This window comes from Rousettus aegyptiacus, unplaced genomic scaffold (genome assembly GCF_014176215.1).
Source record: "Rousettus aegyptiacus isolate mRouAeg1 unplaced genomic scaffold, mRouAeg1.p scaffold_m13_p_2, whole genome shotgun sequence".
NCBI lineage: Eukaryota > Metazoa > Chordata > Mammalia > Chiroptera > Pteropodidae > Rousettus > Rousettus aegyptiacus.
This window is the reverse complement of record NW_023416295.1, coordinates 174,297,172-174,538,004: the sequence shown is the minus strand read 5'-3', so window position 1 is coordinate 174,538,004 and position 240,833 is coordinate 174,297,172. Positions and strand designations below refer to the sequence as shown.

At 62.0% G+C, this 240,833-nt stretch overlaps 3 protein-coding genes, 1 long non-coding RNA gene and 1 pseudogene across 16 annotated transcripts; 2 read left to right on the top strand and 3 right to left on the bottom strand.

Moving 5' to 3' along the window:
* The first annotated feature begins 19,620 nt into the window (after positions 1–19,620).
* PHF21B (PHD finger protein 21B) lies at positions 19,621–84,844 on the top strand. The gene is made up of 13 exons (XM_036237638.1): positions 19,621–19,939; positions 20,825–20,887; positions 60,575–60,667; positions 62,047–62,397; positions 64,493–64,633; positions 73,187–73,238; positions 75,000–75,076; positions 76,161–76,215; positions 77,645–77,667; positions 79,527–79,685; positions 81,073–81,148; positions 81,443–81,546; positions 82,784–84,844. The coding sequence occupies exons 1-13, from the start codon at positions 19,886–19,888 to the stop codon at positions 82,982–82,984; spliced, it is 1,449 nt and encodes a 482-aa protein (XP_036093531.1). The 5' UTR covers positions 19,621–19,885; the 3' UTR covers positions 82,985–84,844.
* LOC118614323 lies at positions 78,096–78,213 on the bottom strand (annotated as a pseudogene).
* Positions 83,716–126,070, bottom strand: ARHGAP8 (Rho GTPase activating protein 8). Of its 5 annotated transcripts, none has more exons than XM_036237639.1 (13): positions 126,023–126,070; positions 116,001–116,118; positions 114,972–115,115; positions 111,977–112,064; positions 107,495–107,626; positions 106,322–106,408; positions 105,445–105,543; positions 104,083–104,193; positions 93,863–93,936; positions 91,153–91,230; positions 90,282–90,410; positions 88,954–89,057; positions 88,057–88,430 (listed from the first exon to the last, which is right to left on the bottom strand). In XM_036237639.1, exons 2-13 carry the CDS (start codon positions 116,035–116,037, stop codon positions 88,137–88,139), a joined length of 1,377 nt encoding a protein of 458 aa, XP_036093532.1. In that variant the 5' UTR covers positions 116,038–116,118; positions 126,023–126,070; the 3' UTR covers positions 88,057–88,136. The 5 variants fall into 5 exon arrangements, with proteins under 5 accessions (XP_036093533.1, XP_036093535.1, XP_036093532.1 ...); XM_016135731.2 differs by having other exon boundaries at positions 126,008–126,066; XM_036237640.1 differs by lacking the exons at positions 88,057–88,430; positions 88,954–89,057 and adding an exon at positions 83,716–83,876 and having other exon boundaries at positions 126,008–126,066.
* LOC118613813 lies at positions 125,351–130,070 on the top strand. 2 transcript variants are annotated; one of them, XR_004955919.1, is made up of 3 exons: positions 125,351–125,624; positions 127,345–128,303; positions 129,214–130,070. It is a non-coding gene; the product is annotated as an uncharacterized LOC118613813 (long non-coding RNA). The 2 variants fall into 2 exon arrangements; XR_004955918.1 differs by having other exon boundaries at positions 127,345–129,306; positions 129,423–130,070.
* Positions 130,071–132,127: 2,057 nt separating this feature from the next.
* Positions 132,128–180,072, bottom strand: PRR5 (proline rich 5). 8 transcript variants are annotated; one of them, XM_036237643.1, is made up of 10 exons: positions 159,263–160,362; positions 159,043–159,147; positions 157,080–157,199; positions 148,424–148,504; positions 144,333–144,381; positions 143,061–143,118; positions 138,559–138,650; positions 138,063–138,203; positions 134,505–134,640; positions 132,128–133,052 (listed from the first exon to the last, which is right to left on the bottom strand). In XM_036237643.1, the coding sequence occupies exons 2-10, from the start codon at positions 159,066–159,068 to the stop codon at positions 132,601–132,603; spliced, it is 1,155 nt and encodes a 384-aa protein (XP_036093536.1). In that variant the 5' UTR covers positions 159,069–159,147; positions 159,263–160,362; the 3' UTR covers positions 132,128–132,600. The 8 variants fall into 8 exon arrangements, with proteins under 8 accessions (XP_036093536.1, XP_036093538.1, XP_036093542.1 ...); XM_036237645.1 differs by lacking the exons at positions 159,043–159,147; positions 159,263–160,362 and adding an exon at positions 180,055–180,072; XM_036237649.1 differs by lacking the exons at positions 159,043–159,147; positions 159,263–160,362 and adding an exon at positions 175,311–175,462.
* Positions 180,073–240,833: the final 60,761 nt, after the last annotated feature.

The following is a 240,833-nucleotide window of genomic DNA, read 5'->3' as shown; positions in this document are numbered from 1 at the left end:
CCTGCACTTCCCGGGAGCCCTGTGGGGCCGGGGAGCGAGGTAGGGGGAGGGGGACATTTCTCTGGTGGGGAAGTTGCAGGAGGTGGGCCTGAGGGGTGAGGGGGGAGGCGTGAGATTGTTTCCTACCTCTGTTTACTCCGCTGTTTCTGAAGAAAGTCAGCCTCCTCGGAACCTACTCCGAAAGTAGATAAGCAGAGGGCAGTGTGGCAGCTCGGTTACTGAGGCGCTGAATTAGGGACTGTGTGTGAAATAACTCATTTAGCCCTCAGAGCACCCCTGTGGACAGGCGGGGAAACCGAGGCCACCCAGTTACCTGCGTGGGGCGCGGGGCTCACAGACCGCCCCGCAGCGCTGGCACGGGGCCGGCCTTCTGGGCTCCCGGCCTGGGCCCTTCCCTGCTCGGCCCCTGTCATCCCGGTCCCGCTGGGCAGCAGAGGCGCAAGGAGCCGGTCGCCGGCCCAGGAAAGGCAGAAGCAGGTGCCAGAGGCTGGGGAGGTGGGCGGACGCTCGCCTGCGAGGTCCTGGGTGCCTGGCGCGCCCTGTCAGAGCCCTAGAGACTCCAAACCTCGCAGCCTGCAGTCAGCCCTCGACAGTCAGACCGGCGAGGAGGCTCCTGTGCATTCCGGGTATTTCCCCGACCTTCATAATTTCTGTCGCTCGCCTCGGCATCTGCTACGGTCCCCCTCGTTCACTCCTGAATCTGCTGTGTGAAACGATCCAGTGGGAGAATCACCGGCGATTATTAAAAAAAATCGTTCTTTGAAAAGGACTTTACTTTTCTCACCGCGTTATTTTGCATACGAGTTAGATTTCGCCACGTCCTTCGAGTTTCTATATTTCATTATTTTATTTTTGGAGGTCCGTATGCCAGACTTGTTTTGTAGGTACCATTTCTGATCTCAATGTGTTTGGGAATCAGACGGCTCGTTCTCTGTCTCTGTCTCTCTGTCTCTGTCTCTCTGTCTCTGTCTCTGTCTCTGTCTCTCTCTGTCTGTCTGTCTCTCTGTCTCTGTATGTCTGTCTGTCTCTCTCTCTGTCTCTCTCTGTCTGTCTCTGTCTGTCTCTCTCTCTGTCTCTGTCTCTCTCTATCTCTCTGTCTGTCTGTCTCTTCGTCTCTCTCTGTCTCTCTCTGTCTGTCTGTCTCTATCTCTCTGTCTCTGTCTCTCTGTCTCTCTGTCTCTGTCTGTCTCTCTGTCTGTCTCTCTGTCTGTCTCTGTCTGTCTCTCTGTCTCTGTCTCTGTCTGTCTCTGTCTGTCTCTGTCTGTCTCTCTGTCTCTCTCTGTCTCTCTCTCTGTCTGTCTCTCTCTGTGTCTCTCTGTGTCTCTCTGTCTCTCTCTGTCTCTCTCTGTCTGTCTCTGTCTGTCTCTGTCTGTCTCTCTGTCTCTCTGTCTCTCTCTGTCTCTGTCTCCCCGCCGGCTCCTTCCCAGCACATCCAGCAGAGCAGAGGGCGGGGGATCCTGAGGCCTCGCAATCTGGCTCCTGGTTCTGCCACTCCCAGCCGCGTGCCCTGCAGGAGCTGCCGGTGCTCTCTTGTCCTTGTCATCGCTGGCGTTGTCTGGCACAGAGGCAGTCTTCTCAGAGGAAGGTCGCTGCCACGATGACTTGGAATACCCCTCAGTAAGCGCTTGGCACACAGCGACTAGAGGATGGGCTGGGCTCCTCCGCTGGATTGCTGGTGCGTCCCCTGTGTCATGTGAGACCTTCTCCCGGACAGCGAGCAGGGGGTCATGGCCAGGCACACGCCAGCCCTGAGGCCGAGCCCTAGCAGACCCCGTGGCCTGGGTTCCTGCTCCCTTTGCTGATAACTCTGCATCGGCCAAGGGCTCAGATGTGCTGAAGAAAACACCCGGGTGTTCAAATTGTTACAAGCCTTGGGCGACTGCCAAGGCGAAGGTCAAAGGACCTAGGTTGGTCCTTACGCATCCTGGTTTTATGTCTTTAAGACGCAGAGGGAGATTCAGGTCCAGACGAGGACCGTTTACCTGCTCAGCGTGGGCGTGCGTGCCGATGTCCTTGCGCGTGCTCGCGTGTGTAAGTCCGCGTGTGTTCGCACGGTCCCGGGAACAGGTCAGTGGACGGGCTAACCCAGGCTCCGCGCTGGGCGACGGCTTCGCGTGTTTGCGCACTTGTGGATTGGGGAGACAGCCTGATTCACAGAGATTCGCCCCTGGCGTCGGGCCCGACACTTACGGGCCGTCCCCAGGCCCCGAGCGTGCTGTGGCCTGCCTCCCTGGCCCCGGTGGCTTGGTCCGCGGGGTGACCGGCCACTCCAGGTAACCTCCCTTCTCGGGTCTACAAGGAGTAACACTGTGCCGGGACTGGTCACCACCGTTCCCTCGCTCGCCAGGCCTGGGCAGATCGGGAAGGCAGGGGCAAGCCACGGAGCAAGCGCCGCGAGCCCTAGGCCTTAAAGGACAGGCCTGGCTCGGCTGGGCAGAAGCAGGAGAAGGGAAGAGGGGCGAGGACCGTGGGATGTTGGCGAGACGGTGCAGAGACCTGGCGAGTTAGGGAGAAGAAGGAGCCGGGGAAAGCCGCGGGGGCCCGCTGGGGGCCAGGCGGCTGGGGAGGCGCAGAAGGCCGGACGCGGCCAGCGGCATCGCGTCCAGCATGGACCGAGGCCCCTGGCGACCCGCGCCGCTGAGCAGCAGGTCCGAGTTCCAGGCTGCGTGCCCACCCGCCTGGGGGTGCGCCCAACAAGTTGGGGTCGGTGCGCGTCCTCCCTGCGTTTTGTGCTGACCGTGCGTCCCCCGCCCCGCCCGCCCGCCCTCTGCTCTCTCTTGGCCCCCTCTCTCGGTGGCCCGGCAAGGCAGAGGCCCCTGGGGCGTTCTTATTTTCCTGGAAGCCGAGAGAACTAATGTGTGCTACGTACTTTACAGTGTTTCATAAAACCCATAACTGTGTTATTTAAAAACCAATTTCATTTTCTTTTAAACATGGCAAAGTCACTGGTCTTAATTCGAGGATTCCAGCCGCCGAGGTTTGAGGTGGCAGGTGGCTCGCAGGGAGAGGAAGGAAAGAGAAATGCCACTTGGACCACTGAGAGCCTCAGGAGACGGGGTGCGGGGAGCTCCGAGAGGTGCACAGGGTGGGGAAGCCTCTCCCGTGCCGCTCACAGAGCCCTTCGACAGAGCCCCCCTGGGCCCGAGCAGTGCGGGGGTGCAGGGTCCAGAGTTCCCATGACTAGCTCCGGAGGCCCCCCCACCCTGGTGGAGGCTGGGTCACGGCCAGGTGTGTAAAGCGATCTGGACTTTGAGTCCTATTCCCAGAGGGCAGGGCTGGTCCCGTCACTCGCCTGCCTGAAGCCAGCCCCTTACCTGGGCCTAGGCGCTTGCAAGACCCGGAATTGGACTGTCCCTCCCTGTGGCCTCTGACGCTCCAAGCTCGCTTCTCCCCCTGAGCTCACGGTAGGGTGGGGCCCAGGCCTCCCCTTTCTCTCCCACCCCACGTTCCCGCCACCCCGAATGTCTGTCCTTGATGAACCCCATCTCAGTTGCACTTTGGGGCCTTTTCAGTCCTTTTGCCCAGAACTTCTCTTTCCATCTTCTCATGTTTCAAATCTCAGTGTGGACGCCAGCCCCCCGCCCCCGGGAGACCCTCCTGATCCTCGGGTGACACTGAGGCCCAAGGCCAGGGCTGCAGACACAGGGCAACGGGCACCGTGCTGGGCTCCAGGGGCCTGCGAAGGCCGGCCGACCCACAGGTGGGCAGGGGCGGCGCGTGGGAGAAGCCCCTGAGGGAGGCGCAGGCGAGCCGGAGTGCCGGGGAGGCCGGGCGTCCGCTCCCCGGCAGGCCACAGCGGCGGCCGGGGATGGACGGGGAGTCGGTGTCCGCAGAGTGGCCCTGTGTTGACAAAGCAGGAAAGACAGACAGAGCGTGCCCGAGGCGGAGAGCGTGGGCGGAGGAAGGCAGCAAAGCGAGGACCCGCGATTCGGGGCTGGTCTTGGAGAGGGTGGTGGGGCAAGGGGCAGATGACGGCTGGCTGGGTCTACGGGACACCAGATTCCACATCGGCAATTCATTCAACAAACACTTGTCGAGAGCGCACAACACGCCAGGCCCAGTGCTAAGCGCTGGGTCCTCACTGGGCCCCAGCCCGGGTCAGCCTCCCCTCCGAGGATGCAGACGAAACGTAGACAGCCAGCCTTGGGCACCGTGTCTGTGGGGTGACGGCGGGGTGACGTGCGCTGGGGGAGGGGAGACGGGCCAACCCCCGTCTGCTGGGGAGACCCCCCATGGGAGGGGCTTGAGGAGTGAGCCTGGCCGGCCCCTGGGAGTCTGGGGGTGGTTCTGCTGGAAACCGGATGGGCTGCGTGGGGGTTGGGGGAGCCAGCCTCCCACCCAGGGCCTCGTCCCCAAAACACAGGGAGGGGGGGCACGGAGGGGCAGTTTGGGGACAGGGGAGCAGGACTGTGACGTGAATCAGATGCCCGCAGGGTGTCCAGAGGGGGTGACCAGCAGGTGGGTGGCTGCACACGGGGCTCAGGCACAGCTCCAGGCGGAGTGATAAGGCCTTGGTGAGGTCTCAGGCTGGCGGGGCCCCTCCCCCAGAGGGGACAGGCCCAGGCGTGCGTGGGCCGGGGCGCCGGGGGAGGAGGAGGCCTGGGGACGCGGCGCTCCGCGGTGTCAGTCGCCCCGGATCTCCCTGGACACCTGCTTTCCCACGGCCCGTTCCTGGGACGGGAGTGGACCCAGTGGACGGCGGTCGGGGACGGGAGTGGACCCAGCGGACGGCGAGCACGACGCAACCGGCTGCGGGCGGCGGTTTCGGTTCCCGCCTTCCCCCGTCGGCCTCCTGCGGCTCCTCTTACAGAAGAGTCTCCCGGAGCCACGCCACGTAGCAGGTGCGGGTGGAGGCGGGACTAGAACACAGAAGGGCCCCCCCCCCCCAAGCCCAGGTCCGTTTCCCCAGGACCCTGCCTGGCTGAGTCCCTGCAGGAAAGCAGAGGCGCCTGGAACAGAGGGCGGGTCACACATCCCTCCCGACAGTGCTGGGGAACACACGGTGTCCGGCTGCCGGAGCTCGGGGCAGACCCAGGGCCCGCCCTCCAGCCCCTCACTGCAGCCCAAGCCCCTTGCGACGGGCGACACGGGGCTTGCGGACGGTGCACCTTACCACGGGGCCTTTTGCTGGGTCTGAACGCGCCGCTGGCCCCGGAGGGGAGGCCGAATGGGTGACTCGGGAGGGAGATGCTGGCACAGCCGGGTCCCCCATCCCCCGGAGGAGAGCAGTGTCTTCTCCTGGGGTCTTTGCCCATGCGTAGTGGCTCCCGTACCCTAACGTGCCGGAATCCACCCCCTCCTCCCCCCGCAAACGCAGGAAGTAGTTCTTTCCAGGCGAACAGAGAAAAATGGCACCTGATGAAGCTTAGACGTGCTTTTGCTGTTCTTTGAAACTTTTTTCCCTCTGCAAGTTAATAATCTGTATCGATCACCCCTTTCAGGGCAAATAATTCATTCTGGGAAACAGCGGCAGTGAGAATTCTACCCGATTTGCCTTAAATAGCGAGCTCCCTTTAACTGTGAAGCTGAATAACTTGGAATTCTTACAGTGGCTGTAATGACAGGTGCTGTTTAGCTGGTACCAGGGCACTAGGCACTTCACTTCCATCTCTCGGCTTCCCAGAAAAACACCTGCAAACCAGGAATTATCATCCCCGTTGAGAAGAGGGGCGGCCGGGGGTGGGAGAGAGAAGGAGATTGGTCTTGATTAAAGCTGAAGATCTCAGAGAGGTTAAATAACTTAACCCAAGGCCACACATCTGCTCCGATTCGCCCTAAGAGTCGAGCCAGGCCTGCCCACCCACGCTTCCTTAATTTTCCAGAGAGGGTTCAGTTCAAGGATATCGAAGGGAGGAAGGACCGTAACCTCATGCCCGCCCTCCGAGCGGCGAAGGGGACAGCGTCTGAATTCTTAGGAGCGGGGCAGGGCGAGGGGCTCGCTCTCTTCCCCTGCAGCAGGAGTGAGGGCGTGGGGGGGGGCCCTGCTCGGCGGATGGGGGCGGGGAGGAGGAAGCCACGAGGGATGGCCAGCTGGGGACTGGCTGACCGGCGTGGCGCACAGTCCCACGCACAGGGGGCCGCACAGAAAAAGAACATGCCCGGAAGGGAGACAGACAGACGGACAGGCCGAAGGGGGGGGCTGGCCTGGTCTCGTCCCTCTAACACCTTCTGCCACCGCGAGACGCTCCTTCTGGCCACCTGCTGGTCGCACTGGCCTTCATGCCACAGAGGTCACGGCTCCCGGCAGGTGGGATCCATCGAAGACCCCGCTCCCGCGCCCGCTGGGCTCCTCGGATCCCTGCTCTGCACGGAAAGCGCCCTCAGCCAGAAGCCAGAGAAGAGAAGAAGCAGCCATTGGGCGGGCAGGGCGAGGGCGGCGAGCGAGACTGTCCCCCGCCCCCACGGCGTCTCCTTCACAAGCGTCCTCACGGCGGCTGGAGACACCCCCACACCCCAGCCTGCCCCGCCCGCTCCCCGGCCTGGCCGGCCATGTCCCCCTCCTGGCCGAGGTCACGTCCTGCCTCTCGCGCTCACGGCCACACTCCGCTCATCTCTTCATTTGTTCATTCGCCTGTGAACTTGAGTGCGGCTTCCTGGGCTCCTGCGGTGCGCCAGGCTCAGGGCCAGGGTCCCCCAAGGACGCTGGGCCTATGTCCCTGCCCTCTGCAGAAACCCTGTGGGTGGTGGGCAAGACAGGTGTACAGACCAACAGGTACAGGTGAGGAGCGAGTGTGGTAAGCCAGGTTCTGAAGATGGGCTTTGAGGGGGTGACCACGGGAGGTGACGCTGAAGCTGGGTTTCGGAGAATCATTTAGAATTCGTCACTGACTCTTCCCCCAAGTACTTGGGTCCCCTCAGACCCCTCTCACGTAAATGCTAATGACATTCGTCATCATCCACAACCGAGTGTTGAGAGCCACAGAATCCTGCCCTGCAGGTAGCTTCCCCACCAGGCCTGGACTCCCGCTGCCGGGCCTGGAGGAAGGCTCGCGAGACCCCGGAGAGAGGCTCGCAACACCCCAGTCAAGAGCCAGCTCCACGGGTCTGGGACCTGGACTGTCACACAGAGTCCCGTGCTCAAAAGGCCCCGTGCTCAGTTTATCCTCTGTGGTCACTGCCTTGAAAATCATAATCGTTTTTGAATGGGCGGGGGGGGGGGTGATTATTATTATCTTGCAGCGAGCCCTGCACGTTATGTAGCCGGTTCTGGCCCAGCCTTAACCCATCACCTTCAACAAAGAAGCCTAGAAACGGACTTCATCGTTTCCTGGACACTTCATGTGATTTTAGTAATATTTTCGTTGCATTTTCTGGCCTCACCATTCTCTGGCATTATTGCTGCTCCAAGAATAAAGGACGTCCTTGTAAGATGTTCTTTTTATTACGAGATGCATATTGCCAATGAGGATTCAAACACGGGCACTGTGTGATTAGGGGGTGATTAGACCCATTACGAAAAGGTTCTCGTTTTTAGAAAATGATTCCCGATGGGATTCTTCTAATCGCCAGTTTTCCTAATGCGTGGTTAATGTGCTTCAACATATTAAAAATTATTTACTCTCCCTCTTCTCAGATCTGTTCATCTAACCAGTCCGCGTGCTGAGCTCACGCTACGCGCCAGCCGGGGGTCCGCCTGGGGAGGGGTCGGAAGTTTCCCCAAGGCAGGGGGCGTGCAGATGGGACCCGACAAGATGCCAGGCAGGAATGAGAAGCCCCGGGAGGGAGGAGTTTGTCAGAGGTGCCAGGCATTGGGGACAGGAGGGGCCAGGCTTCGCAGGCGGCACAGAGCAAAGGCTTTCGTGCTGGTCTGAGGGTGAGGCCTGTGGGCAGTGGGGCGGGGGGTCACCCCAGAGCCATGTCCTCGGAGGATACCTTGGCTCAGGTAGGAAGACCGATCAGGGCCTGGCCAGCCTGGGGCCAGGATGGAGGGTGCCGAGGGCAGGGTGGGGCCTGGCTGGCCAGAGGTGCCGGGAGTGGTGGACGGGGACAGATTCCAGAATCATCTCCACAGTGGCACCCGACGGGGGAACAAGGCGTGGGACTCGCAGGTGGGGGTGGGGGTGGGGTGGACGTGAAAACGCCATCTTGTCATCTCGTTTCTAACTGGAGCCAAAGCTGGAGGGGAGGGGTGAGCCTTGGGCGTCACCTGTGGCTGGGGACGCGAGGCTTCAGGAGAGAAGGCCCCGCCTGGCACAGGTGGGCTTCCCGGGGTTTGTTCCAATATGGGGCAGGACGGGGGAGAAGAAGTTCAGAAGGAAAATGGGAGAGGAAAGTTGAAAGGGGAGCTGGGCGGGGTGAGCCTGGCTGCAGGTGGGAGAGAGAGGGAGGCTGGGGGGGGGGGCAGGGGCGGGGGAGGGGCGACGGGAGGTGGGGGAGGGAGAGGGGGTAGAGACGAGACAGGTGTGAGCACACCTGGAGAGGACACCTGGAGGCCGGAGGGCCATGGCGCCTGCTGCCTGTGGGGGAGGGCGAGGCGTGGGTTGGGGACAGTTCCCGAGCCCCTGTGGTGTCCCGAGTGCCACGTGGAGCCCTCCACACGCATCGCGTCCTCGACCCTGCGACACCACCCTCACTTACGGGCAGGAATCGGGCACTGGAGTCGCTTGTCTGTCCGTCCGTCCGTCCGTCCGGCTCCCGCTTCCACTCTGCTATAACCGCGAGCTCAGGCCGCTGGCCGGGAGTGTCCTCTCAGCACTGGGCGGAGCCTCCCCGGACACGGGGCTGGGCGCAACCCAGCTCAGGTGCCCACGGGGAGGTGTCCACTGCTCTGCATTCAGGCCCGGTGCCCAGATCCCTCCCCGCCGCCCCACTCAGCCCCCTCCGGGGCACCGCGCCCCAGCCCATCACTGCGCACCCCCCCACTGGGTTAGGTGGCACTCCGCCAGTGGAACCCTGTCGCCCATCAATGAAACATTGTCACATGGAGTTAATACAAAGGAAAAGGTTATTTCTGGACGTGCTGGCCTTGGGCTCCTATGGGACATAAAGTCAGCAGCAGGCTCTCAGGGGATCGGAGGGCTGTTGGCGTGTGGCCGATCGAAACCTTGGCTATTGGTGGGGTCCCCTAGGCCGAGTGTGGGGGTGAATAGAGAGGGGGCCCAGTTCACTTCCGGCGGGCGGGGCTGCTTCTCCCTCCAGAGTTCTGAGCGACAGAGCCTCGTGCGGACCGCACCTGGATGCCACGGGACAGGGAGCACCAGCTCCTCACCTGGGTTGGCAGAGCCACGTCTGGCCGTGGCCACCTGTCGTCCCAGGTTCAGGAGGAAGAACCGGGGCTGTGCCACCCTCCTCGTTCTTGGGGCACGGCCTGGGCAGATGGGTCTCTTCTCTGTCATTCAAAAACACTTGCTGTGTGTCCGCCCTTGGCCAGCACCCTGCATCCCTTCTCTGCTCCCAAGCTCCAGTTCCATTAGCCAGACAGGGAGAGAAACAAGGGCTGGCCTGTGTGGGGCGGAGGGGGCCGCCAGGGGGTGGGGGGAAGCAGATGGGTTTGGGGGGAGCCAAGGAGGTTGGTCTGGGAAAATGAGGCCAGGCTGGCGGTGGCCAAAGGGGGGGGTGACGCGGGTCTTCTCGCCGTGGCCAGGGACCCCCCCGCCCCTCATTCCACAGGCAGGAGCCGAGTCAGGGAGAAGGAAAGGAGTGTGTCCCGAGTCCCTTAGCCAGGCGGGTGCAGGGTAGGAGAGGGCGCTCAGGCTCGGGGTCAGTCCCCTTTGTCCCCAGCCACGTCCCACGGTGGGAGGCATGCGTCGCCTTGAGCCGGCGGGAGTTAGGTGGGTTCCACCTGGACCTCTTACCTGCTGGGGACTTGGCGAACGCTTTCGTCACCCTGAGTCTCAGTGCCGTCACCTGGAGACTGAGGAGAGAGCAGGCCCCCCTCCCTGCCCCGGCCTCTGCCACCCTCACAGGTCCACGTGAGGGTCACATCGAATGGGGTGCAGGAGCAGGTCTTGCGTGTTCCCGACTAAGAGCCTCCAGCCCACGCCCGGGGCCTGGGCGGACACCGGGACTGGCCGCGTCCCCGGCTGGACGCGACTGAGCAGAAGCGGACAGGAGAACCCGAGGCGGACGCCTGTTCCCAAGGGAAACGGGTCTCCCTGGCGAGCTGGAATGTTCGCTTCTGCTTTCCCGTCATGCGGGTCAAGGAGACCTAGGATGAGCCGCCCGGCGAGCGAGCGAGCGGTGGTGTGATGAGCATCTGTGGCCGATGAGGAAAACAGGTCTGAATACGGCCCGAGATCAAGGCTGCTCACTGGACGGCCCGGAACAGGGGCGGGCGTGGCCTTGTTGAGACATGTCCTTCCGAAGGCCGTGCACGGTCACTGTCACTGTCACGGGGGAGGGGCAGGGCGGGATCGAAAGGGTCCAGTTTCCACTGGGAGCTTTGCCAGGTGGGGCGTTAGAACCAACTCTCCGGAACAGACGCGTTTTCTTCCACGGGCCGAGGAGAAGGAGCGCGGGGCTCGGAGCCTGGCGACGGAGGCTCCCGTCCCGGGTCCCGTACGATCTGGGGTGGGTGGGACACTCGGGTCCCCAGGTGCCAGGTGAGAACCGCAACGCCTGAGCAGGTGAGACCACTGGAGGCGGTAAGGATGAAGTCCTCACAGGTGCCGTGAACAGTGCGTTTGGGGGGCCTGGCCTCAGGGACGCCTGGCCCACCGCCGCCTCACGCGGCCTGACCCCAGCCAGTCACTGCTCCCGCCCCTCACGGGCACAGGGAGGTGAATTCGGTGTCTGCTCTGGAGCGTTGACCAGCGTGGGGTTCAGCAGCCACTTCCCCGCCCAAGGGGAGAGAGGGTGGACATGTTAACGGGTCCCCCTTGTGACCAGACCCACTGCCCACTTAATTTCATTTTGCAAAACTGGGCGTGGGGACTCCGGAGGCTAAGTGGCTTGCTCGGATTCACCCCCATGTGGGAGAGTCCGGTGTGTGGGCCAGGTCCACGTGAGTGCACGGACGAGGGCGGGGTTGGGGGGCCCAGCTGCGACACCAGCTCACTCCGAGGAGGTGCCGACAGCCGACACCCGACACCCCTGGTCCTCTCGCCCTCGCCCTTGGCGGGAAGAAGGAAGCGACAGTTCCAGCCCCCCCCCCCCCCACCTCGCAGAAGCATTGCGAACCAGTGAAAATAAGGTCGCTGCTATCTCGAACTTCTCAGTTTCTCAAGAGTCTTCGTTTCAACCCTCATGGTCGACCGCAGGTGGCGGGGCAGGGGTGGGAACTGACCCCCACCCTTGGAGGTGGGGACAGGCAGGGCGCAGAGAGCCGGTCAGCTGACCACGTCCGGGACAGGCGCGGCTCCTCCCACCCGCGCGTGCGCGCCCGCACCCGCCTCTGCACAGCGATGCGCGATCTCCCTGCTGGGTCCTGCAGGGTTCTGACTGCCCCGCGGGCTGCCCTAACCTTGGCCGAGGACTTCGAGCTTCAGCTTCATCATCCACCAAGTGGGGGCAAGAACTCCGACCTGGTGGATGCGCGCAGGGTGCGACGATGAGTTCAAGGCCGGTGGCCCAGTGCCTGGCAGACACGCGGTGCTCGGCTGACAGCCGTTTGGGTTGCCGCTTGCAAAGGCGGCACTCGACGTGACCTTGAACGCGAGGGCTCTCTGCCGGCTGGCTCCGCCGGCTGCTGGGCTGCTGGCCGGAGTCCGCTGCCCTCGGCCCTCTCTCCCTCCTCCCTTCTTCCCCTCCCGCTTCCATCCCCAACCCCCTCCCTCCCTGTCCCCTTTCCTTCCTCCTTTCGCACGTGTATTTGAAATTTTACTTTGCCGACTTACAGCGAGGAGTCAAGGTGGCCTTCAATAAAACAAATATAATAACCACTAAAATGGGGATGAGACGCCTCGAGTCAGGTGTCCCTGGCGGGGGTCAGCGAACAGCGAACAGCGCTGCCCTCCACTGTGAAGGGCCTCGGGAGGGGGGGGGGGCCATCGAATCCACCCTGCTGGAGAGAGAGGAGAGTGAGGCCCTGCGGAGGCCTGGCCAGGGCGTCACGCGGTGAGAAGAATCAGGTCCAGCCCCGACTGGCCCTCAGGTACAGAGCCGCCGGGCTCTGATCGGGCGGCTCGGAGGAGGACGTGGCTCTCCACCAAGGAGGAGAGGGCTGGCTGAGGAACGAAGAGAGGGAGCCTAACAGTGTCCCGCAGCGGCGGCTTAAACAATGGACATTCATTATCTCACAGCTCCGGAGAGGCTGGAAGTGCAAGGTCAAGGTGTCAGCGAGGCTGTGCTTGCCCTGGAGGCCGTGGGAAGAAGTCGGTTCCACGCCTCCCGCTGGCCATCGAGGCCGCCCTAGGCGTTCTCCTGTGTGTGGCTGTCTCCGAGCCTCTCTTCTTTCTGTAAGGAAGTCATATTGGATTAAGGTTCTACCTACCCCAAGATGACATCATCTTGACTTGATCACCTCCTTAAAGACCCCATATCCAAATGAAGTCACATTCTGAAGTTCTGGGAAAGATTCGAACTTGGGGGGCGGGGAGCATATCCAGCCCCATCCGGGGAGGGAAATGAAGGGAAGAAGGAACAAGGGGAAGGCTGATCACGAACCCCGCTTCCACCCGCCTGTCTGCCCCTGCACTTGGACTTGGCCTTCGATGGTTTACAGGGTTCCCCAAACGAGCCTGGGGAGGGCAGGACCTTCTCACCCCAACCTTGTCACCTCCCCGACCTCCCCTCCACCACGCGCCGGATCCCGCCCCACTGTCCTGTAACCCAGGCCAGACGCCCTCCTCTTCCTCGCTCCCTCCACCTCTCTGCTCGACCTGCGTCCTACCCCGTGGGTCCCTCGGCTTCGCTCCGTCTTGGATCGCTGTCCCAGCCTCCAGGGCGGGGACTGCAGCCCCTCCATCCAGAAGCAGCTGAGTGACCACCAATAATGACTGGCAGGCCCTTGCCGCAGACCCTCTGGGCATCTGGCGCCAAGCCCTGTGCCGGGCGGCTGCCTCCCAGGTGCGCCCCCCGCACTTGGGGATCCAGCTGAGCCCAGCACGGTGGTCCAGGGGGCGGCCAGGCTCTCTCCTGCCCACCACCCCAGGCACTGGTCTGTTCCAGCACCCGCCACACAGCTCGCGTAGCAAGCAGTGTCGTCCAGCGGGAGGAGTTCCTGTCACCTGCCTTACGTTCCCATGGACACATAGCAGGCGTCCACTGAACAGATAACCCCATCTGTAGGAGAAGAGATGGAGAGGCAGAGCGAATGGCTTCCTTTACGTCGTTGAGCCAGTGGGTGACAGCCAGGCTTTGAGACTCCCCAGTCACAGGTGGGGGGGCCGCCGGCCCTCCCCCCGTCCCCACCACCACCTCTGCATCTGGATTTTACGACACTGACGTGGGCACAGCACTTGAAATGTCAATGGCTCCCCATCGCCTGTCGATCCCCCAACAGTTTTAAGAGGCGTTTGGCCTCTGCCCCCGTTCCTGGGGACTCTGCACCCTCTCTCACTGGGGCGATGCTGCCCGCTCCGCTCCACTGCAGTCTGGCCCTCCCCCCCTGCACCCTGGGGTGGCTGTGATCATCCGCCACCCTCCAGCCTTGGGAGCAGGCGTGGCCTGTGATTCCAAACCGATGAGAGAGACTGTCACCCCGAAGCAGCCCTCGACCAATGACAGGCAGGGGGTTGGGGGACCAGTACACCCCAGTCTCTCCTCTTGAGTAGGATAACTGGGAATCGAGGCCACAGGGTCTCCCAGAATTCCTAGTGTGACCCAGCCCTGTGGCCCACTGCAGCCACCTGCTCCTTAACTCACCTCGCTTGGCTCCCTTCCCTTCCCAGCTCACCGCCCACACACACAGGTGTTCCTGGGATCACCTGGGATCATCTCCCAGCTCAATTCTTTCACTTGCATTCTAGCTCAAGGTGGGCTTCTGGCTTAAATCTAACCTAAGCCACCACCTCCCTCCTCCCCCATCATATCAGGGTCCGAACCCACTCGAGCATCCACTCTCGGCTCCCTGGGCCCCTTGTCCCGAAACTTGAAAGCAGTGGAGCCGGCCTCAGGCCCGTGTCTCCAGGATCTGCGTCCGCACGGACATCCATCGGCTGGTGCCCCGAGCCTCAGTGTCCCCCATGCAGGGCGGTGGGGGCGGCCGTGCCCCCAGCTCACCCCACAGTGGTTGCAGCAGTCAGAATGGGGGTCCTTCCGCGGTGCTCCGTTTATTACTCTCGCCGGCATCTGTTCTGGACTCGGATGTGTAGCAGGGCCCCACGATGCTGCAGGGGAAGCCGGTTCTTCCTCACTCTGTTCCCCAATAATTACGCGCCCCGCCCCCCCGCCCGCCCCAAGCACTTTGGCTTTGCCCACAGAGAGAAGAACCAGGCTCGGGGGACAGACGAGTGCAAACTAACTTTTACTATCACTCTGCGGAGAGGGTCTGGGCCAGAAGCCTGCGGGGAAAACGGCGCGGAACCCGAGAAAGACAGCTGGAGAAGCGATCCCGCGACGGCCTCCCCGGCGGCGCAGGGGCGAGGGGCTGCGGGCGTCTCTCCCGGGGCTCGGAGGCAGGCAGCGTCCTCTCCTTGCATCCTACACACACGTGCGGCACGCTGACTCACTCTCAGACGGTCCTGAGCAGCCGACTTAGGATCCGTGGTGACGTGGGCGGGACGGTACCAACAAGAACGGTTCTGCTAAAGACAGACGCTTTGGGACGGGAATGTTCTCGGGTGGTGCCAAGGGCCGGGCTCCCGTCGGGGACCACGTCTGTCTCTGCGGCTCCAGGTGGTCAGGGCGGCACCTGGGATTCCCTGCCCCTCCCTGGCCATTTTCTCACTTGATGCCGCATCAACCACTTTTACCAGGAAGAACCAAAAACTCCCAGAGGTGAAGCCAGGAGCCCGTGGGCAGCTGCTAGGCCTCAAACCCACAGTTTCTGACTCCAAGGGTGGTCGGGTACCCTTCCTTCCCTCCGCTCCACCTGCCGGCAGAATCATGCTGGGAGGCGGTGCGGGGCTGCTTCCCCTTGGCCCGAACCCCCTTTCCCCTCGGCCTGGCTAGCGACACCATGGCCACACCTCCCAGTAGAAAGACTGGATTTTAGGTGACACCCTGTCCACTCTCCTGTCCTCCTGATCTGCCCCTGTGTCCCGACACTGGGTCTCAGCCTTCCTTCTACCTAGGACGATAAGCATAAACAAGACTGTCCTAGGCCCCTGACACACACAAGACATTCAAGCCTCCCTCCCCGCTTCGTCTGTGCTGGGGCTGCGGTGGTCCCAGGAATCTGCACCTGCCACCTGTCTGCTCTTCCAGGCCAGGTGCGGGCAGGTCTCTCTGTGATTGTCGCCTCCACCTCCCAGGTGCCCTCCACCTTCTCCTGCATCTTCCACGTCACCATGCAGAGTGTCAGAGCCCAGACCTCCCCGAGTCGCACCCACCTGTGCAGGCACTGTGGGCAGAAACCCCAGCCTGGCCCTGGAGACCCCGCGGTCTGGTCCCGCCATCTCTCTGTCCCGTTCCCTGCTGTAGGCCCCCTGAGGGTCCCGCTGCAGCCCGCCTCAGGGCCTCGGCTCACGCTGCCTCCTCAGCCGGAATCTCCTTCCCTGTCTTCGGACACCAACCCCGCTGCCCCAGAGCGGAAGCCTGAACCCCTGCTCAGGTCTCCTCCACTTCGGTCCATGCGTTCACCCCAGTCAGGCTAGTGCCCTGTGCATCAGTCCTCCAGACTAGGAAAAGGGGGCGCCTGACCCGCCTCCTGGCCCTCCTGGTGAGGGCCGGTGAGCCCCTGGATATGGAGAGAGCTTTGGAACGGTATAGCCCTGGAACTAACGGGTGTCACGGTCTCACCGGCTTTTTCAAGGCTCTGCCAAAACGGCTTCCTGCCAAGGCCCTCTCAGACCCCCCCCCCCCCCGCCGAATTCCCCCTTCCCTCCCATTATGCCACTTCCCTAGCTCCCTGCCATGCTTCATGCAGGGCCCCCTGGATTATGATTCTCACGCCTGTGTTTCCTCTGTTGGAGGCCTCGAGACACCGTGGTCTCCCAGGGCCTGGGACCCGTCTAAGCGGATGGGCGTCACGTAGCAACTGGTGCAGGGCCTTGCACAGCATAGGTGCCTAGTAAATGCTTACCGAACTGCTTTCGACATCGTTTTTCAAGATTCACAGTGGACTTTTATAGGAGCTTTTCTCCTGGGGGAGAAACTGAAGACCAGTTCTTTAGTCTGAATAATAGTCACTAATATTTTTGTTTTTTTTTTTCTGGTGTGCTAAAGGCTTTTGGGGCTGTGGCCTCATCGTTGCTCAGCAGGACTCTGGTATGACAGCTATAGCTAGTCCCCTTCTTAGCCAAGGGTCCTTTGTAAACAGAGGCAAAATAAAGCTTAAGGCCTATTTTTGGGGTGCCATCCTCGAGCAGCAAGAGTGAGGGGAAAGGGAAGGAAGGAAAGGAAGATCAAGGCGATGGGTCGTTGAGCTGTCCGCTGGGTCATTGAGCTGTCCGCTGGGTCATGTGGGGTATTTTGCAGGCCACCTGGTGGGACCACAGGTCCCCAGAGCATTCCAATTAGCCAAGGAAGGGAGTAACAATGACCTGCTGGCTCATCCTGGATCCTGATTCTACTTGGTCCAGGGTTATTCGACGAAGCACTAACTTACTTTCCTGGACTTCTGAATTGTGTCAGTCAGCTGCTTGCTTGGACATTGGGGAGGTAGATCTGTGCCCCGAGGTGCAAAACTTCACTTGTAAGCCGGAAGAGCGGGGAGGAGTCGGGGTCCCCACGGGTCCACAGGGTTGGATGTGGTGCTGGAGCTGCTGCAGCCCCACCTCCTGCAGGAGGCAAGGTGGAGGCCACGCTGGAGGCCACACTGGAGGCTGACTCTCACCTCAGGCGGTGGAGCCAAGGACAGATGGTAATTGGGGCTCTCTACTGAGCAAGGAGCCAAGGCTCAGGGCCAGGAAGAACTGCGTGGATCTGAGGTAACTCTTGCTGGTTGGAAGAGTCTCATTTTTACATCCGAAGAAACAGAGGCTGGGAGATCCCAAGGCTCTTAAGGGTCTTGCACCTAGATATTCAAGCTCCAGTCCAGGCCCCCTGTCCACTTGAATACAACGCAGGTGGCCCCTGGAATAGATTGTGAACTGCTCATTTCTTTGGCTGTCATTAATAGCCCACCTTTCCAAAAACAGAATGTGTGTCTTTTTTAGCATCCCTTCATTCATTCACCCCCTCACTCACTCATTCAGCTATTAAGCACCCACATGGTTACCTGCACACCAAGCCTGCCTTTAACACACGCATACTGTGCTCTGCCCGTCGGCCAGACTCGGCGCCGGCCCAGGCTCCACGGGGAAGACAACGGTCACCTTTATTACGGGACGGAATGCGCTCCAAGCAGTGGGGTGAGTGTCCAGAGGGAGGAGCAAAGAATTCACGTGTGGGCATTAGGGGAAGATTCCTAGAAAAGGTGGGATTTAAGGTGAGTCTTGGAGGATGAAGAGGAGTTTTTAAAGGTGGGGCGTAAAGGAAAGGGCATTCCAGATGGAGGGCACAGCATGGGCACGGGGTGGGGGCTGGTGGCCTAGGTGCAGGACGCATGGAGGGGAAAGGACACTGGCCCCCTCCCGCACCTGCTCACAAGCACCCGCTCTAGTTTCCCCTGCATAACCACTGCCCCATCATCACAGGGCGGCCCAGCCCCTGGCCTTCTGCTCGCTCAGGAACCAGGTGACGAAGAAAACGAGAGAGGGGCCTGTGGGTGGCCATTTCTGTAACCGGAATTAGTAGAAACTTGCAAACAGCACTCGAACATCTCTGCGGTGGGAGCAAACATGTATCCACCTGAGTCCATGTATCCACCTGAGTCCATGTGGGTCTCGGACAACCTGAGTATCCCGTCGATTTCAATATATACGTGGCCAATGAAATTATTGTGAAGTTCTACCAAAAACCAGGGACATTTATAGAGATTACAGTAGGAATCCTCTCACAAGTACGTTCTCTCTCTCTGGCTCTCTGGACACTGGTTTCCTTGGACAGTCCACTTTGCCAGACCGGTGTCCAGTCCAGCAAAAGCATTAAGTAAGGGGGAAGGTCGCCCTGAGTTGGACACCATCCCAGCTAAACCCGGAGTGCAAGGAGCCCGAGGCTCCTCACGGCACCCAGAACCAGCTCTTTTAAATTTGGTGGATCCTGCTTCCTCCTGGCTGGGACAGGGCCACTCGGAACATGTATCAGTTTTGTGGTGGACAACGAAGCTTGCCGGTTAACCAGGGATCCCTCATGGAGTGCTTCCTGAAGGGTCAGCAATGAGAGGTCCCCACTGTTTGGGGAGCCCAATAGACAAACTTCAAGTCGCTTGTGCCCAAAGCCCTAACAGAGGCCAGAATGACATTTGGGTCCCAAGCTGAAAAAAAAAAATTCCAGCTTCTGTTGACCCTAGACATAATTTGTGGCATATTGGCATGTTAAAAGGAGTATTTATTTGCTGATTGTGCGTCTGGGTATTTTTTTTTTTAATTAAAAAAATTTTTTTTGTGTGATGTGGAGGAATGTGAACTTTTAATGATTATCAGTTTAAACATTTACTTTGAAGTCTGATTGCAGCGTTTCTCCCCAGCGTTCTGATTGCAGCGTTTCTCCCCAGCGTTGCGTAGGATGCGCAAAGTATTGCGACGTTAATTGATGAGGACGGTAAATTCCACGACGGTCATGTATCGACTCGGAGACATTAACCTCCTGGCTGCGGGCCTGGGAGTTATGAAACGTGATCTCTGCAGCTGTAGTTATAATTGTTTTATGTCACATTGACCGGGAACGTTTACGATTTTTAACAACAGCCTTAAAAAGTCCAGTGACATCTGTTGAGAGTTTAATTGCGAGTGTTAAAAAAAAAAATCACTAAAGGAACAGTCAGATCAATGTTCATCCTGTTTAAACAACAAGGTGGCCATCAGGCGGTGGGGGAATCTGGCGACATGAATAATTCCATCTCCCAGTCACAGCGCTAGTGCACAGGGAGGCGGGAGGGGATGGAAGACAATTTAAATAAAGTAGGCGAGGGAGGAGGACGGAGGCAGGGGGAGAGCAGGGGAAAGAGGGATCGGCGAGAGGCAGAGGAGAAAAAAATGAAAAATGGACATTTTTCCTCCCACCGATAAGTATCTTTAACCACGGCGTCAGGCTGAGCACCCAGCGGAGGGGGAGGGGGACGCCCGGTTATCCCCGGGTTTCGCTGGGCGGGGCGAAGAGGAGGACGGTATCGCGGGGGCCCCATTCGGAGCGCCCAGCCGGGGTGGTGTTGGAGCGGGTGCCCCAAACGACGAGTTTGCAGCCCTCGGCGCCGCCACTTTTGTTCTCTGCTCGGGGCGCCCGGCCGCGGCGGGGCGGCAGTGCGCACGCGCGGGCGGGGCGGGGGCGGGGGCGGGGGCGGGGGCGGGGCGGGGCGGGCGGCGGGCTCGGGCGCCGCCCCCCGCCGCCCCGGCCCGCTCCATCCGGGCACTGCCGAATTAGCATCGGGCCGAGGCACAACTTCGCCGAAGCCCAGCGAGATCCAGGCGCGCGCGCCGGAGGAAATATAGTCCCTGCCGGCGGGCGGCTCGCGCGGGCGGCGGCGGCGGCGCGGGCGCGCGCCGGGCTGCGCGGGGCTGCGCGGGGCTCCCGGCGCCGGGGGGCCATGCGCCGGGCGGCGCCGTCAGCCCGGGGACCCGGCGCAACTTGCCGGGCATCCTGAGGAGTTGGGGTGGCCGCGGGCTCGGCGCCGCGGCGCCCGTCCGCCTTTCTTCCCCTTCGACAGACCACCCCGTACTCCTGTTCGGCCGTGGAGGAGGGGGCTTGTGTCCCCCCCAACCCGCGAGGCCCAGTCCGCCCCCGCCCACTCCTGCCCCAGCCGAGCCGCGCAACTTCCCGGCAGCGGGGGCCAAAGTGAGCGCAAAGTGCTGCCCAAGTTGCTGGGATGGAGCTGCAGAGCCGGCCCGAGGCGCTCACCGTGGAACTCGCGCGCCACCAGGTAGGCGGCCGGGGGCCCGAGGCCGGGGTAGGGGTTGCAGGGGCCCGGGCCTGGCGTCCTGTTCCTCTTCGCGGGGTCTGCTTGACCGGAGGTACCTGGAGGAGGCTTTTCCTTGATCCTGCCGGGGGGATGGGAGGAATAGGTACAAGCAGGACCCCCCTCGGAGCTCCCCTCCTTTCCCCCTCTGGGTTCCCCCTCCTTCCCCTTCTTGTGCAATCCTGCACAGTTTGGGGCGGGGGGCGGGGGCCCGTGGGACCTGAGCCCGGCGTCTTTCTCGACACGGGGTCTGCAAGATTGAAGGCGCCGGGAGGGGGCCCTTCATGAGCCTGCCCCGGGGTGTGTGCGAGTGTGTGCGCCGACCCCCCGCGGCCCCCATCCCCGTGCAATCCCGCACAGTTTGCAAAAGTAGTTTTGGCGATTGTTGCTGGGCGAGCGGCGGCGTGGCGACCGGAGCCCGAGCGGTATTGCGGCGTGCGCGTGTGTGTGTTGGGGAGATTAGGACGCGACTTGAATATTTATGAGCTTTGCTCGACACGGACTCGCCGTGTTTACTTGGCTCTTTGTTCCTCCCCCCTCCCCCGGCACACACACTCACACTCACTCGCACACGCACCCCGGCCTGCAAACTTGCACGGCTCGGGGCGCGCCGCCGGGTGGCCTCGGCCCCCGCCCCGCCCCGCGAGCTGCCCCGATGAGGCGGCAGCCACAGGTAAGCGGCCCCGCGCGGCACTGCCCGGCCGCCGCGCGTGCGGGACGCGGCTAGGGAACTTGGGGCGCGCTGCGGGCAGCCTGGCTCGCGGGGCGGGGGGCTGCGGCCCGCGGGGCCCCGCGCGCACCCGACCCCCCGGACAGCTGGCCTGAACCCGCTCCTCCGTGTTTCCGCAGAACGGCGACCTCAAGAAGCAGCTCCACGAGAGACAGCCGCGGATCGCCGCGCTCAGCGACAAAGTAAGCGAGCCGGAGCCTGCGCCCACCCCCCACCGGAGTGGGGAGAGGGGTCGCCGGGCACTTTGGCAGCGCCCTAAAAAGTGCCGGCCTCCGCGCCGCGCGCTCAGACTCCTGAAGGAGTCCGTGTGCCATCCTTAAAGTTAGCCGTCCCCCCCCCTTTTTTTGGAAAGAGCGAGCTGGGTTCTCGGAGGCCGCGGGGCGAGAGCGCAGAGGCCGAAAGACGGCAGCCGCACTTAAAAGGCGGCGAGCAGCCCGGCGTCCATTTTGAGTTGGTGGACATGTTTTTGGAACGCGGTGGGCATTCCTCGCGCCTCCGTGTCCCCGCTTCTCGCTGGCGTGCTGGCGGGGGTCGAGGGGGCGGTAATTCAGGCCTGGACACCAAACTCCCCGGGAGCGGTTTCTGGGTGCCATTGGAGATTTTATCGCGGAACGGTCCCCCCGGGCTCCCCTCCCCTCACTTCTTTCTCCAGCATCACTTTTTATTCTTGGAACCTGACGCCAGCTCCCGGGGAACAAAAGAAAGGCGCCCCCGGGACGCCCCAGTTCTGCCCCAACTTTGGTCTGCGGGCGTCAGGTGTAGATTGGAACCCACGAGAAGCTCCTCGACGCGGGGGCCACGGCCGCCGACCCCCCTCCCGGGCCCTCGAGGAGGAAAAGTTGTCCATTGTGACTTAGTTGCGCTGGGCGCAGCGCTCGGGGTTTCAGCACCACGAACAGATGCCGCCGCCGGAGCGCGGCGGGCCGCGCGCCCCCGCCCCGCCCCCGCCCCCGCGCGCCCCTCCCCCCGCTCCTCCCTCCCCGCCGTTTCCCCTCTCCACTCACGCCCCCGCCCCTTCCCCGCGCCGCCCGGAGCCGAGAACTTTGAGCGGTGCAGCCAATGGCTCTGCCCGGGCTCCGAGGCGCGGGGGCGGGGGCGCCCCTCCCCGCAGACGCGTCCCCTCCCTCCGCCCGCGGCGCCCCCCGGCCATCGATCGCGCTTCCTTAGGAATGCCGGCGTCCGCCATCAGCACCAAACTTGGACAGCGCCCGCCCCCGGCTCGGCTGCTGATCCGGCCCCCCCTCCTTCGTCCCCCCAACTCCCGGCCGCCCTGGCTGGATCAGATGCCCCCTCCCCGGAGGAATGTTCTCGGCGGGGGGAGACGTGGACGAGATTGGCGGGGGTGGCGGCCACCCCGGAGAGCGAGAACTCGGAGGCCGGGCATTCATTTCGAGTCTTTAAAGTTGAAAAGTGGGAGGGGGCGTGCGGAAGAGGAGGGGGCCGGGGGCTGCGGGAAGAAAGATGGCTGTTCCCGCGGGTCCGCGCCCGGTCGGGGGCGCCCGGCCGGACGGGAGGGTTGGGACGAATGCATTAACCCCTTTCTGCCGGTGCGGCGGCCCCCTACCCGGCGCGCGCGCCCGCCCGCCCGGCCCGCGCCCCCGTCCTGGAGTGGAAGCTTCCATTCCCGCCGGAGGGGGGCCCGGCGCGCGGCCCCGGCGAAGTCGGGGAGTTCGCGGGGGGAGGGGACCCGGGCCTGGCATTACCATTTTGATTGCTTTGATGCCATTTTTGGAGGGGGAGGGGTAGAAGACCCTTCTCAGCTGAGCACAAAGATGTTTAATCACTGTGTAGAATCAAATCAGATACTTTCTTTAAAAAAAGAAACGAGCACCAAATCTGGTCCGGTGTGATAGCTGAGGCTTACTGAGCCCTTTTTTCACTGGGTAAAACGGCAAGTTGTTGACTCTTGTGCGCCGAGTAGAAGATTTAAAAGAGAGAGAAAACCCAGTAATCCTGCGGCTTTTATTGCGACCTGCCTCTTTATGTGTGCTTCTCCGTGGCAGTAGTTTCACTGCTTCGAACGGCTTTTTCAGAGCTTAGGTTTGGTCATTTCTTCTGTATTGTAGCAACTCTTTCAAGGCTGCTTAAATTTTTATGATGATAGTAAATGAGCAGGTATTTATTATCTGCCATGCCGGAATTTAGATGAGGCTGGGAGGAACAGTGGAAAACCCTGTTTGAGGGCTGCCGTGCAGCCTCGGGAAGGAGCTGTCCGACTTCGGGCTGCCTTTGCCTTTAAATTTGAATCGGGGAAGGATGCCTGCCAAGGGAATGTACCTCCATCTTTTTGTGTGTGTGAGTGTGTGTTTAAAAGGAAAGACAACAACGAAAACTTTTGTTCTCTGGCTTTTTAAAAATGTTTCTCTTTGAAATGACTAAAAATAATGTCTTGTAAGCAGCCGGGGTTCAGCCTGGCTGTCTGAACTTGTGTTTGTGACTGTAAGTGTGTTGTTTTTTCTTTTTCTCTTTGTGGCATTTTATATAACAAGGGCTCATAAAAGGGGGGGGGCGTGCTGAGGCCGTGGTGCAGCATGCTAATAAAGCTGCCTGTCTCTCCCAGTTTCGCGGTGAAATCTTTCAGAGCTCACCTATGAAATGAGTTGAGCAGACTTAACATTTACCGGTCTCTCTCTCTCCTTGGGAGAGTTTGGTGGTGATTGGCAGCTTGGCTAGGGAAGGGTCGATGAACTAGCTAGCTCTTGGAGGTGCTTCTGATCTGTACCCTGGGTCTTGAAGAGGAGCGGAGTTAGGGGGCTCTGCTTGGTCACCCCAGACCTTGCCTAGGCGGAGCTGAAATGTGGGATCAGGGATAAAAAGAAGCCAGTATTTCAGAGTTTGTTTTCAGCTCAACATAAAATTAAAGGTAGTGTTCATATATGGATTTCCTTGGGGAGAAACTCATACTGTCTGCCCCTACGGAGATATGTTTTTGTGCGGCTCCCGCGTGGAATATGGGATGTAAAGGTTAAATTTCAATTAAAAGTGCACACGTGGATGATGAACTAGATAGTTAAGTGAACGGGTGACCCCATTATCCACATCTGTTAGAAATACAATGGCAGCTGAGTGATATCTTTTGATACGCAGCCATCGGCTTACCATTTGTGCCCTTGGCACTGAGAGTTTTTTTGGTGACTTCCAGAAGCGTGGACGAGAGTTTAAGGGTATTCGTCGAGGACTCGTACAGGGAAGTAGGTTGGCTGTTGGTCAGAAGTAGAGAGAGACGAATTCTGTATCACTCCCCGGTGTTTCTCCCGCCATCGGTGGACTAGGGGACACCCAGGAAACCAGCTTTCCATGGGATGTTGCCATTTGGAAACATAGTTTTCCTTTAAAAGAGAAGGAGGTGTGGGAGTGGGTCAGAGCTGAATCGGGACCCAGCCAAAGCGGCTCAGCTGTGTCCCCAGGTGCGGCCGTGCCCGCCGTGGGGCTGTGGCCCCGGAGGAGCCGGGACCCCTCTTGTTTAACGAGATGCGATGTGTGAAGACTCCATTAGTTGCTCCAGTGGTTTTATGCCGTGAATTTGCAGCACATGCAGAGAGGCAGTAACGTTTTTATCTAAATTGTCAAGCAACAAGCACTTCCGTGTAAATAACAGACCCATCATAAGTACTGGAGGGACCCCCCCGCCACACACACACACCGCTCCGCCTTCGGAGTTCTCAGCACAGGATTCGGATGCCACGTGTAACGGGCTTCTCCAGACCTGAACTTCATGCACGTTCAGCTTCACCAAAGAGTGAGAGGAGCCTGAAGTCCGTGCTGGCGTGGCAGAGAGAGAGGCAGGCGGACAGACAGATAGGCAGGCAGGCGCCGAGGCCCTGGAGGGAAACTCAGGGCCTCGCGCTCTGCTCCTTCTGTCGATTTAATGGACTCTGGATTCTGAGGGGCTGTCCTCAAGTTCAGCAATAAAAATATGTCTTCTTGAAAGGTCCTATACATTTGGCACACGCTCGGGCGCTGAATCATGTCCTCGCTGGGATTCACGAGCCATGTCGGGTGCCAGAGGGGCGTGGCCCCCCGAGCGAACGCTGGGTAGGTGCAGTCCGAGGCTCCCGGACTGTCCGTGGTCCTGTAGTACGAGGACGTTTCGTTTGCCAGCTCCTTTTCCCAAGTCCGCTCTCGTCCAGGAGGATGATGCATTTGAGTCTTTCTGACCCGGAATTCGAGACCGGGTCCTTATTACAGCGTGGGTGCAGGTTACAGAGAGAACGAGCCATCTCTCCATTCCCTGCAGGGAAGAGCGTGGGGCTGAGACAGCGGGGCCCAGGCCCGGCTTCTCCCACTGCCCCCCGTGTGCCCTGGACCCCTCAGGACCCCTGCGGCGGCCAGCCTCCGTGGCCTTCGCTTTTATCTGAGCCGTGTTCCTGGGGTCCCTCTTCCCCTTGGAGCTTCCTCCACACTGGTCTCCCCAGTACCATCTCCTAGCTGGAAGGCCGCGGTAGCTTCCTCACTGGATCCACTTACAACAAAACAAAAACCCAGCTTTATGGAGGTGAGATTCACATATCATATAATTTACTCATTTGAAGTGTACAATTAAGTAGGGTTTTTAAAATTATTATTATTTGCAGATATTTGTAACTGTTACTACCATCAATTTGAGAATATTTTCATCTCCAAAAGTAACTCTTTGGCTGTCCGTCACCCGCTCCCCCCAGCCCTACTCATCATGTACTTTCTGTCCCTTAGAGTTGCCTTTTCTGGACTTTCATGTGAATGGAACCGCTTGGCATGTGGTCCTAAGTGACTGGCTTTTTTCATTGAGCATCACGTGTGAAGGTCCATCCAAGCCGCAGCCTGTGTCTGTATTCTGTTCTTTCTTCTGTCTGAATACTATTCCTCTGGCGGGAGAGACCGTGGGAGACCACCGCCTGTCCACTGTCTGTCCATTCGCCAGCCGAGGGGCACTCGGTCGCCTCTGCCTTTGGGCTGCCGAGGGCACTGTGCCGCGTCCACTCTTGGCCTCTCCGCTACGTCCTGCCCCGGAGTAAGTGCCTCAAGACCTGATCACCACCAGGTCCTTCCTCGCTGGAGACCTGGGAGCAGTTTTCTGCTGCTTGTGGGGTGAAAGCTGAGGGCTCTGCCCACCAGCTGGGGTTCCCTGACACCTCACTGCACCCGGCAGGGCGGCCCCCTTGGTGGCTTGTCAGCAGCCCTGGCACCCCAATGCTTTCCTGCCTCTGGAGAGTGCGCACCATGGCTGTCCCTGTCTTCCCACGGCCACCTGCTGTCCCGGAGGGTCCGTGAGTGGCGGGCTGGGTCTCCTGCCCCCTCCCCCTGGATGCTCAGAGCAGGGCTTCACGGGGGCCGAGTGCTCATTCATGGAACCAGTGGGTCACTTCGTAAAAAGATGGGTGTGAGGGTCAGCAGTGATGTACTTAGGGCCCAGCAGAGTCCCTAGCCTGTGGCAGGCATGCCGTGAATGGTAGATTTTAAAACCAGATGTTTGAAACGGGAGGACACAGAGACAAACGAGGCCCGCAGCCCCCCACCCTTGGAACGCTCACCAAAGAGCAAGGCGTAGATAAATAACCACCTTTCAGGAGATTCCAGACAAGGTCTGTGACGAGAGCTCTCCGTGGGAGCCCTGGCCTCAGGTCTGGCCTGCAGGTTTGAAGGTGGCTTCCTGGAAGAGATGGGGGAGGGGCCCTCAGGACACCTGGTGTTTCGGGCAGGAGGAGCTGGTGGCCAAGCCAACTGAGCAGGTGCGGGCGGGTTCCCGCAGCAGAACCACAGGAGAGGAGAGACAGCAGAGGTGGCCGGCTGGGGCCGGAGCGGGGAGGCAGAGGTGCCGGATGAAGTACGAGCAGGAGTCAGGAAGGCGGGAGAGTGAGGGCGCCCCGGGCTCCCTTCCTGCTTGGCCCAGCCACATGAGCGAGCTTCACAGATGCCCGTCACCTGCGTGGGGAAGCAGGGACAGCCAGAGCCTGTGCATGACGTGGGAGAGGCGGCTGGGAGGCTGCCGGGCCCATAGCCCTGGGTGACCAGCGGACATAACAGCGGGAGGGCAGGGCCACGTGCGGACTCTCCTCCTCCTGCCTTCCCCAGAGCTGCTTAGAGCTGACAAACTGGCGGGGGGACCCTTCTGGAAGCCTCCGGAAGGTTACTCAGTGGGCAGCTCTGCTTAGTTTAAGGAAAAAAGTGTGTGTGTAAATGTATGTGTGTATGTATGTTATATTTATATTTATTGGTTGCATTTTTATTATTGTTTTTATTTTGACTATACACAAAATATAGAATAATAAATATATTGATATATACCAACGGATGTAATTCATGTAGAGTCTGTGTAATATATATAATCACTTAATAATGTGTCTGAGATTATGTTACTAAAATGAGAGGATCTGTTTTTGAAGTAAGAAAAATAATTACCGTTGTGCTAAAATAAAATCTTGCTGAGGAGGGCGGTGATCACCATTCTTTCTATTATTTCTGTAACGTTGAGGAGATAAAGAATTCTACTTTTACAAAAAGTTTTCATTATAAGAGAAATACAGGCTCATTGGGAAAAAAATTCACAGTAGAGACTCGAAAGCCGTAGAATGTAAGCCCCACCCCTTCGTGAGCTGGCGGTCGGGGGGCCGTGCCGGCTTGGAGGCGTGTTCGTGGGGTGCGTTCTCTGCACACACAGACGTCTCTAGCATGGGGAAACACCTGGCGGATGCCCTACACCTGTGATTCTGAAACTTGCTTTCTGCCCTTGGCGGTGGGTTGTGGACATCTCTTGGGAACAACTCAGTTTAATTCTGCGAGCATTTAACGAGCTCGCGCCGGGTTTTGGGGATCCAGAGGGTATGGTGGGCGGTGTGCTGTTGGTGGCAGGGATGGCGAGGCTTGCCGTTTACAGGCTGCTTTCCCGTAGTCTCTGCCCGCAGACGTTGTCACGTAAAGATGGGGAGGGAGGGCGCCACAGTGCCCTCTCCCGCGGGGTCCAGCGAGGCATCTGCACGAGACGCTTCTCCCCCAGGCCACCCTGGCAGCACATGAGGTGATGTGCTGTTATACGGGGTGTGTGGGGGTCACTCCGAGGAGGTGACATCTGCACCTGCAGAGGAGCATGGGGACAAAGTGCACACACAGTGCCTGGGCCACCTGTGGTCCCCAAACTCGTCGGTGGGTCTGTCCCGTCACCTCCGTGATGTGTGTCTCTTATTTAATCATCGAGACAGTCCCAGGACCTGCGTCAGGCTGGGCAGGTCAGAGAAGGCGCCGCCCGAAGTCAGGCGGCGGGGGGCCGCTGCGAGGGTGCCCTCCGTTTCAGCCCCAGGCCTCGTCTCCAGCTGGCCCCCCGCCTGCTGGAGTATGCACGACGTCCTCAGGTCGCAATGCCGGGGCGCACGTCCCAGCTCCCTGCTTCTGGGGGCAGCCCCGGGCGGTCATTTGGTCTCCTTGGGCCCTGGTTCCGGTGTGAGAGCGGGCAGGGTAGCCAGACCTTCCTCACCGCGTTACTGAGGCGAAACCAGGGAACAGATGTGCGGGCGCGTCGGAACCACAAAGCCGCGGGGTCGGTTTGGGAGGACCGGGGTCGGTTTGGGAGGACCGTGGTCGCCGCGCCTGTGACCACAGGAGGCGCCCGTCAGCCCCGGCCCTGCGCTGCGGGAGCCGGGGCCTTTGCACTGTGGCCTGTCCCCTTTCGGGCATCCTGTAGCTGCTCATCCCTCCTGGCTGAGGTGGACGGTGACTTCGCCATCCTCTCCCACCAGTCCAAAGGGGTCACTTTGATATGTTAGCCTCTTAAAACACCTGCTGTCAGAGCTGTACAATTGATTTCAATTAACAGAATTTTTTCAACGGATTGACTGATAATAACTTTGGTAATCCCACGATGCCTCATTAGAGCCGCTGGTCCTGGTGATTAGCCCTGGGATTTAGCAAGTGTTTCCTCTAGCGCCTTTGTCTGTTCGGGAACCGAGTCATGGGCTCGGTGCCGTCTCTGCTGGGCTCGTGTGAGCCGGTACTAACTGTGGCCGCCGCTGGGTGTGCCCGCCACTGCCCGCCACTGCCCGCCAGCCTCGGGAAGCGCGTGGGTCGTTCCTCAGTGCTGGGGACCCTTGACACAGATTGTGTCTCGGCCCACACTGGTCACTTGGTGGAGGAGGCAGAGGGGGCCCCTTTGGGAGTGTCTATTGGCTCAGCCTGCAACTTGGGGGGAGAGGCTGGTCTCTAGAGGAGGGTGCGGCGTGGCCACACGTGCACCTTCCTGCCACTGTTTGGGGTTTTAGGGGATGGGACCCCGGATTGGATTCCCTTCCAGGAGCGTGCCACTGAGGAGGCTTTTAGAAGTAGGAACAAGAAAGTCAGAGGGCAGAGCGCTGGGGGACGAGATGAGGTGGGTGGTGCCCTCCGCGTGGGGCCCGGAGTGCGTCCTCAGCAGGTGGGGCTCAGGGTCAGCCTTTCCTCCGTCAGCTTTCCTGCTCGTCCCAGGCCAGGCCCCTCCAGTGCCGTCCAGGGACCAGCTCACTCGCTGTTCATGGGGAGGCCTGCTCCTCATGTCCATTTTATGTGGGGGGAGGCTGGAGCCCAGAGAGGCTGAGTCGCCAGTTGGCATCCCACGCTGACAGGTGGACGAGCCATGACCCCATTCTGGGCCGTCGTGGCTTCCCGATCTTAACCCCTGCACCGGAGTGTGTAGGGGGAGATGGCAACAGTTTTTTGCCACGAATATGAAACGTTTGCTGCGTCTTATAACCCCGGGACACACGATCGGATGACAGTGAATGGAGTCAGCGTGTCCGACGAGCCCCAGCGGGTTGTGGCCGGTCCGTGGGAAAGAGCAGGGTTCTCGCTCCGAAGTCGAAGGTCCTGGAACTTTGGAGGGGGCCTGGGTCTGCATCCAGTCTGCCTGCTGTCTGGCACTCGGGCGGGGAGGATAGGGTAGGCCGGGCGCAGGGAGGGGTCTCTGTAGTGTGCGAGCCGAGACAGCGGCAGGCGGATCATTTGGAGGGACCCCAAGCAAACTCTCGTGAAGAGCCCCTCAGCTCTGCCTGCTCCGCCCTCGCCTCTGGCACCCCACCTTGCCCTGAGCCTCTGCTGCGGCTGGCCCTCTCATTATTAACGTCCTCGTTATTTTCGCTTGAAGGTGAGGGATTTTCTCGTTTTGAAGTGGCCTCTGTTCTCCGAAGGAACGAATACGCTTCCCGAAGGCGTTTTCACGGACGGCCACGTGTATCGTTCGGCGGTGGCGGTTTCCAGCGCGCAGTGAGTCGCGGCCGCTGACGCGGCTTCGCCCGGGTTGCGGCCTCTGCTGCCCGCGGCGGGCGTCCTGGGCCACCGCACACAGCCACACTTTTTTCTTGGCACCTGTGTTAAAACAGCGCAAGGAAGCACATCCATGGAGAGTTTTAATTTTTCGTCCAGTGCCGGGTAGACCCTGAGTCTCCAGGTTAGCTGGGGGAGGCGGATGGCTGGGTCCTGATCTCACAGTGGGCAGAATGCTGCTCCCCAGGCCGGGCTGTCCTGAGGGTTCACAAGGGGGCATGTGCCCCCCACCCTGTGCCGGGCACGATTCATCACTGGGGAGGGGGGTGTTACCATCACTTTGTTAACAATACTATGAGAAGCGGAATGCTGGCGGAGCCCCAGAGATGTCATTGCCGTGGCTTCCTGGTGGGACAGAAGCCCTTGGACCAGTGTGTCCACAGTCGGGATCGGGCCCTCAGCTCAGGGTCTGGTGGAAAGTGAGATCGTGTGTCCCCCAGACTTGGCCTGGTGGCTTAAAGCATAGGACGTGAGAGGCAAGGGGTCTTTGTAGGGCATCTTCACCAGGTCCCCTTCTTACAGGTGGGAAATTATGGCCCTGAGTGGGGATAGGAACGGTACCCAGGAAACACCGGGAGCCCCAGGGATGACAGGCTCCTGACCGCACACCCCGCACAGTGCAGCCATGCAAGAAGCCTGTTGTTTCTGTTTAAGCAATTAAATTCTGTTCACAAGAGTTTTCTTTCAGGAGCGTTAGCCCTGTGTGGGACTTCTGGAGGTCTTCCACAAAGTGTCCTCGTGTGACAACAGGGCCACCAAGAAAGGACCCTGGGGCGACACCCTGGTGTATTAGAATGGCCATGAGGCCTTCAGAGCAGTTGGCTTCTGATTTGCACAAGGCAGGGGCAGGCGGCCGTCTCGTGACACTTGCTGAATCACATGGACTGTGGACCTCTAGGTGCAGGTACATTTCAGAACGACGGTTCAGAAGGAGCAGGGGCCGTTCATCACCCAGCCTGGTGCAAGGTGGGGCAGGGGGAGGTCACCCTTCACCATCAAAAAGGCTCTAAAAGATGGCAGTGTGTGTGTGGGGGGGTCATCTTTAGGGCAATGTGACTGCCTTTTCATCTTCTGAGTGGAGGAAGCAGAAAGTGACTTGAAATGGCAGATGGGGGTCTGTGGGGGCTTCCCCCGGGGACGCCAGCAGGCTGTCCATGGGTGACGCTCTGATCAGTTTGGGAAGAGGCTTTTTGCTCCAGGAGAGAGGCAGACCTGGACGGGAAGGGGAGAGCGAGGAAGAGAAGGGGTTGTGTTTCTCTTCGATGTCGTTCAGGCGGAATGCCAATCTGCACATGCAAATGAACTTGGAAATGCAATTAAAAATACATACATGTTAGAGACCGTGATCCAGAATTTAATGCGAGTTGCGGGTTACAGAGTGACAAGCAGCATTGCCTACGATCAGCGATCCTGGCTCCCCTCCGTGATGAGCGCGTCTGGGTGGTAATAAACGCGCCGCAGGTAAACGCGGGGCTAATTTCTCAGACTTCACTTGGACGGCCTCGCCGATGCCGCGTTCCCTTTGCCCACATCGCCAGCGTCCTTCTCCCGGCTGCCACGGCCGAGGGGCCACGTGCTCACGAAGGTCTCGCTGAGGGCTTGTCCTGGTTCGACGGGGGAGGTGACAAAGCAGAGTTACCGGTGTTGTAGTGGACGCTGTCCCAGCGGCAGGCCCTGGAAGCGGGCGCCCCGAGGGGAGGCTGCGAGGCGCCGCGGTGGCCAGCGCCTCAGAGCGGGAGCTGGGGTGTGGGGCCCGCATCTTCCACGCAGGGGACTGGAGGGGAGCAAGGTGGCCGAGCTCCCTGCTGCTCGGGCCCTCTCCCGCACTTCCCGGTGTGCCTGCCGGCCTTGACAGCTCCTGTGTGACCAGAAGGGGGCGCCCAGATGGCGAGGGCACCAGCGGTCACCGCCGGCATGGAGTTGTGACCTTCTTCACGTGCCTGCTGCGTACCCGTGTGTCAGCGCCGTGCCGAGCGGGGGGGGGGGGGGGGGTGGAGGGAGGCACACAGCAGGGGATGGAACGGTGACAGATGAGAGACAGGAAACACGAAAAAAGAATTTCGAAACAGGCCAGAAGGCGCTGGGAGCAGCGGTGGAGCGGGCAGGTGTGTGTGGGGCAGGCAGGTGGCGCTCCAATGGGTGTGGGGGGCGTGGGGTGCAGAGAGGGGCCTCTCTGCGGAGGCGGCGTCGGAGCGGAGGCCGGCAGGGGCTGGAGCAGTGGGCGCTGTGACCAGGAAGAGTGTTCTGGGTGGTGGGAACAGCTTGTGCAAAGGCCCTGGGGTGGGGCCCGCCTGCCGCTTCCCGGGGAGGCCAGCGTGGCCTGGAGAGAGAGCGCAGCAGGCGGGCGTGAGGGTGGAGAGCTGGTGGGCTGGGGTGGGGGCCGTGCTCTCCGGCACGCCTGACCCCTGACCTAAGGTGCCAATTGGCTCTCTTGTGTAGAAGCTGGAAGTCACCAGAAGGAAGGCCGACGTCAGCTCCGAGTCCGGTGGGATTCTGAGAGCGAGAACCATCTGGGGGAGACCTGCTGGTTCAACCTCTCCCCCCAGACCTGCACCACGGCAGTTTGGGGGACCCGCATGGCAGGCGGCTGGCTCTCCCTGTGGGAGGCTGGTCAGAAGCGCCGAGACTCTCCGGGGCTCTGCCTGACTCCCGAGCAGAACTCACCCTCCGACGCTGTGGGCCCACCGTGGCCCGGGAGAGACTGTGCCCCACGGCGCAGGGCAGCGCGGCCCAGGCACCACCGTGGTCCCGCGGCCTGGCCCCGTGCAGCCTGCGCCTCGCATCTGCCAGGAGAAGCCAGAGAGCCAGGCTCGTGTGACAGCTCCAGGTTCGGGGTGGGCACTGCACGGAGGCCTTCTCTAAGTGCTGCGGCCTCAAGGGACACTCCTGCAGGCCGCATCCCGTCCACGCCGGCCCCCGTCCTCTGATCGGCCTCCCTGCCCTGCCGCCTGGCTCCTTCCTGCTCGCTGAGGTGGCAGGCACCCCGGCCTGGCTGACCGGGTCTGACGGCCCCCCCTCATGTGCCCCTTCAGAGGGTTAGAATCTAGCAGTTTCCTGCCTCTCCACCACTCTGCGTGACGCCCACGCACACAGTCGCTGAGCGAGTCACATCCTGAGCTCAGCGTCCACAACCCCAGCATCCAGAGGTGGTGGCAGGCACCTCTGCCGTGACCCCAAGGTCCAGTGGGCCTGCGGACCTGAAGACCCCGCCCCTGTTGAGGGAAACGGTCAGCTGGGCAGCTGCGGGGATAGTGGGATCCTCAAGGACATTCTTCCCATTTACATAAGTGCGTGGGACTCAAATGCACGCCTGCGCACAGAACAGGCCAGTCGCCCCCGCACCTGCCCCCCCACGCCCCCCACGCCCCATGCCTCCACGCCCCCACACCCCGCGCCCCACGCCTCCACGCCCCCATGCCCCCCACGCCCATGCCCCGCGCCCCACGCCCCACGCCCCCATGCCCCCATGCCCCCGTATCCCACGCCCCCCACACCCCCGCCCCCCCACGCCCCCGCGCCCCCCGCCCCCCACCCCCCCACGCCCCCCGCCCCGCCCCCACGCCCTGGCCGGTGCCTCGGTGCAGTTATTTTATCGACGAGTTCTGCTGAGTGCGCTTGAATGGGAGCCGCTGCGCTCGCATCGTGGATCTAATTATAAACACGAGGGCCGGCACCAAACAAGCAGCCCGTAGAGGGAGGAGCGTGCGGCAGCTCGGCTTAAAGTGTCCTTTAATGAACTTCTTTGGCACTTGTCTCTTAGCAACGCATTTTATTACATCCTGGTGCAGCTGGACTCGCTGCTCAGTAATTTATCCCCCCGCCAGCTCCCCCTCCACTCCGTCTCTCTGTGGTGGCTGGAGGGAGGACCGTGCCCACCCCACTTTCCCAAGGCCGTGTTTGCATCTCTTCCGCTTTGTTCAGTTGATGAAAACGGCAAACGCAGCGCTGGGACCAGGGACCTTGCTGGCTGGCAGGAGCCGCCGCTGAGGGCACCGCGGCCAGGGCCGGACGGGTGGGCAGCCGACCTGGAGCCGGGCTGCAGACTTCCGATGCCGCGGGCGCCGCGGGCCGCCTCGTCGTGAGCGGTGTCTGCCCCGCGCGGCACCCCTGCGTTTGGGGGGTGTTATCCGGATTCCATTCCTGCAATGACGCTAATTTGGACATGGCGGGAGTAGGGGCGTTTGCAAATCTTTCATCGTAAGCAGCAGCCTGTAAGTGGGGGTGGGGGAGGGTTCTAGGTGCCCTGGACAGGGGTGTGGGCAGCGCAGGATAGGAAGGAGGGCCGGGCGCTGGGCGAGGGGCCTTGCAGCCCCGCACCTGCTCAGGTGAGCCCTGGGGCCTGGGCCAGTCACGCACCGTGTCTGGCCTTCACTTTCTTGTCTTCTGTGTACTGTCCTGGGGCTGCTGTGACAGATGACCACAAACTGGGTGGCTTTCCAACAACGGAAGTTCATTTTCTCACACTTCCGGAGGATAGAAGTCCAAAACCGAGGTGTCGGCAAAGTCGAGGGCCCAGCTCCCTCCCGAGGCTCCGGGGAGCGTCCCTGCCGCCGCCGCCTCGGGTTATGGCTGCATCGCTCCGGTCTGTCCGTCTTCCCGCTGAGTCTGTATCTCTGCGAAGGCCTGCGTCATAGAATTAAGGGCCCGCCCTAACCCGGTATGACCCCCACTTAACTGACTGTATCTGCAAAGCCCCCATCTCCAGAGGTCACTTTCTGAGGTTTTGGGTGGATGTGAATTCTGGGGGGCCACATCTGCCAGAGGAAGCCAGTCTCGCCTGCCTCAGTGGTCGGAGGTCAGGTCAGGTGGGTGGCGGATGCTCGATGCTAGCCCGGCGCCAGGTGGGTGGGGAGCACCGTCCTTCCGCCTTCCCCCTCCAGCCGGGAGCGGAGGCGGAGTGGACATGGGGGTGGGCGGACCCTGCTGGAACCCTGCTCTGTCAGGAGCAGGAGGTCGGCTGTGTTTTCTGGTTTGAATATTTGAAATCGGGGCCGTCCCAGAAAATCGGGGGTGCGTTTTTATTTTCTGCGGCTCACTAGCAGTGGAGGGTTGGACGTGGGTTTGCGTTTGCAGCTCGGAAAACCAGCCCTGCCTGGTCCGCGTGCCCAGGAGTGAGGATCGGGGTGCCGCAGAACCAAGGGGGTGGTCCGTGGGGATGGACACCTGCCGGGCGGCACGAGCAGCCTCCGAAGGCTCCCCCCCACCCCCGCAGGAAGGGGGCGAACGCTGGGCTGGAGGCAGACGCCGCTCCTCCTGGCTCCTCCTCGCCCCCAGGCGCTGCCTGACTTGGCACAAGTTGCTCACCCTCACGGCCCTCAACTTCCATATCTGCTGAGTGGCCGTAATGAAGGGCCCTTCCTCTGTGCCCGCGGTGGCAATTGCTGCCTGTGGGCAGGTGCATTTGTGAATGCAGATTGCCACCTGCCTGTGGGCGTGGTTTGGGAATTGCGGTCCAGTGGCTGCAGCCGGTTCTGGCTGACCAGGCAGCCGGGGCCCGTCTTCATGTCTCAGGAGCCGCGTCTCATCTGGGCTGCCGTTGAGTCTCCCTGGGTGGGAGGGTGCAGGCGGCGCTTCCCCACGACACAGGAGAGTGTGCCCCCTCCTTCACGCCTTCCAGCAGCTCTGGGTCCTGCTCCTGTCCCCATTTTACAGGACAGGAATCTGAGGGGTGCAATCACTCACCCGAGGGCTTAGCCCGGGGCTGACATGTGAGCCCAGGTCGGTCTGTGCGTCAGCTGAGACAGACCTCCAGGTTGCCACCGGCCCCTGCCCAGGGATGCTGCATGCGTATGTGGCTTTGGGGGTTCACCGGGTCCTCCCTGTACCCCATGGTCGGTACTCAGCGTCTTGGGGAGTGGCGGGTGGGGTTGGGGTATCCCCGTTGGCCTGAGCATGAGGAGGGAGCAGCCGTGTCCCCAGGGCCCGGTGGGGTGAGGCTTCGGTCTTGCCGAGTCAGCTTTCGGGTCCCACCGCGGGCCGCCCCAGCTCCGGTCGCGAGGTGCCCAGGCACACCGCCGGCCGCCGAGCGGGACGGCTGCCTGTTGGTCCTCGTTACCACGTCGCAGGCTCACTAAGTAACAATGGTCAGAAATTCCATTGCGGTGAAACACACAGTTTTACCACCTTGACCGTTCTCGGGCGAACAGTTCAGGGGTGTCCAGGGCGTCCGGGCTCTCAGCCCAGCGGACTCTCTGTCCCCCTCAACACGGGGTCCCCCAGCCCCTGGCGGCCCCCATTCTACGTCCCGTCTCTGGGGCGCTGACTCGCCTGGGCCCCCACGTGAGCGGAGCCCCTCGGCGTTTGTCCCTCTGCGTGCGACACGACGCCCTCGGGGTCCGCGCGCACGTGTCCGCGGTGGGCAGGCGCCGTGATGGGCAGCGCCGCCGCGCGCATGCGTGCGAGGCGCGTCCGGCCGAGGCCCCTGTTCGGGGTCTGTCCCTGGCTGTCGTCTTGGACTTCAGCTTCTCGCCCTGGACGAACCCATGGCGGAGGACCCTGGGGCCGCCCGTGGGGAGGTGCCCGGGGCGGCCAGCTTCCGTCAGACCCAGGGTCCTCCGTTTTGCCAGCACCATCTTCCAGGGAGCTCGGGGTGCCTCCCGCCGGTTCCCGGCCCCTGGCAGCCTCCACCCTGGGGACCTGGGCATGGGCGGCCGTGGGCGCAGGATCCGGGAAGCCCGCCGGCCGTCCCGGTGCGCCCTTGGCGGAGGGATGTGTTCTCAGGGGCTTCCGCCGCCAGCGATGGCCCCGGAGACGGGGACCCCGAAAGTCCAGCCTGGTTGTGCTGCTCTGTCCACACTTTATTTAGCAAGTGATGTGTCCGCCCTGTTTCCCTCTTACGAGCAGGCAGTCGGCGTCGGGGTGGGGCCGGTTGCAGGGGGGGGGGGGGCGTCTCCTCACCCGTCGCCAGCACCTGGCTGCACACGGCGCCGCTTCAGCGCCCCCTGCGCTGCCCCGCACGGCAGGCCGAGGCCCGGGGGCCCCAGAGGCGGGAGGCCAGGCAGGCCGGGGCGCAGCCTCCCGCACCCTTTGTCACCCACTCCCTTGCCGCGGGCGCGTCACGCGCGTTCCTGGAGTCCGGGGTTCGGGCGCGTCGCTGTTGGAAGGTTCCCAGCGTCATCAGCAGACGTGGCCCTTCAGCCGTTTGGGGTCCGTTTCTTCAGACTGTGCGCCCGAGCAACGGGGACACGGCCCGGCCGGTGGCGGCCGTCCCGGGGGCTCCCGCAAAGCGGCGCCTTCCGGACGCCTGACGTTTGCCGGCTGTGGCAGGTACAAACCTTCGTCAACTACACTTCTCTTTGTGGCGCGAATGCTTCTTCAACTCTTGGTGCTGGGCTCGTGCAGAGGACAACGCGACACAAGATGTAGCAGATATAAATTTGCAGCGAGTTGCGATTTTTTGGAAGACTTGGGGGGACTTCTGCTAGTGTCTTTTTCTTTTATTTTTGTGCTTTTGCACGTAGGTAAATGCGGTTATATTTTTCTTGATGGAATGAAAAATGTCATTTCTAGGCCCTGATTCCCAAATAAGTTTGAAAAATGTCGACCCCCTCCTCTGGAACCCCCTCCTCCAGAACCCCCCTTCTGGAAGCCCCTCCTCTGGAACCCCCTCCTCCAGAAGCCCCTGCTCCTGAACCCCCTCTGCAGGGCCCCCGCCCGCGGTCGAGGCCTTTCTGTGACAGGGACTCCCTCCCTCCAAAGCACGGTCATTCCAGCCTGGACAGCGATCTTCGGAGTGGTACCCGTTGTTCTGAGGGCCATTAGTTCCCGTCCTTTCATCCGCTCACTGGGGGAGACCTTTACGATCCACGGAGAGAGAGAGAGAGAGAGTGGAGGGTGAGCCACAGGGTTAGGAACTGTTAGCCTCGGTGCTCACCGCCACCATGGCGAGCAGTTATGTAGTGGCCTGGGGGCAGGGTGTGATGACCGGAGATGGCAGCCCTCGGTGCTCCGGGAGGCCAGAGGCCAGAGGATGGCAGAGTTCTTGCTCCGAACCCTGACTCTGAGCGACCCTGCGGCTTTATGCCTCAGATCCCACCTCTGACCCTCGTTAGCATTGTGACATGAGCACGTGCTTGACCACCCTCACGCCACTGTTACTGACCCGTGAGGCGGAGATAATGCCAGCGCTCGCCATGGTCACCGTGCCAGTGGCACCCCCCAAAATGCCGCCTGCGCTCCTCTCGTTCACCCCTCCACAGCCCTCGCCTGGACTGTCCCAGCCACCGCCTCCAGCCCTCATGTTACTTCTCTGAGCCTAAAGACAGCCTTCCCTCCCCTCCCGCCCACAGCAGTAGCTCCGGCCGCTCTCCTAGCCTCTCATCCAGGTCTCGGTCAGACGGGGGGCCTGCTCTGCTTGTGGCTGGGCTGGAGCTGGTCCCCACAACAGCCTGCCCGCTGCCCTCGACTGCAGGACCGCTGCCAGCGGGGAGGCACCGGGGGCTCCAGGGAGCACAGGCTGAGAGCCAGAGACTTGAGGAGGAAGAATCAAAAATCTTTTGTAGCGGATAGGCAGGACTTTGGTTATTTGGCCTCAGATCACTTCTCCAGACTCTTCATCTCCCGACCCAGAACTGGGGACCATTTCCCAGACGTCTGTGCTAAATGCCTGCGGCCACCGGGCCTTCGCTCCGAGCCGCCGTACCACCGGGATTGCCCTGGACAAGAGCCTGCCTGTCCCGCAAGGCCCAGATCGGCTCTCTACCCTTGGGAAAGGCACCTCTGTGTCTGTCGGGACCAGGTCATGGTGGCGATGGTGGTGATGGTGATGCTGAAGATGATAATAAAGCCAGTGACGACGATCTGGCTGCCACCCATGGGCCCTTCCTGCCTCAGGTGAGATCACCATGTCACCTTATCTGACATCACACCACAGCCCTGTGAGGAGACACCATCCCCACCGCACGGCAGAAAAGACAGACCTGAGTCTGGCGCTGGCTCGGCTGTGCGACTTCGGGGCAGATCGGACTCCTTGGTAAAATGGAGGCGGTGAGGGGCGTTTCTGTGTCGGACACACAGGCACACAGCGGTACATCGTCGTAGTGAACGGTGGGTATGGAAGCTAAACGTGACCCCAGGGTTTCGCTGGTTTATTATGTCCCGTGAACACAAGACGCTTGTGTGTGTGTAAAGGGGAAGCAAACAGCTTTAGAAGTTCTAAAGTCACTGAAGCTGACAGTCAAGCAACAAAGTCCTTGTGCACCTGAGACCCCGCCCCCACCCGACACACAGCGAGTTCATAACAAGGACACGTAACACGAAACGCGGCTGCCGTGACTTACAAAGACCGTGGGGCTCGGCACTTTCCTGGCCCAGCACATCTTGTTGTTTTGCAGTTACTTTTGTGATATTTGCTGTCACCGAGTAGGCCTCACAAACCCCAGGCCTGCTCCCTTCTGTGTGAGCCTGCGGTTCCTCTGACTGCCAGCAGGTAATGGAAGGAAGTGATAGGAATAGAAAAGGTTACACGATTTTTCTAGAAAATAAGAACTTGAAGTGAAAAAGAACAAGATGAACAATCCCACCAGCCTACAAATTTCATCGATGAGTTACGGAGCAGGATTTGTATACGAATAAGCAGACTCGTCAGGTACTTTCATTGACATAATCGCCACTTGTCATACTTAACATGTATTTTTTTAACTCTGAGGTGACCCTTTACTCTCACGTGACCCCCGACAGTGTCTCAGGCTTTGGAAAGGCTCCGGCCCTGACTGGACCTTTGTTCAGAGTCCCCCAGGGCCTGGCCCCTGACTGTCTGCACCAGAATCCTGAGAACTTCTTTTGCCACCGGCGCCTGGAGCCAGCCCACACTCTGGACCCAGAAGCTCCTCCACTAGGCCCAGGGGTGTGTGACATGCTCCCCTCAAAAATTCTGGAGCCCCCACAAAGTGAGGATAACCCTTTCCCTGGCCACCTGATAAAATGGAGAGGTGTGGACAGGCCTCACGGGCTTTTCCTCTATGTGATGATGGTGGCGGTGGTGACAGGGGTGACGGCGGTGATTTTTGTGGTGGGGGTGGTGACGGTCGTCATGCTTTTCCCAACGTGGAAAGACTGAGGAGACCAGGGCCCGGGGAGGGTCCAGCCTCAGCTCCTCAGCTCCTCGCCTTGCCCACTTGGGTGAGGTGTGGAAACTCCTCAACCTCAGTTTTCCTGCCCGTGAAAGGGAGAGGTGATCTTCACAAGCTATAAAGACCTGTGAAAATAGCAGTGGTTTTATTATCATAACTCAGAGGACTGCGCTTGATTTTAATCCTGTGACATCTGTGTAAAGGTGGGTGACAGAGGGTAACCGCGTAGAACAGTCTGACGTCAGACAGTTCTTAACATTTTACGTGACCGGGAGACGTTTCTATTCATCCGCATTTTCTTGGGTTGAGTTTTTTTTCTTGGGTTGAGTTTTAAAACTTATTTCATAAAAACAAACAAACTTAACAAACACAAAGTGCACGGGATCGTCCGGCAGGCCTCAGGGCGGGCCCTTCGGCGGCGTTTGGGGCGATGCCTGGGGGGCTCCCTTTTTGGCCTGCTCCGGGGCTACGTGCGGCCTTTGCCTCTCAGGGGGCGGCGTCTGTGACCTCCACCCAAGGTGCCTTTTTCCTGACACAGAACCTGCCGCTCCTGTAACACACACTCGCCCCTAATGAGCTACTGAAGAATAAGCATCGATTCCTAGATAAAAATCACAATTAATTTTAAATGCCCTCTGTAAGCCCTGTTACGAATAATTGCCGGAAACACACGAAGTCTGAAATTAATGAAAGTCGACGGCCTCGTTGGATGCGGGGCGGGCCTCTCGTTTCCCCGTGGTGTACCTGAGCCCCGCGGATGTCCCTCCGGCAGAGGCAGAGGCTGCGAGATGCCAGGCGGGGGCATTTGCCAGGACGAGCTGAGCCCCCGGCCCTGGGCAGGGGCGGGCGGAACGCGGGTGTGGAGTCCTCGGCCCAGCCCCCTCTCTCAGCGGTTGAGTGACCGGAGCCTCAGGCGCCCTCTGCGGAACAGGTGCAGCCCTGTCCGCCTGCCTGCACCTCCCGGAGGGGGCGGTGGGTGCGTCTGCGCGGGGTGGAGCCCGGAGCCGCTGCTCGCCCCTCCCGCCTCCCGCCCCCTGCCCCAAACCCGAGTGGAAACGCTCCGCCCGCGGGGCAGCCGCCCCGTTCAGGTACGTTCAGGTGCGTTCAGGTGCGTGGATTCCTCCGTCCCTCGCTCGCTCCTGCCCTGAGAGAAGAGGAAGTGCGCCGGGCAGCGTCCCCCTCGTCGGGGCAGAAGCTCGCAGGCTGAGGGCGGCCAGCGGCGTGGGCGAGGCCAGGCCCAGCGGGAGCAGGCGCCAGCCTGGGTCCCCACCCGCCATGTTCCTGTGCTCTGGAGTCGGGTGGGGAGCGGGGAGAGCTGGGGGCTGCGGCCGGGGACCTCGGCGACCCCTTGTCCCCGCCCCGGCACGACACGAGCCTCGTCCTCCGGCTTGTGCGGTGCGGGCTGTGGGAACCGGCAGGATTGCTGTAGTAACTGGGCGCGTCTGCCCTAAGCAGCGCCCAGGGCCACCCTTTGGTCAGTTTCCACTCCAGGATTCTCAGAACCACTTCGGCGGGTCCTTGAGCGCGACGCGGCGGGGCCCTCCTCGCTTCCTTCTCGGTCCCTGCGCAGCTGCCGTGTGCCCCCCGCCTCGCACCTTCGGAGGGAGCACAGGTGCAGGGCCGGACCTGCCAGGGCCTGGGTGCTGCCCGGGTCCCGCTCTTCACCCATCACAAATACGGGGCGGTCACTCAGCGTCGCTTAGCGCCTCGGTGTCCTCATCTGCTGGTGAGGGGAGCAGCCGGTACCCGGTCAGGGGACCGCTTGTTCCTGACCGCCTGCCGTGAGCCAGGCCCCGGGTGCGAAGCCAGGAGAACAGGCCAATGACGCAGGGCCCCGGCCCCGAACGAGCTCACCGCCGGCCTGGGAACAGAGCACCCCGACTTGCAGCTCGTAGGGCTGAGGGAGTGCCGAGAAGCCGCCAGCCCGGCCGGGGGGTGCAGGCGTCCCTGAGGGGGTGCAGACAACCCAGGAAGAGCGTCTGACGCGTGGGGAAAGCTCACTCTCGACAGTTTCTTGCCTCCCTTCCCCTCCCCCCTCCCTGCTACCCCCCCCCCATTCCTCCTTACCTCATTCCCTCCCTCCCTCCTCCTCAGTCCCCAGGTACCTCTTCCCCCGACGCCCCCTCTCTCTGGAAGCGTTGGGCAGTGAAGTCCAGTTCCTCATCAGGTTCCTTCTATGCCGTGAGTCCCAGAGACAAATGGCACCCCCATCCCCACCCCCCACCCCCCGCCTCTGCAAAGAAGAGAGAACAAAGCTGGGGAGGTATTTACTTCTCGCTTTGCAGAAATGTTTATTTGAAAGCAGCATGGCAAGGTGGAACGGTTTGATTTGATTAGCAAGTCTAAATGTATTAGCAAGACAGAAACGATATTACAATTAGTGGTAATTAGCTGTGCTGATGACTCCGGGTGCCAGGGCAGGGTGACAGATGTGCGTCCCGGTGCCGGGTTAGACTGGGAGGGCACTTCGCCCTTGTGAAGGGACCCGGCTCCCTGGGGCGTAGGAGCCCGGTCCAGTTGTCGGCAAGTGTGAGTAACAGCTAATTAGTCACTTCACAGAGACACGTGCGCACGACCCGCCTGTGCGGTGACTCGCCTGTGCGGTGCGGAGTGACGTCGCCGTGGCCGGGGGCAGTGGGCCGGACCTCTGCGGAGCCGGAGCCTTCCAGGCTGCCCCGAGTCGGCACCGCCGATGACAGCAGTGATGGGCTCCTTTGTCCCCCGCTCGTCTCTCTACAGGTCTTTATCGGAGCAGAGCCCCTCGGAGCCCTTTAACTTCAGTTTGCGTGTGCCCCCCCCCCGCCCCGGACACGGGGGCCTGTGCTGTGTCCCCGGCTCAGCTGGGGCTGCAGTGGGCGCGCCCTTGGTTACATTTGTCGGTCCACGGCGGGTGCCTACAGACTCTGTAAGGTGCTGGCGCAGACCAAGGAGACTCTAGGAGCCCTGTGTCTGCCTCGTTATAAGTTTATCTCGGCATGTGTCACCGTCGGTGACTTGGAACCAGGACGGGGCTGGGATAGAAACGCCCACAACTCTCCCTGCCCTCCCGGAGTTCCCAGTCTTCCGAGGTGGCCCAGACACACAGACGCCCTGCAGAGAAAGGCCAAGTGCTTCTTACGGGGTGATGAAAAGTTCTGAACTGGGTGGAGGTGACGGCTCTCCTACTTTGTGACTATGAAAAACGCCACTGAATTGTTTACTTTAAAATGGTCGTTTTATGTTATGTGAATTTCATCTCAATTTTTTTTTAAAAAGAAGCAAAGTGCCAAGAAATTGTGTGGAAGCCCAGGTGCTGGGAACTGGGCCTGTCACAGGGGCTTTGGTGAGATGAAGTTTCTGAAGATGCAGAGCCAGTAAATGGGGGTGATCCCGGATGCTGGGTCAGTGTGTGAGACAGGAAAGAGCCTGAAGGGTGAGGAGAGGAGAGGAGGGGAGAGGAGAGGAGGGGAGGGGAGGAGGGGGGAGAGGGCGGGGGAGGCGAGACACTCGAGGGTCAGGGGCTCACTGGACACTGTCCTCTGAAAGGGGGGGCGGGAAGAGCAGCAGAGGCGAGTCCGCGTCTGCTTCCTGCCTCCCTCTGGGGCTGCGGGAAGGGGGCCCTGTGTGCCATCCTAACGGCTGAGGGAGGCTGCCCACTGTCCCGTTAGAGGTCACAGCGGCCTCTGAGAGTGGCCACCCTTTCCCTGACATCACTTAGCCCCAGCTGTAGCATCTGCCAGCGCCGCTCAGAGAAGCAGCCCCCCGACAGCAGCTCCTCCCGCTTCTCATGACCCCCAAACCATCAGGCGGGGCCCCTGGGCTCCGGATCGGGGCCAGGCGTGGACCGGGCACCCTGGGTGCAGCATACTGAGACAGGTGTGGGCTTCCCAGCCCCGGGGCTGCTGTCTCAGAGCTGCCTGAGGCCGCGTGGTGGGGGGTCTGGGGGACACAGCTTAAGAACACGCTTTTCTGAACTCGACGTGTGATTTCAGTTTAAGGGATTATTATTGCAGGGGCGAAGGGGGTGACAAGATGCTTAGCTGTGAGCCGTGAAGGTGTGCCCGCCTGGCAGACAAGGACCCAGGAGTGGGTGGGCCTGCCTCCCTTGGGGCTCTGGGCAGAGTCCACATAGAACCATGGCCTTTTAGTCCCCCAGTGGACTGTGCTTGGTTCCTTGGAATGGGAGGGGTGGGGGAGGGGTTGGACAGGCTTTCCTAGAAGAGGAAAAGAATAATCCACCAACATGGGAGAAGATGCCCGGCCCCCCTGTGTCGTTTCAAGCACCAGTTGAGAATGCCGACGGTGCCCAGGGCTGGTGAGCACGGGGACCACCCAGAACTCATGACATGCTGTAGGCCAGACATTGGAGGATTTGGAAAAACAATTTGGAGTCATCTGGTAAAGCTGAAGAGAGGTACTCATATCCTACGACCGGGAATCCCACGTCTAGGGTGCACCTTAGGGAGGACGGGGTGGCCTGCACATTCCTCGTGGGCAAAGCAGACGGAAGCAGAGAGAACTGGGCGCCCCTGGTGGTGAGTGCGTGAGCAGGTCTGTGTGTGCACCGCGTGGCGGGGAGCAGGGCGAGCCAGGCCACGTCCACTGGCGGCGTGAGCCTGTGGGGCGTGCAGCCGGGCCCGAGAAGGAAGTTGCAGAAGAACACTTGGGTTTGATTCCATTTCTATGAAGTTTAAAAGCATGCAAAACAAAACGATGTGTTTTTGATAAACATGTTTGGCAAACTACCAAGAAAAGTCACAGAACGGTAAATACAAAATTGCAGTAAAAATGGGAGGATGTTTCAAAGCTAATGTCCATTTTTTGTTCTTAAGCTGTGTACTGTGTACAGATGCTATTGTTATTCTTTAAACGTTACACACCTTTTATCATTTCTAGTATCTCCTCAGTACTTAAGACGTGTATACATTTTAAAAATAAACCGGGTGTAGAGTGTCCTGCCTCAAACCCACAGTGAGATGCTGGGCTTGAGGGCCGGCAGACCAGGCTCTTGGCTGCCCTTGGCGGTACAGCCTCCAGGAACAGGGGACCATCCAGATTCCCAGAGGAAAAAAGTTGTGCAAAAAAAAAGGAATGGCCAAAAGTGCATGAACTGTGTAAATTGAGAAACATTAGTTATAAGTTTGCTTTTTTCCCTTAAAGTAGCATCAAAGTCACGTTTAAAGTTTTATTTTAACCAAGATGGATTTTGGAAATGACGCGAAGCTGATTAGCGCCCTCTGCCGGGCAAGGCGGGATGGAGCCCCGGCGTCCCGGGTGGGAGGATCGCGGGCCGAGCTCGTTCAGCACCACGGACAGCGCCCTGCGGCCCTGCCCGCGCCTCGCCCCGCACGGGCCGCACGAAGCGGGCGTCCCGACCCCAGGGACCTGCGTTGGAATCCTGCCTCTTGCTCTTCTGAGCTGCGTGGCCTTGGGCAAGGCTCTTAGGGCCCTAGAGCCTCGGTTCCCTCCTGCCTTCCTTGTCGGGGCTGATGGGGCAGGAAAGGGGCTGTGGGGACACCCAGCAAGGGCCAGGTCCTGGCCGGGCAGCCCTTTGCGCTGTGCGGGGGAGGGGCCCCTTTACACCGCACGCGTGGAGCTGGCACGTGTGTCTCTGTGAAGCGTCCAGTCAGCGGAAAGGATGGTCAAAGGGGCCGGCGCGGGCAGGGCAGGGCAGGGCAGGGCAGGGGGGCGCCAGGCCAGCCCTGCTTGTCGGAGCCATGTGAACCGGCTCTTCACACAGTTTCTGGGCTGGCTGGTGCGGGGTGCGGGGGCGTAGCAGCGCCACTGTGGCTCTGCGGGGCACGTGCCTGTCCATCACCCACACTTCCTGCTCAGGACCAGCCTTGCGGTGGTCAGAGGGGGAGCGAGGCCAGGAGGGCCCGTGTCACCTTGGCCTCATGCCGGCCGGGGGCAGGGGGCAGGTGGAGGGAGCAGAGGGGTCTCAGCCAGGGTGGGGCAGGAGGGGGAGCACAGGGGTCTCAGCCAGGTCCTCAGACCCTTGACCCTTGGTCCTGGGAGAACAGGTGTCTTAGGGCACTTGTAGGGGCCGGAGAGATGGTGGTGCTGGTGGTGGCTTCTGGAAAGTTCTGTACTCTTCTTTTCTCAGTGAGAAGCGAGAAGCAGGGCCCTCAGGCGAGCGCGTGGATGAGGAAGGGGGTGGAGGAGGCGTGAGGGCAGAGGGGAAGGTGGGGAGCCCCCGGCCAGGAGAGGCGGCCGCGCGCTGGGTCTCTGCTGCAGGACAGGAATGTCGACGGGCGACCTCCGAGTTCTCTCAGCTTTAAAGTCCAGGGCCTCTGCTTCTCGTCACAACAACACCCATTTATTAATTCACATTTTTAAAATCTATGTGTTCAGCGGTTGGGCGCTGAGCAGTGTTATATGATCTAAACTCTACCACGGAGAACGTTATACCATTAATTGAAACAAATCAGTTATATCTTCATCTCCACCTACCACTCTGGTCCTGTTGAGTCTAAATCACACTCGCACCCGGCAGCTCTGATGTGAACCGTAGGCCCAGCGTGGGTGGGAGGGTGCCTGCCGTTCGAGCAGTTATCCTTCTCCTTCGACCTCTGGCTCGATTTGACGTACACGGTGCAACATCAGGCCTCGTCCGCGAGAGCGGGTGACAAGGGCCTGCAGGTCACCGTCTGTGGGCACGGCGCATTCGTCTAGCGCGAGGGCCCGGGGTGAGAGGGGCGGATGTAGGGCTCGGTGCTGTGTGGTGCCACACACTCAGGTGTGTGGGTGGTGAGCGTGAAAGTGCAGGCACGGGCCACACCGAAGCATGTTCACCAAGACCCCCATGTCCTTACACACGTGTGTGCTTACAGCATCACACACCAGCACTCCAGTGCCAAGAATGGACCGATGTGTCTCTCCTGTCTGTTGTCATATGTGCTGTGGCCATGGCCCAAAGCTTTAGTGCTTCTGAGCAAGGAGGAGGGGTCAGCCTAGTCCGGGGGGCCAGGGATGCAAGCCCCAACCCCCGAGCTCCAGACTCGGACGGCTCATGAGCATCCCAAACGCACGCATCTAGTTGTGTTTCTGCATTTAATTCTACCTGTGTTGTCCTTCCCTGCCTCCTCCTGGCTTGTCCCGGCTAACCCTTCGAGACCTGACTTGGTACCTCCTCCGAGAAGTCTTCCCTGACTTCACGGTGCTGGGCTAGGTCATCCTCAGCTGGTCGCACAGCTCTGGGAGCAGGAGCCACACAGTCCCCCTTCCCCGGTGCCCCCCGCCTCTCACGGTGCCTTGCCAATGCTGGGTGCTTGGTACTTGTTAGTTGTATTTCAGATCGCTCACTCTCTCCTTCCCCTTGGCCACACAAGAGAGGATTCTTCTCCAGTCATCACTGAGACTCTGACGGAGTTCCTGGAGGTTAAAACCCAGGAAACTAGGGGGAGGGGGAGCTGAGATCAGGCCCCGAGGAGTTTTTTAACTCTCAAGCTGGACCACACGCAGCCTCCAGCAAGTCGCTGCGGTTACTGTTTAAGCATCCCTACCAGTATCGGGCTCCCGTGGCTTCTGCTCGTGGTGAGATGTGGTTGTGGCCACCTGTCTCTCCATCCAGGTAGCCTCCTGTCTCCTTCCCTTGGCCTGCCAGGTGCCAAGCCTGTGCTGGGGCTGGGCTGTCAGTGTGAGGCGCTTCCTGTCTTGGGGGCAGACACACAGTTGCTATGCACACTGCTTCGGGGAGACAGAGGGCTGGGGTCGTATTGGTGCCAAGAGACGGTCAGCCCTGCCAGGCACTGTCCTTCCGTGTCGACTGACCGAGCCTGTGAGTGCAGACCCTGTGCCCAGCTCTGCCCGGAGCTGCCCCCCACGGAGGAGTGTGGCCACAGAGCCACCACCACGTTCTCTGTCCACTCGGGACACCATCTCAGCCAGGACTAGGTTCCAGACTCTGCTTTTCAAATTTTTTCTTTAACAACATGATGGAAATGCACAATAGGCCCAAATGCCCAAATCTATAACTCATTACACATTTTCCGGAAGTAAAAGTAAAGAAAGAAAAAGTATTCTCCGTTAACCACCTTTCATATGTTCATTGGCGGCATCAAAGTGGTTAGGTGTGGAAAAAACAGTCTGAATCCATCTCCTCAGAAGAAGCTGATGGAGAATACAGAGGAATTTGAATTTCAAAGCCAGGCCTTTATCTTCACTCCTGTTTTGTGCTGCGAAGGGTCTCCCAGGACCCAGCTCTGTCATCCATTAGCGGAGCGTGTGAATCCGAACAAACGTGGCACCTTTGCTCACTTTAAAGAGAATGGTGCCCACGGGGCGGGCAGCCCCACCACGCGCCCACGTGACCCGCCGGCCCGCCCCCACCCCCTGCCGGGGTTCCCGGCTGGGCGCCTCTGAGCCTGCCCCCTCGTGGGTTGACTCGGCGGCGGCCGTGGGCACCTGTTGAGCCCGGCTGCACTGGGCCAGGTGGGGTGTGAGGTGTGTAAGGCAGAACACACGCGTAGGAAGCTCCGCCCGGCCGGAGACACAGCCAGCCGTGCGTGGGAGGGGTCAGCACAGACTCCAGTCACAGCACACAGCGACCCAGAGGACAGAGTGTCTGGGGTCGCAGGTCGGAGCTGCCCACAGGCCAGGCCCTTCCCGGCTGCAGGAAAGGCCTGGAAATCCTGAGTCGGCTGTGTCTGCAGGCACCTGGGGACGCGATGGCGGACGCCAGGTGCCTGCAGACACAGCTGACACCAGGGCGGGACCGTAAAGCCCTTCTCCCTGGCCTCCCGACTGGAGGTGTGCCGTGAGCATGCGCCGGAGAGCAGGGCAGGGCGCCCCTGGGGTGCGCATGCGCTGGTGTCCAGGGCGCCTGGGGGAGAGCCGAGGTCGGGTTCATGGACTTCGCACATCATTCTTCTGGACACGTGTTCATGCGGCTGCCGAGCCCTCACCTGCCTCAGGTGCCAGGTGAGCCCTGTCCTAGGCACCTTGTCGCAGCAGCAGGAGGCAGGGCTCTGCCCCAGTGGGGGGTGGGGTGACAACGGGGGAGGGGCATGGTGTGGAGAGGGGAAAGGGCGCCCCAGTTAGACCCCACCCCCCGCATCTCCCTGAACACGCTGGCCTCTTTCCGACCTCCTGGATTTACCGAGGCCATTTCTCTCCCGGAATCTTTCCCTCCTGGTCACCTGTTCACCATCGCTCATTCATCAGTTAACACTTGACCGGCACTCCCTTCCCCTACGGCCGTCACTCGGACACCTTGATGACCTGGCGCGCACCCTCCTGAAAGCTTTTCCCTGCCTTGTCCTGAAATGGAGCAGATAGTGGTCATGTTAGGGAGCATGAGCGTGGTCTCAAGGAAGGGACACACAGAACAGGTTGAAGAGCACGGGGAGGCCTTGCAGGAGGCAGGAGAAGCTTCCAAAACCTCTGTCGAAATCCTCCAGGAAATCGAGCGACATGCAGCATCCACGAGCTCAGAACAAACAGGCTCTTAAAAAAGGGGCCAGCCGCAGACCAGCAAGAACCACCGGAAGGAGAATCCGTGACGGTAGAATCGACGATCAACAGGAGGGTTGGGAGGTCTCTCAGGAAGTAGAATAAAACGATGCATGGCAGGGACTGGATAAGAGAAATGAGGAAAATGGGAGGGCCTCTCAGTCTGACTACGAGGTCCAGATGAAACGAGGGGGTTGGCGGGATGAGACCCAGGAGATGTGAACGCTCTCTGTAATTGAGGGCACAGGTTTCCCGCCTCAAAAGGCGCTCAGAGCTCCCTGCGCGAGGGGTCCTCACTGCCGCCCAGCGCTGTGAGGTCGTGGGACAGGCCGGGGGAGGGGCCCAGCCACTCACCGGCGCCTGGGCCAGCAGTGGCCCTGGAAGCCGGACGCCAGGGCTACGTCCTCGGAGTGCCAACACACTCTGGTCCTCTCTAAGACCCGTGTCACATTCCCGGGAAGTTCCTGGGTCCGGTGCTCCGTCAAAATTGAGGAATTACACCAGAAAAACAGGAGACCTAAGTGCAGGAGAGGGGCCCAGTAGCCTCAAAAGAAACCCATTCAGTTGGAGCAGGACATGGAAGCTTCCAGGAAAACAACTGGCATCTGGTTGTTTTTGTACAGAGGGTGTTATAATTTAGTTAGGGAGTTTAGGAAAAATGAGCAAGAGAATCTTCAAAAATCAAGCCAATGAAAACTCAAGACAGACAGAAAAAGCAGTTGGGTAGGAGAGGGCGGGCTGGCTATTGATTCTCTACCTGCATCGTGTACATACAAATAAAAACGAACTTCAGGGGTCCCTCGGAGGCAGCGTGGAGGGTGAGTAGCCGTGGGGGGCCTGGGACCCCCTCCCCACCAGCCCCTCCACGCAGCCCAGACGGTGGCAGTGCGACCTCGGTTCTGTGCCTTCATAAGGTTCTCGTGCAACTAATTAGGAGAAAAAACTCTTCAGAGAGTTCGTACTCATAGAGTACATAGTCTAGTTCCTGACTCACGAAAGGGCTCGTCGAATACTACCTGGCCACGTCCTCAGGCTGGCATGTGGACACTGGTCCCTTTCTTTGCAAGAGGTCAGGGGTGGGGGGTCAGGTGGTGGCCGTGGGCCAGTGGGAGGGTCCTGGGTGGTGGGCTTGCGCGTCGGAAGGACGTGCAGGGCAGGCAGGCGGTGCGCTCAGAGGGGAGGACACGGCTCAGTCAGCTGTGACGGGGGGACCGCCGTGGGGACAGGGGCCACCGGTGGACGGAGGGACGTGGGGCGATGCTCTCGGATGATCCAGAAGCATCTGCTGCTCATGAGAAGCCCTCCTCCAGCCCCAGCTCCCCGGGAGATTGGGTGAGGGGGGTCGGAGGATGGGGGGAGAAGCCACCCCTCGGCGGGACCACCCATCTCATGTCTTCCTGTTTCCAAAGGGGGCCGAGCGGGTCCCGAGCCACCGCCCTGGTCGGGCCAGCAGCAGCCCGGGTCGGGCTCTCCACGGGCCTTGCCTGGGGGTGCCCGGGCCTGCACCCTGGATGACCCCAGTACCTCTGCCATTAAACCATGGCGTCATGAGGGCCGAAGTCGCCACCTGCAATGAGTAAATTGAATATTGACGACTTCATTGACTTTTAGATTTAATTTGGAGCCGTCGTGCTGGGCCGTAATGGGTCTGGAGGTGACTTACTCTTTAATTCCGACTGTCACCCGGAGGAGTTAAGTAATGAGGAAAAGATACACTCGTCGGGGCGCGGAGGCCTGGTGCTCTGCTCGGGCCTCCGCCCGTTGGACCGGTGCCGGGGTGGGTGGGGGTGGCTCTCCGGACGGCCCCGTCTGTCACTCCTCCTCAGCTGCTCTCCCAGGTGACGTTCAGGGGCCTTACGTGGTTTCCCTCGGGGAGCCTGGGCCTCCGACTGCCCAGACGGCCCGTGGGGACCTTGCTCATGGGGACGCATGTGGAGCGTCTGCCATGTCACGCCGTTGGTGGCCCTCCTTGCAGGCTGACGCCTTGACGTGGGGGGCGGAGGGGACAGCGAGGTGCCTGCCTGGCAGGGCCAGGGGCTCGTGGTGTGTTTAGTAAATGACTGTCATCTGCGGGGCCAGCACACAGTTGTTGAGCGCTGACCACAGGCAGGGTCCATTCCAGATGCTTCCAGAACCTTCTGCCTGTCATGGCCATAACCACCGCCCTGCGAGCCCAGGTCGCAATGTCCAGGTGGGGAGCCAGAAGCCCGGAGAGGGCCAGGGGGCTTCCTGAGGTCACACAGCTGAGGGGTGGTGACAGGAATCTGGGCCAGGCTGACCAGGGACCGAGCTGCCACCGTCTGCCCTTGCAGGCCCGACCTGGCCGGGCTGGTGGGCCGCGGCCCACGCGGTGGTCGGTCTGGGCTTCGCTGCCGGCCCGGCGGGGCTACCTCGCCTGCCCATCCCTCGGCACTCCTGTCCCGTTTGCTCCGTGCCTCACGCCCCCTAGCCTGGACACCCCTTTTCTTCTCCCTGGGGGGCAGAACCTTACACCATCGGTCAAGATCTGCCCCGTTCTCCAAAGGCCCACTCCAATGCCCGGCCTCCAGGGAGCTGGTAGGCTGCTGTCCCCAGTCAGGAAGGGTGGCTCCGTCAGTACGTCCTGAGGCGCAGGCTTGGGTCATGCTTGTGTCGAGCGGACCTGGTGTCTGATTGCCCAGGTCCAGCCAGGTAGCTGCTCCTGCTGTGTGGCCCTGGGCAGGTAACTTCGCCTCACTGAGTCCGTTTCGAAAGACGCCGGCACAGATGGGAATACTGAGCCCGTAGCGTGGCTTGGAAGGGCAGGTGAGGGCCCGACGGCAGCGGCTGCCGCTCGCCGAGCCTGGCCGCGTCACATGGCTTCTCTCTAGTTCTCACAGCAGTCCTGCAGTGTAGACGGTGGGAAGGTGCGGCTCAGGGGCTCCATGTTTCTGTCGGGTGCGGCAGGGCAGAGCTGGGTCCGTGGGATGCCTTGGCCCAGGCACACGGGGGACTTGGAAAGGTCACCGAGCGTCTCTGAGATGAGGTGTTCAGACCCCGAGGACGGAGGGAACAAGGTGTCATGGGGGCCACAGGGTCTTTCGGGGCTGGAAGGTGGTAAACAAACACTGGGCACTTGCGAAACTATTTTCCAAGGGGATTTGGAATAAAGGAACTGGCTGTTCAGTGCGCTTGGAAGCGCTGTTTTAAGTAGCTCTGCTGGTTGCGTGGCTCCCCGTCCCCTCAGTAAACAGGACCCTTTTGGGAGCCGAGGAAGCGCCTTGGGTGCGCCGCACCGCGGGGGGTCCCGAGCCCGGGGGGGGGGCGGCGGGGGGTGGCACCCTAAGAAGAGCCTGCCCGGATGGGCCGAAGCAAGAGGAGCGGCGGGGAGGAGCCTTTGTGTGAATAAGATGGAGTTTGGAGGCGGCATCACCCAGCGCCAGACCCGCACCCCTTGAGTTCAGTGACCCGCGGGTCTCTGGGGAGGCTGGGGGCAGCCGCTAGGGAAGTAGGGGGCTCACCCACAGCTCAGCTTTCCCGCGGGCTGGCTGTGGGGGGCCTGAGAGTGTGGAGTGTCCCCCAGACTTCGGGCCCGCTACCTTGTGGAGTAAACACAGGTGTGACCGAGGCGGAGGGCGCGGCGCCTGGCGGCCGGACAGGAGAGCAGCTCTTCCCTCTCGCTGCCCACGCCGGAGTTTTTGGGGAGGCCGCAGCCCTCCAGGGAGCCCCGGCACTTGGGCGCGTCCAGGCTACGCCCGTCGTGCTTGCCACAAGGTCCAGGGAAGCAGGGGCTGCTCGCACCCCACAGCCTGCCATCAGTATTTGGGGGGATCTCAGAACCCCGATCTCTGCCTGTCCCCCCACTCAGGGGGGGCTAATTGCCCTGAGGCTTGGGTGCTGAAACCAGAGCCGTGATTTGGGGCCCGGGCCACGGGCAGGGAGAAGGCCCCAGCTGCCGGCTGCTGTCCCGGGTGCTGACCTCAGTCCACTGTCCGGGGTGCCGGCCGCTGTCCTGGGTGCTGACTGCTGTCCCGGGTGCCGGCCCACGTTCGCCCTGGGAGGTGAGTCCCCAGGAACCAGAAGGTTCACAAACTCCTTTTCCACCCCAGTGTGTGCGGGCTCAGGTTTCAAACGTGTCTGTGTGGGGGGCGCTACACTCACATCAGTCTGCCAGAGCTGAGTCACCCCATCTCGCAGGGAAGAGGGGCGCAGGTCCCAGGCTGGGGCTCAGGAGTCCAGGTCAGGCCCACGCCCCCACCCCTACCGCCTCCTGCAAACGCCAGGTTGCTCGTTCTTGCCGGGGCAGCGAAGGGCCCGCGGGCTCCTAACCTGAGGAGAACCATGCAAAACGCACACGTGACCTGGAGCTTCGGGTCGGGATTTCCGCAGCGCCGTACACGCTCTGGGCGCTTTTCCCTCGTTTCCCATGAGTTCAGTGACCCCAGAAGCTGGCAACCTCGTGGTCACGGGCAATTTGCAGGAAATCAAGGCAGGAGAGGGGAAGGGAGCGGCGGTCGGCCCATTGCGCAGAAGCCTCGTCGTCCTGTGCGGCAGGCGTCCGTCTCCAGTTCCCGGAGGAAGAGGCGGGCGCAGGGGGCGGGACGAACGAGCCAGGCACGCATGAGTGACAGGTGCAGGCCCCGAGTGACAGGTGCAGGCCCCGCTCTGCCTGACTCGGAGCCTGGACGCTCCCGCTCCCCGAGTCCTCCTTCCCACCCCCAGCACGGCCCGGCGAGGCGGGCGGGGCAGGGAGGTGGTCCCCCCTTGAGCCGGCCACTCAGTCACCCCCTCACTCGGTCTGCTGTTCCCTCTCGGCCCCGAGGACGCTCTCCCGAAGCAGACGTCTCCACGGAGAGGCGGTTCACTGTCCCACACGGCGCACCCCTCGGTGGGGGGGCCGGGACGTGGCAGCCTAACCCCGTGCCTGGGCGCACGGCCCGCGGGCTGCAGGACGCCCTCCCGGCCGCACCCCACCCCATGCTTCCCAGACGGCAGTGGTGTCATTCCTGTTTCACAGGCGGGGAAACTGAGGCTCGGGCTCAGCCTGTCACTGAAGGAGAGTAATCAGTCAGGGGCCAGAGGCCCGGAGCCCCACACGCCCACCTCCGGGCGCTCAGAACCACCTTCCTGGACCCAGACCCTTCACGTGGGACCTCGGGGGTCAGCCGCTCCAGCCGCACCACCATCGTGCACGTGGGGAAACAGGTCCCGCCAGGACATACCGCCTCTGTCCCCCACTGACCTGCGCCCCTGGAGGACAGAGCGGCCTCCGATTCGCTTCCCGGTCCGCTCTTCCTGGAACGAAAAGCTGAATGAATCAGCCAGCGAGGGAATGCCGCCATGGGCGGGTCTGTCTCCGCCTGAAGCCCCCCCGCGCCTGGCACACAGCAGGGGTGCGGCGCCCTTCTTGTGAAGGAGGGACAGCGCCCTGAGAGTCCCGGTTGAGGCTTGGAGCGGTCGTGGTCCTGGCGTTTGTCCCCTCCTCCTGCTGGTGGTGTGGATGGTGGAGTTGGCCACGTTTCACCGTTCACGTTCTGCGTCCATCACAAGGTCAAAGGAACGAGGCATTCCCGGTCCGTAATGTGCGGGTCTTTCCGCGCCCACCTCCCGTGCCCGCTGGCACTCTGAGCGACCGACGTGAACGTGCTGAGGGGGTGGGTCGGGGGGGCACGGAGCTTCCTCCCCAGGCGCAGGAGCAGGGCGCCGAGTCGCAGAGGGCAGGCCGGCCTGACCCGCCCCTGGGCAGAGGCAGCTGGCTCCACGGCTGGCTGAGGCCACCCCTGAGCCAGCTGGCACGTGCCCAGCGCTGTGCTGCTCACTGGGAGGCGGGGGACAGAGGGAAGGGGCCTGGCCGTCCTCTGGGATGTCCCCCGGGTGCATCACGGGCTCCAAGCCGAGCGAATGGCCCTGGGCAAGTCACTCGGCCCCCCGGCCCGCCATGCCTCACGCATGAAAGGGAACAGTAGTCGTGAGCACTCTCGGAGCTCCTGAAGGGGTGAGTAAAATCGGGACCCCGCGGCACACAGCACGGGCTCAGCGGTTCGGAATTTTCTCCATCTGACGATCCCTCTGCTCACCCAGCAGGTATCCGTTGAGCCTTTAAAAGCTGGAGCAAACCGGAATGTTTAGAAGTCGATTTGTTATTGAAAATTAAAGTTAAGTTCCACAAAATAGCAATGAGTTAGCTGCCACCTTACTTTGCAGGTCGGGTTAGTGCCTGCACCACACCCCACGCTTGTCCATCCTGCCCAGGGTGGACCCCGCGTCCGCCTCCGGCCCTGGGCCCTGGAGGGTGAGGGCGCGGTGTGCCCCGCCCCGTGCTCAGCCGGGACTGAGCGAGTGGACCAGAGAGGTTGGTCCGGGGGGAGGGCCAGGACCGCTGAAGGTGGGGCCGTGGCCTCCGCAGGGCGGTCGGGGGGCATGGGGCATCCACTGTGCCCCCAAGCCCCACACGCGGCCCTGGGGGGTCCCACGTGCTGCCTGACCCGCCCCAGCCGATCCAGAACTTTTCTTCCTGGTGATCTTAATTGTTTTTGCTTGGCACTTTGGGGGGGGGGTCCAGGGCCCTTAGTGTCTATAGTAGGGACAGGCGTGGGGGCACCCAGTGGGGTCCCAGGCCGAGGGTGGGGGTCACGGCCTGAGTGAGGGCCCATGGGGTGGGCGCTCTGGGTGCTGCTCACCTGTGTCCACATACTGTGCCCCTGCCCCAGGGGCATGTGGGGACAACCTGTGTGGGGAGGCGGGATGTGGGGGACCCTCTGTGGGAGAGCCGAGCCCCCTCGTCCCCGCCTCGTCCACTAACCTGGGTGGCATCCTGGCCTCCCCGCGGCCCCCAGGGCCTGCGCCTGCTTTTCCCTTCGGTTGTCCCCCATAGCTTGAGACCCCAAAATCTGAAATTAAAGTGCCCCTTCCTCCTGTGGGGCCCTGCCACTCAGCTCAGCTCATTATCCTGACTTACTAACACGAGGGATGCTGGCTTTGGAAGAAGGCTCTTGTTTTAAAGACGGGGGCCCCTGGGAGTCCCCTCTCCTGGGGACTGTCCCCGAGACTCTGGGAGAGAGCAGGACGCCCAGGGCAGTGGCTGGCAGGTGTGGGTGCCCACGGGCAGGGCCATGGCCAGTCCCGGGCGGGGAGCTCTGAACAGACCCGTGCACCACCGTTGGCCAGGCGGCCGCCGCCCCTGCAGGGAGATGCCAGCCAGCGACCCCTCAGGCTGGACGGGATGAGAACCCGCTCCCAGTCCCCTGTCTGCCCGGGGGGCTCTGCCCGAGCCCACAGTGGGCGCCTTGCCACCGGCCTTGGGTCCCGCCTCCGCTCTGCAGCCGAGAGCCCGCAGTGGCTTCCAGTTGCCCCCAGGGCACCCGCCGGGCGCCTGGGTGCTGCTGAGCACGTGGATGCCTCGAGTGTCCCTCACCCCGATTTGTTACCGTGCCTGGTCCTTGGCTTGCATTCGCAGGTGGCGGGGGCGTTGGGGTGACTCGCCCCAGCTCTGTGCCCGGTGCCTCCCTCCCTCCCCTCCAGTCCTTGGAACAGGGAAGGCAGCTCTCGCTCGGCTGCCTTGGGGGTGCGGGCAGGGTGCTTGGTGTGCCCCGGGCCAGCCGAGAACGAACGAAATTCGAAAGCGGCTCCGTCAGCACCGCTGTGGGCGCGAGCCGCGTTGCAGCAGGACGTGGACGTGGGCTGGGAATGGGGCCGCAGGGACGGGGTGCATTTCCCTGGGTTTTAACATGAGCCCCAAGGGCCCCGACGGCCCTGTGTGGGTGAGCGCGGGGCAGCGGGCTGGGCGGCACGTGGCACCAGCCCCGCCGTTCCTGGCTGCGGGCAGGCTGCGGTCGGGTTTCATTGGCGAGTTACAAACCGGCTTCGCCCAACGGTAAAGGTGCCGCTCACGCTCCGTTAACATTTACCGGCGCCGACTGAGGTTGGAGCTCTGTCCTCTCTGCCCCACGGCACGGTGACTCCACAAAGAGGCCCCACAGCCGCTCAGCATCTGCAGGGACGGGAGCGACGTGGCCTGCTCCTGGCCATCCTGCCCGGTCCACTCACCCAGCCAGGCGCGGCTTATGAACCACAGAAATGTGTCTCGCACTTCTGAGGGCCAGAAGTCCAAGGTCCAGGTGCCGGCATGGTTGGATGAGCGGCCTCTCCGGGGTTGCAGGCGCCTTGAGTGGGGGAGGGGGCTAGGCATCTCTCCCCAGCCTCTCTTACGTGATGATGAGGGCTCCACCCCCTGCCCGAAACACCTCCCAAAGGCCCTGCCTCCAACACCTGGTCGCTGAGTGTCAGGCTTCCAGCAAGTAGATTTTAGGGGGACACAAGCATTCGGACCATAGCAGGTGCCTTCTCGCTATGTCCTCGGATGGCAGAGAGACAGGCAGCAAGGCCTCCTGATTTGGTCAGGTTTTAAAATGCTAGCTGTCTGAGTAGTCGCGTAGTAGAATCATAGTGAGGTTTTCGTTTGCATTTCCCTAATAACTAACGTTGTTTAGTATTTTTCCATTTGCTTATTTGCCATCGGCAGGTCTACTTTAGGGAAGTATCTGTTCAGAGCTTTTATTTATTTTGAAACTGGGTTATTTTCTATTATTGAGCGTTGAGAGTTCTTTTATGTATTCTAGATACAGGGTTTTTCTTTTTTAATCAGATAAGCAATCTGCTTGTATTTTTTCTCAGTCAATGGCTCGTTTTTTTCATTCTCTTAACACCGTCTTTCCAACCTCAAGAGTTTAAAATTAAGTCCGGTGTATTAATTTGTTCTCATATGAATTACGCTTTTGGTGTTGGATGGAAGATTCTTTGCTTCACCCTAAGTCGTCCAAATTTTCTCCTGTATTCTAGAAATTTATAGTTATACATGTTAAATTTAGGTCTCCGATGCATTTTGAATTTTTTCTTTTTTCTTTTTTGATATGGGGCAATATATAGAAGAAAGTTATTTTTTGTTCGTAATGTAGGAGTATCTACTTGTTCCGACACCATTTATGAAACAATCATCCTTTCTCCACTAAATTAATTCCCTTTGCTGAAAATCAGGTGGCCGTGTGTGCGAGTCTATTTTCAGACTCTCCTTGGTTTTATTGCTCGATCGGTGTAACTTAACATCTATGCCATGCTGTTTGGACTGCTGTAACTTTGTAGTAGGTTCTGAAGTCAAGTAATAGTAGTCCTCCACCTTGTTCATTTGATGTTTTTATTTGTTTCAGAGTTGTTTGGGCTGTTCTGGGTCCTTGGCATTTCGGTGTGCATTTTTAAACCCTCTTGTGAATTTCTACAAAAAAAAAAAAAAAGCCTGAGTTTTTGATTGCGGTTGTAACTGAATCTGTAGGTCGGTGTAGGGCGAACTCACGTCCTAACGATACCGAGCCCCAGGTCCATGTCTCTTGCTTTACGCAGGTCTTCCAAAACCTCCCTCAGCAGCATCTGGACGTTTCCAGTGTATAGGTCTCGTACCGCTATTGTAGCGTTTATCCCCGAGCATTCCTTTTTATCTTGATGCTGTTGCAACTGGCATTTAAATTTCTGAACGTCGATGCCTAGTCTGTCGGACTACAGGGTTTTTGTTTGTTTGCTTGTTTATCAGCCTCGCATCCTGCAACCTCGCTAAACTTATTCATTAGTTCCCACAGCTCTTTCTGTAGATTCCGTGAGAGTTTCCATGCAGATGATGCTGCCGTCTGCACATGAAGGCAGTGTTATTTCTTTCTAATCTGGGGGCCTTTTATTTCCTTTTCTTGCCTCGTTGCACTGGCTGGGACTTCTAGTCCAATGGCGAACAGGAGTGATGAGAGAGAGACCCCGCCTGCCTCGTTCCCGATCTCAGGAAGAAAGCATTCAGTCTTTCGAGTACGGGGTTGCCGGTTGTTTTATGTATTTGTTTGTTCATTTTGCTTTTATTTTCATTTTTATGGAGAAGGGTAAAAGTTTTTTCTGAACTTCCAAATTTTTAAAAAGTTTTAGCTGTTGGTTTTTTATAGATACCTTTTATCAGGTTCAGGAAACTACTTTCTATTTTTGGTTGCTGAAAGTTTTCGTTGTGCATAGATGCTGAATTTTGCTCAATGCCTTCTCTGTCTGTTGAGACAACCATTCCAATGTTTTTCTAAGCAATACCCAAGTGGGAAGCAGCCTTGCATCCCTGGGTTAACTTCGACTCGCTCATACCATATTGTCCTTTTTATTATGCTCGGGATTGACTTGCTCACACTTGGTTAAGTATTTTTGCATCTGAGTTCAAGAGAGAGCCTTGCCGTTCGCTGGCCGCCGATGGCGTGGCCAGCTCCGCGTGAGGGATGCCCCTCCCCGCTGGGCAGGCTCGTGGAGTACGCATGTGGCCGTGCAGACCCGCCTCTTCGTCAGCCGGAGGCAGTGACGATTCCTACGAAAGGACACTTTAAGCACCCCAAACACGCCTACGTTTGTGTGGGCTTGGAGTCCTCGCCCACCTCCTCACCCTAAATCCCCCGCCTGCGGTGGTGTGGCCATCCCCTCATGCGCTGGGGAGAGCCCCGCATTCGGGATCCGAGATTCGGGGGTGCTCTGGTCATTGCCCTCCTGCGGGCCACAGGGGGGACATGCGTCCAAGGCCAAAAATATTCCCACCCTTTTTTAATTCCCACCCGTGAACTCCTGTTTTGAGACGCTCTCCTCCAGAAATAGCTCGTCATGGGAAAATGGCTTTCTCCCCAAAGATGTTCGTTGCAGCGTTGTTTATTAGTCGAGAAGGAACGGGGGTGAAACTCGCAAGGCTAAGCGAAGAGACGAGCTGAGGCGGTGCGTCTGCCAGGCGGGGGGCGCAGCCGCCGTGGGGGTGACCGGGGACGATTACAGCAGCCCCCAGAGCCCCGCGTGCACCCTCAGCAGGAAAACCGGCGACAGAATTTCTCTGCGTAGCTATGTGCGTATTTTAACTGTGAAAAAAGGAAGCTAATGTGCAGGAAAAAAAAAGGGTGATCGTTTCCTGGGCGATGGCTTCCTTTTTATTTCTCTAGTTTCCAAAATTTTTTTGGGCGAGTCTATGTCACTTTCATGACTAAACACTCGTAAATCAAGAGTCGGAATCGCGTTGTTTGCCGTCCCCGAGGCTGGAAGCGCCCCCGAGGCGCCCGCCGGGGGGCCCCTCCCAGCGCCCCCTCCTCTGTCTTCCAGGCTTTGGGAACCATCACTGCAGTGCCTGTCACAGGTCCTCAGGTCAGCTCCTTGCAGAGGTTGGCCGGGCAAGGAGCGGCAGTCCTACCTCAGGTAAGCGGCCCGCGGGCGGGCCCTGGGCCGTGCGTCCGTCTGTCCGTCTGTCCGTCCCCGCGCTCTATACCCCCCGCCCCTCAGCACCCAGGTTGTGGGGGCAGCTCCGCCCCAGGGCAAGTCGGCCGGCCTCTCGCCTCCTGGATCGCGCGTCCGGGGCCGGCGCTGCCTCCCTCGGGGTTCTCGTGCCCGCGAGCGAGAGGGACAAGGCCCCGCACGCCTCTCTGCACCCCGGCGTGTGCACACACACGCACACAAACGTGCACGCGGCGTGAGCCGTCTCCGCCGGCGCCCGGGACCTCTGCCAGCCCCGGCCTTCTGTTTCCCGCCTTGCTTCTCCCAGGCTTCTGACTCTGTTTTATCTTCACTGTCCCCCTCCCAGCAACCTCTAGACGTGCCATTGACTCGGTGGCCTCCAGGAGGCTCAGCTCGGGCCATAAGGTGCCCAGCGCACACCTGGTCCGGCTGCTGCCTGCCGTTGTCACAGGAGGCCACATGGGGAGCGTAATAGGCAGGCCGCAGTGGGGGCCAGCCAGGCGGGGAGCAGCCACGGGCCCAGAGCAAGGAGAGAGGGTGCAGGGCGGGAGGCTCCTGCAGGCGGAGGCGGGGGTCTGGGTCCACGCATGGCTCCAGGGGGCACAGGCTGAAAGGTCCTGAGCTCTGGGGTCCCCTGAGCACTTTTTCTCTGGCTTGGAGCCCACACAGTTTGGGCCGTGAGCCGCTGGCTGAGCATCTGTTCCCAGCCCGGCCCGTGCCGCTGGGCCTGGCTCGTGCCGCTGGGCCCGGCTCACCCACGCTCAGATCCGGCTTATGCGGCATTGGCATTGGCCGGCAAAGGACAGAGTGGCCCAGCCTTGCCGTGAGCCGGAGACAATAGCCGGGGTCCTGGTTGACCGCCACTCACCCCTTTGCCTGGTCCTCTTCAGAGGCAGGGAACAGAAGTCCAGAGCTGGTGACCACCAGCCGCCGAGGCTGGCAAGGGCCAAAGGGCCTTCCACACGCAGAACCGGAGTTGGTGTCGGGCTCCGAGCCCGGCGCCGGGCAGCTTTGCCGCCTTGTGGCTTGACGTGGACGGAGATTCTGCGCTGACCCTTCCATCCCCTCTGCTCTGCACCGTTTTATCCGAGTTGAGCTGGGAGGATCTCGGGCCCAGAGTGACGCTCCCTGAGGCCCCCGGCCAGTCAGCCCTAGCTCGGGATGGCCTCTCGGCTCTTGTCCCCTCACCTCTGACATGGGAAGTCCCTGAGCCGGGTCAGGCCGGGGCCCGTGCTCTGTCCTCCCCGAGTCTCGGCTCTGCTCCGGGCTGCGCCTCCGCCACGCCTGTCACCACCCCCACCACGTGTGTCTGACTGACCATGCACCTGTCCTTCCCTCCGCAGGTTAGGCCAAAGACTCTGATTCCAGACAGCCTCCCCCTCACCCCAGGCCGGGATCGGCCACCCCAGCAGCCCCCGACGTTCCAGAAGGCCACCGTGGTCAGTATCAAGAACCCCAGCCCGGCCCTCCCCACCGCCAACAACACCGTGAGCCATGTGCCAACGGCCGGCGGCCGGCCCCAGGCCCTCGCCGAGCCCGGCGCCATCTCCTCCGCTCTGAGCGGTGCCGGGGTGGCCTACGCCATCATCTCCACCGCCCCCAGCAATGCCGCCGCCATCACCCCCAGCACCGCCGTGTCCGTGGTCAGCGACAGCATCAAAGTGCAGCCCCTCCTCATCAGTGCCGACAGCAAGGTGAGGGGGCGCCCTCAGGCCGGCCCCGGGCGCGCCCGTGCAGGGGGGGGGGGGGCGGGTGTCCGTGGCCCGAAGCATGGGCCGGGCGGAATGGACGACCAGACATGGGCCGGGCGGAATGGACGACCAAATGGCGGGGCGGTCGGGCGGCCTAGCGAATGGACGGGGTGCGCGTGAGCACTGGGATCTGGGCGTGAATCGACGGGGGCACCAGTCAGTGGGCGTGTGCTTGAAAGACTGCGGGCCCGAGTGCACGGACACCGGAGGAAAGGGGCGATGCCCCCGGACGAAGCGCCGCGCTCGCAGGAGGGATCGACTGACCGATGAGACGAGGGGCCGCGCGGGCGACCGGGGAGGACCCAGCACGGCGGGGCCTCCTCCGGCGGAGGGAGGTGGCCCAGGGCTTTTTGGACCGCAGGCCCCTGAATGGAAGCGCGACGATGTCTTGCCGAGATTTAGAGCTAAAGCTAAGCCCCTCCCGGTTCCCCTCTGAGCGCCTCACGGCTCCCGGTGGAGGCCCGTGAGGCTGTGAGGACGGCGCCACTTCCCGCCTTTGGCCTCTCGGCCTCTGCCCTCTGTTCCCGGTGTGGGGGCTGCCAGGCTGCCCCGCTCGTGGTCACGGCCAGTGTCCCTTCTGCCTCCCAGCTCGAGTGCTGGCACTCCGCGCTCCTGCGACCACGCGCTGTTGGCGCACGGCGCATTTCTGGGAGCATCGTGCTCCTGAGCCCTCCCACCCGCGGGTGGTCTCTCCGGGAGTTCTCAAAGCCTAAGTAGCCAGCAGGGGCTGTGTGTGGTCAGATGGCAGGTTCCAGTGAGGCGGCGTGCACCCAGGGCAGCACCTGGTCCAGAAGGGGTGCTGAGCAGGTATTTGCTGGCCGAATGTACCCATTTCACTGCAGCCTCGCCAGCATTTAGTGTTGTCATTTTAAATATTTTTTTTTTGCTCATTTAATTGGTGCAAACAGATGCTCTTTCTTGAAAGTTGAATTATTTGGTTATTATTAAGCGTCGATGTTTTTCCCTGTGCTTTTCAAGAATTCCGACTCTGTGCAACTCATTCGAGGACGTTCTCTGACCTTTTTTCCTCCTGAGACTACTAATGTTTTTCTCCCCATGAATGTAAGAAAGGGCATTTTTTTTTTTCATCCAGAGAATTCTGGGGTTTTAAATTGTGATGCAAAGAAGAACAAAGAACGTTCCCTTCAGACAGCAGCAAAAGAGGATGCATCTTCTCTGCATCAATAGGAGCCTCAAGTCTGCGAGATAGGCATCACACATTCTTAGAGGGGAAAAATACAGGTTCACGTTACTCCTGGTTCAGGGCAGACCTTGGCCGGTCGCGCCTGGTGAATTCCTTTCCCTGGATTCATGAAAGATATTGATTCTTCTCCAATTCCTTGTCCAAGAAAATAACTGAAATGAAGAGGTTCTGGCCCAGGCTTGGCTGCAGAAGTCGCTTTTAGACTTTTCAGCCTCCGACCCTTGGATCGAATCCAGTGAGAACCCTGATCTCTGGTGAGGGTCCATGATGGCAGAAGTGGGGCCGCCCCGGGCGATGCTGGACGGGATCTGGAGCCGACGCCCCCCTTCTCCACATCCCCACCCCACCCCCGCCCCGCCCCTGGCCTTGGCCTTGGCCTTGGCAGGGCTCCTCAGAATGAGAAAAACATCATCGTCCCTACCCGGCCCTCAGGCCAGGTTTGAGAGCCTCAGACACAGTGGCCAAGAGCCCCGGTGGGGAGGCGGGGAGCGGGCGGCTTGCAGCGCAGCCGGCCAGGGCCGGAGGGAGGTGTTTGGAGGAAGCGGAGGTTCGGAGAGGCAGAGGGACCTCCCTGGGCCACACGGTGGGCAGCAGCAGCGCGGGGTGAACCCGGCCCTCCTGGTCCCTGAACCAGGCCCGTTTCTCGCGCTCGGCGCGAGCCTCCTCGCTCCTCTGTGATCCCGCCATTCGGGCCCGTGGCCTTTGTGCTGGACACACCGGGCCCTGGGCTCTGGACCCCGCCCCGCACCCCCCGGCCCTGGCCACTCTCAGCCTCCCCCTCCCTCCTCACTCCCCCCTCACCTCGTCCCCCCTCACCCCTGCGCCATCTTCCAGGTCATCATCATCCAGCCTCAGGTGCAGGCTCAGCCCGAGGGCACCGCGGAGGCGCGGCCACCCACGGAGGCGCCATCTCAGGGAGCGCAGGCCACCAAAAAGCGGAAGGAAGATCGGCCCCCGAGCCAGGAGAACCCCGAGGTAGGCCGGCCGCAGGGCCTGGCGCCGGTGCAGGGCACAGAGGATCCCGTGCTGCAGCAGGCGCTCTGGGCGGGGCCCGGGTCTCCGCCGTCTGGCCTCACGGGTTCGCTGGCCGAGGGGCAGTGTGGGACGACCGCCAGACTAGAACCAGACTGGCTGGATCTGTGTCCCAGCGCGGCCAGTGTCCGGAGGCGTGCCGGGCGCAGGGGCAGGTCGCGTCTGATCCTGTCTTAGCAATGGGAGATGCAGGTCCCTCCTCCTGGCCGCACTGTTGGGAGGCGGCATGACAGAGCCAGGGCTCTGGGTGGCTCTGCACCACCCCCCGCCCGTCGGGGCCCACTTGTCCCTCTCTGCCCGGCCATGCCTGCGCTCAGCACTCGCAGGGGACAGCGCTGCTCTGGGCAGCATGTGGCCCCGAAACAGCCCTGGATCTTCTGTCAGGCCTCCCCGCCCCCATGGCACCTGCTGGGGGCCAGCACAGGACCCTGAGTGCCTTGGGAGCCAGCTGCCGCCCAAGGCTGGCAAGGAGGTGCAGCTGTCTCCTGAAGGTGCGCGTAGAACTTCTGGAAATTGCACACAGCACCCCCCTCCCTAAGCCACGTGCGGGAGGAAGGATGGGCGGGCTCTGCTGCACCCTCGTGATGCACGGCTAACGCGGCCACATGCCCTGATGGAGGCGTAAGAGTCAGCAGCTAGTTCAAGGCCATTCTTTGTTGAGCGAGAGAGACGCTCATTCAGCTCCAGGGCGGCACCGAGTGCCAATGTGTGTGCGGTGAGGTCTGGGGCCGGCTCCAGCCCAGGGCTCCCATAAGCACCCCGCCGTCTGCCGGGGTGAGGGGGGGTCTTGCCACACCCTTAACATTTGGGAAGCTTCTTTGGGTGGATTCTCTTTGTTCTCTCAAAGTATATCTTGGTCAATTATACAATTAGTGCATTTATACAATTAGTGTAATTACATCTAACTCCATAATTAGCATAAGTATATGCAATGGCTTACATAGAACTTGCAATTACAATACATCTTGGTGTAAAAATTCTTTCATTAAAGTTGCTCTTCGAAGGGGGCTGGGAGCAGTTGTGCTCCAGACGCGGGACTTTGTGGCAGCCTTGGAACCGTTTGGCGACAGCCCCGATCAGGGGAGCTCGGGCCAGAGCAGCAGCCACCTCAGAAGCTTCGTCGGATGAGCCAGTGGGGAGCCCGGGTCGTTGGCTGGGGGCGCAGATGTTTTGTTTGAAGAAACCCTGATCGGGGCCCGTAAGGCGCGGCTCGTCTGTCATGGTGGCTTTGGGGCAGTGGCTGTCAGCCCCCCAGTGCCACGAGCCCTGCATGCCTGCGCTCGGGGCCCCATGCAGCCCGTGGGGGCCAGTCCGGGGTTGCCCCGGGGTGCTGAGACAGCACAGGACGTGCAGAAGGGGACACTGGGTCTGCCAGGGCCCGAGAAGGGCCCTCGGGCCTTGTAGGAAGGAGCACACGGCGGGAGCGGCCGGGCCCCGAGCACCGTGAGTGCAGAACCGCAGACGAGGACAGCGATCGGGGGTTTCCTGCTGGTGCTCAGCGCGGGTCAGGCCCAGCCCTCCCCGTGCGCGGGGGGCTGTCGTGAACCCAACGGGTGGGGAAACTGAGGCCCAGAAGCAGTGACGGTCGGGGCCGGGAGCCACAGCCAGGCAGTCGGGCCTCTGCGCCTGCTCCAGGCACCTCGGTCCTGTGCCTCGCTGGTCACGTTAAGGGGGAGGGGTCAGGACTGGGGTCAGAGCTGGCCTGCCCAGGACAGGCGCGGCGAGGCTGACCGCGGTCTCTTTCCCTGCATTTCCCGCAGGCAGCTCCCAGCCTTTCCTCCAAATGATCATGATTGGTATGAAAAGGTCCTTAGCGATCGCCTTCCCACGGGGTCACTCGGCCGGCCTCAGCCTCCCCACCCTCACGTCCGAGACATTCCAGAGACTGTCTCCCTCTTCGCTCTGGCTGCCGGGGGGCTCACGGCCAAGGCTGTGACCCACCTCTAGCCATCGTACGGGGCCCCGGCCTGCGGCGCGGAGCCGGGCCTCGCCGCCGTTCTTATTTTCCTGTGCATTATTCCCCCCTTCTCCTCACTCCCTTGTTTATTTTGTTGTGTGTGCATGCGCACTGCGAATCCTTTTTCTGGAATCAGAGTGGATACCTGTAATTAGTGCTAATCTCGGGTGTGTTCTGCTCTTCCCGTGACCAAGGTCAAGAGCTTCTCCAAAGGACCTGTTATGACTTCCTTTTTGAGGGTTGAGGTGGCCCCACTCACTCCTGAAGGACACCTCATGACCCTACACCCGGGGGTCCCCGGGGATCGGGCACAGCCTCACCCACCCAGTCTGCATCCGGCGGGACGCATGTGCGTGTGGCTCTCGTGTTGAACCCCCACAGCCACCCACGGAGCGGGGACTGTAACCCCGTTTTAGGATATGCAAACCCCAGGCTCGGAGCAGCCAAAGGCCTCACCCAGGAGTGTGCCAGGAACTCAGAATGGAGCCTGGTCTGGCCTTGCCGCAGCCCTACGGGGGCCTCCTGGCTTCGGCGATGACGGATCCCGTTTATGTGAGCACGTCCCACCCACGGCAATGATTGGGATCATTAGAATGAGGGCCAGAGAAGACACAGCGGAGAAGCCTGAGGCCTGAGGCCAGGCAGATTCGGTCACGATCAGACGCCGCCCTCCTGTTGTCTGGGCTCGGCCGGAGGCTCACCTGCAGCGTCCTGCAGTGAGGGACTGTGGCTCGTGACGAGCCCGTCCGTGTCTGTGACGCTCTGGGGCGTGTGATGTGCATTCGCGTGCCCGGCATCCTCTGAGCCTCACGGCGGCCCCGTCAGCTGGGCAGGGAGCTGAAGCTTGGGCACTCAGGCGACAGTGCCCGCCCTGGGCAGTACAGGGACACAGGCGGTCACCCCGAATCTCTGCCGAGGCCTCGTGGCCAACGGCGCCGTCTCGTCTCGCCCGCGCCCTCACAGCGGCTCGGCGAAGCAGGCGGAGCAGCAGAGATGGCGTCACAGAGGAGGACAGTCGGGCTCGGAGAGGCCGGCCGTGTGCGCGGTCACAGGCTCCCTCTTGTCCCGAGGCCCGCACCTTCTTTAGGGCAGCTGTCTTGGTCTCCGGCTGCATCTGACCGAGCTGGCCGCCCTCAGACCACCATGTGCCCCGAGGACGGAGGGCCAGGCAGGCAGGGAGATCCAGCCCTGAGTGAGCCCTCGCTGTCACCCCAGCCCCGGCCGCCTCTCTAGGCGAGACCTGTGCGCACATGCCCCCCCTCCCTGCCATCCCTGTGGCCACAGTTCCCGTTCCTGCCTCGCCTCTCCCCGGGCTCTGGTCGCCTCGCCCCGAGGTGGCTTCCTCCCTGCATGTTTGCTCTGAAGCTGGAAGAACCTTTCCAAAATTCAAAAGTAACCAAGTCACCCCCTTCTTGGAATCCGTCAAGCGCACCCCACTCAGGATGGCTGGTGGGTGTCCCGTCTGCTGCAGACCCACCAAACAACAGATGAGATGTCCGCAGAGGCGATCAGGACCTAACTACATCGAGTGTCCCAGAAACACCAGCAGGGGGCAGGACCGACGCCCAGGCTCCAGGCTCAGAATCGGGGGACGGGGGCGGGGGGGGGGGTGGTGGTATATCTAGGAGGGAGGTCGGCTTTCGCAGGCAGCGGGTCTCAAAAGTGGGTCTCAAAAGTTTTTCGAGCAAGACAGGGGTGGAGCCAGGTCTCGCTGCTTATCCAGGAGACAGCCTGAGCCTGGGGCCGCAACCGTACCTGGGCGGGGGTGAGGGGCGGGAGTGGGGGTGAGGGGCGAGGTTGAGGCAATTGCAAACTCGCTATAAGGGAAGGGTAAGCAGAAGGGAGAGAAAGCGAAAAATGAAATGAACAGAAAAAAAAAAAAGGTGTGCCCCAGATGAGTCTGTAGTCAGAATTCTAGAGCACACAGAGAGATCTAAGGTAAGAATGACCATAAAGTCAATATTTGGGACATGTATTTATTTGAGATGAAGCTAATTGTTTTTTGAGATGAAGCTGATTTTGTGGAATTCTCTCTCGATGACTTAAAAATAAGGATGTTTAGCATACTCAAAGAAGTTGTTAAAAGGAATAACAGCCACTTGAAATAAATAAGAAATAATGAAGCAAAACAAAAAACACGAAAGTAAAACAAGATCAGATTAATATAAACATTATTTGAAAATATGGTAATGAAAAACTTGCTGACTAGTGGAAATAAATACAAAACTTACTAGACAGGACAAACGATGTGGCACTACAGGTATAGCACGGTTATGCAAAGAAGTTAAAAAATGTGGATTTATATACGTGTAGGTAGATAGGTCGATGATGGATGATAGATGTGAGCAGGTAAGAGGCAGGAAGGCGGAGAAACCTCAACTTCATCTCATGGGACACAGACGGAGGGGGAGGGGAAGAAACAATAATTGGAGAGCAGAAGCTAAACAGTTTCCAGGGTCCAGGGGCATCAGTGTGAATTCTTAGATCAAAAGCTGCCTCCATCTATCAGACAGGATTAATAAAAGTAAATCACGAAAGCTAGAAACCAGTGTCAAAAAAGAAAAAAAGAAATCACAGAAACTGCTAGATTACCCGCCGAGGGGTGACAGACGCACGGCTGGGCTTCCGGCAGCAGCCGCCGCCAAAAGACAGCAAAGTGACCCCTGCGAACTGCCGGGGACAGTCGCTGCCCACTCAGGAGTTTGTAGCTGGTCAAATTGGGTTGCAAGGGCAAAGTACAGACTTTTTGGGGCATGGAAAGGCTAAGGGTTTTGTCACCCACCAAACTGTCGTGAAAAGAACTGTGCTTTAGCAAGGCAGTGAAGCCAGGCCAGGGCAGTGGGTGTAAGAAGCCCCAGGGAACACAGCAATTTTCAAGTGACAGGGAAGTTTATTTAAGCGTAGACTTCAAAAAATCGCCAGCTTCGTTTTTCACAACAGGTAAAAGGAAAATTCTAGGCAACCAACGTTAACAGGTTTGTCAGAGATGTTTAGAGGGAGTTCGAACATACCCAGGTCAGTGTCATTTGGGGGAGAAAGACAGAAATATTGACTAGCCTTAGGCTTCATTAGAAAAACGTATGGTTAAGAACATACGCTGAAAACATCTAGGATAATCGCTAACAATGATAAAATTCCACCTAACATTTTCATATCGGCAAAGGAAAAAGAAGTAAACGTGGGACTTCCACTCCCTCCCCGAGAAGATGGGAAAGGGGGTACACAGAAAGGGCTACAAGCTGAAAATACAGAATGAAAGGGAGGAAATAAGTCCAGAGATCATCAACAACCACAATGCAAATGAAACAGGGGTCTGCTCTTAAAAACAGCAGAAATGAAAAAGGGGCAAAGACTTAAAAATAACCCAGTGCAGCTGCATACTGCTTGTAAGACGTCCACCTAAAAAAAAAAAAACAAAAACAAAAACAAAAAACAAACAAACAAAAAAACGTGCAGAAAGGTCGAAATGCGGGAGTGGAGAAGATGTATTATGTAAACGCTAAAGGAACGTCCATCAAGGGGGATGGTGGCCGAGTTATAAGGCGAATTCGACACATCCCCAGGGACTTCGGGGAGAGATGGCTAAGTGGCCAAGGTGCTGTGGAGAATGAAACATGAGCTGGAATTCTTTAGGAAAAAAACGGTAAAAACCATCGCAGAAATACCTGTGTAACTGGGTGAGCACAGGGTGCTATAGGGACAGTACAGCAAGGGACGAAGAAGGCAGAAGTAAGAAAAGTAAACAAAAAAAATGAGCTTTTTGAATATGAGGAAGCGGCGCCTACAGAAGATGCAGCACGTGGGTACCCGGAGGCCGCGCCTGGGGGCCGATGGCGCAGAGTCAGCCCCGCGGACGCCCAGGCTCCCCCGCGACGACGTGGAGTTGGCTGTGACGTGGGCAGCTGGCCCCCGTGACCTGCCTGTTACCCGTCCTCGACTGAGCACGAAGTTATCCTCTGCGGAGGAAGTGGGGAGGGAGCAGAAGCCTGATGGGACCGGGAGGCAGGACCGGAGGCTCCATGGTGCCCCCCGTATTTGCCCAGCCCAGCCTTCCCAAATCAGGTCGGTGATGTGGCTGTCAGTCCTGGGGGCCTCCTAGAGTCCCTGCCACTGTTCAGTCAGCCGCAGGGCCCAGAAATGGTATGGAAACCAGGTGGCATCCCACCGAGCCCTGGATTACTATTGACCGGCTAAAGCTACAGAAGTCACGTCCCGGCTGCAGAAGCCACGTCCCGGCTGCAGAAGCCACGTCCCGGCTGCAGAAGCCACGTCCCGGCTGCAGAAGTCACGTCCCAGTGGATGTGCGGCCACCTTCGTCATGTCGTCAGTCCCAGTCTTGCAGGAAGGAGAACAAACATCGTGTAGGATTGAATTTTATCGATGCCACTCCTCTTGGTGTGGCGATGCTTCGGCGTTTTTAAAATGTAATTTAAGGAAAGTTTACTGAAGTAATACTTTAATTTACATATCGCACGACACACTAGGTACCAGGAAAACTTGACATGTACGCCAGGGGGAAATGGTCAGGCGGCATTAAGACGCGACCCAGTAGAGTCACTGATTTTCAATGGAAACCAAAGGGATCCTTTAGGTGTCCAGAAAAAACAGCCAGGTGACTTTAAAGGGAGAGCGGTTAGGCAGCACTGAGATCCGGAATAGAGCAGAGAAACGTCTGCTAGATCCTAAGGAGAGAAAGAGTCGTGGATTTTCTGCCCAGCCAAGCTGGCCTTCAAGTTGAAGGGCTGCAGATAAAATCTGTCAAGAACTCAGGAACTGGGGCTTTCATGGGCCATTCACGAGAAACTACGAGAGGCTCCACCACCTTCGACCACGAGACAACCGGAGCCACTGGCATCTCATTTAATTAACTACGGAGTAAAACAAATCGGGTGAGGAAGAGAGTCAAACTATGACACACTCCGAAAATGTGTGAAAGACTCGTCTAAGTGACTTGGGAGAGGGAGGGAGAGAGGGTGGGAGGTGGGATAATCTCTCAGGTGGTCTCGTCTGTCATAGTTGGGACTTGAAATGAATCAAAGAATATCATTTAAAGCTGGCAAATCGAGAACTATTTTTAACAGCATAGAAATACAAAATTAGAAAAGAGCGAACAGTCGCTATTTGAAATAACACAGAAGACCCAGGAAAACTGAAGAAAATCTCCTGTCGACAGTCAGAGAATTCGGCATGGCAGTGGGTATGATACCAACGCATAAATGCCAGTCATCTTTACAGAAATACCTAGACACACATTAGAAGCCCATTTACTATAGCAACAAAAAGATTAAATTTCTAGGAGTCATCATAAAAATAGCATTCAGCACCCACTTGAAACATTTAAAACCCCTGAAGACAAAAAGAACAGAGAGGCACAGCGTGGTTTGGGTAGGAAAATTTAATATTTTAAAGTCGTTGTTACGTCCTCATTTAATTTTTAATTTTAACATCATCTCAGTACATGTACCAGGTGATTCCCACATTCTCCTAACTGCTCGAGATGGTTTCTGAACTTCACGTGAAGAGATTAGGAGAGCCGAGGAACCCAGGGAAGGGATTCCGACCTGGCGGGATTTCCGTAAAACCTGCGCAGGAAGCGTGGCGCTCGCTCGTGCCTAGGCAGGCAGGTGCGAGGAGCAGAGCGGGAGACGCAGAAATAGACGCAGATACACAGAGATACGCGTGCAGCAACTCGTTATATGATCGAGGTGGCTTCCTAAGTCAGTGGAAAGAGGAACTTTTCAATAAATGGTAGCAGAGCAAATGAGCAGTCACCTGGACAAAGGAATCCACGCTTCGCACCCTACACCCCGAGAGGAGTTCCATATGGATCAAACGTTTATTGTGAAATGCGAAACCATAGGTACTAAAAAACACACAAGCAACTCAGCCTAGAACCTCAGAGTCTCTAGCCAAGAGTCAAAAATCCAAGCACCGCAAAGGAAAATATTGATAAATTCAGCTACGTACACGTTTTTGAAAGTTGACATGGTCCAAAAAAAAATTGGGGGAAAAAAAAAAAAGCCCCAGCGTTGCCTCGTTCCCACGTCTGTGAGTGAGCTGTGCCTCGTGACCTCCCCTCGCAGAGGACAGAATGGGGAGGGCGGAGGCCACAGGGAAGCCTGACGGGCACGGCTCGGCCCGGGGACCAAGGCCAACATCGTGCTGATAGCACGTGGGGGGAAGGGCGCCTCAGCCCTGCGGGCCTTTTTCCCAAAACCCACGGCCCCAGGGGAGCTGAGAAAAATGTCACACAAATCCCAGTAGCTGGACATTCTGCAAAAGGCCTGCCCGGTCGTTCCCCAAACCACCAAGGTCAGCAGAAACAGGGCAAGTCCGGGGACAGTCACAGCCCGGGGGCCGAGGAGACGCGGCGACTCCATGTAACGTGGCTCCTGAGTGGGGTCCGGGGCAGGGGGAGGCCCCGTGTGAGCAGGAGCCCAGCAAACGTTTGTTGAATGAATGAATGAATGAACGAGTGAACAAATGAATGAATGCATGGGGAGGGCCGTGTGTAACGCTCCTCTGTTTCCTCCCCTCAGAAAATCGCCTTCATGGTGGCGCTAGGTCTGGTCACAACGGAGCACTTGGAAGGTGAGCGTGGGCATGCGGGCTGGCAGGGCTGGCCCCGGGGTGGGGTGGGGGCCGGGCGGCCTGCCGAGTTGGCGTCAGGCAGACGCAGTGGGTCTCCGGGCCCCCAGGCCAGGCGGCAGGGCCAGAGTGTGTCCCAGCGTCCTGCTGGGAGGCTGGCCCCAGGCTCGGGAGCGGCCATGAGGAAGACAGAGCCTCCCCCCACCCCCGCCCTGCTGGCTCTGTGCTGGCGGGAACCCCGGTGTGGTACTTCCTCCTCTCTCTGGAGGGGCCACGTGGGGGTCCCCGCACCCAGACTGGAGGCACGGCAAAGCGGTGAGAGGCGAAGCTGGAGCCTGGGCAAGTTACTTTGCTTTTCTGTGCCTCAGTTTCTCCATGTGTAAAGCGGGTAATGACTGAACCTTGCTCGTGGGCGAGGCGTGCCCGGCATGCCACCTGCCCTGCTGTCCTGTGGACTCCTGTCTGCACTGGTCGAAATCAGAGCCTTTCTTTGTTTGAGCGACAGGTGGGCGTGGCCCTACAGGCGCTGTGTGGCTTTACTGACTGGGCCATTGCAAGTCAGCCGTGACCAGCGCCACAGACGCTCAGGGCCCAGGAAGCACGGACGCCAGCCCTCTCGTGGCGCTCGTGACGCGGAGACCAGAGAGGCTGGCTCACTTGCCCGGGGTCACACAGCCAGTCGGTCCCAGGTCCAGGCTGGAGTCCGGGTCTCCTGACCCCCAGCCCATGTTTCCCACGGCGCCGACCTCGCTGGCTAAAGATGCTTTATAAAGTGCAACCCCCGCCCACCCCGCACCAACCCCACGCACGACAGTCTGGCTGTGGGAGGGAAGACTAGTCTGCTTTTCCGTCTAAAAGTCGAGGCGGCGGAGGAAACGCAGGAACAGCACAGTGCCCAGCAGAGGTCAGAGTGCTCGGAGCTGGCGACTCGGGGGGAGCCCCTTCCCTGCCTCCTCAGCCTGCATCTCCACGCTGCATGGTCGCTGTGGGCACCGAGGTCTGAGCGCTTTGCTCATATGCTTGTGATTGTTGTGATTTTTATTAGTCTTCATTTTGAACCCCCCCCCCCCAGCCCACCCATGATACCGTAAACAGTTATTTGTTTGGACCCCGACTTCTTCCGCAGAGGGTCTGAGGTGCCTACAGGAAACACACAAATAATATTGAAAAAGTTTAAAAGGAGAACTCAGGTCCAAGAGACAGAGATTAGAAAGTAATGTCAAAACAGCTGTATCCACAACAGCAGGTCACACAGGTCCCACCTGGCAGACGGAGCAGAAGGGAGAGAGAGAGACGGACAGACAGACACGGGGAGAGAGGAGGAGGCAGACATCATGCAGGGGTCACTGTCACTGTGCGAACCGCGCACCACACCTGCCCTGGAAGGGTCTGTGTGAGGCCTCGTGGGGCAGCGGCTGTCTGAGCGGCACAGGAGCCCCAGAGGCCCGGAGCCTCACCGCGCCTCAGCCAGGCCAGCGTCCGGCCAGCGGGCACCTGGTGTCCCCAGGGTCCTGGGCTGTGTGACGGCACACAGAGCCCCGTGCCAAGAGCGGGTACCCGGATCCCGGATCCCGGTGCCCGGCGCCCTCCTGCCCATCGGTCCTCCAGCCTGAGGCTGGCGGATCCGTCCTGCCTCGGAGCGAGCGGTGGCCTGGGGCCGCGTGTCAGGAGGGGGCGCCGTGCGGACGGATGGGCCACGGCAGGCGGGGCGCTGGTGTGCGGGGCAGGAAGGACCCAGTGACCGCTGCGTCCGTGCTTTTCCAGAAATCCAGAGCAAGCGTCAGGAACGGAAGAGGAGAAGTACAGCCAACCCTGCCTACAGCGGCCTCCTGGAGACGGAGGTGAGGCCCCGCTGTCACCCAGGGCCCCGCCCTGGCCCTCGCCCGCCCTGCCGGGGTGGGGGGGAGGTGAGGCCCCGCCGTCGCCGGGGTCCAGGGTTGGCAGCAGCCTCGCCGCACCCCGTGTTCAGAATCCGTTGAGAGGCGGTGCAGGAAACCAGAACGTGGTCGTGTCCCTCACGCGCGCTGCGTGGGGCGCGAGGCTTGGCCGCAGGCCGCAGTGGTCATCAGGCCCGTCACCTGTCACGGGCAGCGGAGAGCAGCGCCCAGGAATCGCCCCCCGGACGGGAAGTGGTCTTCTCGGGGGCAGCCTTCCTCTGCGGAGCAGTGTCCCCAGAGGCCAGGGCCTGGCACTTGCCGGTCCACGAGGCTCTGCAGGGCCTGGAGGGTCAAAAAAGTGCCTTCTCGGGGTGTTGGTCAGTCTGGGCCAGCTGTCCCGACCCTGTCTAGAGCCGCCATGCCGACGCCCCCCCAGCCTCGCCCAGAGCAGCCGTCCGGGGCCCTCCCCTGGCCCTCGGCCAGCCCGACCTCATCCGGAGAGGCAGGCTGACGGCCAGCCGCGTGGCTCCAGGACAGCCTGAGTGATCAGAGCCGCCGTGAGCCACCAAGGTTGGGCTCGCATGGCCTGTGGTGGTAGAGCCACCCTTCTGGAATGCACCGGAAACCTCCCTCTGCACGTGGAGCTGTGGGCACCAGGATTCCTGGGCTGCGTGCCAGGAAGTGGGTGTCAGGGAGCCAACCCCCGATGCCCCTCATTTCCCCACCTGCCTCCAGGGGCAGCTGAGGAAGAAGATGCAGGAGACAAGGGACAAGTAGCTGTCGGCTTTGCCACTGATCTGCCCGAGTTCGGGGTCCCGGGCGTGTCCTTCCTGGCTGGGAGCGGGGTGGACGCTGCCCGCCGAGGGGCGGAGCCTTTGCTCACGTCAGCCCCCGCGACCGGCCGCTCCCCAGCCCCGCGTGCCGCGTCCCCAGCGGCCGTCCCCGGCTCTGCCCGGAGCCCGGGTGGGCAGCGCGGCCCGGGCGGGGCGCGCAGCCGCGGGGGCCCCGCACAGCTGGGCGGTTCCGTGTTGTTTTCTGTCCCCTGCAGAGGAAGCGGCTGGCGTCCAACTATCTCAACACCCCGCTGTTCCTCACAGCACGAGGTGAGTGCCCGGGGGCCATGGTCTCCCCCGCTGGGGCCAGGGGCCGGGTCGGCTTCGGTGGCCCCCTGTCCGGCCCGAGTCCCCGGCCTGCCCCGCCCACAGCAGTGACGCGGCCGCTCTCCGGTGGGCCGTGCGTCACGGCTCCCCGTGGCCTCCATCCCCAGCGCTGCTGCGGGGAGGAGGCCCGGGGGCGTGTGTGCCCGTCCGACAGGTGCAGGCACTGGGGCTCTGAGCGGGAGTTCGGGCGGGCCGCCCACGAGGCTGAGAGCCAGGGCTGCGGGCTGCCCGCTCTGTCCCACTCCTGGGCGCCGTCCTGAGCAGAGAAGCAGGCCCAGTGGTGCCAGAGGCCACTGCGGCAGGACCTGCCCTCCACAGGGCGGGCCTGGGCGGGAGTGAGGGCCGTGTGTGGGAGGGGCCTCCCCCGCCCACGCTCCTCCCAGCACCTGTGTCTCTTGGCTACAGCGGGCCGGCGGAGGCAGCACCTGCTGCCGCCCAGCCCTGGAGAGAGCTGCTCTCCCCCCCAGGGCGGGCAGCAGAGGAACCTCCCCCGCTGGGCCGGGGGCTCTTGGCCCACGCCTCACCACCCTCGTGTGCCCGCCCTGGGCAGCGCAAGCACCTGGGCTGCATGCGGGCGTCCAGCTTCTCGGCCCAGCCCTGCCTCTGACGTCGGTGTGGCCAGGGCCGGGCCTTCCGCCTGCACCTCGGGCTCCTTCCGGCCGGCAGGGTGCTGCGCCTCCCTGCTCGGGTAGGCCGGGGCCTGGCCTGAGACCCCGCAGGCCACGCGGCCCCTTCCCCTCCGCCAGCCTCGCCCCACTGCGAGACCTCAGAGCCCAAGAAACTCGCGTCCGCAAATGCGTCCTGGAGGTCGCTTTTTATTTTCGATGAGAAAAAACAAACAGTCTTCGGGGCAGGAAGGGACCGCCTGCTTCCAGGGACCGTGTGGCTCTCGGCGTGTAATGGTGCCTTCCCGAGTCGCGGTTTACTGGCGTGCGGAACGGGCCCGTCACGGCCTCTGCCTCGCAGCTGGGCCAGTGACGCCGCGGGTGAACGTGGCGGCACTCTGCAACCTGGGGTGCTCTCCACACACGGGAGCCGGTCTCCCCGCTGCACGGGGCGACCTACAGACAGGCCTGACCCAAAACTGAAAGGAAAAGCATTTTTTGTGCGCATTCGAGCGTGTGGTTTGTCACTGTCACCTACTAGAGTGAGGCGTCCAGGCAAAGAGAGTGGAGGATGAGTCACTTTGCGGGGTCCGTGGCACGGCCGACTGCTGGTGTGTTCCCCAGGGAGCCCTGGGGCCACAGCCGTGCCCGAGGCAGGCACCCTCAGCCCCGTGACGCCCGGGCAAGCCCCGGCCACCGCGGCCTCGGACTGCTGCCCCCCGCCCATGCCCACTACTAACCTTCTCCACCCTTCTTCCCTGTGCTAGCCAACGAGGACCCCTGCTGGAAGGTACGTGCGGCCTCTCTTCGTTCCCGGGGGTGGGGCGCGCTTTCCCGTAGTCCCAGACGGGGCCTGGTGTCTCGGCGCTCAGGGCGCGGGGACCTGGGAGCCACGAAGCCCGAGGGCCAGAGCCAGTGCTGGGTGCCGGCTGGGCTCTGGCTCGCTGTGCGACCCTCTCGGGCTCTCACCACGCACCCCTCAAGGTGCTAGACTCGGCAGTCCCCAGGGGCTTGCCCCCCGCGCCCGCGCGGCTGTGATCCCGTGAGGCCCTGGCTGGGGGCAGCCGCGTCTGAGAGCCTGGCCTCGGAGTGGACTCAGCGCTTCTGGTTTTTTCTTTTTCTTCTTTTTTTTTTTTTTTTGGCGAGGCAGCCCTTGGTTGACCTCACTGACGGCAATGGACCTTGTCAGCGTACAATCCCTCATAGTTTTATTTTTTACGCCTGTAGCACCTGGTCTTCCTAGGTGGTCTCCCATCCGAGTACTAACCAGGCCCGACCCTGCTCAGCTTCCGGATCAGACGGGCTCGGGCGTGCTCAGGGTGGCGTGTACGCAGACGCAGTGCTTTTCTTGACTAAGTTTGAGATCTGGTCGTAAAAGGGTTTTCCAGTTCCCACCTGCCTGTAATAACGGTCGATTGCTAAGAGGCAGCAGGTGGTGGGTACAAACGCAGGTAACGCCATGGTGTGTGACCCCTGCGGGGTCACGGATCGCTGCCGGTGAGCCCGGCAGCCCGCCTGAGCCTGGCCAGTGCAGGCGTGAGGACGGGAGCCCGAGTCCCACCCCTGCAGAGCTCACGGGGGTGCTGGAGGGAGGAGCCCCAGATGCGGGTCCCAGCCCCGCCTCCAGCTCAGGCGAGTGGCTCGCCCTCCCTGGGTACTTGAGCTGAAACGAGGTGAGAACAGGGGTCTCCAAGGCCTCGTCTCAGTCTGCCGCCCCCTCCTTCACGGACAGCCCTGGGACCCAGTGTCCTTGGATGGGTCACCAGATCAGAGCTTTCTGGAGCCTTCCACTGTGAAGGTGGAAGGTGCTGCTGACACATGGATAGAGAGCAGACGTGACGTGCAGGGGAAGGTTTCTCCTGGGTGGCGGAGGGCCTTCAGGTTGCGCAGGTCACAGGAGTGGCTCTGAACGGCCCCTCACTCAGGGCTGTCCACGGTGCAGCCGAGACTTCAGAGGTAGTGAGCTCCCTGTCCCCGGGGGTGTGTAAGCAGAGACTGAACAACCAAGTGATGAGGACTGTGCAGAAGGGGCGTTCGGAGTGCCCTGGTCCCCAGGGAGGGGGCGGCTGCGGGGGGTGCCGTGTGCCTTGTGCGGTCAGCCCCCGAGCCGTGGAGCAGGTGTCGGCAGCCCCGGTGCAGATGCGGGAGCGGGGGGTGCAGTCACTCCAGGGCTCTGGAGACGCCGGGGTCAGTGGAGGTGCTATTGAGAGGGCTGGAGAGGCCCGAGGACGGGAGCACGCAGGCCCGGGCCACAGCCCCTTCCCGCAGCAGAGCGCGTGAGCGCCCCGTGGAGGGCAGCTTCGTGAGCACGGGTCCCCCGACCCCGGGTCTGCGTCTCTGGTACAATTCAGACCCCAAAAGGAACTGTTTGCTAAGTCACGGCAGGACCCCCTGCCCTGCCGCCCACACCTGGAGTCCTGGTCTTGGGGTAGAAGGATCGGGGTACAGGGAGCCACCCCATGCCTGATTCAGGCTCAGCGACCCGCCCGCCAGGAAACGTGACCCATAGGTGCCCTAGAACCCTGCCGCTCCTCCTGGTTTCCGGGCCTGGTCCCTCTCTCCCAGAGCTGGGCTACAGGCAGCTTGGAGTGGCAGCCCCGGGGTCTCTGCCCCTGGCCCGGCCCGGCTGACACACCGGCTGTCTTTCAGAACGAGATCACCCACGATGAACACTGTGCCACCTGCAAGCGAGGGGCCAACCTACAGCCCTGCGGCGCCTGCCCCGGGGCCTACCACCTCAGCTGCCTGGACCCGCCCCTCAGGACAGCACCCAAGGGCGTGTGGGTATGCCCCAGGTGCCAGCAGAAGGTATGGGCGGGCCCGAGGCTGTTCCCCCTGTGCTTCTGGGCGGTCCCTGCGGTGGGCGGAGACGGGGGTGGGGCAGAGGAGGGGTGAGGGGCTCGCTGCAGGACGCGTCTCTCAGCCTTGGCACAGGCCACGTTTGGGGCTGGGTGACCGGTGTGGGGACCGTCCTGTGCCCTGTAGGGTTTCAGCAGCATCCTCACTAGGTGCCGCTAGCACCCCCCATAATGGCCATCTCAGACGCTGACCGTTGAAGCCACAGGTGTAGACTGGGCAGAAGTGTTCCTCCGTAGCCGTCTGACTTAGTGACTCCGCCTCTGATCTCCAAATTCCACCCCGCCCCCGGGAAGAACTAGACTAATAATGCAAACCACAAAAAATAGTGATGACACAATGAAAAGTTATCAAATTAGCAAAAACAATGACACTCCCTTCTGGCGATGACGCGGCGAGACAGGTATCTGCCACATGGCAGTGTTTTGTGAAGAGCCCAAGAAATGTGTACGCCTTTTAACCCCGGCGTTTGCTTTGGGGGATGCAGCCTCAGGAAATAATGCAAATACAGATTAAATTCTGTGCACAGAAAAGCTTCTCACCCTTGATTTATAAAGGGGAAAAGATAGAAACATCCTAATTTCCTGGCAGTAAGAGAGGGTGACCTAAATTCCAGTGCTTGCACTCCACGAGGTACTAGGTGATCGTTCGAAATAATTTTCGACAAAGATTTCGTGATTCTTTGGAACTTGTTCACCATATGGAATTAAGTTTAAAAAAATAAAAAGAAAAGCTAGGCTCTGTAGCTGCTGTATAGTTTGATCTTTGGCTATTTAAGGAAAGCTGCAGAGTGAGAACCTGGGAGGTGGGAAGTGCTTCCGGGTTCCACGCCGGCGGCCGGGGGGCTGGGGGCCGCGATGCGCTTACCGTCTGCCATTCACAGGGTGTCTTACTCGTACCATCAGAGTTACCTTTATTTTAAAAAACACTAACTCTGGTGAGTTCTTCCATCCGGGTTTTGTGGGGACCCAGGGAGAGGTGGGCGTGGGAGACCGTGTGTCGCTGTGGGGCTGTCCCCAGTGGGGGCCGCCAGCCCTGCGTTCCGACTGCCCGGGGTCACCGCGTTTCTGCTCCCCACTTCAGCACGGTGGTGCATCCTCACTGGGTCCCATTGGGGCCCTGGCTGTTCCCAGGTCCCCAGGACACGTTTGGAGCCCTGGCGGCAAGCACGTCCCTGCCCTTGAGGAGCTGCTGTTCGTTGGGGGCCAGACCACGAGGCGGGTCCCCTGGTCCCGGCTGAGAGACTGGCGCAGAGAGCTCGTGCGCCCCTCAGGGTGACGCGGCCGGGGCATGGCGGGGCCCGGCCTGTCTGCTTGCTCATTTCCCCTCTGCCCTCCAGGCCTTAAAGAAAGACGACGGCGTGCCCTGGACGGGGATGCTGGCCATCGTGCACTCCTACGTCACCCACAAGACAGGTAGGACTTCCTCGAGGAGCGGGAGAGGGCACCCTTGTCTCCAGGCCCACCCCCGGGGGGCCCGTCGGAGGCTGTTCTGGGCCCCAACTCTGAGAAGAGGGACTGTAGGACTGGTCCTCGCTGCACGGCCGCTACGACGGCGGGGTGGTGTCCTAGGCCTCGTGCATCCAGTCGGGGCTACTGGCTCCCACGAGCAGGTGCGGCTGGAACGGCTTAGGCATAGGCCGCGGAGGCTTCCCGCCCCGCCGGCTCCCCACAGACCCACCGCTGCTGACCTGGCCCTCTCTTTCCCAGTCAAAGAGGAGGAGAAGCAGAAGCTGCTGCAGAGAGGCAGCGAGCTGCAGAGCGAGCACCAGCAGCTGGAGGAGCGCGACCGGCGCCTGGCCTCGGCGGTGAAGGTGCGCGGGGGCGGGGTGGGGTGAGGCGGGGGCGGGGCGAGGCGGGGGCGGGGCGAGGCCGTGGTGGGGGCGGCGCCCTTAGCACCACGCGGCGCAGGTCCAGAGCGCCCCCATCCGGCTGCTGAGGCCCCAGAGGAGGGTGAGACCTGCCCGCAGCACTCGGGGAGTCAGCAGGTGGAGGGCGCATCTCTGCCACTCATCCGACAAACAGTTATCAGGCGACTGAGTCCCCAGCTCTGCGCCTTCTCAGCCCTGTGACCCGAGCAAAGCCCTGGCTGCTTCTGACTCTGTTTCCTCTTCTATAAAGTGAACAGAATGATGTCTCCTCTCTAGGGTGGTGATAAACATAACAATGGTGCTGGTGATGATGCTGTTGGTGGTGATGGTGGTGATGGTGGTGATGGTGGTGACGGTGATGATGGTGATGGTGGTGATGATGATGGTGATGGTGATGGTGGTGATGGTGATGATGGTGGTGATGGTGGTGATGGTGGTGATGGTGGTGATGGTGATGATGATGATGGTGATGGTGATGATGGTGGTGATGGTGGTGATGGTGATGATGATGATGGTGATGGTGATGGTGGTGATGGTGATGATGCTGTTGGTGGTGATGGTGGTGATGGTGGTGATGGTGGTGACGGTGATGGTGATGATGATGATGGTGATGGTGGTGATTATTTCTATCATAGAGTTTTGGACGCAGCCTCAGGGAGTTTCAGTTATTTGCCCGAGCAGCAAGTAACTTGAACTCCAGCTCGAGGCAGCAGTCCTTAGTGCTTGATCATAGTGCCATAATAGATAAAAAGGCTTGAAAAAGACAAGAGCACACCAGGCTAGAGAACGGGCAAAAAGCTGGCTGCGGTGTAAAGGTTTTCTGCAGCCGCCGTCGCTGAGCCAGAACTGGCCCTGAGCTTCCTCAGGCAGGAAGGTCGGATCGGTCGGCGAGGGAGTGTCACACCATGGGGGAGAATCCTCTGGCCTCCCGCACAGCACCCCACTTCTAACTCCCATCTGGAAACAAACTTCAGTGCACCTGGCTACCGTTTAATTCCATTGCTCCTTGCTGCCTGGGTTTTGTGAGGCCCTCTGCCTGGTTTCTGTCAAGCCTCCGCAATGGACGGGAGGGGCTGTGGGAGAGTGGCTGAGGGGTGGCTGTCCCCGGAAGCCTGCCGCAAGGTGCCTGCACAGTTGAATTCTGAGACGCTTCTCTCTGACCTCCTCTCTCCTTCAACAGAAATGCCTGGAGCTTAAGACGAGCCTGCTGGCCCGGCAGAGGGGCACCCAGTCGTCCTTGGACCGCCTGCGGGCCCTCCTGAGACTGATACAGGGCGAGCAGATGCTCCAGGTCACCATGACGACCGCCAGCCCTGCCCCGATGCTGGCTGGGCCCTGGACCAAGCACGCTGCCCTCCAGCACCCCCAGGGGCACAACTGATCCCGGGGAACCCGTCTTCACACCCATGGAAGTCACTGAGACCCTGCTCACAAGACCTGAGGGTTCTGTCAGCCTTAATTCATGAATACTATGAATTTCAGACAAACATAAAACCAGAAAGAGACAGAGGGAAGGAGGGAGAAGGCGCTGGGTGAGAGCTCCAGGCCCAGTCTCAGGGCTGGGACAGGTGGGGATGGGGTCCTGAGCCCTTCATGTTCAGACAGGGCGCCCGGAAGCCAGGCGGGGCACACCGTCGGCCCGGCTATGGTGGCGATGCCCAGGCCTGCGACTTCCAGCACCTGGGGCCTCCACGGCCTGGTGCAGAGGTGTGCAGGGGCCAGGGCCCCGCCCCCCGCACTGAGGACCATGCCTGTCCAGCGTCCTTCAGGAAGGGAGCCGAGAACGCAGACATAGCTGAGTAGTGGAGGTAGTTGGGACAGAAGTGGGTAGAGAATCTAGGTAGGACTCCGACGCCCGCCCCTTGCTGGGGGCCCGCCCCCGGGCTGGGCACTCCTGGTGCCTTTGCCGAAGGCCAGGGCCCGTCCGTCAGTGTTATTAGCGTTACGAATAGCAGCCGTTTACCTTGAGATTCTGTGTGACGTCCAACCCGAGGGGACGCCGCGGCGTCCGCCTGCCAGGGCCTCGGTCCCCAAGGTCGCGAGCGCCCTCGCCGGGCCCCCCTTCCTCTTGCCAATCCTTTGGACTCCGCTGTCCACATGCTCATTCTCCTCAGGGAGGCTTTGGGCAAGACGGAGCCGCGGTCACGCAGGGGAGGCTTGTGTTCTCTTTCGGGTTGAATCATTCACCTGACAACTGAAGCCTTTTATTTCCTCCTTCCGAAGAGCCGATCGAGTGTTCCATTCCTCCTTTCTTGCCAGTGCAGACATTATGCCAAAAAAAAAAAAAAAATAACTTTACATTTCCGTAGGGCGTTTTTATTGTAAGACGTTTAACATGCAGGGGGACGCTCACTGACTTCTCTCCCGCTTGCTGCAAGGTGTGAGTGGGAACCTGTCCAGGCCGGGGACATCAGGGGTTTTTTTTTTTTAAGAAGTGGGGTGAGGGTAGGGGAGGAGAAGAGGGAGGTGGCCGCGGAAGGGTTTGGCTTGCGGAGGCTCCAGGGTCCCTCTGCACGCGGTCCTCCCGGAGAGGCGAGGGGCGTGTTGCCGTCTTCGGTGAGCTTCCCGCGTCCCGGGCCGAGTTGTGCCCGCTCGTCACACCCACCAGCTTCTCCGTCCCCAGGGACGTAGCACAACAGACAAGCATCCTGGAGCCACAGGGCCGCCGCCCCCAGCATATCACACGGTGCCGAATCGCATCGAACACACGCGTGCGTGTGCGCACACGGCCCCAGACGCACACGCGCGCGCACACACACGCAGACAGGTGCAGAGCAGGGGGACCCCGGCCAGAACCCCGACCGCCGCGGCCCCTCCTGCCACGTTCACGACTCCGGGAGAAACTGTGCTGTACGATACAGATCTATTTTAATACACGTAACACTGGGTTGAACGAGATTTTTATATTCTTTTATTGACGAACAAAGCGAACTGCGAGACACACACACCTGCCATATTGGTTACTCTAGATGCCGCTATGCATCGCCGCGTGGCTCGCGGTGGACGCGCCGTCAGCTCGCCTTTCCTTGGTTTGCTTTCTTCTGCGATGGGTTGAATTAAATTAAAAAAAAAAAAAAAAGCGTAACGGGAGGATGTGAGAGGCGGGACCCGGGAGGGGTAGCTGCTGACGTGTCTCGGGACTTAGCTTCTGGAGCGGGAGGCCCGTCCAGTGGATAGTGAGGCTAGAGAACAGTGCTCGTCTTAGGCCCGTGTAGCATTAAACTCGAGTGATGCTTTCGGAGCCCTGTGGTCTTTGCTTCCTTGCTTCCGGCAGAGGGAGGGGCCCCGGGGAGCGCCTGGGGCACGGGGCGGGGGGTCAGGGTGTTGGAGAGGCCAGAAACCGGGGTCCTGCCCCCACCCCACCCTGAGGGAGGGAGGGAGAGGACAGCTCATGGGTGCCCTCCGTGCGTGATCCTGCTCCCCGGGAGGTGGCTGGACCAGGACTGACGGTGGCCAGTGACAAACCCCCCAGGCAGGTGCCACATGGGGCGGTGGGCGCATCGACACCTGGTTTCTCTGCTTCCGAGGCAGCGTGGCCCACGAGGACCCACAGCCACCCCATGGCTTACTTTGTCCATGTCCTCAAGAGAGCCACCAGTCCGGGGGGCCACCAGTCCGGGGAGCCAGAACCCCCGCGTCCTTGCTGTGCAGGAGCCTAGCCCCCGGGGACCGGGCTGTGGCCAGACAGTGGGGTTAAATACAGTGTCCGCTGGCCCCTCGGGGGCCTGCCGGGGTCGGGGCTGCTGTGCTGTTGTTCCCGGCCGGCCCGTGGTCACAGTGCCCACTCTCGCTTCTCTGTTCTGCTCAGCCGCCGGGTGCTGGAGGCCCCCGGTCTCTGCCTCAGCCCATCCCCTCCTCCTCAGTTCCCCGGTTGGCCTCGCCCGACCTCCTGGCTCTGGCTCTGTGCTGCTGGCTCCCCGGCTTTTGGGACCTCCGCTGCAGACTCCAGCTGTGGACATGCAGCGGCCCGTGGCCAGCCCCACAGGCTGGCAGCCGCATCGCCAACTCGGCCAGGCCTTCCCCGGGCCAGCCCTTCCCGCACCTCCCCCATACGTGGGCCAGCGCCCCGGGAGTCAGCCTCGACCGCCCTCGCCCTCCACACCGGGTCACCAGCAAACTGCCAGCCATGGCCTCACGAGCAGGGCGCGGCTGTGTCTCACGGTGCACACCGATATCACCTTGGCCCGCGGCCCGACCCCGCAGCAGCCAGGGTGACAGTGCCTCTGTTCAAGCCACGTCATCCTCCCCTTGATCAGCAAAAGCTCAGGCCGCCCGACTCTGCCCCCGGGGGCACGGTCTTAGCTTCAGGGGGAGGGGGCGACCGTCACACAGCGCCACGGGCCCCATGGTTCAGACGGCGGCGATGCAGTCTCTGCCAGCTCGAGGCCGGAGGGCCGAGCGCGAGGTGCCAGCCGGGCCGGTTCCTTCTGGGGCTGTGAGACACACTCTCTCCCAGGCCTCCCGCTCAGGCTCTGGTGGCCTCGGCCTGTCGATCGCCCTTACCCCCGGTCATTGCCCCCCCCACCCCCCCGTGCAGTTTGCCAGAGAGGTTTCTGGGGCATTCCCTGGCCGAAGACAGATCACCCTGACCTCTGCCTCCATCTGCACGTGGACCCTCTCCCCTTCTCATAAGGACACAGACATACCGGGTTAGGGTCTGCCCGAATGATCTCGTTTAAACGTAGCCGTCCTTCTCCAAATAAGGTCACATGCGCGGCAGGGGCAGGGGGTGAGGACTTCATCTTTTAAGGGGACACAGTTCGACCATGACAGACCCGCTCCTTGAGTTGTCTGGACTCTGCCTCCCTGTGGCTTCTGCCCCCGGGGCCACCCAGTGCTGCCCCTTCTGCCCCGCACGGCCCACCGTGTGGAGAGCTCACGGTGGCATCCTGCCGACTAGCCCGTTCCCCGCCCGCCTGCTCTGCGCCTGCCCACCTGGCTCCTTAGGGCCTGCTCCGGCATGCGACAGCCCCTCAACGGGGACGGAAGTGCAGGGACCCAAAGTGAGACACCCAGGTCGCATGGCCGGCAGGCGAGGTCAGCCCCACGCCCGCTCTCTGCCACTCCTCCCTCTGGACGCAGAACAATAAACAATAATCACTTTTTAAGAGGCACAAGGGGATTATCCTAGCCTAGGTGAACTGTGAGCGAGAGAGCTCAGAGGAACAGAAAAGACGGAGAAGAATGGGACGGAGTGGGGAGCATCCAGGAGAGGGGGAGACGCAGGGAGGCCAGTAAGGAAAAGGCTGGGCGGAGACTGGGGGAACTCAGGCCCCACAGGCTGCACCCCGGCTCTGCCCCCACTGCCCGTGCGGCCTCGAGTAAGGCCCTGGAGCTCTCTGGTCCCCAGGTCTGCATCTGTAGGCCCCCCTGCCTGGGCCGGGCGAGAAACTTCCTCAGGAAGGGTTCGTACTTCCGCCTCTCTTCCCACCCCCGACCCCCTCCCTTAGGAAGAGCAGGAGCTGAGCTCTGAGCTCTTCGTGGACACGTGACCCGTTGTGCACCTTCCCAGGTGGCGACCGGTGCTGAGTTGTGAGCAAACGCCCTTGGCCACCGACCTGAGGCAGGTCTTCAGCCAGCTCTGCCCGTGGGACGCCTGGGTCTGCCTCGCCCCCAGTGTTCTGAGCTCGGCAGGGAAGAGGGGTGTCGCTCAAGCCCCCTCAAGCCCCAGCCGAGAATGCCTCCCCAGCTGGGCTGCCGCGAAGCTTCCGAGGCCGCGGGGAGGTCGTCCGGCACCCGGCACAGCGCAGGGACCCCGCGGAGGGTGGCAGCAGTCTCCTGGCCGGCCCGTGGCCCTCCACCACCCACGTCATCGTCCTCTGACCCCCGCAGGAGAGACCCACCTGGGCCCCAGCCCGCCCGCCCTGAGGACGCCGAGCTGCCCTCACGCGGGAAGGTGGATTCCTTCAGCAGGTCCCCCGTCCCAGCTCCATCTCCTCTGCCTGGAAACTTCAATACGATCGGTGTCCCTACTCGTCCTGGGGCCCTCGGGAGGGCCGACGGCCCCACCAGACGAATCCTCCCTCCTCCCGGTAGCCACCGCCTCTGCCGATAACTTCCCAGAGCCCGCCCACGGCGACCCCGGCCTTGGCCACGACACTGGCTTCGGCCAACAGGGCGGGAGCACATGGGACGGTGGCCACAGAGAAGAAGCCACCTGCACTGGTGGCTGCACCGCGGGGCCCGTCCGGCCCCGAGAGTGAAACGCGGCGCCCACAGCACAGCTGTCTCCCCAGCAGCCCCGACGAGGCCCGAACCGCCCGCTGGCCCGCCCGCGGGCGGCCGCGTCCGGACAAGCAGCTGCCGGTCTGCGACACAGCGTGGAAGGCGCCCGCGAATTCCCATCGTCGGTGGAGCCTCATCGGGTTCAAACACGTGCGAAGGGATCCGTCGTCTTAGCCCAGCCCACAGCTCAGTGACGACGGGGAAGGGCCGAGGACCCAGAACCATAGAACTGTCACCGGAAGGGCCCCCGGAAGTCCATTTAATGGCCAGCTCACAAAACACACGACGGGCGCACAGACGGAGAGACCTCAGCGTGACATTTCCAGCACTCGCGGAGTCGCCCGGCCCGGGCCGGGGGACGGAGGCGCGGCGGGCAGGGCGGGGCCTCCGGCCTGGGGGCCGCCCTGCTCCCCCGGCTCCCCGCGGGCGTCCCGGGCGCCGAAGACCTTCCCGTGGTGCTCGATCAGCAGCTCGGTGAACAGGTGCAGCGGCAGAAGGGCGCCCAGGGAGGCTGCCCCCTGCGACGGCCACAGTAAGTTCAGCCCGAAGACGCAGGCCAGGCTGGAGCTGTCCATCTTGTTAAAAACGCTCTCCCGGGACACCTGGGGGGCACACACGCGAGGCAAGGGGAGTGACCTGCGGGTCTCGTGCGGCCGCCTCCCTGCTCTGGGCCTCAGTTTCCCGGCTCTGCCCTTCTCCCTCTGGGATCCGTCAGCGTCCCCCCAGAGTCTGCGTCCACTCCGAGGACCCAGGCCGCCGGGGGCGGGGTGGGCTCCAGCGCAGCAGACACGAGCTTGGCCTCTGGCGTCTCCCAGCCAGGTGACTTAGGGACACGGCCCCTCTCTCCAGGACTCTCTGGGAGACGACATGGGAGCAGAGGCCCCCATTAAGTCGGCCACGGGCAGTAACGGAGGGCAGCCGGGGGCGGGAGCGGCAGGGGCGGGCACGGTCGCCCCCGCCCGGCGGCACCGAGGGTTCCTCCGTGGAGTTGCTGTCCGCCGGGCCTTGGACGAGGTCCTCGGGGGCCAGCGAGTGGCGTCCCCAGGCCGATGGAGCGCAGACCCTGGCCTGCGTGGGCACGGACGTGGGCGCCCCCGCCCCGGGCACCCTGCTTCGACCACTCACCTCGTGCAGGAAGCCCACGAGGTAGCCAAGGACGGCGCGGTTGTGTTCCGGAAGGCCCTGCAGGATCTGGCGGCAGTAGGCCACCCGCAGGCTGCTCTCCACACCTGCGATGGCACGAGGGTCCCTCCTGAGCCCTTCCCGGGGGGCGGGCACGGGCGTGGGGGGGGCAGGCGGCCCCGCCATCCGGCCCGGAGCTCCCACTTACTCCCGGCCATGTGCCGTTCTCCGCAACCCCCCCCCTCCCCCGTGAGTGATGCTCCCTTCTGCACGCGCTGCAGCCCCTCCCTCGGCAAACTACAGCCCAGGGGCCAAACGGCCTGTTTCTGTCAATAAAGCTTTATTGGCACAGAGTCTCTCCCATCCATTCACATTTCACCCATGGCTGCTTTTGCATTAACAGCAGAGTTGAGTCCGGCTCACGAAGCCTAAAATATCTACCATCGGGCCCTTTACAGAAGAAGCGTAAAGACTAACTTAACCTGTTTGATTCTCAGTAGCTCAGGTCCCCACGGCCACGGGGGACCCGAAGGTCACTGTGCCAGGCTCTGAGATCCCCAGTTCCCTCATAACTACACCCCCACCGAGCTCTGTAGATCCCAGGTCTACACTCAACAATCCACGAGCTTCCCCCGCAGAGGCACATGCTCGTGTGCATGCGTGCACACACACACACACGCACGCACGCGCACTCACAGCCTGGTCCCCCGGCGTGCCGACCCCTCCCCCGCCCCGAGCCTGGCACAGGGTGTGAACACGGTGTGCTTGGTAAACGCAGCCACTGCGGAAAGACACAAAATTCCCTGCCGTGAATGCGCCTGCTGGCTTTTCAATAAAAACCATCCAGGAACTCAAGCCGTTGCTGGGTAATCGCAATGGACGAGGAGTTCCCGTGAAACGAATATTTCCAAGGAACCAACGAGCGCGGCGTCCGCCTTGTCCTAGATCTCGGCTTTCCCGCCTCACCCCATCTTTCTAAGTAAATTACAGCCCCAGAGCTGATCCCGGTGCAAGGTCCTCCCCGATACCCGTCAGGGTCCCTTTGAGAACAAGCGCTTGTTGGTGACCCGGAGGGACCAGCTCACTCTCTGTCACAGAGCCGCCGTGTACAGAGCACTTACTCTGCCAGGAGCCACACCCCACACGCCCTTGGCCACCCTGCCACCTGGCCCACTGAGGCTGATGACCCGACCCCGCCATGGACACTGGTGGCCTGGCTGAGGCCGGCAGGCGTCCAGGTTGGGGGAGCCCCTCTCTGGCCTGCAGCGCCAGATGGCAGCAGAAGGCCGGCAGCCCCCCACCCCCCAGCCGGGCCCTTGGCTGGTACTTACTGGTGATCCCGAGGACTTGCTCATAGGCCTTGGGGGTCAACAGTGGCTGGGGCAGCTCTCGCAGGAAGGTCTTCAGGATCGTGGCAGGGACGTGGATGTCCCCATAGTCGTCAAAGTTGACGGGCTTCCCTGCACACAGAGGACCAGACGCCTGAGCAGCGACCCTGGGCTGGGATTCCTGCTTCCCCACGGGCCCTTGTGCCCGATGGCCTTAAACCGCCCGAGGGGAAGAGCCTCGTGCTGCGGCTACACATCCGGGGGTGACCGCCTCTCCCGGAAACAGGGGTGCTGTTGCCCACCCTCCACTCTTCAGGGCGCCCGGCGAGGCTGGGGGGTGCTGCTGGGGTCCCTGCCTAGGATCCGGTGCTCTGAGGTCAGCGCCCAGCTGCGGCCGTCCCCAGAGCCCAGCACACGGGGCTGAGAAGGGCCAGCCCACAGCGTCCAGTGCTGCCCGTCGCTCGATGAGTGACCCATGACCGTGGGAAGGACGGGAGTGTGTGCAGTAGAGGGGAGGCCTTGCGTGCGGCGAGCTAACTGCGGTGCCGGCGTCGCTGTGGCGGGCTCGGCTCTGACGCCGGGTCCCCCTGCCTGCAGGCTGCACACGGGCAGCTGAGGAAGCCGCACCGAGCCGGCCACGGGAGCTGCCTGATGGACACACCGCGTCCAGCGCCCATCCGCCCCCCTCGAGTGTGCCTGAGAAGCCCCGGAGGCAGGACGGCATCGCGCGGCCGCCAGCCCTGGGAGGCTGGAGTCTGGGGAGTGGGGCACAGGGGAGTTCTGCCGCCTCGGTGTCCGGGCTCCGAGGCCCCGGAGGGCCGTGTGGCCGGCCGGGCGGGAGGCTCGGGCGAGGGGCCCGCGGGAGCCGACTCACCCTGGTTGTACAGCCGCTGGACCTCACGGACGGTCTGCGCACTGGCCGATCTGCGGAAGAGGCCCTCCGAGCGCAGCCCTGCAGGGAGTGCACCCCGAGTGTCCCACGGGTCCCCCCACATCGGGATTCCCAGGCGTTCTATGACCGCCCGCCGCCGCCCGTGCAGAGAGCTCCTTCCACTCCGGCTCGTTTCTCCCCTCACCACCCACCCCACCACCGTTCCTCCTTCCTCTCAAGTTAAACGTTCCCGTATCCCCCAGTCCCACCTGAGGCTCACCTCTGTGGCCCCCAGGGAGGGAGACTGGGAAGAGACTGGCACTAAGCCAGACGTCCTGGGGTCCGGGCCGACTCTGCCCCGCCCAGCTGTGTGACCTCGGAGGGCGTACTTAGCCTCTCTGAGCTCGGCGGCCCTGTGTGCAGAGCGAGGCCGGGAGCCTCCGTGGCCGCAGCGAGGTTGGGCGGGGGAACTCACAGCACGTGCCGGGCACGCGGGGCGCCTCCCTTTCCTCCCACGAATGTCTAGAGCTGACCTGTCCAGTATGGCGCCCACATGGTGCTTGAATTAATTAAAATAAAATTAAAAATCCAGTCGGCCTTCACACGAGCCGTATATTAAGTGCTCTGCTGAGCTACCGCCACGGAGGGGTAGAGGCTTCCATGTTGGACAACACAGATATAGGACATTTCCAAGTTCCGCGGGCGCCTATCTCTCCCCTCCCCCTCCCCAATCTTTCCCCGTTCTGAAGCTGAACGAATTCCACATATATATCTAACTCTGATCAGCTCCTGAGGGGAGCCCTTCTCTGTCCTGGTAGCCCCTGGGCCCTCGCCACGGACCCACGCGGTCCGGCCACCGGTGCGTCTCTCTCCTGCCCCACGGCCACCGCAGGCCTCCAGCCATGCTCCGTCCTACCCTCTTCCTTTCCACGTGCCCTCGCCCTCCGCCTGGGGGACCGGTCCCCTCTTCTTTTGCTAAGTGATTGTAGCAGGCAGAATTCTGAGATGGCCCTGGGGCACAACACACCTTCTCCTAAGTAGTCAGGCAAACACTAATCTAGGTGCCGCAGTGAAGGACCTTTGCAGGTGGAAGTCAGGTCCAAGGTGGCTGACCTTAAATAGGGAGGTGATCTTGGGTGGGCCTCACCTAACCAGGTGAGCTTTTAAACACGGACCAGGTTCCTCCTGGCAGGAGGACGCTGGAGCACGGAAGCAGGGGTTCAGCGCCTGGAAAGGTCTCTATTGATGGAAGGGGCCACGTGGGACAGAGAGGCCCACGGCTAACAGCAGCCAGGAAACAGGCCGCTCAGGACTACAAGGGTGAAGAACTGGATTCATTTCCCCTGACCCCCAGGACCAGCTCGTCCCTGCCGGGCGAGTCCGCGGTTGTCCCACTGCAGCTAGACAATGAAAAACGTACCAGTGACCCGCCGGGAGCCCGGGAGGTCAGGCCACGTGCTGTGGCCCATGCGGCAAGCCCAGTGCCCGGACCAGAGGGTGTCCAGTGAGCATGTCTTTAAATGCACATGTTCATTCAACAAATATAACTGAGCTCCCACTTGGGCTGTTTTCCTTTTTTCTTTCTTTTAAATGTGAATAAAGGAATAGATACATTATAACAAGAGACTCCCTGTCCCACGTTCTGACTTAGGTCTTAGGCGGCTGTCTTTTGTTCATTCCTGAAACATGTAACGGAAAGGGAAGTGTGACAAAGGACATCTGGTCCAAGTGGAGACAACTCCAAAGGACGATCAGATTCTCCAGCTACACAGACACCGTCTCGCAGAGCTTGTAAGATTGGGACATGCAGTTCCTGGGGCACAGTGGGTGACAGACACCAGGGACCCCAGCAGGGATGTATGCACCCCCTGATCCCCCCAATTCCTACTTCCCGTCTGATGAATATGCCCCGTGGCTCTGTAGCACCTGCCTCTGGCTCCGGCGGGTGGCCACCCTTCCTTGGCAGTTGCTCTTCTTCCCATCAGGGCAGGGGTCCCTGAGCCCCGGGCCACAGACCAGTACCCGCCCGTGGCCTGTTAGGAACCGGGCCGCCCAGCAGGAGGTGAGCGGCTGGCGAGCAGGTGAAGCTCCAACTGCATCCGCAGCCGCTCCCCAGCGCCAGCATCGCCGCCTCAGCTCCGCCTCAGATCCTCAGGTGTTAGATTCTCACCAGAGCACCGGTCCCTGGGGCCAAGCAGGTCGGTGACCGCTGCATTAGGGTGAAAGCAGCCTCCACATGCTCTCCCTGTGGGGCTGAGCTCTGGCCTCTGGGGTCTGGGAACAGCCGCTGGGCTCAGCCCCGCAGTCACCCACCCTGCTGGTGGTGGGATCTGCAAACCAAGCTCGTCTATCGCGTCTAGGGGTCCCTTCTACAGAGGGCTTTACGTGTGTCGTCTCACTGGGGTCCCTCAATGACCCCGTGAGTCAGGTACTATTATTACCCTGGTTGGACAGATGAGGAAACAGGCCCAGAGAAGGGAAGTGACCAGCTGAAGGTCACACAGCTGGTACACAGCGGAGCCAGGACCCAACCCCAGACGGTCAGGGGCCAAGGCCCACAGCGGGAGCCGCCGTGCCTAGGCCCAGCCCAGCTCTGCACAGGGTCCCGCTCCTCCAGGTCCCGGCCTGGGGGTGCTCAGGACCCACGACAGGCCTCCCGGGGAGGGGCACCTGGCAGCTCTCAGGTCCCCTGGCTGGAGCCGCCCTCACTTACCTCTCTCCCTCAGGTATGTCACTGTGAACCTCAGCACAGGGGGGATGAGTTCACCTTGATTTTTGTCTTTGAGGCTGAGGGGAGGGAAAAGAAAGCAGAATTCTCACCTGGGCGTGATGGGCGACCGTGACGACCTCAGACCTCTGGTCCTCTCCCCACATCTGCGGAAACACAGGGCCGAGGAGCCGTGCAGGGAGAGAGGGCCACAGCCTCGGTCCTCAGGAACGAGGTGGCCTGGCGGCCCAAAGAGAGGCAGAAATCACAGAAACAGCAAAGCAGCACCCGAGGGCTCCAGCAGAGATGCACGCGGGGCGGGGAGAGCCGGGGCTGGGGGAGGCTTGGCGCAGGGCCACTGAGCTGGGCTTCGAGGGGTGAGTAGGAGCCTCAGAGGACGAGCGAGAAGGGCATTCCAGACAGAGGGAAACACACCCAGGGGAAGGCCAGAGGTGCGAGGAGGTTTGGTCATGAGGGCAGAACCAGTGGACCAGGCTTGGAAGCTGATCACTCTAAAAACATGCTTGCTGAGGACCCAGTACGTTGCCTCACACTCGGCCTCTTACTGTGCTAATGTGATAGATTCACAGAGGAAACTTCGAACACATACGTACAAATATGAGAGAGGCCCCCCAGACACACACACACTCACACTCACACGCACACTCCCCACCCCAGCTGGCAGAACCGGGATCTGAAGCCAGAGCCCCCCACTGCGCCCCCCGGGCTTCTGCCTCACGTTTTTCTCTTTCTTCATCTGCTGAATTATTTATTTTTTTTGGCCCCTGAAGCGGCACCTTTGAGACTGCGCTGGATTGAGGGAAAAGGGACTCCTAAGTCAGACCTGTCTGGCTGGAGCCCCACTTTGCCACTGTCTCGCAGGTGTGTTTTGCCACTCGAGGGCCGGGTGTTCTTTAAACACCGATCAGGCTGATTTGGCCGGCCGCGTCATGCGCCCGGCCCAGGCGGCTGGTCTCCTGTCTGTCCGAGTCGTTTGCAGCAGGGCACTGCAGTCTCCGGCGAGAGCTGCGTGCCTGTCCCTCCTCTCGGTCCTACCGGGTTTCGCTGCCTGCATTTTAAAGCGGTTGCCGGTGCACAGATCTGCAGGGTTACTGTGCCGTCTTTACGGCACTGAAGTGTCCCTCTTGACGCCTGGCCGTACCGCTTCCGAAGTCTGCTTTGCAGCCACTGCCTCTTCTTCTTCTTGGCGGCTGCATCGCACATCTTGTCCATCCTTTTACTTTTACTTTGTAGCATCCTGTATATAGTATCACTGTAGTAACACTGTATCGGTGATAATCGGATCTGACAATCTCTGCCTTTCAACTGAAATGTTTATGCCGCTTACATTTAATGAAATTACCCATAAGGTCGAGTTTAAACCTACCATCTTGCCACATGCTCTTTTTTTCCCCCTCTTCCCTCCCTTCTTGACTTTGTTGCGTGGATTAATCTAGTATATTTTAGGACTCCATTTTATCCCCATTCATATATTAGGCGTATCTCTTCGTTTGCCTGTTTTTACAATGCATGTGTTTAACGCGGTACAGTCTACTTCCCAATAATGTCGCATTACTTTACTTGCAGCGTCAGCCCCTTACGAGAGAAAACGTCCACCCCCCGACCCCGCCCGCTGAGCTGTATCACACATCCCACGGTACTCCGACTCCGACGTGTCATAAACTGACGCTGTTTTGTTACTGTTTTTGTTTAAACAGCCAATTTACTATCAAAAGCAGTCTTAAAGTAAGAAAACTACTTCGTGTTCTATTTACTCATATATTGACCATTTCCGGCACTCTTCATTCCTTTGCGAGGATCCGAATTTCCACCCGACATTATTTTTCTTCTGTCCGATGGACTTGCTCATCATGTAGGTCTGCTGGAAATAAGTCCTCTCAGCTTTCATTTATCTGAAAAAGTTTTGACTCTGCCTTCATTTTTGAAGGATTGTTGTTAGGTATACAGTCTTAGGGTGACACATTTTTTTCCTTAGCAAGGTGTGAACTTATAAGACTTGAGCAGTGTTTGGTCGCCGACTGGTTCGCATCTTTCCAGCGAGGACTCTGATGCCCCTCTTGGCCTCTCTGCACGCTGTGCCCCTTTTTTTCTGTTTAACCTTTCTCCTTGTCCCTGGTTTTGAGCCGTTTGATGATGATGTTCCTTGGTGCAGTTTTCTTCACATTTCTCATGCGTGTGGTTCACTGAGGTCCTTGGATCTGTGGGTTTATAGTTTTCACCAAAATCGGAAACATTTTTGCCATCATTTCTTTATCTATTTGTTTGCCTTCTCCTTTATGGGACTCCAATTGTACATATACTAGACCACAATATTAATATTATGTCACAGGCTAGTCTTTTTTTTTCCCCTTATGCTTCGTTTTGGATCCTTTTCTGGCTGCATCTTTAAGTTCATTACCCTTTTCTTCTGCAATGCCTAATCTGCTAATCCCAGCCTCTGTGTTTTTCGTGTTAGTAATTATGTTTTTCACCTCAAGAAGTTCCTCTTGGTTTCTTTTTGAAATCACATTTCATCACGTCTGTGTTTTCTGCCACCTTCTTGAACATATGGACCACACTTATAATAACAATTTTAATGTTTTTATCTGCAAATTCCATCATCACTGTCATTTCTCGATGTGATGATTCATTTTATGTGTTAACTGGACTGGCTCGCGGGGCCCCAGCTATTTGGCTAAACGGTATTCTGGGTGTGCTTAGGAGGGTGATTCCGGATGAGATTACTGTCTGAATCAGGAGGCCGGGTAAAGCAGACTGCCCTCCCTAACGTGGGTGGGCCCCGTCTAATCTGTTGAAGGCCTGAGGAGAACGAAGGGCCTGGTAAGGGAGAATCAGCGCTTTCCGCCTGTCTTCAGGCCAGGACATCGGTCTTCTCTCGCCTTCGGACCCTAACTCAGACCGGAAGCCACTCTACAGGCTCTCCTGAGTCTCCAGTTCGCCGACCGCGGCCACGGGGACTTCTCGGCCTCCATAACCATGTGAGCCAGTTCCTCATAACGGTTCCTCCATTGGTCCTGAGGATTTGGCTAGGTTCTGGCTGGAGAACCTAGACTAATACACAGGGGCTGTTTGTTTGTCGAGTGCTGAGTGCGGATCAGGTCCCTGCTTCTGACGTGCTACTTTTCTCCGGGAATTTCACATCGTTGGTTGTGGGTTTTATTGTATTTCTCTGAATGGAGATGAACCTTACTCTGTCTTTCAGTGAGTCACTTGGCAGTTTCCGCAGGCACCTCTTGCTGGAAGCCCCGAGCTGCCCCGTAGGGAGTGTGGCCACCCTGAATTGTCAGGCTGGGAGCCTTGGACCCTCCTGACCAGGCCCCAGCTGGACACCACTGAGCGACCTCTCCCGACGCCACACAGAATGAACGTGACTGGCTGATCTTCACCTAAACACCAGGCCCAAACGCATCAGGACACGTAACGAAATGTCTGCAGCTTGAGGCAGCCACTGCTGGGGGCATTTGCGACACAGCGCTAGGTAACGGGAAAACGCGTCCCACGTGGACAGAGCTGGGACGCAGGCCCTCGAATCCGAGCCTAGCACGCGCGAACTAGAGATCGGAGATGGACGCTGGGAAAGGCCGGGTGACCAGCGCCAGGTCCCACGGCTGAGAGGTGGCGGAGTGAGGCGAGGCTGGCCGCGGTCGGATCTGCGTTCTTTCTGCGGAGACCCGTCCGGTGGACGTCAGAGCCCGTCTGCTATTCATTTTGTTCCAAGAGGACCCAACCATGTGGCCACCTGAACAACAACGCACACTTCATCGGCAGCGACGACAGGACTTTGCATGTCTCGCTCTCGATGCGAAGTTGGGTTTCTTGGTGGTTTCTCTTCTGCTGACGCCGTACAGCTGGGACGCCAAACAACGATCCAGGCGGCGACAGAGCCCCGCGGGCTGTCACTGCGTCCGTCCGCGGGGCTGTGCTGCCGCAGGAATGTGGGCCGGACGCTCCCCGCCCTTCCTCGCCTTGGCTCCCCATGTGCCCCCTCTACGAAAGGGGCGGCGGCCTGGGTCTCCTCTCTGTGTCCCTGGGGAAGGAGGAACATGATGGACAGGTCGTCTTCTCCCAGGACGCTCCGAAGCGGTGGACTCTTTTCCTCCTCCGTTTCCCCGGGGAAACACACGGACCCATGCAAGTCCCGGGCCTGCCCTGAGCTGGGTGACCCTCGGCCTGTCTCTGTGCCTCCCCAGCCTCGGTTTCCCCATGTAGAAAGCAGGCCCGCAGACGATCTCCTTGCAGGGAGCTGCAACTATTAAACCGCAAAGGAAGCACAAGGCTTCGTTAAGCTATAAGTCAGAGGCGCCGACAGTTACGGTCACTGGCATGCCAGGCCGAGAGGCTGCCCGGGGCGAACGCGGGCGGCCCGTTTCACAGAGGGGGGAACGGGCCCGGCGTGCTGCGGTGGCTCGTCCAGTGTCACACACCGAGGGAGCACAAGTCCGTTGATTCCGAAGCCTGGGTAGATTACTGTCCCCAGGAGGGGGCCTGACTGAGACCTACTGCACAGGCTGGACCCTGATGACCTGTGACCACCACGGCTGCCAAAAGACCCCTGTGCCTACAGCTTAGCTGACATTTTGCGTTTCCAAAGCAGACTTCCAGGGCAGGAAGGAGCCTGCGAGGTCATGAGAAACTGAAACCCCAGAGCGGGGGGGTCTTCCCCCAGCGCCGCAGGGCTCCCGGCCAGGCATGCTCCCCTCCGCCGGACACTCGGGAGGCACTGATATCCGGCCTGTGCCTCTCGCAGCAAACCACCGAACAGGGCCCTGGCGTGAAATTGCTGCTCCCAGCGGAGCAGGAACCGCTCTGCGGGTTTCTCCCCCCTCCTTCCCCTCCTCGCTGGCTGGGAGAGGGGCTTGCTCGAGGCTGGTCGAGTCCGTGCCGAGAATGACAATTGCTCCAGGGTACTCTGGGTGCCTGTCCTGGCTGGGTGGGGACACCCAGCCAGGGTGGCGGCGGCAGCAGACCTGCTCACACTAGGTCCCTCCTGTGCATGTCCGTGAGTGGGGGCCAGGGTCAGGTCCCCGTGAGGATGCGTGGATTGTGTTAAGCCCACACCCCGGGGGACCGGGGACTCCTGGAGGCAGAGTGCAACTCACTGGTCAGCACGGTGCACTCCGGGCCAGCTGTCCGTTCCCAGGAGGGCCCTGGGACTCCCGGCACATAATTCTTGCTCGAAACCCCTCCCTCCCCCTGCGAGGCGTGCTTTGAGTGATTCAGAACATGTTCTTTCCCTGGGTTTTCATGCAAGAAATGCGTGGAAAAGGAGAGGCTGTGGCTTTTTAAAAAAGGTGGGAACGGAGAGGAAGGAAGGCTGACATGGCATGTCCGCGATGGCAGGGAGCGTGAGCAGGGCCTCCTCGCTGGGCACCCGGGTGCTCCCCAGCCCTCCGAGATGGCCACTCGTCTCACATCCGCCCCCAACTCCTGAACCGGGGCGGACGGCTGCAGCTCACACCGCTGATTCGCAGAGGTCTCAGCCGCCAAGCCGGCCCAGAAGGCCTGGGTGGGGACAGAGAGCACAGAGAGCTCGGAACATCACAGGAAACGCCGCACTGTGAGGGCCTAGCGCGAACTGGGCACAGCGCCGAGTCCACGGGCTCCACCACGGTGCCCGCGTTTACGGGGGACAAAGCTGAGAGGCAGGCTGACTGTTCTGTCTGGGGTCACGCGGCCTGGGTTTCGAAGGGACTCCCCGGCCCGTGCGCCTGCAGAAGTCCACGGGCTCCCACCTTGAGGGGGTGGGGTGAAGGCATGCAGTGGGGGTGCTGGCGGGTCCCAGGCAACAGGCCCAGGAATGCTGGGACCCACTGGGGCACAGCTGGCCCTCTGTGGGAGGCAAATGAGGAATAAGGAAGTTTGTAGCACCAGCTAGACCGGCCCCCTAAACTCTAACGGGGGGTTACGGCGAGTCAGGCTGGCACGCGACTCAGAACCGAGCCTGAGAAGGTCCCGTCCCTACCCCCGGGGCTGCTCACAGTCGCTACACAGCCACCTGGGCTGGAGACCGAAGACCCCGCGCACACAGGGAAAGAGAAGAGTGAGCAGACACACACCCGCCTCTTCGCTGGCGAAGGCAAAGAGCCGGGACCGGCAGCTCCAGGGGGGGGAGCAGAGGCCGACGCACCACGGGGTCCAGCTCACTCACGGGCACCGCGTCCCTGAATCCCGCCATCGGATCACTCAGGAAAGAGTGCGGAACGAGCCCCGGAAACGAGAACACGTCCCCTAGAGAAACTCAGACGCTCCCGATAAACGGAAAGACGTCCCGCGGGCGCGGGTTCGAAGGCGTGACCTTGCCGAGATGGCGATTCTCCCCAGCTTCATCCGCAGAGACCGCGCAATCCCTATCGAAACCCCAGCTGCCTTTCGCAGAAACCGACAAGCTGATTCTAAAATTAAAATGGAAATTCAAGGGACCCAGAATAGCCAAAGCCATCTTAAAAAAAAAATAAAAACAAAGTTGGAAGACTCACGCTTCTGATTTCAAAACTTACTAAAAGCTTCAGTGATAAAGATAGTGTGGTGTTGGCATATAGATCAATGGAATAGAATTGAGAGTCCAGAAATAAACCCTCACATTATGGTCAATTAGTTTTTAACAAGGGTGCCAAGGCAATTCAATGGGGGAAAACAGTCTTTTCAACACATGGTCCCCATTGGTGTGGAGGCATCCAGGAAGGCTTCCTGGAGGAGGGACCTAGGAAGGAGGAATGAGAGCAGGTGACGTGCGGGGCAGCAGGAACGGGTTCGCTTGGTCTGCACACCCTGTTAGTAAGCCCTGGTGGCCCGGAGGGCGAGGAGGGCAGGGTTTCAACTCTAGGCTGGGGCAGCTAACTTGACTTCTCAAAGCTGCAAAGTGTCAGGGCCGGGATGTGACCCGCTTCCCCTCCCCGACCCTAGGGGGCTTCCCCCCTCCTCCCCAGCAGGCCGCAGGCGCCCAGAGAGGGCTGCACTAAATGCACATTTACGTTTCTGTCTTCCCACTGGAGGGAAGAGCGCCTTCTGACTTCCCCTTAGTATATTAACTCGATTAGCTCATGCTAAGGGTGTAGTGTTCTGTCGTGTGCTCTTGAACTTAACTCGGCAAATTAACATTTGTGAACAGGATTTGGTTGTGAATTTTAATGACTTGCATTCATTCATAGTCCAAGCAAACTACATACTTGGCGCTTTATTGAATATGTTCATCGCCGTTTTATGACCGTCGTGCGCAACGACGCGGCATACAACATTAATTTAAAGAGGCGACCTCCCGGGTTCTCTCAATGTGGCACGCACAGAAGTTTTTGAAGGTCGTCCGATGGACCTCGTCATTCCCTAAAGATGTAATACACCGATTTTCACGGCGACGGAAGAGGAATGGGCCACGGCCTTTATAAGGGGCGTTTCCAACATCCGCCTTCGACCTGCTAGCTGACAGCCCTGGAGCTCAAATGCTGCGTCAGGACATTCTGAAAGGCCACTGTCACGACAGAGGCCACCGGGGCCCCTGGTGAACCTCACAAACCACTAACAACCGCCTCGTCCCCCCGAAGTGCACTTGGGTAGATGGCGTCAGAAATCTGTGAGTTGGGAGAGTTTCTGGCTTTTCGTTTTCAAGGTTTCACTAGACAGTAAGTACGCAGGAGTGCTTCTGAACAGGACAGCCGGCTCAAAAGGCACTGCTGTGCCGTCCGGCTAAGGGACGGATGATGGAAAGGCCAATGGCCACAGCCAAGGACCCTGGGGATCAAGGCACACCCCGAGCAGCAGAACCTCAGGACAGGCCAGAAGCGCAGAGGCTGACGATGGAAGCCTCGGAATCAGGGAGAAGGATCGCAGATGGCTTGAAAATCCCCAGGGACCCTGCTCGGACCGCCGAGTTCTCACGAGCGCCCCCAGCGGGGCCCGTGGTCACTGCCGGTACATCCCCCAGCCCCCCAGCCTGCCTTCCATTCACCTGAGCGGGTCTCACCTGCTCTTTTTCACAACGCATAAAAAAGGAAAAGGATGTGCTGTGTGGTGAACGTTTGTTCCAGATACATTTAAGGGAGCATCCTACTTGAACATTTACTACATTCACAGAGTGCTTGCAAAATGCCTCTTCGACTGACCACGGTGTCTGGCTGCGGAGGGGGCGGGGCCAACAAGGGTCGGGGGCGGGGCTCTTGCGTGAAGTCGCTGCTCTAGCCCCATTTCGAGGGCCCCATAGCAACACGTGGACAGTGCAGGCCGGGTCCTCTGAGGCTGCAGAGACATGCCCCGCCCCTCACCCGCAGGCCCGGCCCCGCCTTCCTCCGCTCTAGCTCCCAGGGGTTGGGGTGGAGGGGGCGGCTCTCATCCCATCCCTGGAGGCACACTTGCCTGGCCCTGGGGACAAGGTTTTGGCACAGCCCCCTCCCCCACACACCACACAAACACCCACCTCTCACTGCTCCATGTTGGCTTCCTGGCGCATGGGAACTAATCATCACAGAGTGATTCACGACACAGGGTCATTACCTCATGCTTCTGCAGGGCTCAGAGGTGTGAGATGGGTCCACGGCGCTGCGTTCTTCCTGGGGGGCCGCGTTCTTCCTGGGGGTCTTGGGGAGCGTCTGCTCCTTGCGTTTGCCAGCCTCAAAGGTGGCTGCATTCCTTGGCTCACGGCATCGCGATAGCCCAAGCTCTGCTTCCTGCTTCCGTCCTCACGTCTCCCCTGCCTCTAGCCCTCCTGCCTCCCTCCTATAACGACCTTCAGATGACACTGGGCCACCCGGGTGAGCCAGAGGAACTCCCCATCCCCAGATCCCTAACCTCATCACACCTGCCAAGCCCCTTCTGCATGTAAGGAGACATATTCGCAGGTTCGGGAAACAGAATGCGGACGTCCTTGGGGTTCGTTATTCCGCCGCCCACGCTCTCCTTCGCTCGAGGCCGAGAAGAGAGACAGGGGTCCCCAGGGCCGCGCCCGTCTCCGCTGCAGCCCCACAGCACGTCGGAGAGGACAACGAAGAGCCCCTGCACCCGCGTGCCTCAGGGAGGACAAGGGACGGGTACAGGGTAGCAGGTAAGTGCCCCCCAACCCTGCGGCCCAGACAGACGCCTTCTCATTTCTCAGCCTGTCACGGTGTTTCATCCAGCATGGAACTTAGTATCAGATTTTTATGTAAGAAAACAAATCGCATGCAAGTTCCCGACAAGAAGTAACTAATTTAGGTGGAACAGAGCAAACTGCTCTTGGGGCGGGGTGGGGGGGCAGTCCACCACCACCCTCCCGGCTCCGGTGTCCTGCACGTCACACAGATCGACCCAGCTGCCCCACGCGGCTGTGGGACAAAGCCTCGTCCTTGTCCTCCGTCATTCCAGGTACCTCAGTGCCGGGCAGAGCAGGACAGGGGCTCACAGCCGAGTGGGGCGAAGCAGCCGGAGAGACTCCCCGTGGCAGGCTGCTCGGACTGGGGGTGCATGGAGGGGGCCTGTGTGCCGTCAGTGAAGGCTTCCCGGAGGAGGTGCCACTGAGGCGAGTCTTAAAAGAGAAGTCGGCCTGGATGGGTGGCCCAGAATCCTTTAGGAGGAATCGCTGAAGACTATGGATCACGGCATCCAACTCACTCGTTTCAGAAATAAGGAACCAGGCTGAGCGAGGGGGCGAGTTCAAGGTCATGCGGCCAAGAGCAGGCAGGAAGGACAGCGCATGCGCAGAGACGATGGTGCCTAACTCACAGCGACGATGGTCCCTAACTCACAGCAGCCGAGCCCAACAGGAGCGACTGCTCCCTGGTGCCCTGCGTCTGGCGTGGATGTCGGCGGGAGGCGCGCTGCGGTCACACAGGGGTGCAGGCTGGCAAGGCGCCCTCCCAGCCCGGCCCCCGTCACCGCGAGAGGCAAACCGCACGCCGGCTCCCACGCTCCCCGCCGACGCGACCGTCCCATGCCCGCTCCTGTCCCGCTGGTCCGAGCACGGCCCGGGGCCATGCTCCACTTCCAAGGTGGCGGGGCGTGTCCAGCCCTGGCCTGGGGGTCGGGGGCCAGAACTGCCCATGAGCGGCAGGGTCCCAACCCCAGGTCCCGGCCCGCGGGTGCACAGACTTGCACAGCGGCGGGAGCTCGGCCCCACGGCAAGCTCGCACTTCCGTTCTCCCGCAGGGTCAGGCTCGGCGACCGGAGGCAAAAGTCGGGGGGAAACGTCCCCCCCGTCCCCCGGAAGACACCAGAGCAGGCCTCGTCCCGGGCTCACTTACTATTGCAGACTGACGCCAAACTGCTGGGTGGGCAGAGGGGGCCGCGGTGGCGGCGTCTTGGCAGGGGGGAGCGGCCTGCCCCTTTGCAGGTCCCGCAGCTTCTCGTCGTACCTGTGGGCACAGCGGAAGCCCGGCTCTCACCTGGCAGGGGAGCAGCCTCAGGCCGTGAGGGGCAGTCTCCGGGAGCTGCGTGCATCCCAAACGCCCCACGAATGTCTGCAGGACGCCCCGCCCTGGAGCCTCATCCTTCGGGGCCCACGAGGCACACCACCCTCTGTCTGTCTGTCTGTCTGTCTCTCTCTCTCTCTCTCACACACACACACACACACACAGAGTCCCCCATTACCATCGGTGCTCACGCAAAAGGCAGGAAGGATGGTCTCGGCCCTGTCAAATGTCCAGTCTCTCCTGCCAACCCCTGGCCAACATTTCGCCCCTGTGCGTATGTGCAGGGACTTCCTTCTGCTGAAAACAGCCTTCCCTGGCTTGATACAGCCAACTGTCCCCCTAAAACTCACTTCAGGAGTCACCTCCTCCTGGAAGCCTTCTGTGATCTCCCCTCTCCACTTGCCCCCTCCCCAGCTGGGTTCAGCGCCCCCCACAGCCCCTGTCATCACTGCCTGGTGGTCCCCACTCCCTGGGAGGGGCCTGAGGGCAGGGTGCACAGCTCTGTCTCCCTAGCACCCCAGTACCCTGGTGCCCAGAGGGAGCAGGACACCTCCATTTCCTTGTAAGGCTGCCTCCTCACCTACAGTCAGCCTGGCGAGCACCCTGCTCCCTCAGAGGGGCCCCCTAGAGAGCGCAATGCAACAGGCCGAGGGCACCCACACAGGGTCAGAGGCTGGCTGTGAGGCCTTCCTGGGCTCCTTCTGCCCCCCTGCCCTCCATGAGAGGCCATGGTGGTGAGGTGGGGGGGGGGGTACCAGGACCATGGGGAACAGAGCCACAGACACACATTAGGCTTTCAGCAAAAAGCCACCAGATGGGCGGTCCCCAGGGCACAGCGACACCCCTGAGACCGTGTCATCCACACACCTGAGAGACACCCCTGATTTTGCTCAAAAGCAAAAACACTGAACACCGAAGCAGCCACCAGCAGTTACTGCCACGGTCGTTCTTTTAAATCCGTTTTGTGGCGGAGGGCGGGAGCAAGGCCGAGTCCGTCCCGCGGCCTCCCTCCGCCTTGCTTCTCTGGGTCGGGCGCCGGCATCTTCACCGAGCGTCCTCGTGGATGCCGCCGGTTTTCGAGCGGGATCCGGCCGGCCCGCTGGAAACTGAGGCTTCGACATGCACGGGACGGGGCCGAGCCCCGCGGGAACACACGGGCGCGGCGTGCGCTGCTCGGAATGGGGTCCGACTCACCGCAGGACTTCCGGGGGGATGGCCAGCTGGTCGCATTTGAGGTGTTCGCGGAGCTCGCTCAGATGGTTGAAATACGTGACTTTTTTCCCGAACTTGTGACTGAAAAAGAAAAAGTAAAAACGATCGGGCGGCAGTAGAGAGGCTGGGCAGCGGGGTGGGGGCACCCGGAGGACAGGGAGAACGCGGGCGTTTCTCACGCTGAGAAACTCACTGCTGACGCGACCGAAAAGTGGAGATGACAGGCGCCTCGCACGTCTGCAGGTGCCCCGCGGGGGCCGGAGGGCGCGGGGGGCAGCCCGGAGCCCACGGAGCTTCCCACATGGATCCCTTCTCTCTGGGAGGGTCCCTGAGGGCGGGGACCGCATCCGAGCCCTCGGGGTTGCTCTCTAGGACAACGTCACTCGGGACCACAGTGGGGTGAGCGCGGCTGCAAGGCCAGACTTGGCCCTGGCCGAATCAACTCGGCCACCTTGTGGGGCCTCAGTGTCCTGAAAAGGGGGCCCCTCCCTCCTAAGTGAGACTACGTAGGGGACCGGTCCGCTGTCCGACGCCCGGCAGAGGTCACTGCCCGCGTACACCGCTATCAGCGAGCCTCCCCCAAAGTGGCGATTCTACCGGGCCCCCCGCTGCCTGCTCGCGTCTGCTCACACCTGCGGGGCTCCGGGCTCTGTGTGTCGAGGGGGTGGCACAGGGCTCCTCCACCGTCACCTCGCGCACGAGACATGCCTGGAATCTCCTCCTCGAGCCCCAGAGAGGTCCAGAGCACGGAGGGGCTCCAAAGCGGGGGCGGGCCTCGGAGAGCAACTGAGCATCGCGGGGTGCGGGCGTGTGGGGTGCTCGTGTGTGCGCGCGAGCGCGGGTCTGCGTGCCCGCGTACCTGATCAGCGGTTTGAAGACGTTCCACAGGACTTTGATGAAGCTGGTGGGGTGCACGATGTAGAGAGCCTTCAGGTTCTTCTTGTACCTGGGAGAGAAGGCACGGTGACTTCCGAGCGCGAGGCGCGGTGACTTCCGAGCGCGAGGCGCGGCCACACGCCCCGCACCGAAGGTCCGCCTCGGCTGTGCGCCTCGGAACCTTCGCCAGAGCCCATGAAAGGGGACAGAACCAAACTCAGAACGGGTTCCAACTCGGGAGAACCGGGACCCCCGCCCACCGCCGCCCCCAGGCGTGCACACGGCACTTTACGGTTTGCGGGACTGGAGCCCCCACTCACACTGGGGCCCGGGGGCACGTACTGGGGGGCGATGTGGCAACAGCTCTCAAAATGTAAACCTCACAGACCCTTTCACCCCCGTTCTCTGCTAGGAACTGATCCGGGGTGAACAGGCAGTTAGTTCCCTGTCCGCTCAGGACAGGCTGTGTGGGGGCCGCAGGGCGCCACCAGTGGGGGGCTAGGCACCCACTTTAAAACAAGGAGCCCCTTCGCTTGCCTCCCTCCCTCCTTCCTGAATCATTCAGTCCAAAGCCATCAGGCCAAGCCAAGGCAGTTGGCGCCCACCCAGGGTGGGGACAGAGGCAGCTGGGCACGTTAGGGCGGAGAGGGCCGGCCGGGTGGCCGTGGGGCCGGCGTCACCCCACACCCAGCTTGCCACCTGGCTCTGCACCGCCCGCAAGCTCAGAAGGGCTTTAATGTTCGTAGGGCTGAAAACAGTTAAAATGACAACAGTTCACGGCGTGGCGGGTGGAGAGGGCCCGCCGTTCGCAGTCCGGCGGCCGTGAACCCTCCACTACAGGAGCACAGTCCGCCCATTTCCTCCTGCATTGTCAGCGGCTGCGCAGCTGTGACAAAAACCTAACTGAAGTACTGACCGTCAGGCCCTGTAAGAACACGGGCGTCCACCCTGCCCCAGACGACAACGCTGGACAGAGCTCCTGGCCCCGAAAGGAGGTGACCCCACTACTCTAGGCTCGGTCACTGGACCGCCGGGCTCGGCCCCTGGGATCCCGCCCCCGCCCACTGCACTGCCATGACCCCTTGTGCCGCGCCCGCTCCCCCTCCCCAGCCGTCCTGGGGACCACCGGAGGACGGGAGGGCTGGCGGGCACGCACTTCCTGTCGAACTCCTGGTAGGCGTCCTGGAGCCAGCGCAGGGACGGCTTGTTCTGGCTGCTCAGGCCGCAGTGGAAGTAGACGATGGTGTAGTCACTCTCCACGTGCTGGTCCAGGGTGTACTTCAGATACCTGGGGATGAAGCGCAGACGCGGGTACGGAAGCCGCCCCCTCACGGCCGGAAAACCCAGCGGCTCCCCCCACGACGGAAGCGGGGTTACCAGGCTGCATGGGGGCCCTGCCCGCCACGGGCCCCGGTCCCTGTCTGTCAGACGACCACTGAGACTCAGGGACATCGTCACTTATGCAAGGTCACACGGGTGGCGAGTGGGAGTGGCCCCCCTGAAAGACACCCACGTCACGCCCCCGGGACCGGCCTGGACAAGGGGCTCGGCAGATGCGATTAAGCTAAGGGTCCTGGGAGGAGGAGCTGATCCCGGATCATCCACGCGGCCTCTACCCACGCCACGGCAGGCGTGAAGAGCTAATGTCACGTCACGGCGGGGACGTGGCCACCGCAGGGGATGCGGCCCCAGGCCAGGAGGTGAAGGGCGGCCAGGAAGGACCCTCCCGGGAGCGGCCCCGCCCACGACGCGCGTTCAGGGTTCAGACTCCGCCCCGGGACGGCGAGAGGGTCCATTCCGGTGGTCTTATGCCTCCTGGTCTGACGCGATTTGCTGGAACAGCCCCAGGGGACGAACACAGGGGATGGGCCGGGATTTAGAGCCAGGACGCCCCGCCTCGGACGCCCCGTCTCGGACGCCCCGCCTCGGACGCCCCGCCTCGGACGCCCCGTCTCGGACGCCCCGTCTCGGACGCCCCGTCTCGGACGCCCCGTCTCGGACGCCCCGGGATGCCCCGCCTCGGACGCCCCGCCTCGGACGCCCCGCCTCGGACGCCCCGCCTCGGACGCCCCGTCTCGGACGCCCCGTCTCGGACGCCCCGTGATGCCCCGCCTCGGACGCCCCGTCTCGGACGCCCCGTGATGCCCCGCCTCGGACGCCCCGCCTCGGACGCCCCGCCTCGGACGCCCCGCCTCGGACGCCCCGTCTCGGACGCCCCGTGATGCCCCGCCTCGGACGCCCCGTCTCGGACGCCCCATCTCGGACGCCCCATCTCGGACACCCCGTCTCGGACGCCCCATCTCAGACGCCACGTGATGCCCCGTCTTGGACGCCCTGCGCGTCCCCAGAAGCAATCCCCTCTTTGTTTCTGGATCAGCTCCTAACGGTTTTTGGTGGTAGAGCAGGATCCCAACTCGGCTCCGTCTGTCATTTGGCTTCGTCCACACTACAGGCTCTACGCGTCTCCACGGTCACGTCTTCGGGCAGCACAGGCCTCGGTCCTCCTGGCCCCCTCCTCCTCCTCCGGACCTGCCGGAAAAGGCCTCGTCCGGCCGTCTGCGGGACGAGCTGCGTGAGGACCGCCCCAACCCCTGGCATCGTCTGGGCGGCGGCTCCCAACACCGCGCTTGGCAGGCTGCATGTCGTTACCTGGAAGCATGTCTCGTGAGCGGTCAGTCCTGCCCAGTGCGCTCCCGGGAGCTCCGGCCGGTCCCTCCGAGTCTGTGGCTGAGGGTCACCTGCTCTCCCCAGGTGCCGGGCAAACGCAGCCGGCCGGGAGCTCCGGGGTGCAGGGGTGGACACACACCCCCAGGACCGCTGCAGGAGAACAGGCCAGCAGCCTCCGCCCATCCGCAGGTGCTGGCCGGCCCCCCGGAGGGGCCTCGCGGTGCGACCGTCGCCTCGGCTTCCCCGCTGCTGGTCTGATTTCTCGGCGGCGGCGGAGGCGACCGCCAGCCTCACACATCGCCCCTCACTCGGTCCTCACGAGGACCCAGGCGGGGGCCGTCATGCCATTTTACCGGAGTCAGCCGCGGCGGGCAGAGGAGAACCAGGTCGGGACAGAACCAGGGTCCAAGCAGAGCCGTGTGGCCCCGGCGTCCACTCTCGCCCACACGGCCCGGCCCCAGAGAGCCACGTGCTCCCAGCCACGGTCCGCCTGGACGTAGGAAAGTGTCACGAAGCCGACCTCACGCGGCGGGCGACTTCGGCTCGGCAGCGGTGGAGGCCACGTCCACACCCAGCACTCTCCGGCCCGCGGTCTCACCACCCTCCGCACCACGCTGTCGGGGCGAAGCTGGCCGAGGCCACCCTGCACCGCGGGGCCCGCCAGACCCCAGCGCCCCCAGACGAAGCCGCCCGATTTCACGCAGAGCCCCCGGCCGCCAAGGACTCCCCATCGCTTCCGGGACGGCCCCTTTTGCCTTTGTTGACTCTTTTTCAAGACAAAGGAAACCAGGGCATGTCTTTCTTCGGCTCGCCGCTCGCAGGGGACACTTCCTGCAAAGGCAGCTGCCCAGCCCCCGGCCCCGCGTGCCCCCGGCTCTTCCTGCAGAGCTTGCTGGGTCCTTCTCCGTGTCTGAAGCGCATGGGCCACGCACCCTCAGCACAGGACGTTGGAGACTAAATCGCCGGCTGAGCTTTGAAGATGGGCACCTTTCCTCTTGATGCATCTCAGAAACAGTGAGCGCCTGGCCACAGGAGCACCCCCGTGTGGAGGTGGATGGGGGCGGAGATGCCCCTGGAGTTGATTTCTGCCGCAAGGTCGAAAGGTCGTGGAAAAGCTAAGCCTCAGGGCCCCTCCCGTGAAGGCGGGAAGCCCACAGAGCCCCTTAGTCTAAGTCGGGAAAAGCTGCTCCCTCTGGGCGGCCGCCTCGCCTGAGGCCCTTGTGCAGTGAACACCCCACACGACTTCGCCACGGCGGGCTGTGCTCACACCTCCGGCTGCTGGGGAAGCTCCTCGGGCAGGTGCGGGAAAGGGCACGGAGTTCCGACGCCGTCACAGGTGCTTCTTGGTGACATTCGTCATGTCACGTGACCCCCCTGAAAGCGAGCGACCCCGTCCCCCGTCCCCCGTGGCATTTCGCACATTGACGACGTGGTGCAACCGCCACCTCCAGCCAGTTCCGTCTGTCACCAGCCTGCTATCTGTCTGTCTGTCTGTCTGTCTGTCGGGCATGCTTTTGCCTTTGCTAGAAAATGAATCCTGAGCTCAGCCCTGGCCCGGCAGTGGCGCCTTCCGTGAGGGCGGACCCCCAGGTCATGGCTTACCTGATGCCATGAAAGGAACAGACTGACAAGGGTGTGACAAGTACTCGCCCTGCCCTGGGCGTCCCTCTCTGCCTGGGCCCCCGTCGGCGCTGAGCCTGGGCTGCAGAGAGCCTCAGCTCCCTCGGGAAGGCTGGCTCGCCACCCGGGGTCCCCGGCCCCCAGGACCTGGCTCGCCCGGTGAATTCCATGGAGACCCCGCCACATGGCAGCAGAACCGGCCACAGTGCCTCCCGAGCAGCCACGGCCAGCGAGGCATCCGCCGTCCACACGGGGCCTTCGGCTGCAGGTGGGGGTTCGCTGATGGACCGGATTGGATGCTCGGGTCAGGGGTTCTCAGCAAACAACCGGCCAGAGGCTTCCGGGTGCTTCTATGACCACGCCTTTGTCCGTTCCCGGTCGGGGCCTGAGGCTGCAGCCGCTTTGCTCGGTGCTGTGAGTGGGAGGCTGGTTGGCATCACCGGCTGGGAACCGGAATCCGAAAGCGGGGCAGGGACGGCCTCCCCACCTCGGCGGCGTCAGAGCCGTCTCCGGCAGCGCGCGAGGCCGTCCAGCAGCCGGCACGCCTCTCTGTGCCTCCCGGGGGCAGGCGAGCGTTTCCGGGGATGCCGAGCGATGGGCCGGGCTCCGGCCGCGGGAGTGAAGCTGATCCAGCCCATTGTCCCTGAACAGAGGCCGAGGCATGGGACACCCACGCGAGTCCTGCGGGTGCAGGAAGCGCCCCGAGTGTGGGGTTCGAGGTACGTCACACCGGCCCCTAGGCCGCTGCAGGTAACGGGGCGGGGACTCGGCTCCCGGCGTGACCCGCAGGACAGGAGGACGCTGGGCTTGGAACAGCGGCCACGGCGGGCTGCAGAGCAGGAGCTGCCCTCAGAGCGCGGCTTCCTCCCTGGCCACGGTCGCCTGCTCGCCCAGGGGGTGATTCTGGGTAGATGCGCTGCATCGGCACTTGGCCAGCTCCCGGCTCCACCCCTCAGGAGGCTCGCGGTCCCGCCAGGAAGGGGCCCCGGGGGCAGCATGGCTGTCACACAGGGTGCGCACACGCCGACGGCCAGAGATGGGTGACGGCGGCCGAGGCCGCACGCAGGTGGGTGGGGGACGCACCCCGCTGAGCAGCAGGAACCTGAGCGAATGCGGAGGGCTCGGGACTAGCAAGGGGGGACGCGGCGTGGCCTCAGAGGGCCAGAGCCGAGGCCCGGGGCCAGAGCACAGGCCTGGGGCCTGCCGCCTCCCTGGGACCCACTAGTCAATCTGCGTACATTAGCCTTTGACCCGGAAGTCCCCTCTGTGCCGAGGGAGGAAGGAGCGTGTGCACAGGGTGGGGGTGGGGGGGCAGAGCGGGGGCGGGGGGTGTGCGCAGGGCGGGACTCACTCCAGCAGACGCCTGTGGTTGAGCTCGTGGGAGGGGGGCATCCGGCAGCAGCTGAACGTGATGACCCGTCTCCCGAGGTGGTCCTCGCCTGGAGGAAGACACAGGTGTGGGTCCCTCATGACCCAGGCCGTCTCGGCACATCTGGGCCCACCCCACAGGGGACAGCGGGGGGCAGGTGGTCCTTGAGGGCCGGCCCCCGGTCTCACCGCCTGTGCCCAGGAGCCCAGGCTCGCGGCTCGGGCCTGTGGCTCCAGTTACATCTGACAATTGTTAATCGACGGACTGAAGGCCTGATCACGGAAAGGTTATCAGGAACCGGGAGAGAATAAGGCCACGCTTCTAGAAAGGTGCATGACTTTAAACTCGCTTTCTTCGTAAAGGAGCACCCGCATGTTTTCAGACGCTCGCTGGAAGTGAGAAAGGATGACAGCTCAGCGTCCTCACCCCGCTCTGGTTCTCGAAGGTAACGAATCAAGATCACACACACGCAGGCACACACTCGCACGTACACACACGTGTGAACACGGAGCCTCGCTCGTGCTCTGTTGCCCCTGCCCGGCTGTCCGTACAGGACACCTGCTCGTCACTCAGGACACGTGGGTTCTTCCCGGAAGCCTGAAGCCAGGCCGACGGGCTCGGGATTCCTGAGCTGTCGCTTCTGAAGGCAGCAGCGCCCCGACTCCACGGGCCCCCCGGGCTCTCTGCTCCCGCTTTCCCGTCTGTGTGTGAAGCCTGTGGGAAGGGCTGCCTCGGAACCCACACGTTCCTTTGCTTCCCTCGCCAAACGGGGAGGGTTTGGGGGCACAGAACCTTCGCTGGCTGTGCCTGGGAGTGCGAAGTGTCCGATGAGAATCTGACGCCTGAGGATCTGAGGCGGAGCTGAGGCCGTGACGCTGGCCCTGGGAGCGGCTGCGAATACAGACGAAGCTTCGCTCGCGGCAAGCGGATCGTTCTCAGTCCCAAACCCCATTACGTGGGTCCTCTGTAGGGTCCCCCAGAGCCATGCCAGCCCCGTGCAAACCCCTCGGCTCGCCCTGCCTGGTACTGAGAACACGGGTCCAGCCACACGGCCGCCTCGTGAGAAAAGTGAAAAAAAAAGATCCAGGAGGAGCTGTTCGGAGGAGACGCTCTTCACACTGGAAGGCTGAGGCCAGCTGAAGGCGGGGAGGGGGAGGCCCCCGACCAACGCCCCCGGGGAGGGAGCCGGTGTGGCATCCACACCAGACGAGCCGGGCAGGGCGTGTGAACAAAGGAGTAATGTGCGACGTACAGAAGGCCCCTCGATAATGACAAAACGGCCCCCTCGTCAAGACGACGTGACAGTCCTCACTGCACGGCCCTAGGCACGAAACGTCAAAACGCGCGGGACAAAAGTGGACAGAACCTAATCGAGAAGCGCCCGACTTCCGATCAGGGGCGCTGAACACCCCGTTAGTAACGGGGAGCAGCGACCTCGGTTCTGCAGGGTTCTACGTCTGTCCATCAACTGAACCGAAATACAGAAAACGCTCCACCCAGCGCGGAATAGCTATCCTTTGTAAGTGCACAAGGGACATTCACCAAGAAAGAGCAAACCTTTTAGGTCGCAGAACCTGTCCCTACGCTTGAAAATTATTGAGGACCTTTAAGAGCTTAAAAAAAAAGGAGGTTATTTCTATAAAAATATACCATATTAGAAAACTAAACTGGGAAACTTTTAAATATTTATTCACTGATTTTAAAAGAATGACAGACCCATTGCATGTTAACATAAATAACACGTTTTTTTATCCTCTGGAAAGGAACTACACTTCCTGCCTTCCTCTTGTGAGCACCCGATCTGTGGGTCCACGGCCCCTACAGCCAGCCCGGCACCCGTCCCTTCTGCCTAAGCCCTAATGGTTTTCTAAAACCGACCTTTAGGGCTTGAAATGCCCGGCTGCCCGTCGAAACCCCGTCCCCTCCATGCTGGCCGTGCCCTGGGTGGCCTGAAATGTCTACCACCGGTGCGTCTGGGGCCTCCAACCCTGCAGCCCGGCTCCTTCCTGCTCCTCGACATCCCGGCTCCTTGGGGGCCGGGGGCTCACGGGGACGGAGCCGGGTGCAGGGGACAGAGAAGTGGGTGTGTGAAGGTTACCGCCTGTGGTGGCTAATTCCCTGTGTCAGCGTGACGGGGCTCAGGGACGCCCAGATGGCCGGTAAACGCTACTTCTGGGTGTGCCGGTGAGGGTGGCTCTGAAGAGACCAGCGTTTCACAGGCTGAGCAAAGAAGACCGTCCTCGTCAGTGCAGGGGTCCCGCCCGACCCTCTGAGGCCCGAAGAGAGCAAAAGGTGGCGGAAGGGCGTGCTGGCTCCCTGCTCGAGCCGGGACACCCGCCTTCTCCTGCCCTTGGACGCCTGGGGACATCGGTGCTCCCAGTTTTCAGGCCCATAGACTCCAGCTGGGACTCACACCACTGGCTCTCCCGGGTCTCCAGCTTGCAGGTGGCGGGTCACGGGACCTGTCGGCCTCCCTGTGTCAGCCGGTTCTCATAATGCAGCGCCTCTCCTGGTGGTTCTATTTCTCTGAAGAGCCCTGAGACCCTGCCCACGCGAGAAACACACCCCACCTTGCCCGACCCCTCAGCCCCACCAAGGCCTAACTAGAGTAATGCCCGCTTCTCTCCGACCCCCGCTGGGCGCGGGGCGGCTCATCTTCTAGGTTCCGACAGACGTTTGTTGCTTCTTTGACACGTAGCAGAGCATAACGGTGTCGCTGGTTAATAAAGCGCTCCACCTGACCTTGGCCTCTGCTCTGACTGGCAGGACGCTCCCCGGCGGCTTCTCAAAGCACTTGGGCAACGGTCTGACAGGGACGTCGTTTGCTTTTTCAAAAACACTGGCAGGTACCTTTGTTGCTATGGTCATTTCCATTCTGTAGGCACGGCCACACTGGAGCGGAGCAGCCCCGAGGAGCGCCCCCGCAGGAAGGCTGGCATGGTCAGTGTTCCTGGGGACCCTCCCAGCTGAGACCCACCTGCCACCTGCAGGATGCCATGTCTGGCCACGTCATAGAAGGGGTGATTGATGCTCAGCGCAGGGTCCTGGCCAGCTGTGGGCACCGCCGGGGGTCTCCTCACTGCATCCGGCGCGGCTGCCCCCTCCTCATCGGTCTGTAGCTCTAGGGCAGACAACGAGGATTAGAGGAAGCCAGCTGCATTCTCCAGGAAGGAGGAGAATGGGGGGCTCCTGAGGTCTTTTTATAGGGTGGTCACCATGTATCGGCTGTGCACCCACTAGGCACCTGCTCAGTGTGCACCTACTAAGTGCCTTCTCCTTGCACCCACCTCTCCTGAGTACTCACTATGTACTACTCAGTGTACACTCACTATGCGCCCACCTCTGCTGTGCACCCACTACACACCTGCCTCTCCTGTATACCTACTATGTGCCTACCTCTCCTGTGCACCCACTATGCACCCATTCAGCGGGCAGCACCGTGGAAGCAGAACAATGAGACCCGAGGGCAGTGTTCTCCACACTGACGGGCATAAAAGCTGAGGCTCGGAGAGGCGGAACTTCCCCAAGGTTGCCCTGCTAACTGAGCGGGGGGCAGACTCGAACTCGACTTCCCGGCTCCAAATTCTGACTCAGGCTCTTTCTGAAAGATGCTGACTCTGGCAGCTGGCGGCGGCCACGGGGGGCGCCGAGGGCAGACCCTTGGGTCGCCGCGCTGTGAGGTGGGAAGAAGGCGCCATCTTCCGAAGCTGAACTTTAGTGGGGTGGTTCCTTCATGCGGAACAGAGCAGGGATCTATCAGAAATGTTTTCAGCTGGAAAAAGAACGGGAACTTCGGATTCCGGGCCGGGGTAGACTTTGGTCCCCAGCTGTCCCTCTAAATCTCACGCCGACCCGGAACCTCACGATGTCACCGTGTTTGGAAAACGTCTTTAGAGATGAAATCAGTTAAACTGCAGTCATGCTGGGTGAGGATGGGCCTGACTCCAGTGACAGGTGTCTTGGTAAGGAGAGGACCCGAGGGACTCCGGGGGAGGAAAACATGTACCTGTGTCAGCCAGCTCCTCCAAGCCCCCCCGGGACATGCTCTGCTGGTGGGCGGCTGGCCCAGGCACACTGTCACGACGCCACCTCTTGGGGATCCCGGCGCGGGTCCTTCCAGTGCCCTGAGGGAGAAGCACACGGAACCCAAGGGGCATTTCACACGCATCCCCGGGACAGGGCTCCCTCTCACCAGCCAGCCCCGTGACCCGGGAGAGCAGGGCACGGAGCAGTGTGGGTGGGGCGCACCTGGAGTGGGGACAGCACTCCCAGGACCCCATCGTGCCCGCTTCCCCGCCCCCTCAGAGACACGCACACTCACTCCTGGACCCGTTCTACAGACGAGAAACAGGGCCCCGCAAAGATCATTTAGAACCGACGATGGCTACACCCCTCACCATCATAATTACGGCGAGGGGCTACCGAACGATTATTCTGGGCCTGGGACGCGCTTCGACACCTGCATAAACCTGCAAAAAGCCCCGTGAGTACCAAACGATGGTACGGCACCCGTCCTCAGAAAGGAACGACGCACTGGCACATGCTACGAGGTGGCTGAACCTTGAAATCATTTCGCTGAGTGAGAAGAGCCAGACACGAGAGGCTACACGCCCTCTCGATCCGTTTATGCGCACCAGCCAGAGACAGGCGGGTCCGTAGAGAGGAAGCGGATTACTGGCCGCCAGAGGCAGCAGGGGGGAGGGACCAGGGAGGCGACAGCCAAGTAGCACAGGTTCTTTTTTCTGGGGACAAAAAAGTCCTAAAATTGACTCGGGCGGTGGTCGCACATATCTGTGCTACGCTAAAAATCAATGACCTGTAGGTTTTAAATGGGTGAGTCGTACGTTATGCAAATCGCATCTCAATGAAGGTGTTTTAAAAACTTAACAAAGCAGGCTGAAAAAAGCACCCAGAGTTTTGTCCAGTTTTTCAGTAGCAAAAATAAGTGTGCGACATTATTTTAAAATGCTATTTTCTAGGAGTTCTGGGATTAGGGCTTGGAAATCCATTTACTTTTCCGCATTCGTCCTCTTTTCATTTTCGAAAAATCTTGTATTGCTCTTCATATAAAACAGTGACATAAACTAAAAAAGCATGACTCACAGTGTAAGAACATTCGATCGACACGCAAAGTCGCAAAGCCTTGCCTTCCTTTTCTGCAGAGAAAGATCCGTTGGCTAAGTGCTGGTTTTCACTCTGTGTTACAGATGAGGAAACGGAGCCGCCTGCCCAGACACACGGCCCGTGAGGGGGCAGCACTGTAGGGCTGCGAAGCTGTCACCCGGGACACCGGCCGGGGCGCCAGGGCGGGCCCCGGGGCTGGCCGCGTCCCGCTGCGGGTCGGGGTGCTGTGACGTGTGTTGAGGCCAGAGCCCAGGCCTGCAGCCCCACAGGAAGGGGCCCTTGGCTGGACGGAGTGGGCGGTTGTCCTCTTGGCCCCAGGCATCCCCTCCTCCTCTGCCAGTAAGTCCCCCACTTTCTCTCTCATACGCACGCATTCTGTCCTTCAATGCACGCACGCACATGCACATGCACAATGCTCTTCCTCACACACATGCACATGTACACACATGTATCCCTCATGCACACATGCTCTTCCTCACTCATGTGTACGTGTGCACATGCACACGCATGGCCCCTCACACACGCACACATACACACATACATACATGCTCTTTCACATTCACGCACATGCACACATGCACACACATACACACATGCTCTCCCTCACACGCATGCACATACACTCTCTCACATTCATGCACATACACACATGCACGCACATGCACACATGTACACACATACACACATGCTCTCCCTCACACACATGCACATGAACACACATGTATCCTTCATGCACACATGCTCTTCCTCACTCATGTGTACGTGTGCACATGCACACGCATGGCCCCTCACACACACGCACACATACACACATGCATACATGCTCTCTCACATTCACGCACATGCACACACATGCACACATGCTCTCCCTCACACGCATGCACACGCACGCACGCGCGCACACAGCCCGTGCAACGTTGGGTGAAGCTCCACTCCAGGCACCAATGATGGGACACAAGCCCTTCTTCGCACCCAATCACAGCACCAAAGTCCCTGAGTCAGAGGTCAGTTGACCACGTGACCCAAACTGGCCCAATCAGAGTGAATTCTAAGACTTGTAGAATAACTACTGAGAAGAGATACTTTTTAAAATTTCTTCGGCTGAACCCAAATGTGAGAGGCTATGGCCTGGGGCTAACAACGGTCACCACATGGAACCAAAGGAAAATGAAGCCAGCGGCAGAAGACAGAGCAAGCGATGGGGGAAAGTCCCTGCACGCACCTGGCCCAGCTGGACCTTACGCGAAGGGCGGTAGATCCTCTCCTCTGCCCACGCCAGCTTGGGCCATGGACACCCCGCCGCCTCCGACAGAATGAGTGCTGACATTTTCTCTTTGAAGACCAACTTTGCTGGCAAGCAATGGGACTTTGTCTGACTATGACACTCAAAGGAGTCTGCCCTTTGTCATCGACTGACCTCCACCCTCCGGCCGCACACGGTCCCGGACCTCTCCGCGCCACGGGATGCGGTTCGAAGCGGCCGCTCCAACAGCACCGACTCGGCAGGGCCCCCGAGGACACCGCTTGCCTCGGTCTACGCTTCTGTGCCGGGCACATGACACACCCTCCAGCACCCCGGTCCGTTGCATGTCGCCGTGAATCAACGCCCCCCAGACCGCCCCCCACCCCACGGCTCATTCCTAAGTTTAAGGAGCCGGGGGGGGGGGGGGCTCCCGTAGCCCTGGGCACAATTTTTCACATTCCTCTCCATGCTTTGTTCACATGCGCCCACATTTTATGAAGCTGTCATCAGATGGCAAGGAATGGTCACAATCGACTGTGTGTGAGCGTGAGTGTGTGTGCGTGTGCACACACACACCATCAACCCAAAGCGCCCCGCCCCCCAGAACGTTCAGCCCGACGCCCAGAAAAGACCCCTGAGAAATGACACCATGGGGGGTGTGCGCGTGGAGGGGGATCAGACAAATCTAGAACGAGACATTCGACGAGACCACTGGCCTGGCCTCTTCAAAAGTTACGTAAATCGCACGCCACCAGGTCCATTCACTGGGGTGTTCACCACCAGTCCCCTTGTGCCTTCCTGTAACTGTGGGACCAGCCTGTGCCCTTGGAGAACTGGGCATCGTCTAGGTCTGAGGCCGTAGCCCACCCCGCCCTTGGGTTGCTGTTACAAGTCCTCCAGTTCCAGATGACTGGTAGCAATGTGAGATCTTTCTTGTCGACAGACATGCAAATTCCGCTCCCTCCAATAGAAGTCTGACTGGCGCTCCCCCTCCCTCCCTCCTCGTCCCCCCCAAACGCGCCTCCATGTGCTCCGTTCGGTTCAATACTTCTGACCTGTAAAGGCCTCTGTCCTTCTGAGTCTCTTCTCAACTAGCGACGGCATCTGCCTGGTTCCCTCCCGAGTCAAGTAAAATCCTCAAACACACCGTCCATTTTTAACATTGGTAAGGCGGTCATGATTTTTACCCCTTTCTGAAAATCGCCGTTTCGTGGAACCGCGCGGGGCGCCCAGCCCCCGGCGACGGCGACGAGCAGGCACTGAGTGAAGGAAGGAAGGAAAGGCATCGCCGACCAGAAGACAGGCTCAGAGGGAGACGCCAGAGCCGCGGTGAGTGTCCAGCCTTGTCCGGCCCCGCGCCCCGCACCCCGCACCCCCTCATCCCTGACGTCCCGCCCTCTCGCTCCTGTGGCTACGGCCGCAGAAGCCTGGCCGCCTGAGGCTCCCCCAGACCCCACGCTGCTCCCGCCCGCCCCAGGGCCTCTGCACAGCTTCCCCGACCCCCGACCCCGCCGCCCCGGGCCTGGGAGGTTCTGTCTGTCCCCGAGGTGTTTTCTCCTAAAAACAAATGCGTCACCCAACATCGCTTCTTTGACCTCGGACAGCAGCCGGGTCTCACACACCCAGCAGGAGTTACCACCGGAGTACGGGCTGCGTCCTACAGGACCGCCCCACTTCACGGCCAGTCACGAGTCCCAGGTCCCCTGTCCGGCCGCGCTTCTCTCCGACTTGGCTACAGACTCGGGGGTTCCCACAAATACCCCCCCTCAGGTTCAGTAATTCGCTAGAACGACTCACAGAGCTCAAAAAACCACTTTCCTTACGATGACCGGCTTATCCCCAGGGCTAGGACTCAGGGGACAGCCAAACGGGGTACGCAGGGTTAGGCAAGGGGCAGGGTGTGCCCGGAGCCCCCAGGGTCCCTGTGGGTGCCCCCAAACCAGCACGTCGCTGTGGTCACCAACCCGCAAGCTCTCTTAGTCCACGGTTTCAGGCTTTCTCCCAAGTTTCACTGCCCTGGGGGACTGAGCTCACCCCCAGCCCCGCCCCTCCCTGGAGGGGGTCAGGTGGGGCTGCCGGTCCCACCCTCTCTTCTCCCACTTGGCTGCTCTGGTGAAAGGCCCCCATCCTGAAGCTATCTAGGGACCCAGGCCCAGTCACCTCATTAGCATAAACTCAGGTAAGGTCATAAAGGGCTCCGTAGGAGTATAATCCATGCCCATCAGTGCTCGGGGGGCGTCAGACGCTCCGTGCCAGGAACTGGGGACAGAGACCAGGCTCGCGCTGGTATCCCCCTGCGGCCCCACCTGTCCTTCCCTCCGGCTACGGGAACCTCCTTCCAGCTGGAGTCTCGGCCCCTCCCACACTCTCAGCACCTGCAGCCATCACGCCTGGCTCGCCAGCAGGTCCCAGCGGATACTTACCGTACCCATTTCATGGCCCTCGGGCAATGTCACCGTGGGCCTCCCAGATGGTTTCCCAAGGACAGAGGTCCGGCCTGGACTTGCTCGCAGGGACCCCTTGTCCCCAATACCACGCCTGGCACACGCAGCCCTCCACGAATGGCGAAATCAAGCGACGACAAACCTGACATTCCAAATGGACCCCTTCCCTTGATGGTGGACCTGGGAGCACAAGCTCCATCACCCCGACCCGGCCTCGCCCTCCTCCCCGAGCCCACACAGCGCGGCTGCTTCCGGGATCTCTCCCCGCCAAGCCCCTTCCCTCGGGGCCTCCCCGGGGACGGGGACTCGCACACAGAGGGACCGTCGGCACGTGAGGCCGTGCCGGCCGGAGACGCGGCCCAGACCCAGCATGCCACGACGCGGATGTCATGCAGAGAGACTTCCAGCCACCCGACTGTTTATCACTCATGGCAAAATGGTTTGTTGCTATGAAAATACATTTGCACGTTATACCAATAGATCCGCACGGCAATTACCTTAATGCTGCAGCTACAAATTAACACCTACTTACTTCGGGCAAATTAGCACCCGGTTCCGTTCACGTGCAGGGGTGGAGGCGTACAGGGAAGGCGCTCCGTGGCCCTGGCACACCCTGGTTCCGGTCTGGGAACGGGGCGTTCTGAGAAGAGGGGCGCACCCCCGCCGTCCGGGCCCACCCCTGTGTTTCCCGGGGAGGGTACTGGGATCTGGAGAGAAAGGGGCTGGCACAGGGTGCCAAGTCTGGGTGGCTCATGGCCGAGAAAGGGGTCGCCACTGAGGTGGGATTCCAGGGTCTCCTAGCAGCACCCCATAAAGGGCCATTTTCACCCTTCTGCCTCAGCTCTCACACACTAATTGATGCAGACTCCCACTCTGCGTCACGGACACCACCGGGCCCTGACGGTGTGAGCGGCAGACGCTGACCGTTTGGCCGGGTGGTGGAGCCAGAAGCCACTGGAACTGGGCATGACGCCTGGGCGACACACCCCGGTGGCAGCGGCAAGGCCCAAACACGCCGCAACCTGCTACGCGACCTTGCCAGGGGCCTGCCCACACGTCCCAGGAACCTCTTCCTCTGAAGGGACGAGGGGATCCGTGAGGAGCTGCTGGGGCCACCCGCCCCTGCGGCTCTCGCGACGCCAACGTCAAGACTCAGGGCTACGCCCGCAGCCTTGTGCGCAGACGAGGCGTCTCCCTCCCCTGCTTCCCTGTTGCCCTGCCCAAGGTCCCAGGCGCTCACCCAGGTGTGCGCCCCTCTCCTGCACAGCCCCTGGGCTGCTCCCAGGGCTCCCCTGATCGCCTACAGAAATCCCATCCTCCTCTTCCGAGCTTTGCTGGGGAAGCCAAGCTGAGCCAATCGGTGCGTGGCAGTTTCCCTGAAGATGACGCGGCTGTGGCCCCTGCCAGCATCTCCATCACCCGCACTCAGACCTTTCGGGGTGGGGGACACTGAGCCCTCTCCTCCCCTCCCTGAGGGATATAAACCCCACACTCTCCTCCCCGTACCCAGACCTCAAGCCAGCCCCCGCCCCCAACCGTGCCCCCGAATATCCCAACTGCCTCCTCCACACCTCCCACGGCACCCCCAGAGGGCCAACAGGAACCCGCAGTTGCTGGGATGCAAATCAAGCTCCTACAAACACCTGCAACCCTCGTGGCCCGGCCCTGCCGCTCTGCTCCTCTCTGCTCCAGCCACACGGGCCTCCGGCGCGCCCCCCGGATGCCGCTGCGTCTGCCTCGGGGCCTCGGCACACGCCGTCTGTGTCCTGTCCCTGCAACACCCCGCTGCTGCCGCGAGCGAGTGACGCGGACGTGGTTTCTACTGTCATCGCTGGCTCAAGTCCAATGCAATGATCTCGTCTGAATTCAAACCTACCTCCTCCCTGGCCACCTTGGAAACTGAAGTGGGGTCCACAGGGCCTCGAAAAACCTACCCTCCACCTTCAGAGGCCTCTTTACAGAAAAAGCGGGTTACGGTTTAGCCAGGTCAAATACTTTCCCTTAATGTGGCCGGAGAGAAAGGCGCCCCAGGTCCCAGGGGAAGGCCAGACCTCTCTGTGCCCCCCGAACCAGAGACCTGGTTCTGATCCCTCTGTGCCCCCATCCAGAGACCCCTCTGTCCCTCTGCAGTGTTGGCCACTGTGAGCAGGTTGGGAGTCTGGGCTGAGCAGGTGGGGGTGAGCCTTGCTGGCTTCGACCACCCCAAGTGTCCCCGAGGATGACAAACATGCCGGCCCCCTGCCGGCCAGCGCGTCTCCTCTGCTGTTTTAATTTTAAGACCAGGTGGGGAGGGGGGCAGGCCCCAGGACTCCTGACCTGCCAAACCAGTTCCTTTTGATGGACAGTAAGTCACAGGCTTCGAGTGAAAATGAACTTCCTCGCCGCCCTGCTCTGTCCCCGGTCACCGAGGACAAAACCACTTGGCCCTCGGCCTGGGCAGAAACAGGTGCCACGGAGCTCATTCCACACGAGTCTCTGTAAGAGCTGCCCTCAGGGGTGGGGCTGACGCCGGTAAACCCAAACACGCACCAAGCCGTGCCAGGCACGTGGCACGAATGGACTCATTTGAGTTTCCCGGTCGCCCTGGGCATCGTCTGTTTCACAGATGGGGAAACCAAGGCTCGGAGTGGCTGGCGCCTCTGGTTAGCAACGCGAGGTCGCAGCGCCCGCAGCTAACTACCGCGCCCCGACATTATTCCGTCTGAGCCCTAGGAAAACCTGGGGCCTGTGACGCCCGTGTGGGAGGCGAGAAAACGGGACCTCGAGAAGCGACTTGGGGAGCGTCCTCTGCCCGGTGCCCTGCCTTCCGGGGCTGCGGACGCCTGGGCAGTGAGCTCTGTGGCCTGCACACACAGCTCGCCTGCACTGAGCGCCACTCACGAGGGCATCTTTGAGACTGCCCCTGTGCCCACAGAGACGGGCCCAGAAGGGGGCCCCCCCAAAAGAAAGCTACCCCAGGAGGCCCAGGAGCTCTGAATGCGCTTGGCACATCTTCTTCGAGCATCCGTTTAAGTCAAAGGGTTGAGGGAAAAGTTAAGTCATTTATCTGAAAACAACCGGAAGGTATCACTTTTCCGCCCACGTGCTAGTCCACGCAGAGCTCAAGGGCCGTTGCTGGCGGTCTCAGAATGTCTCCACCGGAAGGCAGACCGCGGCGCCCTGCGAGGTGGCACAGCCCGGCGTGGGGGACGCTCGGGCCGTGCAGCAGCGGCATGGCTGGCGCCAGGTCCGGGCTCTCCACTCACTGGCCGTGTGACCTCGGAAGGTCACCTGAGCCTCCCTGCCTCCGGCAGTACCAGTCTCTGCCTCGTGAGGCCGGTGTGAGGGAGGACTGAGGCCATCAGTGCGCGCGCGGTGAGGGCTTGACGGCCGCTAGTCACGGTGACGATTCTGTGGAAAGATGGCCACGAGGGTCACGCTATGAGTCAGGAGGCTGAGTCCCCAACAGTGGAAGTGACCTGCTCAAACACTAGGTCTCCGACTGCCTTGCCTCTTTCTCAGCCACCTGCTGCCTCAGTTTCCCTGGCAGTGAAGGAGGGTACAAGCGGGGAATGGTGTGGTGCAAGGTACGCGCCTCCGGGACCTCCGGGGGGCCTGAGCTCTTGCTGTCCTCTGTTTAACGGAAGTCCCCATGGACGGAGAGCCTGCGGCCACGTGGAGGGCCCTTGGCCTGGAACAAGCCTGTCAGGGAGAGGCCGCACGTCCACGTAAGTCTTCAGACCTGCAGGTCGCACTAAGGTCGCACCTGGATGACTCGAGGACAGTATCCGAGGACATTGCTATGCGCTCCACCTGTCAGTTACTCCACAGGCATTTCCACCCCTACCCAACCTGTGAGTTACCCCCCACCACCTCCAGCCCCCCATCTCCATGGCAGTCGGTGTGCCACACCCCACCCTGCCTACCTCCCATCCACCTTCCAGCCCTACGGCTGCCTCCTTCAGGAAGTTCTAGACCACTCACAAGTCCCTGGCTTCCCTCTACCACACAGAGACCAGACTCTGGGTCCCCTGTGGGCAGGGGCTGGGGAGGTGGCTGTCCTCAAGGACTCGCTGGGCTCCTGCCAGTGCCCTGTGAACCTCTTTGCCGCCCTACCCGCCGGCCCCGCTGTTGGGTTGAGGAATGGTGTGTCACTGCACTGAAGGAGAAACTCACAAACAAGATCCTAAAACTGCCAACAGAGCCTGTTGAGTCTTAAATTGTGAGTTCTCACCTGGACAAATGCCAGCATTACCTTCCACAAGACTCTGGAATCAGCACAGACTGACCCAAAACAATGTTGGTGGCCACGTCCCCAGCCCGCCAGCGCCCCAGCCCGCCAGCGCCCCAGATGCCAGCGCCCCAGATGCCAGCGCCCCAGCCCGCCAGCGCCCCAGATGCCAGCGCCCCAGCCCGCCAGCGCCCCAGCCTGCCAGGGCCCCAGACGCCAGACGAGGGCCGGCAGGAATTCCTCCTCCTGGGGGAGTCCGCGCTCCTCCTCGGCGGCCTGAGCCGCCACCCTGCCGACACCTCCCCCCCACGCCTGCCCACAACTCCCAAGCCCGCAAGGCCACAGTGGCTCCAAGGAATTCTCACGATGGCTCCCTGCCAGGGTGGAGAAAAGTGAAACCAAGGCCTCTGCCCTCGCCGGCGAGTTTGGCGGCTGACGCCCCGCTCCCCGCTTGATTTACGTGTCGGGCCTGCTAAGTCTGGGGGGTCCGTCGCCTGTGCCGACTCGGTCAGCGGCCCCGCGGAGCCCCTGCGTTTCAACCAGCGCGGCACCTGCTCTGTCTCCTCTGCGGAAGGGACGACGCCTCCCAGGTTTGGGGACAGGGAGCTGGTGAGCTGCGCAGCGCGTGCCAACCGGCGAGGGGAGACCCCGAGTTAGGGGAGGAAAAACGGGGAGGGGGCGCGAAAGTTTGGGCTGAGACAGCCCAGCCGGACCAGACCGAAACACGAAACACCTGGAGAGAAGTGAGGGCGCAGGCAGGGGGAGGGGCGGGAGAGGAAGGGGAGAAGGAGTGCGGGGGGGGAGCGCACTCTGGGACAACCAGGGGCCGCGGGCGGGGACCTGGGTGGGCGCCGCGTCACCTGGCGCCGCGCCCCGCCTTGGCGTGCGCACCTGAGCAAAGGGCCCGGTCCGGCCCCGGCTACACCCTCAGAACCCGCGCGGCGTCCCTGCCGGGCACAGGTGGGCTTTCTCCCGCGGACACCAGGCCTTACCTGCCGGCGCCTCACCTGGGCTCAGCTCCGCGGGACACTCACCTGGCCCCGCCCCGGACGTAGCTCCCGCGCAGGCCCCGCCCCTGGCCCCGCCCCCGACTGGCCATCGGGTCCAGCAAGGTCTCCGCGGGGGCCGGGGCGGGGCCGGGGCAGGTGGCTCCGCCTGGTGGGCGGGGATGGAGTTGGAATATGAGAGCTCAGATGCCCCTCGCACTTTGCGCCCGAGGCGCCCTGAGTCCCGGGGTCTGCCTTGGCTCAGCACCTGCGCCTGGGGCAGGCGCGTTCCTGTGAGCCATGTCTCCATTTAAGTGAGGCGGGAAGGGGTGAGATCTGCGAGAACACAGCGAGAGGAAGTATTCATTCAACCAATGCCCCCCAAGCATCCTCTGGGCCAGATGCTGACTTCGCAGGCGCAGAATCCCACAGTGGCAGGGGCTGGGCAATCCCACAGGTGGCTGTGACCCAGGCCGAGGAGCAGGGAGGACTTCCTGGAGGAGGGGGCATGTGACCGATCGTTGGGCCCCCTAAGGGTCACTCGCGGCTGAGTGTTGCGTTTCTGCACCTAGCACGGTTACTGTCCCCGGCCCGAGGCAGGGGTCAGACAATCAGGAAGGCCCTGGCTGGAGTGCAGGTACCCCTGGAGGCAGCTGGCCCCCCAGGCAGGGGGATGACTGGCCCTCCCCCGTCATCGCGTCCCGGCCCCGGGAGCAGCTCAGGGAGCCGAGGCGGTAGGGATGGGTTTGTATCGGGCCGGGCGCTGTCTCCCAGCTGCCTCCCCGCTCCTCCCCGACGCCCGGAGGTCCACGTCTGGAGGTCCACGCCCGGGGCTGGGGGTCTGCGCCTCTCATCATCTGCACTCACTCCTGCTTTCAACACGCCTACGCCCTGCTCCCCAATTACGTCTCCCCGACATCTCCACGTAGAGACCTTAGCAGGCAGCTCCGGCTCCCCTGTCTGCAGGAGGCTCCTCTCCTGGGCCCCCCACCCCATTCCCCACTGGCCCCATCCACACTGTTGGGTCGCCTTGGTTCCCCTGGTCCTCTCACACCCCCGTGGCTCTTCCTTCGAAATGTGTCACAGTGCCACTGCTCCCCCCCACCCGCGTTGACCCACGTGCTCCGGGCCACCAGCATCTTTGACGTGGCTCCGTGCAGAGCCTTTTAACATGTCCCCTGACGGGTCTCCCAGCTCCTGCCCTCACCCCCTTCACGTGTGGTGGGCTCCGTGGGCCCCAGTGGCCAGTCATTCCCTTACAGTAGCCGGTCAGGTGAATCGACCCCTCTGGAGGCGGAGTCTGATGGCAGAGGCCAGTTTCACAATGTCGCCCTCTGCCACAGGTTCTGGAAATAACGCGCGGGCCTTCGTCACGCCACGGTGAGCGGCTCATGCTGATCTAGTTAGCGCGACGTGCTGGACTTTGCCCGGAAGTTTGGGGGAGGAGAATTCTTGCTCTCTCCTTTTCTTGGTCCCAACTTAGATGGGGAAACTCAGTGCACAAGGGACACCGGGCGTCCATCCTGTGGCCACAAGGAGACGTAGGCTTCAGATGAAGCAGAGGTGGCAGGGACCTGGGTCCTTGGTGACATTTCAGAGCCCCTGGACTTTCTTGTTAGATGTGCCAATACATCCTCTTCTCGTTTAATCTGGTTCGAGCTTTCTATTTCTTACAAACACAAGGATCACCTGAGAAAATATCCTTATGCCTGTTAACCACATGGAAAAGGGTTTCTCTCCTGACGCACTAGCAGAGTAAAACCCAGAGAAGGCCTGATCGGTTGAGCCTGAGACCCATCTCAGGGATGGGAAGTGAGTCAGACAGACCAGAACTTTGATCTTCCCCTAAGACGGTCAGCCTCACGCCGGTTTTGCCAGGGATAACCGTGAAATAACTGGATTCGGGTTAGTGCACTAAACATTAGTCGTCACCATTCCGCGGAAGGCCAGAGCCACGAGGCCGCTGGCTCCCTGCAGCCTCCCCGGTTCCCAGCTCTGCGCCCAGCAGGTCGTAGGCACTGTCCCAATCCACGCGAATGAATGCGTGAGTGGGTGAATGAATGAACGACCCCCCGCTCCCCTCGCATTCCATCATCGCCCAGCAGCTGCCTTTGCTCTGTGCGGAGAATCCCGACCAGCCTGGCCTGCGGCGCACGGCCACCTGCGGACTAGTATTTTGTACTTCCCCGCTCCCGAAGGTGTGAGGAGAAATCACAGAACTGCAGTGCTGACGTCAAACACGCGAACACACATGCGAACCCGAGCCTCTCAGCCGGTCAGGAACGGGGCCATTTCCATCCAGGTCAGAACACTCCTCAGTGCCTCTTGCATTCGATGGTTTGTGTCCAGTGTTTACTGCCGGGCCCTCTTTTCCTTGTGTGGAATACCAACATCTTTTTTTTTTTTTTTTTTTAGTATGATGATGATGATGATGATTATTATCAGTGTGAGATCAGTCTCTCGAGAAAGAGGGACAATTGGCAGGTTTTCTGCTTTAAAAAGCACTTTGGACCGAAATAAGAGAACACCGCCCTCCCCCCACGGTTGGTCTCCGGCTGGCAGCATCATTTCATGCGATTGACAGATGCTGGGGAGAATGCCTCGCATCTGTGTTCTGTGCAAATCTCATACGAATTCCGCAACCATGGTTTAGTGGCATTTAAATACGCACAATAAAGCAAACATACAGAACGCTTGTGGGGCAAAGCACGCCACGCGCTCTGCCATTCATGATAAAAGAAAAACGCGACAGAAAGAAACCGCGAGAGCCAGGCGGGCTCCCTTTCTTGTTTTCCCCCAAAGCACGTCTAATCAGTAACCCACTTTGTCGCTGTGACAATTACTCCTTGCATTTCAAATGCTTTGCAACGGGGGAGAAAGAATAACGGTGCGAAAGGATGGAATGAGATCTGAATGGCATTATTCCCGGGTTTATTAAATTCACTCTCACGAATGTTTGTGAAGACGGAGAGTTGCTGCTCCCCAAGCAGCACATGCCACATCGATGAGCACTGGGGATGGAGAGCCGGCGGGAAGCGTCCGGACGCCCGGGCCAGGTCTTGGGCTTCCCATTTGTTTTCTCCCAAATGAACTCTCCCCACCTCGTGAGCCGAGACGCGGTTGAAACCCAAATTCTCCTGCTGAGTGTGAGTGTGACAGCCGGCTTGAGCCAAGAGAGGTCCAGGAGGTCACGTCCCAACCCTTCCCCACAGGCCGGGACCTGAGATGACACCCTGCGAGGTGGGCGCCTGGCCAGGAACCCCAGCAGGCTTCCCGTTATGGGCGCGGCCGTGCGGAGGGCAGAGGTGAGCAGCAGTTAGCACTGACCGCAAACCGAGTCCAGCAACCGTGCCTACGCGCGGTGCTTCCTGGGGCTGTTTGGACCTAATTCTTGAAACCCTTTTGATTTGCAACCAAGCAGACGACACCCTTGAGGCCCCATGTGACATCAGGGTGGGACGCTGGTCCTGCACTCTGGCCCCTCGCGCCTTTCAAATGCCTTCCTGACTACTGTCTGGGCGCCAGGAAGTCAGGTAACGGGTTTACTCAGCCTCCTTTGCAACCGGAGTCCAGACAGTGCCTTCGGCTCCACCATTGTGATAAATGCCCAAGGAGAAGAGGCGGCCCTGGAATTTATTATGCTGGACAGGGCGGCTGCGTGATGTGTAATTTGGGAGCGGGAGGCTGGGGGGTGCGGTGTGCAGGCTGCAGTGGCTACAAGGTCGAGGATCTGGGATGCACCCGGTGTTGGTGCTGGTGGCAGTCGTGGGTCTGGTCCAGTGCCCCTGGAGCATCTCCCGGGGGGAGGACCCTGTTTCCCCATCAGGCCTGTCTGGCGGCGTGGGCCGAGGCGTTGTTCCTGGCAGGTAAGTCTCTGGCTTGGTTCTGCCACCTCCTGACAACTCGGAGAGCTCCCGACCTCCTGTAATACACTCCTCTGTGTGACCAGCCAGAACCCGCATCCAGACGACAGCCCTGCCTGATCCTGCACCCCCTTTTCTCTGCCACCCTGTCCCTCCTCCCCGGCCAAGCCCAGGCTGACCTAAATCCCCAAGGCAAAAAAAAAAAAAAAAAAGGAATGTCGGCATGAGATTCTTCTCATGATGATGTCAGATGATAGTTTACATGTTTATAGCTTCTAACAGCCTGGTAAAGCAGTTCTGCGCAAACACATCTGTCAACGAGGAGAGTGTCCTGGGGGCGAAGCCATCGGTTCATCTTAAGCCATTATCACCTTCAGGTCTAAACTCATTAAGTACCTGTCTGGCCAACACACTGTCATCTGGGCAGAGCTATTCATCTGGAGTTTACAGTCCTACAGCTGGCCCAGCTGTGTGTGTCCATAGCACACAGACAAGCAGAGAAGTATCAGAATTTTATATCTGGAAAGATCCTTCCTACAGATGGGGAAACCGAGGATGGGGTGACTCGTCCAATGTTACAAAGCAAGGTAGCGACCAATCAAGGATGTGAATCCAGGGGCCTGGCTCTGCCCATGAGGGTATGTAACACGCATAAACACGCAAAACCCGACTCCACTAGAGCATCCGGGGGAGGAGTGTGGTGTCAGCTCAAGCCGAGTTTTGCTCCAGTAACAAACAGCCCCCAGTCTCAGGGGCTCGCACTGCCTGAGGTCTCCTCTCATTCATGCCGCATGTCCGCAGACCCCCGATGCCCCACCAGTTGGAGCAGGCCCATCAGGAATACTGCTGGTCACCCTGGAGGGTCTCCCCCTGGCCACGAAGTGCTCCAGCTCCAAAGGGCCCCAAGTCTTCTGAGCTCAGAGCTCATTGGCCAAAGCGGGGCACAGTGCCCCACCGCCGGCCCCACCCCAGAGGGCACGTGGTTTCCTTCCTCCTGTGGTTCCTGAGCCACGGCCCAACCAGGGGCATTTTCCAGAAGGCCGGAGGTGGTCCTTTTAGAGACTGACAGCAGGAGCATCCCCCTGGGGCCTCCTGCCAATGGGTGACTGTCAGAGTGCACACACACACCCCTGAGGGGATGTTAACTCTCAGAAAAGGCCGGCGCCCGCAGGCCCTGTCACAGTGGGGTCCTGCCCCATGGCGAACCCCTGGCTTTCAGAATGGGCCTGTCACCCACTCGTGTGCGATGGAGTGAACTGTGTCCCCTCAAACACCTGTGTCGAAGTCCTAACCCCTAGCGTGACTGTATTCAGAGACAGGGTCTCTAAGGAACTACGGTTAAATGAGGTCGTAGGGGTGGGGCCCTGACCTCCAGGATTAGTGTCCTGTGAGACATGAGGGGGGCTCTCTGCCCGCCACATAAGGACACGTGAGAAGATGGCATCTGTGAACCACGAGGAGGGCTCTCACCGGACCCCGCCACACTGGCATGCCGGCCTCAGGCCCCAGCCTCCAGGACTGTGTGACACACACTCATGCGAGTCCCGCGAGCTGCGGTGTCACCGCCCCGAGCAGACCACGGGCTGCAGAAAAGCAAGCAGCACCCCAGACGACCTGCGGTTGGTCAGATGACTTCACAGGAGGGCACTCTGGGGGGACGGGAGCTGGCAAGAAGGTTCATGACTCTCGTGCAGGAAACTCGCGGGGGTGGGGCAGGGAGGCTGCGTACCCAGGGCCGTGCACGCGTGCGTGCCGGAACCTGAGTGTGTGTGTGTCTGAGGGATGAGGCCAAGGAGCCCAGGCCTTTGCAAATGCACCAATGCCACCATGGGGACAAGCCGGCGAGCCCTCCTCCCGCAAAGGTCAGGAACTGGAGTCCGGAGCTGGCGGGTGCGACCTGTCCGGGGGTCACACAGCTGCAGGGGTGGGAAGAGCAGGTGTCACCCCCCCTCGCCAGCAGTTTGGCAGTGGGGGATCCGGCAAGTCCTGCCTCCTTTCCAGGCTCCAGTGCTCCTGCTGGGGACGAGGCATGGGCTGGACCCCCATGCTTGGGGCCAATGATCCGCACTCAGGCCCCACCCCTTAGGGTCCCCACGGCGTCTGAGAGGCTGTTGTGTTTTCCAGCGTCTCCCTTGGGGATCTCAGCCCCTCTGTCAGGATGGGACGGAGAAACTAAGCAACGCTGCCCCTCAGGAGTGGGGGAGGGAGGCCCCAGGGGTGGGTGGGGTCTCAGGCTGCGGGCGGGGCATGAAGGGAGCCAGGGGCTGGTCGGCAAGTTTTATTCCACATTCCACCCCCTCCCTGTCCACGGCCACCGCGGCAGTTAGAGCCGGCTGCTCGGGGGTCTGGGACAGTCACCCGCAGGTCATGTTGTGGCCTGAGGTATGTGGGGAGGGGGACGGGTGGGTCTGCTACCCACCCCCGTTGCTGCAGGGGGTCCTTCTGGGGGCCTGGCTGTGCCACTGTGGGTGTGGCCGTGGGCGGGCGCTGGTGCCCGCCCCACGCACGTGAGGTTGACCGGTGCGCCTGGCCATCTGTGCGAGGCAGGCGGGACCCCCGACGCAGACACCCCAGAACCCAGTAGTGCCGAGGCTGGGGCGTCCATGGTTTTTCCAACAGAAAGAGCAATGCCAAAGTGGCCAGGGCTGACCGGGGACTGGACCAGGCAGCGTAAAAAACTGTCACACGCACGCACCACGCGGGCGCAGTCACGGGCTCGGCGGGAACGCGGGGCCCTCACACGACGCTCTGCCGGCCCCCGGGCCCCTCGAACTGCGAGGCGCCGGAGCTGCCGCGTCGGCCAAAGTCAATGAAGATGCCTTCGGAGTCCGAGTCCGCCGACTCCAGGATGTGGTCCACCAGGTTCTCGGGGCTGGACGAGGGCGGGGAGCCGTGGGCTGCGCCAGGCTCGGGGGGCTGCGTGGGGGGGTACAGTCTGCTGGGGCAGGGCCCCGACTGGGGGCCCGGGGAGGGTCCGAAGTCCCCCGTGGGGCCCTGGCCAGGCCCGTCGGGGCAGGACGTCATCTCGGAGACCGAGTGCCTGCGGACGCCGGTGGTGCCGGCGGCCGAGCCCTCGGCCTCGTGCTCTGCCACGGGGTTCAGCAGCGGCGTGTTGTAGCTCTTGGAGCGCACCACCGGGTTCTTGGCCAGGATGTCCCCCGAGCGGGAACGGCGCAGCAGGTGCTTCTCTGCAGGGGACAGACAGGCGTCAGGCGCCGGAGGCCCGGGACGCGCATGCGCACGGGGCGGCGGCCCCGCAAACCCAGCTCCCTGGCGAGCCAGGCCCTTCCTTCCGCCAGATGCCAGGCGGCCCCGCCCGGGGGCGCCGGCCGTGCACCCCGCCCCGCGGCCTGGCTGCTGCAGCTGCGAGGGGGATGCAGCCCCCACCCCCGCTGACGCTGGGCTCCTCGGCCCCGCCTCTCAGCTTGGACGGGGCTGGGAGGGGGACCGAAGCCAGCCGCCCAGGTTCTGATGTGCACCTTGCCAGTGACCTGTGCGCGTGCCTCAGTCCCGTCACCTGGGGAAAGTCGACAAATCTCAGCACTGGCTGTGTGCCGGCACTATCTTGGACAGACACAGCCGGTCCCCAGAGCTGGAGTCCTCGTGGGTGCGGGAGGGGTGGGCTGAACGTCGGGTAGTGGTAAGTGCGAAGGGGCAGGTAGCGAGGGGCTGGGGTTTTACTCTGAGTGGGGTGGGCGGGGAGCCCCTGGCGGCAGGAGAGGATGAGGATGGTGGCCTAGGCTGCCTGGGGAGAAGTTTCAGGCTTCCACTCAGGACCATGCAGTTCCACAGTGACCACCAGGTGGCAGAACTGAGCACGGTGAGCAGCTCAGGACTTTCCCAGGTGGGAAGAGGCTCCCTCCTGGGTCTGGGGGTCCCAGAGTCACACCGAGCCCCACATCGAAGTCTTCCACCTGCCAGGGACCCACCTGCGCTGCGATGTACCTGGCAGGCAGATGTTAACCAGCTGGGGGTGAGCACCCTGGGTGAGGGGTCCACTCTGTCCGGGGCGCTCTTCCTACACCTCTCCCCAGGCCTGGCTCCTCCTGGCCCTTTGGCTTGGCAGTCACCTCCCAGCATGGCCTTCTCTGAGCTCCCCGCCCATGGCCCCCATGTCAGCTGGGCACAGGCCACCTTGGGGGACCTATCTGGGGACTGTGCACTCGCTGGTCGCCTCCTCTGGTGGGACCAAGGACAGGCACTGGCGCACAGTAGGTGCTCGGTTTGCATTGCTAAATGAACCAACAGGGGCAATGTGGCTGGCTTCTGCGCACGCCCCGCCCACCCGCCCCCAACCTCGTCCCTCTCCTGTGAGTCGCCAAAGAAGCCAGGATTTCTGGGGCTCTGGCATGTGCTGTGTCCTTTGTCTGGCCGACCCCCAACTTTCAGGACTGCGCACAGCTGTGTCCACCTCGGGGACGCAGCAGCCACTGCTGGGCTCCCAAGGGAGTTGCCACCTCACCACTGTGGTGTCTGCCCAGTGGGTCCCCCTCAGCCTTTGAAGAAGGGACTCCAGGCGGCCCATCTCCTTAGGCTCAGGGCCCAGCACGCGGCCTGTCCACTGGGAGGCCCGGGCCCCTGGGCAGAGGCGGATGGGTCCAGTGTCACCCTGCTCCCCCCGAGGCCCAGGCGACTCCTACCCAGGACGCAGGAGTGTGCGAAGGGGCCCTCACTGGAGCAGAGGCCGTAGGTGCCCAGGTAGGGTGACACCACCTTCTGGATCAGCATCTCCAGGCGCAGGTAGTCCTTGGTCACGGCCCGGGACTCGTGCACACCCTGTGAGGGGGTGAGGGGACAGGGTCACAGCACGGCCTGGTGCGTTTTCCTCACCCGGCGGGCTGAGCTCGAAGCCACCGCAAACATACCCACCCCCAACCAGGGGCCCCCGGCCCCCAGCACAGTGCCCGCCAAAACTCCCTGAGTAACTCTCTGGCTTTGACACCATCTGCGGCTGCCCAATGCCCACAGTGGCTGTCGGTCTGGGAGACCAGTGCCCAGTGGAAAAGAGCCCTGTGGCCAAGTGAGGTTGGGCACCCTGCGCTCTGCACTCTGCCCCTGGGGAGAACCCCCGCACTGGCCAGTCCTGCTGGGAAATCCACCCGGAGCCAATGCCCTCGCCCCGTGGAGGCCTGCAGGCAGGAAATCCCGCCCGTGGGGCCAGGCCACGGCCACGTCCAGGCTGGGCAGCCTGCCCCTACCCCCCACGCCGCCCCACCATCCCTGCCAGGTCCCGCTCAGCTCCTCCCCGACAGCTTCCCTCAGCCAGGGCTTGCGGGGGCCTCTGCCTCCTCCGGTGTCATTCCACCCAGAGCCTGAGGAACGAGGCTGCCACAGGACGGCCTGACCTTGCTAACTGGGGGGATGTGTGTTGGGGGGCAAGCTCTGTGTCCCCAGCACCCTCCAGCAAAGGGCCAGCACTCAGTAGGCGTTTAGTGAGTGCTTACTGAATGACATATGAATGAATAAAAGACATCACCCCTCAACAGGCCGCTCAGGTTTGTGTTAAATGACAGCTCAGGACAGCAAAAGAACCCAACTCTGCGCTGCCTATGAGAAATCCACTTTGTCTACAAAGACACGTAGATGCACCAGACAGGGCGGAGCAAGCGTGCCAGGCACTGCTCAGCGGCAGGAAGCCGGAGCAGCGGTGTTCATGTCAGACAGGGTGGCTCCGGACCACGGAAAGTCCCAGGGATTCAAGGTCGCCGCATAATGAAAAGGGGCCAGTTCTCCGAGACATCGTAACGACGCTTACCACGCACCCAAGAACAGAGCACCAAGCCGTGCGAGGCAAACAACGGAGCGGCTGCGGGGCGGAACGCGGACGCGCTCTCACGGCGAGAGGCTTCGGTGCCGCTCGCAGCAACGCGCAGGTCCGCGGGGCAGAAAAGCAGCGCGGACATCGCCGTGCTCGACGCCGCCGCCCGCCGGCCGGGCGTGAATGGCAGCGACAGACTGTTTCGTGCGGGCGGGAGAATGAGTATGCATTCTCCAGCGCGCGTGGAACGTTGGCAGGACAGACCACATTCTGGGCAATAAAACACACCTTATCAAAAAAAGAAAAATAGAAATCACACAAGCGATGTCTGTTCTCAGGCCACAAGGGGCTTAAACCAGGAATCAATAAAAGAAACCCAAAAAGTCCGCAAGTACATGGAGGTTCATCAACTCACGTCTAAATAACACGCGAGTCTAAGGAGAAATCTCATGAAACATTTTTAAATATTTTGAAATAAATGGAAACGAAAACGTAACTTATCCAAATTTATAAAATACAGCGACAGTGGTGCTTAAGAGGACAACTTATAGCACTGAGTGAATATATTAAGTTAGATCTAAAATTGGTAACCTCAGCTTCCATCTCAGGAAACCGCGCAAAGAAAAACAACTTAAATCCGAAATAAGCTGGAGAACAGAACGGTCAGAGCAGAAATTAATGAAACTGAAAAAAGGAATCAATAGAGAAAGGCAATGAAATCAAAAGCTAGCTCTTTAAAAAAGGTCAATGAAATCAATAAGCCTCTAGTCTGGATAACTAAGGAAAAAAAAAAAAAGGGAAGACACAAATTACTGACACCGGAAACGAGAGAGGGGTCGTCAGTGGAGACCCCTGCGGAGACAGGCCCCAGACCTGCATGGACCTGTCCCTGCTTCCAGCCACAGCGACGCAGACAGGAAGACGCCGCTGAGTCGCGCTGCGCATTTCATGAACTTTACGGCCTTTCATGCCTAGAATTCGTTTACGAAACCCGGTCTCTGCTCCCCACTGCAGTGAGGAGATGGGGGGCCAGGGGCTGTGTTATCTGTGTGCACTGAGGTGCACGGCCATTTCCTGGCTTTGGGGACACGGTGAGAAGGAACCGTGACTCTGCGGTGAAGCACAGGGCACACACAGTAGGCCCTCGAAATATGCTGACCAGCAGCTGTGACTTCGGATCTATTTGGGATTCAAAAACAGTGGGGACAAGTCCACTGGGGGGCTGGGACAAGGTCATTCAAAGTGTGGGCAGGGGTGGGAGGGGGTGAGGCAATGCCAAGGGCTGTGTCTGGGGGTCGCACCCACTGGGCCAGGACAGTCTGGGGAACATGGGGCCAAGCCCAGGAAGCTGCCTGGGACACAGTGGCCACCAGGGGGCAGCAGCCACCTAGCCTGGCGGAGCACCGGGTACGCTCGCGGGATGCAGATGGGTCCTCACTCCTCGGCCCCAGTCCCGTGGCTGCCATCCAGAGGCACCTCCCCAACTCCTCCGTTATCCTTGAACCTGCCTGCCAGGTAGGTGGTCTCACTCCATCACACAGACGAGAAAAGAGGCCCAGAGACAAAGTCCCAGCCAGGTCTGCCCTGAAAGCCCTTGAAAACGGCCTGGGGTCCCCGCAGTTGCCAGGACGACCACAGCTCCCACCCGCTGCAGCCCCACACTTTACACCTCCACACTCAGCGGCTGCCTGGGCCCCAGGCGTGCCGTCACGCACCCTAAGTTAGCAGGGCGTGCGCGTGCGTGGGGGACTCGGAACCGCCACCAGGAGGGTGAAGCCCGCTGGGCCCGGGCGAGCCAAGGATCCTGCCCTGGTTACTGTCGGGGCCTCCACATCGCCACCTTTAAAACGGGCCGGCTGAAGACCACCTGCCCTGGCCTCACGGGCGGCCAACTGGAGAGTGCTGTGCCCTCCACAGGGCTCGGCACGCAGCAGTCCGCAGTGCGGGGTGGTGGTGGCCTGTCAGAGCCTGTCTTGGACGGGGTGCTCGCCCCCCACCGCTGGGGGTGTGGCTGCAAAAAGCTCGCAGCGGCCCCCGCCGCCACCGGGCCCCGAGCTGCCCTCGTGGACGAAAGCGCTCTGCACCAGAGATGTCTGGGACCACTGTGGGGAGAGGGGGGAGGCGGCCCACAGCCCCGACGACTGACCGAGGGGCGTAAAGGCCAGCCCTGCCCACCGGGAACAACTCTGGTCCAGTTCGCACTCCCGGGCTCCCGTGGGACCCGGCTGAGGCCAGCCTCCCCCCGACCCCACGTCTTCGTCCAGGTCCCCCTGCCCCCGACAGTAGCCCCGTTGGGCAGTCACGCGGCCCCAGAGCCTCACCTCAGAGCCCTCCCCTGGGGAGCCTGTCTCGAGGCGCAGCATCTGCCCGCGTCCGGCCTGTGCCCACACTCCCGCGGGGGCCCCTGACACGGGTACGCGGCCTCCTCGGAGCCACCCACCTGCAGCACCAGCAGCATCTGCACGATGGCGGCGGGCACGCGGGCGTGGGCGCGGGCCAGCGCGTCCCCCAGCTTCACGCTGAGGGTGATGGTGTCCCGGAAGTGCAGCAGGGCCAGCTGGCGGACCGACGGCTCCTTGCCCTGGAGACACAGGACACCACGTGTCCCCATTCTGGGGCCAGGCATAAGAATGGACCCGCTGACCCTCAGGCAAGAAGAGGCTTGGTGTCAGACACAGAGCCCCCACTATGTGCTGGGCATGCCCTACTGTGTGCTGCTCTGGGCTTTATCGAGCCCTTAGGAGGGAGCTGTCCTCGTTCCCATCTCCTGCGTGGGCGACAGGTTCTGAGAGGTCCCGGGACGTGCCCAGGTGCACACAGCCGTAACGGCGGCGAGGGCCAGGAGGGTGCCCATCCTCGGGCTGGACAGTCTGCAGTGAGACCAGGGAGGGCCGACGTGGGGGCCCAGGGGTCCCATAGCTGCCGGGGCCACTCACCTGCACCGGGTAGAAAATAGCCTGCAGTGTGGGCAGCACGTCGCTGAAGAAAAAGTCCCACGTCTCTGCCAGCGAGTCCAGCAGCTTCTGTCCTGTGGGCACAAGGAGCTGTCACTGCCTGTCCCGATGGGCTCAGCAGGCACTTCACGCCCTCCCAGGTCAGAAGTCATCTCTCCCATCCACAGGAGGCCCCAGGAGCTGAGGGCTGGGGTCCAGGCCCTAGACCCACTGCTCAACCTTCCTGTACCTCAGCTTCCTCGTTAATAAAAGGGGACGGCGACAGAGCCCACCCCGAGAGCCGACGGGACGAAACGAGCCCAGAGAGCCTGGGGGAGAGGGAGGGCCGTGGGTGCTGGGTGCTGGCTCCCACCCCCGCCCACACGCTGGACCCACACAGGTGCGCCGAGCAGCAGCCTCGGCTCACAGCCTTGTCCCATAAGAGTCACTTCATGACGCTGCCAAGCAGCTGAGAGGGACCCGCCCGCCCTTCCCTTCTCCTCTGCCCACATGCTACGTCCTGTGGCAGACATCGACAGAACCCACACCGTGCCAGGCCTGATGCTGGGGATCCAGGCGAGCCCCCAACGGCCCCGGTCCCATCCCGCGACAGAGAGGCAGGACGCTGAACAGCAATGTAGGAGGACAGCGGCGAGGGGTGACTGAGCCTCCGAGGGGCTCGGATCTTTCTTGAGGGTCGGGGGCCCCTGGCACCCCAGGCTGCCTGAGGTGGGACGTGGGGAGCCAGGGAGACCATCCAACGGCAGCAACGTGCCCCAGGTGGGAAAGGGGAGAAGAGGTGGAGACGGTCAGGCAAGGAGGGCTTCCTGGAGGAGGTGCTACCCAGGCTGATTTGGGGGCACGGTTTGCCAGGCTGACCCACATCCCTGGTGTGTGAACGTGAAAGCAGAGGTGTGGAAAGCCGGCACTTGGACGAGCCCTGCAGGTATTTCTGCCGGCCCTGGGAAAACGGTGCGATCAGCCTTGGTGGGGGGCAGCCGAGGTGCCCCCAAACTGGGATCCCCTGGGAAATGCAAAGTGCTGAACCCTCAGCCCTTCCACTGGGAAGAGCGGAGTTGGGGTGCAGGGCTGCTGGGGCTGCAGACCCCGCTGCATGATGCCGAGGCTCCCACCCAGCAGCCGGACTGGCAGGAAAACGGGGTGGGCTGGGTGTCTCTGGGTGAGGTGGGAAAGACCCCTGTGCTGGCCGGCCTCCCACGCTGCACCGCTCAGGCCTGTCCGCTGCGGGTTTCCATGGGAACAAGGGGGCCGGACAAGGGCCTTGGGCCCTGGGCCCCTCTCGCCCCGCTGGTAAAACCCCCAGGTCTGTGTAGGCGCCAGGGCTCTGGCAGGCGGGGCTGGCGGGGGCGGCCCCAGGAGGCCCAGTCCTGCCCAGCTGCCAGTGAGGGGGTCCGGCCTCGCTGCTTGTCCTGTCTGCTGGCGCTGGGCTCCCCGCCAAGCGGCCAGCCCCCAGCTCTCCCCAGGGGGACACCTGGGTCGGTGGCAGGATGGGCAGTGCCCGAGAGGCTCTGCCTGAACACAGAGGTCCCTTCAGGTCCCCGCCACCGCCGGCAGGAAGAAAGGCCGCTCAGTGCCCGGGCTGCGGGGTGGCCCTGGGCGCGGGCCAGGCCGGTGCCGGCTGAGCACGGGCCACTCTCCAGCCTCCGGGGCGGAAATGCTGCGGGAAGCAGATGTCGTCAAGCACGGAGCCCAGGCTCGGCCGGAGCCACACGCTGCCTGGGGCCAGGGAGCGGGACCTCGGCCGCTGGCCGGGCCCTCTGCTGGGGCCTGCGGTGGGGTCAGGGGTGACGGTCAGGGGCAGGGGTTGAAGCCCCGCTGTGGGGCCGGAGGAAGCCCCGCGCCCTGGGCCTGAGTGGGGCCCTGTCCGATGTGCAGGACGACCGCCCCACACGCACGGGGCTGGGAGACGCCGCGTGGCAGGCGCCCAGGGAGGGCTGGGGGCGGCGGGCCGCGGTGCGGGGCACGTCCCTGACGATGCTCAGCAGGACCCGGGCGGCGGCCCCCCTCTGCGGGCCCTGGGGAGCGGAGCGACTGACGGGGCTCAGGCCGCCTCCTGTCGCGGGGAGACCTCAGGGACAGCTCTGCCCGCGGGCCTTGGCTGCGGAGGGGTGCGCCTGGCCGCAGCTGGCGCTCGCTGTCACCGCCGTGGAGACCACCCACCGCCGCCGCCAACGTGGTCCCGGGGAGGGGCCTCCATCTCCAGGCTGGCCTCCGGGCTTCCTTCCCAGAACCACTTGGCTTGGGGGCCAATGTCCGAGGGCTCCACTGAGGAGCAGGCAGAGAGGGCGTGGGGCCACCCCACGGGGGCCACCGCCCCCTCCAGCAGAGGCACTGGTGAGGGCACAGCTGGCTGGAGGCGCCAGTCTCTCCTGGGGCTCAAACTGTGGTGGGAGGCGGAAGGCGGAGGCTCCGGGGTCTGCTCTCGGGGCATGGGGCCGGTCATCGTTCCCACTGTGTGGGCTGACGGCGGCCGGACAACCTCCCGACTGACCACAATTTGAGGCCCTACTCAAGGGCCGCTGCCTCCGTGCAGCCCTCCCTGACTGCCAGTGTGGGTCCAATCCCTTCTCCCAGGGCTTCCCTTCACCCTGACTTCATCACACTGGACTTTCACCACCTGGTCCTCGTCTGTGTCCTCAGCTGCCTGTGAGCCCCTGCTGGGCGGGGCCGGGTCTCCTTCGTTTCCAGGTCCCCAGGGCCACCTGGGGCCTGACACCCTCATACAGACGGAGCCCAGGGACGGAGCGCCATGGAGCTGGGGTGGGGCACTGCGGCCAGAGGGAAATGACGTGTCTGTGGCTGGATACAGACTGAGCGCCGGGCCCTCTGGCCGCCAGCCTGGGGCTCTGGGCTTGTTCCTGAGGCCTGGGGAGGTCGCACGGGGCTGGCATGCCCTGCTGGGCGGCCTGGCAGACGAGGCTGCTGTGGGCAGCCTCGACCGAGCCGCACAAAGCTCCTCTGCTTGGACCAGCCCAGCTCCCCTGGGCCGGAGCCGGTGGGAGGCGCAGGCCCTGCCGGAATGCGCCGAGTCAGGAGAGGGCGTGGGAGGGCATCTCTGCCAGGTGCCAAGCCCTCAGCACCCTGTCCTGCCGGCTGGCGCAGAAACGCCGATGGCCTGTACCCCCGGCCCCCACGTCCGAGGTCCTCACGGCCCTTCGTGGGCTCCTGCCTCGGCAGCCTTCACCCGACGTGCCCAGGGAGGTGCAGAAGAAATGGGCACGCAGCTCTGGTTCACCTGGCGTGTGCCAGGCCTGAGTCCTCCCCTCGGTCAAACGTGCCAGTGCCCCTTCTTTCCAGGGTCAAAGCGAGGACTCCAGGATTTGGAGCAAGAGAGAAAAGAGGGCAGGCCTAGGAGCCGGGCCAGCCGCGTGGCCTGGGCAAGTTACTGACGTCCTCTGTGCCTCAGTTTCCCCACATGTCCAGTGGCGGCACAGCGGTACATCCTTCGTAGGGCTGCTGGGGGATCCAGTGAGTTAGCAGAGGCAGGACGGAGTGTAGCCGAGTAAACTTGGGCCCCATGCATAGTAGGTGCTCAACAGATGTTCACGGAACCTGAACTCAGCACAGGCCTGGCACACAGTGGGCCCTCAGCAAAGCCGCATCGGCTCGAGCTGGGTCCTCCTCTGAGTCGATCTCTCCCTATGCCAGGTCACTGCTGCGAGGCGGCGCACACTTCAGCTGTCGCCCCAGGGCCCACGGGAGCCCAAGGGTGTCGGGACCTGGCACGCCCTAAGGCTCCAGGCCTGGAGGGGAGAGGGCTGTTGGTCAGGACCCTCCCCCACCTGCTGGGGCCCGAGCGGCACGCGGGCCAGCCGGGGCTCGCTGGCTTCCACACGGGCAGAGTGCGTGCCCTGGCGTGAGGCCGACGTGGGTCCCAGCCCCACGGCTACCTCATCTGTGGTGTGGCCGTGGATAAACCCCCAGCAGCATGGCTTTGCCCCCCGGTACGACACGGGAACAGGACCCCGAGGCCTCACCGGGAGGCTGTTGTTACAGGAGGAAGTGGGCCCAGAATGCCCTGCGGGGGGCCGCGTGGGCTACCCCGACCAGGTGGCAGCTCCCCGCTCCAGCCTCTGCCCTCGGGAGAATTGGGGCGACCTCTGCCCTAAGCCAGCTCGACTCCAGCCCTCTGAGACCCTGGTGGGGGTCTCCCAGTCCGCTGTGGGCAGTGGGGTGGACGTCTCTTGGCCCTCCTGGGCTCCAGCAAGTGGTGGGCAGGTGCTCTCCCCAACGAGGTCCCCTCCTGGGGTCAGCTCTTGGCCCTCCTGCCCCTAAGGCATATTTCTGCCCCTTCCGAGTCCTCCTGTTCAAGAGAGCCACAGTGCCCACGCAGAACCTGGGGTCCCAGGCAAGGCTGGCAGTGCCAGGGGTCCTGAGGGCTCACCGTGGTGCCACCACCCCGGGGCACTGGCCACAACGCCCAGCAGCCACGCCGGCAGGTAGTGTGGCCCGGCACTCGGGCCCGGCCACCAGGCCAGACTCACCCTCATAGAAGCGGATCTTGTCTCTCAGGATCACCATGCCTTTCGTCAGAAGCTGGTTCTGAAAAGCACACAGAGTCGCTGTCACTGGGTGCCCAGGGGTGCCCGGGGTGGGGGGCCTGGCGGGCAGGGCCCCCACGAGTCCAAGAAGGAGGGGCCTGCTGAGCAAGGCCTGGTTTGTGAGCTGCCATCACTAATGAGAGGCTCCAAACGCAGGCCCGGTGCACACCCCCGGGCGGTGGCTGCGGTGACCCCCGGCGGTCACAGAGCCACTCGCAACAGCCAAGGAGCGGAAACAGCCCAGTGCCCAACCAGACAAATGGACAAACAAAACGGGGCGCACCCAGACAACGGAACGGTATTCCGCTGTAACAGGAAGCACTGACGCACGCTACGACAGGACGAACCCCGAAAACCCCGTGCTCGGCGGAAGCAGCCAGACCCGAAAGGCCTCGCGCCGTGGGATTCCGCGTATGCGAAAGGTCCAGACGAGGAAAAGCCACAGACAGAGGAAGCAGACTGGCAGTTGCTGGGGGCTAGGGAGGGGACGGGGGACTGCTCACCAAGGCGGGGTTTCTTTTTGGGGCGAAGAAAACATTCTGGAACTAATGGCGACGGTTACGTGACTTTGCGACTACGCTAAAAACCAGTGACTTGTACACTCTGAGCCGGTGCGGTGTATGGTGTGTGGATCGCACCTCGGTAAAGCTCTTAATTATACAACTAACCCTCGACCACGGGAAGCGAAGAGCCTTGGGCTGGCCCCCAGCCCTCCCCGGGCAGGGCGGGCCCCCCGCACCACGCCTTCCTGGCTGTGTGACCTGGGCGGGTCCGCGCGCCTCTCTGAGCCCCGGGTCCCTGTGTGTCCACCAACTCTGCAGGCCTGCCGGCTGGACGGGGTGCGCAGCTCCTGGGACAGAGGGGCCTTGCCGGCGCTGACACCGGGGGCTCAGGGCGCTGGGGCTCTCAGAGGTGGCCCAGACGTGGACGTCTGGGGGCCTGCGCTGACGTTCCAGGAGGAGGCGGACGGCGGACAGCAAACCGCCCGAGGCCCACCGCGTGCCAGACACGGCGCTCAGACGTCACCGGCGTCCCGGCCTCATTCGACCTGCACGACGATCTGTGGCGGCTCAATGGGGAAACTGAGTCACGGCGCAGTGGAGTCCTCGGAACCGAGTGCTCCACACGCCCACTGCTGGGCAGCAGGTGACCCCCCGTCCTTTCTGGGGCACCCGGGAAGCAGAGCCAGCCTCGCTGGAGAGCAAGACCACCCACCTGCAGGTACTCCGTGAAGAAGGACCCCAGCTCCGTCTTCAGCAGCTGCCTGTGGGGGGAGGGGAGAGGAGAATGAGGCCTCACGGCGCGGGGTGGGGGAGGCAGGGACCTGAGCTGGGGGCCGCGCGGGCAGAGCTCACCGCCGACGTGAGGGGCGGCCGCATCCGCGTGACCCCGTGCCGCAGGGGGCTGGGCTGGCCGCACACCTCCGTGGTCCCCTCCCCATTTCACACAAGAGGAAGCTGAAGGGTGCCCAGGGAAAGGGCACGTGAGGGCCACGAGCGTCTCGCATGTTTTGGGCAGTTAACACCTGCTCCACCCTCTCCCACCTGCCCAAAGCCCTGGGCGGTGTGAGCCCCGCGCCCTCTTCTGTGGCCTGAGGAGGAGGGGCGGGGGGCCCAGGGGGTCAACTGGGATCATGGCTGACCCTCGTGTGTGCAGCAGGCGCTCAGTGGAGCCCTCCTCGCCCTCTTCCCTGCCCGGGGTGCGGGGGGCAGGGGTGCACGTGTGAACGCTGATGGAGGAGGGAGGGCGGGCGGGCGGGCGGTCTCCTACCGGGCCCAGCAGACCCTCCGCTCAACGGGGCTGGAGAACCGGAGGCAGCTCTCGTGGGGAGCCCTGTTTCGGGGTGACCCTGCCCCACTGCTGGTCCTTGCTCCTCCTCTGATGTTTCTTCTCAGCTCACACCACATGAACCGCGGGGCAGGGGTGAGGGGCGAGGCTGGCTGAGCATCCCCTGACTTGGCTGTGCCCACGGGCTCCCAGCCGCTGATAAGGGGAATGAACAAGGACTCTGGAAGATGGGGTCCCCCTGGCTGCATGGTCGCAGCCTCAGGGCCGTGCTGTCCACATGGCTGACGGGGAGAGGCCAGTTCAGCCCCCACTGCCTTTGGCCAGAAATTCTGCCAGGGGCCTTCTCATGGACCTCTGAAGCCCGTATACAGTAGGTGCCCACTAGTGAAAGCTTAACTGACTGCTAAGAGGCTCTGCGCCAATTCCCTAGGATTCCATCAGGCAGGTGACGGGGCCCTGGGATCCCCTCCTTCCCAGCTCGAGAGAACGGAAGTCCCAGGCAGGGGGCAGGAGGTCACGCAGGCTAAGTGCGGCCAACCCCCCCCAGAGTGTGAGCCACGCTCATTCCATAGTCAAGGGATCTGCAGCCCCGGGAGGGCAAGCGATGAAGCCCCAGTGGGGCCTGCTGACCGGCCGCCTGGCGTGGGCCGAGCCGGCCACGGGCTCTCCGACAGAGGGGAGGGCGCCCCACATCCCACGGGGAGCCCCGAGGCAGCTGTGCATCCTGGGAATAGGGGGACACTGCCCAAGGAGGACTCATCGACAGACTAAACGCCATCAAAGTTAAACCTCAGTGCTTCGAAGGACACCAAGGATGTGAAAAGAGCTCGTAGGATGGGGGAAAAAATGTGCAAATCAGCATCTGACGAGGGTCTCCATCCGTAGGACGGAATCCTCCGACTCAGCAATGAAAAGACAAAGGGCCCAACTAAAGGACGGGCACGGGACCCGCAGGGCCGTTCTTCCCAAGATGTGTGAATGGCTGATAGCACAAGATGCTCAGTCCTTAGTCATCAGGAAAATGCGAATCGGAGCCGCCAGGCGGCCTCTCACCCGCACTCGTGCTGCTGGAGTCAAAAAGCGGACGATAACAAGCATTGGTGAGAACGGGAGGAACCTGGTGCGGCCGCTGTGGCCAACAGCGGGGCGGCTCCCCAGAAAGTCCGCTGCAGCCTGGTGACGCGAGCCGGCAGGGCCACCCCAGGTACAGGCCCAAGACAGACGGACACGTGTACACAGGAATCTCGCACACGGCTCTCACAGCGGCACCATTCGCACGGGCCCAAGTGTGGAAACAACCAGGCGCCCGTCGGCAGGGGAACGGAGAAACAAGAGTGTGTTTTCCACACCGCGGAATATTACTCAGCCGTGAAAAAGGAGGGAAGACGGACGCAGGTGTCTGCGCTGTGGACGACCCTGAAAGCAGTACGTCCAGTGGAAAAAGCCGGCGTGAACGGCCACGGACAGACTGAGGGGTCCCGCTCCCACGAAGTCTCCGGAACAGGCGAAGCCGCACAGACAGAAAGTCAGCTGCTATCTGCCAGAGGCTGGGGCCGCGGGTAGTGGGGAGTGGCCGCAGCTAACAGGGACGCGCTTTTCGGGGGGGGAGGGGCGAAATGTTTGTGAATATACCGAAGACCCTGAACTGGACATTTTAAAAGGGTGAATTATATCTTCAAAGGTAAAAATCCCATACACACATAAAACGGGGGGAAGATAATGAAGGCCGGACATCAGGGTCCTGCTTCTACTCACTGCCCCACCCCACCCACGTCTGGGTGCGGCCGAGGGCCCCTCCCTGAGTCTCGCCAGCAAGCCTCGGGAGCCAAGGAGAATTCGGATAATGATGTGGTCCATGGCCCCAGTCACAGCACAAGGCTCCCGTGGGACCAAAGCTAATGACTGATTATGGATTTAATGCACAATTAAACTCCCTTATGGCACGTGACAGACAGGAGCTGGGGTGGGGGCTGGGCAGGGGGCGGCTCTGAAGGACTCCCAGGCTGAAGCCGGAGGCCTGAGTCTGGCCCTCCTGACCAGCCCCACGACCGCGAACAACCCACGGCCTCTCTGTGCCTCAGTTTCCTCATCTGTAAAATGAGGTAATAAAGTCCCATGAACCTCTTAAACCCTTTGGGGTTGCTGTGAAGAGCTTAAGGCACAGAGCAAACCCTCCACGGAAAGGCCTGTACTGCTATTTAGTGATTCCAAGCATTTAATTCTGAACAGGCTGAAAAGTCGCCCCAAGCGGCCTAGCTGGCCGGAAGCGCCGCGTCCACATCACCCTGACCTCTCTACCTGTTTGAGTGAGGATCCTGGGGCTGGTGCGGGGAGCCGGGGGCCCGCTGCAGCTTCTCTGCACCCCCCACCCTCCCGGCATGCACTCCCGAGATTACCTGCCCTATGCCAGTCCCCAAGGGCTGGGGACAAGGACCGTGGGCTGGGGTTAGTCCTGGTGGAGAGGAGGCCACTGAGAGCCGACCGCCACCCCTATTTATGCTGCTGGGGGGCGGGGCTGTCCCCGGTGCTTTGGCCGGGAATTTTAGAGACATTTCCTATTTTCTGTTGTTGAAACGCCCAGCAGAGTCTTCGGACTTGCTACAACTCCTCCCCTAAGCAGAGGCACATTAGGAAAACAGGGGAACTCTGGGCCCCCCTGACATTCCGGTGGCTCCTGGGGCCCCGTCCTTGGGTGGCCAGATGAGTCCGAGCAAAGCTGGACGGGCCACACGCTGGGCCTGGCAGAGGCGACAAGCCCCTGCTCCCCGAGTGGCTTCACCAGCCCCTTTCCTGCCCTGGGCCTGTTTATCCATCTGCAGGGCCCTTTCGGCTCTGCCCTACTGGGGTGGGGGCAGGTGACCCCCATCCCAACCAAGTACCCTTTTCCTCCCACCTGGAGTCGGTGAGGCTTGCTGTCTATTTTTGGTATAGAAACAGGACAGCATGGAGGGGGGAGGGGGGAGGGGGAAGGGGGACGGGGTGGGGGGAAGGAAGGGCACAGGGGGGCCATACGCCTCCTTGCAGCACTATGTGACCCGGGGCAAGTCTCTTGACCTCTCTGAGCTTCGGCATCCGCCACGAGGACACGGCACTGACTCGCTGGCCTTGCGGGTCCCCGGGAGGCGGGTCCGTCTGAGGCTCCTTCGCAAGTGCTCATTCCTGAGCTACTCACAGGAAACGAGGGGAGCTCAGCCGGCTGCAGTGGCTTTTCCGGGAGCGACACGCCCCTCGTTAGGCAGGTGGGTCCTTCCTCTTCCACAGAATACATATCTCCCCCCGATGCTCGACATGGCAGGGAATGTGGGCATTACCCTGAGCCACAATCCCAGCCCCACCCTGATTCCCCGAACAGAAGTCCTCAGGAGGGGTCCCCGCCAGGCCTGCACAGGGCGGGGGGTGGGGCACTGCCCACCGTGGCACTCAGGGCGGAGCCTCAGGCCTGGCTGGGCCTCCCGCCTGGCACAGCCCTCCCTGCCACGCAAGACCCAGGCCTGGGGCAGGCCAGGACGGCCACTCACCGGACGCCTTCGTTGAGGCCGAAAAGCTCCTGGTCCGGCAGCCCCTTGCGCTGGAAGACGGCGATGACCCCGTTGTGGATGCTGCGGGGAGGGGAGGGGAGAGGAGCGCTGGGCCCTGAGCCCCCATCCCTGAGCCCCCATCCCTGAGCCCCCATCCCCGAGCCCCCCAGCCCCCAGCCACCCAGTCCCCCCCAACCTGCTCCAGGAGCAGTAACCGCCGGTCTGAAGCAAGGCGCCTGTCCCCACAGGATCCCAAGCACCCCAAAGCCTCCAGTCCCATCTCAACCCCGTGGTCCTGGGCCCCCAGCCCCAGCCTTCCCGGAGCCTTCGGCACCTGCTGGTCACCTCTTCAGAACATTCTGTGTACCCCGAACACTCTCTTTTTCCTTTCCTGTGCTCCTGAACACCACACCCCCATGCCCAGGCCAGAAACTGGGGCCACCCTCCCATCGTCTGTCACCCCCAACATGTCCAAGTCCAACTGGCTTTCTCATCCGGGCTTCGAGGTGCCCAAGCCGGGCCCGGCGACCCCGCCCCGCTGAGTATGGGGGGCCTGCGATCTGCACCGACCCGCGGGGAAGCTGCAGGCGCCCCCCACGCTCCACTCGGTCCTTTCTGCTGCCTGGCGCCCCCCTTCTGTCTCCCTGCGTCCTGCCTTCGGGTCACAGGTGGCCGTCCACTCGTGCAACACGCATTCACATGTGACAATCTGTTTCCACTGTTGTCTACAGGGCACGAGCGCGCGGGGCCCGGGTGTTCGCGGCTTGCCCAGCGCCTGGCTCGGAGCAGCGGCTTGCTAAGTGTCTGCCGAAAACGCGCCCAGGCTCTCCCTCGCCCCCCGAACCCAATCGATGCTGCGCCCGACCCGCTCCTGCCCCCCAGGACTCTCCGCTTCCTTCCAGCCCGGGCGCCTCCTCGCTTGCCCGGACCTCCGGTCACGCCTGCCTCCCCACCGCATCCACAGCTCCAGGCCTGGGCGCGGCCCCTGCCCCCAGTCCCGGCCGTCCTACACTCTAATCCCAGATTGCAGCGCCTGCCAGGGCGGCCACGTCTCTGGGTCTCTGTACCCACTGCCCGTCCCACCTGGAGGGCCCCTCTCCGCCCTGTCTACCGGACAAGCCACTGTTCACACGGGAGCCTCAGCTCAGAGGCCACCGCTTCCGGGAAGCCCTCCGCAAGCAGACTGTGTCCCAGCACTTTGCTGATTCACTTTCCTGTTAGGCCCCTCCACTGGCCACATGCTCCCGGGGGCGAGAACCAGGTCTGGGTGGCTCCACTGCTCTCCCTCCAAGACCTGGTGGCTGCTCCGAGGCTCGCCACGGCACCCGGCTGGCTGGTTCTCCGTGGGCAGGGGACAGCTGGGTGCACCCTGGCGGTCACGTCGCAGGGCGGACGGTGGCCACTGAGCTCCTGGCACCCTCGTCTGCCCTCCCCAGCCCCACCCTTGCCAGCAACATGGGCTGGTTGTCCACCTTCCAGCTGAGGAAACTGAGGCTCAGAGAGGCCAAGCCCCTGCGGGAGGCCACAGAGCTTGCCCGACAGCTGCCAGGTGTCCCCCCGCAGTTGTCCCACAGGGAGCCGGGCCTGGGCGGGGCTTCCGGCTCTGTGCCCTGGAGGGGACAGAGCAGGGGCTGGGCCCCACCTGCCAGGCTCTGAGCAGCTGGTCCCAGCTGGGACAGGCCCCGTGACCATACTGCACACTCGTCACCTGACCTGGGGAGCCCGACTATTCGGGGGGGCTTTGACGTTAGTAGGCCGCTAACCTGTCTCCCGTCGGTGAAATGGGGGTCGTGCGTGTGCCCCCCGGGTGCTGTGAGGATGAAATGACGGCCAGGGCCCAGCCTCAGCGTGGGGTCGCAGCTGCGATCGGGTCGGCCCGTGTTACAAGCCCCTGGTGGACCCAGCCCCTCAACTGTCACGTAAGGCTGTTTGCTCACCGTTTACAGACTAAAAAAAGACAAAGACCCACGGGGAAGCCTAATGGCCGCTAGGAGGCCAGCTGCCCCCGGAATGCCGACAGCCGGGGACTCAAGCCGCTGGGGTGGACGGCCATGGCGCCCCCGGCCCTGTCTGCGGAAGGAGCGTGGGGGTGGGATGGGGCCTGGCCAAGTTCTCCCCGTGACCCGAACCAGGAAGGTCTCGGCGGCCCCCGGGCCCGATGCCGCTATCCTCATGGACCTACGCTCACCAGCCTCTCTGTGCGGAGGGACCCCGGCCCACTCCGGGCCCCTGCCCAGGTGACCCTATGCCACGTGGCTCTGGAGGACAAGGCTGGCTCTCTGGACCCCTCGGGGGCTGGCGCCCTCTGTGACACTTGTGCCTCCTCCCCTCCCCCCCGCCCCGCACCTGCGGGGAGAGAACCGGACCCCATCTCCTTTCTGGGAAGGGGAGGGCTACTCGGTTCACCGTTTAGCCTCCTCTGCCCCACCGGGCACCGGGGCAGCAGAGTGTCACCCAGGGAGGCTCTGTCGGTGACCCAGGCTCCACCCTTCCAGGCTCTCGCCACCAGGTCTCGGCAGCCCCGCGAGCCCAGCGTCACCCTGCCCGGGTTCCCTCATCCACGGTCCCTGTCCCCAGCCGCCAGGCTGGCTCAGGTGCAGGCTTGGTTTCGAATCCCAGCCCTGGGCTTCCTGGCCAGATGCCTCGGCCAGGTGCCCTGGCCACCCATGCCTCAGTTTCCCCATCCCTACAACGGGATTCCTAACTGCAGCCCCTAAAGGGGACGATGCCCTCTCCCCTGGCGCTTTCTCGGTGCCTTCCTTCCGAAGCTGGGGACTGTCAAACCCGAGGCGCAGAGAAACGAGGCTCCGAGAAGCCACAGGGCTGCCCTAAGTCACAGAGCTTCACGCCCAGCCTGGAGGCCCACAGCCCTCCCCCACCTCACGTTCCCCGTCAACCCGGGGGGGGGGGGAGAAGGCCCGGCTCTGCTCCTTCCCATTTCTCCCCAAATGAGGTTCCACTTTCTTTCCAGAGTTCACGTTAGGTAAACAAAAAATCCTCGCCTGAGCCACTAGGGGAGAGGATGGAGGACCTCATGTGACTTATAATCGCCCCCAAAACAGAAGTGAAACCCCAGCGGTCCCTGCCCGTGGCCTCCCAGACCAGGCGGCGGGCAGGCCCAGTGGAAGCCGACCCGCCGCCTCCCCCAGCGGCCTCCCCTCCCGGGCCCGTCCTCTCCCCACGGAGGACGGCAGGACGGGCCCCAGCGCCAGCGTCTCTTGCTCAAGCACCGGCTGGGCACAGGGTGAGCGGAGAAGTGCAGGACCCCTAGTGAGGCTCCGGGGCGCCCCGGGGCTGGCGGGACAGGACTGCCCAGGATGGGGACGGGGTGAAGTCAAGCTGAGAGAAAAAGGGCTAACTGGGGGCCCCTGGGGGCCGCCGCCTGTGGTGGCCCTGGCGGGGGCGGGGGCCGGCACGGGAGGCCGGCTGGGTGGTCTCTGGCCCACCAGCACCTGTGCTGGCACCCTGCCCACACCCGAAGCCCTGCAGGGCGGGGGGCGCCCCCAAAGCCTCTGGACCCAGTGAGGAGGCCGGGCTTCCGCACCCTCTCACTGGTGCTCCTGGGGGGCTGCCCGACCCCCGAGTGGGGCTCGTCCCTCCTGGAGCCTCTCGCACTGGTGCTGAGGCCAGGATCGTCTCAGGACCTGGCTCCCGGCTAGTGGCCTGTGGAAGGGGTGAGTGGATGGGCGAAGGTGGCCGGAGGCGCTGGACTCCACTGGGTCCCCACGGGCCCCTCAGGCTCCTCCCGCTGCTGGCTGCCGCCTGGGCTGGTCGGTGCCCCTCCTGGCTCCTGCCCACCCCAGGCACCCCAGGTTCTAGTCCTCCTCCTGCCCTGTCCTTCCCAGGGTGACCAGAGCCCTAATGTCTTCATCTGTACCCCAGGGGGTCACACCCAGCCCTGAAACATGACGTGTGGGGACCGCCGGGCTTGGCTCCAGCTACCCCAGGAGCAGTGTCCACTGACCCCCTATGCATGCCCAGGTGGGAGGCCCAGGGAGGCAGGTGTCTCAGAACCCAATCCTGCCCCCACGCTGGGCCCCAGTATGACCCACTGCAGAGCGGGGCTGAGAGGGGCCTGAGGCAGGATCTGCTGCTCCTCAGCAGACAGGTCCCCCCCTCCCCCAGTGCCAGGCTGAGCGGGAGCGGCCCTGTGCCCGCCCCCCACACCGCCCTGGGCGCCAGGCACGGGCCTGGGGCTTCTCTCCAGAGGCTCGCCTGACCAGGCAGGCAGGCGGGCGCCTGCGTGGGCTCTGACCCAGCGGTCCCCGGCGGGCTGCGGAGGGGACAGAGGGGTGCGCCTGCCCTTCCACGGCTCCCTGGGCCTCACGTTGCCACGTTCCCGGCTGCCAGGCCAGGCTCTGGACGCTGCGGGTGGGAGAGGCGGTGGCCCAGGCACGGGCGGGGGGGGGAGGCACGCCCAGTGTGCGTGTGCCCCGTGGCCGCCGGAACAGAAGACCACGGGCCTCGCGGCTGGAAACAGCCGAAGTCGTTTTCTTATAGTTCTGGAGGCTGAAGTTCTGACTCGGTGTCGGGGCTGAAGTCGAGGTGCTGATGGCCGGCTCCTCTGGAGGCTCCCTGTTTCCCGGCCCTCACCAGCTTCTAGAGGCGCCCGCCGGCCTCGGCTCAGCGACCCCCTCCACCCTCACATCTCCCCCTCTGCCTGGGCGGCCTGCCTCCCTCGCATAAAAACCCGCGACGGCACTGGGCCGCCTGGAGACCCTCCCCGGCCGAAGACCCTTAACCTCGTCAATCAGAAAAGTCCCTTAGCCTTGTGAGGTAACGCACTCACAGGCTCCAGGGAACCGGGGTGTGGGCACCTTTGGGGGCCTTCACTCTGCGGACCACACGCAGACTGCCTCAGAGGGGCGGGGAGCTCCGGACACAGGGCCTGGCCCAGAGCAAGGAGTCGGGGTTGGTGGGGGAGAGGCGCGCCCCCCCCCCGGCCTCCAACCCCTCTCTCGACCAGCCTCCTCTGGCCCCTCAGAGACCCCGTGAGGAGGTGGCGGAAGCACACGCTTTGGCGTTAGACCCGGGAAGTCCCTGAGCCTCTGAGCCTCGTCTGCAGGGTGGGGGTTGAGTGCCACGCACCCCGAGTTGTTTGGGGGATGAGAGGAGCCTGAGGGTGCCCGTGGGGTCACAGCGGAGTCCAGGCCCAGCGGGGGTGAGTGTGCCGCTGTCTGGGGGCCGGGTGCTCACGGCTGCTCAGTATCACTGTGAGATCTGAGTGAGGAGCACTCTGCGGGGGCCTGGCCAGCCCGTCAGGGGAGTGCGGACCACGGGGCCAGGCTCCGGCCTCCAGGGTTCACCCCCCACAGCCAGGCCGCCCGGCTCCAGGGAGAGAGGAGCTCGCATGTGTCCCTGGGCAGTGGCTTCAGACCCCAGACCCTGTGAGCTGAAGACGACCCTCCCAGCCTGGGAGGCGGGTTTGTGCGGCGTGAGTGACACATGTCACACACATCACGTGGGCGCACGGTCTACATGGGGCCTCCACCGTAACGTCTGGAAGGCGGCGTGGGTGCCGGGCCCTCCGAACCTCAAGCGCTCGGGCCGCTGCGGTCCCAAACGCACCTGGAGGGGACTCATGCTGGGCTTTGGGGCGGTCCTTCCCGTCCTACAGCTGCCTCCTCATCTCAGAACATGACCTTCGCGGAGCTGGAGGCCCCGCACACACGGGGGTCGCTAACTGGGGCTGCCGGGGAGGAGAGCGCGGCAGCCTCCTAACTGCCGCCCGCCCCCCGGCCCAGCACCGCTTGGTGCAGGCGAGAAACCGCCCCAGAACGGCGCTCAGGAAACACCTCTGACAGTCCCAGTCTGCCGTCTGCGGGGGACCCAGCGGCCGGCCGGCCGGGCGTCCACCAGCCAGGCAAGCGCTGCCCGCACAGCGACAGAACCAACATTCACGGGGGAGGGACGGACCACGGGTCGCTGGCCGCTGGTGGTCAGTACGTGCCTGTCACCAGGTTCATCTTCCCAGACTAAACCCAACCTGCAAAAGCCTCATGGGGTCACTCGTGTCCTTATTTATGTCCTGACTCTCTCCAGCCACTCTAAGCTCCGGAAGGCTGCTGACTCTCTGCCCCGGGCCCTGCCCAGTGCCGGTGAGTGAGTGAGTGAGTGAGTGAATGAGTGAATGAGTGAATGAGTGAATGGCTCAGTGAGTGCGTGGATTCCATCCTCACAAGGGCGAGAGGCGTGTTTTCTCCCCATGTTCAGATGAGGAAACAGAGGCACGAGGGACTGAGGGGATGTGCCCGGTGTCACTGCAGAGGGTCGAATAGTGTCCCCTAGACATTCACGTCCACCTGAAACTTCGGATCGCACTGGACACAGGGTCTGTGCAGATGTGATCAGTTAAGGATCTTGGAACGAAGTCACCCTGGATGTAGGGTGGGCCCTTCGTCCAATGACTGGCGTCTCTATGAGGGAGAGGGGAGGGCGGTTTGGACACAGAAGAGAAGGCCATGTGGAGACCTCGCCAGAGACCGGATAGACATGGCCGCCGGTCAAGGATGCACCACGGGCTGAGGAAGCAGGAAGGACCCTCCCCTGGAGCCTCCGGAGGGGGCACGGCCCTGCAGACGCCTTGATTTTGGACTTCTGGCCTCTAGTACTGTGAGCGAATCAAGTTTTCCTGTTGTTTTAAAGCCACCTGGTTTGTGGCGCTATTGCAACAGCCCCTGGACGCTGCTGTGGTCCCACAGGTGAAAGGGGGTGCAACTTGGGCTCAAAACGAAGAATCAGCTCAGCAAGGCAGGACCAGCTGCAGACTGCGCGGCCCCACGGTTCTCGCTCGGGGACCTGGCTCAGCCCCTCTCCTGCCGAGAGAGCAGAGGGCCTGCTCCTATGTGGCCGGGTCTCCTGGGGCTGTGTGCCCTCCACAGCTCTAAACGGGGGTGGTAGTAATATCTCCCTCCCCGGGCTCATGTGGACACATAAGCTGAGGGTTGCCAGCACGCAGGAATGGGGACTGAGAGCCTTTAGGTGCTGGCTCTGAGAAGGGGACGGTCCCTTGCAGCCTGCCAGGCCCAGGAGCAGAACAGCGCTGAGGTTCTAAAGTTCCTTTAAAAGGGGTTGAGGGACCCAGCTGGCCCCAGGGTGCCCTCACCTCTCTCTGGGGACCCCCAGTAGGGCCGACCACACAGAAGACTCCAGCTGGCGGGAAGGGGGGCTCACAAAGCTGCAGCCTGTGGAAGCTCAGGAAGTAGCAGCCTCCTGAGGCGCTCTCCCACACCCCAGCCCTACAGTCCCACCCCGACATGCGCTATGTCTTCAGTTATGTCACCGAGGACCCACCACGTGCCAGGCCCTGCGCTGAGGGCCTGAATACCCATCTTCGCATTTAATCGCCACACCGGCCCTGTGAGGTGGGCATTCTTTTTAGTCCATTTGTGGGATAGGAACTGGAGGACAAGAGAGGGTAAGTGACTTCCTCGAGGCCACACAGAACTGGGATTTGAACTAAGCCCGTCTGGCGCCTTCCACTAAACCACAGCAGAGACACGGGGAGGAAGCCTGCTTCTACCTCGATTCTGGGACAGGTAAAAACGACTTTTTAAGACAGTGTGCAGTCATGTGGTGGACGAGCTTCCCCAGATAGAGTCCTTTCCCTATCCCCGCATGCATCCTGTGAGGAGGAATGTGCATGCCCGCTGACAGGTAGGGAAACTGAGGCAGCCACGTCCCAGCCCTCAAGCACTTTGCAGCTTGGTGGGGGGCAGAAGACAAGCACCGGGGGACTGGATCGTGGTGTCCTGCCTGGTGCACAGAGGTGGATCTCAGGCTGCCAGTCCCCCGCCCACCCCCGTGCTCACGAAGTGTGGCCGAGACTACAGACCGTGGCGCATCTGGCAAGATTTCCGTGCCAGGTGTGCGTGGTGGGGGGACGGCATCCCCAGCCACCCTGAACAGCCTGCTTCGCTCTCTTCCCCTCCCCTCTCCTTTTCCTTTTGGTGGAAATAATCTATTTTTGAAAAGGGCCCATGAGCAGACACGCTGGAGAATCCCACTAAACAAACCGTCTCCTTTCCGGATCCCAGCCTTGCTCTTCAAATAAAGCTGGGGGTGGGGGGTGGGGGGCTTCCCACGCCCCTGCCTGTCTGGGAACGGCCCCGGGGGAGGGTCGTCTAAGGAATGCGGGGCAGCTGCTGCACCCCTGCTGACAGCTGGGAGGACAGGGGGCCGCTCAAGGGAAAACCACCGCCCAACCCTGGTCAAAGGGACCTTAACGTAGACAGGAAGCGCAACAGCAACGCACGGACTGCGCCAGTGAGGCGCATCTGCGAAATGGGAAAAATATTTCCTGCTCTATGCCCTCCCAGCTTGCCATGAGCACAGGAGCCGAGCCGTGGGAAGACCCCAGGAGGGAGATGGGCACGCGGGCCCCGCCCGCCCCACCGCCCACCGGCCGGGCGCTCCGGAACCAGCCCCGGCTCCGCGGTTTCGTCCCTTCGTTCTAGAAACACGTTGCACTGAACTTCCCTCCCGGCCCGTACAACTCCGGCGGAGCAAGTTCTCTGCAAACTGTGAAGCGCCGCAGGGCCCACGGCACTCCTCCGCGCAGGGGGCCGGCCCCCGCCCGCGGCCCGGCTCGCGGGCTCCCCGTCGCCCGGCTCCGAGGCCCGCGGCTCGCGGGCGGGCCGGGAGGGCGCGGCCTTACCTGTTCCAGGTGGCGTTGGCGCAGGCCCGGCGCTGCTGCGTGCCCCGCTCGTCCGCGGCGGCGGCGGCCGGCTCTCTCTTGCCCAGGTCACTGAGGCTGGGCGAACTCATGAACTTCAACCTGCGGAGAGTCCTCATGGTGACCCCCAAGGCCCGCTCCGCGCCCACGCGCGCCCGGCGCCGCGCCCTGCGCCACGCCGCGCCGTGGGCCCCGGCCGGCGCTGCGCCCTCTACGAGGAAACTTGGGCGAGAGCAGGAAGCCGAGCGGCCCTCCAGGGGCCCGCCCCGGCCCCACGCCTCCGCCCCGGGCCCGGCACCCGCCGGCCCTCCGGGTTAATCATTGCTCCTAGCGGCGGCAGCGTGCAGCTCCAGGAGCGCGGCGGGCAGCTCAGACCCGGCGCAAACAGAGGCCGGGGGCGGGGCCGGGGGCGGGGCGGGGACTGAGGCCGGGGGCGGAGCGGGAAAGGGGGCGGGCACGCGGGGGCGGGGCGGGGGCGGGGGCGGGGCCACGAGCTGGGGGCGAGGCTGGTCCGCGCCTCAGATCCCCCTGGGTCGGCCCTTTCGCGGTCGCGCCCTTGACCTGCTTGGCTCTTCTGAGGGCCACACGTGCCCACGGGAAACCAACATACACGGTACCAACATCCCGGCCACTGCGGACACACCCATACGATGCTCGGCAACCCCTGTGCCTCCCAAGAAGCCTCCCGCTCCTCAGTGCCTCAACCAAAGTCATCCTCCCCCCTTCCCTCCCCCACAAAGGCTGTGTTCACACAGACCCCCCGAGATGCCGCCTCATGGACACAGACCTCCCTGTGGTTCTTATGAAGACTGCGTGGAAGCCTTCAGCAGTCTGGGGTGCCTCAGGCCAGGCCCCCACCCCACTCTGGCGACTCTAATTGTCCTCCCCTAGCCTGCGGGAGTTCCAGGTTGGGGAGTTGGGGAATCAGGAGTGGCCCCCCAGGGCAGAGACCAGCAAAGCCTTGCTACAAATGGCAAAGCTAGGCCTAACCCAGGCCTCCCGAGCACACGGCACAAACCCCCAGGCCCCGGCTTCTGCGGTTCCCACAGGGCTCACCAACTTCCCGTCCCCTCCATGAGACAGCAAGACAGCAACGCTGCCCTCATGTCACCTCAGGCCGCTCGCTCCCGAGGCTTCGCCTCTGCCGAGCAAGCCCAGGTGTCACCAGAGCCCCGGCCCCATCTGTGTTTTCCCGTAAATGCTTCCTGTGTGAATCACTGTGGGCAGAGGAGGGGCTGATCCTAGAATTCCAGCACAAGGAGCGCGCTCAGAGGGCCACCCTGCACCCACACTGTACGGGACAAACTGCGGCCCAGGGACCAATGAGTCACCTCTCCCGGAGTGCACGCACCTGGCACTCCACCCCTGGCGGCGGAACCAAAGCACCTGCCCCCTGAGAAAGAGGTTCCATGCCACGGGGCGAGGGTGGGACACAGCTGCCCGCCAGTTACCTCAGTCTGACTCAGCGTGGGGTGGCGTTATCACGCCCACTCAGGGGCAGGAACCTGCACCGCAGCATGAAGGAGGCAGTGGATGGGGGTCGCCAAGGCCCAGCGGAGGAGCCAGGGACGCAGGAGAGTCCCAGCTGAGGGACGCGAGAGCCTCGTGAGCAGACACTGTTCAGTTTGAATCAACCAGCGTTTCCTGAGCACTTACTCTGTGCCAGACATTACCCTTGTCCTAGGGAGGCAGAGTCATGACCAACAAACTCCTTGACCCTGAGATCGAAATCGAGGACGTGGCGACCTCTGGCTTTCAGAGCCGCCATCCCCGAGGCTGAGACCCGCGTGGCCTGGCAGGTCACCCCCCACCGTCGCCCTCACCCCGTCAAGCCCCCGGTGTTTTTCTCGCCCCTTTAGAATCGTCTACTGATTCTGCTCCCTTCACCCTCACTGTCACCTCTCCAGGCAGAGCTGGTGGCATCCATGGCCTGGACGACAGATACCTCCTGCCCGCTCTCCCCAGGGCCATACAGGTCACTAGACAAGCCGCTCTTCCCGTCAGTGGCTGGAGTGATCCTCGCTGGGCGCTGCTGTGAGTCCCCACTGCCCTGAGGATGAAGTTGAGCCTGGAACCCTTGAAGGGGCCTTCCCGCCTGTCCCCTGGCTTCCCCGCCTGTCCCCTGGCTTCCCCGCCTGTCCCCTCGCTTCCTTGCCCCAGAATACCTTGCAGCGATGGTCGCCTCCCCTTCCCTGACTGCCTTCCGCTTGGGTTAGGTTCAGGGGTTGCTCTCTGGTTGTTTGGTGACTTTTCCACCCTATGCCATAAGCCAGTCTCTGTCACTGTAGTGACTGGCTTATGTCTACGCCTCCTCGCCCCGCACACAGTAGGCATGCAGTAGCATTTGTTCGAATGGCTGGACAAACACCTATCCCACAGGAGGGAGGGATTAAATTAGATCAGATTGGCACAAATGCTTTGTGAAAGGTGCCACTCTGGCCAGGCGGAGACGGAACCACGGTACTGCCCCCGGTGAGAAGCAGCGGAGGGTGCCCGGGTGGGAGCAGGAGAAAGAGGCTTTCCCAGGCCGGAGGCAGGCTCTGGGCAGAGGGCTGGCTTTGTCTGCTCAGCACACTGGGGTGGGAAGCTCTCGCAGAGGGGCCCAGAGGCAGGAGGGGCTGGCTGGGTGGGGAGGAGGTGGGACGGCTCAAGATTAGAAACTCAGGAAAGATGGGAGGCAGGAGGAGGGGAGGAGAAGGGTAGCTGGGAGGGGGAATTGGTTTAAGGGGGCCGTGGGTGCAGCAGAGGTCTGGGAGGAGTGGTCTGCAATAAATTCCAGAGGTAGGAATGGCCTAAGGGTTTGAAAGCCAGCTCAGGTCAGCGTTAAGGAATTAGCTGTAACCACCCAGCCCGGACCCCAGCCAATGGCCTCAGGTCAGGTGCAAGGGGGACTCAGGTGAGGGCACTGCTGCTCTGAAGGGCTGGTGACAGGCAGAGAGGGACTTGGAGCGGTGGTGGTGGAGGGCTGACAGCCCAGGGGAGCGGCCAGCCCCCGGGGCCGGGATCAGACACAGAGGCCAGGAGGGGACAAAGCCAGCACCCTCTTCCCCCAGAGCAGGGGCATTCGGGTGCCAAAGACGCAGTCCAGCCCCTAAATGTGTGTGAGTGTGTGTGTGTGTGTGTGTGTGCATGTGCGTGTGTGTCAGGGGGTGGGGACGAAAACCAGAACTACAGGCAGCCAAGGTTTTACAGGGAAGAGACTGACGTGGAAACCCTGATTTCTGGCTTCCCAGGAAGCATCAGATGACCGGGCCTCCTGGGCCTGAGGCCCCACGTGATGGCTCTCACTGCGCTGCTGCCCCCGCAGGCAGGCGTGGGGCTCCGGCGGGCCCTCCGCTCACGTGGGGGGCCTTCCAGCCTGATAAGGGGCAGGGGACTGGACAACTGTATTGAGCGGTGGCCCCGGGGAGCGTGCTTCTGTGTCTGGGACTAAGGGAGGGGAAAAGTAAAGGGGATGGGAGACTGGGGGGACCCATGCATGCACCCCCAGAGCTGCCAGGGCAACCTGATGGCGTCAACCACGGCCTCTCCTCCCCCAGGACCGCAACTTCCTTCCAAACTCTCCCCCTTCCGCCAGCAGGGTGTCAGGAGCTGGTCCAGGACCCTAGTTGGCAAAGGGGACCCTGCTATCTGGAAAGCTTGTTCTTCTGATGGGAGAGTGAGCCAGAACCGGGGTTCACCCAGCCCTGCTGTCAAGTCAAGTGACCCTGGGGCCTCAGTTTGCCCATCTGTAAGATGGATGAAGTCCAGGGTTGGGGCTCCCGCCTTCACCCCACAGCTGCCATGGGTGATTTTGAGGGGTGGGGGACATGAGGACTGGTAAAGCCTGAAGGCCGCATGCTTCCTGTAGCTGCGGCCGGAGACAGTGACCCTGGTGTCTTCGATCTGTGCGGCATGGCCGTGCCAAGGGGCCGGCCCAGAGGCTTCATCCTCACAGGCACAGTGCTGGCACGGATGATGCTTTGCAGGATGGGCCTGGCCCCTGCTGGGTACCTGGGATCAGGGTCTTTGAGGCAAAGTCTGCCTGGGGACAGCCACAGAGCATCTCTGGGGGGCGGGGAGCTCGTGGTATCCCGGACTCTGCAAACCCCTGAACCCGGCTCAGCCTCTCACTTCACAGACGGATGGCGTGACTACAGTCGGCAAGGCTCCGGAAGCCAGGGCTCGGGGCTTCTGGTCCACCTGGATGAGTTTGCCAGCTCTGTGGCCCCAGCCCGTATGCTGAGGAGGGTGGAGATGGTTAGCCCACCCCCGGAGGGGCCCAGTGGGGAGGAGGCCGGGGGTGGGGTGGGTGCGGGGGGAGCAGCTCAGAGGCGGGGCAGAGGGACGGCCATGTTAGTTCTCCTGCCTCGGCTGGTCCTCGCAGGCGGGGGTCACGGACAGAGGAACTGAGGCTCGGGAGCCAAGGCGCGTGCACACAGGCAGAGTCAGCGGGTGGCATGCCAGCTCAGCTGGAGAGACAGACACCCGCTTTTGCTCCCCGCCTGGCGCCCACCCCAGCCCTGCCCATCCCAGACCCTGCTGGCTTCAAGGGGCGCTTCTGCCCCCTGGTGGTGAGGCATGGTGCTCCCCCGAATCTGACTGGGAACGTCCTGTGGACTGGGGAGCCCTGGGTCAGGGGCTCTGCATCCCAGGGTCCCAGACACCCGAGGAGGGGCTCAGCAGCGTGTCGGGCATGGGGAGGCATTCCATCCTTCCTCTGGGATGGACCGAGATGGTGCCACGCCTGGCCCATGACGGGGCGAGGTGGGACGAGACCATTCACATAGTCATGGGGGGCACGCCGAAGGCTCGTGACTGCTGGCCATTGTGGTCACACGGCAGACAGGTTGCCGAGTTGGGGCTGCCGCCATCAGGCGAGCCCACGTCACCCTCGGGGACTCCAGCACTGGTTGGGATTAGGCGTGAGGAGCGCCCACCCTGGGGAGGTTGCCACGTCCACCCTCGACTTCCATAGCAATTCTACGGCTACTCCCCATCATCCCAGCTTACAGGTGGCCAGCTGGGGGACCTGGAAAGTGAAGTGACAGGTCCAAGGTCACATGGCCGGGCCAGGATTCAAACCCCGGCCGACGGGCTTCAGCCTCGGCGCCCGTGACAACCTCCCACACTAATGAGGACGGCGCGCGTCTGCCAGGGCCCCAGCCCAGAGCAGGCCCCGAGTACACAGCGGCTGCCATTTCTTCCCTCTAATCGACGTTGTGGACAGAGGGGACGCGGGCAGGGGGCGCGGGGTGGGGAGAGCTAGGCTACCGCCACGCAGGTGCCCGTCCCGTCCGGCCGCCTGGTCAGAGAATGACCCCGCCTGCCCGGTCCAGCACCGCGCACTGAGCTGGACACAGAGAAAGCAGTCTGCCCGGCGGGCTGAGTCCCAGGCTGTTCGGACGGCCCCCCAAAAGACGTGCGGAAGCCCTAACCCCCCGGCCCTGTGAGTGGGATCTCATTCCAACACGGGATCTTTGCAGATGTCATCGAGTTGAGATGAGACCACACCTAAATTCAGCGACTGACATCTTCACAGGAAAGCCGTGTGGAGAAGCAGAGAGATAGACATGAAGGGAAGACCGGCCCTGTCGTGCGGAGCGGGGCGGAGATGGGGGGCAGGGGACGCAGCCACAGGCCAAGGGTCGCCAGCAGTCGCCGGAAGCTGGAAGAGACCGGAAGGATTCCTGGTCCTGCCGACACTTTGATTTGAGACTTCTACACCTTGATTTGAGACTTCTACACCTTGATTTGAGACTTCTAGCTCCCAGAACCGCGAGAAACAAATTCCGGCTGTGAGCCACGCAGTTTGTGGCCCGAATCCCCAGGCGCGTCACCCCTCCTCAAACAGGGCCGGCTCTCCCCAGGCTCGGGCTTCGACCTGCACGCACAGATGGGGCAAGGTCCAGCCCCAGTGGCCTGCGAACTGGACACACCCTCGTTCCCCTGCTCCAGCCCTCTCCAATAGGAACGCACCCCCCCCCCCAGACGGGGAGGGAGCAGGTGGCTCCTGCTGGAGGCGTGGCAGCCCTGGCCTCTGAGCTGAGCGTGCAGCGCTGTGCCCACAGGGCCCGGGGCTGCAAATGCACGTCCTGCCCTGGCCATCGGCGCAGCCCTGCGAGGCAGGCGCCACGGTCACCCCCACTGCGCAGACACGCAGACGGAGGCCACACAGGGCAGGGCTGGACAGACCGGGCTTGACGTCCGTCCAGCTTTGTATTTTCCACAAGGCACCTTCTTGGCCAGCAGCCTTTTCTTAGAAGAATCCTTGGAAGGAAGGACTACTTACTACTCCGGATAGCAGAACACACTCTGATACGGAAAAGCCCCAGGAGGGGGAGCCTGAGGTAACAGGGAGGGCTCGGGGGGTAACGGGGAGGGCTCGGGGGTAACGGGGAGGGCTCGGGGGTAACGGGGAGGGCTCGGGGGTAACGAGGAGGGCTCGGGGGTAATGGGGAGGGCTCGGGAGTAACGGGGAGGGCTTGGGGGGTAATGGAGAAGGCTTGGGGGTAACGAGGAGGGCTTGGCGGGGACTCTGGGCCTAAGGAAGTGCTTTTTCTCTCACTCACCACCTCACGACTCTCCCAAGTGGCCTGCGAGGCAGGGACTCAGAGCCGGCCGGGTAAGGAGGACACAGCAGTATGGCGGCTTGGCCGGCTTCGTTGACTTTATAACATCACCCAGGCTGCCCAGTGAGGAGGTGGTGTCAGGTCATTGCTCATGGTGGAAGGTGCCCACCCAGGGGGGTGTCCCACTCGCCACCTCCCCCACCCCACTTCTGCAGAGACGCGGTTCGGAGCCCACAAAGGGAGGGAGCAAAGGAAGGAAACGCCGCTGTTGAGGTTCTCTGGACGGGTGGGGGGGGCCCTGTCTGCATGGGCCGTGACGGGGACCCCTAGTGAGAACCTATCCCAGCCGGCCTGGCCCACATGTCCCCACCAAGGCGGATGCTGGGGTCCCAGATCCTCACGTCCAGGTGGGCTGTGGACCGAACGTGTTCACCCGGAGGAGGCCGGGGCTTCGCCGCCCGAAGCCTGGGCCGCCGCTCCTCGGTCGTCCTCCCAGCCCAGCAGGGCCAGCAAGCTCGTGCCCCACCCCTCCGCTGCTGCCCCCTGCCCAGACGGGCCCGGCCGGAGCCCCGCAGCTGGCTGGGCTGCCTCTTGCCGCCAGCAGTCACTCAGCCCCCCGCGCGTGACCCGCACCGCCTGCTCCGGAGCTTCAGGCGAGGCCCTCTGCCTGCAGGACAAACTCCCGGGTGTCCAAGACCCTCTGCAGTCTGGGCACAGACTTCCCTTCCTTCCGCTTCGTCTCCCACTCAGCCCTCCGGGCCCGTCCTTCCCCTCCCCCATGAGCAGAAGACAAAGCTGCGGCTTGTTCTCCAGACTCGCAGCCTGCTCCCCACTCCGGGCCTCTCCCCGGGCTCTGCCCTCCGCCCAAGCCACCTTCCCCCGCTCCCTCCAACCGCGAGGGGCGGGAGTGTCGTGACCAGGGCGTGGGCCGTGGAGCCCACTGCCACAGACCCGCACCCGACCACTCGGGCTGCTGAACTGTTTAACCGTGCCTCAGTTTCCTCATCTGAGAAATGAGAACGTGGAGGAGGAAGAACTGCCCTCGACCCGTCGGGTTCTTGTCACTGGTCTAATCGTCAAATAGCCATGAGATAGAGCAGCGAGAGAAAATGACCCAGGTTAACACACACAGGTGGATGGGAACCTCGCTTCCAGGACGCGCCCCGCGTGCACAGGAGGCTCAGAGTCAGAGCAGGAACGTGGCGTATAAGACTCCCGAGCTGGGGAGGAAGCGAGGCGCCTGGGGGCTCCAGGACGTCATCGCAGGATGGAAACACTCGTTCGGTCATTCGTAGTTTGCCCTGGCATACAGGTGGGTCAAAAACAAGGTAACCTCTGACAATCTCTTACTGTGAGCGAGACTTCAAATTCTTCTAGGTGGTTAGGGGGAAGGGCGCATTCGAGGCACGTCTTGGGGTGACTCGTTCTGAGCCCCCACGGTCATGACGCTTTCCTCTCTACTGGTCCCAGGGCTGTACACGTGTTCACGGCTGCAAGATGCCGAGAAGGGGCCTGGCGCGTGCAGGGCCATGAGCGCCAGCCGGCCCGACTCGGCGCCGGGCTTCCCGGGGGTCCCAGGCCCCCACCCCTGCGCTGCAGAGCTTCCTCCTCTTGACAGCAACTCGGCCGACAACCCCCAGGTCGTCCTCCATCTGCCTTTGTTAGGATGTCAGAGCTGGGCCTGGGCCCGCCTCCTCCGTCAGACTGGGTGCTCCCGCCCCAGGGACCGTGACGATGACAAGCATCTTGACCTAACTCTCCTCAAGCTCCCCAAAGTCCCCTGCTGGAGGAGGCCCGACCTTGGGCTTCCTCCTTCCTCATCGTAGAATCCAGTTTGAGCAAGAATCTTGCTGGGTCCATCTAGAAAAGCTCCCCGCCCCTGGTCTCCTCTCCCCTGGCCCACCTACAGCAAGAGTTCTGTTGCGTTGACTTCACAAGACACCCCGAAGCCCAGACGTTCCCTCTCAGTACTTTCCTACCCACAAACCCTGCTGCCCCTTGGCCGCGACTCCCCATTTATCCTTGTTGGGGTCGAGTCCAGTCTCCGTCCCACCCTGAACGACCTCCTCCACGATCCAGAAATATGAGAGGCTCCTTTGGCCACAAGACCTGATCTGACCTGCAGTGAGGTCACTTGAGAGACTCGGTCCACTGTACTTGGTGTAGATTGTGCCAGAACTGTCCACCCGCCTGATTACCCACACATCAGGTTATCTTACAAAGATCCCGTAGGAATTCCCTGGCCCCGAGGGATGGGGAGGGAGGATCCGATCCGATGGGAAGAGGAGTCCCTGAGCTGGGAGGTGGCCGAGCTGGATTCCCCTGGACTTCCAGATGGCCTGCAGTTTCGCAGGAGAACTAGAGATAGGAATGTGGTAGCAGGCTCTGCAGGTGCTGCTGGCTACGGAGCCGGCATCCTCAGGGAGTGTCACGATGAGTTTGCACTGACCACTGAGAGGCAGACGATTTAGAGAACTACATGGGGGCGGGTGGGGGGTCTCCTTCCAACATATCTTTGAGAAACGCCAGGAAGAAACATTACAAAGAGCTTCCAAAAGCATCACTGAGCCTGTAAGGAAGTGAGGAAAGTCACCAGCGGCCAGACTAATCATTAACCTTATTACTAAGATAACATCATCACTATAGTTATAACACAGGTAATGTTGATTGTATGAAGGCCAGTATAATGCTTAAAACGTGCAATGATACATACAGAGTGACGTTCTCAGTGCCTTCGCGTGCCAGGCCCTCTGTCCCTTGCAGCTGTGGCTCTGTAATACTCTGACTGACGGCGACCTCGCAGAGCGATCCGATCATACATTCCCAACTGGGCAGCTCACGGGAAGAGTCTCGTAATGGTTTTCTCTGCCTTAAGCAAGGCCTGTCCATCGTTTCTGCATCTAGGTTAACATAGCTTTGAAACGCCTCTTCTCTCGACCCCCGGAAGGCTTAACTGCTCTCAAGAGAGCGCGCGCTCTTTTCAACGACCCTGTACCTGACCCGCCCGCCTTCCTGTCATCTCCCCTGCGTCCCCTCCTCAATTCCAAATGTATGAAAGAAACTGTAAAACCGTCACTCTCGGGAGCGTCTGAGACTTTGCTCCCCAGCACGGTCGCCAGTGTAACTCGGATAAACTCTTACAAACGTTCTCTACAGGTTTGGCTGTTTCTTACGTCGGCACAGCAATGCCCACCATCGACACCCCCATTTCACAGACGACGTAACGGAGCACGTCCCATGCTGGCAGAGCTGGGGTTCAAGCCCGGGCTGTGTGGCTCCAGAGTCTATATTCTTAAGGACCCGACTCTACGGATCGTATTCTAATTAGTACAATAGTTGTCGCGGGAAAATGTGAGAGCTAGAAGCTTGGTGGTAAGAAGGAGCGGCAGCCTTGGAGGGTAGGGAGAGGGGTGTCGAGACAGAGAGGTGAAACCCGGCAGCCTGGAGCTAAGACCCTGAGCAAGCAGGACGCAAGGGAGGGTGCGACTGAGCTCTTCACACACAGGCGGGGTCTCGAGGGGCTGCACCCCTAGGAATGGGTGGCCGAGAGGACGATCTGCCCGCCGACAAAGACGGATGACATGAAAACTTGCCCGTGTCCACCTGAGTTTGCGACAGGAAAAAGCGTGCAAGTCTCCTTGCGATCCCCGGCGCATGGATTTCGGTTTGAGGAAAAAGCCTAAATAGCAACATAAAAGTGGCCCCAGTTTGGGGGGGAGCAGGGCAGGGGGAGGCCAGCCCCCAAGCCAGGCCTCCTGGGTCGCCACGGAAAAAGCTCAGCTGGAAATAAACGCAGGGTCTCAGACTACACATCATACACGGAAACAGGCCAGAGAGGGGGCAAATGCTACAGACATCATGGAAATCCCAAGGGCTCCCGCCAAGAAACTGTTGCAACGAGGCTGCAAGATGAATTTGCTTGACATCATCGAAGACGAAAGAAAACGAGCCGAGAACAAGATGTGAGGACGGAAAAGGTGTTCGGTGGGAAGTAACCTCGCAGGGCGGTCCGATCGTAAATTCCTAACTGGGCAGGTCACGGCGGGCAGCCCCGCCCCAGGCCCAGAACTTCTGTAGGGAAAAGCTTGGCTTGGCCCTGAGCAAGCCCTGCCCGTCCTTTCTGCAGGTAGCTTATGACCTCTTTGAAATGCCACTTTTCAGATCCCTCCTGCTGAAAGGTGACGACCTTCCAGGGAGCACAAAATCTCCTCGACCCTCCTGTAACCCCGTCCCCGCCTGGCTTCCTCCCCGTTCCCACCCGAATGCCCCACGCAGAAAAGCAGCTGCAAACCATCGTTTCTGGGAAGCATGCTTTCAAAGTCTGTTGAGATCTTGCCTCTGTTTCCCACAGATTTTTATTATAATTCTCTGTGGGTCTGGACATTCTTACATCGACAGATGTCCAAACGCCAGATGCCTATTAGGAAGCCAGTGTCCGGGGCGTGGGTGGCGGGGGTACCAGCTTACCGGGGACCTACGGAGGTGTGAGGGGCCGGGAGCCGGGAGCGGGGAGCGTCTGCAGTCTCCGTGTGGACTTCCCTGTCCCCCCGAGGTGTTCCCCCCACCACCGGTCTGTGTAAGAGTCCGACTGACTCAAGGGCCTGGGTGTGTGTGGGAGGGTGCCGGGAGGTCCACTCCCGTCCCACACCTGGCCCTGCAATGAACAGATGCACTTCGAGATGAACTGGAACTTTCTGCTGCTCCACGCCTGACCAAAGCCCAGCTGGAGTCATATGCATGAGCACGTCCAGGGGACACACAGTGGCCCTCGGCCCTGGACCGCAGCCTGCCAGGCCGGGCCCTGGAGTTTTTCAGGGTCTGGGAACCTATGACAGTGAGTGTGCCTTTGCTCGGGGAGGGGAGTGTGGCTTTCGGGGGCTTCTCTGCGAGGGGCTGGGGGAGAGCTGAGGAGCGGGCACCGCCGGACCGTCTGTGGGGAGCATCTGGGGCACCCAAACATCTGGCGCGGAGGACAGAAAGCATTACTCCTGTAGTTAAACCCGCATGGCTCTACTACAGAGCGAGGCGGACTCATGGATTTTGCAGGTAATACGTGAAACTTCAGTCATCTCACGGGGCCCCGCTCGTAGACCCCTGAGGACGCCCCCTCCCGTCCCCGGCAGTCGGGAGAGCCTGAGGACTCTGCTCCAGACCCTGGGTCCTTGGGTCAAGCCGGACCGCACGAGCACTGAGGACGCCACTCAGCACACCGCACGGGGACCCTTTACGAGGGCCCCTCGGGCCTCACGACGGGGAGAAGCTGTGCGTTCATCTCGCGGGCATGACTAATCTAGCGAGGGAGCCTCTTTCCCTCTTTGCTCTTCTTGCTAGGAAGCTCAGGGTCAAAAACCAGCCCATTTCTCAGACATGTCGTGAACGCCCTGGCACTTTTTAAAAATCCAGATGCATGTCGACGGTGACAATAGCAATGTGTCATGAGCATCTCCAAGAGCCAAGCCCAGACCTGAAGGATGCGCACGCACCGTCAAGCTGCTGCAGTACCCTCGGAGGCGGCCGTCGCCACCCTGCTCTCCGGGGGGCAGGGCTGCTGAAGCTGTGGGGGACGAGGTGGGGGCCCGCAGACGGGGTGCTTCCCCCCGCGGCCCACAACGCAGCAGAATAGCACCAGCCCTCAGACTCGGCTCCCTGGGGTGGGAGGGGTGGGCTAGCGAGGAGACTGGGAGGATCCCCTTCCCCAGTGTCTGGGGGGCAAGGGGCACGTCCCCCAGGGCCCCGAGACCGCCAGCCCTCCTCCCACGGCTGCGTCAGGGTTCCTGGACTTCCTTTGTCCATAAACTCGGTTTGAGTTTGGGGACCGACACAAGGGGCTAAGAAAGGGCATTTAACAAAAACCACCCGGACCTCCTTTCCGTTTCAACATCGTAAAAGCGGGAGGAAGTGAGTTGGGGCCTCTGAGGACGGATGCAGGGTGACCTTGTTCCCAGGCCCTCCCCACCCCGCTGTCGCCCACAGGAAGCCAGGCCCAAGGGCCCCTGGAGTTCACCCAGCCCAGCGGTCCACTTTACAGGCGCGAAGACTGAGGCCACGCTGGGACCCCCACGGGCGCGGCTGTGCTAATGACCGGGGAGAAGCAGCAAATGCTAAGGCCCTGCAGGGTGCTGGGCACGCCGACACCCTCCCTCCGGGGGCAGCCCTACCGGCCAGAGTTCCCAGGACAAGGAGACCGAGCCCAGAGGAGGGAACTGACCTGCCTCGCTGCACAGCAGGTTAGTGCAGGGCTGAGACCTGGGCCAGCTCTGACCTGGAGGCCACACACCTCACACTGTCACTCCTGCCTCTGCCATCGAGTCGTTACTAGCCGTGAGCGCCTACTGCGTGCCAGAGCCTGTCCCCAGCGGCTGCCACGTGTCCCCACGGGAGGCGGGGCGGTTCCAGGGCTCCTGAGAAGGACACGGACTGCATCGGGGTTGTTCTAAAGAGCCTCCAGCGGCAGTGACATTTCGGTCGGGCCTGGAGGGCTGACCTCGCTCAGCAGGGCTGGGGTGAGACAGGGAGAGGACTGACCAGCAGCGGTGACGAGGGCACCAGCGGGGACGTGCCCAGGGGCCGGCCCTGTGCTCAGCAGCTACGGGCGCCATCCGGGTGGAAAGTCACACGGGGAGGGGCCCTGGAGGGGACAGCACAAGCCACACAGGTCAAGGCTCCTCAGGCCCCTCGGTTTCCCCTGACTCCCACGCTCTGTGCCCCGATGCGCTTGCTGTCCCCAGACCTGTCCCCTGGATGGGGGGCCAGGGCTGGGGCTCACACAGACAGGGTGTCCCCCGGCACAGGCCCAACACCGCCCGGAACCCCAGGCGCTGGACGTGGAATGAAGCCAAAGGGCATGGGGGGGGGGGTGGGAGATGCAGGGTGGGGAGGGTGTGAGGCCCACAGGCCGGGAGGAGAGTGGGCGCCACGCTGCCAGCCTCGAGGTGGCAGAGGGGTTCTGCACGGGAAGCCCAGCTCCTGGGGTTCGGACCTCCTGACTGCCCACTCTGCCCGCCGTCCCCACCCCTGCACCCCAGGCCTCGCCAGCCCCCGGGCTCTCCCGGCTCGAGTGTCCCAGCTGGCTCTACCGTCCCCAGGAGTGCAGCCTTGGGGGTGTCACACAGGGACGATGACGTGGCCTCGTGAGGTTGTGGCCGTGGCGGAAATGCCCACGGATGTGGAATGGGAGCCGGAGGCCTTTGGGACCCCCGGCCAGCAGGGTGCTGAGATGCGGCCGGGCTCCAGCTCCTGCTCCTCGGCCTCGGGAGGCTGGTCGGCAGAAAAGGCCCGGGCCCGCTTCTCACCTGCTGCACCCCCTGAGCCTCGGTCTCCCTGTCTGTAAGGTGGGGAACGGGCCGCCCGGGACGGCGTGAGCTCGTGCTGGCCTCGCCTTCTGCCGGTGGCACGGATGGTGGTTACTGAGCAGGGTCCCTCCGTTCCACCTGCTCTGACTGTGGGGGCTGGTGCGGTGTGCCCCGGGGCTGGGTGGGGGCCCTTGGCCACGCTCAGGCACTGTGCTTAGAGCCGAAGCTCAGAGAGAACTCCCTGAGGGCCCGGGAGCCACCCGTGACAGGGCCGGAGCCGGGCGCTGGCAGCGCACAGTGGGCTGGTGCCTGCTCTCTGGGAGCTCTCTCTGGGCGTGGGCGTGGGCATGGAGGGGCCGCGGCCCCTGGGGGCCCCTCCTCCACATCGTCCCGCTAGTTTCTGGTTCTCAGTCATCGAAGTCTGGGTCCTTTCTCTGTGGCTCCCAGAGTGGGTGGCAGGTCGGGGGGGGGGATGCCCGGGGAGCCTCAGGACAGCTGCTGGGCCCCCCACACCGGCTCAGCCCAGGGATTTCCCCAGGCGCCAGGGGCAGGTGGCAGGGAGGGGTCTCTAGGGCCTCACTGTGGGGAGGAGACGAAAGGGTGGGCGTGGGGTCCCAAGCACCCAAGCCCTTGCAGGGAGCCTGGGCCAACAGCCTCTGGGGCGTCTGAGGGGAGAGGAAGTAGAGCCAAGAGTCTCCTTGGGGCCTCCCGAATAAATTAAGGTGGAGGTCAAGATCCTGGCAAAAGGTGCTGTCCTCGGGGGCCAGGCCCACTTCCTGTCCACATGTTGCCCTTCGTTCTGTCCGGGATAACCTTCCCCTGAGCCTGGGCTGCTTGGCCAACTCCTGATCATCCTGCAAAGCCCTACCCGGGGTGCCCTCATCCACCAACGCCATCTCCGTGAGCCCTGCCCCACCACACACACACACCCGCATTTGGGGGACAGTCCCGTCCAGGCCCCCGGAAGCGGCGGGGCCACTTCCCACGTACTGGGCCGATCTCCACGGCATTCCCAGGTGGGGCGGGCCGTCTGCCGCCCCCTCCGCTGAGGACACGGGGGCCGTGAGGGCACTGCGACTCCCCGAAGGCTGTTGCCACGTTCCCTCCTCTTCATTCAACCAGTCTCTCCTGGGAACCTGACCCGCGCCGGGCCCTGCGTTCAGGGACGGCCTGGACCCGACCTCGGCCAAAGCTCGCGCCCCGCGCCGGCCTCGCAAGGGCTCTGGGAGGAAGATGGACCGTGGGGGGCGGTGGGGGAACGTCCTCCCCCTACCAGTGGGGCCCAGAGGCCCACACTGCACACGCCACGGAGTCTACAGCCCAGTGGCCCAGACCGCATCCAGGGCGCCCAGCCCACCCCGCCTTCTCTGTCTACCCTGCTCGTGCAGCTGAGAACCCGTAGGGGGCAAGGCTGGCCAGGGAAGAAGGATGGGGCCCTCGGTGGGCCTGGGGGGGCCTCCCCGTCCCCTCTTTCCTGTCGCCCACCCACTGCCTACAACGGCCATCAGAGCCCGGACCAAGGTGATGGCCGCCGAGCCCGACTGTCAGCGAGGCCTTTTCCTGCACTGGTTTTTCTCACCACTGGGTAGAGCAGAGGGCGTCTCACCCGTGCGGGCCCCGCCGCCTCTGTGACTCGGGTCAGACGTGGGCCCCGCCGAGACCTCAGTCCTGGGGGCGCGGGGCAGCCTGAGCCCCTCTCAGGCCGCCCCCCCCATCCCCCCGACCTGGGGCTGCGGCCCACGCCCCTGGGTCGGCATCTGGGGTCGCGTCTGCCCGGACCTCCTTCCGGCTGCTGCTCGGGGCTCCTTCCGGTCGGTCTTGTGAAATGCAATGCATGTCCCATTCCTGTGGCCTGTCCTTCTTAGAGCCCTGTCCCCGAGGCGCCTCGTCTTGTCCCCCTGACGAGCGACCGGGTGGGCAGTGCGGCGACCATGGGGTGGGCCCGGCGAGGGCTCAAGGGGCGGGCTTCCGAACCGTCCCGGGAGTGGCGCGGCTTTGGTCTGCGCTGTCGCCTTCTAATCCCCACTCCACACGGGACAAAACAGAGCCCGGGCGGCTGCGGGGGAGGCCGGCTGTTCCAAGTCGGGTCCTGAGGACAGACGGACCTGGATTCGAAGTGCAGCTCCGTCCGTCGCTGTGGCTCGGCCCCCTGTGAAATGAGGACACGGCGCTGCCCGCCCCACAGGGCCGGGGAAAGGCTGTCGCGGGCTCCATAGTGCGAGGGGCCCCGCCTCGCCTGGTGGTGGGGGCGTGTGAGTCTGTGCGTGTGTGTGTGTGTGCATGTGTGTGCGTGTGCGCGCGCATGCGTGCACGTGTGTGCAGTTCTTGTGATTCCGCCAGGAGCTGTCCCCTGCGGCCACTCAGGACCTGGTCCCTCACCGTCCACCTCGCCCTCCTCGGTCCCCGGCCACACAGCACTCACGGGGCCCGGCACACGCGCCCGCCTCGCAAACCCGCTGCCCAGCCAGCCGCCACCTCCGCGAGCCTGCAGGCCGGGCCGGGGCCGCCTCTGGCCTCCCTCCAGCACACCACGGGTCTGTGCCCCGTCGCCCCCCCCCCCCACAGACCGCGTGTCCCAGCGGGCGGGGGCTGTGTCACCGTGATGGTTGTCTCCCAGGGTTTAGCGCGAGGCTCTCAATACACCTGCGAAGTCGCGGAATGAACTCTAGAAAATTTGAAAACTACAAAAACGTTGCAAGAGGGCACCGGCCGCCAGGGAGAGCCACGCCTGTCCGTCCCAGCGTGCTTCCCTGTGCTGGGCGGGGACCCAGCGGCGCAGGACGCCCCCCGCGGCACGCCCGCCTGCCTGCTCGCCTGTGTCCCTAGAACAAATCAGTGCTGGGTTTGCAGAAGGGTCTTGAGGCCCGACAGAGGGGGCCAGTTGCTCACGGTCACATGACCCCAAGAGGAGGGGCTCAGGCTGGGAGGCCGGCACTCCGGGCCCCAAGGCCTCTGCGCCCCCCTCTCCCCAAAACAATCTCCGCCCCAGAGACGCTGCTTCCCATCTTCGAAGGTCAGGAGGATGAAGGCCCTGTCCGCGGGCAGGCCAGGCGAGCGCCCCTCACAGGCTGGCTGACTCCTGCCTCTGCCAGGTTCCTGAACCCTGCCCCGCCTGGACGTCCACGAGACTCGCTCGCGCGCTCCTCATTCCCGCTCCGCACGAGCCCTGGGCTTGGCCCTGGGACCCAGAGATGAATCGAGCAGAGTCTGGCCCTTCGAGCCCAAGGAGACCAGGAAACAAAATTCCAGCAGGAGATGCTAGTGCTGGATTGAAGACATGAACCGAGATGCCACGGTGGGGGGCATGGGAGGGGCACCAGCCCGCCCTGCCTGGGGTGGACGCGGGGCAGCCAGGAAGGCTTCCTGGAGGAGGAGGGGGTTAAAGAACCAACCGAAGCCCCAGGTGAAGAAGGGAAGAACAGAATCCCAGGCAGAGAAACAGAAGGTGGGGGCTCCGAGGAGGGAGGGAAAGGTGAAGAGGGGCAGGAATGTGACCTGCAGGCAGGAGCAGGCTGAGGGGGCAGCGGGGACCCGGGTGCAGGCCACTCCCAGAGTCCCAGTAACGCCTTGTGAGTGACCGCTCCCTCTTATGGCTGTTGGTGGGGAGCACTGGTTCTGGGGACCAGTTCCCTTCAGACCTTAGCTCAGAAAAACCTTCCGCCTTCAACCATCAGACCCAAAGGCCCCCCGGGCACCAGCTTGCTTCCTGGGAGAGCCAACTGCAAAGCCTGCTGGGACTTCTCTGGGAACCGGACCCGTTCCAAAGGCCGGTCGATGCCTGTCACAGGCGGGTGCGAGCATGTGACGGGAACGGCACAGGCGTGATCCTCTCTCGAAAACGCAGAGTTCGCCCGCATTCCCCATCGGAGCCCGAGGCTCAGGGAGGCAGAGCCTGTCAGGGGCCGCGCAGCACGCACGCAGTCGGTACGTGGGCCCGGGCGCCGCGCCCAGAACGTCCTGGTTCCGTGGGCTCCCGCCGCACGGGGTGAGTGCCCCCCACTGCTCCCCAGGGCCCAGGACGCTGGCTCCCAGCTCCGGGACGTGTTTTATGAATGAGCGAACGAAGCGGCGGAGCCCTGCTGCCCGGGCCCTGCAGGCGGCAGGCACAGGCGCCATCTGCCACTGTTTTTGCTGCGCTGTTACTCTGGAGATCACAGAGACGAACCTGGAGTCACGGCTCCACGGCATGGAGGAGGCGAGGCCCCCGGGCCCCGATGTGGGGCAAGAACGCGGCCGGGCGCGGGGTGGGGGAGGCACGGTCGGGCTGGCCAGCGCCAGAGCTGGCCCCTGGCGGCTGCGAGACCGGACTACGGCGCCCCGGCTCTGGGCCCCGGTGTCCCCACCGCCGAAGGGGGTGCAGGAGGACCTACCTCGGTGGGCCCACGAGGACTGTGGAGGTGTGACGCCGCAGGGGTGGGTGCAGGGGATCCCTGCTGCTGGCTCCTTCTGCCTGCGACCTTGGCCCAGGCCTGTCCTCCTGCTGGGAGAGCTCTGGAGCCCTCGGCACTGACCTTGCTGGGCGCCCTGGCCCGTGGGCAGCGGAATGGCTTACGTATTAGGAGGCGTCCACGTGGCCCAAGGGCAGAGAGCTGAGGAGGGATGAGGAGGGAGCAGGCCGGGGGCTCCCCGGGCTCCCCATGACTCAGCGGGACTCGTGCGGGGAAGCCCAGCTGCCCGCATCTCTGATAAATATTTTATCACTCCTCACAGCGCAGTCCCCAGGATGGTGTCTGCAGCCCACGGAGCACCCCTTCCTGCCTGGACGGCAGGGGGCGGCCGGGTGGGGTGTGGGGTAAGGTCAGGAGTCCACACGGCTAGCTCATTCCTGACCCTCTGTGACTTCAGGCCAGCTGGCCTCGGGGAATGCCCCAGGAGCCTCGCCCACGTCGGCCCCGCCCGACGCGGGGTGCTGGGCTCTGCCCGGCCCATCTTCCTCGTCATCACGCTCAGAGCACCAGCCTCTGCCCCTTGGCCTCGTCAAGCGCCCCATCCTGCTGGCCCAGTGCCACCGCCTCCTCCTCTGGGCTCTCTCTCCCCTTGCCACTGGGTGAGCCCGGGCAGGCCTGTCACGCTCTCTGAGGACAAGGTGGGATCGTGGAAATGGCCCGGTACCTCGCGCACACGGAGACTCATTCTATTGGAGACCTGAACGTCAGGAATCAAATCGGCAGACGTTCCTGAGCATGTCCGGGGCGGGACGTGGGACACACAGGCCCCAGGCTTGCTGGGATCCACGATTCAACTGCGGAGACAGGACCTAACTAATAACGGTGATGATAATCATTACCACGGCAGCAACGATCGCCCCTGCATTTCAAGCCCCTGCCTAGAGCCACATCCTTGACGCCGCCCCCCGATCCTGTCTCCCTGCGACGTGGGCTTCTCCCCCCGTTTCAACGCAGCGCAGAAACTGGAGACAGAGAGGGGCAGGGCCCTGCCCAAGGCCACACAGCCTGGCAGGGCTGACCAGCCGTCCTTTGGCGTGTGACCTCCGAGTCAACACCTGCTTTTTACACGGCTGTCCCCGTGGAAGTGTCTGAGGGCGGGGGACGGTCCGAGTCAGCGATGGGACATCCGTAAAACAGGACGCCGTGTGGCCACGAAACAAATCGCCATCGCTATTTCAGGACTGCTGGACGATTTGGGGATCAGGGAACAAACTCGTGGTATTAAATTAAGGAAAAAAAAAATACAGGACACGAACCTTTACGGGTGGTGGGATGACACCGTACGAAAATAGTTCTACGTCAAGATATATTTATTGAAAAAAATGATGTTCGGGGGGGCGAGGTGACAGGTAAAATTGGGGTCTCTTTTCCAGACTTTATACAACGTGGCCATGTTGGTTTTATAATTAAATAGGATTGGTGCCAGTCTAGATGTATCGGGCACCTCCTGTCTGTCTGCCCTCCTGTGCCGAGAGCTTTCTCCTCTCTCGGCCTCGGGTTTGATCTGCGGGACGGACGAGATGGACAGGACCCAGTGATGCTGACCTCGAGGACCCTCCCCGCCTCTCCGTGGGTGGGCCTCCCAGCACGGCAAACCCGGCAGAGGGCGCTGCCCCAAGCGCCTAACGTGAAGCCGCGTAATTAATCCTCACCCCTATGCAATTATCGCCACTTCATAGATGAAGAAACTGAGGCGGACAAAGGTTTGTGACTTGCTGAGGTCACGTGGCAGGTCGGTGTGGGGCCAGGACGCAAACCCGAGCAGCCTGGCTCCAGGGCCCCTGCTCTCGATAACCTACACTCTTCATCCCAATCTCCACTTTGCAAATGAGGCGGCGGGTGCCCAGAGCGCTGAGGTAGCTTTCCCAAGGCCACGCAGCTGCTAAGCCGAGGTTTACAGCAGTGGACCCAGCTCTGGGGGCCCCAGCCTTCGCAGCCCCCGCTGGCTCCTCCGAGGCCGAAGCCGAGGTTTATAGGTTTATAGGCAGCCCCAGCCCCGGGGCTGCTCCCCCAAGAATGAGGGAGCCCGGGGTCACCGGAACTGCGCTCACACAGACATCAAAGCCCCCCCTCCCCCGCTAGGTGTTGCCCAACCAAGATTCGACTTTGAGACATAAAAGAGGGGTGTCGCTAAACAAGGTTGTACTGTCACCAGGAAACCACCTCCTGTTCTACTAACCCACGACTTCACAGGAGACCAAGGTTCTAATTCACATCTCCTGACTCCAAGGTGGGGTTGGGGGCGAGGCTGGTCCCCCTCAGTGTCTGGACCCCTGCAGGCCACGTGGGCTTCCTGAATCTAAAGCAAAATGTCCTGACCTGCCGTTTGATTTCGAGCACACTGGCGCCACCTCCCCACCCGGTAGCTCCCCGTCCACCCTGCGTCTGAGGCCTCCCTTTCCATGCGAGTCTCTGGGCCTCGCCGGGGACGCCCTTGCCATCTGCCAAGACCGAGCAGGCCCGAGTGAATGAGTGAGCGAGTCCGAGAGCGAACGGGTCTCCCCGTCCCTCCACGGGCATCTCCCGAGAGCTCCGCTCCCCTCACAGGTGTCCTGAAAGACGATTTTGTCCACGTCTGTGAAAACCCAGGCTTGCGGTACCCGGGGAGCGGGGTACCCTGGGCTTTCTCCTTGCTCGGCCCCTCCCGGGCTTCTGCTCTCCTGACTCGGCTGGGAGTCGCCGGAGACGCATGGGTGCTACCTCCTGGTGCCTTGCCTTGAGCAAGAGAGCTGGCCCGGCAGCCCAGCCAGACCCCACAAAACACCACCTGACTCTGCCCGGCCAATTCGGCTCAACCAAACCAGGCCTTTTAAGCCGTCCATTAGAGACAAAAAAAAAAAACAAAAATCCATTAGCTAACAAATGTTTCTGCATGGACTGCTTTCCCTGCCGTGAGAAATTAAGTCCATGCGACTGTCCCTGTCCCCAGACAGTTAAAATAGCCAGATACACATGCAGTGCCGACCGCTGTCATGACCGCCATCCCCACGCTCTCGGCGGCCTCGCGGTGCTCCGGGTGCCGTGCCTCTGCGGCCCGGAGGCAGTGGGTAATAATATGATGCCCAGTTTTTGGGTGAGGAACAGAGGCTCAGAGAAGAAAAGTGATTTGCTCAGGCCACACGGACAGCCAGCGATGGCCTTGGACCCTTGGGAGGCCCTAACCTTCTCTGGCGGATGGGGACTTGGGGTCAGAGAGGGGAGTAGGGTGCCCAGGCATGCAGTAGGGCCTTGGCCCCTAGGAGGAGCCCTCTTGGGTTGCCCCACTGCCTGTCAGCCAGAGGGAGCTATGTATATGACCTTGGTCCATCATCCAATGCCACCAGCCCGCGGTGCTCACAGGAATGAGCATTGGAATGGGGTGGGTGGTGGGTAGGGGATGTTTGTAAAATGCAGAGTCCTGGTACCCTCATTGCAGGTCAGGTCAGGAGCCCGGAAAAAGGCATTTTGTCAAACACCGTCTTAAAGAGGACAATCATGCAGCGGCCCTGGACCCCACTCCCAGCATCCCTAGCAGCCCAGGATGGGTTCCCGGGCTGGGCCCGGTGCAGGAGGTCTGGGGGACCCCTTTCCCCTCCAGGTGCCGTCCAAGGAATGGCCTCTGGGATCTGAGGAACTCGGGCACAACCATGATTTCCCGAAGAGCGTCGCCAATCACCCGGACAGCGCTGGTCCTCTGTGGGCCACCACTCTGAGGGCCACACAGTCCTCGGGGCAGCTGCACACGCACCTTCCTGTGCCAATGCCACGGGCGGGAAGTGGAAGCCGCCTGCAGGAAGTGGCCTAGCCAGCTGGGCTGGAGCCACGCCCTGTGACCCATGGCCCAGACCCTCCCCCAGCCCAGCAAGTTCTCCCTACCTGGGCGCCTTTGGGGAAAATCTGAGAAAGCAACCTGAGGGCCCTGCCCATGGGAACTGGGTCTGGTGAATGATCCGATTTTGCCAGAGGCCAGACCCCGGATGAGGCAGGTCTGCCCGTGTGCCACCTCTCAAGGGATGTGTGTGGGGACTGTCCCCAGGCTCCCAGGGCACGCACTCCCACATGCTCCAGCCCTGAGGCCTCTGTCCTCGGGGTTCGCCTGCTGCCCAAGACCCACCCCCACCTCTGCAGGGCTGGAGGCCCAGGCCGAGGCACGAGGGGTGGGGCCCCACGCCGAGCCAGGACAGGCTCCTGAAGGAGGTGTCTCGCTCCCTCACCATCTTTGTTTGTCGTATTAAGGGGCGCAGTGGAAAGAGAGGGAGGGCTACCACGGGGAGCAGCCAGTGTGGGGGAAGGGAGGTCAGGAAATGAGGCGGCTGGACAGGCGGCTGGACAGACGTACGCGGAGACTCAGAGAAAGTCAGAGACAGAGAAGGAAAGGGGGGCGGGGCGGGGGGGGAGCGAGAGAGACTGGGAGAGAGGATGAGCTTGGGAGGTCCCAGGAGTCTAGGTGGGAGAGGCTGGACCCCCACCCAGTGGGGGCCGCCCGACCCTCACCCCGCTCCACCCCAGGTCCCCGCATTCGGCGCGACACACACACACACACACACACACACACACACACACACACACACGCCACTCCGCCGGCGCCGTCCTGAGCCCCCGCCTTCCGCAGGGGCGCGCGTGCCGCCCCCGGCCCACCCAGTGCCCTCCCCCGGCGGGGCCTCCGAGACCCCTCGCCGCCGCTCACCTTGGCACCCGCGCCGCCGCCGCCGCCGCCGCCGCTGCCACCGCGCGCAGAGCCGGAGCCTGGGGCCGGGGGAGGGGGCCGCGCAGGCCCCGCCCCGCCCCGCCCCCCGGGCCGGCGCCGGGCGCCCGCCGCGGGCACGGCCCCCGGGACCTCGGGCTGCGGGGGAGCCCCGCGCCAGGCGACGAGCTGGGCCGCGGGCACGCCCCCGACCAGGGCCCGCCGAGGACAGGGCCCGCGCGAGCTGGGAGCCGGGGGCCAGGGGTGCCGTCCGCGGATTCCCCACCCCCGTGCACTGCGCAGGCTGTGGGCGGTGCCTGCCGAGGAAGGGGGCGTCCCTGGTTATCCCCGCAGGCCGGATCCGCTCTCCGGGCAGTAAAGCACCCCGCGGTGGTCTTCCAAAACGTCCTTTGAGCGCCCCCTCCCCAAGCCCCGGCCTGTGCGGGGCGCTGGGAGCCCCGGGGGGGAAAAGCGGACGGTCAGACTCAGCCCCTGCCCTGGGCCAGGGGACAGATGGAGCGCACAGAGAAGCTTCCAGCATCCAAATCGTCCGGGGCTGTGGTTCCCAAAGTGGGGCCCGACCCGCTCTGTGGGCTTCACCCTCCAACTTGCTAGAAATTCGAATTCTTGGGCCACACCCAAACTTACAGACTCTCGGGATGGGGCCTAGGAGTCCGGGTGTTATAAAGCCCTCCGGGAGACTCCCAAGCTCCCGGCAGTTTGAGAAGTGCTGCCCACTGGACCTCGCTGACGCCGGGAGCCCCAGACCACGCACCCAGCGCCCAGGTCCCACACCCCAGGGTGTCTAAAAAGGGTTCACTCTTCATTTGAAAAGGCTCACCCTGTCTCCTTCGTGACGCTGCATGGGGGCAGAGGTGGCTCTGGACCAGTCCCCCGCGCCAGCCGGTGCGTGGGATACAGGAGGTCCTGGGGTGCCGGGGAGCGGACGGCCTGGCTGGGCGCTGTGGTGACTGGTGTGACGGTCGCTGGTTCTTACGCAAACGCGGGCCGTGACTGTGTCAAAGGTTCGAAATGCAAGCGTGCGAATATTTACGTTCCCATCCAGCACTAAACATCTTTCTCTCCCATCGTCGTGCTTGTTTGAGGTTAAGCCACCTGGCCCCAGAAGCAGTGTCAAAACGGGCCGGGCCGGAGGGCAGGCCTTCCTGGTGACTAGAGGCTGGGAGAGGGAGTTGCTGATGGCGTCCGCCTGGGACAGCAAGTCCACCCGGGTGGCAGGCCGGGGCAGGCCAGAGGTGAAGGGCAGTCTGAGCAGAGGGGCCGGCCGGAGCAAACACGTGGTGAGTGCGTCCTGCCCGCTGTGGCCTCCCCTCCACCTCCTCTTCCCTCGCCCTGCCGTTTCTTTCCCTTTTTATACCTGGGCTCGGCATTAGAGGCGGCAGTTGATTATTTCTTGATGGGTTAGTTTGTCTAGTAAGATCTAAATTCCCCGAGAGAGGGGGATTTGTGTCTTTCCTTCCCCTAAAGTGTCCCTTTAGGGGGTCAAGACAGCGTCAGACACCGAGAAGGTGCCTAATAGATATTTGTTGAAAGAATGAGTGCGTGAAGGACCCCGATAATAATGCTGCTAGTCGCTTTTCATTTCTGGCGCCGCCTGCTCCCCGGATTCATTCACTGTGCCCACCTGGTGGACTGCACCCCGATCTGGTGCCCGGTTGGGTCTGGCCAGCGGGAGGCGGCTGCTGGCGATCAGAGACAGAGGACGGGGGGTGGATGTTTCCTCCCACTGCCCACTGCCGCAGAGCTGCCGCTGGCTATGTCCCTTTGTGACCATAGGCCCTGCGGGGAGGCCCCCCACGGCTGCAGCTCCCACCAGCTCCCACTGGAAACACCACGTCCTCTGCCTTTTCCTCCAGCCCCGGGGGACGATGGCAGCTTCCCGGAACGGCCCGTCTCTGCCCACGCCTCTGTAAGCAGCCCCTCTAGTCACGCCCCTTGGGTGAACCACCTGGGGAAAATTCTGCTGGGACCCCGACTGAAACAGGTATTATTTTTGCCACTGTACAGAATTGGAAATCGAGGGGTGATAAAACATGCCCAGCTGAAAACCTTAAAATAGACACCTCACCAAAGAGGCTTCATAAACGGCAAACAGGCATAGATTTCCCGGTACCCTAACGTAAACGGGATTTCGGGTGAGGACGCGTCTGCGCACGGTCCTCGGTTGTAACAGACTCTCCTGGGGGTGTCGCTGGTGCGGGGGCCGCGTGGGTGTGGGGAGCAGTGGGGTACGGGAAAGCGCTGTTCCTTCCGCTCAGTTTTGCTATAAACCTAAAACTGCCCTAAAAAGTAAAGTCATTAAAAAAAAAAAAAAAAAAAAAAGCACAGGACCATGCAGCAGGTAAGGACAGAGGCAGTGTTCGAACATGGGGTCCCCTGATTTAAAGCCCACATGTCTGGTTTATGGGGAGTTTCGAGCTCTTCTTCTCTGAGGGGCCCAGGACTGGGGGTTGCCGTGAACGTGACCCAGGTGGTCCCGAAGGCGGCTGACCCCTGGAGAGCATGCAGGTGGCTGTACCCCAGCATGCTCGTCTGCCTCTTCCAGCAGCCCAGTGAGAGCGGTGTGTCCCGTGCGCCTGGCAGGAAACCCCCGTGTCCACGTGCGTGCGTGACTGCGTGTGCGTGAGTGCGGGCGTGTGTGCGAGTGTCTTCTCGGAGCTGCTCTGCGGTGCGCCCCCCCCCCCCCGGCACCGTGGCCACCTGACCTTTCCTTTCCGTCCTTTGCTCTCTGGGTGAGTGGAGGCGGCCAGCGTCCACTGCGTGCCAGGACCGTCTGGGGCTGGGGGTCGACAGGCTGCAGCCAGCATGGCCATGGCCGAGCCCCACCGTGTCAGGCAGCCTGTCCACTCCGAGCCTCAGGCTCCCTGTCCTACAGCGAGCATGGTCTCGCCTGCAGGTCCACAGGTTTGTTCTTCGTGTATTCATTGGTTGATTGAGTCACTGAAAAATATTTAATGAGGAAAGTGCTTTGCCAGTCTAAAGCCCTGTGAAAAGTTTCGTCCTCTGGTGGGGGATTCTGCCTCCCCCCGTTTCCCCCTGTGGAGACTGGGCCGTTCTAGGGGTCTCCTAACACCCTACTTGGCCGAGAGGGCCTCTGGTACCATAGTGGGACTGAGAGAAAACCCGTAGATGCCGATGGCTCTCCGCACGGGGATCTTTGGGGACTCCTACTTGGTCACTACAGACAGGGAGACAGAGGCCAGCAGCGTGCAGTGACCTGCCCAGGGTCACATGGTGTGTCAGACTTGGAATATCCTCCCACTCCAGATGTCTACGTGCTAACCCCCAGGGCGTGTGAATAGAAATTCCTTTTCACGGTAAAAGGAACATTGCAGATGCGATTAAGGCTCTTCGGCTGGACAGATGATCTTGGATTATCCGGGGGGCCCGATGTCATCGCAAGGCTCCTAACAAGAAGGAGGCGGGAGGTTCAGAGTGAGAAGAGCGTGAGGTGACGATGGAAACGGAAGGGGAGAGTGGGGCGCGTGCCCCTGGGACCTGGAAGGGCCAAGGAGGGAGGTTCCGCCCCAGGGCCTCCAGAAAGCTCGCAGCCCTGCTGACTCCGACCCCCAGAGCTGGAAGAGGATAAGCTTGTGTTGCGTTGAGCCGGAGCTTTGTGGCCATTTGTTAGCATAGACAGAGGAAGCCCGGGCGCACTGTAAGGCGGGCACTGGGTGCTGGGTGTCCCACTGCATGGCTTCACTCTGCCCCTGGCCCGGACCCCTGTTCCTTGGCCTTCCATCCAGGGACTCTTGGGGCCGGGAGACTAGCTGGGGCTTCAGGGTTGATTTTCCTCCTTTAGAGTGCATAAAATGTTACAAGAAATATTATGCACACAAAATGACTTAAATTATAAGGGGAAGAACAAAACAAGGCAACCCCACCAGGGCCTCAGGGGAAGAGCTGGAACACAGCCTGCAGCTCCGACGCTCCCCATGGCACCCACACAGCTGCCGTGTGAACGTTATAGTGTTCCACGCCTTCGCGCCTAGGGTGCTCTTCTCACGGACCTTCCTGTGAGCGCAGGGCACATAAAGAAAGATGGAGGCCTGCTGCAAACCCCAGAGCTGCCCTGGGGAGAGGCAGACTCCCCGAGAAGCTGGCGTGGGGGGGCAGGCAGGCCAGGAAGCCCCTCTCGCCTCTGCCCGGCTCTGGCCACCCTCCGGGCCAGCCGGGGCCTCGCCTTGTCTGCCCCCTTGACCACCCTGCCCCCTCTGATCTGTAAATGCAGACTCAAGAGGTAGGTGCTGTGTAGCATTTTGTGACTTAAAAGGAAAATAAGGTTTTCTGAGTAATAATAACGTGACAGTTGCATGCGTTTTCCCCATTGTGTACCCTGCTTTCCTTTTCACTTTTAGCGGCTCAGACTTGACCTTTTGTCTCATGCTTTGTGAGATGGCGCTGGTGAGCATTCAGGTCCCTCCTGACCCCAGGCAAGGACTTGTTAATTATACAGCAGGAGCCGGGTGGCCAGGAAGCCCTGATAAATGGCAGAGGCACCTTCCCCGCCTCCTCCTCCTCCTCCTCTTCCCTGGATTGGAAAGTCCTCGAAGGTGGGGAGCCTGGCCTTCAGCTCTGGGCCCCCAGGGTGCAGCGCAGCAAGTCTTGGCCCACAGCAGGTGCTCCGTGAGGTCTCGCAAATGACAGATGTACCTTGCAGAGCACTGCACGAAGTCGGCACCCAAGAGACATTTGGACAAATGCGCACCTCATCTGTGCACCGGACTGGACTGGGGGAGCGGGCGCTCCAGCCGGGAGCATCGGGCTGCCTGACTATCTGCCCACTGGTCTGGCTTCTGCACTGGACTCATCCGCTCCCAGCCCTTGTCCCAGCTGAAAACCAGGCGTCCCTCTGTCTTCAGCTTTGGCCTTGACTGCTGGCCACTGGTCACAGGGGGGCTGAGTCTCGTTCAATTCAAGGAGCGTTTTGCACTTGCCTCATCCGTGCTGGGCTCTGAGTTTGGGGCTGGGACACAGAATGGGAACCCTGGGGAGCTCTGGGGGGTGGAGGAGTCGCAGTGTAGAAACCGGTTCTGGAACCCACTCGGCATGTAAAGGCCCATGACACAGAGGCTCCCCGCAGAGGACAGAGCTCTGGGGACTCTGTGCCTGTGGCCGGCCCGTGAGGGTCTCGGGCTCAGCTCCGGGCTCTGGGCCCAGCCTGCCAGCCCCCGGGCCAGAGGCCCCTCCCAAGATCCCTCACTCACCCCTCCCCCGTGGGAATGGTTCTGGCTGCACAGCTGCCCCACCCCCTATGGTGCTGGTGCCGGTTATAACTTGGGCATAAAAAGGGGTCTGAGCTGAGGCCTTTCGCAGGGGGCCAGCCCCCATCCCCCCACCCCTCCAATACACACTCTGAGACTCTCGCTGGCTGCTGGCCCCTTGCACTGGGTCCAAGCACCCGAGGCCAGCGAGCCAGGCAATCCCGCCAAGAGTCTGTCTTCAATCACTGCTTTCCTATTTCCCGACCAGAACGAGCCTGGCCCGATTTGCCTTAAAACAACTCAGCATCCTGGGTGGCCTCCTGGGCAGAGGGTCCCCGCAGCCCTCTTCCACGTTCAGCATTCCTGGACCCCCAGCCCCGCAAACCGCCTTCAATGCAAGGACCTTCCCTCCCTCCCTCCCCGAGGCCAGGCCCGGGGCCTTTTGTAGATCCCGCGGGGTTTCCTGCGAGGCCGACCTCGCTGCTGGCACAGAGACTGGCCAGGACCTCCAGCGCCAGTGACCCGGACGTGGGGACAGCGGGGTCCTGTCTCCTTCCTGGCCCCCTCACCATTTCCTGTGATGTCGGTTGTGGGTTTTCTTGCAGCTTCTTTATGCAGCGGGTGAAATTCCCTCTTATTCCTAAATTGCTGAAAATGAAAAACATTTTTTTTTTGTTTGTTTTTGTCATGAGTGAATTTGGTCACGTGCTTTCTTGCGTCTGTCGAAATCGTCTGACGTCGTATCCTTTTCCCTGTTAACCAAGTGAATCACGTCGATTGATTTTGAATATTAAGCCGACCTTGCATTTCTGCAAAAAAAAGTCTACTTCGTCATAATTCGTTAGCCTTTGTGTGTACTGCTGGATTCGAACCGCTAAAATTGTGTTAAGGATTTTGCATGTATGGTCATGAGCAATATCGTTCTGCAATTTTTCTCTCTTATTTTTCACATCATCCTTGCTGAGTTTTGGTTTCGGGATAATCTTACCTCGTTAAAGCGTTTTGCGTGTGCTCCTTCCTCCTCTAGTAGTTTTTTTGTTTTTGTTTTTGTTTTTAATATAAGATTGGTATTATTTCTTTCTTAAATGTGTGATGTGGTCTTTTGAGCCACACTGCCCTTGCCCAGGCCCGCTTCCTCGTCTGGAAGTGAATTTTCCGTTTAATAAAGCTTTTCTTCTCCGCCGTAAAAAATAAATAGATAAAAAGTGTGGGACGCTCCCTCGGGCCCAGGACAAGGTGGCGTCTGAGCAGCTGCCAGCGGGGGAGAAGGCGCCTCCCTGAAGCCGCAGAGCAAACCTGAGGAATCGCCCCTCCCCCTCGTCTGCCACACTTCCCGGCCCTTCCCATCACTTGCCCCGCCCCCCAATTCCTTTTCCTCGTTTTAGTCGAAGGCGGCAGAGAAGCCCAGTTCCAGCCGCCCTCTGGGTCCCCCACGGCGGGGAGCGCCTCGTGCACATGGGTAATGCGCGTGCTCGTGAAGTCGCCTGCTTTTCTCTCATTGATCCGTCTTTGCCGGGCTGATTGACAGCTCCAGCCAGAGGTCCTGCGATGGGGAGAGGAAGGAGATTCTTCCTTCCGCGTGGCTGTCAGTGGCTCTGCGGTCCCTCCTCACCCCGGCGGCATCTGGCTCGTCCCTCCCCTACCCAGACCGGACGCTCTGCCCCTGCGGCTCTCTGCTCAGCCTCCCTGGAGTTCAGTCAATCACTGCTTCCTACATCCCAGCCCTCCTGGATTGCCCCCAGAAAGATATTGTTTTAATTTTAATCCAGTTTTTTCCTTGTCGTCACCATACGACATCCTTCTACTTCCTAATTAAAAGAAGTCTCCGGTCAGCTTTGACGCCCTGGCCGCCTCTCACCCCCCTGGCCCCTGGCTGAACTCAGTCCGTTCGGTTCAAGCTCTCCCAGAGCTCTTTCTCATCATCTCCCTCCCCTGCCCCACCTCCAGCCTCACCTCCTCCGGGCAGCCACCACGATCTCCTTAAAACCAGCTCTTCATTCCCCAGCTCACAGTCCGCGAGTGGCTTCTTATGGCTCCAGGATAAGCCTGCCCTGCAACTGGCCCCAGAAGCCCGGGCTTGCCTCCCTCTGCGACCCACCTGGTGCTGCCGGCCCCCGAGTTCCTGCCGGTGGCTGAGCACTCGCTGTGCAGTAACCCATGGGCCTTTGCTCACACCTTCCACCCACCTGCGAGGGTCTGCCTGATGCCGCGCCAGCAGCCGCAGGAGGACGGGAGTGGGGGCCAGACCCCCGGCCGTCCGAGGGGGCATTCCCCTTCCCCACAGAGACACACGATCCATAATTACGCAGCTGCCTTATTTCTCTCGGCACGGTGGAGGGCTTTTGCTGGTTTCCTGTGCGTGGTGGGCATTTATGCTGCTGACCCTTGTCCTGGAGTGACGGGGTTCTGGGTGCAATTTCTTAAAAAGAATAAACAAGTGCAAAAACAAAACTGGATAAAAAAAAAAAAACCAGCCAAAACCTCCAGATCAAACTCTAGACAAGAATTATTTCCTTAAAGGAATCTTCCACTTTTGTTGGTGGAAATCTCTGTCCCAAGACACATACTCAGAACGTAGGCAAAAGAGCCCCCCCCCCCGCCCCCCGAGGCGTCCTTTTTGGCTGCAGGTTTTTCATCGAAACCCCCTCTCCCCGTCGCAGAAGTCACAGAATGTTAATGGGTGGGGGCAAAGGGCGTTCTTTTGAGGCGATGCTACATGCCGTTGTCTGCATGGTTTTTCTTTAACGGCCAAGTACGAACACGTGAATGCTTGTGTCAGGCGGAAGTTTCCAGACACCTCTGTGGGGGAGGGAGCATTAATGGGAGGTCAAGGGATTTGGCTGGAGGGGCTGCCAAGGTGGGCGACCTTGGGCAAGTCACTCCTCTCTGAGACTCAGTTTAACGAGGATAAGAATCTCTTGCCGTGAAATTCTAAAGAGAGAATGTGTGGAATTGATCACGATTATCTCAATGGTTCAAAAAGTGCTCGTTTCATTCCTCTGCACTTGTGGCTTAAACTGCCCCCCCCCCCACACACGCACAAGTGGAAATGTGTTAGCTCATCCACACGTGGAGCGGTAGCCTCAGGAGCTGCGGGGCCGTGTGCTCCAGGGCTGTCCCTGGGGCCTCCCTTAGGGACAGCCTGTCTTCAGGCAGACCCTCGCCTAGGGGTGACCAGGGGGCTGCCGGCAGCTCCAGGCTCTCGGCCCAGCAACCCCACTTGAAAGGGCATCTGGCAGGGATCCCGGGCTGACTATCATTGGCCTGTGGGGTCCACACCCATTCCCGGACCACGGGCAGTAGTCATGGTGACCGACCAACTCCACCCTGGAGCTGGGAGATACTGTCAGCTCCACTCTCCACCAGGAAAGGCCGGGCCTGTGGCAGGGTCCAGAGCAAGGAAAGCGGCAGAGACTAACTGCGTCCACTTCTGTCCACCGTGGTGCGGCCTGGGGCTCGTCACTGTCACCTGCCTCTCTGGGCTGGGGTTTCTCTGCCGTGGGAGGGGATGGAGCTGGGGGGCAGGGCGAGGGAGTGGACACAGGGGAGGCCTGGGCAGAGCCCTGGGCCTGCGGGGCTGGGCGCGGGGCTGGCCGGTGGGGACACCTGTATCCTTCCCTGGCAGGCAAAGTGGACTGAGACGGGAGCATCCTGTAGTTGCCGGCAGAAGCCAGCCAGGGCGATTTGACAGGGGATACGCAGCACGAGCTCTGGGGCCCTGACCCTGAACTGTGTGGGAAGGGGAGGGAGCAGCCCCTGGAGCCGTCCCGGAGGAGTCAGGTGTGGGGACTCAGGGAGCGAGGGCGGGTGTCGGCCCCACGATGGGACTGGGGGGACAACGGCTGGGCTCGGAGGCTGTGTGGGGACAGCAGGACCTTGGAAACCTCTCTGAGGGCCTGCCAGGGGGCCGAGGGGTCTACCCCGCGGGAGAGGGCAGGACGGGGGACCAAGCGGAGGGGGTGGGGCCGGCACGGGGGACAGCTGCGGTCCCTCAAGCTGCAGCCCCAGCCCAGGACTCTGTGAAGCCTCGGACGGCAGGCCGCGAGGCGGCGGCGTGGATGGGGGCGTCGGGCGTCACACACGTGGCCGTGCTCTGTGGTCGGACAGGAGGGAGGGGGCGGAGACGGCGGAAGGAGGCCGCGTGGGAAAAACACGCTTCGTCCCCAGCAGCAGAGGCGGCGGCCCTGCCCGGCTGCCCGGGCCCTGGCAGCACCTTGCCTTCCTCGCCCTGGTCACGTCACGGCCAGATCCGGCTGGGCCAGGCCCCCTGCCTTCTGCTTTGACCTCGCTCTGATCAGCGGAAACCGGGAACTAACCGTGGAGCCCCCTCTCAGGCCAGAGCCGGGATCTGACCAACCCCGCCTGGGGCAAAGCCCTGCCCTTCTCTGAGCTGTCTGCTCAGGCGGCTCAGGCAGCTCAGGCAGCTCAGGCAGCTCAGGCGTCAGGTGGTCAGGCGGTCCAGCTGTTAACTCGCGAAATCCTTCTTCAAATGATCTTAGTGGAAGCCCAATATGTAGCAGTGATCTGATATAAACGTTTAACATTTTCTTTGCTGGTACAAAAGCTTCCCCTACAAACAGGGGGAAATGCCACCGTGAGCCACCCTGGGGGATGGCTGGATCCCAGCACACCTGCCGGGCTTCGGTCCCCGCGAAAAAGCCTCGCAGGGCGCCGGTGCGGGGAAGACGCCACCCCCACCCCCCACGGGGATTTTGCGCACTGAGGTATTAGTTCCCACGAAGGCCCTAACAAAGGACCTAAAAAGGAGGTTGGGGATGGGGGAGGCCGGAGGTGCAGAATCAGGGTGTCGGCCGGGCGCATTCCCCGCCCCTGCCCACCGAAGGCTCCGGGGAGCGGCCTTCCCGCCTCGCCCAGCTTCTGGGCGGCCCTGTGTTCGGCCATCCTTGGCTCCTGGCAGCACCCCTCTGGTCTCCGCCTCCGGCACCACGTGGCCATCTTCCCGTCCTTCTTATGGGGACGTCAGTCATGCTGCATTAGGGGCCCCCCGAGTCCGGTGCCACTCGCTTTCCCTTGGTTACATCTGCAAAGACCCCCTTCCCAAACGGGGGCACACTCGCAGGTCCTGGGTGGGCACGACGTTTTGAGGGGATGTTACTCAACAGGTAAGCGAATGGCCTGGAAACACAGGGCTTCTTCTCCGCCGGGAGCAGGGGCAGGCATGCCCGCTGCCCCCACAAAACGCTCAGGTTCCCACATTCAGGGTCCTCTCCTGCCTCGCAGCCTCTGAGTACACAGGGGCCACCGGGCCCGCCTCGGCCCGCATGGCTCCTGGCTGACGGCTGCACGGCGCAGAGGAGCTGTTCGCTCCAAGTAAGGGGTCGCGTGCTCCAGGGCTGTCCCTGGGGCCTCCCTGCTCCCATTCTCTGGGAGGATGTACCCCCCGAGCTCCGGGGGTATGATTTGGATCCAGTGGCTTCCCATTGACCCTGATGTTTGGGGTCTCAGCAGAAAATCTCCTGGGGTCGGGAATAATGGCTGCTGTGGCGCTGGCCCTTGCTGAAGGCCTTCCGCCCCTTCCGCACCGACTCCATGTCCTCGTTGAGTTTGTCCCAGACCGGCTCCTGGATGTGACGAAAGGAAGACAGAAAACATAGGTCGGGAGGGGCATGGCTCGGCGCAAAGAGCCGGGGCTTCGCCGGGGCGGCCGTGGGTTCCGTCTCCCCAGGCCCTGAGGCACTGCCCCCCACCCCCCACCCCAGCGGACAGGACCGGGCAGTTTAGGGAGGAGGGAGAAATGGAGCGAAGACTTTGGTCAAAGTTTGTTGAATAAAATGACGGGTAAAGACACAAGCTCCCTGGGCCGGCGTGTGCGGGGCTGTGACAGGGGGGCGGGCGCCCGCCGGCTGCGTCCCCCTGTGCCCGCGTCCGGCCACAGGGTGGGTCCTCTGTCGCGGCCCCTCCAGTGAGGGAGGCCACTGCGTGAGCCAGATCTGGGCCCGCGTCCTGGCTCTGCCCGACGAGCTGTGGGATCATTCGCCTCCCGGGCCCTTGGTTCCCTCATCTGTCACGTGCTGAGATGGTTCGCGCCGTGTGAGCAGGACTCCGGCTGGCACCGTGCCGGCATGGGACCGGTGCTCCCCCTTTACCGCCGTCGCCAGCTGCCGGTGGGGGGGGGCTCCCGGAGCGCTACCCCGGTCTGTCCGGAAGAGTCTGCGCCCTGGACGCACACTGCCCACAGGCAGCCTCCTGATGAGGGGTCCTGGGTGCGCCTTGCTACGACACCTCCCCTGCCTTGCACGGTGGGCTCCTTGCTGGGCTCGCTGGCCTTGGGGCAGCCCGGAGCAGCCGAACGGCTTCCAGAGATGCGGGCTCAGCACTGGCGATGTCGCCTGAGCTCTCGCTGTGGCGTTCGAGCTGGAGAAAGAGCTGTCTCGGGGGGCTCCCCTGTTCCCCCTCTGCTGCTTCGGCTGGATCATGCGCCCAGGGGCTGGGTTCTCGGAGGTGGAGCTGGGTGCCTAGCTCAGAATAGTGTTACGGCAGGAAGCCGGACCCAGACCACACTGAGGTTGGTTAGGGGAGAAATCTGCCAACTCTTACTCCCTTTTCTTTAGAAGCTGGCGTTAGAATTTCTGTGGGGGACTTGTCTTTTTGTATCTTTCTCTGCCTAGAAATTTCCATCGCGTCCAGCCACAGGGACACGGCCGCCTCTGAGAGGGGCTCTCAGCCTCTGTGCTCACCGGCTGCCACCTTGTCGTGGCCGTCGGTTGGAGCGGGTTGAGAACGGGGCTGTGGCCGACCAGCGGGGACTGTCAGGCCCTGGGGCCGGGCGTGGCCTCACAGCTGCGGTTGCAGTCTGCAGCAGCGTCCTCACCCCGGCTTCCGGGACGGTGGGCTGCAGAGGTGACCGCTGCCCCCACCCCCTCCCAGCTTCCCACAGCTGCTTCCTGCTCAGGCTGCCTGCAGGAACCCAGCCCTCCTCGGCTACTCTGACAGGTGCCGGCACGCAGTCCCCGCTGACCCTGCCCCACGGGCTCGAGGGGCCTTTGCCCGTGACCCTGGAGGCAGGAACTCTCGGCCTCTCCGACTGCCCTGTGGGACATGGGCCAAGCCAGAGAGGCTGGACGGAGAGGTCCTGGCTTCCTGCTGGGGGCTTGGCTGTGACCGGGGGTGGGCGGTGGCCCTCAGAGGACTTCCGTCTGCCTCGGTAAGCAAGAGCCTGGGACACATTTGGTCGGCCGCTCACAGGATTCTTAGAATGTGACTCTCCCAGCACAGTTTGTGACCCGCGGTCAGTACTCAGAAAACATGTTTCCGACAACCGTGCGAATGTGATTACACGTCTCGGGTTTCTCTCCTCCGGAGCCTGACAGGAACTTGGCGAGAGGGTTCGTCTGATTTATTTCTCCGTCCTCAGCCCAGGCCTGACGCCGAGGGCGTGAGGGACCTTGGCCAACGAGTGGGTGGATGGGCGAGTGAACACACGATGACCGGGGCCGGCCGGGGCTGGGGGCGCTCGGCGCTGCGGCCCTCGGCCTCCTTCCTTCCGGAAGCGGAGCTGGGCGTCCTCCCCAACCCCCCAATGGGCCTCCCAAGCAGGAAGAGGTGCTGAGGCACGGGGACCTAGGCGAACCCCCTCCCTCCTCAGTATGCCATCTAAAACGGTCTCTGCTTAAACGGAATGTTCCTGCAGTTGTTCTGGGAAGGGGGGGGTGTCGGATGGGGGGGCCAGTGTGTCCGGCCCCCTCCCGCCCCCCATGTGTGGGCCTGCCTGGCGGGAAGGTGGGCTATGCAGGACGAGACGTGCAGACGGGCGGCCGGGTGACTCATCCTGGTGGGGGGTGGGGTGGGGGTGACTTCCCTGCAGGGTCTGGCAGGCTCGGTCACAGGCGATGAGCCGCGGGCGGAGCGCCCCTTCTGGTGTGAATGGGAACCCAAACTCCTGCAAACTCCTGCAAACTCCTGCAAACTTGCTGCACGTCTCAGGAACTGAGCTGACCCAACATTCCACGTCTGGAAACCCACGCCGAGGAATGTTCCGGAACACAGGAACGTAGGAGAGCCGCGCTGCCCGTCCGAGAGTCACTGGCGCTCGAAGCAGGTACCCCTCAAACGCCGGCAAAAGCGAATCGCGGCGGGGCTGCACGCCCTTCCGCGGGGCTGTGACGCAGCCGGAGAATTAGGGTTACGGAGAGGTTTCACAGACACGGGGGGCGCTCGGCGGAACGAGAGCCAGGAGTCAGGATGCCGTGCGCGCGGGAGTCGAAGGCGGAGAAAGGAAAAGGCCAGAAGGAAGCGCGCTCACTCGCTGGCAGCGGTGACTGTCTGGGAAGCTTCTGGGCTTTTTTTTCCCCTAAGTTTCCGAATTAGCATTTCTCAGAGCCTGGCGATAAACGTGTATTACGTGGAGAGCGGGCGAACGGGTCAGCGCGGTTCCTTCCCGGGCCAGGAGCAGCCACACAGCGGACAGGAAGACGCCGCCGGGGGCCTCGCGCCCAGAGTGACCGGGAAATGAGCGACGTCGGCTGCGGTCCACCCGGGCACCGCGTGGACCCGCAGACGGACCCACGGACTGACCCACGGACGGACCAACAGACAGACCGACAGACTGACCCGCAGACTGACCGACAGACTGACCCACAGACTGACCCACGGACCGACCCGCGGACCGACCGACAGACCAACCCACGGACAGACCCACGGACCGACCCGCAGACCGACCCGCGGACCGACCCGCAGACTGACCTGCAGACTGACCCGCGGACGGACCGACAGACGGACCGACAGACGGACCCGCAGACCGACCCGCGGACCGACCCACGGACAGACCGACAGACCGACCCGCAGACCGACCCGCGGACGGACCGACAGACGGACCGACAGAGTGACCCGCAGACCGACCCGCGGACGGACCGACAGACCGACCCGCAGACCGACCCGTGGACGGACCAACAGACGGACCGACAGACTGACCCGCAGACTGACCCACGGACGGACCAACAGATGGACCGACAGACTGACCCGCGGACCGACCCACGGACGGACTCGCAGACTGACCCGCAGACTGACCCGCAGACCGACCCGTGGACGGACCGACAGACGGACCGACAGAGTGACCCGCAGACCGACCCGCGGACGGACCGACAGACCGACCCACAGACCGACCCGCAGACCGACCCGTGGACGGACCGACAGACGGACCGACAGACCAACCCGCAGACCGACCCGCAGACTGACCCGCAGACTGACTGACAGACTGACCCACGGGCTGACCCACAGACTGACCCACGGACGGACTGACAGACCGACCCGCGGACCGACCCGCGGACCGACCCGCGGGGAAACGGAGCGACGTTGTCTGGTCCCTCCTGCTTGGCATCTGCTGCCATCTCGGTGCCCTAAGACTCGTCCTGTTCCCGCTCCCGGCTATCGGTGTCCCCCTCCCTGCCCCTGGTCTCCGCCCCTTCAGGGCCCCCTCTCCCCCACCCTCCAGTGCAGCTCAGTCACCCCGACCCCTCTGGCTTCCGCCTCTGTGGGCCCATCTCCCGGAGCCCGCTGCTGACGGCGGGGAGGCGGGCAGGTTCAGCGGAGGGACGGGTCGTCGTAGCAGCTGTTTCTGTGCGGCTGGCTGCCCAGCCCCTCGCCACCCTCTCCGGCCCATCCCGCGGGGTCCTCACCTCCTCCAGGTGCTGAGACCCACCCCGGCTCAGCCCTGCCTCAAGCTCCAGACCCCAGATTTGGCCTTGGCCCCCCTGTCCCCGGGGCTGCGGGTTTCTGGCCCACGCCCTTCGCTCCGGAAGAGCCTCTCCCACTATCCCTGCCGCGTGCCCCCCGCAGCTGGGTGCCTCCTTTTACCCTCGGGTTTCTGAGGAGCAAGCACGGCCTGTGGGGAGCCCTCCCCATCCCTGCGGCCACAGCACCTGTGCGTCCCTCCTGGCCTCCTCCAAGTGACCTTCCTCTCATTGTGCTGCTGCGGGCTTGTCCCTGGGGGGCCGGCTCCCAAGCCCTGCTCATCCTGCCTGCCGGTGACCTGCAGTGTGACTCCGTCCTGAGGCTGTCTGCGTCAAGGCGGCTTCAGACCCCACGGGTCGAGGGGTCAGCCCCACGGGACAGCCCCCCACTTCAGATGCCAGCTGCAACCAGGTCCCGGGTTACCCCTAACGCCTGTCTGACTTTGCTACCAATTGGGGGTCCTGGAACTGAGTACCCCCACCCTGTGGGATTTGATGATTTGCTAGAGTAGCTCACAGGACTCAGAGAGACACATTGGGCCGTTTATTAAAGGGTATGATAAAGGACACAGATGAATGGCCACCCAGAGACACACAGGGCGAGGTCTGAGAGGGTCCCAAAGGTGGCAGCTTCTGTCCCCATGGAGTTGGGGTGCGTCGCCCTCCCGGGGTGCATGGGTTCACGCTCCTGGAAGCTCTCTGAGCCCCGCGCCTTTGGGATTTCACGGAGCTTCCTCCCACAGGCAAGATCCGGGGTTAACTCCACGCCCAGCCCCCTCCCCTCTCTGCAGGATGGGGCTGGGGCTGAAGGTTCCACACTCCTAAGCACGCTTGGTCTCTCTGGGGACAGCCCCCACCCAGGAGCCGCCTCGGCAGAGCCAGAGATGCTCCTGGTGCCCTTGTCACTCAGGAATTTACAAGGTTTCAGGAGCTCTGTGCAGAGACCGATACACTTTTCCTATTACTTCGCGCCTGCCTCAGGGGCCGGGGAAGGGCCTGCCCAGGGAGCAGGGGTGGGTGGCTGTGCCCCGAGCCGGCCAGTGCGGCCCTGGGGTGGATGGTGTGTGTGCGCGCGTGCGTGCAGGGGGGCGTGCTGTGTGTCTGTCAGGATCCAGCCGAGGCCCTGTCTGGGGTGCGTCTGTCTGTCTTCTGTCCTGCTCTTGCCCCTCTGAGCCTCCACTCGCCCTGGCTCAGCAGCGAGGCCAGGCCTGGGCCCTCCCCCGACCCCTGCCCCCAGGCCAGGGCCCGCGGCACCCTTGGCTTTGGGCAGGGGGTCCTGTTTTCTCTGAGGGCGCTCCCGTGGGTCCTGCCGCAGGAAGCGGGGCCGGGCTGAGATCCAGGGCCAAGAGTGGCTGGCGCTGACCCTGACCCTCTTCCACGTAGCTCGTTTGGCTGGACCGTCCCCTGTCACCACCGCTGTGCAGCCTGGTGCCACCAGGGCCAGCAGGCCGGGAGAGGATGCAGGACTGAGTGGTGGCCATTTCTCAGCCCCAAACAGGGTCACTGGACGGACTTTCTAGGTTCCTGAAAACCTATCCATCCATGTACCCCCACCCATTCGTGCAGGCATCTACTTACCTGTCTGTCTGTCCATCCATCCATCCATCCGTCCATCTGTCCATCATTCGTCCATCCATCCGTCCGTCTGTCCGTCCGTCCCTGCTCCTTGTCTGCTGCCTGCTGTGTGGGCTCCTGCCAGGCGCCGTGAACACAGGAGGAGCCGGTCTGGTCTCTGACTGGGGAACCTGTGACGGGGTCGGGGCGACAGAAGGGACCGTGTCATCCCAGGGCCAGCTGGTCGGGGCCGTGACGAGGGTGCCCTGTGAGGCCGGGTGTGGTCTGGGTTTCCTGGGGAGTCCGAGTGGGGAACAGGTGGGAGAGGCGGTGGGCCCTGCTGCCGAGGGTCCCAAATGCGGACCACAGAGAATGGGGGCGGAGCTTTGCGAAGAGGGTCCGGTCACTCACCACAGGACTCGCCCTCTCGAAACGTCGACCCGCAGCCCCTGGCGGTCTCTGTGAGCTCGCCTGGTCCCCTGAGGCCACGTGACTGGAAACGCAGGATCTGCGCCCGGCTTCCCTCTCCGAGCGAAAGGTTTTCGAGTGGACTCACGCGGCCGCAGGTGTCGGCCCTCACTCCTGTGCGGGCCGGAGTGCCGCCCGTCAGAGGCGGGGACCGCGTTCTGCCCGCCCGTGGGGGTCCTTACGACGTTTTGCGGAGTCCCGTGCGGAGACGTGCGTTCCGTTCTCGTGAGTCTGTGCCCAGGGTGCGGTTGCTGGCTCATTCTACGGCTCCATGTTTAACCGCCGGGCTGTTTTTTAAAATGACTGCACCGATTTACACCCCCCGCAACATATGAGGGCTCCGACTTCTCCGCGGCCTTGTCGGCACTTGTTATTGTCTGTTTTCCTCCCTCCTCCCTCCTCCCTCCTCCCTCCTTCCTCCTCCCTTCTTCCTCCCTTCCTCCTTCCTCCCTCCTTCCGTCTTTCCTTTTCCTTCCTCCCTTCCTTTCTTCCTTCCCTCCTTCCTCCTCCCTCCCTCCCTCCTTCCCCCTCCCTCCTCCCTCCTCCCTCCTCCTCCCTCCTTCCTCCTTCCTCCCTCCTCCCTCCTCCCTCCTCCCTCCTTCCTCCTTCCTCCTTCCTCCCTTCTCTCTACTCTCCTCTCTCTCTCTTACACCCATCCCAGTGGGTATAAGGCAGTATCTCATTGTGGTTCGATGTCCATTTTCCTAATGACTGACTACGTCGAGCATCTTCTCATGTGCCTGTCAGCCCCCTGTATGTGTCCTCTGGAGAAGCATCACTTCGGATTATTCGACCATTTTTAATGGGTCCATTTGTTTTTATTGTTGGGTTGCAGTTCTTTATGGTCTTTGATGCACAAAAGGCTTTGATTTTGATAAATCCTGATACATCCATTGGTTTGCTGGTCGCTGTGCTTTTGGGGTCATATCGAAAAAACGGTTGCCTAATCGGAGAACACAAAGATTTGCACCTGTTTTAAGAGTTGTATAGTCGCAGCTCTTACCCGCAGGTCTCTGATCCATCTTGTTGTAAGAAACGCCTGCAGTTCCGGCGGGACGCCCGGTGCGTGGAGCAGCGCCGTCATCAGAAGCACATGTGGACCTGCACAAGGACGCATCGCAGGGAGGGCGCACACGCCTGACCTATTCTGGGACGTCTGGCTCTAGGGACCAGGATGTCACAGTGACAAGAACGAGAAAAGGTACCTAAGAGGAGAAAGCTGAGAACACAGAGGTGGCTTCGAGGCCGGATCTGGGAGCTCGCTGTCGTTTGTATCCAGCTAATATCCGCTGACCTTAGAGTAACAATTGCTTAACTGCAAAGCCAGCATTATTGTAGAACTTACTGAAAGGCCATGGAGACGGGGTGGGGGCTGCTAGCCTTGCCGATCCTCCTCCCCCTCATCCAGGTTAGTAAAAGCATTTCCAGACTCCGACTCTTCTTCCTAACCGTCTCCGCTACACATCTCGAGTTAATTTTCGTGTGTGGCGTGAGACAGCGGTCCAACTTTGTTCTTCTGCACGTGGCTGCCCATGTCCCAGCCGCACCTGTCGAGGACTCTCCTTCTTCGGTGACCGCCCGGGCGTTCTCGGTAAATGTCGCACGGTCGCGCACGGATGGGTCGTGCACGGATGGGTTTGCTCCCTGGCCCTCCGTCTGCCCCTGGGACCGACACACCTTTCCTCCGCGAGGATCACGTGGTCTCGACCCCTGCAGTTTTGCAGATTTTGAAATTGGGAAGTGGGAGCCCTCCTGTTCTGTTTCTTTTCAAGATAATTTGGCTTTTCGGAGTCCCTTGTTTCTCTTTACAATTTTGGGACCAATTTCTGCAAACAGGTAACTAAGATTTTAAGGGTGAAAGGCCTTTATGTGGGGGGTGAGAAGGAGCCATGGCGGGTGGGGGGTGGGGTTGGAGCAGGCGAGTGACCTCAGCATGGAGCATGAATTTGAGGCCGTGGGTTAGGTCCAGGGAGATGCAAGGAGAGGAGGTAGGGGCTGAAGATGGCCGAGGGACGAGGAGCCATGGGCGGGGGTAGAGGAGTTAGGGCCTGTCACTGGTTAGCTGTGGGAGGTGGGAAGGAGGGGCTCATAGCTTTAGCAGACCCAGCCCCTACTCCCCACCCCCACTCTGGGCTTCCTGGCCTCCCTCCCCTCTCAGCATAGTGTTAACGGTGGAAATTTTTCAAATGGCCAACTTCTGCTTCTGTAATCTGCTTGCTTGTTTGATGTGGTTTTAGGCTTCATAAGCTGCCTCCTCTGGAAGCTCAGGACTGATCTCTAACCCTGCATGATAAAGAGTCAGTTGCCGGCCGACTAATAAAGGCCCACAATTCCTCTCAATTGGCTCCGTGGGTCTTAGATTGGGTTGCACCACAACACATAGGTTCTTGGTGAGGGAGGGGGCCAGGGGGAGGGCTGGACAGGGTGTTGGAACATCTGGATTCAACCTGTGCCTGTGGACAACTTCCCAGCCCCCATCCCCTGCCCAGCTTCCCACAGACCCACTCAGCAGAGCTGGTGCAGCCTTGTGGATCTACGCCAGCCCGGACTCCACTTGGCAAATGGGAAAACTGAGGCCTCATACTGTTCACCCCCACACCCCGAGTTCCACACTTCGCAGCTCAGCCTTTGCTCTTGCTGGCCCATCCCCACGCCCTGTCCTGAGGGCCTGAGAAGAAACTGCCTGCAACCCACGGCTCATTCAACAGGAACTAAGACTTGACCATTCTAGAAATTTCTTGCCCAGAAAGATCAAGTTGCAAAGAACTTGATTGTTTCAGGAACTTCTGAAAAACCCTTTATCGGAACAGCGTCTCATTCAACTGGGCAGACTGCCCGTCAAGTCACAAAGAGGCTGCTGCTCCCCAGGAAGTGCTGGGGACCACCCCTGCCGTGCCAACAGTCCAGTTTGGCCATCAGAAAGGAACCTGACCGGTCCTGGTCATCCTCCACTCAAAACCGGACCCCAGCCTTGCACGGACCCACCCTGGAGGCTCCATCCAGGGACAGCCCCCCCCACTGCCCCCACCACGCAGGCACTGAACGTGACTTTGCTGGGTCAACAGATGACTTGGCCGTCCCTAGTCTACCGGGTACAACGGGGCCCCTTGCACACTCAGCCCCCCACTCCCAGAGACGCCACGCCTCCTTTATTGCACTTCTCAATTTGACTTGAAAATATTTAAAATTAACATATTTTTTAGAGGGGTTTGGGTTCACAGTAAAACTATGGAAAGTATAGAGAGTTCTTACCCCCGACAGGGTCCCCCCTCGTCAACCCCCCCCCAGCAGAGTGGTGCACCTGCTACACGTGGTGAACCTCCACATGCATGTCATTGCCCCCCAAGTCCATAGCTCACGTTACAGTCCACGCTTGGTGTTGTACATTCTGGGGGTTTGGGCAGATGTGTAACGAGACGTGTCCCCCATTGTAGCACCGGGCAGGGCCGTGTCACTGCCCTGAAGACCCTCTGTGCGCCCCCGTTCACGCCTCCCTCGCCCCAACCCCTGGCACCCACTGGCTTTTCTTTTGGGTTAAAGCCTCTTTACTACTGTCCAGTGCTGGTCCTAGACACCGATCTTTTCGCTGTCTCCACAGTGTTGCCCTTTCTGGGGTGTTAGACACTCGGGGTCACGTGCTGTGCCGACTTCGGGTCGGCTGCTTTCCGCGCGTGACGGCATTTGTTTCCTTCCGGTCTTTTCACGGCCTGACAGCTCCTTTCTTTTTAGTGCTGAATACGACCTCCCGGTCTGGATGGACCACGGTTTATTCATTCCTCACCTGTGTGTGTGGGGGGACACCTTGCTTGCCTTCTTAGTACAGTTAAGATGTAGGTGGCTTTTCCCCTCCGTGAGGCCATGGAGAGATGATGACTTTGTTTCTGGGGCCCTGGGTCATTCAGCAAATGTGCTCGGAGGTGACAAAGGAACGAGGCAGAATTCGACTTCTTGCATGGACCCTAAAACCCTCAGCAGGACTGGGGAGCCCAAAGTAGGGGTCACGGGTAGGGCTGCCCTTGAGGGCAGTTGAGAGAAGGTGGGTAAGGGGGACAACCTGATACCACCGTTGGGCAAACGCCAACCAGATGCCTCTTCCCCAGAAGCTGGCAACTCTGCCCAGGGGGGTCTCGCCCGCAGTGCTGGGGGGAGGCTGGGCTGGGGGGGCCACAGAGGCTCTGCTGGGGCCAGGTGAGAGCAGTGGGCGTGGCCAGGTGACTGCTTCTGCACAGGGGAAAGCCTGTGGAAAGGCCCAGGAGGGCGACAGAGCACAGTGGAGGGTCTGGAGCAGAGGCCCCGGATGAGGTGAGGGCGCGAGGAGACTCGGGGCGCTCAGAGCGCGTGACAGGGGAGATGACCAGAAAGTGTGTCAGCAGGGAGCGGCAGGCTCTGATTTACAGTTTAAACTTCAGGTCAGAGACGGAGATGGCTTGACCTTGGCCGGGGGCTCTGGGAGGAGCTTTGGCTTTTAAACGACCACCTAGGAGTCCCTGTCGCTCACCGGCCACATACATAACCATGTTCGCTTCTCCTCGGTCCCTCGTCCACACCGAGAGCAGACAGCGCAGTTACTTGGAGAAGGGCGCTGAGACCCGGACGGCGGTTGGGCGGTCCGCAGCATCCGGGAACTCACACCCGGCTTGGGCGGCTCCGCCCCACCCACCTGGATCCCACCCCTTCGCTTACCTGTGGGTATGCCGCCTTCTCCCAATCCGCCACCAGGTGGCAGCAGAGTCCCACAGATCCCTTCGTGGACAACCTGGGGCGGGGGGCAGGCGCCATCCAGAACAGGTTTGGAGGATGAATGCCCCAGGTGTGGGCCTTGTTGAGGTGGAGCTGGAGCACACACACCTGCACCTTCTCAGCACCCCCAGGGTTCACCATTTAGCACAGCAGCAACTCCTTCCTGCTGTGTGTGGGATCTGGACCAGGGCCCAGGGTCAGGAGGTCCAGGCTGTGGGAGGGAGGCCCGGGGTGAGAGAGCCTAGGGGGCGCCTTGCTCAACACGGGATCAGGGAAGGTCCCCAGGGAAGGTCTCTGCACAGGCCTAGTTAGGGGCGCCCCGCTCAGCCGCCAGCCTGTGGCGCTGCCCCACCCACCACCAGCTGGAGGTCCCCAAATGGTGGTTCCTACACGCAGAACCAGGACGTGATCTGTGGGGCCCAGTGAAAAGTGGACGCGAGGAGTCTTTGTTCAAAATGATTAAATTTAAAGATGGTGACGGAGAGCAGAAAACCGGGCTCTGTCGCTTCGGAGCGTGGGGTCCCTGCGCCTGGCCAAGCAGCGCACGCAGAGGCTGAGCGCGCCCACCACATGGGAGCGCTCTGCCCGGGGAGCCCTGGCCCGCTGCCCTGCGGATGCTCACGGGGCCGCGACAGGAGGGCGGGGCTGTCCGTGTCCATTTTACAGACGAGCAAACGGGCCCTGGGAGGGGAAGTGACCTCCGGACTCTCGGCGTCACCCGGCCTGGGCTCGCGTCTGAGCTGGGACCTGCGAAGGGCGCGGCCGCCAGCAGGGGGCGCCGTGGCCCCGTGGAGCGAGGCGAGCCCGGGAACCGGCGCCGGGCCGCGGCTGTGCGCGGGGCGCGGAGGGGCGCGGGGCCACCGGGTCTGGGGCTCCAGGCGCCCTCGCAGTCCCCACCGCCTGCGGGGACCCTCCCCTCCCTGGGCCGCTGCTCTCACCACAGTTGGCCTGAGTGGGGCCCTAGGAGGGGTCTAGCCTGGCTCCTTTCTGCATTCCGTGGGCCAGGTCCTGCCGGTGACACCTCGGGACGAGGGGCGGGGTACCGGGGGGCATCGGCCGTGGTGGCGGCTCTTCGTGAGGGCGTCAGGCAGTGGGAGCGCGTATTGAAGAGCAGTGTCAGGCCCTCCTCGTGCCACTCCCAGACTAGGCTGGGCCACACCCTCCTGCTCTGGGCACCCACCCTCCCCGGTCCATCATACCCGGGGGGCGGAGCTTGGGCGGGCGCTGGCTCAGGGCTGGGTACAGAGGTGCAGCTGGTGCCCAGGGTCCCCGCGCCAGTGTACCCCCGTGGCTCCGTAACCTACTGCCACAAACGGAGGGCGCCTAAAACAACGCGAATCCGTCCCCTCAGAGATCTGGAGCCAGAAGTCCCAACCCAGGCCGCGCAGGGCGGAGCGCCCTCTGGCGTTGGGGTGGGGGCGACTTCCTGGCCGCCCCAGCCCAGGCGCTCCAGGCGCAACTCGGCTTCTGGCCACATCGTCCAGGCTCTGCCTCCCGGCTTCATGCGGCCTCTCTCTGTCTTCTCCTCTTATGAGGACACTTGTGGGATGTAGGTCCCACCAGGAGACCCAGGATGCAAATCCCCTTTCACCAAGTAAGGTCACTGTCACAGAGTCCAAGGTTTAGGACTTGCACATCCAACCCGCTGCAGTCCCCAAGCCTGTCGGGCAGAGCCACCAGAACCACCGGAACCCAGGTACCCAGCCCAGCCCCAGCCGGGCGACTTCCTCAGCCCCCTCCTGAGCGAGGTGCAGGGGCCTCTCTCCTGGGTCACTTCTTCGTGGGTGTTTCCCACGCCCTCGGCACCGGCAGCACCTGGTCCCAGCCCTCTCTCCAAGTCCCCTCCACGCACTGACGGTCTGCACGTGGCCTCCGGTGTCCCACCAGCCCGGGGCCCGCGCGGTGCTGGCTAAGTTGGGGGACCCGCAGACGAGGTCCTCTCCTCTGCCTGCCGTTTGGCTGCGCACAGCCCGTCGTGGGGCACGTGCTCATTTCAGTGAGTTCGACTTACGTGCTTGTTGAAACTTAGAGGGGAGGAAGCAGGCCGCCTCGCGGCTTTGCACCTGTGATGGACACCTGTCCTCCAGGCTGCGAGGACAGCTCCGTCATGCTGGGGAGCCTCCTGCGGCAGAGGGGCCTCACCCTCCGGGTGTCCCACCGCCTCCTGGCCTGCAAAGCCGCCCCCAGCTCAGCGCCTCCGAAGGGCAGGCCCACACTCTCACACGTGTGCTGGGCTTCAGGCAGTCAGCATGGGCCCAGACACAAACCAGATGTCCCCAGGAGAGGTCCCAGAGCCGCTGAGTACACTCGAGAGAGAGAGAGAGCGGGTGGCCTGAGGCCCCAGGAGACCTTTCTGAGACAGATAGTGTCCGGCTTGGGCAGTGGGCACTGAAGTCAGATGGGCCTCCACCGAGGTGCGGCCACTCACAGCCATTGTCTTTGGACAGTTTCAGTGAGCGTCTCGGACCCCGGCTTGCTGCACGGTGCAGTGGGGCCAGCGCGGTGCCCACGTGTGCAGTGTGTCGGTGTGAAGCGAGCCTGGCGCATGTCAGCGCCCAGCCGGTGTGCCGTCCCCGGGTCGCCCTCCGTCCCCCCCACTTCCTCCTGCTCTCGCTCCCCTTCTCCTCCCCCCCCCCGGCCCCCTCCCTCCCAGCGACCCCTCCCTCCAGCCTGCCCCGGGTCCCCACTGCACTCGGCGGGACTCTGTGGGCGGCCAGTCCCACCTCCACGCCCATGTCCACGTGGCGTGGGCTTCTTTACGTTCCCTTCTCCTTCTCTTTCTACGTTATTTCCATTTCCTAACCCATGTCATCGTTCTAATGTCAGGCCAAGGGGGGGCCTCCTCCAGGAAGCCCACCCCGATTTCCTGGCAGAGCATGCTTTGTCTTCCCTTTGAACCCCACGCCCTGGAGCCTGCCCCTTCCCGTGGAGCGAGGCGCTCCCTCCCTTACGCCGAGGTCGTGGGTGCACTGGTGACAGCCCTCCCTGCCCAGACGGGGCCTCGGATCTCGGGAGCCCGGTGGCTGTCCTGGCTGAGCAGGAGTCCTGGGCTCACTCGGCAAGTCCCCCTCACCGCCGCCAGGCACCCCGGCAGTGTGGACAGGACAGAATGAAACCGTGACCCAGAAACGCGCCCGGCACAGCGCCAGGCGGGCTCGCCGGGCGAGCCTCACAGAGCGTGGTGCCGGGTGGAACCCGGCTCGCCTTTGCTCCCGACGTGCCGTGCGGCGGACACGGCAGTGCTGACTCTCGCCTTCGCGCCCATCGGAAGAAATGTTTTTGCGACGTTATTTTTATTATCCCGTAAATCGATACACTTATTTCCGGTTTTGAAAAAAACACGCAAGGCTCGTGTGTGGGATGGTTGCACGTGTGATCCTCACAGACCCAGAGGGGTCTCTGCTCGTCCCCCCTTGCCTGGCTCACCTGGCTTGTCCTCACAGGTGGGTTTTCTTAGACTTGGGGGCTTCTGGACACACGTCCATTCCCAGAGCCAGAGAGCCAGCAGGTGCCCAGGACGATGCAGCTTGGTTGCCAGGGAACGGTGGTCACCATAGCAACGCTGCCTCCTCAGAGGGAGCAGAAGCCTCAGCACCCCCACCTGCAGACGAAGGGTGGGGGAGTGATGGCAGGGGCTCCACCCTGACCGCCTGGCTGGCCGGCAGTCTCTCGGGGCTTTTATTCTGCCCCAGCTCGTCCCCCCTCTGGGTGGGGGCCGTGGGATGGAGGCACGAGCCCAGGGGGTGAGGGGTTTCCGTGGCTCAGGGGCCGGGGCCCTGGGACCTGCCCCTCCTGCGTCCTCCCCCGACGCCCCTGCACCTTGGTCTCCCCACCTGCCAGACACGCTGGTGATGGCTGCTCTTCCTGCCCCGTTCACAGGGACCTGCCCCGTGCCATGGCGTCTGGCCAGGCCTCCCCCGTACTGCCCGGCAGGGCGCTCGGCTCACGGTCAGAGGCTGTCAGGGTAACCGACACGGGTTTCAGTGGAAACTCGAGGGGCCAGGAGGCAGGGGAGCCGTGTCCGGGGCCAGATCTACCTCTCTGAAGCCGGCCAGCCTTAGACACTCTCTTAGCCTCTCTGGGCCTCAGTTTCCCTATGTGGCAGGGTACAAGCCTCCCTTGCCTGACCCCTTAAGAGACGCTTTGAGACGGCAAAGGGATGGGCTGTGACCAGGGGGCGAGCGGCAGTGGCAGTGCCCGTACCCAGGCACAGGGGCCATTGGGGGGCAGTGTCTACACCCCAGCATGGGGGAGCATTGGGGGGCGCTGCCCGCAGCCCGGGGACTGAGGACAGGCTCAGCGCTCGCCCAGTCCCGCTGGTCCGCCGCCTCCCCCGCACGCGGCTCCCTGCCGAGTCCCACGGCTCTGCAGCCCCGTTTCCTAGGTGTTTAATTACATGCCCTCCCCTCGCCCCATCCACGTCAGCATGTCCCCTGGGCTCTGTCTCCCCCGGGGCTGCGAATCGGGACTCGGCGCTTCGGCTGCATCCCGACAGGTCCCCCACTCCCTGCAAACTCAGCCACTCGCTTTGAGCTGCATGGCCGGGGCCCGGACCCGTGGCCTCTCTGTGCCTGGATCTCCTCGCTCTCAGACGGAGGCCGTCAGCACAGGGCCGGAGGACCGGTGGTCAGGCCCTGCCGACGACAGGCCAAGTGTCTCTGCCTGGGGTCAGGGCTCCGTACCCTCAGAGCCTCAGTTTTCTCATCTGTGGCCCGAGGAAGACTCAGCTACCCCGCCACGAGGCTCAGGGGTGGCCGGAGGAGCTAACTCCAGTGCGGACCCCTCGCTGGAGCAGGGGTCACCCTGGGGTCTCTGCGTCCCGGCCGCCGCCCGGCCGCCATGCCCTGCCCGCTGCTCCGTCCAGCTTTGTTCGCTCTCCGTCCTCAGCCATCCTCCTGCTCCTGCTCACCCAGCGCTCCTGGGGCATCGGCTTCCAAAAGCCCTGTGGAGGTCCGGCCGCCCCCAGCGGGGTGGCCGGTTCCAGAGAGGGCCACGGGGGGGCCGGCTCCCCACGCGGAGGGGGGAGTCTGAAGCTGCCAGGCTTCCCGCAGCCCTACACGTTGCCATGGAAACCTCCTAGCAACCACGCAAACGAGCTGTGCCCATGGTGTGCGGCAGCAGTGTGGCTGGCACCGGGGCCACCCGGGGTCACTCTGAGGAGCCAGGGTCAGGCCGAGGACGGGGAGCCCTGGGGCCAGCTGGTCTGCCCTCCCTCTGCCTCATTTTACAAGACGTCGCTGCCCACAACAGAACGCAGCCCCGTCGAGGTGCTTTGCGGGGCCTCCGTCTGTGACTCTTGGGGTCATGGGACGTCCGCTCTGCAGGGTGCACCCGTGGCCCGGCCTGCCCCCTGCTGAGTGGGGTCCAGCCTGCTCCGGGCCGGCCGGCGTTCATTGGCTGTCGTCGGGCTCGTGCGTGAGGAGACGGGTCGTGAGGAGCCGCCTCTCTCCCCAGCACCTTCCCCACCCCGCCCCGCCCGTCCTCGCCCCCTCCCCGGGACCCTCCCCCTGGACTGTGTCTTCCGTTTAGTGTCACGAGGAGGCGTCACCTCCATAGACACACGCACGCCACGTGGGACACACGACACACACACGAGACGCCCCACACGGAGCACAGCACCCCCCCACACACACACATAGCACACGGACGCACAAGGACACGCAGGCGCAGACGCACGCCTCACAAAGAGGTCCACGTCGCGCGGGCCACGCACTCACCGCAGATCCACAGCTCCGCGGACACGGCGCGCAGGCCCTCTCTGCTTGGCATTCCGTGGGTCCCAATATTCAGCCAGATGTGTGTGTGGGGGGCAGTGGGGGGGGGCGCGCTGCCCTGAAGCCCCCAGCCCTCGGAAGCCACCCGGAGAGCGGGGCCCTCCATGGCCTCCAGGCCCTGCACCCTCGCTCCACTCCCATGGGAGCCCCCTCCACTCTGGTCCCCCTTCCCAGCCCCTCTGGAGACCCAGGTAATCAAAACTCCCACCCGGCTGTAGCCACTCGGCCCCCACAGCAGTGGGACACACAGTCTGGCCCACCCTTCCCCCCGGAGATCTGAGGGGACCGCAGGGAGGGCCCAGACCTTGAGTCAGAGGACAGAGCTCGGCCATTCTGCCTGAGGTGGGAGCCCGTGCCTGGGCCCCCCCAGAATGTGGGGGAAGGAAGGGACAGCACGGCCACCTCGGAGGACTTTCCTGTTCCTTTTTCAAAGGGCAGGATCATGTCATCTTAACCCTCAGTCTGCTGCTGGGTGCAGCCGCAGCGACACCTCCTCCCTGCGGCAGCCGCGAGCCTGGGGAGAGGCCGCGTGTGCACTGTGTCTGTGTGCGCCTGGCCGTGAGTGTGTGCGGAGGTGCGAATGTGTCCATCTCGGTGCGTTGTATGTATGTGTGTGTATCTGGCGTGTGTGCGCGTGCACTTATGTGGTGTGGGGTGTGCATGTGCGTATGTGGCGTGTGCGTGTATGGGCTGTGTGCACATGGGTGCGTGTGTGCGCGTGCATTTATGTGGTCTGGGGTGTGTGCGTGTACGTAGTGTGCATGTATGAGGCATGTGCATGTGTGCGCGTGCATTTATGTGGCGTGTTTGAGGTGTGAGTGTGTGTACGTGGTATGTGCGTGTATAGGATATGTGCGCATGTGTGCATGTGTGCGTGTGCATTTATGTGGCGTGTTTGGGGTGTGCGTGTGCGTATGTGGCGTGTGCGAGTGTGGGCTGTGTGCGCGTGTGTGTAGAGCAGGGAGGCGGGATCAGACGCGGGAGGGAGATGCAGAGTCCAGGCCTGTGGGAACAGGCGGTGGCCGGGGCGTGTGCACAGGCCCCTAGGAAGACCGCCTCCCCCATCAGCTGAGCCTGTGGTTCCCGTCCTGGTCCTTGTTTCCCACGGGAGGGGTGAGTGTGTGTGGGGCGGAAGATTCCAGAACCAGAGGGCAGAGCCCTTCCCATATACACTTCCCTCCTCCGTTTCTCGGCCCATGCAGAAGGGAGGGTGCCTCAAAGGTTTCGAGGTGGCCCCGGTGTGCCCTGGAGGGGGAGGCTGGAGGCCTGAGGACCCCACCTTGCCCTCAGGGGCACACACGTGGACAAGCTCGTGCACCAGGGAGAGCACCGTGTGAGACGGGGCCTCCGGAGCCACCTGCCCAGCCTGGCCCAGGAGCCCCTCACGGCCGGTGGGCGTCCAGAGAGGCCCCCTTTCAGGCGTGTTGGGGTTGGCGGTCACGGCCGTGTGGGATGGTCACACAGTGGACGTCCCGCCGTCCCCAGATGGCTCCGCCCCCCTCCCCACACTCACAGATTTCCCTTTCACTGCAGAGTGCGTCAGGAGTGGGCCGAGACGCTCTGTTGTGTCTTTGCTCTGGGACGTGGTGGCCTTTTCACAGGAAAGCGGCGTTGAGAGGCTGCTCTGGGCAGCGGGACACCAGGGCCTCGGCTCTCAGCAAACTCCGGGCACTGGGCCGTGTCGTCCATGCCTCTCGTCCACGGCCGGCTGTTGTGGCCACGACGACACTGTGTGCTGCTGCTGCTGCCGCTGCTGCTGCGGTAGCTCCTGGACGATCACGTGGCTCTTGTTTCCACAGTGGCCGTTACTGTTGCATTTATCAGCATCGCTGTAATTACTGTTGCATTTGTCGCTTTAATTACTGTTGCATTTATCAGCGTTGCTTTAATTACTGTTCCCCTACGATCCCCCTTCGGCTTTAACCCCTGGCTGTGTGCCAACTTCCCCAACAGCAGCAGGACTCGGCCCGGGCGCCTTTGCCTCTAGGCCATCGTCGACGATGTCTGTGGGCATTTTCGGGTGTCACGGTGTGTGGGGGAGGCTACGGGCGTTACCGCGTGGGGGCCGGGGGTGCTGTTGCCCGTCTCGCTATGCACAGGACAGACGACGGCCCATGGCATGACGCCATCTCGTGCGAAGTGTAGACAGTAAGCTGGCTTCCGGCAACGTCCTGGGGCCCCCTGGGAAGGCTGCGGCCCAGGTCCCCTGAGTCCTCTTTGGGAAAGCAAGGGTGGGTGGTCACGGCGAAAGCCTCGGCTGCAAACCAGACGTCCGGGTTCCTGCCCGGCTTTGCCTGTTTCCTGCTGTTGTGATGGTTAATTCCGGAAGAGTTTAGCGTTTCACTCGGCAGACTGAGTAAAAAGACTGTCCTCACCGACGACGTGGGGCCGGGCCTCGTCCCATCCTGTCTACCGAGGGTCTGAATAGAGGAAAAGGGCAGACAGAGGAAGCGCACGCTCCCCCTGCTCCTGCTGCTCCCGCCCTTGGACACGTGCTCCTGGTCCTCTGGTTCCCAGACTCTGGGCTCGGCCTGGGACTGCCCCCCGGCTTTCTCGGGCCTGCAGCTTGCAGATCGTGGGTCTGCTCTGCATCCATGATCGAGCGAGCCAGTTTGTCGTGACGTAGCGCGTGAGATACGTACGTCATCTCCTGTGGGTTCTGCTCCTCTTAGTCGGCTTGGGAGGCTCCACGCTGGGCAGCTCATGCAGCAGCTGCTGCTTCGCTAGGTGCTGGAGTCTGGGAGCCTGAGATCAGGGAGCCGGCATGGTGGGTTTCCGGCGAGGGTCCCCGCCTTGGGTCGCAAACAGCGACCTTCTTTCTGTGTCCTCACGCGGTGGAGAGCGAGCTCTGGTCCCTTCTTGTAAGGGTGCTAATCCGATCATGGGGACCCCCCCTTCGTCACCTCGTCTCATCCGAGTCACCTCCCGAAGGCCCCATCTCGTAGCACCGCCACGTGGGGAGGAGGGCTTCGCCACACGCATTTTGGGGGGACACAAACATTCATCCATAACGTGTGTGATCTTCTTCTTTTGAATTTATTCTTACTTATTTATTCATTTTCTGTGTCATTATAAACACACACTGCAGAAATATGTCCTTCTCCGTGGACACCTTCCCGCACAGGTGACGTCCTCTGGCTTCTGTTGCCACAGGCGGCTTTTCCTGTTCTTACTTGGAATCACTCAGTTCCGACCCATTTCTGTCTGAATTCTTTTGTTCCAAATTATCTTTAAAAAATCTACCCTTTTTCTTTAATATAGCATTCCCCCCCTTTTTAGTTGTATTATTCCATTACACGAATGGACCATAATTTCTTATCCCTCTTCTATTGATGGAGATTGGTTTTGCTTTCAGTGTTTGGCTGTTTTGAAAAAAAAAAAAAGATGCTACGTGTATTCCCATCTATGCCACTCGGGGAGCATGTGCTCCCATGATGCTGGGGCGTACTTATGGGTGGGATTTTTAGGGGAGCATGGTGCATGGTTAGCTTTAGTAGATTACTTCCAAACTTTTGGTAAGTTGTCGTTCGGCATCTTAAAAAAAAAATTAAAACAAATAGACTTTATTTTTCGGAGCGCTTTTACAGCTGCAGCAAAATTGAGAAGACGGTGCGGAGAGTGCCTGCCGCCCGCCCGCCGCGTGGGCGCCGAGTTCCCCACCCTGAGCCCCCTCCCCCAGCACGTCCACGAGCCGCCGCGGGCCGCGGTCTCGCACGAGCCCACACTCTACTGGGATTTCCTTAGTCTTCCTCTAGTGTCTTTTCCCGCCCTGTTTTAGGATCTCGTCTAGGATGCAATGTCACACGTAAACTGTCACGTCTCCTCAGCCTCCTCTGGGCTGTGACAGCCTTTTTTTTTTTCCTTTTTCGGTCATTTAAAATATAATACTTAAACATGTCGAGATGGTGTAGTCGCAAGAAACGACGCAGAGGCGTCCTTTGCACATTATGCTCAGTTTCTACCCCTTTGGCCCCATTCTGCACAGTGAGTGGGATAAGCGAAGGAGGCTGCTGACTTTGACGCCACCCACGGATCTTAGGCGGATGGTCCCCCTTTCAGCTGCGCTTGTGTGTGCGTGTGTGTGTGTGTGTGTGTGTGTGTGTGTGTGTGAGTGCTGCACAACCTCACCACCTGGGCGCAGGCCCGTGACTCCTCCACAGCCCAGAGGCTGAGCCTCCCCGGCCCCACGAGGACCTGAGGCCGCTCTTTGTAACCTTGCCCACCTCCGTCCTGCATCGCTCAGCCCTGGCGACCTCTGCTTGGTCCTCCGCCTGCAAAATAATGTCATTTCCAAAACGTCGTGTGAACGGGATCACCATGCGTGGAACGTGGGGGCATCGCCTTTCTCCACCGGGAGTTCCTTCCGGTGTGTTCCGCCCCGGCAGCTCCTTCCTCTCCTCTGCCGAGTGGCCTCCTGGGGCGGGATGGAGCCCAGTTCGTCTGACCGTCCATTTATTGGAGAACATCTGGGCCGACTCTGGTTGGGGCCATCATCTATCGAGCTGCTGCACACATTTACGTGCCGCTGTTTGCACGACCACGATTTCCATTTCCCTGAGATAAATGCCCCGGAATGCAAACGCCGAGTCGCACGGTAGCTGCGTTTTAGATTTCTGGGAGACGGTCAAACCGTTCTCCAGGGCAGCTGCACGGCGAGGTCACGCCTTCGCGCCCACAGCGTCGGAGCGAGTGGTCTCTTCACATTGCCACCGACGTGTGGTGTCGTCACAGCCATCCTGACAGGTGGGCATGAGCGGCGTGACCGGGAGTCAGCTACCTAGCTTCTCCGGGCCCGGCTTCCTCATCGCCGACCAGCCGACAGAGGTGTCGCGCGTTTTGGGAAACACAGGTGAAGGACTTGGAACGACGTCTGATACGTGGTCAGCACTCGGGACACTTTCGTTATTATCGTTAGACTGAACTCCATGAAATCGCCGACCTACGGTCCTTTTCGACTAACGAAAATGGCAATCTCATCCGGTTCACTTATCGTTGTTGTTATTAGTGTGCCCACCTGGTTCCAGGTGCAGGGGCATCTACGCCTCCCAACTCTCCCACTTAGCTGGGCCTCCCCCTTGCTCACCTGGAGGGCCAGCTTAGATGCCCAGCTGAGCTATCGGGTCCCCCTGCAAGCCAGAGGCTTTCATCTGAGGTCGGGTGAGGGGAGGGGCTGTGAGATTCATCTGGTCACCAGGTGGGGCCCAGCTCCTCGTCAACAGGAGGTTGCTGATGAACCCCCAGAGCCCTGGCGCTGCCGGCGGGCCTGCCCACACTGCCCGAGCCCACCTCCTGGCGAAGCTCACATTGGGTCTGTGAGAGGCGGGGCCCCGGGCCGAGCGGGCGGGGCCAGCCGGCCTGTGTGATCTCCGGTTTCTCAGCCCTGACGCTGCCGGGCGGTGGGGCTGGGACGAGTGACTTCCTTCTGAGCCTCACTGTCCCACGGAAGGGCCGAGAGGTGGCAGTGCCAGGCAGACGTGTGAGGCTGTTACTGCTGTTGCCGTCCTTGTTGGCCACTATTGGCAGAGCAGAGTCCAGCCTCGTCCTGGGGACCTGCCGGGAGGGACGTCCTGGGCGTCTTCCCAGTGAAGGGGGCTGGGGACAGGGAAGGGGGACCCTGCCCAGTGAGCGGGCTACTGGAAACTGTGGGAGGCTGTGGACAAGAGGAGGATGGGCTGTGACCGGGCGGCCTGGCCACTCTGCCCTGCTCTCATGGGGAGCAGGGACCCCACCCGGGCATCGTGCCCCAGCCCCCCCCCCCCGACCCCCACTGCTAACGGCCCCTGCTCCATCTCTGCTCAGGTCTCGCCCTTCCCCCGAGGCCCCCCCCCCCCTCTGCTCCCTGACTGGTCTGGGGCATCCGCTCTCTGGCCTGTGTAAGAAACGCGGCCAAGGCCTGCACGGTCAGCCCAGACGCGGACAGGGCTGCAGGCAGGCGGGCTCCTGCTGCCTCCGGGCGGACTGTCTCCATCTTCTGAATCGCGCTTAAAAAAAAAAAAAACTCCCCCCCCCGCCCGCCACCCCGACCCCCCGCCTTCTGACTCTCTTAGGCTGACACCAAAAAGTCCAATATTTGAAAACGTTCCGGGAAGCTAAGCGGGCAAAACACACTTAATAAGGCTCAATAAATATTTGTCGAGTGGAGTTAGGAGGCGGGAAGACATGAAAGAAAACCCGGGTGACCAGCAGGGGTGCGGAAGAGCTGGCGGGGACCCGGGCCGGGCGGGCAGTGGCCGCGAGGACACTGGGTCCCTCCGCAGGGCATGCGTGCCGGCCCTCGGCCCCCAGGACCCTCTGCCGCTGGCCTAGAGGCAGGTGTCCTGCGGCATTCCACACCAGCCACCGGGCCCTCGAGTCTCGGTTTCCGGCTTCCGATCCCCTCAGGTTTCCCGAAGTCAGAATTTTAAAATTGGGCCAAAACACCAGCTGAGCGTCTCTGTGGGAGGCCGTGCTTCTGTGGACCCAGGTCCTAGGAACCTTCCAGAGACAGGGACGGGGGGCTGCCGGAGGGGCGAGGGGCACATCTCATTCTGACGGTCGGGTTTAATGTTATTCGAAGTGTTCTAATTAAAGCCTTTGCGCTCCCTTTGAAATACTGGCAATTACAAAGATGAATAATTGCATAATAAATATTAATTTGCATCATGGTAATGAGGCCCGAAGCATCTCGCTATTAAGTGAGAATTTAGCTCTTTCAACTCCTGGTGGTTAGGGGGCGAGGGTGGGGGAGGGGCTCTCCCAGCCACGGGGGCCACCACGGGAGCCGAGCAGGGCTCCCGCTCCCCTCCCTGGGGCCTCCATCTCCCCAAACTGACAATGACAAAGTTGGGTGAGACGATCTCTAGGGGCCTGCCAATTTGGGCAGTCTAGGAGGTGACCAGAAGGGTCTGAGTTTGTCATCAGGTCAAGCTCCACACCAGAACCCCTGCCGGCCAGCAAAGGTGCCTGGGAAGTCGTGGGCGTGAAACCCACTCCACCTGGGACAGCGGCTCCGAGCGCTCCCCTCCGCGAGCTGCCTGCCCCCTTCCTGGCGCCGGCCCCTTGCCGACACCAGCTCGGGTCCTCTGGCTGACCGTCTGGCTCCCATGGTGTTTAGGAGACAATGAATGTTTGCTGAATGGGCCGCGATGCCCCTCGGCCCGGAGGCAGCATCTTGCAGCTCCCAGGGCTGCTTTTCTTCCTGGACCCTCACAAAATCAAAACCGGCAGCTCTCCCGCGTCCCGCTGGAGGAAGCGAGGTCCTCCGGTCGCACTGTCAGGCAGAGGGAGAAACAGCTCGCCACCGAGATGAAGCGATGTCGGACAACCACGACGCGGCAAGGGCCACCTGCCCACTCCTGCTCTCCCACGTAAGTGGATCCATGTGCTCGTGGAGTCGGTTGCAGCTGCGCCTAACGCCGCGCCTGGTTTTTGCAGAGCGGACTGTCTGAGGCCTGGGCCGACCTTTGCCAACACGATAATCAGGGAAGGAAATTGCTGTCTTTCCGTTGTAAGCAGTGCACCTGCCAGGCTTGGTCATCTTGCGACTCGGCTTGTCCCTGAAGTGTCTGTCGTGGTTTTTACTGGAGAGTCATCCCTCGCGAGTCTGGACTCCCTTGAGCCTGCAAAGTTTCTTGGACATGAACGGCCTCCCGCATATCTTTTGTTGTTGGAGGTTCCGCCAAGATGCCACACGGATTCTCCCATGGGTGTCGACTCAGGGCGTGACCTCGAAGTGCATCTCACGGGCTTCGCGCGCGGCACGCGGCCCTCTGCCCGGGGCGGGGCGCCTCACGCAGCCGGACACGTTTAGCAACTCCGGCTGTGTGTGCACATGTGTGTGTCTCTGACGGTTATGACCGGCGCGTGGCTGCTGAATCCCGGTGTTGGGAAGCCGGTTTCGGTGGCCTGACTGGCTCCGTGCTTGGTGGCAGGTGACGGGCCATCTGGTTGTCTTTTCGTGTTTGTTACGTTTGTTTGTCCGTTTGCCCTGAGGGTTCTGCTGTCTTCTGGCGTTAGTGACTCCCGGCCCCGGTCGCTAGGCCCCGTGACGCTGCTGCTTCGGTTGGGCTGAGGCGTGGAGGGCGCCGTGGCGTGGAGGGTGCCGTGGCGTGGGGGGTGCCGTGGCGTGGGGGGTGCCATGGCACGGGGGGCGCCGTGGCGTGGGGGGCGCCGTGCATTCGAACGCCGTCAGTCTTCTCCATCACGGAGAGATGCTCCTGCGGTGTTTACCTTGGTGGCAGGTCCCTCCGAGGTAAGGTCGCTCTGGAGGGAAAGGCATGGGTGTCCCTCCGAGGGCCCCCGGGGCCTCTGGTCTCCCCGTTTATGGAGCGGCTGCAACTGACCCACGAGATTCTGTTGTGTTATTCTGACTCACGGTTAAAGTTGTGAAGCCACGTCTGTGAGTTCTCTCTGTGTGTACATGAAGAAAAAAAGCGCTTCTCCTCCTCCCAAGGGGAGGGGGAGCCCCAGGCCTCTGCGGGGTCTGCTTGCAGCGGAAGCCCCTCTCTCCCGCCTGCTGCCCCCCTGAAATGCCCTCTTTCACGACGGCTGCCAGTCAACTGGTCATAAAAAGCGATCATTGATATGCGCTTCAGGGGTTTCTAGCACGGGCGGATTTCTGCAGCAACGAGCAGATGCGTGTCACGTGGCAGGGGCTGAACCCTGTCAGCCCACGTTTCCTTGCTGGAGAGTTCGCGCCGACCGGCCGCCCCTGCTGGCAGAGGGCAGTGGGCAGCTCGCGCCTGGTCGCTCTCTCTGGGACTTGGCCTTCTGCGCCTGCCCCCTTTGCTGATTCGAGTCGACGACCTGTCACTGCCATTGGCCAGAACGGAGCGTGACAGTGTGTCCTGGAGTCCTGGAGTCCTTCCTTCCAGTGCATCGTGGAGCCTGAGGGGGGCCTTGGGCAGCTCCGAGACACTGGGCTGCAGAGAAGCCCTGGTGAAGTCCAGGGCCTTTGAGAAGTGGCGGCAGGAATCGGATGGCTCTGAAGAGTGCTCCGTGGGCGCAGGACCCCCCAGAGACGGGGCGTTGTGCGCACCGCGGAGGGGGCGGGGCACAGGTGTGCTCCTCTCAGGCGAGAATGGCTGGAAATGGAACCTGTGGGTTCAGAGCGGGGTGAGGGCAGGGTCAGCAGAGGTCACGGTGAAGGGCCTCCCAGTCAGGCCCTCCTGAGGGCAGCGGCTGCCATGAAGTTTTGGGGCAAGATCTGATCTGTGCAGGAGGAAGACCCCGTGGCCGGTCTGAGCACGATCAACCAGGGACAGGCCACAGGGGCTCGCTGGCCACCGGCGCCCGCGCAGAGCCTGCCGTGCGTGACTGTCCGGGAGGGAGGACGGTGGCTGGCCACGCCAGCCTCCTGGCCCTGGCTGGCCAGAGCCGGTCCTCCTCGTAGTGGCCCCGGGAGGCAGAGAACTTCCTTGGGATGGTGGGCTGGCTGGCTGGGGAGCGATTCGGTCCAGGGGGTGGGTCACAGCTCTGAGATTTGTGAGGGTCACTTTATCTCCCAGAGGCCCAATTTGCCTTGTCTGTAAAGTGGGCTCGCACTGAGGAGGGGTCTCTGCCCTCCGGTCCTGCTGGCCTCACAGAGCCGTCTTCGGCCTCCTGCGGGAAGCGGTTCTGCCCGAGGCCCCTCCCCGCGGCGGGCTTGCAGGCGGAGCTGTGTGTTCCGCCGTCCGCCTCCTCCGCCGGGCGGCCCGCTCTGTGGGGCCAGGGCCGGGCGTGGCTTCCCTCGCCAACGTGCCGGGGACGGTCCTTGGCACCAGGCTGGCACCCGGCCAGCACCCGTGGGCTGTACGAGGCGCCACCCACGTCAGCTCGCCTCGCGCTCATGGGGGCAAAGGTCCCACCCAGCTCTGGCCAGCGGAGGGCAGGCACTTGGGGACGCTGGAGCCTCCTGGGCAGGGGGCAGGTCAAGCCCTGAGCCTGGCAGCGGACCAGCCCGGCGCCCCCGGAGCCGGCGTCTCTTCTGCTCAGTGCCACTGCGACTCAGCTGCTTTCCCCTTGTGGCGGGAGTAAGGTCTTCCGGGGTTGGCCGTTCCACAGCCAATCGTTTCTGAGCGATTAGACCATGACTCGCGAGCTTCCGGGCCTCCAGGAGCAGCGGGCTTCGTGGGGCTTTGCAGCCTGGGCGTCACTCACCTGGAGACGGGCGGCCAGGGCCGGAGGGGCCTCGCGCCGCTGCTCCGGAGCCCAGCCCTCCCCCTACGCCCCAGGCGCCTCGGAGTCCTCAGCCCGCGGCCAGTCCCATGGGTCTGGTCTCCTGAATACACCCCTAAGGCAGCTACTGCACGGCGCCGCCATCGTCAGAGAGAGTCTGTTGAAATGCAAGACGGGGCCCGTCATGTTGCCCTCCACACTCCCCGGCTGCCCCCGACGACGTCCTCGCCGTGGCCGGCAGGGGCCAGGGCTCCGGGCCTCCCGCCCCCTCCTCCCCTCCATCCTCCCCTTGCGGGCTGCACCCCAGCTGTGCTGAGCGCCAGGCAGGCAGAGAGCTGGCCGGGGCTGTGTCAGGGACTTCTGTTCCTGAGGGTCCAAAGACGCCTCACGCTGGGCCCGGGGGGGCACCTGGAGCCACCCGCGCCTCTCCCTCCGCTCCTGACTCCCTCTTCTTTCTTTCCTTTTGGCTTCACTGGGTCTTTGCGGCTTGAGGGCCACAGTACTGTCTCCCCTCCCGGCCTTAGAATAAATATTTGCAATATGTTGCACCACGATTGTCCCTCTGGGTCCCGTCTGCCGGGCACACAGGGCCACGTGTCTGGGCGCCCTCTCTCTCCGCCCGGCGGGGCTGGGCTTGCCACTCGCTGCTGGGTCCCTGGTGACAGCGGCAGGCTCTGGCAGGCATGCAGGAAGGCTCGGGGCATTTCTGGAATGTGAGCGTGACTGAGTCCACGAGATAGACTTAGCGATGCCCCCTGCCCGCCAGCCCGGCGGGATTCAGGAACATGTGTTTATCTGCTGCCGTTCGCTGAGGGTGGGCGGGGCGGGGGGTGGGGGCCGGGCACTGCCAGCCCCCGGTGTCGGGCCCCGCGGACTGCGAAGTGGTCCCCGTTAGGTGGCCGAGGAAGCTGGGGAGATGCGGTGTGGTTGGGGTCGGTGCGCTTGGCGGGACAGAGATTTTTCTCTCTTGGAGGTTGGCGATCACCCGTGCGTAGCCTCAGGACCTGTCCTTGTCCACCGCAGCCGCGACCACACTCTGGGGACAGGCTCACGTCCTGCCCGTCCCCCACACGGCCATGAGCGTCTCGAGGATGTCTGGGTCCGGGTTGGCCTCGGGCCCCGGGACACTTTTAGGAGACAGCTACTGGGGGGCAGAGGGGTCGTTGGTGGTGGGCGTTGTCTGAGTTTAAACCGTGCTCAGGAACACGGGGCGGGGGGACGGTCCAGGCGGGCAGAGAGCCGTCTCCCCGGCAGGGCGGCGAGGGCCCGGGGGCTGTGCGCGCCGCCGGCCGCACCTGGTTTGGAGATGCTGGATGAGACAGGACCAGCTGCTCCAGTGGGCTAGGGATATTTACTCACCAAACACGGAGCGCCCGTCACCATGGCAACCGCCCAGTCGCAGGCATGATCCCCCACATCTGCCCGGCACCTGGGCTTCCTCAGTGCTGTCTCCGGCGTTGACTCATCGTCCTCTCGACGTCCCTGAGTCGATTCTGTAATTACCGCATCCTGCCCGCCGGGGCGGCCGAGGCTGGGCGGGGCGAGGGCACCCGGCCCGGGGGCTGGTCTCCAGGCTCCTAGCCAGGGTGACCCCGCAGAGAGGGGCTTCCTGATGGGGGCCCGCCACCCCCTCGCCCTGGCCTCTGAGAGGTCGCCCGGGCGTGGACAGCCCGCCGGCCAAGGCCGCACCCCCGGCGGCACTGGAGGCTCGAGTGTCGGAAATGCGGCGCAGGTGCAGAAACCGGGCCTGGGGCCGGGGTCGCGTGCGGGATCGGGGAGCTGGCCCCCAGGACCCGGGTCCTGGGCCGTGTGACCGTGGGCGTCGCTCGGCTCTCCCACATCTGCTGCTTCTCCTGTGAAATGGGGGTCATCGTCTCAGCCTCTCGGGGTGAATGTGAAGGTAGGCGGTTCCCTCACCCTGGTCGCTTTAGCCTCTGGCTCATTCACAAACACCTGCCCCCCCCCACCCCCCAGCTGCTCCCCCGAGCCCCGCCTGCTGCCTTGCACTTCTGGGGCAGCCCGGGGGCCTGGCCCTCTCCTCCCAGTCAATCCTTCTGTGTGGCCTCCTGGCTCAGGGGCGCCCTGGCCACCCAGGGCCGTCTCTTACCAGGCAGAGCCAGCAGCAGAGGAGGAAGACGGTCCACACATGCTGATCCCTGACCCCAACCCCGGCAGAGTTACGGCTGTGGATAAACACAGACGGCCACGGTGACTGTCTCCTCTGCCCAAGCGGCATGACATCTGTGTCGTAATTCGGCGGTCTCCTGGGAGAAGCTGCCATCAATAGCTTGGGATGACGACTGGGGACGAAAGCCTAAGTGATAGCACAGGGCCACCGCCCGGGGGTCTCGGGGCGGGGAGGGTGGTCTGGGCGGCTCTTACGGTCATTCGCTGAAGCGCCGTTTCCTCGTCGCTCACTCACTGACTCCTTCCTCCTTCCTCCTTCCTTCCTCCTTCCTTCCTCCTTCCTCCTTCCTTCCTTCCTTCCTCCTTCCTCCTTCCTTCCTTCCTTCCTCCTTCCTTCCTCCTTCCTTCCTTCCTTCCTCCTTCCTTCCTTCCTTCCTCCTTCCTTCCTCCTTCCTCCTTCCTTCCTTCCTTCCTTCCTTCCTCCTTCCTTCCTCCTTCCTTCCTTCCTTCCTCCTTCCTCCTTCCTTCCTTCCTTCCTCCTTCCTTCCTTCCTTCCTTCCTCCTTCCTTCCTCCTTCCTCCTTCCTTCCTTCCTTCCTTCCTTCCTTCCTTCCTCCTCCTTCCTCCTTCCTTCCTCCTTCCTTCCTCCTTCCTTCCTCCTTCCTCCTTCCTTCCTTCCTTCCTCCTTCCTTCCTTCCTCCTTCCTCCTTCCTTCCTTCCTTCCTTCCTCCTTCCTTCCTCCTTCCTCCTTCCTTCCTTCCTTCCTCCTTCCTTCCTCCTTCCTCCTTCCTCCTTCCTTCCTCCTTCCTCCTTCCTTCCTTCCTTCCTCCTTCCTTCCTTCCTTCCTCCTTCCTTCCTTCCTTCCTCCTTCCTTCCTTCCTTCCTTCTTCCTTCCTTCCTTCCTGCCTTCCTTCCTTCCTCCTCCGTCCTTTCCTTCCTTCCTTCCTTCCTCCATCCTTCCTTCCTTCCTTCCTCCTCCTTCCTTCCTTCCTTCCTTCCTTCCTTCCTCCTTCCTTCCTTCCTCCTTCCTTCCTTCCTTCCTTCCTCCTTCCTCCTTCCTTCCTTCCTTCCTTCACTCAGCCGATATGTCAGACCTTCCTCCTCCCTGACAACCTCGGTCTCGAGTCTCAAAGCCCCAGCCCTGTGGCTCACTGGCCGCGCTGCTCGCCCCTTGTCCGCCTGACTTCTGATGTTGTCCCCTGTTCCCTCCTGGCACCCCTTCCCTGGGAAAACCCACCCAGCCTCCCAGGTTCCCCCAAATCCACCTCCCTAGCCTGGACCTCTCCTCCGAATCTTAAACTCGTGCGCCTACCCGCCCACCTGGTGTTCGTTCCCCTCGGGTGTCCAGGAGGGGACTGCCAGTCACACTGTCACCCCTGTGGTCCCCTGAACCTGCTCCGCTCTTCCGGTGGTTCAGATCCAAAGTCTGGGGGTCACCCTGACTCCTCTCTTTCCCTAACACCCACGGCGAATCCATCGGCAATTCTTGGCGGCTCCATCTTTGGAATAGAGCTGGAAGCTGGCCACGGTTCCCGCCCGCACGGTCCTCGCCGGGTACAGGCCGCCCTCCTCGCTTGTTTGCGTTATTGCAGTCCCTCTAAACGTGAGTCCCTGCCCCCTCCCCTGCCCCCACACCGTGTCCCCACACCGTGGCCTTGTGGCCGCATCTCCTACTCCGGTCTCTTCCCTCCTCCTTCTAAGGACTCTGGTAGTTGAACTAGGCCCCACCCCCGACTCCCATGTGGCCTCATTTAACCCTAGTCCATCTGCAGGGACCTCGCTTCCAAGTAAGGCCCTGTCTCGGTCCCGGGCGGACGTGAATCGTGGCAGGACGCTGGTCAAGCCGGTGCGGGGCTTGTGACAACGAACACTGACTGAGAGCGTAGCCCAGACGCCCGGGCCGCACAGCCCTCGGGGTGCAGCCCGTGTGCAGGACACGGCTATCGGCTATCGGCAAAGCCCCCGGATCTACGCGGCCGGGGCAGGGGCTGCCTCTGGGGGTGGGGGGCGCTTCCGGAGGAGCGTCTGGGGACGCTGGAGGGCGCTTTGTGGTCAGTTGTGGGAGGGGACACGTGCTTCTGTGCACACAGTGGGTGGGGACCCTGTCCCCCACGGTCCCGCCCCCAGAGTCAGTTTTCCAAACCACAAGCCCCACGGCATGACCCTCCCCGAGCAGAGCATGCCGGTGGCTGCAGACCCAGACCCCCGCGTTGGGCCCCGAGTCCGTGGCCGCCCCTCTGGCCTTGCCAGCTTCTGCTCACACTCTCCTCTCCCCTTTCAGCCAGCCTGGCTTCTGTCCGTCCTAGAACATTCCATATCCACCTGTCATGGTCTCCGATGCATGAGACGAGGGGCTCGGTTTCTGGGGCACAGCTTTTCGTCGTGAAGGGGGAGAGGAGGAGTCACCTCCGAGGCCGGGTCGGGAGAGGTGACCGGGGAAGCTGCTCCACACAGAGCTGGTGGCCAGCGCCCACGAGCTACGGTCACCGTTCTGTAATCACTGCTGATCTCACTCGCGAGGCCGGCTCAAGGATGGAACGAGGTGACGCACGCGGCGGTGGCCCTGGGAGGCTGTGGTCGTCACCTGACGTGGCCCTGCCTGAGAGGACAGCACGTGTGTCCCCAGATTTAGATCTTCCCAGACAGCCAGGACACCAAATAACTCACAGGGCGTGGTGCGAAATGAAACCATGTGCCCCCCGCTCAAAATTGTGGGGAATTTCAAGACGGTGACCACAGAGCATTAAACAAATGAGGGTCCTTCTTCGTGGGCAGCCCCGGCTGCCCATGAAGTCTGCCCTGTGGGGGGTTCTCAGGGCCTTTGGTGGGGTGGGGGAGGGGGCACGGGGACAGCTCAGGGCAGCCAGCCTCGTGGCTCCACGTCATCTCCTTTGTGCTGAACAAAAGTCACCCTCCTTCCTTGTCCGCCTATTTTAGGCTTGGCCCTGCATGAATATTTTATCAGGAAACCATTTTTCTCCATTAAGCCCCGAGCTTGAGAGGCCTGCTGCAGGAGGGGGCTTGGGAGTCGGTCAGGTGTCTCCCTCGGGACAGCGGAGGAAGAGCGGGCTGGGGGCCAGGCCTGGCTTCCCAGGCAGGCGGCCTTCGGTCTGAGGCCCCCAGGGTGAAGCCGGTCCTGGTGCAGAGGCCACAGGGTGCAGGCTCCAGCCAGCAGGAGGGACGCTTCCCCACACAGGCCCGGGCTGGCTCTGGGGGAGGGGGCTCCACGTGCTCAGGTGCTGCTGGAGGGGGGCGCTGGGGGCCGAGCCTCAGGACGGCAGGGCGGCCAGGTGGCCATTGTGGTCCCTTCCAAGGTGCTTCCTCAACTCCCCTTTGCGACTCTAGAACCTCAGGATGCAGGTGACGCACCGATACTTCTGAACAAACGCGCTCTTCCGGAAGAATGTGTTTCAGTCAAAAGTCACCTCAGATGCCACCCACCCAAGGACTCCTGGTGATGCCAATGTCCATGACCAATGGGACAGTGGCACTGTTGGTCGCTACCTCTGCGTGTAGGGAGACAGCCCGTCCCCAGCCGAGCCATCTTCCGGCTCTGGGAGGCAGGCCTTGCTGCTAGCCCCAGTTAGTGACCTGTAGCCGGCAGGGTCCCTGCGCCTTCAGGAGCAGCGTCCGCGAGACGCCAGCACCACCAGGAACGCGCCGGAGACGCAGACCCCGGCTCCTGCTCCCCGGTGCTCACCGGGCTGCGGAGCCGCAGGGCCCGGGGTTAAGGGCACGACTCTGCGCGACGGTCTGCATGGGAGGTCTGGCGCCCTCGCTGTCCCCGTACCTGGCGCAGGTGACCTCACCCGCGGGCCGCAGGCCCTTCCCGCCCACCTCCCTTGGGGGCAGACTCCCCGCCCGGGGGTGGGCCCCCGCTGTGCGCCTCTTGGCCGCGTGGCCTCAGGAGCGACCACACTTCCCTCCGGGCCTGTTTCCTCCTCTGCACTGTGGGCACACGATAGTCCTTCCCTCCCTGCGTCGAAAACGGACTGGGGTGAGATGGCCGGGCCCCGTGTCCATTACCCCCGACGCCTTCCCTTGGTGCGACTGGTGGGCCCCGCTTCCCGGCAGTTCTCCCGCACCTCGCCCGGTCGCCTGTCACTCGGATCCCAGCTCCTCAGACCCATCCCCGGTGTCTCTTCCTGTCTCTCCGCCTGTGTGGACCCAAATGCGGTTCCCGCCGGCTTCGGGCTCCTGATTTCCCCAAAGCACCCCCTCCCGTCCGCCACTGCGTGACTCCACGGAAGGTTCTAGAGAATGGGAGGCGGCAGTGAGGCGGCAACACTTGCCTCCGCCAGCCCAGAGCGTCTCACCGGGGGTCCCGTGGGGGCCTCGATCCCCCCCCACCCCCGAAGGCTCAGTCCTTACTTGCCGCTCTGAGCTGTCACGCCCCCTCTCACCCTCTCTGGTCGAAATGTCCAAGGACGAACGGCTCGCTTGGGGCGTCTGCCGCACAGAGCGAACCACGTGACCACCTTGACACATTTACTTCCATTTCTCTCCCTCCCTCCCCGCTCCGTTCCCCTCCCTCTTCCCTCTCCTGTTTTGATCGTCTCTGTCAGAATCGCCGAGGCTGCGCTGCCGTGACACGCAGCCCGCGGGGCTCGGTGGCTGTCCGGCCTTGCCCTGGAGTGACATCACCCGGCTCCTCACGTGCCACGGGCCCCAGCAGGCCACGTGGCCGCGCCCGGTGTCGAGGACGCGGGGACGGGCCGTCCCGCCAGGTGTCCGAGGGGCAGATCTGGGATGTGTGGCCCGTGCCGCCGCCGCATGCATCAGAGAGGACGAAATAAAGCAGAAAAGACACAGTGTCGAAAGTAGGAAAAGCGCCCGCATCGCCGGCGAGCAGCGATGCCAGACGAACATCGCCGTGGGCAAACGAGGGGCGAGAGAGACTTTCGTGAGCACGTTATCTCGCCCTACGCCGCTCTTAATGTCGCATTTTAAATAGAAAACATATTTAATGTTCACCTTCGTCTGGGTAAAATTGAGAAGAAATGGAAGGAAAATTGTTAATTTCAAGTAAACTATTTCTTAAAGGTCCCTTTATGGTAAAAAAAAAAAAAAAAAGAGAGAGAGAGATTCTGGAAAGCGTTAAAAGATTGGAATGGTTATAGATGTTTGTTTACCCACTGGTGACAATTTTCGACGGTGCCCATCATTTTCCTGCTGTGAAATAAGCACCCTCATCCCTGCCCACCATCTCCCTCCCTTTTAGCTCGAGGTCGTCACAGGCTTTTTGTTTTTGACATTCTCTCCGTTTATGACACTCACATTTCTCTTCCGTAACCCTAATTTTTATAATTGTTCCCTACCGGTTGCATATTTAAGTTGATGGGATATTCACCAGTTCTTCCGCTGTCTGGATTTTATCATAATTTAGTGACATTCCCCCCCCCCCCCCAGGAAGTGCTCGTGGGTCTGTCTTCCCTAAGTTCTTTCCGTCAGATGCCTGTATTTACAAACAGCATCCTGGGTGTAAACAGAACTTGGTGCTTTGAGGTTTGACGACGACGACGGGCCGGCTGTGGGGGCCTCTCAGGCAGGCGGTTTCCTCCTCGTAAACAGTTTTCTTTTTCATCCCAAATGCTCGCAGGGTTCTGTTTCCTTGAAATTCACAACTCCGCTAAGAAATATGTGCGGGGTATGCTGCAGCAGGCTTCTCCGAAACTCGGAGCGCTGTTTCGAATGTCGCGTTCGACGATGTCTCCGCCTCAAGGCGCCTCTCTCGAACCCCATGTTCGCCGTGCGCTTCGTGGCGTTTACCAGGGGCCGTGAGTCGGGGGTTCCCGTGACGCTCGCGTGGGATTGTTTTCGCGCCCGCGGACTTGGGTCTAATTCTGTCCCTCCGCTTCTTCCTTTTCGGCTGCAATCGCTGCGACTCTCTCGGCGTTTTCCCCCGTATCATTAATTCCGTTTTCGTCGGCGCCTGTTCTGCTCGCTCATTCATTCGCGGCGTTGTTATCGATTATCGCCGTTTGCCGGCCGTCTTTCTTGGTATTGAGGACGCGTCAGCGAGCAAGGCGGGCGAACGTCTCCCTCTTGGAAACTGCAGGTAGAGAGATGATGAGACAAATAAATACGGCCCAGAGCACGTGTGAAGTCGATCAGGGCCCTGGGGAAAACAAGGCGGGGGCGGGAGGAGGGGTGGCCGGGGGGACCTCAGCGAGAAGGGGGCGTTTGGCCAGAGTCGGGGAGGGGGCGAGGTTCTTCACTGCTGCTCCTGCGTTAGGTCCACGAGCACCGTCTTTGCTCGGGCCCAGAGTCCCGTTTCCCGTTTCGTCCCGCCTCTGTGAGTTTTTATTTTGTGGAACTCACACCCTCGGCTCTCCGGCGTGAAGCAGGCGGGGGCGGGCGGGTGGGGGGGGGACTCGCCTTCTGTTTCCTGGCTGATTTCGCTGGGCTCGGGCTGTTGGTCTCCGCTGCACCCACCGTGCACCCCCTCCTCACGTTCTCTTTTGGATGCGGTGTTTGCCCGTTGCCATGGCAGCTTCCCATCCTGCTCGTGCTCCGGCGCCTTGGTGCAGACGGCCCATTTGTTCTGGTGTATCGGCGTATTTGCTTCCAGCCTCTCGATTTATTCTCCTCTTTTGTTTTTCTTTGACAGTCGCATCGCAGTGTTTGCGAAATGATGCACGCTTCCCGTGAGTGACTCGCCCGCGAGTGGCTCCCCTCTCCCTGGAGGCCGCTTTCTTCGGTCCTTGGCGGCTCTCTGCTTGTGGCCCTTCCGAGGGGTGCAGCGGAGGCGATGCCTTCCGGTCCCGGTTGGAAAAGGGCTGTGTCTCCCCCTGAGATGGTGTCGCATGTCTACACCGGGGCTCGCCCCCTTTGTAGGGCTCTCCTGCAGGGGGCACCCTCACAGTGCAGCTCGCAGCTGGGGGGCCTTCCTGCGGATGGGAGAGACTCCTCGGCCCAGCCGTGCCCCCTGCTCCCCACTCAGCCACGTCCTCTCTCTGGTCCGAACGGGGTGGCGCCCAGGACACCGGCACTTTGCCGTTGTCAAGATTCGCTTTGCTCTGGATGTTTAGGGGACGGTGGGAGTCGGGGTGCTAGAGGGGTGAGCCAGAGGTGGGGTGGGGTGTGGCGCACTGAGGCGGGGCGGTGGGCTTTGGCGACTGGGGAGGACATCGCAGGCGGGGCGGACACTGGGCGAGCCATGCCCGGTGGGCCACCACCTGTGCCATGGGCGTCCTTAGGGATTTGAACTCGCTCCTGACCCCGGGAGTGGGTGGCTGAGGTCGGATGGAGGAGAGCTCACGGAAGGGGGGGCCCCGGTCCCACAGGCCAGGCCGGCTGTGGGAAGGATCGCGTGCACGGTGCGACTCTCTCCAAAGTCACTCCCGCTGCTTTTCCCGCCCGATTACCCTTCCCCTGCCACTCCCGGCAGCCCAAACCTGAAGTCGCGACCCGGCTAAAAGGCCGCTTCCTCCAGGAAGCAGTCCCTGATCTCTGGGTCCAGTCACCAGAGGACCCCACCCCTCGCCACCTGCACATCTCTTACCCACCCACCAGGACGGTGGAGTTGCCCGCGTCCACCTCCTGCGTTACCTGCTAGATGAGCCCAGGGCAAGGGCAGGGGCTGTGGTGGGCTCGGCTGTACCTGCAGCACCTGGCCCGGGGGGGGGTCCTCGGTGGACACCGAACTCAGCCGCTGATGGGACAGGGTCAGAACAGATGCAGGCGGTGCCATCCCCTCCCCTGCGACGCTCAGGGAGGCAGGGGGCAGCGGGCGGCTGCAGGGGGAGTGAGCTCATGCTTTGATCTTGGACGTGAACGAGGTTGGGGCTCTCGTCTTGGCAGAGGCAGGAGCAGACGCCATTGGTTTTTTTTTTTTTCTGATAATAACAGGTACTCAATAATAGCAGGAAATTGGCGCTGATGACGTCTCCCTCGGGTCCCACACAAGCTGGAAGGACCTTAGTCATCCTTTACTGAGCACGGGGCAAACCGAGCCTCGGAGAAGGCAGGAACCCAGCAAAAGCCACTCGGTCAGTGCATAGCCCAGGACAGGCCCCTCTGAGCCCAGGACCAGGGCCCTTTCATCACATACGGGACAAGAGGGACAGCAAGGCCAGAGACTGTAGAACCTCATGACACCCAACGCTGGGTTCACGTCCAGGCGGCTCTGTCGGGTCCCGTTTTAAGTGGGCCCTTCACGGAGGGGACAAAGCCAGAACGCGGCAGCTTTGATGAGCTCCGAGCCTCGCCCGTCCTCCTGACGTCTTCTGGAGTCGTCACGACGGCCGTGGGCAGAGCCCCCAGCGGCTCGCTCTCCTCTTTCTGCCTAGAATGTGGATGTGATGTTCGGATTGCCAGCAGCCATTCTGTGATCATGGGGAGACCAGTGCTGAAGGCGGCAGGGTGGCCCGGCCGACCTTCCCTGAGCACCCCACCAGCCCCGGCCAGACCGCTCCTGAGCGTCCGCAGGGGCTGCTCCTTCTGAAAGGCCCGCGGAGGGCCCTTCCTGCCCCTTCCAGCTCCGGGGGCCCGAGGCGCGCCTTGGCTTGTGGGGAGTCACTCAGGTCTCCCCCTCCGCCCTCGCACGGCCTCTCCTCTGTGCGTCCCTGTCCTCTCCTTCTAAGGACACCAGTCATGGGGTGTGGCGCTCACCCTAAATCCAGGAAGCTCTCGTCTCAAGGTCCTTAACTAATTGCACCTGCAAAGACCTTATTTCCAAATAAAGTCACGTTCCCAGGGGCCTGGCGGGCGTGGGTTTAGGGGCCACGCAGTGAAATCCCTCCGCGACCTTGGTCGGGTGTGAAGGTCAGGGGGCTGGGCTCGGAGCCCCGGGGCCCCTGGCTGTCTGGTCCTGTCACTGCACTGCCGAGCGGGGACACACCCCTCATCTCCTTGAGACGGCGCTCAGCGAGATAATGGGCTCTGCCCCCGAAATGGCTTGTTTCTGGGGTTGGAAGTAATTTTCTGTCTGGGAAGAATTAAGTCGAGGACCTGAGAAGAGCAAGCTACAAAGGGGAGACGGGTGGTGGAGGACTGTTGGAAAAGGACTGAAAACAGAGCCTTGCGGACGTGGGTGGCGTGCCCCGGCGGGGGGCGGGAGCGGGGGTGGGGGGGGGCGGGGGGCGGGGACCTGGCCACCCTCCCGGTCCCGCCTGCCGCCTGCCTGACGGCGCCAACGCCTTCCTGCTCTCCAACACCGCCTGAGTGGCAGGTGCTGGGTCGGGGGCAGAGCCCGGGGCTCAGAGCCAGATAACCCGGGTTCAAATCCCGACTCCGCCCCCGTGGAGCGGGAGGCGTGGCCAGCGCCAGCTTCGGCTTCCTCCTTCGTAAAAGGGGTAACGTAACCCCCCTGGGCGGTCAGGGCCCGGCGTCATGTGGGATAATGTGTGCGATGTGTCAGCGAGTGCCTGGCACATAGTAGGTGGTCAGGAGAAGTGGGCGATTCTCCCAGGAAAGCAGACGCGTGGACTCAGTGAAGAGAGGACTCGAGATAAATGGGAAAAGGTACAAGATCTGGGTTCCAGTCCATTCTAGCTGCTTCTGGAGCGAGCCAGGGGGCCGTGGACGGGTTGCTGAATGTATCCCGGCGAGTAGGAGGAAATGGGTCAGAATAAGGTGAGAGGAGATGTGGAAAGATCATATGGCTGTAAAGTGCCGTCCACATGCATTTTATAAACAACAAGAGGAGCCCTGTCTGTCCCCCAGATAAGCATCGCCTCCTCTCCTTACCCCACTGCTACTCAAAGTGGGGTTCCCGGGCCAGCAAGCTCATCTGGGAACTTGGTAGGAATGCAAACTTTGGGGCCCACCCAGACCTACTGTATCAGAAACTCCGGTGGGGGGGGGGGCTGTCAGTCTAAGTTGTAACGAGTCCCCAGGGGATTCCGATGCCTGCCGAGGTTTGGGGAGCACTGCGTTTCCATGTGAGCGCCGCTGTCCAGCTCAGAGCCCCCCTGACGGTCTGCTCCTCATCCGCGCTTCCTCCTCTCCTGAGCCCGCCCCCGTCCCCACCCCACTGCAGAGAGTGGTCACCCCCCCCCCCACAGGGCAGACCCTCCCACACGGGAAACCTCCCTTTTGCCCTCACTCCCCAGGCACCCCCAGAAATCGGCACCCCTGGTGCGTTTGAGACAGAATGTTCTAGGGCCCTTCAGAATCCAGGCTGATTCCCTCTCTGCGACCACCCCTGGGGTGACTCTGGACATGTCTGGTCCTCTGGGCCTCAGTTTCCCCACCTGATGGGAAAGTTGATCCGGAGACCTCCTAGTTGCTCTGAGTCGACTTCATCTTCCCAGTGGCAACCTGGAGCCACCTCCCCTGGTCCAGCTCCCGAAGGCCCGTTTGCGTGTGGACTCAGGGGCCCCTGCGTGTGGGGGTCTCCTTGGCTCTTGCTCCCACCGAAGCCCTGACAGGAACGTTACAGCCCCGGAGTGCGGCGGCCGGGTCCCGCCGTGTGCTCTGTCCCCCTCCAATGAGTCCCTCTGCCCTGCGCGTCCGCCTGCACTTGAACTATCCGCTCCTTGTGCATCAGAGACAATGGAGCTTTGAGAAACTCGGATGTGGAAGCTGTTTAGAAAGTCGCTCAGGATTCCAGAGGAAGGTGCTGGAGAGAATCCGGGGCGCCGGGAGGGGTGCCGAGCAGGGGTGGGGACTCCGAATGAGATTCCACGTCGCCCCGGGAGCCTCCCCTTAAAGCCGGAAGACGACCCGTTGGGACCTGGTGTCACTTCCCGAAGCTGGCAGGCGAGGGACCCAGGCCGGGACGGGCAGCGTCAGGGGAAGGTGTGCGCTCAGGCCTCGCCGGGCTCTGAGCCGCTGAGGGGGGCCGGGGCAGGTGGCCTTTTGCGGAGCTTTAGTTCAGGCTCACACCACTGCTCGCTGGGCACTGAGGGGGCCAGACAAGGACCCCGGGAACCAGAGAGGTCGAGGGGGGTGGCGGCCAGCGGCGACCGAGCAGAGGCCCTGGTTAAGGAGAAGCCCGTGGCGAGGGCTGCAGGCGGCACCGAGTGCTCACGGGGCCGGGCCCGAGGGCCTGGGGGCCGGTGGGACCCCAGCTGCTGGCGGCGAGGTCGGCCCCCCTGCACGGCGGGGCTCGTGGCGCCTGAGCGTTTCCAGCTGCAGGGAGCGACCTCGACGCTTCTGTGTCTCCGCGGCCTCCAGACCTCGAGGGGCAGCCCCGAGTCGGAGCCGCGTCGAGCGTGTGCCGGCCCCACAGCCTGAGCCGGGAGCCCAGAGGCCGCGGTGTCTGGGCTCCACTCATGTGGGTGGGGGGGGGGGGCTGCCCCGGCCCTGCTCGCACCCTTCTGCGATGGCGAGCTCCCTCCCACGCAGGCAGTGCGCCCCCCGTCGGGCCCCTCCGTCCGCCTTGGTCTAGAAGCCTCTGCAGTCTAGCCTTCACCCCGCCCGCTGCACCGATGGCTCTGTGTGCTACGAACAGCGGCTTCCGGACGGGCACAGGGGGCCTCTTGGGCCTCAGGTTGTCAGCTCCTCACCACGAATCCGAGAGTCCGAGATTTTTTCCTCCGTTTCATGGATGAGAACGTGGAGGCACAGGGAGGTGCAGCGACCTGCCCAAGGCCGCACAGCGGGTCCGCGGGGAGCGGGATCTCGGCCCAGCCCGGGGAGCACAACCACCCGTGCCGTCAGGCGTCCGTGGAGATGAGCCGGGGGCCAGCGAGCATCCCCTCTCCCGGCCTTCCGTGAGGACCAGGGTCCTGCTTCCGAGGTGCCCCCTCGGCCGCCCCCCCTTCCTTTCTCCGCCCCGCCGCGCCAGCCGCATCGTCTGTAACCCGCGCAGCACGTCAGCTCCACGAGACGGTGTCTTCCCTGCTTTCTGGCTGCTGGGGGCCGCCGGGCACGAGAGTGGACCCTGCACGGCAAACGGTCAGTGCTCAGCCAGCCGACCGCTGGACGTGCCCGGGCGTGGGGCGAGGCGAGGCAAGAATGGGCCTTGGCCCCAGACGTGGTGAAGCCGTGTGGCTGAGGCGAGTTGGGCGCCTCCCTGAGCCTCGGCTTCTACCTGTGCGGAGCGAGGGAAGCCGTGCCAAGCCGGTGCGAGGGCCCCGTCCCCGCGGGCAGCGCCCAGCCCGGTGCAGGAGGCGGGCCGCGCAGAGGGCGTGCGACCTCTCGGCCGGGGCGGCTGGGGCTCCCTGTCCGCTCGGCTCTCGGCCTCTGCCCTCAGGCGGCTGCACGTGTTTAATTTGGCGGCGGGAGGGGGAGGGGATCGGCTGTGTTCCCCGTGGTGGTGGTGCCGGGCGCCGGTGGTCTGGTTCCCACCCCCAGCTCGGTGCCGAGCTCATGCGAATGCAGAGGAATTAGTGTCACCTCGACCGTGTTGGAGCCGTCTCTCGCACCGGAGCCGCTGACACGTTAATTAAACTTGAGAAATGCTCTTGTCTAAAGATAACTTTTGAGCAATGGATCCAGTTACCCACTTATTAGTTGGATGCGGCCTCCCGCGAATTGCTGGGGTGTCTCCGGGGGCCTGCACCGGGACTGGGGTGCCAGGGAGAGAGGGCTGGTCCCCTGTGCCGCCACGGGGCAGGGCGCAGGGCTCCTGGGCTGGCCGTGGAGCAAGGAGTCAGAGGTCAACGCCTGCTCTGAGCAGAAACTGCCCTCTGCCCCCTGCAGCTCCCTTCACGAGCCCCTTCCCGCTTGGCACCCTGTCCCATCACCGTAGCAACACTGTCCCACGATGGGCGCCATCGGGAGGGACAATGTGTCTTCTGCTTCCCACGCGGAGCCATTGCTTTGGGGACCCATCCTGGAGCGGAGTCACCTGCCTGCTGCCACCCTCCCCAGTCTCCAGCGCTGGGAAAGCCTGTGAGGCAGGGAGCTGCTCCCAGGAGCCCAGCACAGGGACGCTGGAATCATGCGCCGATTCCGTGCCACTGTGCCCCAGGCGACAACCAAGACCGTCACGCGCAGAGGCGCGAGGGGCCACGGCGTGTCCCCGTGAGTGCCGCCGAGGCCGGAAGAACCACACGACAGAGCCCAGCCTGAGGGGCCGCACTGGGAGCCGAGTCGAGTCACGTTTGGAGTCGCTGAGTGTCATCGGGGTGGCTTGTGAGGCAGCATTAATGTGGCAATAAACAGAGCTTTACGCCCCTGTTTCAGAGCGGGGGCCGGGCCTTCCAGCTCCCGAGGGCGGGTGTCCTGGTTGGCGGTCGTGTGGGTCGCTCTGCGCCGTGGCAGGGCTCAGCGGTCACGGCCCAGCGGTCACGGCTCGGGGGAGGCACAGAGGCGCGCGTCTGCTCGCTAATCCGCAGCCCGGGTCCCGAGCCGCAGGCTGAGGGGCCCCGTTATCTTCAGGGCACAGCCGCACGGTCTTGGTCTTGATTCGATCCGGAGGCTCACATCTCAGCGCACAGGCAGCTGCCGCCGGGGAGGCGGGGCTGTGCTCGGATGTCTTTGCCCCGGCGGTCGCTAGGGACGGCACTCGCCAGGCTCCAGGCCGTTCTCTTGTTGTGACCTCGCCTCTTCCGGGCTGTTTCTGCCCCGGGAATGGCTCCGGGGTGCGGGGTGGATTCTCAGTGCACCCCCCGCCCCCCTGCGGGCTGCCCAGTCTCGCTTCCGCTGCTGCTGCCCCAGGAGCTCTCGGTGCAAAGAAGGAGCACAGGGCAGTGACGTGGACTCACGTCCCGTTCTGCCTTTTACAAGCTTGTGGCCGTGGGCGCGTGACTTTGACATTTGATATCTGAGGGATCTGTGTCTGGTCTGGGAGGCCAGCAGAGCGAGGCTGGGCTGGACACTGGGGGCATGGACGTAAATCAGGCCCGGCCTTGAGGACATCACAGGCTGGTGGGGCCCAGAGCTGGGAGAGGGATTGCTCTACTGGGGCGCAGGTCATCTGGGAGGACTTCCCAGAGGAGGCAGCAGGAGGACAGAATGAGGCATTCGAGGGCTCTTCCGGCCAAGGCCCGGAGAAGGGAAAGCCAGGGTGAGTTTGGGGCCAGAAGGGTAGGTGTGGGCATCGCGTGGCCGCAGACGGGCTGGACAGGCCGGCCAGCCCGGAGGCGCCTCCCGCGCCCCGTGCCCATCGCAGCCCCCCGCTTTCCCCCTCGTCGACCTCTGCTCCGACTTCTGCGGGGATCGGTTGCTGCGTTTCTCTGCGGCTGTGCGTCCCGAGCGGAAGCCAGCAGCTCCAGAGCCTGCGACGTCCCGCGGGTCTCTCTTGATTCGCAGGTGTCCCCGCCCCCTTTACGTCGGCTGGAGAGGGGGGCTGCGCGACCCGGGACTTGGCCGCCGCGGGCCGTCCTCGGTGACCTGCTCCCGCGGGCTGGTCATCGTGGTGTCCTTCGGGGGCTGCCGCATCTGGTCGTCCTCCTTCTGTCGATGACGACACCCAGGCCATGGACCCGCGGGGACGGGGTGCAGAATGGCCATGGGCTGGGCCTGTCGTACCGTTCACCCCGGCCTTCCCGAGCAGTTCCTGTTCGTCTTCCAGGCGGCGCCTCCCGATGGGCGAGGCACGGCGACCGCTGGGCCAGCCCCCCCCCCCCGGGTCAGTGGCCCCCCTGCCACGACGTCCCAGGCTTCCCCGCCAGCCCCATAACAGCCTGTCCTCAGGGCGGGGACAGTGCATTCAGCTGTGACCGAGGACCCAGCCGGCCCCCGGGCCTCCACACCGCACACGCTGGGCAGCCTGGCGGCGCCTCAGGAGCCTTGCTGTGGAGTGTCCGGAAGTCACCCCCTCACCCCCACGCAGAGTCACGTGCACATGTGTGAATCACAGGTGTGTGTATGTAGAGCACATGCAGCACGTTTCCTCTAGGGAATCAACTCTCACCCACTTAGTGCTGTGCCAACCCCCAAACCACTCTGCTGTTATGGGAGTGGGCATACAACCTGGGCCACCCAACGGGGTGCTCCATTCCCTCTGGGCTCAGCGATTGACTCAGGAATGGGTGCGTGGCCTAAGCAGGATGTGGAAATCTCCATCCTCCACGTTAAACAGGACGTGTCTCGTTTGGAGTGGCAACGTGACCACAGAAAAGTAGATGTTACTGGATTCCCTTGCAGCTAAGAGTGGCCACCTGATGTAAGAGAAAGTCCACTGGCCTCAACTGGCACAAACCCTTCTTCTTCCTGCCCGGAATGTGGATTTGATGCCCAGAGCAGGAGCAGCCCTGTTGCAACCATGAGGATAAAAGCTGTATAACCAAAGGCAGAACAGAGCAAAGGCTGGGCCTTCCGGGAAAGCTGGTAGCATAAATGCCTCCACGTACATTAGCATCTTCTTGAAGCCTCACAAAGATTCTTGGAAGGATCGCTCCGAAAGCATCACTCTCAACTGCAAGGAGAAAAAGAGAGGAGCCCGAAGCGGCATTTTGGATGCCGGCGGACACGCCGCAGCTCGCTGGGCAGGGCCGAGAAAGCCGGACCCCGGCTGGCGGCGTGGAAAGCTGAGAGGCCGCGTGGGGCTCAGGCGCCGGCGGCAGCACGCGCTTCCGGAAGCGGGGGCGTCCGCGTCGAGAGCGGGGAGCCTCCCTGCGCCGCGTGCTCGACGGGACGATCGCCCTTCCCTGAGCCGGGCGGAAAACCCGAGACTCGTTCTGAGCGGGGGCTGTCATAGTCTTTTCAGGCTCCTGCAACGAAGTGCCCAGCCTGGGTGGCTCCAAAGCAGCAGAGGTGTGTTTCTCACAGGTCTGGAGGGAGCCCGAGGTCGCGGCTCCGGCGTGATTGTGTCCTGGCCAGCACCCCCTCTTCCTGGGCCCCCAGCCGGCACCTCCTCGTCCTCGCATGGCGGGAGGCCTGAGAAGGCTCTGGGGCCTCTTTCATAGGGGTGCTGACCCTGGTCACGAGGCCTCCACACCCCCCCGACCTCACCTCCTCCTAGAGGCCCCGCCTCCTCATAGCATTACATTGGGCATTAGGATTTCAACCTACGAATCTTGGGGCAATACACACAGTCAGACCACAGTGAGTATAAGCAGGAGCCTCTAGACTTGGGGTATCAGGAACACGTGAGGATGGAGGACCACATTGAAAGCAGGGGACATATGGACTAGTAAGAACTGTGCCCTATTCATCCCGGCCCTGGCTGGAAAACTGGCAGCCAGCCTCGAACCCAGCAGGCAGGAGGTGAGGGTCATTGTAGGACCCCAACCTTTCCAAGTGGACAGACCTGGCACTCTGCAGCCGAATGGGCCCCAGGGAAATGGCCTGGCCAGATCGCCCGACAGCGGAGACCACAGTTGGCAAATGCTACCCAAGGGCTCAGTGCTTCCAATTGGCTTTTTCTTTTCTTTCTTTCTTTTTTTTTTTCTTAATGAAATTTGCATTCAGTGAAGTGCACAGATCTTAAGAGCGCAGGCTGATGAGTTTTGACAAATGCGTACAGCCGTGTAACACATACCTGTCAAACGGTCCCATCCACCTCCAGAGCCTCTCCCCAGCCCCCGTCACGCGTAATCCCCGTTCCCAGCACCTGCCCGCCCCTCCCGCACAGGCCGACACTGCTCTGAGCTCTGGCTCCGTCCGTAAGTTCTGCCTATTCCAAGCCCTCCACGTGGGCGGATCGCACGGCACGTCCTCCACTGCGTCCGCCTTCTGCCCCTCGGCGCAATGATCCCGAGAGCCATCGTGTGGTCGCACCTGTCGGCAGGTTGCTGTGTCACGGCTGAACAATATTCCAGTGTTTAGACATAATGTACTTGATTTATTCATTCTCCTGTTGAGGGACATTTGGGCTGTTGACAATTTTTGGCTCTCTCACTCACACGGCCGCCATGGGCATTCTCTAAAAGTCGATGTGGACTCACGCTTGCGTCTGTTAACTGGACAAATGCCTAGAAGCGGAATTCTGTGGTCGTAGGCTAGGCGCGTTTATGAGAAATGGAAGCATTGATTTTCACTGATATGCTCAGAGGGATACGAGATCTGTGGATAAGAACAAGGCGCCATAAATAGGGACATTTGGAAAACTGAAAGGGTTCGTAGAGAATAAAAAACCTCGCAGCGGAAATGAAAAACGCTGTCAGATCAGGAAACTCTGTACACTGAGATCTTACAGAAAGCAGAGCAGAAAAGACAGAGGTGGAAAATAGAGAAGACAAGAAACCCAGAGAAAAGTCTGGGGAGCAATGATCGACAGAACGATTTAAAACTTCCTGCACCACCACCGAGCGCCCAGAAAAACTGAGGAAAATAGAACAATACCAAGACCTATGACCTTGGCCTTTCAGGATGCCAGGGACAAAGACATGAATCCAGGGTAGGAGAAAGCTCTATACAAAGGATCAGCGTTGAGAAGGTCTTCAGTTCTCCACTGCGGCCTGGGCGGAGAGACGACCGGGCGAGCTCGGCAGGTCCCTGTGGCCCAGCGCGCGGGGGATTGCGCCGTTGCGAACTTGATTGACAGAACCCCCTTCCGCGTGGAGCTTGAATTAGAATTGGCCCAAGGAGGATAAGTTGTGGGACTGGGGAGGCGGAAGGAAGTTGTAGCGTTACTTTCTGTAAATGCTCTGTGGTCGGACACGAAGATTCTGTGAGGGGTGCCCGGGACGTTCCAGCTTGTTCTCGGTCATTTCTTCTTCGTTCTCTCCTTCTCTGCAATGGCCCTGCTGGCCCCCCGCAGTGCCAGGCCCGCCCCAGAGGCCGCCGCTCTTCCACGTTATTTTTTTTGGTGCGGAGCCTTCGAAATCTGGTTGTGTATTTCACGGCTGAGGGACATCTCGATTGGGAGGAGTCAAGTCACAATGACCACAATCTGCACACTGAGTGGCCGCCGTGTGGTGCTGAGCTAGACCAGCTTTCGGACTTTTAAATTGATGTTTTAAGCAACAGGACCATTTTTTCAAGCGAGACTTCGTTCGAAGTCCCATCATAGAAATGGACACAGGGAGGTTTCTCTGGTCGTTTCGGGGTCTGGTTTGACCTTCTCCCTCCCCTACCCACCCCTGCTCACACTCACCCCTCCCGCGGCCCCGAGCCGCCCCATCCAACACGGGTTCCTGGAAGCTCTATTTGAAAACCGCTGTTCTGGGTGACCTCTGAGCGCTCTAATTATTGTGGTCTTAGCTGACATTCAGATGCAGAGGAAGGCTGGACTTCTCCCTCCCGAGCCCCTCGCCGCTGGCCACGGACGCTCCGGAAAACCCTCTTCATTCGTTTGCTCACCGAAGCAGTCGACAGGCGATGACGGGCGATGACGGGCCAGGGCGTGCACCTCAGGGGCTTCGCTCGCACTTTCCTTCCTTTCGTGAAAAGTTTAATGCGAGCCGGTCGCTCTCCGGGGTGAGGGCCTCCATACGGCGACTCAGGTACCCAGGACGCTGTCATCGTCAGTGCCTGGTCTCCGTGGTTACTGCAGCGGGAAAGAAGGCGGGAGCATGGCCCAGTCCCCTGGCCAGAACGCAGGATCACGACCCCGAGTCAGCGCAAGGGTGGGGGGCCTGGGGGGCCTGGGGTCCCACAAGGAGAAAGAGCAAGCCCCCCCCCACCCCCCGCTTCAGGGCCTGTGTCCGTCCATCTGTCTTCTCTGCTGGAAATACTCTTCGCCTCGTTTTTTTTTTTTTTTTTCAAATTAAGTGCTACTGATCTCACTTCAAATGTCACTTCCTCAGGGAGGACAGAGAGAAGCCACCGCAGGGCACGGGCTGGGGCGGCCACCAAGCTGATCCTGCCGACTTTGTCTCATGACCAATGTGAGGGAATGGAGGGGTTTCCAGGGGGGGCAGAGTGTGTATGGGGGGGCTGTGCATTGGAGAAGGGCCTCTCTGGTACCTGATGAATGAGAGCTGATAACGACACTTCTATTTTTAAGAAAGGCCAACTCCCTTGGTGGCGCCTCAAGGAAGGGCAACTCTGCGTGACGCCGACTTTGCTGTATAATCTGGACTCTGGCGAAATATTTTCCCAGGGCCCCGTGTGGGAGGCTTATAAATTATTCAGCCTCACAGCTGTCTCGGCAGCGGGGGTCCTGGGGCAGCGGGGGGTCCTGGCCGTCCCCTGACGAGCAGGCTTCCGTGACCCGAGGGCCTGGGGGATGGGCGGGGGCGGGGACAGGGGGGTCAGTTCCCGTGTGGCCTGTGCATCCTCTCGGCTTCTCCGCCCAGGTTTGGAGCCACTGCTGGAACCAGGCCACTTCCTCCACATCGCGGGCCTGAAGGACGTGGAGGGCGTGAATGCTAAGTGTGGGTGGCCGGGCCCCGCACTGGCCGCTGGGGACACAGTGGCTGGCCCTGTGCCAAGCTGGGCGAAGGCGCCAATGGCAGGGGGAGCCAGAGCCGAGCCCGGCCGGGCCCGGGCCCCCGCGTGCGCCACGAGCGCTGGGCCCTTCTCAGTGGCCGTTCTTGGGGGTCCGCAGGGACGGGTCGGTGTCGGTGGCTCCCCACCCCCGTGGAGAGGGGTCCGGCTTTCTGTACCGCGAAGCGTTTGAACCTCTGTCTGCATTCAAGGGCCACAAAAGATCTGAAGCTAATGGAGTGTTTTGTTTCCAGACTGACCTAGATTTTGTGAAAAATCCTTCTGGGGCTGCTGTGCTGATGGCTGGTGTTTCTGGAGTTTCTGGGTCTACTGCAGCTGATCCACCCACCCACCTACCCCCGGCTCTGGCTGGGCCCGCCAAGCAAACGGGCCCACGGGAGCGCACCCTCTGTGTGCACCTACTGTGTGCCGCCACTGCGTGCCAGGCCCTGGGCGCTCCCTCGCTCCTGGAGCTGCCCCGTCACTGGAACTCCGCGTCAGCGAAGGCCACGGCATTAGCCTCCACCAGGGCAGCGGCCTCTGCCTTTCAGGCGCAGTCCCGTGCACCCTTCCGTGGGGTACGGACGACTCTCCGTGGGGGTGGCGTGGAGCAGAGACCGGGCAAGCGAGGGCGCTGGCCACGGCCAGCTGCGGTCCCAGGGATCCGCTCTCGGGGTCTCACGCTTGGGTGGGTGTGGGGGATGAACGCAGACCCAGAGGCCGAGCACCGGGGGGCGCCGGGGCGTGGGGCAGGAGCAGAGGCACCGGGGCCTGGCCCGCGCGGCTTTGGGCTCCAGGGTCTCGTCACCAGCCTCAGAATCCTCGCGTGGCCACTCACTAGATGCGCGACCTTGGACGTGTGACCTCGCCGCTCTGTGCCTCAGTTTCCCTATTCGTAAGTGGGAAGAGGACAGGGTCGTTGAGAGTTAAGTGACAAGTGTACAGTGCTTTGGGCAGGGCCTGCGCATCCATTAAGACGAAGACCCCGCGAGTCTCCTGGAGAGCCCTCTCTCATATTTAGGCTCCGCCCCACCCCCCGGCCCCTGGGCCACCCCCCCGCCACCCACAGTGGAGACCAGCTTGAGGAAATAACAGCACGAATGAAAAACTCTTGACAGGCAAACACAGGCCTCCAGTCCTGCCGGCGACGACCTTCTAATTGGCACTGCAAAGGATTGCTCTCACCGCCTGCTCGGGCTCCGGCGGCTTCCGGGTGACAAGCTGCTGTCAGATGTTTTTAATGAGCCTGGGGTTTCAGCAGGCCAAGGAACCGGCGGGACCAGGTCTGGGATAATTGGGTGCTTTGAAGAGGCTACCAGGAGGGACATTGATGAAACCCTCCCTCATCCGGGAGCCCAGAGCTGGCGCACACCGGTCCCGAGCGCAGGCCCCCAGCGGCTCGTCCCTGGTCGGCACCCAAATCTCTAGTGCCCGGGGCCCCATCACGGCCACTACCAGGCGCACCCCTGGGGGGCAGCGGGCCCAGGGCGCCCAGCTACTGCCCCTCCAAGAAGTCGGGTCCCCCCTCCCCGCCCCCCACGGGGTGCGAGCAGCGGGGAGGGAGCCTGGCTGCCCTCGTCTCTGGTCGTGCGGCTCATCGACAGCTGTCATCTCCAGGAGTTCCAGATGCATCCTGGGGCTGCGTGCGCCCGGAGATGCCTGCCAGTTAAACCCGGCTTCTGACGTTGGGGGCTGTCCGCCGCCGCCGCCGGGGCGCGAGGGTCGGAGTCCGCCGGAGCCCAGGGCCCCAGCCGGCCTCGCACCGGCGCTTCCGCGTGCTCGTCCGAGGCCTCGGCGCTCCTCGGCTCGGTCCGGGGTCCGGGGCGCGTCCGAAGTGGCCACAGGAACACGCGTGTCTTGACAGAGCAGCAGAAACCCCGCCCGGGCATGCACGCCGTACTCAGACGGCGGTGCCAGGGTGGC

What these genes read in the sequence shown, in the direction of transcription:
- PHF21B (XM_036237638.1), top strand. Translation starts at nt 19,886, where the DNA reads ATGGAGCTGCAGAGCCGGCCCGAGGCGCTCACCGTGGAACTCGCGCGC. An exon ending in ACGAGGACCCCTGCTGGAAG is followed by an intron (nt 77,668 to 79,526) that starts GTACGTGCGGCC and finishes GCTGTCTTTCAG; the next exon opens with AACGAGATCACCCACGATGA. An exon ending in GCCCCAGGTGCCAGCAGAAG is followed by an intron (nt 79,686 to 81,072) that starts GTATGGGCGGGC and finishes TCTGCCCTCCAG; the next exon opens with GCCTTAAAGAAAGACGACGG.
- ARHGAP8 (XM_036237639.1), bottom strand. Translation starts at nt 116,037, where the DNA reads ATGTCCCGGGGGGGCTTGGAGGAGCTGGCTGACACAG. An exon ending in ATCCCCCCGGAAGTCCTGCG is followed by an intron (nt 104,194 to 105,444) that starts GTGAGTCGGACC and finishes CTGTGCCCACAG; the next exon opens with GTACGACGAGAAGCTGCGGG. An exon ending in TCGTGGGCTTCCTGCACGAG is followed by an intron (nt 88,431 to 88,953) that starts GTGAGTGGTCGA and finishes TGTGCCCCCCAG; the next exon opens with GTGTCCCGGGAGAGCGTTTT.
- PRR5 (XM_036237643.1), bottom strand. Translation starts at nt 159,068, where the DNA reads ATGGCCCTGGGGAGAGCGGGCAGGAG. An exon ending in CTGGGGAGAGCGGGCAGGAG is followed by an intron (nt 157,200 to 159,042) that starts GTATCTGTCGTC and finishes GACTCTCCGCAG; the next exon opens with GTTGAAGTTCATGAGTTCGC. An exon ending in TCTTCACGGAGTACCTGCAG is followed by an intron (nt 143,119 to 144,332) that starts GTGGGTGGTCTT and finishes TGTGCTTTTCAG; the next exon opens with AACCAGCTTCTGACGAAAGG.